Source organism: Archocentrus centrarchus, chromosome 16 (assembly GCF_007364275.1).
Source record: "Archocentrus centrarchus isolate MPI-CPG fArcCen1 chromosome 16, fArcCen1, whole genome shotgun sequence".
Lineage (NCBI taxonomy): Eukaryota > Metazoa > Chordata > Actinopteri > Cichliformes > Cichlidae > Archocentrus > Archocentrus centrarchus.
Genome location: NC_044361.1, coordinates 35094108 through 35339456, shown reverse-complemented (window position 1 = coordinate 35339456; position 245349 = coordinate 35094108). Strand labels below are relative to the sequence as shown.

General features: G+C 42.4%; 4 protein-coding genes and 1 pseudogene across 6 annotated transcripts; 2 read left to right on the top strand and 3 right to left on the bottom strand.

Annotated features, from left to right (window-relative positions):
• Positions 1–14897: 14897 nt before the first annotated feature.
• Positions 14898–31022, bottom strand: LOC115794606 (NLR family CARD domain-containing protein 3-like). Its single transcript, XM_030750208.1, has 6 exons — positions 30611–31022; positions 28736–28911; positions 26794–28615; positions 19198–19371; positions 18227–18400; positions 14898–15340 (listed from the first exon to the last, which is right to left on the bottom strand). Exons 1-6 carry the CDS (start codon positions 30730–30732, stop codon positions 15154–15156), a joined length of 2655 nt encoding a protein of 884 aa, XP_030606068.1. The 5' UTR covers positions 30733–31022; the 3' UTR covers positions 14898–15153.
• A 44452-nt stretch (positions 31023–75474) lies between these two features.
• Positions 75475–90756, bottom strand: LOC115794820 (gamma-aminobutyric acid type B receptor subunit 2-like). Its single transcript, XM_030750477.1, has 19 exons — positions 90485–90756; positions 89126–89263; positions 88884–89054; positions 87590–87691; positions 87439–87504; positions 87148–87336; positions 86426–86668; positions 86042–86102; positions 85737–85817; positions 85257–85407; positions 85049–85181; positions 83198–83296; positions 82923–83048; positions 82192–82302; positions 79859–80086; positions 79378–79503; positions 77764–77845; positions 77555–77657; positions 75475–76295 (listed from the first exon to the last, which is right to left on the bottom strand). The coding sequence occupies exons 1-19, from the start codon at positions 90734–90736 to the stop codon at positions 76151–76153; spliced, it is 2607 nt and encodes an 868-aa protein (XP_030606337.1). The 5' UTR covers positions 90737–90756; the 3' UTR covers positions 75475–76150.
• A 2980-nt stretch (positions 90757–93736) lies between these two features.
• Positions 93737–96526, bottom strand: rpp25l (ribonuclease P/MRP 25 subunit-like). Of its 2 annotated transcripts, none has more exons than XM_030750206.1 (2): positions 96402–96526; positions 93737–94828 (listed from the first exon to the last, which is right to left on the bottom strand). In XM_030750206.1, the coding sequence occupies exon 2, from the start codon at positions 94826–94828 to the stop codon at positions 94166–94168; it is 663 nt and encodes a 220-aa protein (XP_030606066.1). In that variant the 5' UTR covers positions 96402–96526; the 3' UTR covers positions 93737–94165. The 2 variants fall into 2 exon arrangements, with proteins under 2 accessions (XP_030606066.1, XP_030606065.1); XM_030750205.1 differs by lacking the exon at positions 96402–96526 and adding an exon at positions 96001–96388.
• Positions 96527–116228: 19702 nt separating this feature from the next.
• Positions 116229–181872, top strand: LOC115794471 (collagen alpha-6(VI) chain-like; annotated as a pseudogene).
• Positions 181873–183332: 1460 nt separating this feature from the next.
• On the top strand, positions 183333–236228 carry LOC115794146 (collagen alpha-6(VI) chain-like). Of its 2 annotated transcripts, none has more exons than XM_030749467.1 (40): positions 183333–183410; positions 190674–190781; positions 191120–191707; positions 191959–192516; positions 193824–194438; positions 198167–198727; positions 202223–202780; positions 203116–203694; positions 205021–205581; positions 206337–206674; positions 207866–207944; positions 208964–209106; positions 209842–209934; positions 210134–210187; positions 210335–210406; positions 210939–210965; positions 211084–211128; positions 212439–212492; positions 212747–212809; positions 214745–214810; positions 214992–215045; positions 215154–215189; positions 215276–215338; positions 216414–216476; positions 216869–216931; positions 217801–217863; positions 217955–218005; positions 219702–219737; positions 219865–219927; positions 220009–220071; positions 220463–220498; positions 220585–220621; positions 220806–220817; positions 221174–221667; positions 222658–222754; positions 223042–223695; positions 223772–223859; positions 228456–228601; positions 232821–232868; positions 235369–236228. In XM_030749467.1, exons 2-40 carry the CDS (start codon positions 190688–190690, stop codon positions 235542–235544), a joined length of 7491 nt encoding a protein of 2496 aa, XP_030605327.1. In that variant the 5' UTR covers positions 183333–183410; positions 190674–190687; the 3' UTR covers positions 235545–236228. The 2 variants fall into 2 exon arrangements, with proteins under 2 accessions (XP_030605327.1, XP_030605326.1); XM_030749466.1 differs by lacking the exon at positions 183333–183410 and adding an exon at positions 186458–186566.
• The last annotated feature ends 9121 nt before the right edge of the window (positions 236229–245349 follow it).

Genomic DNA, 245349 nt, shown 5'->3' with positions numbered 1-245349 from the left:
TGACTGCAAAAACTGCCAGACTTGACAGCCCCCCCCCCCCTCCCCCTCCCCCGAAAAAAAGAACTCCCCGGAGCAACGGCTCCTCCGGCTCTTTGACTCCACAGATGCTGCTATTGGCAGCCATGACATTTCAGCCTGTCAGCACTTCAGAGGACAGACAGCAAGGCAGAAACAGCTCAGCATCCATTTATGAAGAGAAAAGCCCAAAAACTCAGAGGAAAAAGGATTTGTGGAGCAACATTTAACAAAGAAGTGCGACATGGCGAGGCCGGCCCGGATTCTCAGGAAACAAAACCAAATCCAGGAAACGTGGATGAGAAACTGTGAGGTGTGGATTCAATGAAACGGGACACCAGAGGAGGCCGAAGTCATCACAGTAAGATTTGGACAGATTGCAGTGATATGACAGATGTATGGCTCACTCATAGTTAATAAGTCCAACTTCATTATTGTGGAGTGTAAAATGAAGGATTGGGCATGAGGATGCTGAGATGAAAGTTACTGACTGCATCCAAAGCTTCACATGAGGAGAGGAACTCTGAGCACAGACAGCACAACGCTGAACATAATATTGATCCTGAAAATCACTTTGATCACAAGAAGAATCACAACACAAGTTTTGCTGTGGTTACAATTTCTGAGAAATTATTAAATGATGAACCAGACAGCACGGCTCAAATGAAAGGTCATGACCTTTACAGGCGGGACCAAAGGGGGCGGGGCTTTGTGTTTCAGGTCCTGTTATCAGTGTCGAGTTGTTGAATCGATGTTTGAAACTGAAAATGTAATGGAACGTGTTACAGCTGACATAATGAGACAAAATGCAAAAATATAATTGTACAGAGCAGCAGGTACTAACCTGACACATTTAAAGATAAACTGTCAGAAATATATGATGTCATCAGTAAAGTATTAGATTTTTTTTTGTGGAGACTTCAGCGTTGATGGTTTGAATCCTTCTGGGTGAACACTAAGAACTGAGTCTATCAGCTCTGTGTTTGTGTGGGCTCTTCCCCTCAATCTCATATCCTCATAGAATAACTGTAAATGCTGCTGCACTCATTAATAATATCTTCACAAATGTTCCTGAGGGGAACATAGCTGCTGCTCTCGTTATAAATGTTGTGAGTGATCATCTGTCTGTTTTTGAAAAAGATACACAAACCACCATTAACCATCTGAGGACCAATTCAGGACTGGAGCAACATTTATGTTGATGATGCTGATAAAGCTCATGAAGGATTCATTTCTATGATACTGCCCCCTGTTGGCTAAAGCAGTCAAAACAAAATCTCTATCTAGTAATGATGTTTTTAAGGCCAAAGCAGAAGTCAGCATTGCCGTGGTTCCATTAAGAAAAAAAGGCTTTTGAATTATTACAGAAAACCTCCTGAAAATTCCTCTTTTGTTTCCAAGATAACAGGATAAACTTCCTGATTTTCCTGAAACATCTCAGATCTTTGTTTAAACTGGGAGAAGCTGTGATTGTTTTTCAGCACAGAGCTGAAAACAAGACATGCACACATAAAAATAATAATGATAGTAACAATAATCTAGCAGAGGATTTTTCACAATACATTTTCAAAGTGCTTCACAAGCAAAATCAGACAAAATCAGCAGGTTCAAAAAGGTCAGACACAAAAGGTGAACTGAATCAGTAACGTGTAGGAAAACAAAGGGAAATCAGTAATAAGGGAAATAATTGATCAGTGACTGCAAACACTTTGTCCCTGTGCTGCTGTGTGTGGTACAGGTGAACACAAACACACATTCTGGACACATTTGAATCATATTCTTCACATTTTACTGGCTACATCCATATTTCAACACTGAGCATTTAAATCATTTATATCTCATTATTCTGAATCATATGCAATAATTCTGAGTATCAGCCGAGTGTCTCTGCTGCAAACTCCCTCCAGCCTTTGGAGCAGATGAGCTCACAATAGGAGCCTCTAGTGGACATTAGAAGAACTGCAAGTACACACACACACACACACACACACCACACACACACACACCACACCACACACACACACACACCCACACACCGTCTTAGCTATTGTAAAGGAACAGGTTCTATGTATAATCCTTTTTAATAAAATAAACATGGTTCTCTTTAGAACACTACTGATTAACAAATAAACATGTTTTAAAGAGATGGGGTGAAAACAGATGATTAACTAAATAACTCCTTGTCTTATCCATCCATCCATCTTCTTATGCTTTTCATGGTCACTGGGGGGGCGGAGCCTATCCCAGCTGTCAGGGGCGAGAGGCAGGGTACACCTGTACAGGCCAGCCTGTCGCAGGGCTAACACAGAGAGACACACCATTCACACTCACATTCACACCTGTGGGCAGTTTAGACTCAGCAGGTAACCTAACCCCACTGACTGCATGTCTTTGGACTGTGGGAGGAAAGCGGAGAGAACCCACACAAACACGGGGAGAACATGGAAACTCCACCCAGAAAGGCCCCGGTGGGGGATTCAAACCAGCACCTTCTTGCTGTGAGGCAACAGTGCTAATCAGCGCGCCATGCTGCCCTCCTGCTCTGATATAGAACATAAATCAGATAATACAACAAACATACTCTAAATGATCCCATTCAAACTATCTCACAGACCACTGATGGAGAACAGGGGCCTCCTTCTCCTCCTTTTCCATCCACCTCTACTTCCCTTCCCTCTCAGCCTGTGTTCCCCTCCGCTCCTCCTCCTCCTCCACTCCTCCTCCTCTTCTCTTCCTCTCCTCTCAGAGATCTTCACATTAAAGATGTCCTGGCTCTTACCGCTAAGCTCTCAGCACCAATTAGTTGACTTTACTAGAAAATTGTGGAAACTCGTTGCCTTAAAACCATTTCAGTTTTAACATAATGTGAAATTAAATATATTAATTTGTATGAACACAGAATCTTAATTGGATACAGCAGACAAATCAGGAGGTACATAGTAATCTTTACCTCAATTCATTAGTTCACATCAATTATTTCTTTTCTGAGTCCAACTTAAATAATAATTATGTTTATTACTACTTAAAATCATTAATAATAATAATAATACACCTAATATCTTTTCTGCTACTTTGATTACACCATTTTTATTTTTCAATTGTTAACAAAAGTAGAAGAAAGCCTCACATATTAATGTTTGAATATTTATATTTTTATTTTGAGCAAACATCCAAAGGGAACACTTGAAATGTGTAACTGCATCTTATTGCAACAATAATAACAAACAAACTTGTGAACCAACAGACGAGTAAAAGAAGCCTTTATGTCCTTAAACTGGATCCAAGCAGAGTCGCACAATTTAATAAAAAGTCACTGAATAAATAAATGCTGAGTCCATTTGTTTGGTTATGATGAACAACTCACAGATTCATAAAAATCTGACATATTTGAGTTCAAATATAATTTTACATACAAACTAAAAACAGCATAAAGATCACAACATTTAGGCTACAGTACTGTCTTCAAAGGAAGCTGTTTTTCTAAAGGAAATAAGAACAGGTCGCTTTCCAAATAAAAGTTTCTGCAAACTTATCAGGTTTTCTCAATAGTCCAACTAAATCTAATAACTGAAATAAAAACAAAGCTTCTCTGCCACAGAGTGGGAACCTGTCCTGGGTCAAACTCAGCATCTGCCTAAAGATTGCTGGGATAGCCTCAAACGTCTCACAGCCCCGACTAAAGTAGAAATAATGGAAGAGCAACAAAAACTTTGATGGTTGTGAAACCTTTTTCAGCTGAGAACTAAAATGCAGTCCTGAACATCAAACTCTACTTCCTGTCCCTCAGTCAGCTTAAAGAAACTAAAGTGTTTTTTAACTGGCTGTAATCCTCAGAAATGTCGGATTTGTAGCTCTGCTGGTCAAACCATCTTTACTGTTCCTGCCTGTGTTAGAGAGACTTGGGAGCAGAGAAGTGGAATAACACTGCATATACGGCACAATCGTTCATGACTATTTTCAGCATTTTCTATATCGAGGGCTGATTTTTAAACGTTTGTTACCTGGTTTTAGTTCTGAGGCCCTTTGTGAGAAGGGCCACATGAACAGGAATGTGCTCTTCATAGACTCGAGAGAGCTGAGAGGAAGTGCATCTGAAAGTCCAAAGTTTGTTTTTTTCCCATTTTTGGCCACAGCGGCTTTTTATGACAGTGGAGAGAGACAGGAAATGGGGGAAAGATACAGGGGAAGACACAAGGGCAAATCGGCGCCCGAACCTGGGCCGCCCGCACTGCAACGCGGCGTGTGTATATGGTCGCCGGCTTTGCCACTAAGCCACCCAGGCGCCAGAAGCAGATAGCTTTTAGCAGATCTGTAACTCTATCCATCACGACTTGGCCCTCAGTGACGATCTTCAATGAGGTCGGACTGAGATGGACCACAGAACAAGGAGGAGCAACAAGGAGGAGCAACAGTCTCATTGTACATCCATATAATGACAATAAAGAGCAGCAGAGAGCTGATCTCTAATGAGCCACCTGACAAACCCCCTCAGACAGGAAGTCAGCTGTGGAGAAGATATTTGGAACCAGTGAAATCTGAATGTTCACAATGAGGTTTGTAAGAGGAAGCTGATGAGGGAGATTGTGGTTTTTGTTTCCATGTCAGGAATGTTTTTCTTCCTCAGTCTTCAGAAATGTTCAGTGGGGTTCAGGTCAGGTGACTGTGGAGGAAAGTCCATGACTGTCAGCACTTCCTGCTCTTCTTTGGTATTCAAGGATTTCTTAAAGGGCTGAGCTGTGTTTGGGCTCAGTATCCTGCTGCATCAATCCTCTCCACAAACATTCATCATGATAGTAAGGCATGTCTCTGAAGGATGGAGTGCTGCTTCTCTTTGCTTGGACTTGAATCTCCATGTGGCTTTGACCCTCTGTGGTCTCCTTCTCTCCTGTTGCTCTCCTTACATTCACCCTTCTGTTACTGACACTTGTCTCTAAGTGGACTTCATCAGTGAACTGGACTTTTCTCCATCATCCACTGTGAAATGCTGCTCTGTCTGAGCCCACCCCGACTGTCCTGTTTCTCCTCCTGAGAAGAGCTTTAGAGACGCTCCTCATCTTCTGAGTCTCCACAGCCTTCTTCTGACAGGACTTTTGCTGCTTGGACTCTTGTGTTCTTTATTGAGTCAAATCTGGATCTGTGATCAAGCTGCTTACTTCATGATTATTTAGAGACTTCACCCATAACTGAAGCTTTCCCACCATGTCCCTCTAGCTCCACTTCTTTTTGCACTTCATAGTAATAATATCTTTCATCTTGAACTCATTGTTCTGTACATTTATATGCAGATATTGGATTGTATCGCAGGTTCTCCACAAGCAGCCATGAAAGCCTCAAATCTTCTTTGAATGTTCTCCAAGCTGGACTTAATGACCTTAAACTTGTTGCACACTGAGTTTATGTTGTTCTCCAGAGTGACAGGTGAGAGCTGCAATAACTGACACATTTCCACTGTTCACTGGTCCAATATTAAGAAAGTTACAGACCTCAGCATTTGGACAAACAAACCAAGTTCTATTCAAATCACATACAGACGATCTATTATAAGAAGAAAATATGATCAAACTTCTTTTCTGTACAGAAATACAGCTAACTTTCTTATGGTCCTTTAATGGAGACACAAAGTTCATCAGAAGATCCAGAGGAACACACGGGATGATGGAGGACTCTGGATCATCAGGACACAGCTCATCCTCGTCGTCAGCACCACACAACCGTCCTGCTCACTCTCATCAGGACAAGATCATCACCACCACCTGTAGAGAGAAGAAGGAAGCAGAGGTGATTAATGAGTGTTTCCAGAGATTCTGCCATCAGCTGTCAGTTCAGTGATGCAGCACGTCCAGTATAAAAGAGCAGCAGTGGAAGCAGCTGTGGAGTGGTATCCAAGCCTTCCTCTCAGCTCTCATGTTAACATGTTGTAGTGAACACGCTGAGCTGGAAGCTCACAGACCTGCAGAGACTTTTAGCATCAATTCTGTTTCCTCTGCAGATTTTCACTCAAGTCCACAGTGGAAACAAACTGCTGAGAGTCCTGAACGCTTCATTACTGCACAAACACGTCACTGATGGATTTACTGCACAAGGACACACACACAAATGTGACTCCTGGACTTTAACAGAGGTTCTGCTCTGTAGAAAGACCACATGGTTACTAAATATAATGATGGTTCTCTGAAATAAGAGCCAGTGATCTGCAGGCTTCAGTCAGACTGATCTCAGAGCTGTTAGAAGAAACTGATCAGCTGTTTAGTGTTGAAAATGAGAGAACGAACAGTGGTGAGATCAGATGTGATGAATGAGGACCACTGTCTCTATACATGTAGGCTGTGAGCTGGAATCCAGCTTTATTTCCTGGAAGACATCAACACGACAACAGCAGTCGTCTTCACATCATCTCAAACACATGATCACAACAAGCTTCTGGCTGATCTGATTGGCTGACTGTTGTGTGTCCTGTCACCATTCTCCTCTCACAGCTTCACTGTGGAAAGCAGCCACTGAGAAGGCTGCAGCTTTACAGGAAACACTGGATCTTTGCTTTCATACTAACTGTGTTTAGTACAATACTGCTGAGAGCAGCACAGACTCACTCCAACCCTCTACTGACCTCAGATCCTTCAGACTACAGTGTGGACTCTCCACAAGATCAGACAGCTGCTTCACATCTGATCTCTGCAGGTTGTTTCCTCTCAGGTACAGAGTTGTCAGATGGGAGGGGTTGGACTTCAGAGCTGCAGCCAAAGATGAACAGCTGATCTTTGTCCAACTGCATCCATACAAACTGAAAAAGAATCAAAGATGCAGATAAAATCAGTGATGATGCACTCAGATGTGTTCAGTGTGAAATGTGCAGCTCAGCATTACTGTGTCCTAATCAATGAACTTTTTCTCTGAAATGAGAAGAGCGACTGTTGTGTTCTGTTATTGTGGATCATCATCATGTCAGCCTTAAACACACATCATATAAATGTCAGCACAACATTTATCCATCTTTCATGTCAGTACAGATCAATCACATGCTGCTCTGTAGGATCAATATCAATGATCAGACATTATTTGTGAAATCACATTGAAATGAACAGAAACAGAAATATTCTGCATCAAGTAAACTTTCGCATTTTAAACTGATCTGAGTTCAGAGGATCTTCTGCACACAGATGAGACTCTTCATCAGAAATTAGAAGCATTCATTGGCAGTAATGGTGTATGACTGCCACCTTCTGGCAGTAATGGTGCATTACATTCAACCAGCCAAGGAAAATATGTACACACATATTTTAGACAAATTTTGGTTAAAAACATGGAGATTGTTTAGGAACTTGAATGAATATTATTGTAAAAATCATTGTCCATCTCTAGAACAGATGCTGATAAAATGGCTGTTTAGAGCCTGCTGTCCTCTTTATACAGTCCTATGTGTGGAGCACTTCTAGTTTAGCACAATGAAAAAGCCGTCAGGTTAGACCACAATGATGCATTCAGGATTTGGCTCAAGCTTCCAAGATGGACAAGTGCAGTCCACGTGTTTGTGACCAGGTCATGTTTGTGCATTTCATGCTGTGTGGAGGATTTTATGTCCAAATTGATGTCAACTAACTGATTCTAAACGATGGCTCATAACGGCCTTGACCTTCCTCTAGTGTTAGCGTCAGCACCGACCATTTAAATCTGTTTATTGTGTCAAGGCTGTTTGACTTTGGTCAGGAACCTTTATTTAAACAAAACAAAACAAAAAAATCTATTCATTAAATTTTAAATGCTCTGATGAAAACAATGACATTTGTGGTGTCAGGGTCGATTTGACTCAGTTATAATCTGAGATTAATAAAACATAATTTGTGTCAGAACTGGAAATCATAGACACACTGTGGACCCTCACTGACACTGTCAGAGAGAAGTTAGGAGCTTCCCTGTTTACCTCCTTCCCTGGACAAATATCCTCCTTATCCCTACTGCTGGTATTGACAGCCTCTCAAACTCTGCTTCCAAAGAACTGATTAGATCATCCAGAGTGGCACAGACATGTACAGACATGCACAGACATGTATACAGCACAGCAGTTTAGTTTGTTACTTGCAGAGGCCACATCTCCAGTTTGCCAAAATGAGAAGAAGATTTAGAATAAGCCGAGCTCTGGTATCATATCTTTGCTGAAGACGAGGCAGAAGACACAGAGCACCACAGTGATGAAGATGAGCCAGTTTCTGATGAGGAGGACAATACTGAGTATCAACCAGAGGACACAGACACATCTGATGAGTCTGATGAGGAGGTCACAAGTGCTGAAGCTGCTCCTGCTGAAACGTACAAATCAAGAAGTGGTAACATCTCTTGGAGTACAAACCTCTTGGCTTACATGGCAGGGCAGCTGCTTCAGATGTCATCAAAATGACTGCTGGGATGGAAACGTTTGCTGTGACAAGAAATAAGTCATCATTGCTGTGACAAACCTTGAAGGGAAAAAGTGCACATTTGGAATGATGAGTACTTGGATTTTGGTGCTCTTCTTCTTGCTGGAGTGTACAGATCCATCAATGAGGCTGCTGATAGTATGTGAGACACGTCAACAGGCAGAAATATTTTCTGGCACAACAACACCACTTCAGACCTTTCCAATGATATCAAGAGTCTTTAGATCTGACAGCAGAGATACTGGAGCAAAATCTGACAAGCTTGCTTCCACTGGATGGTTCAACCTAGGGTCAGAGGTGACAACAAATAACCATTTTTTGTCCCTTTCCATAGAAAATGCCCCTTCTGGAATACATGCCCGCAAGCCAGGAAAATATGGCATAGAATCTGGACAGCTTATGATTCAAACACCAGCTATGCATGGAATCTACAGATTTACACAGGCAAACCTGCGAGTGCCATACCTGAGAAAAACCAAGAAAAATGTGACCCTTAATATGACCACTGGACTCTGAGCTCACAATATCATGCGCAGTAATTCTTTACCACCTTTGACCCTATAGAAGGACTTCTCAGGAGCAAAATCTGCCATGATGGGGCACAAACCCAAAACCAAACCCTGGCTGCCCCCCTGAAATTTAGCAGGTCAAAGACAAGGCTCCACTTTCTTCATACTGAGCTTTTACAGGCAGTAACAGTTGTTGATGAGATACTTGTTCTGCTTTTAGTTTATATTTGTAGTGATGTTCTATTTTTGAAAGGAAAAACAAAACTTTTAGGATTTGTCTAGAAGTAAATTATTTGGGTCAAAACTGACCCCGTAACAACCCGAGATGTTACTATAGTTAATATATTAAAATAAAATAAAAATACAACAATTTTTTAGTGATATGTTCTAATAATTTTTAGTAATATTAAACTAACATTAACAACATTTTATTTATTTATTGAATTCTGCTTGAGGTTCATTTTACCATTTTTGTTAGACAGAAAGTGAGAGGTACGTCTGTTTTTGTGTGTGTTTGTGAATGAGGGGCAGATATTATAAGTTTATACTTCTTTCTGCTCCTTTTCATTCATGACTTTTCTTTGGTTGTTATAAAGAATTATTTATATGTTGATGGAATGATTGAATGTTGATATATGTTGATTTATATGTTGATTTATCACCATCACTGACACACTCACCCTTTCATCAAAACACACTTCATTTCAGACAAGAAAAAAAAGATGAAGAAGAAGAAATTTCCATGTTGAAGGGAAGTTATGTCTGAAGACAAATGAGGTTCACCTGGTAAATAAGCAGATAAGACAGAGAATAGAAACACAGTCAGTGAACTGACCTCAGAGTCTGCAGTCTACATTCTGGACTCTCCAGAAAACCACACAGCTGCTTCACTCCTGAAATCCTGCAGATTGTGTCACTCAGGTCCAGCTCTCTCAGATGGGAGGGGTTGGGACTTCAGAGCTGAGCTCAGAGACTCACAGCTGATCTTTGACAGGCTGCAGCTCCACAATCTGAACAAAGAATAAAACAAAGAGATCAAATCATTGATGATCAATCAGATGTGTTCAGGTTTTAAATGTGCAGCTCAACATTATTATGAGATAATCAATGAGCTTTTCTATCAATGAGGAGCATGAATTTGTCCTTCTGATACTGTGAATCATAATCATGTCAGCTTTCTGCGCACAGCATCCAGATGAAGTTTTTGGCACAGTTCAATCATGAAGATCTACCTGCTGACCTGCATTCCTGTCATTGGGCTGCTTCTCTCTTCTTTCCATCATTTCCACTTTCCCACACTGTCAAACTCAATTCTGTCCTCATCAGCTGTTCCAATATCTTACCCGCATTTGTGAGCGCATTACTTCCTGTTTCCTGTCCTTTCAAACTAAGAGCCATTCTGTCATTCTGCCTTTCACACTCATTTGTGCAACAGCCGTCCTCAGAGAGCCTCATCCAAGCAGGCCAGATCTAGACTGCTATGTTTGGGTGGGCAGCTAAAAATGATTGGTGCGCGACTTTGTTGAGATGAAGACTGGAGGTTTGAGCAGCCGACTAGTGACCTGCAGGTTCCCGGTTTGAGTCCCTGTTCAGATGCTACCATCTCTGTATCTCTGTGTATCACAACACATCCAACCACAAAAGCTGCTACAAACAGGTCAGTGAGAACTACAAAGAAAAATAAAACTAGCAGAAAAACTAAACTGGCTCAGCTGCACATGTTAGAGCAGGTTACAACTCTGTGTGTGTGTGTGTGTGTGTGTGTGTGTGTGTGTGTGTGTGTGTGTTTCTTCTTCTGTGTTTGTACCTCTGATCACATTAAGATGGTGGCCAATCACAGACTTTGGAGGCGGGCTGTAGGCTGACCATCCAATCAGACATTAGAAACTGTATTCATAGTTTCTGTGCTGCTTTTTCCTCCGGCTGAACAAAGGGACATTTTTAACTTTTGGTGGGCTCAGCTCACTCTGACCCACTGCTCCAACCGGCCGAGCAACCACGTCTCCATCTGCTCCACCGCCACCATCAACACGGAGACCTCCAGAGGCGGCGCTACGGAGCAGGATTCCCTCCTATCCAGGTAACTTCAGGGTTGATCCTGGGTTTTCTGGACTATGAAGGTGACTCACTTCTTACCGGGTTTATCTCCATATTTTGTTTTGTGTGTTTTTGTGTGTTTTTTTTAAACAGGTGTAGCAGTTGATGAACATTGTGGTTTTCTACTTGTGCTCTGTCCTCTCTGTCCCCTTTTTTCTATTTTCTCCTCTCTCTTTTTTCTTTCTTGCTTTTTCTCAGCCTGTCAACTCCGGCGTTGCTACAACACATTTATATTTATGTAAAAAAACCCACAAATAAATAAATAAAAGGACAAACACTAACAAGAGGAGCTTATAGAGAATCTATAGATCTCATCTTGGAAGAGCAAATATGTTTGACACAACAGTTCATTCAGATCACATGACAGGATAAAAAAAAATTCCCACCAAATTTCCTGTATCAAAGGGGATATTTATTTATATTTTCTATTAATCTAAATCTCCAAACTAATGTTCCTAAAGCCTTAAATAAATATGGTCTAGTACACCCCATGCCCCCCTTAGACTCACTGCCATATAAAGCAGGACGGCTGCCGTCAGCCTTCAGCCTGATTTAAACATGGTGTCAGACTAAGTTAAAGTTCATCTGCAGTTTTTATTGTAACTTCTGGATCTTTACTGCAGATTTTCTCTGTGTGGAACAAACGGCAGTGGATGGAGCAGCTACAAAGTTCTTTTCTTCAGGCTGCAGTTTGTTGATCAGGTGGATGATGAAGGAGCTCCAGCTGTTTCCCAGTAAGGTTTAATGGTGGTTACAGGAACAAGTGCTGCTGTTTAGGATGCTAGAAAAACGTTTTCTTTGTCTCCACCTGAGCTCACGGTCTCAGTAACGGCCCCGCCTCTTTGCTCTGCACCGTGTGATTGTAGACAAACTCACGTTAAACTGACGTCAACATCTTTGGTGCTGTTATCAGGCTTTTTGTTGGAAAACTGGGGGCTGCACGAGCTTAATGTTGGAATACTTTGTATTCACACACGTGCTCCTAAATAAGTTTCTATCACAGGTCTGTTTTTAGTCGCTAATGTGGCTGAAACACTCGCGCTGACATGGAGACACCTGAGCGCTGCAGAGTTTAAAACGAAGCATCGAAGCAACAAATTGTGTCGAGGATTTTTTATAATGGAATTATTGGAGTTACTCGATGAATCGTTGCAGCTCTGATCTCAAACAGCAGCTTGTAGCAGCTGCTCAGGGTCTGCTAAAGTCAATAATATTGATGAATATTATTGTAAAAATCATGTCCATCCCTAGAACAGATGCTGATCAAATGGCTGTTTAGAGCCTGCTGTCCTCTTTATACAGTCTATGTGTGGAGCACTTCTAGTTTAGCAATCTCTGAGCTCCCTTCCCAGACGTCTCAACCCCCATTCACACCTTTGTTCCAGTGACCTCAATAGGCCACAGGAAACAATGGAGCGGAGTCCTAAATTGGTTTCAACTGAAACCACTGATTAAATATGACCCACGCCCCTTCACACCTGGGCACATGTGTTCACGCACATGATCAATAGAGGGTCATAACCACCTCCAGGGGACTACGCCCACAGGGGTTTAAATACCTGGGTCTCTCCACCATTTGGTTGAGAACTGAAGAAGCCTTTCGGATGAGAGGTGAAACATCTTTAAGAAACAAAAAGAAGTCCAGTCGCCTTTTCAAGCTCCAGAGACTACTATGACCTGGATGACTGAGAATCTACACAGACTCTAGTTTAGCAACAATGAAAAAGCCTCAGGTTAGTCACAATGATGCATTCAGGATTTGGCTCAAGCTTCCAAGATGGACAAGTGCAGCCACGTGTTTGTGACCAGTCATGTTTGTGCATTTCATGCTGTGTGGAGGAATTTATGTCCAAATTGATGTCGACTAACTGATTCTAAAGATGTGTCATAACGGCCTTAACCTTCCTCTAGTGTTACGGTCAGCACCGACCATTTAAATCTGTTTATTGTGTCAAGGCTGTTTGACTTAGTCAGGAACCTTTATTTAAACAAAACAAAAAAAAAAAATCTATTTCATTAAATTTTAAAATGCTCTGATGAAAATAATGACTTCTGTGGTGTCAGGGTCGATTTTGACTCAGTTATAATCTGAGATTATAAAACAATAGTTTGTGTCAGAACTGAAATCATAAACACACTGTGACCTCACTGACACTGTCAGAGAGAAGTTAGGAGCTTCCCTGTTTACCCTCCTTCCCTGGACAAACATCCTCCTTTATCCCTACTGCTGGTATTGACAGCCTCTCAAACTCTGCTTCCAAAGACTGATTAGATCATCCAGATGGGCACAGACATGCACAGACATGTACAGACATGCACAGACATGTATAGACATGCACAGACATGCACAGACATGTATAGACATGCACAGACATGCACAGACATGTACAGACATGCACAGACATATACAGACATGTACAGACATGCACAGACATGTATAGAGCACAGCTGTTTAGTTTGTTACTTGCAGAGGCCACATCTCAAGTTTGCCAATATGAGAAGAAGATTTAGAATAAGCCAAGCTCTGGATCATATCTTTGCTGAAGATGAGGCAGAAGACACAGAGCACCATAGTGATGAAGATGAGCCAGTTTCTGATGAGGAGGACGATACTGAGTATCAACCAGAGGACACAGACACATCTGATGAGTCTGATGAGGAGGTCACAAGTGCTGAAGCTGCTCCTGCTGAAACGTACAAATCAAGAAGTGGTAACATCTCTTGGAGTACAACCTCTTGGCTTACATGGCAGGGCAGCTGCTTCAGATGTCATCAAAATGACTGCTGGGATGGAAACGTTTGCTGTGACAAGAATAAGTCATCATTGCTGTGACAAACCTTGAAGGGAAAAAGTGCACATTTGGAATGATGAGTACTTGGATGTTTGGTGCTCTTCTTCTTGCTGGAGTGTACAGATCCATCAATGAGGCTGCTGATAGTATGTGAGACACGTCAACAGGCAGAAATATTTTCTGGACAACAACACCACTTCAGACCTTTCCAATGATATCAAGAGTCTTTAGATCTGACAGCAGAGATACTGGAGCAAAATCTGACAAGCTTGCTTCCACTGATGTTCAACCTAGGGTCAGAGGTGACAACAAATAACTGTTTTTGTTCCTTTCCATAGAAAATGTCCCTTCTGGAATACATGCCCAGCAAGCCAGGAAAATGTGGCATAGAAATCTGGACAGCTTATGATTCAAACACCAGCTATGCATGGAATCTACAGATTTACACAGGCAAACCTGCGAGTGCCATACCTGAGAAAAATCAAGAAAAATGTGACCCTTAATATGACCACTGGACTCTGAGCTCACAATATCATGTGCAGTAATTTCTTTACCACCTTTGACCCTATAGAAGGACTTCTCAGGAGCAAATCTGCCATGATGGGCACAAACCCAAAACCAAACCCTGGCTGCCCCCTGAAATTTAGCAGGTCAAAGACAAGGCTCCACTTTCTTCATAATGACCTTTTACAGGCAGTAACATTGTTGATGAGATACTTGTTCTGCTTTTAGTTTATATTTGTATTGATGTTCTATTTTTGAAAGGAAAAACAAACTTTTTAGGATTTGTCTAGAAGTAAATATATTTGGGTCAAAACTGACCCGTAACACCCGAGATGTTACTATAGTTAATAATATTAAAATAAAATAAAAATAAAACAGTTTTTTTTAGTGATATGTTCTAATAATTTTTAGTAATATTAAACTAACATTACAACATTTTATTTATTTATTGAATTCTCTTGAGGTTCATTTTACCATTTTTTTTGGACTGAAAGTGAGAGGTACGCTGTTTTTGTGTGTGTGTGAATGAGGGGCAGATATTATAAGTTTATACTTCTTTCTGCTCCTTTTCATTCATGATTTATCTTTTGGTTGTTATAAGAATTATTTATATGTTGATGGAATGATTGATTGTTGATATCTGTTGATTTATATGTTGATTAATCACCATCACTGACACACTCGCCTTTCATCAAAACACACTTCATTTCAGACAAGAAAAAAAGATGAAGAAGAAGAAATTTCCATGTTGAAGGGAAGTTATGTCTGAAGACAAATGAGGTTCACTTGGTAAATAAGCAGATAAGACAGAGAATAGAAACACAGTCAGTGAACTGACCTCAGAGTCTGCAGTCTACATTCTGGACTCTCCAGAAAACCACACAGCTGCTTCACTCCTGAATCCTGCAGATTGTTGAAACTCAGGTTCAGCACTCTCAGATGGGAGGGGTTGGACTTCAGAGCTGAGCTCAGAGACACACAGCTGATCTCTGACAGGCTGCAGCCATCCAAGCTGAACAAAGAATAAGACAAAGAGATCAAATCATTGATGATCAATCAGATGTGTTCAGGTTTTAAATGTGCAGCTCAACATTATTATGAGCTAATCAATGAGCTTTTCTATCAATGAGGAGCATGAATTTGTCCTTCTGATTCTGTGAATCATAATCATGTCAGCTTTCTACACACAGCATCCAGATGAAGTTTTTGGCTCAGTTCAATCATGAAGATCTACCTGCTGACCTGCATTCCTGTCATTGGGCTGCTTCTCTCTTCTTTCCATCATTTCCACTTTCCCACACTGTCAAACTCAATTCTGTCCTCATCAGCTGTTCCAATAATCTTACCTGCCTTTGTGAGCGCATCACTTCCTGTTTCCTCTCCTTTCAAACTAAGAGCCATTCTGTCATTCTGCCTTTCACACTCATTTGTGCAACAGCCGTCCTCAGAGAGCCTCATCCAAGCAGGGCCGGATCTAGACTGCTATGTTTGGGTGGGCAGATAAAAATTATTGGTGGGCGACTTTGTTGAGATGAAGACTGGAGGTTTGAGCAGCCGACTAGTGACCTGCAGGTTCCCGGTTTGAGTCCCTGTTCAGATGCTGCTATCTCTGTATCTCTGTGCATCACAACACATCCAACCACAAAAGCTGCTACAACAGGTCAGTGAGAACTACACAGAAAAATAAAACTAGCAGAAAAACTAAACTGGCTCAGCTGCACATGTTAGAGCAGGTTACAACTCTGTGTGTGTGTGTGTGTGTGTGTGTTTCTTCTTCTGTGTTTGTACCTCTGATCACATTAAGATGGTGGCCAATCAGAGACTTTGGAGGCGGGCTGTAGGCTGACCATCCAATCAGACATTAGAAACTGTATTCATAGTTTCTGTGCTGCTTTTTCCTCCGGCTGAACAAAGGGACATTTTTAACTTTTGGTGGGCTCAGTTCACTCTGACCCACTGCTCCAACCGGCCGAGCAACCACGTCTCCATCTGCTCCTCCGCCACCATCAACACGGAGACTCCAGAAGCAGCGCTACAGAGCATGATTCCCTCCTATCCAGGTAACTTCAGGGTTGATCCTGGGTTTTCTGGACTATGAAGGTGACTCACTTCTTACGGGGTTTATCTCCATATTTTGTTTTGTTTGTGTTTTGTGTGTTTTTTTTAAACAGGTGCAGCAGTTGATGAACATTGTGGTTTTCTACTTGTGCTCTGTCCTCTCTGTCCCCTTTTTCTATTTTCTCCTCTCTTTTTTTCTTTCTTGCTTTTTCTCAGTGTGTCAACTCCGGCGTTGCTACAACACGTTTATATTTATGTGAAAAATAACACAAATAAATAAATAAAAGGACAAACACTAACAAGAGGAGCTTATAGAGAATCTATAGAGCTCATCTTGGAAGAGCAAATATGTTTGACACAACAGTTCATTCAGATCACATGACAGGATTAAAAAAATATCCCACCAAATTTCCTGTGTCAAAGGGGATATTTATTAATATTTTCTATGAATCTAAATCTCCAAACTAATGTTCCTAAAGCCTTAAATAAATATGGTCTAGTACACCCAATGCCCCCCTTTAGACTTACTGCCATATAAAGCAGGACGGCTGCCGTCAGCCTTCAGCCTGATTTAAACATGGTGTCAGACTAAGTTAACGTTCATCTGCAGATTTTATTGTAACTTCTGGATCTTTACTGCAGATTTTCTCTGTGTGGAACAAACGGCGGTGGATGGAGCAGCTACAAAGTTCTTTTCTTCAGGCTGCAGTTTGTTGATCAGGTGGATGATGAAGGAGCTGCAGCTGTTTCCCAGTAAAGGTTTAATGGTGGTTACAGGAACAAGTGCTGCTGTTTAGGATGCTAGAAAAACGTTTTCTTTGGCTCCACCTGAGCTCACGGTCTCAGTAACGGCTCCGCCTCTTTGCTCTGCACCGTGTGATTGTAGACAGACTCACGTTAAACTGACGTCAACACCTTTGGTGCTGTTATCAGGCTTTTTGTTGGAAAACTGGGGGCTGCACGAGCTTAATGTTGTAATACTTTGTATTCACACACGTGCTCCTAAATAAGTTTCTATCACAGGTCTGTTTTTAGTCGCTAATGTGGCTGAAACAACATGGAGACACCTGAGCGCTGCAGAGTTTAAACGAAGCATCGAAGCAACAAATTGTGTCGAGGATTTTTTATAATGGAATTATTGGAGTTACTCGATGAATCGTTGCAGCTCTGATCTCAAACAGCAGCTTGTAGCAGCTGCTCAGGGTCTGCTAAAGTCAATATTAATCTATTGATGAATATTATTGTAAAAATCATATCCATCCCTAGAACAGATGCTGATCAAATGGCTGTTTACAGCCTGCCGTCCTCTTTATACAGTCTATGTGTGGAGCACTTCTAGTTCAGCAACAATGAAAAAGCCTCAGGTTAGACACAATGATGCATTCAGGATTTGGCTCAAGCTTCCAACATGGACAAGTGCAGCCACGTGTTTGTGACCAGTCATGTTTGTGCATTTCATGCTGTGTGGAGGAATTTATGTCCAAATTGATGTCGACTAACTGATTCTAAAGATGTGCTCATAACGGCCTTAACTGAGCATGCTCACAGTGACAGCAGATATTGGTCTTGTTTGTGGAAACATGAGGACACAAACATCTTTCTGCTGCTTTTTACACTTTTCTTTTTGTTCTGAGCTGGACCTGTGTGTCTGAAATAAGGCATTTATCACCATCACTGACACACTCGCCTTTCATCAAAACACACTTCATTTCAGACAAGAGAAAAAGATGAAGAAGAAGAAATTTCCATGTTGAAGGGAAGTTATGTCTGAAGACAAATGAGGTTCACTTGGTAAATAAGCAGATAAGACAGAGAATAGAAACACAGTCAGTGAACTGACCTCAGAGTCTGCAGTCTACATTCTGGACTCTCCAGAAAACCACACAGCTGCTTCACTCCTGAATCCTGCAGATTGTTGTTTTTCAGGTCCAGCTCTCTCAGATGGGAGGGGTTGGACTTCAGAGCTGAGATCAGAGACACACAGCTGATCTCTGACAGGCTGCAGCTCCTCAATCTGAACAAAGAATAAAACAAAGAGATCAAATCATTGATGATCAATCAGATGTGTTCAGGTTTTAAATGTGCAGCTCAACATTATTATGAGCTAATCAATGAGCTTTTCTATCAATGAGGAGCATGAATTTGTCCTTCTGATACTGTGAATCATAATCATGTCAGCTTTCTACACACAGCATCCAGATGAAGTTTTTGGCTCAGTTCAATCATGAAGATCTACCTGCTGACCTGCATTCCTGTCATTGGGCTGCTTCTCTCTTTCTTTTTATTATACAACCATCTGCAGACTGCTTGATGCTCAAACTCTGTTATGACACAAATGTCATTTTAACCCTCATCCTACCCACTGGGGTCCATGCAGACCTCAGAGGGAGATTTCTGTCATATCTCACAAGTGGTTTTATTCAATCATTCAAATATTTTATTTTGACTTTTTCCATCAATTTGTTCTTAATGATGTCACATCATTGTTTTCTATTTCTGCTCTGATTGATTAGTGCTTTATAAAAACACTCCAGTCTAAAGCAGCCACTTCCACCTCTGCAGTTTTTCATTCATTTCTTTTTAAAGCAACAGCAGACCAAAGAGGTGTGTGTGTGTGTGTGTGTGTGTGTGTGTGTGTGTGTGTGTGTGTGTGTGTGTGTGTGTGTGTGTTAATCAGCACATGTGACTCTGCTCTGTAGTTTAAACTCTTTGTGATCCTTCTTCTATCAGCTCAGAGCATTTGTTCTAACTAAAAACTCTGTATCTCCATTTTTCATAACTCTGTTAATCAGCAACAGTCAGTGAACTCACAGCAGAGTCTCCAGTTTACAGTTTGGACTCTTTAATCCAGCAGACAACAGCTTCACTCCTGAATCCTGCAGGTTGTTGATAAACAGCCACAGCTCTCTCAGATGGGAGGGGTTGGACTTCAGAGCTGAAGCTACAACTTCACAGTGAGTCTCTGAGAGTCCACAGCTAGAAAGTCTGAAACACAAGAAAAGCAACTTAAAGTGATTTAGAAACAGAACATAGAGAACAACCAAAGATAGGAAAACATGACAGACTCAATAATAATAATAATAATAATAATAATAATATTTCTTTAGTGCTTTGCTGAATGGTGTTGGTGATCATGGTCCTCCAGCATGCCCTCTCTCTCACACAGTGCAGCAGCTCATTTGGTGTTCTTAGAATAAAATTATACATTTGAGATAAAAATGCAATAAACAATATCAAGTTAAAGAGAAAAGAAGACCCACTTCACTACATGATAAACATGTAAATGAATTTATCAAACACAGAATGAAAAAGATGAAAATATCATCAATTTGGCAGTAAAGCACCTCTGACATTGAAGTTCTCACACATTTGATTTGACTTCATATTCGACCCCTCTACTGATTTCAGTTGACAGACGCTGTAAAAATGAAACTTTTTCTTGTCTTTTTGTTTTTGATGCTTTAACAGTTTATACTTTACTGCGATCAGTAAGCAGCTTTAAATGAGAGCACATAGAACTCACTGTGAACATTAATAATAAAGTTAAATAAGTGAGTTCACAGGATGAACAGATACAAGTTTTAGAAGTGCAGCAGTGCATAAAGTGCAAACAAAGGCAGCTTTAAGGACACACACTTGTTTTTCTCCATCAGTGGTGGTCTTTGGGACTTTGAGTCTCTGTGAGATGGAAACTGTCAGCACCATCTCATATCTCATTCCACCACGTTCACCGACTCAGAGCTCGAGGAGGAAACAGGAAACGTCCCATCATTGCTAAATTTGAACATTTCCAGCAGAAAGAACGGCTTAAAAGCAAGAAGCAGGAATTCAAAGGAACATTGTTTGGTATGAAGGAGCAGTTTCCCAAGGAAACCAACAACAGGTGGAAAATACTATATCCCACTGTGAACACAGACACAGGGGTAAACGGGCCCCCCTCATCATGGATCAGCTCTACACTGACAGACAGTTACTCCAGGATCCCACAACCACCCTGTGGCTCCTCTGAATGGACAAGAAGGCAAAGAAAAGGATTCATGCCTAAATACTCAATGATGATCACACACACACACACACACACACATACACACACACACACACACACACACACCTGTAAGGCAGGTATACCAAACTCAAGTTCAGTAGCATCAGCTTGCTGATATAACACTGTCTTTCCTCCAGCTTGGTACTAAATAGCTGCATGTAGCTAACAGAGGTGTCAGGTATCTATTAAACTATTAAAGCATCTCTTCCCTCTCATGATGCTGAGAGCAGAGCGGCTTTGCTAACAAAGCTGATGACTGAGGTGATGTTAGCGGTTTTAGCTTTTTAGCAGAACAGCTGTTAGCATTCAGTACACGTGCTTCTTTGGATTCAGACAGATTTCTCTGTTCAGGCGTCCCTGCAGTCACACACACGTTTCTTTCTCTCAGCAGATTCATTCAGTGACCTGTTGGTGCAGGGGCTGCTGTGAAAAGGTGAGTTAAGGAGCATTTTAAGGATGTTCAGACTGTTTACGGAAACTGTCGTGGGATTTATTGGGAAAGTTGTTGAAGACACTTCACTTAGGAGGACCATCAGGACTTTTCCCAACCAGAAGCCGTGGGTGGATAAATCTGTCCGCGACGCCCTGAGGTCCCGCACAGTTGCCTACAACTCCGGCCTCGCCTCTGGGAACATGGAGGACTACAAGGTTGCATCATACAACGTCCGCAGAGCGGTGAAAGAGGCAAAACATCGCTACGGCCGCAGACTGGAACAGCAACTACAACAGTCTGACCCCAGGGGACTGTGGCAGGGACTACGCACCATCACGCACTACAAAGCACCACACACACACCCGGTGAGTGCCGACGCTTCTCTGGCTGATGAACTCAACATCTTCTTTGCGCGCTTTGAGTCGGGAAGCCGACAGCCCGCTGCGCTCCCGGCCGGAGGGGCGGAGACACTCACTGTGACGGAGCGCGACGTGAGGAGGGCGTTTAGACGTGTAAACACCAGGAAAGCGGCTGGACCAGACGGTATTAGTGGACGTGTCCTTAAGACCTGCGCTGACCAGCTGGCACCTGTGTTTACACTGATATTCAACCTCTCACTGAAACTGTGTGTGATTCCCACCTGCTTTAAAAAGTCCATCATAGTCCCTGTCCCAAAGAAACCACACCCCAGCAGCCCCAATGACTTCAGGCCCATAGCACTCACCTCTGTGGTGATGAAGTGTTTTGAGAGACTCATCAAGACATTCATCACCTCCTCACTGCCCACCACCCTCGACCCACTACAGTTTGCATACCGGCCAGACAGATCCACAGATGACGCCATATCCTTCCTCCTCCACAAGACCCTTTCACACATAGACACTGGTAAGGGGAACTATGTGAGAGTGCTGTTTGTAGATTACAGCTCAGCATTCAACACCATAGTTCCCTCCAGGCTGGTCTCTAAGCTGCTGGACCTGGGCCTGGGCCCATCCCTGTGCAGGTGGGTTCACAGCTTCCTGACCAGCAGACCACAGGTGGTACGAGTGGGTCACCTCACCTCATCCTCCCTCACCCTCAACACTGGATCCCCCCAAGTCTGTGTGCTCAGCCCTCTGCTGTACTCACTGTACACCCATGACTGCGAGGCCACGTCAGAGTCCAACGTCATCATCAAGTTTGCTGACGACACTGCTGTTGTGGGACTAATCTCTCACAATGAGGAGACAGCCTACAGGAGAGAGGTCTCCCGCCTGGAGAACTGGTGCCAGGAGAACCACCTCCTGCTCAACGTCAGCAAAACGAAGGAACTGATCGTGGACTTCAGCAGGAAGCAGCAGAGGGACTACCATCCACTTGTCATCAGTGGTGCTGAGGTGGAAAGAGTGGACACTTTCAAATACCTGGGAGTGACCATCTCACAGGACCTGTCCTGGACATCACTGTGAAGAAGGCCAGACAGCGTCTCTACCTCCTCAGGCGGCTGAGAGACTTCAAGCTCCCACTCAAGGTGCTCAGGAACTTTTACACCTGCACCATCGAGAGCATCATGCGTGGGAGCATCACCACCTGGATGGGAAACTGCACCAAGCAGGACTTCATGGCCCTAAAAAGGGTGGTTCGTTCAGCTGAACGGACCATCAGAACCACCCTCCCCAACCTGCAGGACATTTACACCAAGCAGTGCAGGCTGAGGGCCATGAAGATCCTAAAACAGCCCAGCCACCCCGGACACTCTCTCTTCTCCCTGCTCCCATCAGGCCGGCGTTACCGCTGCCTGAGGACTAAGACTGAAAGGTTGAAGAAGAGTTTTTACCCACAAGCCATCCGTCTGCTCAACTCTGAGCCCTAACTGGACCATTATTGCACAATGTAAATATTATAATTTATAAAAGTGTGTATAGTGTATAGTGTGAATTACTTTTTTTTATTTTTATTCTTCTTCTTATTTATATGTGTGTGTATATATGGTTGCAGGTACAAAATACATTTCACTGTGCATTGTACTGTGTATAACTGTGCATGTGACAAATAAAACACTATCTTAAATCTTAAATCTAAAATCATAGCTGTGGTGTTTCTGTGAAAACCCTAAAAGCTTATTTACACATCATGAAGTATGCATGCTGTATAGCAGGCTGCAAGTCTCACTTCACAGATTACAGTGCTTTAAATGTTTCCTTTACTGTCACCATCAACACCAACCAGACAAGACACCGACTCTGTCCACCAAGAGGAGCCACCCTGAAGACTTCCCGGATGTGGTGTCTCTACATAGCAGCAACCAGGTGGACATGTTGGAGTCCATAAATAAGAAAGTGTCCAGCTCTGACGGCCTGGCCCTGCTGGAAATCCTCCACAGAGAGTTTGAGGCTCTGCGGGAGTCTGTGGATTTCAGCCCGCAGCAGGTGGAAGCACCCACTGTGGAAAACACTGTTCTCAGGGAGTCGGAGAAATGGGAATGGACGTGAGAGAATGAACAAAGACGTAAAAAAAAACCTAGAGGGTCAAATAAGTTTGCACCTGAAAAAAGCTGAGCACAGCAAAGAGCGAGGACCCAGGAGGGAACAAGTCCCAGCTTTTTATTTGTTTCTGTCGGCCGGCAGCGCTTGTAAAACACGGGGACACAACCACACGGTAATGAACACATAATGCACCTGCACAAGCATCAATGCAGCAACACGGGCCACTTACGTAGGTCACAGCGCAGCTCTGCAAAGATTCACTGCAGAAGTCTAAATCTGAACAATTCGCTTAGATGAGCCATTTGTTCAGTTTGCTTCTTCTGACATTAGAGGCTCATTAAATGATTCAGTCTCAGGTGAAAAAGCTTTGAACTGAAAACCCAGAAACAAAAACATGCACGTTACAATCAACAAAACATAAATACCAAGCAGAATATAAGTACACATCTGTAAATACTGTGAACCACTGACCCTCAGTGACCTACGCCATTCCAATTCTCAACATTAGTCTCATTAAATTCAATAACAACAATATTCACCACTGTCACACCTACAAATATATCAACAAGTGATTATTGAATTTGTATTTTAACAAAATATTCAAATATTTACAAACTGCTCACAAGAAAGCTCAATCATGGAGTCCATTTAACCACGTTTCCCACAAGCAGTGGCGGTTTCTGATATGGGCGACATGGGCAGCCGCCCAGGGCGGCATTTCATCTAGGGCGGCATGAGCGCCCCCCTCCCCCCAACGCATTGCGATCGCCGCAGCAACGCCTACCGCACTGCTCCACTTGTGGGATAATGGGCGCCCTCTGCTTGCTGTGTATTGCATGTAGCTTTCTGCCATGGTCAGACAGGTTGTAACAGAAGAAAAAGGGCAGGCGGGGGATTCTCTCTCTGTCTCGCTGTCACTGCTTCACTCGACCGTCACACACACAGCGCTGCCCCGCCCCCTTCTCCTCTCAGCCTGGGGTGCGAGTCGAGTGAAGCAGTGATGGCGTGAGAGTGAGACTGTCAGCCGGGTTCATTCATTCATGCCTGTACAGTTTGGGCCTGGTTACAGCCAACAGTAACCGCTGAATTATAAATAAAGGTGACTTTTGCTGGCAGTCTCTCGCCAAACCTTTCATCCTCACGGACACTGCCATATCAAGATTAACGCGAAGTGTATGTCCTAATATTGAAAAGTTTTGCGAGATCTCGCAAAAGTAACTCAGGATCTCGCAAAACTTTTGCGAGATATGCAAAACTGACTCTTTTTTTTTCCTCCCATGTTCCACAGAATGAATCTGTGCGTCTAATAAAATTAGATGCACACAACTGATAGAACACAAAGCCAATTTCATTTATAATACTGTAAATATGGTCATTAAATCACAGTATTTGTGTGAACCCGAATCCTGATAAAAAAATAACACAAATACGAATCTAGACAGTTTGGACAAATGTTGGTGGATGGCGCAGTGTTGCCAGATTGGGCAGCTTGTGAACACATTGGGGTGGAATATTATATAGATATTTCTATATAATTATAAAATTATATAGATATATAATTTTACAATAAAAACTTCCTAAAAACCTACCAAATATGGTGAAAAGCAGCCAAAATTTTAACAAGTTACCCAAAGCTTGTATATTTAAATATATATCACACCTGGTGCTATTAACATGAGTTTCAGTGGAGGTTTTGTTGTGTTGGGCTGGCAACTGTCAGTCAGATCTGACAACCCTGGGGATGGGCGGTGGTGGTGGCGAATTGTGGCAGATGGAAGGGAAAAGGTCAAAGCCATCAGGTGCACAGTTTAGGAAAAAGAGAAAAGAAGAAGAGGAGAAACAAGCAAAGATAAAGGTAAGCAGAAGCTGTGTAATATTTCAGTTTCTTCCATGTTTTTTCAAATAAAAATTTAAAAGAAATTCTGAGTGTGCCTGTGATGGTGGGGGGACCTTCTGTTAAAGCCTGTCTGTCAGACCATGGCAGAAAGCTACATACACCACACAGCAGTCGCTCATTACCCCCCCAAGTGTAGTAGTGCGGCGATCGCTATTGTGTGTGTGTGTGTGTGTGTGTGGGGGGGGGGCCGGCGGGGATATTCGCCCAGGGCGCCAAACAGGCTAGGACCGCCACTGCCCACAAGCCTCTAACATACTGATAGAAATCAGATGTTTAATGAAATAAGTCAAATGTCCTGTAACCTAATTATAGTTAATAACTCCACATTACAATCAGCTTTCCCCGTGCTTATTACTTATACAAACAACAGTTTCACACAGATGATCACCAAGGCTGAACAACTGAGCCACAGCAGAGATTAAGGAGACTGAGTGAAGCTCGTTTGGTGAGTCACTCTGAAAATCACACGACTTCCAAAGCAGCCATTTGAATGCAACTGCTGCATTGTGCTAGGCTAAGTGTATTTTGCATTGAGTGTCTGATAGTTCTGTGAATGTGTACCAGAATGAGCACCAAAGGTACTTTTTGCTGTGCCAAAAACTGCAGTAATAACAGCAAGACTTCCATTGACCCCAGGACGGGTCAGAAGTACAGATTTCATCAGTTTCCTACCAAAAAAGAGGTGAGTGACCAATGCTGAGAGTCACTGAGTCAGTGAGTGTGAACAGTGAAAAGCTGAGTTCAAACTGATGATGAATGATCGATGAAAGGTCAGTGAATCAGAATGTTTGTTTGCTGATTTCAGATATATTTGTGAAACATGATTAAATCCTGCAGCTAGCAGCCAGGCCCCTGTAGTCAGTGCAGACCAAGGTAGCTTAGCCACCGTTAGGTCTCCCCCAGCAGATCCCGAGCAGCTGGGAAATCAGGCCGACTGGGTGACAGGAGGAAGAGTAGTCCTACACAGAAGCCTATTCGAAGTCTAATAATATTAGATATTATTATTAGGCTTCTAATATTGGAAGTCTAATAATAATATCCTAATAATATTAGATTTTGTTAGGATATTATAATAATTCACATCAACAGTAATGACACCCGGTTACACCAATCAGATGTCACTAAAGTTGATGTTTAATCGGTGTGTAACTTTGCCAAAACAATGTGGGATTGGTAAATGGGTAGCTGACCCGCAGCATAAAGATCAATGATACCTAAGCTCGTGGCAGCAGTGATCTTCAACATTTTACTTCTGTCATTTATGTCCTGTTAATGAGACAAGCTAATTAGCTGCTGATGAAGATGTCATGAAACTCTCTGATGTCAGTTGGTTAATATGAGTAACAGAGGAAACTGTTAGAATGAAGCTGTGGGAGGGCAGCCTTCTGCTGCTACCAGTTAGTGTGGGTAAAGAGAAACATCACAGAGAGATATAATACAAGTATGATGCTATTTTTACAATAAACACCTGGAACTCTGTTTAAGAATGATGAGAATGTCACAGTGTGGATATTTAAAGAACTACTAATCTGCACTAACTGATAATGTTAATCACATCTGGACTCACTGAGCCTTCCTGCAGTTCCTCACAGCTGGGATCAGTCTCCGTCGTCCCTCATTTGATGTGTTGTAATTCTTCAGGTCCAACTCATCCAGAACCTCCTCTGACATCTGCATCATGTAGGCCAGAGCTGAGCACTGGATCTCAGAGAGTCTCTCTGATCTGTTCTCTGACTTCAGGAACCATTGGATCTCCTGATGTACTGAGAGGTCCTTCATCTCCATCAGACAGTGGAAGATGTTGATGCTTCTGTCAGGAGAGATTTGATCACTGTTCATCTCCTTCAGGTTGCTGATGGCTCTCTGGATGATTTCTGGGCTGTTCTCTGTCTGACCCAGCAGACCTCCTAAGAGTCTCTGGTTGGACTCCAGAGAGAGGCCATGAAGGAAGCGAACAAACAGGTCCAGGTGGCCGTTTTTACTCTTCAAGGATTTCTCCATGACTCTGCTCAGAAAGACGTCCAGAGATTGGACAACTCTCTGAGCAGTGATTCCAAAAAAATGTGAAATGTTGTTTGATTTTAGGAAGTCCTCCACCACCTCTGTCTTCCTGTTGGTGAAACAGTGGAACATGTAGACTGCAGCCAGAAACTCCTGAATGCTCAGATGAACAAAGCAGTAGACTGGTTTCTGGAAGATCACACACTCTCTTTTGAAGATCTCTGTACAAACTCCTGAGTACACCGAGGCCTCTGTCACATCCAGACCACACTGCTCCAGGTCTTCTTGATAAAACATGATGTTTCCTTTCTCCAGATGTTCAAACGCCAGCCTCCCCAGCTTCAGAAGAACTTCCCTGTCAGCCTCCATCAGCTCCTGAGGACTCGTCTCATGTCCCTCATGGTACTTGTTCCTCTTCCTCTTTGTCTGAACCAGCAGGAAGTGTGAGTACATGTCAGTCAGGGTCTTGGGCAGCTCTCCTCTCTGCTCTGTAGTCAACATGTGCTCCAGAACTGTAGCAGTGATCCAGCAGAAGACTGGGATTCTACACATGATGTGGAGGCTCCTGGATGTCTTCATGTGGGAGATGATTCTGCTGGACAGCTCTTCATCACTGAATCTCCTCCTGAAGTACTCCTCCTTCTGGGCATCAGTGAAGCCTTGTACTTCAGTGAACCTGTGGACATGATTAGGAGGGATCTGATTGGCTGCTGCAGGTCGGGAAGTTATCCAGATGAGAGCCGAGGGAAGCAGATTCCCCTCGATGAGGTTTGTCAGCAGCACATTGACTGATGACTTCTGTGTGACATCAGACACGAGCTTCCTGTTGGTGAAATCCAGTGAAAGTCTGCTTTCATCCAGGCCATCAAAGATGAATATAAATTTACAGACAGCGAGCTTCTCTGCTGGGACCTTCTGTAATGTTGGATGGAAAACATGGAGCAGCTCCAGAAGACTGTACTGCTGATCTGGGATCAGGTTCAGCTCCCTGAATGAAAGCAGAATCAACACACTGACATGTTGGTTCTCCAAGCCCTCTGCCCAGTCCAGAGTGAACTTCTGCACTGAGAAGGTTTTTCCAACACCAGCGACGCCGTTGGTCAGAACCACTCTGATGGGTCTCTGTTGGTCAGTTAAGGCTTTAAAGATGTCGTGGCACCTGATTGGAGTGTCATGGAGGGTCTTCTTCTTGGAAGCTGTCTCCAGCTGCCTCACCTCATGTTGGGTATGAACCTCTTCACTCTGTCCCTCTGTGATGTAGAGCTCAGTGTAGATCCTGTTCAGGAGGGTTCTACTTCCTGTTTCATCACTTCCTTCAGTCACATGTTCACATCTCCTCCTCAGACTGATCTTATGTTCCTGTAAAACCTCCTGCAGACCAGGATCTGCTAAACAACAAGAAAAACAATGAAAGCAAAGAGAAAGAAAACTCTTTAATATCTGAACATCACAACAAGAAGTCCAGTTTTCAGAAATGAGTCCATCAGCAGACAGATGTTCAGTCTTACTTTGTACACAGCTGCTCTGACTGGCTGTCTGCAGTCCAGCTCTGGTTCTGGATCTTTCTCCACACTGGGGTCCAGGTTCATTACTGAAGAATGGAGGAAGACCTTTGGAGTCGTCACTCTTCATAGACAGACAGCTGGATACTGAAGACTCTGCTGTGTGTCTGTGCTGCTGACCTCTGGAAACACAAACACAGAATAAAATCATAGCTGCTCTTTTACATGTTCATGTTGTTGGGCACTGAGCTGCTTTCCTGGCAGGAAAAAGGCTGTGAATCTTTTCCTGCTTCTAACAGCTGGTGTTTTTCTCCCAAATCCTGATGGTAGCTGTGAAAGAACTGATGTGTTTGAAGTGGAAATGTTGGAGTGAAGCACTGAGAGAACAGATGACACAGCCCCTCCCTGCCCTGTGAGCAAATCTCTCATTCACAATAGTTTGAATAGATTCAGTTACACAGTTCTTCTGTTTGCCATCAACTGTGTTTGTTTCTCACTTTATTCATATGTTCATGTTGGTAATGTTTGGAATTCAGACTGAATTGATTGTTATCTGCTGCAGCAGCCTCAGCACCCCTCCTGCCCACAGCCTCTCTGGGACGCTCTTTTTAGACCAAACCATGTTAATAATTGACCTCATCAGCTGGGAGACGTTCCTCATTTCAGGATCTGCACATTCAGTCTCTGTTTCCAGCCTCAAGTTGTTTGACAGCAGAAACATCAGTGAAGAAGCTCAAGTTTCCTCAGTCTGATTTCAAACTGATGGAGCTGTAAATGTGAGCTTTAGCTTTCTATGAAGCCAGCTTTGGGCAGAAGGCTGTATGGTACAGCTGCACTACATGGAAACATTTTTCTTTATCAAATCTTATAAAGGCTCATAAACTTTCTGATGGACTGGCTGAGGGCTTTCTGTGGACCAGACTGTATGTGGATCTATGACACTTCCATTGTGTGTCCAGTCAAAGTGTGTGTGTGTGTCCCTGAATGTGATTCTCATTTCCCAAAGTGGTCCTGAGTGACCCTGAATGTGACAGCCCTGCTTTAACCTCCTCAGACCCTGTGTCCATATGGAGACGTTACATTTAGGCTCTGCTGCACCTCATACTTCATTCTGCTCAATAGTGTTTTAGACTTTGTTCATCCATGTTGACTTTGTTGTGTTATGCTATCAAATAAATCCATCGTCCCATCTGAGGACATTTTTACAAAAGTTTGTAACAACCATGGAACAAAATCCAACTTCCTGTTCAAAGAGGAAGTTGAGTTTATCTGCATATCAGGTCCATGTGATCACAAATATGTAGGAGAGATGAAAAATGCCTCAGAAACAGGAGCTCAGGTCTCAGGAGGTTAAAGTGTGAATGAGGTCTGCACATTCTCACTGCTCATTCCTCCTTCATGAACAACAGTTTGTGCACGGGAAAAGTCACACACATGCTTTTTGTCACACATCATTTCTACATCCAGCTTTTTGTTTTTATTATCATCAGTTTGTCTCATAAACACCAAGAATCAAGCTGAAGATGTGACCTTTGACCCCAACATTGTGACTCAGTGCTCTGTAATAACTGTATTCCTCAGGTATTCTAATGTGGGATTTGATGGATCTAATATGTGACTCATATATGACTCCTCACAGAGACTGAGCTGCACATGTGTACAGATACAAACAGGTAGAAGAACTCCTTCATGTGTTTCTCAGTGACTTTGATGATGTTTTCAGTCCAAACTAGTTTCTCTGTGGGAAAATAACCTGATGTTGATCCACACTGAAGCTTTGCTGTGTTAGTGGGAATGCAACAGTTCAGTGAAGCTGATCTAACAGACAGCAGCATTTTGATTCCTGCTCAATGAATCATCTTCACACAAACAGGCTCTTACTTTGTGTCTGACGGTTCATTACTGAAGTCTGGAGGAGGATCTTTGGACCGATCATTCTTCATAGACAGACAGCTGGATCCTGGAGACTCTGCTCTGCCCTCCTCTTCCTCCAAACCACTCATCTTCAGTCAGTCTGAGAGAGAAACCAGCAACACCGACTGAGAGCAGAGCAACAACCAGACAAGACAGTGATGTTACATCTGATACTAAAGTCTCGAGGCCTGTGTCGAGCAAAGGGGGCGTTTCCAAATGACGTATCACGTGATAAAAGTCAACCGAGGCGCATCACGTGACCGCCTCAGGCCTCGTTTACACGGAGTGTTTTCAGTGTTAATGGTGTCGTTCAGACGGAACTTTTCAGAAACGATCTCCGTTTGCACGGAAACGCAGGACGTTGAAAAGGATGCAGTTCTTATTGTCAGGCCACAACTTGGTGGGGCGGATATACAGTAGGCGCCGCAACCATAGTGCGCATGTGCGAGTACCCCATTTTCAAAAGTGTCGTTTTCATACCATTCTTGTGTTAACGGAGCCTCATTATGTGACTCGAGTTGGTGAGAAAGCCGCAGGAAACAGAGGAAGTGTTCTGTCTGAGCCCAGCGCTGTACAATAGTGATGGCAGAACGAGGATTTGTGAAACACTGAAGCGTTTGAAGCATCTGTGGCGAATTGTATCGAAGCTTTGAAACAGTGTGAAACCCATCTGCACAGTGACACCTGCTGGCCAATTTGGTTATTGCCACGTCTTGGTAATGCTGCTCGATGAAACAGCTCTGCACTAGTGATGGGAATTCCAGCTCTTTTCAGAGAGCCGGAACTTTCGGCTCCCAAATGGCTCCTTAGATTTTAATTTTTAAAAAAAAGAAAAAAAAAGTGTAAAATGAATTACTAATGTAAAAGCATACATTAGGCCTATATCAAACGTTTGTTTATATACTCAACATATAATAGAGTGCTCCAAATATTAATTATAAAACAAAAGATTGGAAATAAGAAAAAAACGAGGGCCTTTGAGGAGTTGACCCTGTTTCTCCTGCCTGATGACCTGCCCTGTTTTGTTCTTCTAATAATACTGAGGGATGAACAATTCATATACAGTATACCTATGTAGGTTGTTTGTGCAGCCTGCTTGATATTAAATTTTAAATTTGCAGTCTACACTCTGTCTGTCTATCAGAATAATCCTTTAACACCAGGCGATCGCTGCTGAATCACGGGTTTCCTGACCTTACAAGGTGCGAACAGCTGATTAAGACATAGCATCTCACTGCAGTCAGCTGGTCCAAGGAACTTGATCAGCTGGCTTTTCACCGTAACTCCATGACCATTCGTGCTATCGAAAAAATTCAAACGGTTCCTGAAAGCTCAGAAATTACACTTCACAGCCATGTAGTGGTATTACGGTATTTTTGACCGGAGGTCCGCAAACGCCGGCACTTTTGAAGTACGCTGTGTCTCGTTCGACATGTTTGGAGGTATAAGGTTAAAATGTGTCCAGTCTTTGCTACGCTTTCTGCCACTCATTTTCCTCACCGTTCTTGCATGTAGCCTCTATGTGACGCGCAACTTCCTCTGGCTCTTTCCTGTCTCCGAGCGAATTTTGCAGGAGCCCCTCCCTCTCTGGTGTTTGTTTACTCACTGCGCAGTGTGTCCATGGACCCTCCCCTCCCGCTCATTGTAGACGATCATATGCTACCATTCATCTTAACTAATCATGTGCGGCCTCCACAAAAAAAAAAAAAGGAGACTAACGAAAAGAAAAAAGAAACGGCTCACTACCGGGAGCCGGCTCCCGTCGTTCACTTCAAAGAGCCGGCTCTTAGAGCCGGATCGTTTGCGACCGACCCATCACTACTCTGCACGAGTCCAAACAAAGCTCCTGTTATACCTGAGTACAGGGGCGGAGCTTCTGTAGGGGCTGGGAGGGTGGCATGCCCCCAGCCCGGGGCTAGCGGGGGTCCGGATGGGAGAGAGGAGAGGAGAATAAGATTTCAGGTAGCCAGGCCTCTGTCACGTCCGAGGCGAGGTGGAGAAGGAGGGCCCTGTCTTGATTATATCGCAATATGCATGGCTCAATGTGCACACTATACAACCCACTATACATCACCCATCATTCATGTTTTACACGGGGGTTTTAAAGGTTGCCACAGTCAGGACTGAGTCATGGTTGCTCAAAACTTTACAAGACCGACTGACTTTAGTGATGTAGTAGGTGTAAAATATTGAATAAGATGTTGTACTGCATGACTGGCTTTATTTTCACTCTAAAGGCCGTTTCACACCGGATGCGTTGCGTAAAAACGACATGAAATTCTGAATCTTTTGGATGTGAACTTGTCGTGTAACCTATATACACACCAGACGTGCTGCGTTTTTGCGAAAAAATCAGAGCGCTGCATTTAGCAACATGTGAGTTCATAGCTCAAAACGCGCACTGATGTACTGAATATACAGTGACGAGGGAACAGTAAACTCGTACTATTTTACCTCAGACACACGGCTACACGCTGTTCTGAGTCTCTGAAATTATTCTCTGCCTCCTCACATGTGATCCCAACTCTGCCAACAACAACTGCCCACTGATCATATGAAATGTGCGCGAAAGCATCCGTGATGCAGCTTCAACTCCTGGATCAAACCAAAAACGCAAAAACGCATGGCATCCGGTGTGTATGTAGGTTACACGACAGCTTCACATCCGAAAGATTCGGAATTTCATGTTTTTACGGAACGCATCCGGTGTGAAACGGCCTTAAAGGCCTTAGGTGGAGTATTTTTACGGACTAAGCTAACATGAGTGGCACTTCATAACATACACATTCCCGCTGTTCTGGGCATGTGTATGTTATAAAATGATGTTATGATGAGCTTTATTATTTGGGTATAAAGGGCCCGGTCATTTGCCCCGCCCCCGGCCCGGCTCTGATTTGTTCCGCTAGTGCCTGAGTATCAGTAATTATGATCAGCACATGTTTTGGAGAAACAAGGAGACCGTTAAAGACAGACACTACTTTCTCTCAGTTAACATCCGTGAGGCTGTTTCAGCTGCTTAGTAATTCAGTGGAACACACTAAACCAATTTCTAAAATATAAAATACTGAGAAAAGATGCTGTGTTTACTGTGGTAACCACACAGCTGTCTTTGGCCTCAGACGGTTTTGTTTGTTGACAGCTCTGGAAAAAATAAATAAATAAAAGTTTGGATGTTTTTGGTTGACTTTTAAGCTTTCTGAGAGTTCGTGTCACCAGGTTTTCACACTGTTAAACAAAGCTAGAAGCTGGTGCAGCCTTTGGCTTTATTTTCTATTCACTCAAAAATAAATCCTAAAGAAAAACAAGATCTTTTCCTTCTTTAAAATAAAGGTTAAAATGAAGTTTTCGTGGGCTCATTCTGGCCAGTCTCAACAGTCATTTTCACATCTTCACACTGACCAATACAAACACTGTTTGTGAGATATTTATACCAGAAGCCGCAGTGGGATCAAAAAGAAATAAACCTCATTTGTCATGAGTTAAGAAATAGTTAAGAAATAGTTCACCCGGATGTGTTTTTTCTTGGTTTAAAAACAAATGTATTTATTTAGAGCAGGAACCTCCTGCTGTGCAGTGTGCGGGTCGCAGGTCGCAGCATCAGCGTTATGGACGGTTTCAGAGGTCCAGGCCCGTCCAGTGAAGTCACTGTGACCCCTCAGCTGAATTCTGCTGATACAGTTCAACTATAATTATACAAATTCATACAATATGGTAATGAAAAATTTAAATGTTTTTTTTGTTGTGTTCTTTTTGTTCCACTCTAGCTTACATAGAAGGTGTGTCAAACTTAATTTAAGGACATTCATTTTGTATTTTGAATTTTCTGATGACTTTGAGACCAAAATGCAAAAGTTAACTTTACAATTGTATGAAAAATGAGACAGCTGACACTGACCTTATAGAGAAGGAAAAAAACACACTCTTGCAATGAAGAAGCAGCTTACACACACTCACAGACAGAAGTTCATGTTAGTTTTCTGCTCAATCTGACATTTAACTCTAGGTGCATTAAACCAGGTTCACATTTTGTTGGATTGAATCCACTTACTTAGTAAATTAGTAAATTAGTGGTATATTAAAATTGTAAGATCATTTTTCTCAGGCTGATAAACAAAATAAAAGATTTATAACTAAAAACCATTGAATAAATACATCCTTAGAATATTTATGGGCATGTTGATGTCCTGTCTTAGTTTGTGTAAATTTAATTATTGACCCACAGACCTGCAGTTCATGGTATTTTGTTTAATTGACAGGGAAAAAGTGGAACTTTCTTCACTGGACTTTTTCCACAGGTACCTGAGATCATACCTGAGACATTATGAGCCTTTCACAGGAAACTAACCAGGATGAAGGCCAGATGTGAACAGCTGTGTCTAAAGAGGTTCAGGAATGCATCTCAGAGACGAGTGCTGACTACTGTGGTTTGAACATCCATGGCTTTGGTGAATATGAGCAGGCTGTGCTGAAGGCTGAAAGAAGGCTGCATATATAACTGTTACCTGTGCACTGATCAGTGATCATTTCTTTATGTTTGCAGGAAGATTTTCATCGACTGGAACTGGATTTGATCCTGAAGGGATGCAATCCACATTTTTAATGAATTTGAGGAAAATTATTAGATAGTGACTGTTTCATGTTACTGTTTTTCATGTGGGTCAATTGATATGCAGAATTTACTTTGGACTGATTAAATTTAATTGCTAATCCACTTCACTGAACAACATTGACATATGAAAGACTAATGCTTGTTTTCTTTTTGTTTTTCAGGCCATAATGAAGTATAGAAAGTAGGTACATCCATTATAAATATGACATCATTAAACTCTGTCTAATTTTGTTTTGTTTTTTTTTTTGCTAAATTCACAATCACAATAGTATGAGATTAGTTTTCACAAAAATCCTCTTCTGGCTCTTAACATCAGTGCAGTCCTGGCTGACCAGCCGAGGTCAGGCTGCTGAAGTTGACCTCAGAAATGTCTGAGGTCAAAGGGGGATTGAAGGAAATGAGTTTTTATGAAGCTTTAAATATACTCATGGTATATGTTTGCCCTTACCATCACACATTTATTTGCCTGAGAAACTTTGTCTTACACTGGAAAATAAACATCAGCTGATTAAAGGCACAGAAGCTCATAATGTTTGGTGTCATCAGGAACTTGGTGTTCTCACTGGGGAACAGTCAACCACTCATGGAGACTACACAGTGATAGAAATGGAGACTCTGAGGTCATCTGAACACCCAGCTGTTGAAATTCTCTGTTTTCCACATTTTGTTTTGTATAATGATGTAACCAAGACAGATAAGCTGTGACTATATGAAATCCTGGGCTGAAGAAGAGAGTGTGAGCACTTCATGTCATATCCAGTAACACACTGGGCATGGTATGCAGTTTTGACCCAGATTAATCTGTAACTGTGACAAATGACTAATTAAATTTAATAACTGGACTCCTTATTCCGTTGTTTTGTCTCATTCCTGTTCAATAAACGAACATCTAAAAGGCCAAAGCAGCAGCTCGTATTTTTTTTAATTTCTTCAATTGCCTATATCGTTCTTCACAGTCCACAGAAACAATAATGAGTTATAAGTGCGTGTGTCTGCTTGTATTAAATAGAAGCGTTGGTTAAAAAAAGATAGAAAAACAAATGAATCCTGGCGCCTCGGCCGCCTGGAAACAGCAGGAGTGAGACCTCCCTGATTAGCCAGGGTCACGTCAGCACTCCTAAATGAGCTGTTAAACGGGGCTTTGTGTGATCAGGCTCTTGGTGCTGCAAAGATTCGACACATTCACGGAGCCTCATCAGACCATCACTACTCAGAGACTCTGACAGTAGAAGAAGAAGAAGGTTGGACTCACACTCACCTGGTTTTCCTCCTCCTGCTCTGACTGTAAGATGGAGTCTGAACTCTGAATACTTTCACTTTCTTTCTTACACGAAGTCACATTACAAGATGTTTCTTAAAGAGACAGGAGCTTCTCTGTTTGCTGTCTGTCTCTGTGCTGCTGTACCCCCCCCCCCCCCACACACACACTCCTCCACACTAGCCCAGTCTGCTGCATCAGCAGCTATAAAATGATCATTTACACACGGAGCAGACGTCACCTACCTTCTATAACGGCTGCTTCTCATTTTACATCATTTGTCTTAAACTGTTGTCCTGCAGTTTGATTGGATCAGCTCAGAGAGGGGAGGGGCTGCATCTCTATGAAGCTTTAGACACAGAACACACTGATCACTGATTGGTCACACTGATGGATAAATGTGTGTCACAGCTGGATGTTGGAGATGATATGAATATCTGAGTGAAGATGAAATGACTCTCAGACTCTCAAAGTGAACTAAATGGATTTGAAGTGACTTTTTAAAGGCAGCTGCAGACAGTCTGGTTGTAATCTGATTACATTTGATGTTGAAATGTGTTCACAGATTCAGTCATGAAATGATGAGAGGACTAAAATGAGCAAAGTAAAGCCTGGCTGTGTACCGGACTGGCAGATTGAAAATGAGACACTGGAAGGAACTTCCTACCACGTAAATCTGTTTGTCTAAAACGCCACCAAAGGAAACACGAGCCAACAACGATGAGGAAGTGGATGAGATGAAGAGTTCACTGTTTTAGGGACAGTGTGTTGTGGAGCAACATTTAACAAAGAAGAAGTGCGACATGGTGAGGCCGGCCCAGATTCTCAGGAAACAAAACCAAATCCAGGAAACGTGGATGAGAAACTGTGAGGTGTGGATTCAATGAAACGGGACACCAGAGGAGGCCGAAGTCATCACAGTAAGATTTGGACAGATTGCAGTGATATGACAGATGTATGGCTCACTCATAGTTAATAAGTCCAAACTTCATTATTGTGGAGTGTAAAATGAAGGATTGGGCATGAGGATGCTGAGATGAAAGTTACTGACTGCATCCAAAACTTTGGCTTTCATTACTTTCATTAATTCATTAGTTCACATTAATTATTCTTTTCTGGAGTCCAAGTTAAAATGTTCATTATGTTTATTACTACTTAAAATCATTAATAATAATATCTTTTCTGCTACTTTAATTACACTATTTTCATTTTTCCATTGTTATATTAAAACAATGTTTCAACAAAAGTAGAAGAAAGCCGCACATTTCAATGTTTGAATATTTATATTTTTATTTTGAGCAAACATCCAAAGGGAACCCTTGAAATGTGTAACTGCGTCTTATTGCAACAATAAAAACAAACAAACTTGTGAACCAACAGACGAGTAAAAAGAAGCCTTTATGTCCTTAAACTGGATCCAAGCAGAGTCGCACAATTTAACAAAAAGTCCTGATTATTTATCTTTATGTTTTCTTCTTATTTAACCTCGAATCTGTTTGGCTGAAATTGATCCTGATTAGTTCAAAGTGCTGCAGCACAAATACACTCACTGGATGAAACTTTACATCACGCAGGGGAGACGTGTCAAAGCATCTTGTGCTCCTATGTTGTTTGATTATCCTTCATAGGTTCCTGTCCTGTTATTAGTTATTGTCATTTCCATATTGATTTCTGAGTTCCCTTTGCTCCTGTGTCTGTCCTGTCCCTCTGTCATGTCTCTGCTCTGATGGACTTTTGTTGTGTTATTTCCTGTGTCAAGTCTGCGTTTCTGTCTCCGTCTAGTTGTTTCCTGTTTTACTTTGACAGTCCCGTGTGCTTTGTTTAGTTTTGTTTCCTCTTGTCTCATCAGTGTAATTACACTCACCTGTTACCTGTTCTCTGATTACCTTGTGTGTGTGTTTAAGTCCTCAGTCTGTGTGTGTTCCTTGTTGTGTTGTTGATCCTCCTGCTGTGTGTCTCCTCATCTGTCTTTCCTTTAGTTTTAGTACTTGTCTGGCCCCAGTATTGTTATTATTTTCCTTTAATAAACTCACATTAAGTTCCAGTTTTGTCCTGCATGGTGGGTCAAACCTCACCTGCCACACAGCGCAGCCGTGACAAAACGTGAGATTTGAACCTCTGAAAGTCTGATTTCAATCACAGTTCAGATTTTCACTCAAACTTCACTCATGATCTGTTCAGAGCTCTAAGAAATAAACCAGTTAAACAGAAAGATGCATGTTTTAGGGACAGCTCACTTTAACATTAGACCTGGACTGATCCATTAGAGCTGATATGAGATATGATAAGAGTTACACTGTTTCCTCCACAGTCAGAAAGTATTTAAAATGTATTTTAGTTTTTATATATCTAATGAAATCATTTTTAGGACAGATTGAGCTCCCAGCTCTAAAACACAGTGAGACTGTGAAGAGAGGAGAACTCAAAGTTCCCTGAACATCGTCTAACTCAAAGCAAATCCTCTCCAAACTGGTTTGGACGGTTTGAATTAAATAGAACATTTCCAGCCATTTGGACGTTGTTTTAAACCAAGTTGTTTCTGTATTTGCTCGTCAGGCAAAAATGAAACAAGTAAACCCAGCGAGCGTAAACTAGTGTATGTCAAATCCAGCAGTCATGTATTTAAAATCATTTGGGTTGATTAGATATTTTCATGTATATCAAACATACTGGGTCTGTTTGTTTCCTTCATGTCTGACACAAATCCATCACATTAAGTTTATCATGTTTATGTTAAAGTGGTGACATTGAAATGGATGGAAAAGTCATCTGGAATCAAAGAGTTCACCCTCAAACATTTGGACTGTATGTGGACATAATCTGGCCCACTTGTCACTTACTGGCAAATGTTTAGTGGCACAAATGCTACAACACACCTGAACCTCAGTCTGTATGAGGAGTCTCTGTGGCAGGTTATATATATTAATATTTTTTAAAATATTATATTTACTGAGGGCGGCACAACAAATCTGGACCAAGTAGTACATATTGTTACAACTGTGCACATTTTTATGTAACTGTCATTTTTGGGTCGTTTTTCCAACAGAGCATTTTCTGACTGCAGATGTTTCTGTTATCAGGTAAAAATGTTTGTGGTTGTGTGACCCTGCAGTCCAGCTGAGGGTGCGCAGTGACAGAGAAACACCAAATCATCAGCTCAAGTTCCCGTCGTTTTCACTCATTGGAGGACTTCGTAAATCATCTGAATCTTTCAGAGCTGCAGACAAAACAGTTTTAATAGCTTCTCCGTGATCATCAAATGTCCTCTGTTATGAACAATAGTATTAATATCAGCTTAAAATAACAGTAACTTGGATGCTGCTTTTGTGTGCTGGATCTACTTCCCCCTCACATGGTACAATCTGAAGCTCAAACCTGTTTTTGTTGACCTCTGTTTTGTTGTCTAAGTAATAACAATAATAAGGTTTCACTTTACAGCTGATGTTGTAGAGCAGTGATTCCCAAAGTGGGGGGGCACCAAGGTGCTGCCAGTGGGCCGCAGTAATGATATAAACTCTGACTGAAGTTACTCACAAATATGAACGGTTACATATTTATATGAATGTATTTATTTATATGAAAAGTCAACTTAAACTGTAGTAGGAGGCGGTTAGTTTGTGATGTTTCTCTGATCTAAATTTACTGCTCTTGTATTAAAGTGAGTCAGTGGTAGGTGGGTCACACATTGGCCTTAACTTTACATATAACTGGGTAGCATTAGCAGTTTATCAGCAACAGTTTATGTTCTTTATGTTTGTTGAATCAAAATCTGAAGGAAATGCATCACTTTCTTGAGTGAAGCTTTAAGATTGGGTGGGCCCCGTGGGGTTTTGTTCTTTAAGTGGGCCGCAGCATTCCTGACTCTGGGAATGCTGTTCTAGCAGGATGTTGGATGTAGAAACATGTTAGAAACAATATATTTATGATTGTATTTTATCAGAAGCATCATATAAGAGAGAGACGTGAGTTACAGTTTAAAACCTATGAGAACTTTCCAGCAGCAGAGATGTTGGTAAAAAGATAACTTCCATGAAAAAAGGCCATGTGATCACTGATGTTATTTATGCATTGCTTTAAAATATCTCCTCAAATAACTAAACGTGTCACTGAAGCAGCTGCCAAGTGGCAGCACTCGCTTTGAGAAGGACTTTAGTCGTATTCCTGTCTCCTACTTCCTGGGTTTGGATGAATGGGAGTAAAAAATGGCTCATGTTATCCCCTCTGCCCTCCACACCTGTGGTTAATACGGCTTAGAAGCTAAGCTTTCACTTAGCCCCTGTTTACATGTAGATTTTAGGGGACAACAGAACTGTGTGATGAAAATGTCAACAAGCTTCTTACATTCATGGAAAGGGTCATTTTATTCAGAAATATTTGGCTTCATGAAATTGCAGAAAATGAATTGATTACATTTGCTGTGCCTGTGAGGCTCCTTTCTGATGTGTCTGTGTTGTTGCAGTGTGCGATTCCAGCCCGAGACAACCTCTGCACGGCAAACAGAGAGCAGGAGAAAGCCCACAGACAGAGTTCATGCTGCAGGGTTACACCTCCAACTCTCAGATTTTAGACAATAAATACATGAAAACATGCAACACATCTTCATGATGTTATTCCTGGTTTTCCTGCACCTCAAAGGGACAAGAACCAATCAGCTGATTGATCAGTGATGAAGTCCATGCTGTGTAATCTGAATGGCATTTCCCTTGAAGAGCACAGACTAGAATGAAAATCCAGAGGTGACAAACGGATTTGAACCATTTTTTAAATCAGTAGAAATTCATTGCACATGTGCTTTAATAAAAAAGTACAAATGTGCTTGTTTAAATGGTCCTTTGGCTTTGTGTGCAGCTTTTCAAAGCAGATCTGATGGCGTATGCTATCTTCATCCAACACATTTACTTCCTGGTTTTCTCCACTTCTTGTTGGACTCTGAGATCTACCAGGAGACGACCAAGAGCCGTTCCTCGTGGAGAACTGCACACACAGACTTTTATTCCTGATCCTCGTCCTCTACCTCCAAGTTTAGCACCACCTCGTGCTCCTCATTGAGACTGACAATAAAATGATAACATGCTGCTCGTCCCCTTGTTGTGCTCCTCCTCTATATGCAGGTTATAAAGTGATCCTGGTCCCAGTTGGGTTCAAAAACAGAAAAATATGGATACTAAAATAAATGGGCTCCATCTAAACACATCATCAGTTTTACAAATACATTTGAACTTGAATCTTCTTCAAGAGGCGTCATTTATTGTACAAATAAATGATTGAAATGTTTTCAGTGTTTCAGAATCAGAATGTGCTTTCTGGAGTCATAGAGCCAAATACAGACATGCTTCCTGTTCAAAATGAGCTGCTCACTCAGGTTTTATTAACCTCCCACGGCCAGAAACACAGAAGAGAAGCTCAGCCACACACCTGTAAACTTGTGTGTCTGCACCTTACACAGCTCTCATGCTGTATAAGCTGCACACAACTGACAACTTTCAAAGTTCTTCAGATTTTACTTCCGCTGTCTTCTCCAAATGTGCCGCTCTGCTGCCAGTGGACTCGTTCATGTTCATCATTTGTCATGTGCTGCCACTGACACACATTCATGTGAACACTCACAGCTAGATCTGGAAATCCTGGCTCGTCTTATGGACTTGACCTCTGACCCTGATCAGAATCTGCTGAAAGAACCATTTTCACATCAGGTTTCTCAGTGATGAGTGTGTTGTATTCAGTAACAATGATACTTCTCCTTATTTTGTACACAAAGATGTGATCTTTGGTTGTGAAGCATCAGACCGAGCACATGTACATTTGTACGCAGACACAGCAGAGTGTAAAGTGTGTGTGCAGCTTTGTGTGCATTAGCTGAAAAAGTGTTTGAGGAAACAGCTGCACATCTGTGGTATTTTCCATTTACAGGTTTAGAATTGGAGAAGACAGGAAATTTGCTCATCGAGCTTTTGTTACATTCTCTAATGTCACACAACACAGGGATGACGTGCAGCATCAAACAGACTGACACGGGTACGATTTGAAATGAAGGGGAGGAGAGACGGGAGGCAGGATTTAACCAGAGCTGTAGGAAGAGGATCAAGAAGACATGTGGAGGGCTTAGATTTCTGGATGAGCTCAGTGATCTCAGAGGGAGGTGGTAGCTGAAAGGTGGAGAGCAGCTGACAGAGGTGGGGGAGTTCAGATGGGGGGGGGCAGGACATAGGTGTTGGTGGATTTTGTTGATTTTTTCACTGACAAACAACATGAGGGAGTTACAGGTTACAGTGGAGTAAAAATGAGAAGGAAATAAGTCGGGGGGTGAAGAATATTATTTAGCAGTGAAAACAGGGTCTTGGTGTTGCCTTCATTGGAGGAAATAAGGCCGCAGTAGTAGGCAGATTTGGTTTGGGTAACTGAGTATGGATGAGAGCAGTTTTTTATAGAGACTCTCTAATTAACGGCCTTTGGTTTTCAGTGAGCGGAGTTCAGGGGTAAACCAGGGTGCAGAATTGAGACTGTCAGTTAAACAAGTGTTATACTGAGCAGCCAGTACATGTGAGGAAGAACGGAATCAGAGCACTGGCAATGTTTGCAGAGAGGATATTGAAGAAACCTGCTACCACCTTATTCCCCCCACGGTTCCGCGTGTTCGTTTATCAACAACACAACAGAATAAGGAGTCCAATTATGAAATTTAATTAAGCCATCTCCAACAGTTTTACAGATTAATCTGGGTCAGACTGCATCTCATCGCCGTGTGTTATGGCATGAAGTGCCGACCCATTCTAATTCAGCTTACAGTTTCATATCAATCTTGGTTACATCATCATACAAAACAAAATGTTGAAAACAGAGAATTTCAACAACAGGGTATTCAGATGACCTCAAAGTCTCCATTTCTGTCATTGTGTAGTCTCCATCAGGGGCTGCTGAGACCGAGTACTTGTGCCTGTTATGGATAATCTGTTAGTTAGAGACATGCACTGAATGAACTGTTCTTGGCTGAAACCAAACATTATGTAGTTGTGTATTTAATCAGTTTTGTTTATCTTCCAGTCTAAGACAAATTTCTCAGGGAAATAAATGTACATATGATAAGGGGACACATATACCATGAACTTCATGAAAACTCATTTTCTTCAGTCCCCCTTTTGACCTCAGACCTTTCTGAGGTCAACTTCAGCAGCCTGACCTCAGGTGGTCAGCCAGGACTGCACTGATGTTAAGAGCCAGAAAAGGATATTTGTAAAAACTAATCTTATACTATTGTGATTGTGAATTTAGCAAAAAATTTACACATTCACAGACTCAGATACACACAAACTTCAGATCGAAGCACACACACACACACACCTTTTACTTTCTCTCTCTGAAACCCAAACACAGACATCAGATCTGAGTTTCATGCACACCAGCATTAGCAACAAACAAATACAAACACAGAACTACAAACATTTATCAATTTCTCTCTAGAGATTATTGTCATAAACCATTTTTTTCCCTGTGTGATCAGATTTTGGGATTACTTGGCAAATCTTTTACTTTCTGTTGAGTTGAGCACCTATTTTTAGCCTAATTTTAAATGGAGACATATGTCCTTTAAATCTGCTTTCAGCTTAATATCTGCGCTTGAAAGTTTACACTAAAATAATTTTACATCACCGATTATTTTTGAAGTTTCACCCTCTTTTTAATCGGAGCCCCTTTTCTACACCCAGTGTCGTCAGTCATTTTGTCAGTCAGTCAGTCAGTCAGTCACCACAAACTGGAACAACAAAAACAATGTTAACAAGGTACCAGCATTTATATTTTCTCTTTTTTTTAGGGATTTTATTTTTTATTACAAAAACTCTTTATCTCTTCTCTTCATTTCTTCATTTCTCTGTATTCTTCTTTATTCTTCACTATTTCTCTATTTTAGGCGGCTGCTTTTTCAATTCATTCTAAAAACAAGGGACCTCTGAACCCAGTTTGCTTTTATGTGTTTGAGAATGAACTAAGGGACCTCTAAACCCTGCTTCCCTGAGAGTTTAAGGGTTGGCTGCTTTTTGTGGCAGTGTGGTCTGAAACATCAGTCCCTCAAACCGTTAAATGGGTTGCTTTTATATCCCAGACCAGAGCGCCTAAACCTGTTAAACCCCGGGAAGGGGGGGGGGCATTCTTGGTAGGGTGATCAGTTCCTATCCGGACTCTCACCGGTGACCCCCCGTCTCTCATCTTTTCTCTTTTACTCTTTTTTTTCTCTTCTTAAACTGTTTTACTCTTTCAAACTTTTACACCTGTGTGAAATGGCTCGAATTACACCTTCCTCCTGTCTTACCACCAGTGACCATTATAATTTGATACAATTCAATATGCAGATATTAGAAAAGGTCTCTGCCAACCTTTAAAAGGAGATCTCCTGGTCACTGATAGCGTCTGGAGCAGGGTTATTATAGTTAACGAAAACGAACGAAATAACGAAAACTGAAATTGAAAAAACATTGTCGTTAACTGAAATAAATAAAAACTACAATTAAAAGGAAAAAATGATAACTAACTAAAACTGTATTGTGAGTTTAAAAAACTAACTAAAACTAACTGAAATTATTGTGGATTGATCATTTTTCCGCTCTCCGAGTTTAAGCTGGGAGCGCCGTCGGGCAGCTGTGTATGGAGGACCAAAACTGACATAATCAGAAATAAAAGCAGAAATATATATATAGTGTATATATCTTGTTTTTCCTTTTCCTTATACATGCGTTTTCATCAAGAAATGTATAAATTTTCTTTTTCCTTTTCCTTACACATGCATTTTCATCAGGAAATGTAAATATAGTGTTTTTCCTTTTCTTTACACACACGTTTTCATCAAGAAATGTATAAATTTTCTTTTTCCTTTTCCTTACACATGCATTTTCATCAGGAAATGTATATATTTGTTTTGCCTTTTCCTTATACAAGCCTTTGTTCTTTTTACATTTCCTCGTCCGCTTTTCCTTTACCACATGTATTTCTGCTTGCTCTTTTCCCTTTACCGCTCGTATTTCTGCTTGCTGTTTTTCCTTTTCCGTATGCATTTCTGCCTCATTATGCAAATGAGGAGGGTTGTCTTCTTGCTCCAGCTCCTCTACTATTGGTCAATAAACAGGAAGGAGCAGGATCCATGTGCAGATCGATTGTGCATGCCTGCGCCTTTGGCCATATGTCTATGGCCATGGAGTTTACACAGTCTAATATGGTTTTAGGATATACTATGACATGCAGACAAGTTTTCACGAACAACACGTTCACAACTGGACAAAGGCTACAAATTCTTCATTGAACATTGAACACAGGTACGTGTCTTTGTCTTTTCTAGCTGTTAATTAATAGACTAGGATAGCATTAGTCAATTTGTTTGCTAGCTAACATTACGTGACCTTTCTGTTTTGCAAATAGAACATCTTTAGGCTCTAATCTTGATTAGATCCTTATAGTATAGACTAGGGTTGCCGCCCGTCACGAAAAATACGCAATCGTTTGTTATTTGGAAGTTAAATGTGGTTTCCCGGTGCTGCCTGAGCGTCCTGCAGTTTCTGTTGCCTACAGACAGACACCACACACCTGCGCCTTTTTTTACTGTCCACCCGCTACTGCACCACGTCCTAAGAAATTAAACTCTTGCAAAGATACAGACGTGAGTAGGAAGACGGTCATCCCAGGCTGAACAGCTTCAGCGAGGATGAAAGGTGCACAGTGAGCCGTCTGATGTCAGGAGATAAACACTGCAGACAAATAAGAACCTAGAAGACCCAGGCAGCAGTCACATTCATTCATCCCCCAATCATCTAAATGGCTATTTGAAGAACAAGTTATGCTAATAGATTAACAGTAAATAAATAAATATTGTCAAAACATATATATAAGCCCCCAGCTATTCAAAGATGGTAATGCATTTCTAACATAAGAGTGAATAGTATGTATGTAATAGTATGTACTGCTTTTCATATATGCCCTCTATATTATCTTTATAATAAAATTTTACTATTAAAATTTGCAGCAGCTTGAACTATTAAAGGAGTTATTTTTGCATTACAAACATGTACAGGGAGGTGATTAGTGTGACTGTCATAGTTTGCAAGGTCACATGACATAATGAAATCTATGTTAAAATTGACGTATCTCACTTTGCAGGTCCTCTTCCAGATCCTCACATCATGGCCAGCAGGGAGAAACTGAAGGACACACGTCCACAACCAGGGATATACAAGCTGCTGCATGGAGTTGAAGGGGATGAGGAGCTTATCCTCTCAATGAGACAGAGACTTGATCATTTCTATCATGACATCTACATGGATGTCTTCTTCAGTTGAAAACCCTGAGGAATTTATTTAGTTTAATGTTGAAATGCAATTGATATGCCTTTCATAAATACATTTTCTCTGCCAATGCAAAATGGACCTAAATTGTGTATGTACTAATATATATATTTTTTACCATCACTGCTCCATGTACAGTGTTTAATATAATTAATAAATGTTTGCAAGAAACTGCCACAAACCTTGTTTCTTTGTTCCACAATGGAAGCTTTAATTTGAGCATTTTTTCTCCTCCATGTGCTCCATTGCCAAATGTGTAAAATGTACAAAAATATGCAATTTAAATGTAAAAGATGTACATATGCATATCACTCAAGACAAGCTATTTACAAAACATTTTACAGAATTCTTCACATCAATTCATTCATTAATAGCTATTTTAAAAAAAAAAGCACAGGTTAGAGAGATTTGATTTCCAACACAGCTGCTTGCAGTAATGAATGTTCATCCAAGAAGTGTGAGTTGTAGGGAGGCTCTGACCTGGTTTGTCTCCTTTCAGACACTGTCACACACTGTCGTCCTCCTCAAAGGATTTTAAAACTTGGCCCTCATCTCTCCTAATCGCTCTCCCTCAACAGACACGTATTTCTGTGTCCACTGGAAAATCGTGGAAACTCAAATAACACTAGTTTTTTGTTCATTATTGGAACAGCATGGCACACTGTAGTAACATCTTGATGACTGACATGCTTGTTAGGTGGGCTGCTGCTGAGAAAGATGGACACAAGAAGAAGGCAAAAAGAAAATTATGAATCACATCAGAACATGGAAATGGTTTGGCATATAGCTTTCAGGTCAATATTTAAAACACTATTCTAAACAACAGTGTTGGAAGATGTCACTGATTTTTACATTAATATAGAAAGTAAACCTTTTAACATTACAGCACTGACAGGCAGCAGTATATATTTTAGCTACCTGTGGCTAAAGTTGATGTTAGCTTACTTTCCAACCAGAGATTGTTTCTTTTATACGCAGATACAGAATGATAAAATGACAATGCTGGATAACATTACCACGGCTAACTAACAAGTACTGTTATTGTTAACCTTACCTTTCGCTATATCATAAAGATGATGAGCATCCGTGAATTTTCCAGGTCTTGTCTCAGACAATTGCAGAAGAATTAAGTCACCTTGCTAGCTTAACTGAAAGCAATACTGTCAGTGATGACTATTTATTGTTTAGTGTAGATATTTTTGAATGAGAGGCTACTGCATTTAGCTGCAGACACGGATAATGAAGCTGACCCATTAGTTCTCCAGATTTTGGAGGAGGTGGCGTGTCGCTTGCACAAGTCTGTACCACACAAGAACTGCTGGGAGACCTGGATATTTGCTGCCCGCTGATGCCTTTGAGTCGTTTTTGCTTGCGAGTGTGTCAGTTACGGATATTGCCGAACTTTTCGGCGCTGCTAAACTGAAGTCAAAGGCGCAGGCATGCACAATCGATCTGCACATGGATCCTGCTCCTTCCTGTTTATTGACCAATAGTAGAGGAGCTGGAGCAAGAAGACAACCCTCCTTATTTGCATAATGAGGCAGAAATGCATACGGAAAAGGAAAAAGAGCAGGCAGAAATACATGTGGTAAAGGAAAAGCGGACGAGGAAATGTAAAAAGAACAAAGGCTTGTATAAGGAAAAGGCAAAACAAATATATACATTTCCTGATGAAAATGCATGTGTAAGGAAAAGGAAAAAGAAAATTTATATATTTCTTGATGAAAACGTGCGTGTAAAGAAAAGGAAAAACACTATATTTACATTTCTTGATGAAAAACGCATGTGTAAGGAAAAGGAAAAAGAAAATTTATATATTTCTTGATGAAAACGCGTGTATAAGGAAAAGGAAAAACAAGATATATACACTATATATATATTTCTGCTTTTATTTCTGATTATGTCAGTTTTGGTCCTCCATAGCTGTGTGCGTGCGTGTGCACGAGAAAGCAGCAGAGTCGGTTCAGAGCGGGTCCACGCTGCCGCAACGCTGTGATTAACCTGTTCAGTTCTTGTGCGTTTCCGTCTACTTTATCAGTGAGAGAATAACAATCAGGAATAATAATCAAAGCATCAGTATAAGAACTCACAAATGTCAGCAAATTCCTGGAGGGAGACTGCTGTCGGAATGGACGTGAGGAAATGAAGGAAGTGGAAAAACAGGGACAAATATGTTTGCAGCCAGAAAGCTGAACACAAAGAGCGAGGACAAAAAAAAGCAGCACACGACCACAAGGTAATTAACACACAACACACACAGCTACACAAGCATAAATGCGGACATGAGGTCGGACACTTCCGTAGGTTGTGTACAGAGGCCGCAAAGACCCTGCAAGTCTAATCAGCGTGCATCTAACCAAGCTAGCTCCAAAACAGAAGAAGCTTCAGGTGGAGAGAACATCAGGATGCAGCTGGATTTGAGCTTTGACTCCTTCAAAGAGTTTGTTTTTGTCAAACACCACATGTAGCTGTTGTTAATCTACTGCACTGATGCTGAAGTTTATTGTGGAGTTTATTGTAGAATTTATTGAGTTTGGGAGTTCATGTTTTTCTTTGTTTCTCCCTGTTGATGTTCAGGTGTGTCCTAATTATTACACATTTAGCATGTAGTGCTGCTGTCTTGTGAACTGTTGGTTGTTGAATATATTTCTTTATGGTATCTTTTGTTGAGTTTTTATTACACAATAGTCACTTTTCCGCATTGAATCTTGCACCTGACAAAGTATGAAAATACTAAAACTAATACTGAAACTAACGAAATTAAACTAAAACTAAGCATTAAACCTAAAATAAAAACCAATAAAAACGAGCAAAACCGCTCTGAAAACTAATTAAAACTAACTGAATTAGAGAAACAAAAGTAAAAACTAACTAAAACTAAACGATAATGTAAAATCCAAAACTATTATAACCCTGGTCTGGAGGTCAGTACTGTCATGCAGAACCTCAAAGCGGCGATTATCGGTGGCCAAATTCACTCCTTATTCCCAAGAAACTCAAAACACAAATAAAAACATCTGAAAATCAAAAACATTCCTGTTCAATCACGTCACCATCTGAAGAAACCTGCTACCAGCTTATTCCTCCCAGGTTTCTGCGTGTTCGTACATCAAACAGGAATGAAACAAAACAACGGATTATTGGCAGAGTCCAATTATTAAATTTAATAAAGCCATTTCAAACAGTTTTACAGATTAATCTGGGTCAGGACTGCATGCCATGCCAGTAGGTATAACATGAAGTACCGACACATTCTTTTTCAGCTTACAGTTTCATATAGTAAAAGCTTATCAATCTTGGTTACATCATATACAAAACAAAATGTGGAAAACAGAGAACTTCATCAGCAGGGTGACCTCGAAGTCCCCATTTCTATCATTGTGTAGTCTCCATCAGCGTAGTCTGTGGCCCAGTGAGAACACAAAGTTCCTGATGACAGTAAATATTATAAGCTTCTGTATTTTTAATCAGTTATGTTTATCTTCCAGTCTAAGACAAATTTCTCGGGGAAATAAATGTACATATGGTAAGCACAAACATATACCATGAACTTCATGAAAACTCATTTCCTTCAAGTAGTTCCCATCAACCCCATCTCATTTAGGCAAGATCTCAATAATTTAGTTAATTTCTAACGTGTTCTTGTTAAGATACCTTATCTGAAATGACTGAAGTATTGAAAGTATTGATACTTGGATTTGCGAATCAGTTTCAAAGCATATAGGTTGGGTATTGGAAGTATCAATATTTCAGTATCAATCCGCACATCACTCCTGGTGAGCTTCACACATGAGCAACAGCATTCAGCGGCATGTTTAGTCATGGCAGCTACTGCTGAAACAACAACGATCCAAGGTTTGGGACAATTTCACCGTCGATAAAGGAAAAAATGGACCATTAAATTTATATCAGCAACAAACCTGATTAAAATTTTTGAATGAAGTAGCCATCTTCCATGTGTTTACTACCACATTTTAATTAACCTTATGCTAAATGTAAAAGCTGATAGCTAAATAAGTGCCATTTCATAATTATGCGATTCATAATCCAATTAGTCAACCAATCGTTTCAATAGTCGATGACTAATCAACTATAAAAATAGTCATTAGTTGCAGCCCTGCTTCAAAACATGGCTAACACCACGCTGATGTCTAGTAACCTCCTACAAGCAGTCTAAGTGAATAATATATTGGCCTTGTGACCATGCCAACACTGTCGTGTGGCACCTGCCTATTGTTGCAACTACAAGTTTGGACATGGGTTTCAGTAGTGTGTGTGAGCGCCTTTCAGTAATAATGTCCCTAACAGCCCCTCATACGTTGCTGTGATATATCAGTGCATGTCTGGATTTACTGAGATGCTAAAATCCTGCAGATGGCATTTTGTTCAGTCAGTGTGTCATGTACAGGAGCCTGTACCTGGATGTACAGCTTTGTAAAGAATGAGTCATCCTTTTGCTATTTTTGTTCTGTATCTTTTCTATTTACATTTTAATAGCACAGCTGTGAGTCTTTTTATAGAGGAAAAAGCGTTGATTTATTTAAACATGCCGATAGTTTATTTTTGAGTAATTTCTCATGTATATCTACAGCTGCATGTTAACAATTCTTTAGAGAATCAATCAATAACAGTCATTATGACGGTATGAGGAAGGAAGAGGATGGAAGGAGGAAACCCAGTGATGAAATCGATGGAGATATGGGCTGCACAGATTCAGAGAGGTTTAACAGAGGGGACGCCTCCACACAGCTGGACACAATGTAAAAACGATGTCAGTCAGCAGGAAGTCATCACAGCTTATTGACATGTTGGAGCAAAATCACAGATGGTTGCAGACGTCTCTGTTTCTCTGTAGAAAGGTGGAACAACCGCTACAGCCTAAAAACATCACTTTTTATTGGACATCTTTGCTACGTCCAGCTGCGCTGCTGTGTTACACTTTTTATTTTTCTTTCATCAGCAGCGCTGAGTCTTCAGCATCCAGCTGTCTGTGAAGACTGAGCAGGTCAAAGGTCATCCTGCATTCTTCAGTAATGAACTTGGAGCCTCAGACACAAAGTAAGAGTCTGTTTGTGCGCTAAACTGAACTGATGGTCAGCTCACAGCAGGAAGAACCATGTTTTCATGCAGCAGAGCTCTCAGTGCACACATGCATCACTCAATAAAAACCATACAGCAACATAAACAGGAGCAGCAGCAGAGATGAACGAGATATGTGAAAGCAATCAATGATGTCACAAAGTAAACTCTGATTATCTGACAGATCCTGGAGAAACTCGAGGTTCACGGCTGAATTGTTGTGGAGCTGGCACACCGACTCAGATCGAAGTAACGCCCCACATATAATGACGTTATGGGACAAAATGAAGCTACTCTACGCTGCACAGGCAAAGAGACACATTTCATACAAGAATCAACAAGTGACATGTTGGTTCTTCCACTTGGTTCATGTGGAGCAGCAGGACTTTGATTGAGTCCAGCAGCAGCTGCAGAGCCTGGAGATCCCACAGAGTGACTGTTAGTGTATAAAGCACCACCGACCCACCACCCATCTCCTTCGACTTCTCCAATTCAGGCCACAGGAGGGCTGGAGCCCATCCCACCTGTCATAGGGTGAGAGGCGGGGACCACCCCAGAGAGGTCACCAAGCTATCAGCCAATACCAATACTGAGTATTGGTATTGGCTCCAAAATAACCAATATTTGGAGCTAATATGCAGCTGCATTAATAAATAAACATGTTGGTTCATATTCATCACACTTTGAATCTAATTTGATGTCTTTTTGTTTGGGATTATTGTTTTATTGGTGTTTGCATCAAAACAGCATTCAGAGTCCAGTGTGATCACTTTGGGACCAACAGATTCAGCTGATCTTTCCTCCTGCTCGTTCTGGAAACTGAGAGACTTCTTTAAGGAAGAAGGAATCAAATCCGTGGACATCAGTTTGTGTGTGAATGTGTGCGCAAGTGTCTCTAAAGCTGACACTAAGTGGGTGTTTGTTGTGTAGTCTGGAGCCTTGCAGTGGAATAAAAAGCACCTCATGCTCTGTGTGAACTTTGATCTTTATTATCAGTTCAGAGAGAAGAGAAACTTTAAATCAAAGCTCATTTTTACTGGTTCATCATTCGCCGAGATCCCAGGTGGCAGTTATCAAAGAGTAGGCTGTAGTCGGGTCCTCCAGCACTCACAAAGTCGGAAACAGTCCTTGAACCCTGGAAATCTCTGGTGCTGACCGGCTGCAGGGAAAAACAAGTTCAGTCTAAAGAGTAGGAATGGCACAATAGCGCTTTTTTATGTCTGATACAGATATTTTACATTTGGATATCTGCCGATACCGATACAAATCCGATCTTTTTTTTTTTAAAAAACAATCATTTTTAAATGCCTGGATACATTTTACATAAGTCAACAGTCTCTCACACAACAAAATCAAAATCTTTTAGTCGTCCCACAAACAAGACTAAGGACCAGGCGGGACAGAGCTTTTCAGGCAGTGGCGCCAAAGCTCTGGAACTGTTTACGACTCGAGCTCCGTTTAGCTGACTCTGTGCCGTCTTTTTAAAAAAAGAGTTGAAAACTTTTCTGTTTAACCAGACTTTCTGTTGACTTTATTCTTTTTCTTTTATTATGGTAATGTTATTATGTTTTAATATGGTGTTTGTTTTTTTTCTGATAATGTGTTTTAATTATTGTACAGCACTTTGTGACTTTTTGTCGGTGACAAGCGCTATATAAATAAACTTTACTTACAACAATCGCTCTATCATCTGAATCCTGCTGCTCCTATGTGAGAAGGTGATGCATTGGCTTATGGTATGTTGCAAATTTCATTAGGGCTGCAACTATTGATTGTTTTAGTAATCGAGTATTTTATCAATTATTCCATGAATTACCCAAATAACTGGATAAGAAATACTTTTCTTGTATTAACAGTTCAGTTTTTCCCTGTGTGAAACAAACAGGGTCACTTGCTGATCAGGTGGTTGATGAAGGACCTCCAGCTGTTTCCCAGTAAAGGTTTAATGGTGGTTACAGAGGGAAAAAAGCTTCGTTTGGACACTACAGAAACATTTCCTTCCGCTCCATCTGAGCTCACCGGCTCCGCCTCTTTGCGCTTGTGCAGACAGACTGCAGTAAATCAGCTGACTGCTGCTGTTGTGTTATCAGTGTTTATGTTGAAAAACATAAACACTGATATGAGCTTAATGTTGTAATGCTTTATATTCACAAGCATTCTCCTAAATAGGTTTCTACTGCAGGTCTATATTTAGTCACTAATCAGGGATTAAAGTATAAAAAATATTTTGAGGGGAGAAGGGGTCCTTTCGGTACCTGAAGATTGGCGCTCACTAGCAGTAGTATGTATAGTATGTCTATAATTATAGCGATCCGTTCTGGGAGGTGAAGTACAGAAAAAAATAACAGCTGAAATTCTCAGCACAGCAAGCACAACACAAGTCAGCAGTGATCCATTTAGTTTTAAAGGAATCCGTCGCTGAGACGGAGAACTTTTTAGTCTAAAAAGTTCTCCGTCCATCTCCATTCCAGTAGGTGGCAGTAATGCAGCTCTAAGCTGGTTTGGTCAACCACAAACCCGAGAGAAGAAAAAGAAAATGATGGAGCATTGTAGTGAAGCTAAAGTGAGCAAAACGCTCACATTAGCTGGATCGAATCGGATTACATTTTTTATTTCTTTCCAATGTCCCATCCAGTAATTTAGGTCAGGATCGGACCAATACTGATACTGAATACTGGATCGGCGCATAGAGCTGCAGTGATTCACAGACTCGGTTCATCATCTGAGTTACCCTGTGATTCTAATGAAGGAAACCTGTGTTTCTGACTGTCAGTCAGACAAAAGCAGACATTAGAATCTCCTCGGGGAGGAATGACAGGCCTTCTTCACTCTGGATCTTGTCCTGACATGTGGCATAGAAACTGAAGATCTAACAGTAGTCCCTGAAAGCCCCCTCCTGTCTGATCATTTCTTAGTAACATTTACATTTACTTTAATGGATTACACAGCCGTGGGGAATAAGTTTTATTACAGTAGAAGTCTTCGTGAAAGTGCTGTACCTAAGTTTAAGGATCTAATTCCTTCATTATTATGCTCTTCAGTGCCAACACACTTTGTCCTTCAATGCACATATGTAGGACCACTTTTTTGCATTCGCCTAATATTTCTAAAATTAGAAACATCCTTTCTCAGAGTGATGCTGAAAAGCTCATTCATGCATTTATTACTTCTAGGCTGGACTATTGTAATTCATTATTATCAGGCTGTCCTTAAAGCTCCCTGAAAAGCCTTCAGCTGATCCAAAATGCTGCAGCTAGAGTACTGACAGGGACTAGAAAGAGAGAGCAGATTTCTCCCATATTGGCTTCTCTTCATTGGCTCCCTGTTAAATCTAGAATAGAATTTAAAATCCTTCTCCTCACATACAAAGTCTTGAATAACCACGTTACCCCAATAGAGCACTTCGCTCTCAGACTGCTGGCTTACTTGTGGTTCCTCGGATACTTAAGAGTAGAATGGGAGGCAGAGCCTTCAGCTTTCAGGCCCCTCTTCTGTGGAACCAGCTCCCAGCTTGGATTCGGGAGACAGACACCCTCTCTATTTTTACGATTAGGCTTAAAACTTTCCTTTTTGATTAAGCTCATAGTTAGGGCTGGATCAGGTGACCCTGAACCATCCCTTAGTTATGTTGCTACGTATAAGCCTAGGCTGCTGGGGGGGTTCCCATAATGCACTGTTTATATCCATTCACCTTATTTACTCTGTTTATACTTCACTCTGTATTTAATCATTAATTATTATTAATCTCTGGCTCTCTTCCACAGCATGTCTTTTCTCTCCCCTCAGCCCAACCGGTCGCGGCAGATGACTGCCCCTCCCTGAGCCTGGTTCTGCTGGAGGTTTCTTCCTGTTAAAAGGGAGGTTTTCCTTCCCACTGTCACCAAGTGCTGCTCATAGGGGGTTGTTTTGACTGTTGGGTTTTCTCTGTATTATTGTAGGGTCTTTACCCACAATACAAAGCACCTTGAGGCGACTGTTTGTTGTGATTTGCTGCTATATAAATAAAATTGAATTGAATTGAATTCTTCGCCATCATCTCACATTTGACACACTGATCATTCAGATAGATTCATATATAAAATAACTGGTGGTGACAGCCTTGGACTTCTTTAACTGATGAACTTAAACTAAACCTTCAGCTCATCTCTGGCTGAAAATGGCCCAAAACAAAGCAGCTCCTGAGGCTCACATTCATGATCCTGCTCTCATGAAAGCAGCTTTGTGAAGTGATCCTGGACCAAAGTTAGAGGCACAAACTGGACTTTTCTGACTGTTAGTGCTGAACCTGGACACATTTCAGAGTTTATGACTCAAACGTCATTAACTGACGCATTAGTTTCTATTTGAAGTTTACCTGCCAGGCGGAGCCCATGTGTCGAGCATCAGTCACCACCGTCTGAGAGGATAATCCATATCCAGCTCCTTTATGGACGAGCCACTGAGAGCCATCATCTAATGTGACTCTGCAGCACAAAGACACGTCTGAGGATGGAGATGTTTCATGTTCACGATGGCTGCTATCAGAATCATGTCAACAATATTTGTTATTCCAGCATATGTGATTATAATGTGAGTCTGAGCCTGTATGTGAAGCATCATTGAGTCTCAGTGCAGTTAAAAACGCATCTTGTTGCTTTCAGGAATCTCATCATATTTGTACAGTTGAGTCCCAACAGTAAAGTCATCAGAATGATGCATTGAGGCTTTTTGCTGTTTATAGCAAACAGAATAAAAAGGCGTCTGGATGGCATCATATGATGCCTCACCAACAAACTGCATGAAGCAAGACTGGGAAACATTTGGCTTTAAAATCACACTAACAGGTCTCCTCAGTTGCCACACTGACATCGTGAAACAGCACAGAGGGAACGTTCCCATGTTTTTAACATGTTTCATGTTAGATTCAAACTCAAACTAAACGATCTTCAAACAATAAAACTTTATTAGTTTCAAATGTGTGGTTTTTTTGTTTTTTTGGGGGGGTTTGTTTTTTAAACCAGTCCTGCCCGGCAACTTAAGCAAGTGGAACTATTGTCTGCATGCTCTGTTGTGCCAGACAGCTTTTCTGTACTGTAAGCTCCTCTTGTTGTTATTTTCCCCTTTATTTTCTTTATTTAGTTTTAAATGGTATGGCCCAACAATACTGGAACCGACAGGCAAAAGTGCTGGGGGGAGGGGGGGGGGGGGGGGGTGTCACCAACAGCTGCATCTGTAATAAAATACAAAAGCACACAAACAAAAAGAGGACAAAACAAAAACACCAACAACAATCATGGCCAAAGGGCAAGTGCCCCAGGGAACCAACAATGATGGGTAGCCGCCCCAACCCAAGGCCGGCCACCCCCGCATGAGCCAGAGGAGGGCGACAGGACCCCAGGAGGCTGAGAGCGGCCCAACACCGAGCAGAGCCCCCCAACGCGCAAAAGCAGCCTGCCCTCACCCGAACCACAACCCCCAAGGGAGCAGACCAAAAGCCAAGCCAAAACACCCAGCCCTGCACCCAGGAACCACTGGGCGCCCACCTCCCTGGTGGACAGCAACAACCAGTGGCATCCCACAGGGGGTGAGACACAGCAAACCCCAGACCCAGGACCAGCCATACACACACACCCAGGCAAAAACAAATACACCATCAGACACACTCTTCCACTCATCAACCCATCCTCGGACATGTGGGCAAATGAGTGCCCCCAGAGCCAGCAGTCACTCCAGAGTGCAGCCGGTCCCACCCCGACATCCTAGCCAATCCCTGTCCCAGATCAGGTGCAGAAAACTGGGGTGTGAAAACACCCGCCTGCTTCTCTCCCCACTCATTTGGTGCATGTGTCAGAAGATTCAATTCAATTCAATTTTATTTATATAGCGCCAAATCACAAGAAACAGTCACCTCAAGGCGCTTTGTATTGTGGGTAAAGACCCTACAATAATACAGAGAAAACCCAACAGTCAAAACGACCCCCTATGAGCAGCACTTGGCGACAGTGGGAAGGAAAAACTCCCTTTTAACAGGACGAAACCTCCAGCAGAACCAGGCTCAGGGAGGGGCAGTCATCTGCCGCGACTGGTTGGGCTGAGGGGGAGAGAATTTCTAAAAACAAATAAAGTGAATAATGTGAATACAGGTGATTCAGCAAAGAGTGTGCTCTAGATAAAGTAGGTGAAGATTACACTAAAATATGTTGTTATCCAGATAGATCGAGCTTATACAGCTCAAACAGCTAACAGACAGCAAAACACGACTGTGCTCCGAAACAGGAACAGGAAGTGATACAATTCCGCAGTGAGAGCAACACCAAGTGAGCAACACCAAGTTGCTGAGATGTGAGTGAATGAAGTGTAAAAAGTGAGTATGTCTGTATGAAAACTAGAGTGCTATTAAAATTGAAGGGAAAGAAGCATGATGAGCACCTGACTATCAATCAGCAGTGTTCACCCACACCTACCCCCCAAAACCCTCAGTGTTTAAAGTATAAATAAAACTGAGGGGTATACAGCAGTGAAGTAGCTAGTGGGGCCACTACAGAAGTTCATCGCGCAACTTCTGGGGAGCATCCCCCCCCAATGCCTTATGTTTATGTGAAGTGTTAGCCATAATGTCTATAGTGTAATTAAAAAAGTGGAGGGGAGATGTTGATGGCCCTACTCACTGTGGCCTATATTCCACACATGCCCAGCCCCTAAGGACCTATGTGTGTGTGTGTGATGTGTTGTATGTATTGGGGGGCAAGGAGACATAAGATGGGGAGTAGAAGACTACCCCAAAAGGAGAGAGCTAGCTAACTGGCTCAGAAAGTACCCTCATTTCCCACACCCCACCCAGGGCCTGTGATGACACACCCTGGAATAACACCAACCCCAAGGCCAGCACCCACCACCCAAGTGCAAAGGGCAGCCCCAACAGCAGTCAACCACAGATACACACATACCCACACAAGAAAGGCAACGAGACAAGCCGGCCGGGACGAGCTGTTCCCAACCCTCTCATACTATCTCACAAGTGGGGAGCCGCTCCCTCACCTGATTTCCCTGCCCAGGCACCCAAAAATCCCCGAAGCACAAACCGGATATCCCGACGTGGACCAACCCACCCCACCCCACCCTGTTCAAGGGGGAACAGACCACCCCCATGCAGGAAGGGACCCAGCCAGGAGACCGGTGACCCCAGGCACCAGGACCCCAGACCCCGCACACTGACAGGTGCAGGAGAGGCCAGCCACCTGGCCCAGAGACTGCACCCACCATCACAAGCACCCCAGGCCCCAAACCTCAAGACCACCAAGGAACACCCGCCCAAGCCGTCCAATTCATGAGGATAGTTTTCTTAGCGATTGATAATGCAGTAAGAATTAGATATATTAGATATATATAGTACGTTATATTTGATTCTCTATCTAATTTGCTTACATCACCTAAAATGCATAGTGTGGGTGAGGTTGCGAAATAGCAACTAAATCATGTGGATAGGTCACATATCTTCCAAAACCTCTGAACAGGTGTATAAGACCATATAGCATGCATGTAGTTCTTGGCAGTATTGCCTGCACAGTAGGTCCATATGTTTGAGTGTGTACGACCCATATGGAACATCTATTGTCCTGTATAGTGTGTTCTATGAATAGTTTTATATTGTATGAGTTGAAAGTTTGGACTTTTTATCATGTCAAATTTGTGTGTTTTTTTTTTTAATATGTGTGTGTTACAAATATGAAGCTTTCGGTGTGACTGATGTGGACTGACCGAACTCCAGAGTGGCTGAATGGTCCCAGTATAGATGAAGTCCCTTCCAGTGGCCTCTTCATCCTCTCAGCTTTTTGTACTCGAGAGTTGTAGAGATCAGTTAGAGCCTGACCTGACAGGTCATAGTTGTAGTTGCTGTAGCTTCCTGTCAGAGGAAAACATAAATTAGTTTGATTCACAGTGTGCTCTCTACAATCAGCCATGCAGCATCACTGCAAGCTGCTTTGAAAGCTCACAGCAGCATTAAAAAACTCAAAGAGTTTTTACCAGATGAGGAGTCCACAGTCAGAGCCAGCAGAGTCAGAATCAGTGCAGAGAGGAGCACTTTGAAGGAACCCATGATGGACGCTGATCAGGTTTGTGTCAGTCACAGTTAGGAGACGTCCAACTGAGATTTTATAGCCCTGACACCACACTTGTGTTTGTCCCTTGGCAGACGCGCTGGGATTTCCACACTGCTGATGGTAAACAACGGGTTTCGTCATATCAGCAGGCAACAGCAGGACTCTGAGAGAATCCGTTTTCTTAGATCAGAGCAGGAAAAACAGCTTCCTGCTGGGAAGATATAACAAGCTGCTGTTAAAAGACTTCTTTATCTCAGAATGGTGGTGACAGTGAGTAAAAATCCTCCTACAGTCACCTTCAGTTTAGGAGAAGTTCAACTTTCTGCTGTTTCAGCAGTTTAACTGCAGCTGTCCAAAGCTCAAAGTTTGTGGTGGATGTTGTAAGATCAAAATTTTCAGAGCTGCTGAAAACAAAACAGAACACACGCTCCAAATAATTATCTCTGATCTTTGAGATCTTTCTGCTAAAGGTTATTTATGGAATTCATAATTTTGCATTTGTTCATTATACACACAGAGGTACTTTTATAATAATTTTCATCTCAGATTATTATGAAAGTACCTCTATGTGTATAATGAACAAATGCAAAATTACAGGCCTCAGCTCCAAAAGGTTTCTGAGATATGGCCCTCCAAACATTGGGTGCCATGCCCCATATTTGACCTCGTGAATCATGATTTTGATATTTCTAATATTTCAACAGGCAATATCTCCCACCTGAATAATATGCTTAGCCTGAAAATTGGTTTCCTGTGTAATTTTGGCCCAGACGTTCAGAATCTTGCATCATAAATGTTGTATCTTCTCTTTTTCTCAAGTTATTAACCCCTTAAAAAGCAATATTTTTACAGGCAAAAATAAAAATAAATTCAGATATTAAAGTCCTCTCATGATGCCAGGATCTCTCTCAGAAACCACTTAATGCCATATTCCTATTATTTAAGGACAGGTGTGTGTGTTTGGGGAAGATTAGCTCTGTAGAAAGCATAAAATTGGGATTAAGGGACTCTGATAAGGATTCCGGGTGAAAAAAATGACTTTTTTGCTTGTTTTTGCCTGTCTGGTTGGCCACCTGGGAGGGCACTTTTGGCCCACAACACCTATATTGCAAATAATTATAAAACAAAGAAGGAGATGAGACGAGACTACAAGTAGAACTTTTGAGGAAATGTAGTTAAGATATGTAAAATTATGTTGACCAAGTGGCAATTGCACAGGTGTCCGGACAGACAAAAACAAGCAGGAAAGTCATTTTTTGCACCCGGAATGCCAGTAGTGAGATAATGTTTGTGTAATGTTTGTCTTGTTCGTTGTGAAGACTGTGTGATCTTGTTAGAGTTCACAGTAATACACTCACAGGGTTGTTCTCTTCTAGGCAGCATGTGCACGCCATAAAATAAGTAGCATTAAGACAGGTGGTGCTACAACAGAGTCCAGTTTCTTCCCTAACACAAGCAGATCAAGCATACGCACTATCACAAAGTATATATCATATTGTTACTCAGAGGTTGATGAGATGGGCCGCTGAGGTGGCCCCACTCGGATCCTCGTCACTGTCTGTCTCCAAATTTTATTTGCACTTTAGACATGGAGGGTTTTGGGGGGGCAGTGTGGGCAAGCGCTGACGACCAACAGTTGGCGCTTGTGGCATAACTGTCCCCTCAATTTTAACTGCACCCTATACACTTCATTCACTCACAAACATTAACACATAGACCTACAAGTTGGGGAGGAGGAGGGGTGGATGGGTCATCTTACACCCCGATTTCTTGCGTCTCGCCCGGGGTAGGGGTCGGGTGGTTACTTGGGGACCGGGCTGGTGGCGTCCTGGGGTCGCTGTTGGCCCTGGGGTGGTTTCCACTTGCCCCGCCTTCAGAGGGTGGGTAGCTATGGATGAATGTGTGTCTTTGTGTATTTGTCACCGTCTCCGTGAGTATGGGTGGGTGAGTGAATGTGTATGTATGGCATATCTGTGTGTGGGTAAGTATGTATGGGCATGTATGAGTATCTGTGTATAAATGTGTACACGGGTGTCTGGGTGTGTTGGTATGTATGGCTGGACCTGGGTCTGGGCCTTGTGCCTTGCCTCCTGGCCGCTCCTTGCTGGTTGCCTCCTCCCCCCTACCCCCCTGGGATGGGGGTGCCTCGGGGTTCCTGGGTGGGGCTGGGTGTTCTGGCGTGGGTACTGGCCTGCCCCCCTTGGGGGTGCGGTGCGGGGCTGCGTTGGCTTCTTCGGCGTGGGGGGGGGCTCTGTGGAGGGTCGGGCGGTCCTTGGGTGCCGTGGGCCCGGGAGCCCTGCCGCCGGCCAGTGCAGGGGGCTGGCCGCTGGGGGGGGGCTGGCTTCTCATCGCCTTGGGTTCCCTGAGCCCTCGCTCCTCGACTGGGGGGGCTCCGTCTGAGACCACCCTCTCCCGTCTGCTGGGGTAGGTGTGCGGTTGTCTTTGGACTGAGTGGCCGGGGGCCTTCCTGGCTCTTGGTGGGCTGCTGGTGGCCTGGGGTTCCGGGGGCTTTCCGTACCTGCCTCTAGCTTCTGATGGGTGGAGCTGCAGCGTTTTGCCCTCATTGGTAAGTACGTTCCATGACACAGACACAAACATGACACAGACACAAACGCCCACGCAATCACAACTCAACAAAATTGTTGGTGTGCGTAACATGCTTTGTTAGTTTTGTTTTTCACACACAAATTTATTTTTGCAAGTATTGATAGTATTTTTTTATATGTTAAAGTGATGAAGTATCTGATTAATAGACTTGTGCTCTTTCCCCTTTTTTTTTTTTTTTTTTTTTGCTCCCTTTCTCTCTCCCTTTTTCTTCTCTTTATTTTCCTCTTCTTCAGCCTGTCAGCTCTGGCTGTTACATAGTATGTGGAAAAATAACTCAGATAAATAAAATAAAGGGTTAAAACATCAACAAGAAGAGCCTATTGAGAACCTATAGAGCTCATCTTGAAATAGCAAATATGTTTGGCACAACAACGCATTCAGATCACAGTTCTGCTTGCAAGATCTACCAGACATGACAGGCTTTAAAAAAAAAAAAAAAAAAAAAAAAAAAAAGTATATATCATATTCATGATGTAGCTTCTCTAATTGAGTGTCATGAACCAGTGAACCAGGATGTGAAATGTATACTGTTTTAATTTTGCTATATTTTCCCTATGAAGCTCCAAGCTTGATATATGTAAATATTTCTTGTAACTTTTGCCTGTGTGAGACTCACAATTAGAGCTTTGTCATCTGCTGTGACCGGTTGGCTGAGGGGAGAGAAAAAAAGACATGCTGTGGAAGAGAGCCAGAGATTAATAACAATTATGATTAAATGCAGAGTGGAGTATAAACAAAGTAAATAAGGTGAATGAGAAGAAACAGCGCATTATGGGAACCCCCCCAGCAGCCTAGGCCTATATAAGCTTGATCATAAAGGAAAGTTTTAAGCCTAATCTTAAAAATAGAGAGGGTGTCTGTCTCCTGAATCCAAGCTGGGAGCTGGTTCCACAGAAGAGGGGCCTGAAAGCTGAAGGCTCTGCCTCCCATTCTACTCTTAAGTATCCTGGGAACCACAAGTAAGCCAGCAGTCTGAGAGTGAAGTGCTCTGTTGGGGTGGTATGGGACTATAAGGTCTTTGAGATAAGATGGGGCCTGATTATTCAAGACCTTGTATTTGGAAAGCTTGTTGTAAGAGCCGATTTATAAGAAGTTTGATATAAGGTTTAGTCAAAGTTTATTACTCACTTCTAGTTCCTGAATAATTAAAACATGATGCATAAAGATTTGTAAATGTGCATTTGACTGGTGTTAATGCTGCTCCTTTTAATTTAATGAGTGACGTCAGGTAGGGGAAGGTTCAGAGGGCTGCATTAGGGACGGGAGCAAAAACAGTTTTTCTACCGTGTGACTATGGTGTGATAATTACAAAATAAACGTTTGAAAACAAAAGCAAAGTCCACTGTCATACGCGTCAGGATCAAGTTTCTGTGCTAGCAGCCCAGAGGCGGCATGGAGAAAACAGAAGAAACGCCGCTACATTAGTAGAAAAACTGCTCAAACTACGAAGGAGAGAGGGACGCTAAGAGCGCAGCACGAGCGGCAGCGAGCGCGGTTGCCGTAACACGTGAAGGATAGAAGAGCATTGGAAAAGGTAACGGAAAGATCGGGAATGTATTGCCTTTTAAGAACGGGCTCTCTGACAGACTGTCGCACGCTTTAAAGTGAGTGACGTTAAGTGCTAACTGGATTCGTCTGCTAGCTGCTCCGGTTTTCTACATGCTGGTAATGATAGCTTGCCTCGCAAAGAGCCATTGAAGTCTGTGTATTTGGAAGTTGTGATGCGTATGCTTCTGTGAGCAGTGGGATTTGGAACGTGTGCACGACTTACACAGTGCCTTGTTTACATGATGGCTGAAGGTAAAGGAGTAACTGATGCTGGTGAAATGGAAACTAAAAGAGCAAGCAAGTTAACAGAGAGAGCATTGGAAAATAAATTGCACAGGCTTATTGGAGTCAGAAGAGGAGTGTTAGCTCAAATAACGGGTAAGAAGAGAGAGATAGAGAGTTGGATGAGTGATGCTGGCAATAAACAGAAGGTGCAGGATGTCATGGATAAAGATTTATCTGCTCTGGTTGTGGAGTTTGAGGACCTCACTAAGCAAATAGGAGAGCTTTTGTCTGATGAAGAAAGGGATGCAGATTTAAATACTTGGGTCGAACCTAAAATGCTGACCATAAGAGAGTTTATGGAAGAAGCTGAAAAATGGATGAGTGCTGTGAATGAAAGCAAAAAAAGCGAAGCGGATAAAACAGCTGATGATGACGGTGTGAGGGCAGCAGATGTAGTAAATGACGAAGTGGGCCCTGAAGATAGTGCATCACAAATAGGGATTGGTGCTATCAAAGCAGGCAAAAAAGGGAGTTCTATTGGACATTTATCTGTAATGTCTGCCAGATCATCAGTTTGTGTTACAGAAGAAGCAAAGCTGGCTGGACTAATGGAACGTGCTGCAGTTTTGCAAAAGAAACAGGAACTTGAAATGGAAGAAGCACGCATTAAATCCAAGCTGGAAAGGTTGACTTTAGAAGCAGCTATTGCGGAAAAGAGAGCTCAAGTAAGAATATTAAAGGAGTATGAAAGATCAGACGATGGTATGAATAGCTATATTCATTCTCATTTGTCAGAGCGGAGATCTCATCCCATGTCTAACAGACCAGCTTCTGGAGCTAAGAATGCTTTGGAGTCGCTGCAGTTAACAAATACACAAGTTGCAAGGCCGAGATACACAGACAGTAACGACAGGCAACAGACTGATAGAAACAGTGATGGCATTTTGCAAGTAATGCAGAAGCAAAATATGATCACAGAAATGTTAGTGAATCATCAGAAACAGGCTCAGCTGCCAATTAAAGATGTTCCAGTTTTCAAAGGGGATCCACTTACTTACAGGTCCTTTATGAGAGCCTTTGAGCAAGCCATTGAGCAGAGAACAGATAACGATCCCGACAAGTTGTACTACTTGCAGCAGTTTACTGTAGGAGAGCCTCAGGCGCTTGTGTGTAGCTGTGAACACATGCCACCGAACAGAGGGTTCAAGGAAGCAAAAAGACTGCTTCAGAAACATTATGGGGATGAGCTACTGATAGCCAGTGCTTATATTGATAAAGCCCTGAAATGGCCACAGATCAAGTCTGAAGATGGGAAAGCACTAAATGCTTATGCTGTGTTCTTGACTGGCTGTTGTAACACAATGGAAGATGTGGAGTTTATGGAGGAAATGGATAACCCCACAAACATGCGAATAGTGGTGTCCAAATTGCCATACAAAATGAGGGAAAGATGGCGCAACGCAGCATTTGAAATTAAAGAAAGCTCAGGACACAGAGCAAGATTTGCCAACCTTGTTAAATTCATTGATCGTCAAGCAAAAATAGCTTTAGATCCACTCTTTGGAGAACTCCACGACAATCGCAGATCTCCGTCTGAGAAAAGTGGAGAAAAGGGAAAATACGGCAAAGCTGGAATTAAAGGAAGCAGCTTTGCAACAGGTGTGTCAGTGCAAAGGAAAAGTGCAGAGGTAAAGCCAAGGCCAGTTAACCAACTGAAGACAGTTAATGCTTTTGAAGTACCATGTATTTTCTGCCAAAGAACTCACACGTTTGAGTCATGCACCAAGTTTAAAGAGCTAACTCACAACAAGCGTGTTGAATTTTTAAAGACAAAAGGGCTATGCTTTGGTTGCTTAACTCAAGGTCACCTTAGCAAGACTTGCAAGAAAAGAATGGTGTGCAAACAGTGCTCACAGAGACATCCAGATGTTCTTCATGTGGATAAGGAAACTGAGACGTTTGCATCTATGAATCATGATAACCCTCAAAATGAAGAGCCCGCCGGAGCACAAATGACTATTACACAGGAAATAGTTGGCTACACTGGGGCCGGAGAAGCAGAATGTCTGTTACCTATTGTACCAGTGAAAGTTAGGGCCTGTAATAGTGAAAGATCTATAGAGACATATGCCTTTGTGGATCCTGGGAGTACAGCTACTTTCTGTACTGAAGATCTTCGCAAGAAACTGAATGTGAAAGCAAAGCCAACGCAGATTCTGTTGAGTACAATGGAACAAGAACAGCCTGGTGAGCAGAAGCTGATGAACAGTTACATGCTCTCAGACCTGGAAATACGTGGACTGGAAGAAGCAGAGTACATTCACTTACCAAAGGTTTTCACACACAGCCATATCCCAGTACAGAGTGAAAACATTCCTAGGCAACAACACCTGCAAAAGTGGCCATACTTGAAAGAGGTACATTTACCACACATTGATGCTGAGGTGGGTCTTCTCATAGGAGCCAACAACTCAAATGCAATGGAGCCATGGCACATCATCAATAGCCAAAACGATGGACCTTATGCAGTGAAGACTGTCCTAGGCTGGATGGTGTATGGAACTGTGCAGACTGAAGGCATAAATCCTAATGACAAGACAACTCATTACAGTGTCAATCGTACCTCAGTGGTGGAAGTAGAACGGTTGTTAATACAGCAGTATAACACAGACTTCCCGGAGCGTCGGTACGATGACAAGGAAGAGATGTCCCAGGAAGACAAAAGGTTTATGCTATCAGTGCAGAAAACGACAAAGTACGTGAATGGACGTTACTGTGTGGGGCTCCCACTAAGAGATGAAACGGTAAAGATGCCAAAAAACCGCTGTCTGGCTGAACAAAGAGCTGCTGGTTTGAAGAGGAAACTAGGAAGAAGTGACGTGTTCCTTCAAGACTACAAAACCTTCATGCAGAGTCTGTTGGACAAAAGGTATGCTATAGAGGTTCCTCCTGAGCAGCTTAACCGTGATGACAGCAGAGTCTGGTATGTCCCACACCACGGGGTGTACCACCCAAAGAAAAAGAAAATTCGTGTAGTCTTTGACTGTACAGCATCATTCCAGGAAGTGTCCCTGAATGGTCAGTTACTGCAAGGACCTGACCTCACTAATACACTTATTGGTGTCTTGCTAAGGTTTCGAGAAGAGCCTGTAGCAATGATGGCGGATATTGAATCAATGTTTTACCAAGTGAGGGTTCCTGAAGAAGATGCTGACCTGTTGCGGTTTTTGTGGTGGCCAAATGGTAACCTAAGTGAACCACTAAAAGAGTACCGGATGGCAGTACACCTTTTTGGGGCAACGTCATCACCTAGTGTTGCTTCCTATGCTCTGCGAAGAACGGCAGAAGACAGAAAGCATATTGCATCTCCAGAGGCTGTTGAAACGATCCTGCACAACTTCTATGTTGACGACTGTTTAAAGTCCGTCTCTACAGAAGACAAAGCTGTCTCTTTGGTGAGGGGCCTGCAAGAGTTGTGTATGGAGGGAGGTTTTAACCTCACAAAATGGGTGAGCAACAGCCGAAAGGTCTTGTCAACCATCCCTGCAGAACGCAGAGCCAATGAGCTAGTGGATCATGGACTGGTTCATGAAGCCCTGCCCACTGAAAGAGCACTTGGTATACAGTGGTGCACAGAAAGCGATGCGTTCACATTCAGCATCAAACTGCAGGATCAACCATTGACCAGAAGAAGTATTCTGTCCATCGTAAATTCCATCTATGACCCCCTTGGGTTCTTGGCACCAGTTGTACTCCCTGCTAAGCTGATTCTGAGGGATCTGTGCAAAGAAAAGCAAGGATGGGATGAAGGAATCAGTGGATGGCGAAGTGAGCAATGGTACAAATGGTTTCAAGAGCTTAGTCACCTTGCGGACTTGAAGATTAATCGATGCATTAAACCAGCTGGATTTGGGCACACAGCAGAAGCATGCTTACATCACTTTTCTGATGCAAGTGAGTATGCATATGGGACAGTGTCATACCTTGTGCTGACAAATGAACAGGGCAGAAAACACTGTTCCTTCATGATGGGGAAGTCTAGAGTGGCCCCCCTAAAAGAGGTTACTATTCCGAGGCTTGAGTTAACTGCAGCCGTGGTTGCAGTTAAAATGGACAAGATGTTGCGGGAGGAAATGCAGATGTCACTTCAGCAGTCTGTTTTCTGGACTGACAGCACAACAGTTCTCAGATACATTGAAAGTGACACAGCTCATTTCAAAACATTTGTGGCAAACAGGATTAATCTCGTAAGAGAGGCTACCAATCCTGTGCAGTGGAGATATGTTAAAACCGGACAAAACCCTGCTGACTGGGCCAGCAGAGGCATGAAAGTGAAGAGCTTGATGCAAGAGAGAACATGGATAAGTGGACCGCCATTTCTGTCACAGCCAGAATGTGAGTGGCCACGAAGACCAGAGAATGTAACTCAAAATCTACAAAATGATCCAGAGGTCAAGAAAATAACCGTGAATGCTATCACAGCGGGAGAACAGTGTGACCCAATGAAAACTTTGATTCAGTACTACTCAAGCTGGGACCGACTAAAAAGGGCAGTAGCATGGATTTTGAGAGCCAAAGAGTTGCTGATCCACTTGAAAGATAAAAAGAAAGAGCCACAGCACTTCATCAGTCAGGCTGGAAAAGATCCCGAGAAGCAAAGAGTGTTTATGCGAAAACACAGACAGAAGGTTGAATCCGGAATGGGAAAGAAAACACTTACTCTGGATGAGCTGATGACTGCAGAAACAGAAATCATCCGATATAGCCAGATTCAATGGTTCTCTGAAGAAAGTAATCTGCCTGTCAATCTGCCTGTCAAGAAAACCAGTTCGCTATACAAGCTCGATCCTGTTTTGCAAGATGGAATCTTGAGAGTGGGAGGACGGCTGAACAAATCTGTCATGCCAGAGGAAGCAAAGCATCCAGCCATTCTCTCCAAGCAATCTAGAGTTGCCAGTCTCATCTTGCGTGACATCCATGAACAAATTGGACATTGCGGACGAAACTACATGTTGTCCAAGCTAAGACAAAAATTTTGGATTCCTCAGGCTACTTCAGTCATCAGGAGGCTTATATCAGAATGCACAGTCTCCAGACGATTGCAAGGGCATGTTGGACAACAAAAAATGGCAGTCCTGCCAGAAGATCGTCTTCTACCAGACAAACCACCTTTCACTAATGTAGGTGTTGATTTCTTCGGACCGTTTGAAGTTAAACGCGGCCGAGGAACTGTCAAAAGGTATGGTGTGTTGTTTACATGCCTCACCATCAGGGCAGTACACATTGAAGTAGCAGACAGTCTTGACACTAACTCCTGCATTAATGCTCTCAGGCGATTCATAAGCAGAAGAGGCCAAGTCACCATCATGCGCTCTGATAATGGCACAAATTTAGTCGGTGCAGAAAAGGAATTGCGGGAGGCCATTGAAAATGTGAATCAGTCACACATTGAAAAGGCTATGCAGAAGAAGAACATAAAGTGGATCTTCAACAGCCCAACTGCATCTCATCAAGGAGGTGTTTGGGAAAGGCAAATCCGCACTGTACGGAGGATCCTTAGTGCCCTACTAAAAGAGCAGACGCTCACAGATGACAGTCTACAAACTTTTATGTGTGAGGTAGAAAGCATAATTAACAGTCGGCCTATCACAAATCAAACAGACGATCCACATGATCTGGAACCTTTAACACCTAACCATTTACTGCTCATGAAGGTACAGCCCAACATGCCACCAGGAGTCTTCAACAAGGAGGATCAGTATGCTAGAAAGCGGTGGAGACAAGTACAGTATCTTGCAGATTTATTCTGGACTAGATGGACTCGAGAATACTTACCTCTCCTACAGGAGCGTCAGAAATGGGTAGGATTAAAAAGGAACTACAAGCCTGGAGATGTGGTGCTAGTGGTTGACAGTTCATCCCCTAGAAACACATGGATAATGGGAAGAATAACCCAAACCATCCCAGACTCAAGTGGAACAGTACGCCGAGTGATGTTGCAGACCAAAACCAGCACCTTAGAGAGACCTATAAATAAACTGTGTTTACTACAGGAAGCAGTGTGAACACAAGGAAACAGAATGAAGAATATGCGTAAAGAGAGATTGATGACTTTAATGTTGTTTATCTGCTGAGAGTAGTTTGTAAATAGATGGCTCTTTATTATGTTAGTTGTTTAATGGTTTAACCTTCCTGTTTAACCATTAGGGGCCGGATGTGTAAGAGCCGATTTATAAGAAGTTTGATATAAGGTTTAGTCAAAGTTTATTACTCACTTCTAGTTCCTGAATAATTAAAACATGATGCATAAAGATTTGTAAATGTGCATTTGACTGGTGTTAATGCTGCTCCTTTTAATTTAATGAGTGACGTCAGGTGGGGGAAGGTTCAGAGGGCTGCATTAGGGACGGGAGCAAAAACAGTTTTTCTACCGTGTGACTATGGTGTGATAATTACAAAATAAACGTTTGAAAACAAAAGCAAAGTCCACTGTCATACGCGTCAGGATCAAGTTTCTGTGCTAGCAGCCCAGAGGCGGCATGGAGAAAACAGAAGAAACGCCGCTACACTTGTCATGTTCCCTCTTTTTGATGTTCCTGTCACTCGGTATTGCAGCGTCTATCACCACAACCTTCTTCCTTTGTTTGTCCACCACTACTATGTCCGGTTGGTTAGCCATCACAAGTTTGTCTGTATCTGGAAGTCCCACAGGATCTTAGCTCTGTTGTTCTCAACCTTCTATTTCCTCCTTTGGCCAGCTTATTATCCCAGCAGGGTATCTGACAACTGGCAGGGCATAGGTGTTGATTCCCCAGATCTTGTTCTTCCCATTCAGCTGACTCTTCAGGACTTGCCTTACCCTCTGCAGGTACTTGGAGGCAGCAGCTTTCCTAGCGGCCTCTTCATGGTTCCCATTTGCCTGTGGGATTCCAAGTGATTCCTCAGTGTCTGCACTCTTGCCTTCTGGTACTGTAATCCGAATGACATTCCAATATCATTGCTGTAGATCCTGGTGGTGTGGATCAGTGAATTGATATCTCGTTCACTCTTATGGGCTCGACACACGGGGAGCGACAAACGACAGCGACAAATGGGCCGCATCGCCACTGGGGTGAAACCGAACACACGGGAGGCGATAGCGACGGCAGCATTGCGAATCGCGCTCTCACGTCACTCATCTCCAAGAAATGTGATTGGTTAGACATTTTCAAAGCAGTCCGTGTCAGACACGGCAATAAAGATGAGTCCGAAGATTTTATTGGAACTGGCAGAATTCTTGCTGTTAAGTCTCCTCTACAAAAGAAAAAGACAACCTTGGGTTCATCCTATATTAGCACCAAAGTCCTCTCTATCCGTCTGTTTAACGTTGGTCTTGTGCCAACACGTTCCCATAGGGCCGCCTTTTATGTGTAAGTCGATAATAACTGCGTGAAGTGTCATATAACATAGGAAAGTCAAACACAGCTAAAACGATGCTTTCCTTCGTGCAAGTGGTTGCAGACTGCATACTCTCTGCTCATTGGTCAGTCAATGAAACCCTCGCTGATTGGTTTAGTGCCACGCGACAGCGACAAAAGTAGAACATTTTCCAACTTTGTTGTGTCGCGTGTGCACGTCTACGTGTATGAGCTCGAAATTTCACATGCACGAATGTCGCCGGTCGCTTAGCTGGAGGAGGGCAAGCGACTGTCGCCTCATCGCACAAGCTCCATAGGAAATGAATGGAGAGCGAGCGACGTCGCTCCCCGTGTGTCGAGCCCCTTACTCGTTCACTACTTTCACCTGTAAAAATATAGATACAACATTTATGATGCCAGATTCTGAATGTCTGGAACAAAGTTATCCAGGGCACCAATTTTCAGGCTAAGTATATTATTCATGTGGGAGATATTGCCTGTTGAAATATTAGAAAATTGAAAATCATGATTCACAAGGTCATATATATAGGGTATGGCACCCAATGTTTGGTGGGCCATATCTCAGAAACCCTTTGGAGCTGAGGCCTATAATTTTGTATTTGTTCATTATACACATAGCGGTACTTTCATAATAATTTTCACTCAAATCTGAGTCGGTGACCCGGTGAGGATTTGGCTTTTTGTTGAGTTCATACGGAATGACCCTGTAGTACCATCGTGTGGAATATTACAACTCAGAACCCTAATTATAATACTATGTATGAAGGTAATCCATAGTAACTACATAAGGTAGCTAAAGAGTGCACTAACCTACAGAGAAATTGAAAACCATTTAATGTATCTACATATAATGCTACAGAAACGCCATAACTGTACATGCTAAGATAAGATAAGATAAGATAAGATAAGATAAGATAAGATAAGAAGACTTTATTTGTCATTATATGCAAACATATAATGAAATTTGCATTCCAGAACACCCATCCAAGAGAAATGCAAACAACAGAAACAAACAGGGGGGACAGGTGTCTGAGGTCATGCAGCCATTTTACCGGCGCTACCTTTAGCAGGAAAACAGAAAGAGATACACTGGGATAGGTAGGTTAAAAAAAATAATCTCGTACTGTGTTCATTATGAACACCTTACGAGGTTCCAAAAAACACCTCAGCAAAGCAGCAGCACATTTAAAGCCTGGAGAGCACTAGGGTGGGTAGGGGAGGGGCTGCCAGCGGAGACGAGCAGGATACTGTGATGGCCACACAGCTTCCAGACCAGCAGTTCATGATAATGTTCATGATAAGATGGTACAATCAGCCTCGGTTGCCAGGATACCAGTTCATACAGGTCACAAGACGGGGCGGGGGTGAAGAGCATCTGTTTACATAACATCTTCAAGAGGCGATTTAGACAGACAGCATCCAAGGCCGTCTGGGAGCCAAATTCCAAATAGTGCAATTGTTTTGGTTCAGGCCGTCATAACTATTTGCTGACAGACCTTACAGTTTTCTGGTTACCTCTCAAAGTCCAATAATCCGAATTTGGTTGTACTCCACCATGCAGAACAGACACTCCAACACTCCTCCAGATGTAATCCACTTCGATTCAGCTCTTCTGAGTCTGATTGAGTTCGTACTGTTTCTGCATCCCTCATAGGCAGCCTTACTAGGGCCTGAACAGCTGCCCGGAAACTAGATATGCTCAGGTCCAATTCGGGAAAAAATCCTAGTATCAATACATATGCCACGTCCACACAGTGCAGCCTGGAACGTTATCTTCGATCCCCATGGGAATCCATAACATAGCCAGCCGGGTGTGTAGTCGGACCAGAGGAAAGAATTTAGAATTTAGAATTTAGAATATCCTTTATTGTCATTGTGCAGCGATGTGACAATGAAATTATGTAAGCAATCTATCTAGTGTCTTAAAAAAAATAAATTAAAAAAAATATATAAATAAAAATAAATAACAGATCAAATAACTAGGTACATACATATGAATACCCTGCCCCACAACCCACCCTTTAAATTACACAACTCTGTTTCCCCCCCGCTCCACACTTGCACTTATTTACACCTTCTAATATTTAGAGCATTATTTAGAAGTGTAATAGCCCAGGGAAAGAAAGTGTCTCTGAACCGATTTGTCCAGCTCTTCAGAGCCCTGTATCTTCTGCCAGAGGGCAGGAGGTTGAAGAGAGCTTGACTGGGGTGGGATGGATCGCCCAGGATCTTCCTAGCCCTGTTTAACCCTCGGGAGTTTGCCAAGTCATCTAAAGAGGGCAGGGAACAGCCAATTATTTTCTCAGCCGTTTTAACAATGCTCTGCAGGGCCTTTCTGTCCCTTGCAGTACAGCCAGCATACCACACTGTGATGCAGTATCCCAGCACACTTTCTATTGTGGAGCAATAGAAAGTCCGCAGCAGGTTTACCTCCAGGTGGCATTTTTTTAATAGTCTTAAGAAGTGTAGCCTCTGCTGAGCCTTGGCAACCACTGCTGATGTGTTGGTAGACCAAGTTAGGTTGTCAGCCACATGCACCCCAAGAAACTTGAAATAGGGGACTCTCTCCACGCAGACACCATCTATCTGCAGTGGGGCATGGCCCACAGTCTTCTTCCTCCAGTCCATCACCATTTCCTTGGTTTTGCTGGAGTTCAGCAAAAGATTTTTTGCTGAACACCAGGCTACCAGCCTCTGAACCTCTTCTCTGTACTCTGTCTCATTGCCATTAGAGATGAGACCCACCACCGTCATCTGCAAATTTAACTATGATATTTGACTAGTGATGGGGGACACAGTCATGTGTGTATAGAGCGTAGAGGACGGGGCTTAACACACAGCCCTGGGGTGAGCCGGTGCTGACCGTTCGGGTGGAGGATCTAGAGGTCCCCACTCTCACTGTCTGTGGGCGATCTGTCAGAAAGCTGTAGATCCAGTCACAGATGAGGGGAGGGAACCCCAAGTCAGTCAGCTTCTTGACAAGAATGCTCGGCAGAATGGTGTTAAATGAGGGTACAAGAGGGTTCCCTGATATGTTCAGATCATTTTAATAGCTCAGAGAACAAACACAAAACTCTTTTTTTACTTGCGGCAAGGAGGAGATCAGTTCCTTGAACTCAGCTCGCGGCTGAGCGGAAGTGATATGTCCCAAGGGACTGCTTCCTGCGCAGCGCTTTTATTCAGACTTTCACAATAAGATCACGTGGGTTACACCAAACGCAGTTTACAGCATGTAATAAACAACATTCTTGGCTTTTTCCTTACCATATATGGCAGTAAGTATACTGTGGAATGTGCATACGTAACATGGCGTATATGAGACACGTATCCTATGTGTGTGTTCTGCAGGCTTGAAACAGCCTGCAGGTAACTACAACTTCCTTTGTAAAAAATGTCACCACGTGTTTCCATTTCAAACATAAAAACAACAGTATCATATGTACATAAAACAAAGTATAATATACAAACAGAAGATTTGATAATTCATAATAAACAGAATGAAATTTATACTATAATTCCAACATCCCCTTCTCCCAATCTCCTCGTGATGAGAATTTGGCCATCAATAGTGTTGAGAAACCAGCTGACCAGATCCATAATTTAATTTCCAGTTCGGGGATGTGTAAAGGGACGCTCTAAGCAGTGAAGCAGCAAAAAGCAGGGGTAGATAGGGAAGGCTGGGGAGAAGAGTCTGTCTCCACCGAGAGCAGTAAAAAAAAAAAAAAAAAATGCACACGATAAAGTGCACCGAGTACATGTTGTTGTTAGCGCTTTCTATGTGATTTTTGCAAACCTGTTAGAGGAACGATACAGCACTCTGGGATATGTTGAATTATATGCAAGTGTAAATCCTCTGGTTCTATATGCAAAAAGACGTATCACTCTATCATATGTGGTTTCAATTTTACTGGCATTTAAAAGCAGTTGGCAGTCGGGAGCACCGGCACTCCGGCAGGTCACATGGATTTAAATAGGAAACATTTAAGAAAAACAGTCACCAGGGTAGAAAATATTTTAAGGCAAACCTTTTGTTTACTACATTTTTTTTTTTTTTTAGTTGAATTATTTTACATCAAAACCAGATGGAGATCACCACCATCCACACACACACACACACACACACACACACACACACACAAAGCACGCACACACACACACACACACTCCTGGATGTCAGCAGCCTCCCCAACCCAGCTCAATGAGCCTCCGGAGTTCTGTAGGACTCATGAAAATGACCCCAAGGACGGGGCTTTGGGGAGGGGCTGTGATGATGTTGTCAGTGGTTTTAATGTTGTGGCTCATTGGTGTGTCTGCAGCATAAAGTCACAAAGGAGGTCACAGCTGCAGCTTCCTGCCATCAGGTGTACAGGAAGTTGTCATAGTGGACGACAAAGACTTCCTGGCTGCCAAAAAAGCCGGAGCTGCTGGAGCTGACGCCACCGATGACGGGCAGGTAGGAATGATGGAGGATGGGCAGCTGGACAGACAGACGGCGCCGCATGCTGGCAGAAATCACAGGGAGGAGTCTGTTTCACTTCAAATATTCACATCATTTTTCTGTTAATAAATATTTGATAATGATTCAAGAAAACTGGGCTGTAATTTTAGGAATATAATTATTCACAGACATATGTAAATATGTTTCTTTAAGATATGTAGATTTCTGATATAATTCTGATATAAGACAAATAAAATTTGTTCTTCTCACAGATTTAATATTGGTGTCAATATATAATCAATTCAATATTTGAAGAATTTTGCTAAAAATTATCTTTTCAAATAAAATAAATTCAAAGTAAAATTTGGTTATTTAATCAGCGTGTTACTTTATTTCATTCAAAATTAGAAAGAATACTAAAAATGTGGATGTTGTCGTTCCTTCCTACTTTGCTTACTTTGGTTTTCCCACTTTTCTAATAGTTAGCCCCGCCCTCACCAGTTTCACCTGTGCCCAGTTGTTGCTGCTCTAACCCTAACCTGCTGTGATCACTGTTGTGCTGGGACTGAAGTTAATTTTCTACTTTGGTGCCACAGAGATGAACAAAAATGATTTCATGTTTCATAATGAAACTCAAAACAAAAGTGGTCTAAGCACTGATCCCTGAGGAACACCATAACTGTGTTCAGTTTAAAATGATGAACAAAACCAGATGAGGACCAAAATCTGAGCAGTTTTGTTCTGTGTTTATATAAATGATGTGAAATGACTGTCCTCTGAATAAGGCAGAGCCCAATGTGTTGACCCAGTTTGTCCTTTGTTAAACTCGCTGCAAACATCTGAATTTAGGTTGATAAAATTTGCTCACTCCCACACACTAAGAAGTAGAGGGACAGGAAAGGACCTAAAAAGGTACAAAGGTTTTGTCGCTCCAGCTGTACCTTATCAGGTAATTTGTACCTTTTTAATGGGTACAGTTTTGTATCTTATATAAAAAGGTACATATTTGTCACTACAGGTACAGAAATGTTCTTTTAAAGGTACAGACAATAAGGTACAGAATTATTCTGAGGTTCAGAGGTACAATGTTGTACTCCACTAGGGTACAGCTGGAGTGACAAAGCCTTTGTACCTTTTTAGGTCCATTCTTGTTCCTCTATTTCTTAGTGTGCATCATGCAGCAAACACTGTTTTTGGTTTTCAGCATTTAGGTCATTTTTTAAACTCTGAAAATGACAAACAGCAGCAGGTATTTGGAAACACAGATCATTGATACACAGAAAATGCTCAATGTGTTTCCCTCAGATGGTTTTTCGGACTCACTGTTCGGGGGAGTTGATGTCTTTCGGACTTGAAGCTTCACTCTCACAGCTTCTGTTTCCAGCACAGATCTGAGCTTCATGAGTCACTGATCCGATTTCAGCCGCTTCAGGGAAAAAAGCAGTTATATGTATTAATCATGAGTTCCTCTGACACACTGACAGAGGATATATGTTTTGACTCCCACAGTTGGAGCATTGTGAGATCATTACCGTGTTTTTCTCTCGTCAGATGTGGAAACATCTCTGATGTGTCAGAAAGCTGCATGCTGATGGCTTCTATTTCCACATCTAGCTGCAAAAACACATAAAACCACATGTATACATTTATAAAGTCCTTTTTTTTTAAGGGAATAAAACATGAAAATAAACAAATATTTAAAAAAGGGCAGTTGTCTGTTTTTAATTATGTTTGAATAGTCAAACATACTTAAGTCCATAATTTGTTGAAGAAAGTTTTTGTAGTTCTGCTTCTGGACACCACCACAATGGGTTTAAGTCAAACAACGAAGTGCAGCTTTCAGTTTTAATTCAAGGGGCTTAACAAAAATTTAGTATTAACTGTTTATGAATTACAGACATTTTCATACAATCTCCCCCATTTTCAGAAGTTCTCGGGTTGCTTTGGCTCATTATCATCTGCTCTGTGAAGCTGTGTGATCATTTTGCAGTGTGTCTGAGTGTGAGCAGAGCGTACAGCCCTGTACACTTCACAGCTCCTCCCGCTGCTTCTATCAGCAGCCACATCATCAGTACACACCACTAACCCGGCTCCACTGCAGCCATATGTGCCTATGTGATAACGCTGCCTCCACCATGTGTGTTCCTGAATGATTTGCAGCTTGTTGTAAACTCTTTATTTCCAGTCATGAAGGCATCTTTTTCTTGGAGACCCTGATAATGATGCATCCTCCTCAAGAGTTTCTTGACTTGGTTCCATGTTGTGAGGTTTATGTGTGAAAGATATAAAAACAAATTCAACACTATGAATCAACTTCAGATATCATGTGTGCTTCATTTGTCATGAAATAACATGCAGGCCTCACCTGGCCATCAAACTGCTCATCAGTCAGTTTTCTAATAAATTAGAGCAGGGGTGGCCAACTCCAGGCCTCGAGGTCCGGTGTCCTGCAGATTTTAGATGTGTCCCTGGTCCAACACACTTGAATTACCTCCTCAGTATGCAGTCAAGTTCTCCAGAGTCCTGCTAATGACTTCTATATTGGACTCAGGTGTGTTGAAGCAGAGACACATCTAAAACCTGCAGGACACCGGCCCTCGATGCCTGGAGTTGGCCACCCCTGAATTAGAGTCTCAGAAAATCGGGGACTGTGTATAAAAATGTTTGTAATTCTTAAACATTTAATGCAATACTTTTGTTAAACCCCCTGAATTAAAGCTGCTAACCCTTCATTCACATTTTGATGCTTGAAGTTGAAGGAGTGAAACACTTTATAGAGTAACATTGACCATCATGGCTAAGAGCTCTGATTGATTGGCGATTGATGGGCAAAATAAAGCAAAGTTCAGTTTCAGGCTGGTGTGCAATAAAACTAAAAGATCAAATCTATACTTATGAACTCCAGCACATAATAATACTTTACTGAGTACAACAATCCAATTACAAGGAAGCAGACCAAGCCACACACTCCAGGACCTCTCTGCTATTATTATCAGTGTCTGTAATGGAGGAAAAAAGGGTTGCTAAGAAGAAGAAAAACAGGCGCCAGTTCCAGTAAATGTTTGGTTCCTTCATTATTGCCCTTATGTCTCTGCTAGCTGAGTTTTTAGTTGCCATTGTTCAGTCTTTAAGCACTACATCCTCACCTGTGCTAATTCATTCCTGAGCTGCTGATTTAACCTGCTCAGCCGGCCTTCATCTTCATCTGCAGCATCATTCTGCAGCCCGGACGACTGCTGCAGGTCGCCCCCGCCCCAACACACAAACACCATCTGTGAGCAAAAAAAGGGTCACAAAAAACTGTCTAACATGACAGCTGAGCAAGTAATTGAGTGATGCTGAGTAACTGAGTAATGCTGAACTTTGGTTTATAGTCAGAGAAAACAAGGAGAATTCCAACATGCAGCATCAGCTGTCTGTTAAACTATTATCTGCTCAGCTAAACTGAGGACAGATGCAAATCAGGAAGTTCAGGAGCAGTTTAAGGAGCATCTAAACTTCCTGATTTGCATCATTTGCTTCTCTCAATGCATCTTTTACCTGTCGCTGACCGACTGTCGAGTAGAGAAGTTTTGAGTTTGTCTCAAAATCTGAATGAAAACACAAAGCAGAGAGCATCACACTGACCTTTGGTCCAAACCACTCACTCAGGATGAAGATGTTACAGCAGAGGATTAGGATGCTGCTCACACAGAATTGAACAGGGGGATCATGGGACGTCAGCAGCGATCCCGACACGCCTGACACGCTGAACACAGTCAGAGCGAACATGCTCAGAGCCAGGTGTTTGCTGCTGCCCGCGGGTTCACGGACCTTTGCTGTCCGGATGTTCCAGGCCAGGAAACATCCGAGACCCTAAAGACAAATTATGAGAATTTTATGTGAGGAACCCTCCAATGAGCTGATCTCCCTCTGCTGCTTCTCTGAACCTGTTACAGGAGGGTGTCAGGGGGTACAGGAAGTGCAGTTTTCAGTCAAAATATGTCTGGGATGGATTGAATTCCATTTTATTTTTATCACTATACTGCCATAAAAATCAGCTATAATCAGTATATTCAAAATTGGATCACTTTGTGTCCCAGTGATCCCAGGAGCTATGTTCTTTAGGTCTTCTCTTCCTGGTAGGGTCTCCCATCACAAATTTGTTCTGGGTGAGGGGTCAGACAAACAGCAATTCAAAAGACCGCTATGGAAGAGTCAACAAGGTAACTGTTTACCCTGCCCAGGATAGGGTTTGCTGGGGCCCCACCGTGGAGTCAGACATGGGGAGGGAGCTCAAGGGAGAGCATCTGGTGGCCCCGCATTAGTTCATGGTGCCCAGCCGGGTCCAGCCTGAAGAGATGACATGGCCCTACGGGGCGTAGGGCCACCAGTCACTGGATGCTTTTCAGGGATCGGGTGAAGTGTGTGTCGAGCGGTGGCAAAGGCCCTGGTGGGCCGATCCCTGTCTATGAAGACATGTCACCTTTCTGGTCGGGAAAGAGCCTGAGCTAGTGCATGAGGCTGAGAGATACTGGCTACATATAGTCAGGCTTATCTCAATGCATGGCCTGGGCTCTGGAACCAGTCCCCTGGAGAGGGGCTGGACTCTGTTCCAGTCTGGAGTTGCCCTCAGTGAGAGGTGGTGAGCTGGGGTGGATATTCTTGTATTCCCGTGGCTTGCAGCTTGTACATTGAAGTTTTCACTGGTAGACGAGAGTGTTGCTTCCCTGTGCCTTTGGGCCGAATGACATTTCAGAGTACGCAGCCTTCTTGGAGCCGCTGGGCGGAGTGCTCGAAGGTGTTCCATCTAGTGACTCTATCGTTCTGCTGGGAGACTTCAATGTTCACGTGGGCAGTGACAGTGAGGCATAGAGGGGCATGATTGGGAGGAACGGCCTGCCCGAATGGTGTCTTGTTATTGGGCTTTTGTGCAAACCACAGTTTGTCCATAATGAACACCATGTTTGAACATCAGGATGTCCATAAGCACGTGGTGTCAGGACACCCTAGGTCACAGGTCGATGATTGATTTTGTAATTGTATCATCAGATCTGTGGCCACATGTTTTGGACACTCAGGTGAAGAGAGGTGCTGAGCTGTCCACTGATCACCACCTGGTGGTGAGGTGGATCAGGTGGAGGCGTAGGATGCTGAACAGATCAGATGCACTTAAACGTATTGTGAGGGTTCTGGCAAAATGTCAGGCGACTCAGGAGGGAAAGCAGTGCTGTACTCACATGGTCTATAGTGTGGGGGAGGTGCTGTTGATTTCAACTAAGCTTATAGTCAGCCGGTAGAAGTAATACTTCAAGGACCTCCTTAATCCCACTGACACACCTTCTGTAGTGGAAGCAGAGTCTGGTGATGAGAGGGATGACTCGAACATCACTGGTGGTGAGATCACTGAGGTGGTAAACTCGTTGGTGGCAGCGGCCCTAGGGTGGATGAGATTTGCATTTGAGTTCCCTCTGGCTCTGGATGCTGTAGGGCTGTCTTGGTTGACATGCCCCTGCAACATTGCATGCTGGACCAGCTCTTTAGCTTCTTGAGGATATTCAAGTGTGTGTGGAAGTGTGCCCATCCAGTCTACATATATTTTGTGGACTTGGAGAACTCCACAAAATACATGTAAACATATGTGTGACCATCAGTGAGTACAGACATGATATTGATTCAGTCAGAAATGGCAGAAAGGAGGACATGCTGGGGTGGAGGTGAGTTGCAAAGCAGCTTGCAGATGTGCATCAAGTGTAAGCAGGCTACAGGAACTTAAAGTGATCTATACAGGGTGTGCCAAAAAGATGCAGAGAAGGGTTTCAGCTGAGCCATGAGCTGATGTGAGATCAGCTGACCTCCTGGGGCTCAGGCTGAGCTCCTTTTTTAACAAAAAATAATTCTTAAAGTTCCCAATGTGGTCAAAACTGCATTGCAATATCAAATATTTGATAAGTACTTTGTAGAACTGTGTCTGGGCTGACCAGTAAAGGTGCTTTGTATCCATAGACCGCAGTGAGCCACAGCTCCATGTTGAGGCTTCTGCAGTGTTCAGAGTGCGGCCGGATAATAACGTCCTGATCAGCACGGTCACTCTGAAACACAGAAACGTTGGTTTGTATCATTCTTGTTATCAGCAAGAGTCCCAGCAGATGCGGCTGATCATCACTAGCCAGTAAAATTCATTCATGTCAGTAGTTAACCGATAGCTAAGCCTAGGTTAATTCAACCAATGATATTCGGTTTATGACTAGAGCACGGGGTCAGGGTGCACCCCTACAGCAAAATTAAATATTTCAACAACAAACATTTTACTTATAAAGATTATGTGGACAACAGTCATAAAAATTGGTGAAAAGTGTATTTAGATCAAAACTGTTCACCAGAAAAAATACCCTTATGCTGCCACTCAAGCCTTCCATAACAGTCTGTGCATAAAGATGGACAATGCCTCCTACCAGCCTTCAGTTACACTGGCTGGATATTACAGGGGGCCTCGATACCATCATTTTGCCAGTTTTGTAACAGGGATAGATGGATGGATTTCCTTAAAGCAGTAAATCTACTTAGTTCTTAAACCTCAATAAATCACTGATTGATTAACAATGCTGTAGATGATAGCTCAGAGCCCGATCAGCCCTCTATGCTGTGTTTCTCCCCAAAGAATAGATTTAAATTAAACACTTGCATTTAAAGCACTTATTGCTGCAGTTACCGTGACCTCTGTGCTATGCTGAAGCACCACCCATCTGAGGGGGTCCAGGATTTGCCAGGAGGTTAAAACAAGCACGTCCAGCAGGAAAAACCAGGAGATGATGCAGCCTGCTCGCGGCACTGGACTCTGTGGTGGGACGGACAGATAAACACCAACAAACAGCAGCAGAGCAGGAAAAATGAATCAGAGAAACAAAAGACTTTTATAACCTGCTTTTCCAGGTGCAGTCTGTGAGCAGGAGTTCAGAAGCTAAGACTAGACTGAAGCTGATTTACCTTCTGGTTAATGCTGTACACTGAATAGACCCTCCATATTCTAGTGAAGAGCGCAGCGAAGCCCACAGTGTGTCCCACAGAGAGAGTCCACAGATGGACCTGCAGGGCCAGCACACAGAACATCACTTTATCATCACTAATATCAGAAATATTTAACAGTTTTGGGTGTATGCAGCTTTAAAATATCAAAATATAAACAGATAAAAACAAGAGTCAACCTCCATGTAAGCATAATAGGCTGCAGTTCCTCTGCAGTCCAGCAGAGGTGCCACAGTGAGTCAGTCCCCATAGACTCCCATGTTAAAACTCTCCAGCAGAAATAAACATGTTTACAGCATAATACAAAAACTGCTTTGGTCTCTGTAATTAATTTACACCTTCATAACAGCTGTACGTGGGAGGATGTTTCTATAACTCACCTGTTTAAACTGGATTAAGGCTTAAATTTTGCATTGTAAGGGGCGTGGCCTCTTTGACTGACGGGTGGGTGGCAATACAGGTAGCTGCTTGCTGTCTGCTAGGCTTCACCTCAGCTAACTAAATAAATGAATATAACTTGCTAACCAAGCTAGTCAGAGTTGGCTGATCTTAGCACTCCAACTTCCTGTCCAGATGTGATCTCTTCTGGTTCCAAAAACCAGCATGGTGGCAACCAAAATGCTCACACTGAAGCTTCACAAACCACTGGATGATTGACGTCTCAGTGAAACTCATCAGACTACGTACAATCACAGCAACTTCATTTTAAAATCATGAATCTTTCACTCTAAGGGTTTCTTACAGAGGGAATTTACCAGCATTTGTATGATCTGAATCCCAAAATTGTAACCAAAATATTTCAAACACTCGATCACCATATGATGCTTAGATCACCCAAAGGTAACATGAGAACAAGTAAAAGATACAGTTGTTCTTGTTGGTGTAAAGGGCCTCCGTCCCCTGTGCAAACATGCACTTTTTATATTAAAACATAATTTTATAATTGAATGCTAGTTATTTTGGGGACCCTTTGATTACAGCTTGGGGGCCAAAGTGAAAACCTCTGCAAAATAAATCTTATGCTTCTCATAGCTCACATAGTTTCCTCCTCTTCCACAAATTTGAGTTAAAAACTGCATTTCTTTGTTTCTGAGTGAAGGAAACTCAGCTTCCTACAACTACACTGACTCTGGCAAAGCTAAACTGTGTGAGCCATTATTAAATGATCAGTACAGGAAATTAAACTTTAAGCCAGTGATTCTCAAAGTCAACAGCGCTGCGGCCCAGTTAAAAATCAGAAAATCCCATGGGGCCCCTCTCCCCCCATCATCTGATAATGCTGGACTGTGAAATTTCCTTGACTAGAAGCCTGTCTTCAATCATCAGAATACAAGATAAAATAATGTATTTCCTTGAAAATTTAATTCAAAAAACATAAAAACAGGCTGTTGGCAATAAATTACTAAAACTACCCACTCATATGTAAACTGCTAATACCAATCTGTGACCCCCTTGCCACTGGGACACAAACTTCAATACAAGAGCTGTAAATTAAAGTCAGATTAATGAACAAAATCACAAACTAACCACCTCCTGTTACCAGTTGAATTCACTTTTACATAAATAAATACATTTATATAAACACATAACTGTTCATACTTGAGTAATTTCAAGCTGAATTTCTGTTAATATTGCGGTCCCCCCTGCAGGACCTTCACGGTCCACCAGGGGGCCAAGGCCCACACTTTGGGAACCACTGCTCTAAACCACAAAGACTGTTTAAATACTAAATTTTACACCTCCAAACTGTTCCTATGACAGAATTGTACGTTTTAAGTTTTGGTTTGTAATACTCGGGTCAGGCTGACTCACAGAACAGAGGACCTCCAACATCCCATCAGACAGTGAGGCTTCGTCCAGACCAGAGAACAGGACTGAGGAGGAGGAGAGCAGGATGCCCAGCAGGAGCAGCTCGTCCAGGGATCCTGGGCTGGAGCTGATCCGCCTGCAGGCAGAGAAGGTTCAGTTTCTCACAGACAGTGTTTGCAGGGACGTGTCGGTGGACTTACAGACGTCGTACCAGCGTTTATGATTGATGATGATGAAGAAGAGGACGATTAGAGTGATGATGATGGTCACACCAGCAGATGATGAAATGATGGTGTAAAGAAGGAGGCTGATGTGATGGTGCTGCAGATGGACCATAGTCTGCTCTTTAGCTGGTCCTGGACCTGCAGCATCAATACATCTGATCAGTGTATGAATTTCTCTTTTGTTAGTCAGGTGGTTGTACAGCCTGTCACACTGCAGGCTCACCGAGTTTATGGATGTTTTATTTAAATTAAGAAAGAACGTCTCCTTTCAGATGGCAGAAATTTTTTGTGCAGCAGTCAACTTTTCATGTTGCTCACCTCTGACCCCCGAGGCAAAGATAAACAGTTTACAGCCGTGTCTCTGGGGCCAGTTTTCCCATTGAAATGACTCAGGGTTCATTTTTGTGCTGAGCGTCAGTTCTGGTTTTAATGCCTTTCAGGCTAAAATGTAAAGTTTAGTTTCTGACCTTTGAACCTGATCAGGTGGTTCATCAGGCGGAGTTGCTGGGTGCTGGTACTGAACTCCCCCACCAACACGCCACTGCTGACTGAGGACACACACACACACACACACACACTGTGTGTAAATGTTCTGCATACACTGACCATCACAGGTCTACATCACAGAGCTCTGGTCAGTGAGCTGTTCAGTATGGGGGAAGCTGTGGACACAGTCTGCTTGTTTTTGGTACACATGTGTTTTTTGTTGATATGGTAAAAATATTATGACCTATAGCAAGTTAATTTTTGGACCACGTTGAATCTCAGTCACCTTGAAACTGGACCAGCTCGATCGACGTCATTCTCTCCCCATTTCGAAATAAAACTGGACCCTGAAAACATGCAGAGATTCATGATGAACAACACGGGTGTGTCCACGGGATTCCAGTGGAGGTCCTGCATTCTTTCTTTTGGAAATCAGTGTGTATTGGACTTCAAGCCTTCCAGCTGGACCTCTGTGTTTTGTTTTGAAAAGCTAGATGACCACTTCCTCTCCATAGAGCTCATTTCACAGATGTTCTTATGTGTTTGCAGGAACGATGTGTTTACAGAAAGTTACAGAAACTAAATATCACCACAACATTGCTACAGACGGGTAAAGCTGTATGACTGTAGTGAGGACAGGTGTGTGTCTCAGGTGCACAGATCTGCTCACTGTGACTCCTTCAAACTGCGTGCTCCTCACGGCCTCCAGCAGCGTCCTCCCCACCTCCTCCCCGCTGACCGTCACATTCCTCACAGCGTTGTATTTCTCTCTGCGTTTCGCTGCTTCCATCGCCTGACTCAGAGCTCTGGCAGCAACCCAAACAGCATCATATGCGAAGGAGTGCAGAAAGCTGACCTCTGACCTCTCCTGGATCAGCTGCCTGAGGTAGGAGTCCTGATAGTCCTGAGGAGTCTGCAGGACAAGGGTACCATTAAAGGATAATTCTGCTTTATTTCAGCCTGCTGTTTTTGCTGGTTTCTGGCTGATTTCTCTCTGCGAGTCAGACTAACTGTACTGCAGAGATCAGGGGGGCAAATGAAGACCCAAAAACTGCAGTTCCTCTAATGACCACTTGATGTAGACTCCAAAAGTGACTCAGACCTCATAGACTTCCACTTTTTTGGCTTGATTTTATAAACTGAACTCACACAGTCTATGAATTCAGCCTGCTAACCAAGCTAACTAATGAGATGCTTTGCAGTTGACCTTCTTGTCCTGACATAATCATTCCTAGCTCCAAAAAACCAACAAGGCACCCACCATCAGACTAAGTTTTAGGGGCCAAGCAGCAGCTTAAAGCAGAAGACATGGAGCTCCCTACAGCTTTCCAAGAAACCTGATTTTTGCATGAATCACGTGAAATGTTTGTTTTGGTGTCACGTGTTTCTGACCCGGCCAGAGACTCCCGGCATCTTTGCGTTGCTGAGCTCTCTGATGTGCAGCTGAATGGATCCGTCTGCCGCCATCAGGAGACTGTTGGCCGTACAGCCTGAAAACTTCCACCCCAGCCTCCATCCAGCTGCTCCTCCACCAGCTACGATCCACTGGTACCGAGCTCCAAACAAGTTCAGTCTGTACGCCTGAACATCACAGAGACAACAAAATCCAGGCTGCTGTGGCAGTTACTGTTTTAACCAGAACACAGAGGCGTCCACATACTTTTGGCTCTATAGCATACTTACACAGCAGAAAACCTCAGACGCAGACTCGTCTTCAAACTGAGCGATGATGATTCGAACATCTTCATCCTTCTAAATAAGAGAAATAATAATTCTTGAGTTTCAAATCAGCTTCAGCCACTGTGACTGCACCACACACACTGCTGCGCTGCACCTTCAGCTTCTTCAGGCCGCCGCAGACGTCTCCAGAGAGGCTCTCTGTGGCAGCGACGTGAACGCTGGCTTTCAGCAGCTGCCTGATCAGATCCTTCTTCATCTGTACAGAGACCAAAGGAATCATACAGCAGCTTTCTCCGAGCCTTAATGAGGAAAGGTCGCGAGAAAGGCTCAACACACCGGACCAAAGTCCCTGCCTCTGTCCTCATGAACTAGCACTCCCACTCCTTTATAAGAGCTGGTTAAAAATGAGCTAAATAAATAAACTTGGTTTGACTTGAGAATTCCATAACTATAAATCAAAATACATTTTAAATACATTTAAGACTTCAAGGTTTAAGTTTTCTTCTCTGCACTTCTGCCAAAAAGACAAAATTCTTCCCAGCAAAGGAAGTAAGTGTTCCCCAGTGTGTCCTCTGTATGGAGGCATGGTTGTGACAAATTTCATTACTCTTATGAAAATGAAAGGTTTCAGACTCCTATTTAAATACCAACAGGGAAAATGGCAAAATGGTTTTAACACCATAAAAGGCAAAAAAGAGAGAAATTACTCGTATGCGAGAAGCTGAAAACAAAGAATTTCTTTCTTTAAAATATGAATATAATCAGTTTGTTACACACCTCTGCCCCTGCACTCCTTGCAGAGTGGAGACATCGCCTCACTTTGCTCTCTGGGCTGTTACTTTTAGCTGAGATTATAACAAATTTAAAATAAAACCAGCGTTTCTACAAACTCTGGTCAGTCTCCACTTTATGTTTTAAGCCGGCCGTAGCACAACATGTTTTTAAATTTTCTGTTCATCTGATGACTAATTAATGCAGCTCTGATTCAGAGAAATGAAATGGGTCAATAAAAAAAAAGGCACTGATGGTTCTGGTAACTTGCATGATGTCAGAGTTTTATGAATAATCATCATCATTTCAGAGTCACTACTATAGACTGTATATAAAGGATGGATGCAGCCACTGTGACAAAGCCCATTTTTTGAAGGCTCCAGTGACGAGCAAGAACTGGACCTCAGCGAGGTCCCGTCAAGGACTGTCAATCACAAGGGAAGCCTGATTAAACCCTCCCCTTCTGACTCTAATGGGACCATAAGCTCCAAGATGAACTTCCTGTTTTATTCAGAAACACTAAAGCTGCGACTGAGACCATAAACTGTATACAATCACACGTCTTTTACACACCCAACTGGACATTAGACAGAAAGCTGGTTTTAGGCACTTCAGCACTGGCTTCACTTTCCAGCTCTGGGAGCTACATCCATGTTAATACACAGCCCAGTGTTCACCTCAGAGAATCTGACTCCTTCCTGTGTGACAACGCCGACACTGGTCCACTTGTAGCGCTGCAGCAGCTTGACCACAGCCTGGTTCAGGGCTCGGTCTGACGGCACCGTGCTGAACAGGTTTCTGTACAACTTCCTGTTGTACAGGCTGGGAGACGAGGCCGCAAAAGACACCTGGGAAACCAGAAGTTACCTGTGAGAAACACAGCTGCATTACATCACCAGAGTGAGGCTGAAGTGAGCACCTGCACCAGGCCGAGAGCCGGCAGAGCACGAGCGATGAGCGCCGTCACAGGTGGGCACACCCCTCCAAACAGCAGCAGGTACTTCGGCCCCGTCCACATGGCATCAAACAGGGCTTTGAGTGCTTTAGCGGGATCGCACTGGAAAACAAGTCAAAATAGAACTATTTGAAAAGTCACTCAAATCCACTTCATCCTGAGCTGACCCTTCCCTCTGAGGGGACACGTGGACCCAAAACCTGCTAGAAAAATGTCCCCCACAGCAGAAGAGAGGCGCAGAGGCACGAGTCAGGTTTCACTGTATTTCTTACACTCCTGCAGTTCAAGAGTTAAATGGCAAACAGACTAGTTCTTACAAAGCGATTTCTACTATAATTAAGCACTCAAAGCTCTTATACAACACGTTTCACACAAGCTAAGTGCTACTGTCTAACATTCACACTCCAGCTCTTGTGTTGGAGAGCAACTTGGGGTTCAGTATCTTGCCCAAGGATACTTTGGCATGCAGCCCAGAACAGCCAGGAATCAAACCACCAACCTTCTCATTAGTAGGTGACCTGCTCTACCTCCTGAGCCACAGTCACCCAGTTTAACTGTTACTCTATAATCATTGCATGGGTTAGCCTTGGCTTTAGTTTCTTTATATAACGAACATCTCTCCTCCTTAGCTGTACTGAATGTGGACGTTATGGAAACATTCACCCTCCACTCAAATGAGTTTGGTGCATATTTTTCTTTAATAACATTAAAAATGTGCATATTAAATTCATAACAGCTGCTAATGATTCACTGTATTTTTGGTGGAAAATTAAAGACTTTTATCTTTTTGTCTTTTTAATAATTTATTTATTTTATTAATTTTGCTTTGCTATGTGAAACACGGTAGTGACAGAACAAGAATGTAATAACAGATGTGGGCATCTCAACAAAGGAAAAATTATTAGAATTTGATTTTTATTTAACTATAAACTGTATTCAAATAGGGACACAGCTTCTGGGTCCAACAAGTGAAGCCAACGCTGAAGCTCCTTTAACCTGCAGTATTTTTAATGTCCAGCAGGGGGCGGACGTTTATAAGAAAATGAGCATCCTGTTCAGCTCATCTCTGAGCTCAGTAACTCCTGATGAATTCCAGGTCTCAGTTCTGTTTCTCACTGAATAAAACGTGATTGAGTTTGTAGCTTCAGGTCCCATTAGAGTTACAAAGGAGCAGAAAGTGGGGCGGAGCTTCTTCATGGCTGATGAGCACATGCTGCTCCTCAGTCACCTGATATGGTTTCTAAAAGCTAAAGCAACAACCATTTCAGCTTAAAGCTTTATAAACAGCATGTTGCCCCCACAGGAAAGGTGTGTGACACCAACCTGTGAGTCCAGCAGCTGGAGCTGGATCTCATAGTTCCCCAGTGGTGGCGGTTGCTTCTTCAGGTCCTGCAGAGCCAGTCTCACAGCCGGGGCCACACCAGCCGTCAGGTTCTCCCTACCCAACCCGGAGCTGACCGGCATCAGCCACAGCACAGGCAGAGGGTGCCGAGCCTGACCCGGCACCGGCCCAGCCGTCAGCCAGAGGGCCAGGAGCAACCTGAACCCCTCCAGCACCCATCCGCACCGATCCATTCCCTCCTCTGACTGCAGACACTTCACCGTCTGCCTGCAGTGAAGTTGAATAATCCTCTTGTGCTGTAAGCAGCTGAGAGCCTGAGAAGGCCGACTGAGGAGATAAAAGGATCAACGGCAACACAAGATGCCACCCGGATCATCAGCAGACTGCTCACTGTGTCACTGAGAACACACACACACATGGACAAAGCTTTAAACACAGCATGCTGACCTCAGCTGAACATGAAACACTGCTGAATGGAAAACAGCAGTGCTCAGTCCACCTGAGTTTCTGTTTGGAGCCACTTCCTGCTTTATTCTGTGCTCCCAGTTCTGCCAGTTTCACTTCCTGCCTTTGTCAGTTTTCCCCACCCTCTTTGTTCAGTTTCCTTATCATCTACACCAGGGATCCTCAACTCCAGGCCTCGAGGGCCGGTGTCCTGCAGGTTTTAGATGTGTCCCTGATTTAACACACCTGAGTCAAATAGCTGAATTACCTCTTCAGTATGCAGTCAAGTTCTCCAGAGTCCTGCTAATGATTCTATATTTGACTCAGGTGTGTTGAAGCAGAGACACATCTAAAACCTGCAGGACACCGGACCTCGAGGCCTGGAGTTGAGGATCCCTCATCTACACCTTCCCTCTATGTTGGTTTTATTTGTGTGCGATCATGTGACTGCTCCTCACCTGACTTCTTCTCTATGCTGTCTCATCTGTGTGACCCTTGCTTCAGATTAAAGATTTGGATTTTGCAAATCTCCACACTGTAAAGGAGGCAACACCTGCTCCTTCCTGTGATGTGGTTCAGGTACAACAAATGATCGATGCAGCAGCTGACGGTCAGGTTGGTGAGGCTGCTCCAGTGCATCAGCCCATCGCAGCAGCTGCACCACGACCTCCAGAGCCAACAAGCAGGGAGTGCGACGTGTCCTCAGAGATGCTCTGCATATCAGAACTTTGCAGCAGGACTGCAGCTCACCTTCACAGGTTATCCTGATACAGACGATCAGATGTGTTTCCTGTGGTTTCAGCTCAAACACCCTGTCAGTGCTTGGGTTAAAGCTTGGTGAGTGTAGCGGCCCTCTGAAACTGTGATGAGGGGATCTCACCCTTCACCTGCCAGCAAACTACACCCACCCTGGAGACCTGTGTAAGTGAGTCAGTTTGAGCATAATGGAAAAGAAAGTTTCTTGTTCATTGATGAGTGGAACTCAGGGACTCAGTGGGGTGCTTCTGCTCACACTGCATGGATCAGTAAATCTGGTGCAGAGCGCATTCAGGGAGAGATCCAACCCGCAATTTTTTTTTCATTTCCCATAAATGCATCACTTACTGGGAATCAGAGAGTTTGCTTTGGTTTCAGTCACTGAGCATGTGTTGATGTAGCTGTGCAGAATGAGGAGCCTCTGGGTTCCAAACGCCCAAAGCAGAGACTGAGCTCATTTTTCACAGGAACTCATAAACAGAGACATGAACTCCATTAAAAACACACTTCTCGTTTGATCTGAGTGATGATGTTTGGGGGCTAAAATCAGAACTAGATTAGATACTTGAATGCGAGCCACACAGACTCATGTGTATGTGCGAGGTAGCAGGACACAGCAGCCAGTTTCAGGCGCCGACTGCTGACTGGTCAGCTTTGTGTGTGTGAGGCTACACACACACAAGCTGCTCTTACAGAGGCCTAAAACTAGACTAAAACAGAGAGGTGATCGAGCTTTTGCAGCAGCAGCACCAAAGCTATGGAACGATCTACCTCTCCATATTCGCACAGCTCAGACGATACACACATTTAAATCTCTATTAAAAACACATTTCTTTTCCTTGGCATTTGGCTGCAGTGCTACCTCCTTTTAGATGATTGTTTTATGGTACTTGTTTTAAACGTTTTAATTTTTAATTTTCTTATGTTATTTATTGTTCTTAATGTTTTTATTTATTTATTTTTATTTTATTATTTTATTTATTTATTTATATATTTTTATTTTTATTTAGTATAGTCCTTGGGGTTACAGATCTTGTACAGCACTTTGGTCAACGTCGTTGTTTTAAATGTGCTTTATAAATAAACTTGACTTGACTTGACTTCTTTTTGTCACACACACAGCCACACGCTAACGTGCTCACTGTGAGTGAAGACAAAGCTCACCAGAGTAAAGCCTGGTTGGGGGGGGGGCACCATCAAACAAACTTTAATCACCCTCACCTGCTGAACACGCAGCTTTTAACGAAGCTAAGAAAGGCAAAGTGGCTCAGGTTAGCCTGAGCTCAGCAGCCTCGGTATGAGCAAAGAATCGAAGCAGTTCACAGGAATACAGTGAAAAAGAGCAGAGTGTTAGAAAAATAAGTTTTGTGCATGAATTGTGTGAATTGCTGTTGTTGGGTTTCTTTTATTATTTTAGCTACAGAGCATATTTCAGTGAGCGGTTGCTTCGGTCTTTATCTGCACTCCCTTCTGTAATAAAGGTCACGCCTCAGATGTAATCTGGTGTATGTGTGCTCTGTGCAGACTCCTCAGAAAGCTTTTGCAGGCAGTTCTGTGTGTATAACAGCTTCATTCTAGCAAGAAATGAAACTCCTATGAGAGCTGCTCTGGTCCTTGATTTCCTGTCAGGGTGGATGCCCTGCTGAGGTCAGAAACACGCTGGACATCCCTGACATCGACTCTGTTCTATAAATCTTTGTTTGGTAAAACCTGTGAGCAGCTCAGCGTCTGTATCTGAGCTCCGGCAGCAGCTCAGACCCAAAAGTTTCATCGTTTCTCTTTTTAAGAAAATTCCATTTAGTTTAGAAGCTGATTTGTTTGGATCTGCTGTCACGTTGACTTCTCGGAAAGGATTTTATTCTCTCATTATTAGCAAAGTGATGGTGTCATTAATGACACACACTCATTCATAGCTGGTGCTGAATGCTGACAACAGAGGCTCCTCTTCATCTGTTTTCATATTACTCACATTATTTTACCAATAAGAATGATGAATTAAAACCAAAGCAAGTATAAATGAATTCAGCCACGACTCCACAAAAATGTTACATTTATTATCCACAGAGACATTTTTGACAGATAAGTCTTTTATTAAAGACTTGATGTTTCTTCAGTTTTACTCATTTTACAATCAAGTTTCCTCTGAAAAACACTCGCCTCCTGCTTTCTGATTAACTGGAGAAAGAAATAAAACTCTCAGGGAAACATTTAAAACTTAAACTTGTCGGATCTCCAGTTTATCGTCATGTTCTCAGACGTGTTCAGAAGGCTTTGAGCAAACCTGCAGTTTTTAAATCTCTCGCTGAGATTTCAGCACGGCTCTCAGAGAGCAAACGCTTCTGTTTCCAACTGAGCTTCATGCTGAAGGTCACACGGTGCTGGAGCTGCGTCTCAGCAGACTTCAGTTTAACAGGCCACAGTCTCCAAGCTCAGAGGGCAGCGCTTTCACAGTTATCCATGCATCAACTCTGTCCTTTGGCCGCCTCTCTCGACCACCCGCTCTGACGGCCGGCTCCTTTCCCTCTGCCTCCACCTCCTCCTCCTCCTCTCTTCCTCCTGTGTCCCGGTCGCTGCCCGGTGAACCCTCCGCCCTCCTCCCTGATGGCACCCTGAGCCCACAGGGTGTCATAGCGACCCGGCGCCTGGTATCCTGACTGGTTCGAGTCCAGTGCCTCTCTGGAGAGGAGGATCCAGATGGCAGGCAGATTCCTGCTGACAGTGAGGCTGTCGAGGCCGGCAGCAGGCTCCAGCGGCTCCCACACCTCCTCCACGGTGCTATACAGCAGCTTAGTGAGCTGGTGGAGCCCCTTCACACGCCTCTTCATGATCTCTGCACATGTGATGGCTTTGGAGACACCTTTACCGCTCGCGGTGAAGATGATCTGTCTGCAGAGAGGCCGGCCCGGGGCCTCCAGTGGTCCTTGAGTGCCACCTTCCTCAGGTGGGGGTTGTCCCTCCTCCTCACCCGCTTGTGTTTTGGCCTCCATGCGGCTCAGAGCATAGCGCAGCAGGTTTCGGATCTTGCTGCCGTCTTTGACGCGGATCTCCGGCGTGTCGGCGGTGAGGTTGGCGAAGGGGCAGACGCAGGGCTGCTCCACGGTCCGAGCTTTGCGGTAGTTCTCCATCTGCAGACACACAGATAACAGACAGACATTACACCCCTCGCTTCCTGCAGCAGGAATCACTGCATTAGTAAAAGATCATTGCATTTACTACAGCTCCTGTGCCCAAGACCTCTCGCATAGCTCACACAGACAAGCATGGACACCTATGAGAATCACCAGGTAACCTAACCTAACCTAACTGCATGTGTTTGGACTGTGGGTGGAAGCACGAGCACCCGGATTGAAAACATGCAGAGGCAGGAAGAACGTGCAAAGTCCACACAGAAAGGCTCTGGCCAGAAGGCGGATTCGAACCCGGGCCCTTCTTGCTGTGATTCAACAGTACTAACCACCAGGTTACCTAATTAGTGGGGTTATGTAAATTGGTGATTCTAACCTGTCCATAGGTGCGAATGGTTGTCTGTTTCTTTGTATTAGCCCTGGAACAGGCTGGCCATCTAACCAGGTGTACCCTGCCTCTCACCCTATGGTAACTGCGATAGGCTCATACCTCCTGCTCCACACTCTCCTCACTTGTAAACATGATCCTCTAATACATCAAGGCCACTGCCTAAGGAGGGGCCATTCCACCCTTTTCCAGTTGGGAATCATGTCCTCAGACTTGGAGGCACAAATTCTCATGTTAAGCTTCACACTCAGCTGCAAACCACCCCAGCAACAGCTGGAGGCCTCTGCATCATCAGAGATTAGACCACCAAAGCCCCCACCATGTCTCAAAATGTGTGCATAACAATTCTGAACACAATCAGTGACAAAGGGCAGCCCTGTCTGACTTACTGCTGGCAATGCAAACCAAGCCCTTCCCATCACCACACAGGGACCAGAAACAACTGAAGTGAAAATCACCCTCATGCTGTGCTCATGGGCACACTGGCTGTGACAGGAGGAGCAAACGTTCCACCTTCCTGTCTGTGTTTGGGACCAAACAGTGATCCAGTGACGCAGTGGCCCTACCCTGTCACCCTATCACCCTATCCCATCACTATGCCATACTGTAATTTAGGACACAGAGAACATTAACTGGATAAACAGCTCACTTTACTAAAACTGCACGGGGGGCTTCTGTCTCTGGAGATCAGCAGAAACAGAAACAATGATGTCACATAATTCGGAACAAACTCACCGAGTCATAAAAACTGTAAAAATTCAAACGCAAAAGGAGGTAAATGTACCTGTGGGGCCGCAGCAGGACGCAGGTGAACCTGCTGGGTCGCTTTTGCCAATGAACCCACATGAACTCTCAGAGCTGCTGCTGTGTGTAATGTGCGCTGATGTGAGGCAGGGCCCGCACTGACTGCGGGGAACGCAGAGGAAGGATGCATCATGACTGCGCTTTCTCTCTAAACCGGACGGATTTTTAATGGAGGCCGGACCGGCGCCGTTTCAAACGTTTTCTGCGTCCTGAGGCTCGACCAGCCGCCGGACACACGGAGGCTAAACTGAGCTTCCCTCCATGAACCCACCGACTGCGGGGAATCCGCTCATGCTGCGCAACATGGCGGAAAACTGCGGCGTTAGCTCAGGAGGGAACACGTTTCATTTTATAACGAAAATCCCGCGTTTGGCATCTTACCGTCGCCTTCTTTCACACTGCCGCCCTCCACATGTTTACTGCTACTCCTCCGCTCTGCCGTAACACCACACGAACTGTCGTAAACTGCTGCGTTTATCAGAAGATGTGAGCCACACTCCAGTCCAGTAGGTGGCGTTTGGCCCATGTGGTTTTGCCAACCGCCAGTAGAACCACAAGAAGAGGAAGGAGAAGAAGGAGGAGGTTGTTTGAACAGAGAGAAATGGTCCAGCAGTCGTGCTGGCAGTGACATGCTGGCTTTGTAGTAACTGTCTCAGAGTTTGCAGTGGTTTGGGGTGGGTGGAGTTTTCCACGTGTGCTTTCCATGTAACAAAAAGCTGCAGGTACTGATTCACTGATGTGTGTATCACTTTATATTTCGCTGCTTGATCTATGATAATGTGACGTACCTGCAACATAACGAAGCAAAGCTTTAAAATAAACTGTACAGAGTATATTTGCATCCAAAATTAGAGAACATGGTGAGAAGTAATGAAGTACAAATACTTTGCTACTGTTTTCCAGTAGCATTTTTTGTACTTTTTTTTTTTATCCTTTTTTCTTTTCTAAGCCTGTCATGTCTGGCAGATCTTGCAAGCAGAACTGTGATCTGAATGCACTGTTGTGCCAAACATAATTACTCAACATGAGCTCTATAGTTTCTCTATAGGCTCTTCTTGTTAATGTTTGACCCTTAACTTTATTTATTTATTCTTGACATACAGATAGCTATGCCAGAGGTGACAGGCTGAGAAAAAAGAAAAGAATGTGGAGAAAATAGAAAAAAGGGGACAGAGCAAGTAAATAAACCAAAATAGTTCATCACTTGATGAACCTGTAAGATGAGAAAAAATACATACAAATTACTAACAATACTTGAAAAAATACATTTGTGTGGTTAAAAACAAAACAAACGAAGCATGGCTTCACAAACCAACAGTTCTGTTGTGTTGTGATTGCGCGGGTGTTTGTGTCGGTGTCATGAAATGTACTTACCAATGAGGACAGAACGCTGCAGCTGCGCCCATCAGAAGCTAGAGGCAGGCAGAGAAAGCCCCAGAAAACCAGGCCACCAGCAGCCCATCAAGACCCATGAAGACCTGCGGCCACTCATTCTAAAGAGAACCGCACACCCACCCCAGCAGATGGGAGATGGAGCCCCCCCCAGTCGAGGAGCAAGGGCCCCAGAGAACACGAGGCGATGAGGAAATGCATTTACAGACACATTTCTGTGGTTATGACAAGTGTTGCTGTGTGGTGGTTCTGCCTTTTCTTGGGTATAATAAAATAATTAAAAATTGTTCCTGGATTGATGCTGTGGTTGACACTTTTATGAGTTTGGTGGATCCACAGTAAAGGCTGACAGATCCAATATGCCAACTTCCTGTAGTGGAAGAATGACTGTGGAGAATGAACTGCAAGCTCTGCTGTTGACCTGTTGGGCTCCATCGTCGTTATCAAAGTACAAACAAAACACAAACCGAGGCTGCGGTTAGATGATCCGTACAAAGTCGGACTCAGGAGTCTTTGTTGCTGCCTTCATCCAGTTATTTATCTGCAGTTTCTACTGCATTAGAACTTCTTAGTCGGGTCATGTATGAAGACTGTTTGTTTTCCTGCTGTATTTTTGACATTAGACTGCAGTGCTGCATGCCACACCTCTGCACTGTTTAGAGACTACATGCAAATGATGACATAACCACTGGTCTCTGTTCCTTCACTTCCTGTTGGGATACTTTGCTAATATTTCAGGACCTGCTTACCTTCCCACTCATAGTCCTTGATAAACGCACCATCACAGCAAACTCGAGCTGCTGCAGCAGATAGAAACCCTCCTGTCTCTGGACCAAGGCCTTAAACGGCTAAACTGAAAACTCTGATTTCCCCCAAAGATTCCTGATCTCTGAGAAACGTCCCTGCAGCTAAAGGAGAAAGAAGATAAGAAGCTGTAATCTGTGCTCATGATAACCTCATAATGACTGAAAGAATAAAACACTGTTTTAAAACAAACTATGATGAACCAGAAATGAGCTGCAGTTGCTTCCAAATAATGTTCATAACCTATTAATTATTATTGCATGCTGCAGAGCAAACATGCATCCACACCACATTAACACAGATGAGAATATTACAGTTATCAGTCCAGTTTCCAAAACCTCAATATGAAACATGAGGGAAATGTGACTGCCAACAAAAAGTGGAACAGCTTGGTGGAGCTATTGTTCTGGGCCGCAGCAAACTGCAGTGATGTTCCCAGTAATTCATCTTATATAAGCATCCTCTGTTTGGGAGAATTTCTTCAGAATTTCCAAAGAACCAAACTCTGGCTCTGTTTTTCCAGAAAAAGATGGTCCTGCCAGGATGGATTCTTCCCATGCAGCTCTCTCTCTCTCTCTCTCTCTCTCTCTCTCACACACACACTCACACTCACACACACACACACACACACACACACACACACACACATTGTGTTCTCTTTCCAATGTGAGTACAATAAGAGGAAAAATGTGTTTTTTAGCATTAAATGCTTTAGTCAGTATTAACTGCAGAGCCACTTTCCTCTGAACCTCAAGCTGCATGTAGATGGCCAAAAAGATAAGGACACAATTAATACAAATAATATTAAAAGAGCAAATGATTTTCAGCTTAACATTTACTAGTTTACATACTAGTTTTCTTTAGAAAGCAGCAATGATTTTGCTTTACATGCAAAAACAGAATTATTTAAGAAAAAAATAAAATTACTAGGTCAATATTATTACACCCCGAATAACCTTTTTATTGAGCCACAGCACAAACCACTGCTGTGCAATGATGTGCTTTAACTTTGTGATGCTCAAAATGCATCAAGTGAAGTTTAAACTGAGGGTTACCTTCCAGTTCACACACAGCATGAAAACCTCAGCAAAGCTTTGAGCTGTCACTAGAATGAAAATCATGCCAAAAGCAAAAGAAATCAGTTTAGCCTTGAGAAAAAAAAGTGATCACAGCATTTCCAAGTGTGAAGAAGTGGAGCGAGAAACATCAAAAAATTAAAAGCGAGCCACGCAGTCCAGATTGAACCTGGCAGAGGCAGGAAGTGAGAGATTATGAAGACTCTGGAAAGAAAACTAGTGAGAGACGTGTATAAGGACCTCAGAGTAACAGCCGAGACACCAGTGAATGATGGGAATTTTAATCTCAAAGACAACAGTCACTAGAACCCTGCACAGGAATGAACCACAACCAAGAAAAACTCCACTTCTGCCCAGAAGACTAATTCAAGCCAGACTGACAGATGCTAATCGCAACCAGGAGAAGATTCTGCACTGGAAGCATCCTTTGGTCAGATGAGAGGAAACTAGAGCTCTTTGGCCACAGAGACCCTGCTTAGAAGGGAGAACCCAGAGAACATCGTCCCCACAGTGAAACATGGTGGTGTGACTGTCATGCTGTGGGAATGCTTCAGTGTGTCTGGAACTGGGAATCTTGTCAAAGTGGAAGGAATCATGGAGAAAGGATATGTGAAGATTTTGAAAGAAAGCCTCATGCAGTCACTGCTTTGTCTTCTAACAGTACCATGACCTAAAACATGCATCACTCCTGGTGAAGAACGATCTCCAGAAGACTAAAGTGAACATTACTGACGGGTCTGCACAAAGCTCTGATTTGAATCCAGTTGAAAATCTGGGGTGAACTGAAGACCAAAGTCCATGTCAGGAGACCAGCAAAGCTTGAGGAGCTTGAGAGATTCACCAAAGAAGACTGGGCTGGGATTGCTCAGGAGACGTGTGAGGTTTGCTGAAGACTGCAACAAGTGACTGCAGGCTGTTATCCAGCACACAGGACACACAACTTCCTGGGAAATGCTTGCATTCTGTCTGATGACCAGCAGACAGTGACTCCCAACTCCTCTGGCTGTAAAGAGTCAAAATAAAATAATAGTCTTGTGCCGTTAATGCACATATGGTAATACAGTAATAATGTGTTTTTGTATGTTTTTGCAGAGTTATGGTTAAAGACTTACTACCTCCATGCACATTTAGTATCTACAGAGAATACGCTCATGCGGTTATTTCCTGAGCACAGAGTTTGTGGAGGAGCAGGCAGGCAGGTGAGCAATTCCAGATATGAAAGTGTTGCTTGAAAGCTAAGAATAGAAGCTAAAGTGAGCCTGATGCTGCAGCAGTCAGGTGAAGGTGTAGAGGAAAAGCCAAGAAAAGCTGCAGGGAAATGGGGGATGAGTAACAGATGAGCTGCTGGAGCTGGAAGACGCGCCTCCTGGTCAACCAGGAGCATCTGTGCAGAGGCAGGGGCTGAGAGAGCCAGAGGAAGAGAAAAGATGGGAAAGAAGGAGCAGCTCTGCATTCCTGGGAAAAAGACACTCAAAGCCTTGTTGCTAATTTTTTTTCTTCAGATTTCTTTCATGGTAATATTGTAATTGTGAGGGGGGGGGGGGGGGGGGGGGTTGACAATAATTTCCAAGTCAAACAACAACAAACAACTTTTTATTGTCACATACACATGATGTAGTGAAATTTAGTCTCTGCATTTAACCCATGCAGACACACACAGCACATGTGGAGCAGGGGACAGCAAAGGTTTTTTTGACATCTGATTTATTTATTGGTTTATTTTTCTGTTCTGCATTATTGGGTCACAAACTGCTGTCCATTCTGTTTATTTCAGCTGCATATTAAATTGTGCACAAACGATACAGTGCTGTGAAAAAGTATCTGCCCCCTTCCTGATTTCTCATTTGCATATTTGTCACACATGTTGCAGATCAATTTTTAATATCAGACAAATATAACCAGAATAAATTCAACATGCAGTTTTTCATTAAATTATGAATTTACTGATCGATCAAATTTTTTTTAAAAGATGAGTTCAGTGTCTCTGCCACACTCAGGCCTGATCACTGCACGCCTGCTGAAGGAAGAAGCTGTCTGACAAAGTGAAGCAGGCACTGAAAGAGCAGCACATCATGCTACGATTTAAAGAACCAGCTGAGACACAAAGTCAGTGACATCTATCAGCCTGGAAAGGGTTACAGAGCCATTTCTAAGGCTTTGGGACCCCAGGCCTACCAAGATTACTCCAAGAGCGCATCGACAACTCATCCAGGAGGTCACAGAAGAACCCAGAACAACATCTAAAGAACTGCAGACCTCACTTGGATCAGTTAAGGTCCTCTCACATTTGCCAACAAACATCCTGATGAGCCCCAAAACTTTAGGGAAAAGATTCTGAGGAAAGGAGGAAGTTTTGAGTCCCGTTATATCTGCATAACACAGCATTTCATCAAAAGCTCATCAGACCAACAGTCAGACATGGTAATGGTAGTGTGAAGGTCTGTTCATGTCCTGAAGCATGGTTGGGTTACTCAGCAGGCCAACACAGCAGAAGGTCCACCTCTGAACGGCTCAAAACCCAAATGAAAGGTTTAAAGTGACCAAGTCAGAGTCTGGACATAAATCAGATTGAGATGCTTTCACATGCTTTTGCCAGTGAATGAGCAGAAAACAGATGAAATATCAGGATACTGATTCTTGCATTTGTTTGCACAGTTCTTGAGTTCTGCTGTGAGAATAAGTCAAAGTCAGAGCTCAGAATCTGGATCCTCCTCTATCTCCAGTCTGAAGCCATCAGCAGTTACAAACTCTTTAAGGACACACAGATGCATCAGTATGACCAGAAATTATTTTCCTCTGAAATCCAAATTAAAGATGTAAATCCACATCTGTGCAGCATATAAAGGGAGGAGCTGGAGGAGGTCCCAGCCTTCCTCCTCCACCTCCCCGTCATCGTCCCTCTCCTCCTCTCGAGCATCTAAAAGCAGCCGTGAGCCTGCAGCTCTGGGTCTGCTGTGTTTGGGTGCAGAGGGTCCTGATGCTGCTGCAGCAGAGCTGTAAGTGGGTTCAAATGTTTCTTTCTGTAACAGAAATGCAGATTTTTCTGGCTCAGGTTGGGAAGTTTGATGTTGAGGACTTTTCTTTCAGTCTGCAGGATAAAATCTGCTGGAGTGTGACAGAGGCTGTTATTTTACACTTACAGAGACTTGTTGCATGCACAGTGTACGCTCTGTGTCCTTCTGACAGTATCGCCTGATGATATCTGATCTCAGCTCAGTTTATGGCTCCTTGTTGTCAGCCTGCTGTCCGTGTGATTCTGCTTTAAAATCAGATGGTTGTGAAAAGCAGCAGTTTTTCTGCTGAGACTTTCAGTGAAGCTCAGAAACTTTTCTTAAGTACAGACTGAAGGACTGCGACTCATCGTGTGTCAGAGTGGAGCAGGCGTTAATATTTTGGCTGCAGATGGTACCCATAACGATGAGCATGTTTCCTACCTTGGCATCCTTACGTGGCTTCAGTTTGTGATTCATTTCAAATGTTCTTCTTGCTGAATGTTTGGATGCAATAACTCTGGCTCGTCCCTCTGACCTGTTGCTCCTTTATCCTCCACATAAGAACCAGCAGCTTTGTATAGTTCACAGATCCAGACTGACACTCGGGGTGAGTGGAGCAGCTCCAAGGCTTCACCTTCAAATCAATATTAGACACGTAATACTGATTTGAAGATTTTAAAAAAGGAAAGACATGCACATCCAAAGATAATTGAAGGCTGGGTGCTGGGCCAAAAAATATAACCAAGAAACAGATAAAAAGGTCCGCACACCAGCAAAGCTCCTGAATAATGTTTAATTCGAGACAAACCTTAACAATGACTGACGTCTCGGGCCATAAGAAAGGTAATTTATTGCCCAAAACATCACTCTTTATGAAGTTTGATCTTCAGTGCACAGATTTAGTGGATTAGCTCATGGTTTGGGGCTTTACATGTCTTAATGGCATAAATGTGGTAACTGAGTGTGATGTTGTGCAACCGTTGTGTTGCTGTTGTGTATAGATGGGCTGCTGAAGTCTAAGTTCAGAGCTGCCTACTAACGACTCATTTAAAAAGAATATTAGAAGGACTTTATTTTGTATTATCCATCCATCCACTCTCTCCATCTTAAAAATAAAGTTGAAATATTTTGAGTTTAATCTCAGATTTTGGATCTTTTGGCTTTAATCAGGCTCTTTTACGCATGAATATGAGAAGGCAAGGTTTTTCTTTCTGGGTGTTTTTAATTCCTCCTTTAAAAAAAAAAAAAAGTCTTTAAGAATCTTTTTTTCACTGCGTTACAAACATGTCCACTCAGCTGGATACCGTATGTTTGACTTTGAACCATTAACAGAAAATATGTGTGAAAACTATGAAATAAAAGCATTTTAAATGCTGCTAATCTTTCAGTCTCTTGCAGTTTAACATATTCTAATACTTTTCAGAAATGTTGAACCTAGTTAGCTCCTGACTGATGAATGATGAAAAAAAAAAAAAATGCACTTTCAGAAAGCAGCTTAATATTTCACTACCATTTACAATAATTCACTTTGCCAGGAAATTTGGCAAAACTTCCAGGGCACAAACCCAAAAATAAAATGTCTGCATCAATTAACAGGTACTAAATATGATTTTACAAAAAGTGCCAACTATGGGATGTAGAACTAAAAAGAAATCCTGGTTGATGCTGTACAAATGTTCCTTTTCCCTCTGATTTGCTCATCACACCTGTCTCATCTCCACTAACTATATTGCATGGAAAGCATGCAAAACATACAGGGCAGCACCGTGGTGTCTGCTGGCATTTTTTGCTTTGGTGAGAAGAGGCCAGTGGTTACCAGGGCCAAACCTGATCTCAGGGGGCGGCCGGGACGCCGCTCTGTGTTTCACTGGAGTAGAGTTCCCCTTGGTCTTCCTCTTGTTGCAACCTGCACTTATTTGTGCACAAGCCACAGAAGCCTTGAAATGAAGGAGATCCCTCCGTTCCAACCCAGACATTCTGTAAAGGTGCCAGGCCTCCACAGTAGTCTGGACCTGAGCTCTGTCTGCTCAGCTCCCTCAGTATCACCAGCTCCTCCAGCAACCTCAGATCCACTGTCACCACTGCTGGCAGTGACCTGTCCTTGACTCAGATGGTGTATGCGCCACCGTCCTTGAATGCTACAAAATCTAAAAACAGTAATATTCACTCAGTTTATGAAGATAATATGCAAAAATATTTTGTTTTTTAAAACTGCTACATTAGTTAGATTCTAACAGTAATGAGAAGCACTGTGGCGCAGTGGTTAGCACTGCTGCCTCACAGTTAGAATACCATCTAGAAGGCCTGGGTTTGATTCCACCTTGGCCCAGGTCCCTCCCTCTCTCTGTGTGGCATTTGCATGTTGTCTGCGTGGGTTTCCTCTGGGTACTCCGGTTTCCTCCCACAGTCCAAAGACAGGCACTTACTGGTTAGGTTAACTGGAAACTCTAAATTGCCCATAGGCGTGAGTGTGGATGTTGTCTCTCTCTCTGTGTTGGCCCTGCGACGGGCTGGCAACTTGTACAGGGTGTACCCTGCCTCTCACCCTATGTCAGCTGGGATAGGCTCAAGCCCCCTGAACAGGATAAGCAGAAGTGAATGGATGGATGGAACTACACTAAAACTGTCACTGTACATGAGGTTTGTCAAGAACATCAAAGTTACAGTAATGGTATGAATTGCAGTTGAAATATAACCAGTGATTCAACATTTCTGACTTTCTGTTGAGTAAAACCAGTGATGACTGGCCAGTAGGGGGCAGTGTATGGGATGATGCACGAGCATCCAGTATGTTGGCTGATGATATGCAACTATAACAACAAAGTACATGCAAATTCAAGAGAACTGTCCTGTGTCCTCTGCGGCGACGACTGCACGAAAGGGCTATGATCTCATTTATAGTTGTTCATTTTGAAAATAAAGTCAAAAATTTTGAGCAAAATCTCAAAGTACTGTTACAGGATTAAAGTCAAAATAGCATTTCAAGAAAAAAGTAAAAATATTATCTTTCCTTTTTCAATCCTTCTGCTATATTTTTCTTGGTGTGGCACTAATACTCCATCAAAGAGCTGCAGTACGTGTGCGTGAGCTTGTGAAGCATGAAGTGTAGCAATAGTGTAACCACTAGAGTGATAACACACACAGACTGAAAAAATATTCCTCAATGGTTGATGTTCCATTAGCTTAGTGTTTCATAATTAGGAGTTATTTTAGTCATATATTCATATTGTAATATTTATTTAAGGCAGAGAACAAAATACAAGGACACTCGACTTAATAATAATAATATAACTATTTATAATCTCAGACTTAAAATAGTTTAATAGGTACTCAGTATGACAACCCCAGACAACAGACAAAGATCAGCTCAGGCAAGGTTCTCTCTCCAAAATGACTGCACCCAATCACTGCAAAATGGAAATCAACACATGCTATTCCATAACACCCCACTGCAACCCAAATGGACCGTCACACTACCGGCCTAAATCACTCCACTGCAAAACACCACAGAGGGAGAAGGGGGACCATCCCTCGCAGCTCTACTGCTGCTTCCTAAAATTATCAGACCAGTTCCCTATTAAAACAATCACTTACACAAAGAGTTTAAAGACTTATAAAAAGCCACTTAGCTGCCGGTCTGATGACAAGACCCCCTCCCATGGGGTTTAAGTGTGGGAAACTCCCTTGGCTGATTGGACACACCTTTGGCTGCCGGGCTCTTCTCTCAAGATGAAGGAACTCCAGCTGCACTGTGAGTTCAATGGACACGCGTGGCTTCACTCCAAATGACTTAAACACACTTCAATCTAACCCAGCCACAATGTATGGCTGGAAGGGCACATCTAAATCCCCAACCCCTAACTACCTAAAAGAGGCAACCAGCCTCTCCTCCTCTCACAGGAACAGCTCTCCTTTCTGTCTTCACCGCCGGTGTTGTGCCAAAAAGTGATCGTCTGCCAAAAAGTGATTGCCAGAAAATGATTGCCCATATTTAAACTGTTGTAAATGACTTCTTGACCTATAATCTGTGAAAAATAAGTCAAGCATATTTCTCATGAATGATATCAAGTCATTTTGAGTAAGAAACAACATTTCTGTCACAACGTAGAAGCTGCAATCAGTTTTTGGCAGCGACTTTTATATATTCTTTATTTATCAGGGTAAAAACTGCGATTGGCCAGATTTTTAAAGAGATATGTGGCCAAGAGGGCAGCAGAAATCAGAACAAATATGACATTACACTCTATAAAGATATTTTCAGTGACCAAAGAGGACTGGATTTATTATAATGTACGTGCAATAATGCAGAGTCATAAACATACTTGAATAACAGGTCATTTCTTCATTTTATATCTAAGCCCTTCATAAATCCTATTGACTACACTCTATTCACCAATATGAGCAAATACATTACACATAAAAGCACACAGAAACATCAAAAATCACTTTCTGGCAGACGATCACTTTTTGGCACAACACCGGTCACGAGACCTCTTTTTGATGGTCTCGGTCTTGTCATGGACTCGGACCTTGCGGACTCGGGATTTTATTTCAAGACCAGTCAAGACCACAGCTCTGAAGATATCACTAAACCGCCAGATTACTGTCCAATTTATTTGTTAACATCTTTGCTTTTATTGGATCCAAACGTACTGATTCAAATCCAACAAAGATTGCGCTCCTCTGCCTCTCAAAGAAGCGCACCTCGCAGACTCCGCCCCGGCTAGGTCGCTGCTACAGAGCACGGACAGTTTCATTCACAATGTGTACGTTTGATCTCACTATGGTCATGTCTGTGCTGCATAAATCGAAACAGCAACCGGCATGAACACGAAGAGAAGTAAGAGGGAAAATGAAGATCAAAGTAAAATTTGAGGCTTCCGATTCAACAAAAAAATCCCAGCTTGAAAGTTAAACACCAACCTTCATGTATTTTGATACACAAACTAAAAATTTAATGCAGGTTTTAGGGCTGCAACGATTCTAGGAGTAATGCAATTCGATTATTAAAAATCCTCGACACAAATTTGTTGCTTTGATGTTTCGTTTCAACTCTGCAGCTCAGGTGTCTCCGTGTAAGTGGAGCATTTCCTCCACATTAGTTCTCCATCGCTGTAAGAGATTTCCGTCATTTGGGAAAAAAAACAAAAAACAAAAACGACCCTTTAACACGAGTGGATCGCTTAGATGTTTCTCCACGCCTTCACTTCTCTGTGCTGTGAGTGCGCGTGTTTAAATGTGTGCGCGTGTTGTGCAGAGGATGTCAGCTGTAGCCACCAGAACAGACCTATAACCACAGTGTACTGGGGAAAGGGGGGGCTGCTATTAGCACTAGCAATCGTTCGGTGCCCCCCCACCCCCACCCCCTTCAGTACAGAGGGGCTCCGTCAAAATGTTTTTATCAACCACCTGATCAGCAACATGAAGAACAGAGAACTTTGTAGCTGTTCCATCCACCCGGTTTGTTTCACACAGAGAAACATCTGCAGTACGGAAGTTATAATATGTTGATGAATTGTTAAAATGAAAAATTATTTCTTATCCAAGTACTTGATTAATTGACGGAGTAATCAATTGAATACTTGATTACTAAAATAACTGATAGTTGCAGCCCTACTTGTATTCAGAAAGCCATAGTCAAACATTAGTTTTCAGCACCAGCAGAGCTATGAGAGGCCTTCAAGAATAAAATAACTACAGTTCCCATCAGGATGATGTCACTTCCTATTGTTGCATTAAAAAATGATAGTTTTACATTTACTTTAATGGATTACACAGCAGTGGCGAATACGTTTTTTACAGTAGAAGTCGTTGTGAAAGTGCTGTAACTAAGTTTAAAGATCTAATTCCTTCATTGTTATGCTCTTCAGTGCCAACAGAGTGCAGAGCAGCTACCTAAACTCTGCTCCCAGTGAGGTCGATTATCTCGTCAATAGTTTTACATCCTCACTGCGTATAACTTTGGATACTGTGGCTCCTCTGAAAAGGAAAGCTTCAAATCAGAAGTGCCTGACTTCGTGGTATAATTCACAAACACACAGCTTAAAGCAGATAACCCGTAAGCTGGAGAGGGAATGGCGTCTCACTAAATTAGAAGATGCTCATTTAGCCTGGAAAAAGAGTTTGTTGCTCTATAAAAAAGCCCTCCGTAAAGCTAGGACATCTTACTATTCATCATTAATTGAAGAAAATAAGAACAACCCCAGGTTTCTTTTCAGCACTGTAGCCAGGCTGACAAAGAGTCAGAGCTCTGTAGAGCCGAGTATTCCTTTCACGTTAACTAGTAGTGACTTCATGGATTTCTTTACAAATAAAATTTTAGACATTAGAGAAAAAATTATTCATAACCATCTCAAAGATTATTCTTCATGTTCGGCTGCTTTCAGCACTGCTGGTATTTGTTTTGACTCTTTTGCTCCAGTTGATCTTTCAGAGTTAACTTCAATAGTTACTTCCTCCAAACCAGCAACATGTTTATTAGATCCCATTCCTACTAGACTGTTCAAAGAAGTCTTTCCAATTATTGATGCTTCAATCTTAAAAATGATCAATCAGTCTTTGTTAGTTGGCTATGTACCACAGACCTTCAAGGTGGCTGTAATTAAACCTCTACTTAAAAAGCCATCACTTGACCCAGCTGTCTTAGCTAATTATAGGCCAATCTCCAACCTTCCTTTTCTCTCAAAGACTCTTGAAAGAGTAGTTGTAAAACAGCTAACTGATCATCTGCAGAGGAACGGTTTATTTGAAGAGTTTCAGTCAGGTTTCAGAATTCATCACAGTACAGAAACAGCATTAGTGAAGGTTACAAATGATCTTCTTACAGCCTCTGACAGTGGACTCATCTCTGTTCTTGTCCTGTTGGATCTCAGTGCAGCTTTGATACTGTTGACCATAACATTTTATTACAGAGATTAGAGCTTGCTATAGGTATTAAAGGTACTGCACTGCAGTGGTTTGAATCATATTTATCTCATAGACTCCAATTTGTTCATGTAAATGGGGAGTCTTCTTCAGACAGTAAGGTTAATTATGGAGTTCCACAGGGTTCTGTGCTAGGAACAATTCTATTTACATTATACATGCTTCCCTTAGGCAGTATTGTTAGAAAGCACTGCATCAATTTTCATTGTTATGCAGATGATACTCAGCTTTACCTATCAATGAAGCCAGATGACACACATCAATTAGTTAAACTGCAGGAATGTCTTAAAGACATAAAGGCCTGGATGACCTCTAATTTCCTGCTTCTAAATTCAGATAAAACTGAAATTCTTGTTCTCGGCCCCACAAATCTTAGAAACATGGTGTCTAACCAGATACTTACTCTGGATGGCATTACTTTGGCCTCCAGTAACACTGTGAGAAATCTTGGAGTCATTTTTGACCAGGATATGTCCTTCAATGCACATATTAAACAAATATGTAGGACCGCTTTTTTGCATTTGCGCAATATTTCTAAAATTAGAAACATCCTTTCTCAGAGTGATGCTGAAAAGCTCATTCATGCATTTATTACTTCTAGGCTGGACTATTATAATTCATTATTATCAGGCTGTCCTAAAAGCTCCCTGAAAAGCCTTCAGCTGATCCAAAATGCTGCAGCTAGAGTACTGACAGGGACTAGAAAGAGAGAGCAGATTTCTCCCATATTGGCTTCTCTTCATTGGCTCCCTGTTAAATCTAGAATAAGATTTAAAATCCTTCTGCTCACATACAAGGTCTTGAATAATCAGGCCCCATCTTATCTCAAAGACCTCATAGTACCATATCACTCCAACAGAGCACTTCGCTCTCAGACTGCTGGCTTACTTGTGGTTCCTAGGATACTTAAGAGTAGAATGGGAGGCAGAGCCTTCAGCTTTCAGGCGCCTCTTCTGTGGAACCAGCTTCCGGCTTGGATTCGGGAGACAGACACCCTCTCTATTTTTAAGATTAGGCTTAAAACTTTCCTTTATGATAAAGCTTATAGTTAGGGCTGGATCAGGTGACCCTGAACCCTCCCTTAGTTATGCTGCTATAGGCCTAGTCTGCTGGGCGGTTCACATAATGCACTGTTTCTTCTCATTCACCTTATTTACTTTGTTTATACTCCACTCTGCATTTAATCATTCATTGTTATTAATCTCTGGCTCTCTTCCACAGCATGTCTTTTCTCTCCCCTCAGCCCAACCAGTCGTGGCAGATGACTGCCCCTCCCTGAGCCTGGTTCTGCTGGAGGTTTCTTCCTGTTAAAAGGGAGTTTTTCCTTTCCACTGTCACCAAGTGCTGCTCATAGGGGGTCGTTTTGACTGTTGGGTTTTCTCTGTATTATTGTAGGGTCTTTACCCACAATACAAAGCGCCTTGAGGCGACTATTTGTTGTGATTTGGCGCTATATAAATAAAATTGAATTGAATTGAATTGAATTATGCTCACAACATGGTGGCTGATATTCAAATGTAGGAAATGCTTTTAGCAGCTGAGGAATCTGGATTATGTTTTTGTTGTGTATTTTTCTATGTGATTTCTGCAAACACGGTGGAAGGAAACGGCACTCTGGGACACATTAAATGCTTGATATATTGGATTATATGCAAAAATTATCATTCTATGATCTAATAAGGCCTGATTTAGAGTTCTGTATTGATCCTTTGTGTATAACTGAAAATCGTCTCTGAAACAAACCTGACATGCACCTTGAGAAATGTAAGTACACGTCTAAAAAAACTGATTGCTGCTTTCCAGTTACATCTTAGGCCCCATTACTCAGTTAACAAGTGGGAGCGGCATTCAAACTAATGAAAGAGAGGGATCTTGCGTTAAAAAATGCAATTAAAACTAAGTCAGTTAATGCTAAAAATCTGTTCACAACATTGAGGAATAAAACTGTTAAAGCCATACGCAAGGCTAAAGCAGATTTTTTCTTGACTATAATAGAAAATGCAAAAGGGGATTCTAAAACAAAATGGAACCAACTGAAAAAACTTTTAGGACAGGACATAAAAAGGAAACAACTTCTAGAAATTAAGATAAATGGACAAATTACAAATAACACAAACAAAGTTGCAGATGCCTTTAATAATTTTTTTATTGAATCTATATCCACTATTGCCCAAAGCTTCCCACCTAACAATCTGAACGTTTGTCCGATAAATAAGTCAGAGCCGATTTTCAATCTAGGCACAGTCACAGAATCTGAAGTCTTACAGACAATAAAAACACTAAAAGCTTCCAGAACTAGAGACATATTTGGCATAGATATGTGCATGCTGAAAGAATTCAGTTGCACATTATTAACACCGGTGACCAAAATTGTCAATCTCTCCATTATTGAGGTGATATTTCCAAGTGTGTGGAAATAGCTGCTGTTGTCCTAGTATTCAAAAATGGAGATCCATTGTCAGTGGAAAATTACAGACCAATCAGTATCTTACCTACAGTGTCAAAAGTTGCAGAGAAACTTATTTCCCAACAAATAATAACACATCTGAATACCACTACATTTTCCCTTCATTCAATGCAATTTGGTTTCAGAACTCAACACTCTACGGAAACTGCTAATTGTTTTTTCATAGAAAATATCAAACATTTGCTGGATAAAGGTGGTGTGGTTGGAGCTGTGTTTCTTGATCTAAAAAAAGCCTTTGACACAGTAAAACCATAAAATATTGTTAACCAAATTAAGAAAATTTAACTTCTCAGCAGATGCAATAAAATCTTTCGAATCGCTCACAGTCAGTCAGGATCAGGGATTACCACTCACCGCTCCTCGCTCTGTCCACAGGGGTACCTCAAGGTCTTTTTTTTTGGGCCCTCTGCTATTTTCACTTTATATAAACGACTTACCTTCAGTGTGTCCAGATGTCTATATTCAGATGTATGCAGATGATACCGTCATTTACACGCATGGTAAAAACACAACACAAGTAGCTGAAAAACTTTCACAGTCTATGGCCCATGTCTCTGAATGGCTAAACCAGTCTTGCTTACAACTTAATGTAAACAAAACTGTTTCAATGTTCTTTTCTAAATCAAACATTGCAAATAATAAAGCAGATATTTATGTGACAGGTGAAAAAATAAAAGTTGTGTCAGAATTCAAATACCTAGGTATCATAATAGACTCTAGACTAACTTTTAAACCACAGATAAAAACGATCTGTAAGCGAGTGAAATTTAATATTGCAAATTTCCGTTACATAAGATCACACCTATCACTTCAGGCAGCTAAAATGTTCATGTACAGTATGGTTCTGTCTCATATCACCTACTGTCTTACAACCTGGTCACAGGCAAACAAAACAACACTCAAACCTTTAGAGTCACTTTACAAACAATCAAAATTTTGGATAGAAAACCATCACAATATCATCAGTGTGCCATTCTACAAAAGCATAAGCTTTTAAGCTGGGAAAATGTCATCAAGTATTCAAATCTCTGTCTGATATTCAAAATCATCCGTGGTCTGTCATCTCCTCCACTCAGTCAGTTTGTTAACATCAGAAATGCCACCCACAGAGTAACACGAGGGGCGGCCCGAGGAGACCGTGTTGTTCCTCTCAGGAAAAGTGCCTTCAGTCAGAGTGGCTTTTCAGTTACAGCAGCACAGGAGTGGAACTGTGTCCCTCAAAACATCAGAGAACTGACCACATACACTCTGTTCAAAAAGCATCTGAAAAACTGGTTCATAACACATCAGATATGTCAGCATTAATAGGATTATGGACAGTGTCTCCCCTCAACCCAACCCTCTTGCCACTTGTGTCTTCATGTTATTATGTAGTATAATTTTTTGTCTGTATTATACTTAACTTGGATTCTGTTTTTATCAACAGGATTTGAAGAATTATAATGTTTTATTGCTCTTTTATATTTGTTCATTGTAATCCTCTTATTGTTGTTTTTTAGGTAGACAATTTTAAGATCTGTCCAGGGACAACAGATGAAAAATAGCCTTTTGGCTAATTCTGGTGCATTTACTGTAATGTTAATTAATGTACACTGTCCCTGTCATATAAACTAATAATAATAATAATAATTGCATGATTCTCAAAGTGTCCTGAGTGGGATAGGATTGCTGTTCTACACTAGGAGCATCATGTGCCATTTGTGTTATTGTTGTCTGGTTTTGCAGAGCGTCTGCAACTGGTAGCTGTATTATTTCAGGATGTTTTGGCTTGACAGTGCCAGCTTGACAGTCTAGTGGAGATTTAGATTGGCTTTGAGATGGTTCAGACTGGTCAGCATATGGATTTAGTCCAAATTTCTTTTGTAATTCTGCCCTTTCAACATATGAATTCATGCCATCTGAACTTTTAGAGCTGCATTTGGAACTTAGCTTCAGAACCTTAAGCTTTGCATTAATCTCCTTTAATTCAGTTTCTAAGGCCAGTTGTTCCTTTTCTTTCCTTAACTGCTCCTTTTCCAGTCTTAGTTTTTCCTCTTTTGCCTCTAGAAGATGTTTACTGTTTAAGGCAGCCATGCGCTCCATTAATGCTGCCTTTTCAGCTTGTGCTTTCATTTTGGCAGAGGTGGCGGATGATGTTTTAGATATTCGAGAGCTGGATTTAGAAAGTTCTATTGAACATGCGATGTTAGAAACACTATCCTCTGGCTGGACATCATCAGAAACATTACTTTGATTTTCAACAGGAGGGTTATCATTGGACTGATTATATGAATGTCCAGCATTAGACAACCAGCTCTTTACATCCTGAATGAAGCTTGAAATTACAGTTACCTTTTGATCAAAGTATTTAGACTGTTTTTCCACCTCCTCCTCCGGCAAATCCATTGATAAAAAGGTTTCATGTAACTCTTTAGCCTCATCCAGGCATTTTATTAGTCTATTCAATAAAGAATTCACAGCGGTAACATTGTCCGTGGATTGCATTAATTCACGCAGCTGGTTCATGTACTTTTTAGCTTGCTTAAACTTGCTGGCTCTTTTTTCCTGACATGATTGTATGAAAAACATTAATCCTTTCGCTGTGAAGCTGGTGCTCCGTTTAGACCTGGCTGCAGTCTGCGCGTCACTAGGAGCTTTTGATGCCGCCTTCGATGCGGCGTTTGACATGGTACCTTTTTATCTTAATACAAACTGACTTCAGAAAGGTTCATCTAATGTCAACGAGACACATACCATGCAGCAGGTTGCTTGTGGAGGCCCGATGTGCGCCAGCAGAGTCTGTAGGCCGTATAGCGTCCAATATAGTCCAATACTGCAGTGTTTTTCAACCAGTGTGCCGCGGCACACTAGTGTGCCGTGGGAGGTCGTCAGGTGTGCCGTGAGAAATTATCTAGTTTCACCTAATATGCCACGAGTGTCTCTGCTGTAGTAGTGACTGGGAGCATAATCATGTAATACTCTTCCATATCACTAGACTAGATAGCAGCAGGTAGCGAATTGCATTGTACATAGAGACAAGAGAGTTAAGCCGTGTTTCCATACGGAACGACTCGCCGCGATTTGACGGTACACTTTGCCAGGTACACAATCAGGTACACTTTGCCGGTCCTTTTCCCGTACTCACTCACCCGAGGTTCTAAGCGATCCGAGGCGATACAAAATGACATGTATTCGGTGGTACTGTATAGGGTTATAGTTAACAATGATAACCATCATCCATTAAAACATTGTACGGGGGACTTATACATGATGATATTAAACTGGCATTAGCTGTGAGCTTGCCTCTATTTCCATGTATTGTGTTGTGTTATTCCTGGTAATAGAATGCTTTTGGACAGAATTAGTTTGCAAAACGCTGACGTTTTGTACTCTAAGACCACATTGTTGTGGCATTTATGTTCAAGCTGTGTTTTTGAAGTGGACATGTTGCGTGCACTTTTTATTTGAAAGAAGATATATATTTTTTGTGTTTATTTGATTCCCATTTAAGACACTTTGATAAGAATGACTATATTGTTAATATAGGCTACAGAGTATCATTTTTTAACATTTTTGGCTGGTGGTGTGCCTCGTGATTTTCAATGGAAAAAATGTACCTTGGCTCAAAAAGGTTGAAAAAGACTGCAATACTGTGCAAAAAAGTCTGTGCAATGAAACGTTCCTCCAGTGCTACAATAGCATCACCGTTGTACTATACGATGTCCAGGGAAGACTTTCCAGTGCAGTCGGATTGGATCCTGCTGAGTGTGCTGCATAGAGGCCGCAGATCCTTCACTCGTGGCTGCTGCTGTGCTTCCTTGAGCGTCTAAACTCCCACAAAGCTGTTCCAATAAACAGTCAAGTCCACGTTCACAGTAATCCAAGAAGTATCCAGTAAAGGGAAAGGTTTTTTACTTAATGTAGTCCACATCAAAACCCAACAAATCCAAATGGCCACTGAGGCACCTCAGAACTGGATCTTACGCAGGTCAAACAGGTCTTAAAAATGTCCATACAAAAGTGCATTTGGGTCGGTTTATTCTCCATTACGCAGCAAAACTTACAGACATAAGCACTTTGGTCTGCAGCCTCTCTGTCGCCTGGTAAAAAACCATATGACCCGGTGCCTGCTGACCCCTCCCACTTGACCTACTTAAGTAAATTAAGTGTACGCCTACTTAGCCATAAACCCAAAAAAAGAAACTCAACACTTTAATCCAAAAGCAAAAATAGCTCCAACAAAATATATATATATATATATATATATATATATATATATATATATATATATATATATATATATATATAGATAGATAGATAGATAGATAGATAGATAGATAGATAGATAGATAGATAGATAGATAGATAGATAGATAGCGAGATATGTATGTATATATATATATATATATACATACATATATAAAAGAGTGATTATGTCCATGAAACTATTTTTGAAAAAAAATGGTGATTCTTCTGTGTATTTCAAGTTACTGTTGCTAAAGGTGCTACTGAATTATTGGGTGTGTTTTTTTTCCACTTTCCATGTTGTGGTTCTGTAGGAAGAAAGAATCTAATGAGCCGTCCCAACATGAAGGGGAGCGCAGGTCTTCTCTTCAGCTTCGTCACCGCTGCAGTTTTCTCCAGTATCCCTGCTCAGACAATGACAGGTTGGTACTTGAATGGAACATGCCAGGTTGTGTTTTGTACATGCAAGTTTAAGTGTGCCATATTCCAGGTGTTCATGTGTTTTTGTACATATAAATATGGCATTTTTCAATTTTCCATTATGGTACAATTTTGTCCTATGGGAGACAACTTTTACGACATTTAAAAAAATAATGAAAATATTTTATAGTAATTATTATACCATCTAACTTTAAGCAGCAAAAACAATTACAAATATTTATTTTCCTCAGTGAGATCATGCTGTGTACCACAGAGGGTTAATGGAATTCTGCCTCCAGTTCAACACTGGATTAAAACATAGAAGCAAGAACATTTTATACAGTAACGCTCATGTGATTTTATATATATTGAGTATATATATATATATATATATATATATATATATATATATATATATATATATATATATATATATATATATACTTAATAATGTTACTCTGGGACTTTGTGTCATCTTCCTGTAGCACCTGTGGTAGGACACATAACACTGATCTTATTTTTCTACTACCCAGAGTGTACAGATGTGGGTGATATCGTCTTCCTAGTCGATGGCTCCTCCAGCATCGATACTGAAAGCTTTCAGGAGATCCGCACATTTCTCCGCAACACCATAGACGGTTTAGACATCGGCCCCCAAAAAGTTCAGGTTGGCTTGGTGCAGTACAGTGATGATCCCTCTCCGGAGTTCCAGCTGAAGGATCACACGGACAAGGAATCCCTGCTAGATGCAGTGGAGAGATTTTCCCACCAAAAAGGTGGCACACAAACCGGCAAAGCCATGGACTTCCTCCGGACGCAGTACTTCACCAAGGAGGCCGGGAGCCGAGCCGACCAACGTGTGCCTCAGATTGCTGTGGTCATCACAGATGGGGTAGCCACTGATAAGGTGGAGGAACCTGCCAGGCAACTGAGGCAGCACGGTGTCATCGTGTTTGCTATTGGGGTGGGACAGATCAACCAGTCACAGCTTAGAGACATCGCTAACTGGCCCCCGGACCGCTTCCTCCTCACCATTGACAGCTACCAGGAGCTCCAGGCTCAGACAACCAGCCTGCTGAAAACTGTCTGTAACAGTCTGGAGTATCAGACACAAGGTAAAGCAGCCGGGTTGGTTAGTTCAGTTATTTGCTTTATTTGCAATAAATTATATCTAAGAAACAACTAAACAAAGTTTTGATATGGACACAAACCAACAGAAACCTGAAAATTCACATTTTCCATTACTGCCCATGCTGAGTTGTGCCTCTGGTCACTGTGAGGGAGGAGAGCGCACACACTCTGTTTGGTGTTCAGTGAAAATTCTGGACTTAACTACTGTATAATAAAACTCGTTTCTGTCTGTTTCTGTCTTCTTTCAGCTTTGGCCGACAGGTTTGCTGATATTTTCTTCTTGGTGGACAGTGGAACAACTCCAAGACAATTTAATGTGTTTAGAAATGAGCTCATCAAACTGTTGAATGTGCTGGACTTTGGAGCGTCTGGTTACCGGGTCGGTTTGGCCCAGTACAGTGAGGACGTCAGAGTCGAGTTCCTTCTCAAAGCTCACCAAACCAAACAGCAGAGTCTGAGCGCCATTCGACGTTTCCGACTACGTCCACAACCCAACCAACCACGAAACCTTGGAGCAGCTCTGTCCTATGCTAAAGATAACTTTTTCACTGCTGAGGCTGGGGGCCGGGCAGACCAGGGCACCCCGCAGTATTTGGTTGTAGTGACCGGGAAAGATTCGGATGATTCCGTGTTTTGGTCTGCGAAGGAGCTCAAAGAGTCGGGAGTCATTATTGTGGGGGTGGCTGCAGGTGCGACGCAGGATGCACTGGACCGCTTTGTCAGCCGTGATTTCGCATTTGATTCTTCCAAAGTGAATTTGCTGACTGACTTGTTCATATCCCGGAGAGCGGAGAATGTCACTGAAGGTGAGACAGCTGCCATCAGTATATCATCATCATCAGTAACTACAGAGCAGTGTTTCCAAAACAGAGTACTAGCATATTGATGTTTTATTGTAAGTAGGTTTAAGCCTGAAGTCTGCGTGCAGTATCATCATCTTCACTTTAAACTGTTGGGCAAGACCAACATGCATTATGTCATTATTCTGTCATCAAAACCACCCTTACACTGCATCACCCAATTGAGCTTCAGTGCACAAACTGATGGCCAAAAAGAGCTGGAACAGAACAGAGTTCATGCTTCCATCAATTTCGGCAAGTCGTCCTGAAGCAGCAAAGCAGCCTGAGACCATGACAGGTCAAAATGCTGAAGTAATTAGCAAAACTAATTAAGAAAAACTGTGTTGCCCTCCTGGTCATGATCTTTTTTGGTCTGACTAAAACTTCAATTGTCACACATGCTTCAGCGGTAAAATCAACATATTTACAGCTAGTGTTAAAATCTATACTTTTTCACCTCTTCATAGCAACTTTACTGACATTATCATTTTTAAACTTTATGCATGTGGACTTGTTGTGGCTCAGTACATCTTTTCCCAGAAAAACCAACATGGCAGCAGCTGAAATGCTGAAGTTGAGGCTTTAAAAGGCAGATATCCAGAAACTGATTATTTCTTCATTTTTTATATACAATATGTGGCAAAACTGAGTATTTCTGTTTTCAAATGCATTTTCAGGTGGGTTGACTTAATTTATTGTACTCCTTTCACAGATTGCACAAGAGCCAATTTTGCAGACATTGTGTTCATTGTTGATGAGTCCGGAAGCATTGGGGACCAAAACTTCAGGCTGATACGCAGTTTCCTGCGCTCGGTCATCAGCAACCTGGAAATTGGTGAATTTAAGATCCGAGTAGGCATTGTAACGTACAACGATGTGCCGACTGCACAGGCCAACCTGAACACGTTCAAAGACAGGAATGAAATTATGCAGTTCATCAACCTCCTGCCTTACCATGAGGGTGGCACAAACACTGGAGCTGCCCTGCGCTTCACCCTCAAAAACATCTTCACTGATGAAAAGGGCAGCAGGAAGGATGTCCCGAAGATAGCATTGGTGATCACAGATGGTAAATCCCAGGATAATGTGAGCGACGCTGCAATCGCTCTCCGGCGAGCTGGTGTCACAGTTTACGCTGTTGGAATCAAAGAAGCCAATGAAGCAGAGCTGGTGGAGATGGCATCTTACCCCAAGTCTAAGTATGTTTTTACTGTGGACAGTTTCATCAAGCTGAAGCCTCTGACAGAAACTCTGCTGACAACCCTGTGCAACACCATCATCCAGATTGGAGTCCAGGACAAGGAAAGCCAAACAGACGTCAAAGAAGGTTTGAAATAAGCTTTTCTAATAAGTTAACTTTAATTATATGAACATCCATGAGTTTGCTTTTGTAGTAGCATTATTGATGGAATATGGAATATTTAATGTTAGAGGTGTTGAGGTAAGAGACAGATGTTGTGACTGGAGCTGATAAACTCTGTCCCCAGAAAGAACAGCAAGAAATCCCTCTTCCATTATTAAGTTTTAGTTGTTCATAAGCAGCCTAAAATGCGTTGGTTATCTTTTCTCCAACATTTCTGACTCTTTGAATGTTTATTTCAGGTCCAGGTTTCAGGTTCTTTGTGTGAAAAGCTCTAACTTCTGTTTCTCTCCAGCATGTATTCAGGTGGACCAAGCAGATATCTTCTTCCTGATGGATGACTCAGGGAGCATCCAAAATAACGATTTCAATGACATGCAGAAGTTCATCATTGAGTTTCTTGATACCTTCCACATTGGGCCAGAACATGTTCGCATGGGTCTGGTGAAGTATTCAGATTCACCTTCTCTGCAGTTTGACCTAACAGAGCACTCAGATGCTAAGAAAATGAAAAAAGCTGTGGAGGGAATACATCACCAAGGAGGTGGGACACAAACAGGAAGAGCACTGTCATCCATGATAGAACATTTTAAGAATGCAAGGACCAGTCGTGGCTACAAAGTCTCCGAGTATCTGATTGTCATCACTGACGGAAAATCCCAAGATGAAGTTAGAATTCCTGCAGAAGAATTAAGGGCACTGGGTGTCATCACCTACGCCATCGGGGTGAAAGGCTCCAATGACATTCAGCTGAATGAGATTGCCGGAAATCCAAATAGAAAATTTTTTGTCAGTGAATTTGATGCCTTGAAATCCATCAAAAACCGCATCATGAGAGAAATCTGTTCTGAGGAAGGTAAGTAAAACTAAGTTGGACTTCATTTTATGGCACATATATAGTAGTAAATAATAGCAAAAATGCTACTAATAATTATATGGACACTCCATTGGCAATCAATGTGATGGCGGCTGATGAAGCCCAAAGTTAGAATTTTGTCATTGCTGCCATAGTTGTTCTGTTATGTTACTAGACTGTCAGACGGTCAGTTTCAACTGCATATTATTTATGTAGCACTATTTCACAATATCTTTTCTCAGAAATATAAATATTTTAATATAAAGGCCTATAATATTTTAAATGGAATCCAAAATTATCCCCAACGACTAGACCTGGGGAGAATCAGGCTCAGGGAGAGGCAGCAACCTGCTGCAAATGGATGGCTGTGAGCTGAAAAACGAGAGGATTGAAAAGAAGACCATAGAGTATTTCAGAAACTTGGATCAGATCAGATCTGGGCAAGACACTTGAACCACATTGCCTAACAGTAGCGCCTGTCTCTGGCTGCATGACCGCAGATGCTCGTCTCTAGATGAGTGATCTGGAACGATCATTTCATTTCATTGTGTGCCTTGTGTGCACAGTGACAATGAGTTGAATCTAACTCTTTTATCATTTTCTTTTACAGGACTCAAGCAGCTAGCACATTCACATTTACACAAGTACAGTCTTTAAAATGTACTTGAGAAAACACAGAAAATGTCACAGTTTCCTCAGTTATAGTAAGTCTCAAGCATTTGAAATGAAGGCAGCTGCACTTGTTTTTGGTTCATGAAACGAGGCTTTTCAGTTCTAAACCCTGATGAAGGGATCCAGGTATTTAACCCATAATGGGAGTGGTCCTGCTAGTCCTTGACCCAACCTGTAATAGTGTGAGTTGAGTAATGTAGCCTAGGAATGAATTCTTTGTGAGACATTGCCGCATCCTGCTATCATTATTAAATTATTAAGGTTATATGGGTCACAATGTTATTGGAAGCTGAAATGCAGGGGGATGGATTCAGCTGTTAGCTGGTGTCGAAGGCCACCACATCTGTTGAAGGAGAGTCATTCACAGTGGGCAAGAGGGATCCCTCTTCTCAGTCAAAAACGTGAACATTGGACACTCCTTTGAGAATGTTTTCCCCTTTTCCCTGTTTCACTAGCTCAGTGGAGTGGTTATTTGTCTCTCCTATGTAAAGGTCAAAGTAGTCCTCACTGCACTGTAGGCTACAGCATACACTACAGTGTTTAGCTTGTGTTTGAGTGTTTTGTCTAGTTAGCTAGCTTTATTTCAAGAGTTTAAAATGACCAAGACCTGTGATTGGAGACCTGAATGACTGAGAACTTGCACAGCCATAGTAGAATTTAAGAGCAGAATATCTGGTAAGTACCTTCATACCTGTAATACTTATTGGTCGGAATTCCAGTTCTGTGATAATTAGCCTCAATTTTTGCTATTAGTAAGCACCAGAAGTGAAGCCAATAGTGGTCTTTCTTAAGAGTATGCTAAATCACACAATCTGCAACCAAAAGCTCTGAGGACCCATCCAGTTTTCAATGAATATGATCTAAACATAGATCATGCTGCTTCTCGTATATGACCAGTGATTTTTGAGAAATTTGAGCAGGTGACACTCTCTTCTTTTACTGAAACAGTTCGGCATTTGCAGTCATCTTACTGCCCTCTAGACAGCGTCTCAAGATGTTTGTCAGACTCTTGGGCCATGTACTGCTGGCACATGGCTGCCTTCAAACATGCTGTAGTAGAGCCCCCTCATCAAAAAGTGACTTAGATTGTTCCATTCTCTTTAACTCAGCTCCCTTTTCTGTCAAAGGTTTTAGAGAAGCTAGTTTATAACCAACTACAGTTATTCATTGATTTAAACTGTATCTCTGGGAAGTTCAACTCACAGCACTGCACAAAACCGCCCTTTTAAGAGTTTTTAAGGCTCTGTCTTTAACTGACAATTTCGGTAATTCTGCTGTCCTTGTGCTCTTGCACCTGACTTCTGCATTTGACACCACAGATCATTACATTCTTTTCTATTAAAGTTACAGCCATTAAATGATTCCTGTTACATTTGTCTGAGAGTAGTTTCTCCTTTAGGACAAGGTTCCTCAACTGTATCCCCACTTGGTTGCGGGGTCCCTCAAGGTTCTACAGTGGGAGAAGTCATTTGATCCCCTGCCTAATGCTCACTTACAAAAGAATAAAAAGTCCCTAATTTGACAGCAGTTTCATTTTAATGGAAAAAGACAGAATATCAACCAAAAATCCAGAAATAACAACACATTGCATAAAACTTATAAATTGATTTACATTGAGTGAAATAAGTATGTGATTCCCTAAATTCCAGCCATAATTATGGCTCCCAGAGATTAGCTGTGTCCATGTGGCCAACATAGCACAGTCAGTCAGTCAATTACACATACTTCTAATCTCAGCTTGGTATATTTATAAACCACACCTGTCCACAGAATCAATTTCTTCCATTCTAACCTCTCCACCTCCATGAGTAAGACTGTCAAAAGACTTTAGGGACAAGATTTTAGACCCACACAAGGCTGGAGTGGGCTACAAGACCATCAGGAAGTGAACATCTAAATGATTCAGAGAAGGCTTTGGAGAATGTGCTGAGGTCAGATGATACCAAAAATCAAGCTCTGTGGCACTGACTCAACCTGCTGTATCTGGAGGAAGAGAAGTGCTATGTATAACCCAAAGAGCACCGTCCCTAAAGTCAAGCTCAGAGGTGGAAACATGATGATTTGGGGTTGTTTTTCTGTTAAGCGTACAGGAAAACTTCACTGTACTGAGGAGCCAATTGACTGGGCCATATGCCATATGAGAACATCCCTTAGCAGGAACACAGAAGATTTTTCAAGTCTGGAGCTTGAAAAGAGGCGACTGGACTTCTTGTTGTTTCTTGAAGACGTTTCACCTCTCATCCGAAAGGCTTCTTCAGTTCTCAACTGAATGGTGGAGAGACCCAGGTATTTAAACCCCTGTGGGCGTAGTCCCCTGGAGGTGGTTATGACCCTCTATTGATCATGTGTGTAAACACATGTGCCAAGGTGTGAAGGGAGGCGTGGGTCATTTCAATCAGTGGTTTCAGTTGAAACCAGTATATTACTTCATTCCATTGTTTCATGTGGCCTATTGAGGTCACTGGAACAAAGGTGTGAATGGGGGTTGAGACAGCACTCAGGACAGCACTGTAAGCGGGGGAAAGTTGGTGATGTAATCCACCTCCCCTGTTCAATGATGGTTGTTAACAGTGGACATAGATGGCTTCTTTTACTTCTCTTTCAAACCATCTGTCTTCCCAGTCCAAAATGTGAACATTGGCATCCTCAAAGAGTGACCTTTGACCTGCAGATGCAGATGTACTGCTGAGTCTTGTCCTGTCGAGGTGGCTCTTCTATGTTGTGCCATTTGTTTGTGAAGAGGCTATTTGGTTTCTCCAATGTAGAGGTCCGAGCACTCTTCACTGCACTGAACAGCATACACTACATTGCTGATCTTGTGTTTGGGTGATTTATCCTTGGGATGAACCAGTTTTTGCCTTAGGGTGTGACTTGTTTGAAGTATCCTGAGATGTCATGCTTGGAGAAAATTCTTCTGAGTTTCTCTGACAAGCCCGACACATAAGGGATGGCAATGTTGTTCCTCTTGTCCTTCCCATTCTCTGTAGTTTGTGTTTGACCTTCATTCCTGTGCATCTTGGCTGATTTGATGAAAGCCCAGTTGGGGAAACCACATGTTTTGAGGGCTTTCTTTATATGTGTGTGTCCCTTTTGTTTCCCTTCTGCCTCAGAGGGAACAGTTTCTGCCCAGTGTTATACTGTCCTGATCACCCCAAGTTTGTATCCCAGAGGGTGGTGGGAGATACTGGTCTGTGAGTGGGCCTCCAGTGAACTTCAGTGTTGAGGCTTCTATCTTCCTCAGTAAGCACTGCACAGTCCAGGAATGGTAAGGATCAAAACATAACAATACTACCAGCCAACAAGGGTAGGTGCACCGTTGTTTTGAATTCAGCTGATTACCCCTCCAATCCAAAATTATTACACTTCTCAGTGAAAACAATACTTATGAGGTCTTGAGATGTGATCCCACAAGCAGCTACAAGAAAAGAGTCATCTGCTGCCTGCAACAACTTGAAAAGGAAAAAGCCATTGACTACCCCACTTACTACCACCTGTACCCTGGTGAAACTACTCCATGCACTTATGGACTCTCGAAAATCCACAAAGAAGAGTCCCGTCACCTACAACATTTCCAAACACCTCGCCACAATCTTATCTCCGCTTGTTGGCAACACACCCCACCACATTGAAAACTCCACAGATTTTACAAACAACATCCATAGTCTTGTACTGAATCCAGATGAAACCATGGTTTCCTTTGATGTGGTTTCACTTTTCACTTGCATACCCACAACTAAGGCAGTGGAGACCGTCAGAAGACGACTACAGGAAGACTACAGGAAGACGACTCCTTACAGAACAGAACCAGCTTCACCCCAGATCAGATTTGTGCACTTTTAGACCTCTGCCTTACCACAACATATTTTAAATACAATGATGGATTCTACAGACAGAAACATGGAAGTGCCATGGGCTCCCCAGTGTCACTGTTCTGTCCTCAATACATGTGCTGTATATATCTCTGGACAGACAGCTAAACTCTTTTCGACTTCAAGACTCTGAAGACGTTGTCAGCTTGTCCACAGGTTTATTGAAGACTCAGAAAAGTGTGAAACTAAAACACATGAAAACACAAATCGGTTATATACTAATTTTTTTAACGTATGTAAGCACAACAGAAATATACACAATTACATGAACTGCATATCTTAACATCACTGTATCTATAACATCTTTGGTCTAGAAGATATGTTAACTTTATCAACTAATGAGCTCAAATATTTATTGTAACTTGTTGAGACACTGAACAATGTGCCCCAGAGCTAAGCCATTCTGACCAGACTTTCCATTACAGTCAAAAAATAAACACTCATTCTAAAAAATACACATCTCAAAATAAAGTTACCTTAGTGTGAAACGTACATACCCAAGATGCAATCACAACGCCTAAGATGAATGGTAGATGTTACGAGATACTCTCACATGTGGTGTCACAACTCCATGTTTTTCCCTAGCCATGCTCAAACGTCCTGGGTTAGGTCACATGACTGGTTGAGCTCACTAGCTTTCTTAAAGTGACAGTACAGAACCGAACTTAATACATCATACACTAAAGTATTCCGTTAATCGTGTAACAGTACAGTCACACACATCTATTAGTTGACTGCAGGAATTTTTTTAAGCATGTCATGTCTGGCAGTTTTTGCAATCAGAATGATGATCTCAATGCACTGTTGTACCAAACATATTTGCTTTTACAAGAAGAGCTCTATTTGTTTTCTAAAGGCAATTCTTGTTAATATTTTTTATTTTTATTTCATTTATTCATGCCAGGTCTCACAGGCAGGTAGGAAAAGGCAAGAAGAGAGAGATAGCGAGAGAATGGAAAAAATAAATAAAATAAAAAACAAAATAAAAAAGGGACAGAACCAAAAAAAAAAAAAACAAGTATATAAGAGGGGTAGACACACATACATACACATTCACACATACATACATATACATACACAGTCAGGCTGTAGTTTGTAGCAATGTGTCTGTACCTCTCTCATGGAACATATTCACCAATGAGGGCAAGAAGCTGCAGCTGTTCCCCCTCAAAACTGGTCACATACTCATACACACACATATGTCAGTCACACACTCTTGCACACACAAACTGACCTTACGTGGACACTAAGTGTGGGCGAGCTGGTACCAGCACAGAGCCAGCGGCATGCCAGGTAAGCAGCCAACCCAGCCCCGAACCACTAGCCAGTCTGAACCCCAGGCAGGGTTCATAAACCCCCACCCCCTCCTCCCACTCATTGTGATTGGGGTGATGTGAGTATATGTAGTGGGAAGAATATGTATGACTGTGTGAAAGCTACAGTGCTCTTAAAATTGGAGGGACAGATGTAGCATGAGCACTGAGTGACAGCGCCAATCCACATCAGCCCCCCAAGGCCTCAGTGTCCTCAAATTGAGGACCAGACAGCAGTGAACAGAAAAGTGGGGCCTCCTCAGCAGCTCCACCTACCCTCCACTGTGTTACACACCCACCCCCAAGGCCCTATGTGTATTATGACGTGTTGTGAGCCGTATGTGAGCCGATGTGATTAAAAAAAAAAATCATTTAATTTAAATCTTGTCTGTATGATGGCTCTCAACTGCTGATATTCAAGAAATTTGCTATTGCTAATTCCATAATTTGAAAGAATTTCTTCAAAAGAGATAAAGGTCCCATCTTGAATAACATGATCTAGATTCTTTATTCCTTTGTCTTGCCATGCTGCAAAATTCAGTTCTTTCTTTTTCTGACACATATCTGGATTGTTCCAAATGGTGTCAGTTTACATGGGACACGTGAAGACTCGGTTATCTTTAAAAATTCCCGCCAGGCTGTCAGGGAATTGTTTATATTAAGGCTTTTAAAGCAGTTATGATGTTTAAAATTGTAGCTAATGAAAGGTGAGTCAGAAATGTTTACTTCTCCACAGAGTGTTTGTTCTAGAGCCATCCACAGGCTGTCTAACGAGCTTAATTTGATCCAGCTTGAAATATACTGTAATCTATAGGCTAAGAAGTAGTGATAAAAATTTGGGAGTTGTAGATCACCATTGCATTTTAGCTTTTGTAAAGTCTTCAAACTTATTCTTGATGTTTTATTTTTCAGCCTTCAGCTGATTCAAAATGCTGCAGCTAGAGTACTGACAGGGACTAGAAAGAGAGAGCAGATTTCTCCCATATTGGCTTCTCTTCATTGGCTCCCTGTTAAATCTAGAATAGAATTTAAATTCCTTCACCTCACCTACAAGGTCTTGAATAACCATATCACCCAAATAGAGCACTTCGCTCTCAGACTGCTGGCTTACTTGTGGTTCCTCGGATACCTAAGAGTAGAATGGGAGGCAGAGCCTTCAACTTTCAGGCCCCTCTTCTGTGGAACCAGCTCCCAGTTTGTTTCAGGAGACAGACACCCTCTCTATTTTTAAGATTAGGCTTAAAACTTTCCTTTTTGATCAAGCTTATAGTTAGGGCTGGATCAGGTGACCCTGAACCCTCCATTAGTTATGCTGCAATAGGCCTAGGCTACTGGGGATTCCCATGATAAGTGTTTCTTCTTCACTCACCTCTTTTTACTCTGTTTATACCCCAATTCTGCATTTAATCATTAGTTATTATTAATCTCTGGCTCTCTTCTATTGTGTGTCTTTTGTCCTGTCTCCCTCCTCTCACCCCCAACTGCTCTCAGCAGATCACTGCCCCTCCCTGAGCCTGGTTCTGCTGAAAGTCACTTCTTGTTAAAAGGGAGTTTTTTTCTTCCCACTGTCATGGTTCTTGCTAACAGGGGATTGTGTGGTTGTTGGGGTTTACTCTGCAGTATTATATAGTCTTTACAGCATAAGGTAAAGGTGACTGTTGTGATTGGGCACAATATACATTTACTGTCACACGTTTTGACACACTGACACTTTCAAATAAATGGTTAAGTGTGTCCAAACTTTTGACTGGTACTGTAAATACAATAGCATTGAATTTAACTTTCTAATCAAAAGGGACTAACTATACAAATTGTTATTCTGGCTAGATTAATGATAAATAAGCCAAACTGAGCCATAGAAATAAAAGAAACCAAAGAGGATTTAGGAAGGAGCAGGTAAACTAAAATACATTTTGCTAAACAACAGATTAGTCGAGAAGTAAGCTTTCACATGCTAACAACTGGCAACCATACACTTAGGTAGGGCCTGCAATTAACTGTACAAGAGAAAAACTACACTTATATTTATTTGTTCTTCATCCACAGCTTGCAAAGACATACCAAGCGACATAATTTTCTTAACTGACAGCTCTGAGAGCATCTCTGACGAAGACTTTCAGAAGATGAAAGATTTCACGACATCTGTTATTAGCAAGTCCAATGTTGGGCAGAATAAGGTGCACATTGGTGTTATGCAGTACAGCACCAGTACACGCCTGGAGTTTAACCTCATGCAACACTACAGCCAGAGCAGAATACTGAATGCCGTCGATAAAATGGAGCAGATAAAGGAAGGCACTCGCACCGGCAGGGCCATCACTGAGGTTTCCCAGTATTTTGATGCTGCCAGAGGAGGACGGCCTGAGATGAAGCAGTTTTTGGTAGTTATAACAGACGGTGCATCCCAAGATGACGTCATAGGCCCAGCTAATGCTCTGAGGGCCAAAGGAGTGGTGATCTATGCCATTGGAGTGTATCAGGCAAACAGGAAGCAGCTGCTGGAGATCAGCGGTTCATCAGAAAGGGTCTTTATTGAGAATGCCTTTGATGCACTGAAGGAACTAGATAGCCAGCTGGCCTTGAAGTTCTGTGATCCACAGAGAGGTAAGAGTTCAACTGTTTAAAAAGTACTTTCATTAATGAAATGAGGAGTTTGTAGAGGTTTTAAGTCATTCAGTAAATGATCTCAAAATTCATGTTTTAACAGATTAAACCCATTCATGCCCATGCCTAAAGACTGATAAAATACACTGCTCAAAAAAAATAAAGGGAACACTTGAACAACACAATATAACTCCAAGTAAATCAAACTTCTGTGAAATCAAACTGTCCACTTAGGAAGCAACACTGATTGACAATCAATTTCACACGATGTTGTGCAAATGGAATAGACAACAGGTGGAAATTATTGGCGATTAGCAAGACACACTCAATAAAGGAGTGGTTCTGCAGGTGGGGACCACAGACCACTTCTCAGTACCTATGCTTTCTGGCTGATGTTTTGGTCACTTTTGAATGTTGGTGGTGCTTTCACACTCGTGGTAGCATGAGACGGACTCTACAGCCCACACAAGTGGCTCAGGTAGTGCAGCTCATCCAGGATGGCACATCAATGCGAGCTGTGGCAAGAAGGTTTGCTGTGTCTGTCAGCGTAGTGTCCAGAGGCTGGAGGCGCTACCAGGAGACAGGTCAGTACACCAGGAGACGTGGAGGAGGCCGTAGGAGGGCAACAACCCAGCAGCAGGACCGCTACCTCTGCCTTTGTGCAAGAAGGAACAGGAGGAGCACTGCCAGAGCCCTGCACAATGACCTCCAGCAGGCCACAAATGTGCATGTGTCTGCACAAATGGTTAGAAACCGACTCCATGAGGATGGAGCAAGGGCCCGACGTCCATTGATGTTTTTTTTTTTTTTTTTTTTTGAGCAGTGTATAATAAAATTGACAAAATAAAAATTATTCTTTGGCATTAAAGAACCTTAAATGATAAAAATTTTCTGTGGTTGTGGTAATTTGATTTGTTTGTTTATTTTTTTCTATTTTATCATGACAAATAATAGCTCTTTCCTCTCTGTCTTTGCTAACCTTGGCTCTTTTTTCTTTATCCAGATTGTAAAAAGACAAAAAAAGCTGATATAATTTTTCTGGTGGACGGTTCTACAAGCATAGATGATGACGAGTTCAAAAGCATGCAAACATTTATGGCCTCAGTAGTGGACCAGAGCACAGTTGGTGCGGATCTGACCCGTTTCGGGGTCATTCTCTACTCTAACACAGCCAAATCCAGCTTTACTCTAAAAGAAATGAACTCCAAAGGAAAAGTTCTTGAAGCAGTAAAAAAGTTGGAAGCACCAAAAGGAGACACCTACACAGGTGCTGCCTTGAAATACTCGCTGGACTACTTTAATGCTACACATGGGGGTCGGAGAGAACTCAAGGTGCATCAGATTCTCATGGTGATCACAGATGGAGAAGCGACCGACCCTGACAGACTGGAAGACGAATCTGATGCACTGCGGCAAAATGGGATCACAGTCATCAGCATCGGAGTGATGGACGCAGAAAGGAAAGAGCTGGAGACCATGGCTGGTGGTGACACATCCAAAGTTTTCTTTGTGGATAATTTTAAGGCTTTAGAAACTCTGTACAAGAATGTTTCTTCCGTCATCTGCAATACCACTAAGCCAGGTAAGAGGGATCCAGAGTAAATTATTGTGCAGTTAACTGGTGTTAAATTCCTCTCTAGAGGTAAAATTTTCATGCAGTAGCACCAGAATGTGTCTCACATCTTCTGAAATTGCATTTTTGCCAAGATGTAATGAGTCACTTTGGACACACTCACCCATATGGGTGAATGTGTCCAAACTTTTGACTGGTACTATATGCATAGTCAATGCATTGTAAAGCGTCATGTTCATCCTCCAATAAAAAATATTTATGGTGCTCTCACCCAAGTGGATCCTCACATACTTATATACACATCATAATGTTTTCTGTTTTTGTGTTATGTTTAATTTCACTTAAAGTAACTGTGGCATTTATTAGCTCCAAATTCAACATTATCTGCTCAGTCACAGTTGTTGAACACAGTCAGGCACAAAGTAACACTGCCAGGAATTTGGAGTAATTAAGATGTATAAAATGTGATCTTACATATAGTGCAATTATTTTGAGCTAGATTTGTCTTTTTGAGCCTTTATTTGGAGGCTGGAGTGAGCATGATAGTAGTTTCTATAATTTGGTGCAATTATGTAAATGGCTTTTTTTCATGAAAAGAAATTTAATTTTGAAAAACTTGCCAAAACTCCACCAAAACTGAGCATGTATGCGGTCATTATTTATCATCCTCTGAGGCTTAATTAACCTACTGACCAATAAGGGTTCATTATATGAATCCCTAAAAGGCATATTTAAAAAAAAACAAAAACATGACAGGTATCATCTCTGTGTGGAGCCCAGCAAGTTTCAGGGTAACTTAGTTTGTAATTGCAGTTCCAAAAAAAAGTTGGAATGCTGTGTAAAATGTAAATTCAGTGATTTTCAAATCTCATAAACCCACATTTGATTCACAGTAGAAGATAGAAAATATGTCAAATGTTTCAACTGAGGAAACTTTAAGAAAGTTACTTTTGAATTTGGTGGCAACAACACAATTTTAAAAAATGGTTTCAGGGCCGTGTTTCCGACTGTGAAGCAACCCCTCTGTAAACATCTGGGAACTGAGCAGAGTAGCTGCTGGACTTTTGGGAGAGGGAGAGGAACTGTGCTCAGAGACAGTGATTTCTGGAAGTCTTCCTGAGACCATGCAGGGATTTTAATGACAGAATTAGGCCTGTTTTTAATGGCCTGAAGATTTTGGGAATCCAATATTGATTTTCAGCCTCGTCTCAGAGATTATTATTACTACTCTTTTGGTGGCATTATGCACTGTAGATGATGAGATATTCAGTTTTAACAATTTTACATTGAGCCACATTATTCTGAAAATTTTCAACAATTTATAGACATATTTTTTTGCATATTTATGAACCGCTTTACTTCTGAGAAGCTCTGCCTCTCTAAGATGCTTATTTTATACCCAATCATGTTACTGACCTGGAGTCAGATAATTGGCTGCAAATTGTTGCTCCTGTTGCTTCTTGTTTCTGCCACTTACTTTTCCAGCCCCTTGGTGCCCCATCCCAACAATTTATTGTTGTTGTTGTGTGTTTGTTTTAATCTATTTAAGTTCTAAGATTAATTTAAATTAATAGTTTATTACCTCATATCTTACCATGTTTAACATTCCTTACATACATTTTTCAAATGCTCCTCAAGTTTTTTGTTTTTTTTTTAATTAAAATCTTATTGTTGGGTTAAAATGATTAAAATAGCACATTTACCCAGAAGGCTGGCATCAAGTTTTTGGTTGGCTGATATGAAATTGCTAAGATATGCCATACAGTGTTAATTTCACAGCACAGTTGCTTGTTATTAATTAGGACAAATGTCTTTCTCTTTCATTTGGCAGTTTGCAACCAGACAGACTTGGTCTTCCTGCTCGATTACTCGAGCAGCATCAACCAAGGAGATCATGACATTATGAAAAACTTCACAGCAGATGTGGTGAAAAGCTTTGAAGTTAGTGAAAAGTTTGCACATATTGGACTTGCACAGTTCAGTGATAACCCTAAAGATGAGTTTAAACTTACAAAGTACAACAACAAGGAAGAAATAATCCGTCACATCCTTAAAATGGAATATAAAGGTGGAAACACCTATCTTGGAAAGGCCTTGGGTCATATTAAGAGTTACTTTCAGGATTCGGGGGAAAGCCGCAGAGACATTCCCAAGAACCTGGTGTTGTTCACAGATGGTAATTCTCATGATGACGTGGAAAAGAATGCCAAGGAGCTCAGGGATATGGGGGTTACAGTATTCGCCATTGCTGTTGGTGACATCTATTACCTACAGCTCCTGCAGATCACTGGCACACCAGAGAAGGTGTTTGAAGCCCAGAACTTCAACAGCTTGGGAAACATCAAGTCAAAGATCATCGATGAAATCTGCAAGCCTGAACGTGATGATCCCAAATTTGGTAAGTTAGAAAAAGAGATGCACTTGATTTCTAATTTCCTATTCAGGAATACTGTAAAACAGCCAGAAAGTTTTAACTAGCCATTGTTTTTAAAAGCCATTTGGGACTGTTACTTAAATTCTACTTAATTTCCAAATCACATTTTCAATGATTATGTAGTTTAAATAGTAGCTGATTTTGGACCACATTTCTGGGGAGAAGTACCTACTGGTGAGGAACCACAGACCTACATACATCCCAAACAATTTTCTATGTGCATTCCCCCTCTCTTTGTACCAGTGTAACAACCAGCCAGCAGGTGTTAATATCACCTGTAATATTGTTTTGCTAGTCAAGATTTTTATACTTCACTGTGGCACTGGTCAAACTCACAGATCTTCAGTTTGATTCATTTACACCTGGTTAGTTTGAGAACTACCGTTATTGTAGATGCCCATTCTTTTATCAAAGGCCATTACCAATGCTGCATTCAGACTGCACTGACTTCCAAGTGATAAAGAACCATTAAAAGTTTTTAATAGTACCTGTTGGATATCCATGGTGTCACAGTGTTTCGTTAGCAGTACAGCATCTGTGTAGGTCAATAATGAGTGTTTAATCCTCTTGTGGACTAATCACTTTCTCCCTTTTTGTAAAATGCAGCTTTGCTTCTTTATATGACTCCCCCTCTTTTCCATCATGTTACTTTGCCTATAATTATAAAAGGTCAAATACAAACCTCATTTTCCTCCTTCTCTTTTCTCCTCTAGAATGCACCATTGACATCGCTATAGGATTCGATATTAGTGACAGAACTGCACCCGGCGAGCTGCTGCAGATCAGTAGCCGCATCCACAACCTGGAACAGATTGTCCATCATTTTAAGACAGTAGATGACTTGTGCTGTGTTGGCAGCAAACCAGTCCAGACCAAAATCGCTTTCTATTTGGTAGATCAATATGGAAGCGTTATATACGACACAAACTTTGAAGATTTCAGTGAAGACGTGGTGAAGAAAGTCTTGACCTGGAGCTTGAGACAGCCCACCTACTTTAACTCTGCCCTGCTGAACTTCTTCAAGGACAGGTTCAGAGCCAAGTCCACAGCCACTGTCAAGGTGACACAGGTTTCTCATTTTCACCATGAAAATGAGTTATAAATGCATTGTTATTCTGTGGCTACATTCTATGTTGCTAACATGCAACGTTGTGATTTGTCATCCTGCTAAAAATTACTACTTGGCAGTGAACATAAACTGCAGCTGAGGCTGTTGTGCAGCCAGGAGACCAGATTTTATACAGAGTGGCATATTTAGTTGGTGATGGTGCTACAGGAGAAGTTTTGACTGAATGTAAAAAGATGGATATAGCTAATATGATGATAGCCATTTTTTTTTTTTTTTTTTTTTTTTTAGCCAGAAGTGACCATATTTAGATAAATGGTAGAGTGCTAAGTAATCAGCTAGCTAGCCTGGCTGGTAAGCTACATTCATAAAAGGAATAGGTCCACTTATACCTGGTCTGACATCTGCATATTAATGCTCATTTGCTGATTATAAGACAAATAAAAAATAAGAGCTTCAGTCACCAGACCCAAGCACAGACCTCTCAGATGACCTGTTAGTACAATTAATTCCAGAGCAAACTGCGTCATTTGTCATATAACTTATTACATAGTCCAAAAGGCACAGCTCAGGTGGGTCCTAGCAGACAGGTAGCAGCTGCAGGTACCTGTTAGATCCACCTGTCAGCCATAGAGACCGCATTCTTTTCTTACCTGTATCAAATTGATACAGGTTATGAAATAAGATTTTTTTTAATTTTTATTTTAAAACAGGATTATTACCTCTGTACAGTTGGTTCTTTTAACATGGGAGTCTAAGAGCTGGCTCGTTTTTGAAGCCTCTAGTGCATATTAGAGGAACTGCAGGATTTTGCACTTCTGCTGTTACTTGTTTTTTTATTTTTTTTTTAACCCCTGAGGATTACTATTTCATGGGATGTCATCTACAGTAAACTTTCTAACATGATTAACTTTCTTCTTTAGGTCTTGATGATCTTCTCTGATGGACTCAATGAAAACGTCATGAATCTAGAGCATGAATCAGAAGTGCTGCGAAAGTCTGGTAAGAACTTCTAGTTATTTCCAAGTTCACCTTCCACTTCAGTAAAATGTTTATTGCTCCAAGCCTTGCTTCTGGCTGGCCCGTTCTGTTGTCTTTACTTTCAGTGCTCAGCGTTGCTGCCAACATCATGTACTTTGAATGTGATGGCAGAACACAAATAACTATATTATTATACAGTGTTAGAAATATGGGTTTGTGTCCCATTTGTGTCCTAAAGCATATAAACACATCAGAAAATGCTTTCTCATGGGACTTCTTTTTAGCCCATGAATTAAAGCACATTAAACCAGATTTAAAGGAGCCACCTGAGGTGGCTCAGGCATCTGACTAGGAGGCATCCTGGGAAAATGGAGAAAATGGATGGATGGATCCCAGAAGACACTTATGGAAATGCCAACAAGGGAACTGTTTACCCTGCTTGGGATAGGGTTACCGGGGCCCCCCCCTGGAGCCAGGCCTGGGGTGGAAGCTCGAGGGAGAGTGTCTGGTGGCAGGGCACAGCCTGAAGAGATGACATGGGCCTGCCCTCCTGTAGGCCCACCACCAGCAGGAGGCGACGTAGGGGTCGCGCGTGTAGTGTTTATGGTGATTATAAGTAGACGATCATGGCAATAACATAACATAGACTTTATTATTGACAGCAGCACGCACATACAGGTGTCTGTTTTATTACTTGTTCATCGAGCCTGCTACTACTCGTTTGTCCACTAGGTAGCGTAGTTTTTCAAACAACACACAACACAATTTGGAATATGACATTACCCTCTTTTTTCAGTTAATTTCTGTAACATGCATTTCTCAGGTAATGCATGTTACAGCTCTGCTTGCTTTAAACAACAACAACAAAAAAACATTTACTTTATGAGCAACTCCAGTCCTGCTAAAATTTAGATTATTTAACATAAGAATAAATTTGACAACCTCTACAAACAGACTTAGTAGTCAGGGTACAAATGTAATGCCACAGATATCGACATGCTCCAAGAACAGAAAAACTAAGAACACTACACAAACACGAGAATCAAAAGGAAGATTCAGGGATTCAATGTCATGTATCTTTCCCTGCACTGAAAGTGTGTGGTTAGAACATCATCCACATAATATCAATACACACATATTAAGTAAAGTCCTTTAAATATGCAGGTGGGCATCTGTTGCTCCTACTGGGATACCTTTATGGAGTGTTCCTCATTGCAGTGTTGTCAAGCTGACTGCAAATATCATCCTGACCTGATGGAACGCCCACCTGTGGAGCAATGCTTTTGAAAAACGAAGAATTCCTTGTGATGGATTGTCCATCTCTGGAAGCTGTGATCATGGAACCCTTGACTCTTGTCAGTGTATATGGTCTGACATTTTATGGCGTCGTAAGCTTTTTGCGCTTATGTTGTCGATGTAACACTGATGTATCACCAAGACCCAGATTGTGTAGCATGACACGAAGGCTCCTGTCGGCAAGAGACTTCAATAGGGCCCGAGCACAACCTAAGGCCCTATTGTAATTGCTTTGGACATTTAGGCAAATTAATTGCTTTTTTAAGGGCCTAGACATGCTCAAAAACTCATGAAATTTGTCAGGTCTGGTTGAAAATGTAGCCCTTTAACGGCCAGGCGATCGCTACTGAAGCGCCCGTTACTTGCCCTCAATGGCGGCGAACAGCTGATTGAGACGTGGCATATCAGCTTGGGGGTCGGCTGATCAAAGGAATGTTGATCAGCTGGCGTGTTACCGTAACTCCGCAACCGTTTGTCCTATCGAAAAAATGCCCAGAGATTGCACGTCACAGCCATATTGGGGTATTACGGTATTTGTTGCCGGAAGTCCGCGAACTGCGGCACTTTTTAAGTATGTCGTGTCACAGGGGACACATTCAGTGTTAAAGGGTTAAGTATTTTAATGATTTCAGGCATGGCCCTTTCAAAATGGCTCTTTAGTTCAATTCCCACTGATGTGTTTCACGTACATGTATGAAATTTGGTACACATGTGTAACATGTCCAGACGAACAAAAAAGACCCTGGGTCCAATGGCCTAAACCCAACAGGAAGTCCGCATTTTGAATTAAATGGCTGATTTTAGCGATTTCCTGCCCTTATGCTTTCTCTAATAACTCAGAGGTTTTGGATGTTATCAACTTCATATTTGTTTTGGCTTATCTACACACCAGTGGGAATCTAAATTTCAAAAATGGTGAGTTTTCACCAGAGGGCGTGGCCGTGACACCACAGTGAATTTCGATCATTCACCAGGAAATTTAGATTGCCTCTCATTCAAACCTGCATTAGTCAACCTGGATCCAACTTCTGCAGTAGGATGACGGTCCGCCTGTGAACCCATACATATTATAATATTTCCTGACAGTTGCAGCGCCACCTAGTGGGTACAGGAAATTTCATGTTCGACACTTTGAGGTACAGCTCCAAGGTGGTTGAGCAGAACCATCTCAAATTTCCCCTGGAAGCCTTGAGTTGGCTTTACATTGTTTTCAAGACCTGTGAGTTTTCGCCAAAGGGCGTGACCCTGGCAGGATGGCATAGTTCAGTGTTTCCCCATGAAGACAAAAATGGCAGTAACTCAAAGCCACATTGCCCAATCTGCATCAAACTTGAACACATTGATATGCATAAAGTCCCTAATCGTTAGAGCCCACGTAGTGGGACCTGGAAATATCATGAAATACCATGTTTTTTGCGAAGCCCCCGGACCTACATTTTATCTACATACCTGAAATTGTGCAGGCTCATGTAACATCCTAAGACGTACAAAAGAGTCTCTTTGACCCATACCCGAACACCTTCATTTTCAATTGAAGGTGTCAATTTTGCCATTTTCAGGCCTGCTATTTCAATCAACTCCTCCTAGGGCATTTGACTCAGTGAGATCAAAAATGGCTCCAGATCATGTACAAGCGGTAGCCATCAAAAGTATCTAAGGTTTTATAAAATCTTTAACGGCCTTGTCACGCTGTTGAATTTGACCTTCGTTTTTCTCTCTCGCCACAAAATTGTTTGTGCACTCATTTGAACTTGCTTTGCCCGATCAAGCTAAAAATGTAATAACTCATGTACAGACCAGGCTACACCTATAACTACGGATTCAAGGCTATAGATGCAAGAGCACCCCCTACAGAAGCCAATGAAAATTTGTATAGTGTCCGCAAATTAGTTTCTCTTAAAAACATGAAAATTTGTTGGATGGGTCTGATTGATCAAAAAAGTCATCCCATGCCCTATTTTTGCACGTCGCAGCAGTGTGACCACACCCTAAATACTGCATTGGGAGTATATATGGAGAGTAAAAGATTTTAGTTTCACAGAAATGTATGAAATTGGTTACAGACATTCTGCGCACCATCACGATCAAAAAACCTGCAAGTGCACCACGGGGTGCAAGGGCCCGATCATCACCGCTTGTGGTTTTAATTTTGGCTTTGACCTTGGCATCTCTTGCTCTCACAGCAGAATCTGAATATCCCTTTTGTGGAGTATTGAATGATGGAATCTTTGTATTCATTGCACATCAAACTAGGAGTTCAGCCAGATTATCTTTCTGTTTGTGCTGTGGGGTGTGGAATGATACTCTTGTAGGAAACTGTTCAACTGCTGTTTCTAGGGAATTCCTTGAGTGTCTGCCACCTGTAAGGCTTTGCCTAGGGTGCACATCAATCTTTCAGCTGTAGCATTAGCTTGTGGCCATAGTGGTGTTATCCTGTGGTGATGAAAACCTAAATAGTTAGCAAATTGGGAGAATTGCCCACTGGTTAAATGGGGGACGATTATCAGGCTTAAAAACTCTGTGAATCCCAAACATAGTGAAAACTTTATCAAAGATGGGAATGACTGTGTGAGCACAACACAACACACAACACAATTTGGAGTATGATAGTATGCAGTGTGGGTTGGGCAGTGGACAAGGGTGGAGGCCCTGGCAGACCGAGACTGGCTATTGGGAAATGATATGTGACCTCTCTGGTGGGGCAGGAGCCTGAGCTAGTGGGTGAGGTTGAGAGACTACCTGCTAGATATAGTTGGCCTGGGTAGATATATGCAGGGGGGCAGGAGGGGCGTGATTGGGAGGAACGGCCTGCCCAATTGATCCCAAAGGGTGTCTTGTTATTGGACATCTGTGCAAAGCACAGTTTGTCCATAATGAACACCATGTTCAAACATAAGGATGTCCATAAGTGCACATGGCACCAGGACACCCCGGGTCATAGGTTGATGATCGATTTTGCAATTGTATCACCAGATCTGCGGCCATGTGTTCTGGACACTCTGGTGAAAAGAGAACTGAGCTGTCCACTGATCACCACCTGTTCGTGAGTTGGATCAGGTGGCGGGGAAAGATGCTAGACAGACCTGGTGCACCTAAATGTGTTGTGAGGGTATGCCGAGAATGCATGGCAGAGGCCTTAGTCCGTGAGATCTTTAACTCCCACCTCCAGCAGAACTTTGACAGCATTCTGAGGAAGACTGAGGACAATGAGTCTGAATGGACCATGTTCCACACATCCATTGTTGAGCCTGCTGCTCAGAGGTTTGGCTGCAAGGTGGCTGCTGCCTGTCGTGGTGGTAACTCCCAACCAGAGGGTGGACACCAGAGGTGAAGGTAGCCCTCAAGCTGAAGAAGGAGTCTTATCAGGCTTGGTTAGTCTGTGGGCCTCTGGAGGCAGCTGAGGGGTACTGGCAGGCCAAGCGGAATGCGGTTCGGGTGGTGGCTGAAGCAAATCTCTGGTGTGGGAGGAGTTTGGTGAGTCCTTTAGAGATAGGGTCAGGAGTGTGGCTATTCACGAGGGGCTCAAAGTAGAACCACTGCTCCTCAACATCAAAAGGAGCCAGCTGAGGTGGCTTGGGCATCTACTAGGATGCCTCCTGCTTGCTCTTGGGTGGGGTGTTCCAGGCATGTCCTACTGGTAGGAGGCCCTGGGGTAGACCCAGGACACGCTGGAGAGATTATATCTCTCTGCTGGCATGGGAACACCTTTGGGTCGCTACAGATGAGCTGATGGAGGTGGCTGGGGAGAGGGAAGTCTGGGCTTCTCTGCTGCCCCTGCAACCCTGCCCTGGGTAAGCAGAAGAAGATGGATGGATGGATGGATGGAATGAAAGCAGAGCTGAATAAGCACTTGCAGCAACAATGATTGCAAAGAAAAAGAGTAGATCCTAAATAAACAAACCAATGCAATAAAGCAGTCCATTAAAGAACTTGGATCACCACTGGTCTTGCCCCTTAAATATGCAATAATCCTTATCATTTATCTGCTGTAGAAGTTACTAAATATTTCTAGACTTCCCTCATCACTGTAGGCAAACTTCATATGAAGCCATTCTTTTCTGGTCTGTTGCTCTGATTGTCTGCAGGAGTCAGCGCTCTGTTAGCCGTGCTCTGAAGGGTGCTGACCCCGCTCAGCTGCAGATGGTGGAGTTTGGTCGCGGGTTTGGATACATGCAACCTCTCAGAATCAACATGCCGAACATCGGCAGCACCCCCCTCCAACAGATTGTAAGTGGGTCACGTTACTCCTGAGCAAAGTCTGTTTGTACCTTTTCTGTCAGCAGGTTTTAATTTTGATGCAGTCTGGTTAACAGGGAGCCAAATGCATGTTATTCACATATATTTTTCACAGATATTTTTCAGAATAACCAGTAAAGGTGTCATGAGGTGTGATAAGAGGACCCAAACGCCAGATATGAAGCGAGGTTGAACATAAACAAATGCTAAGTCCAAATAGGTCAAACAAAGCAGCAAAGCTGAGCGAACAGGATACAGGTGGAGACCATGAAGACGAGTAGACTGTAGTAGAGCAGGAACACCACTGCATCAGTCCATGAGCAAAGATATTCTAGCCTGGCCCTGAGTTTACTGGTTTTACATATTCCATTATTTTCTCATTGAGAAGGACAGCATTCCTTTTGGCAGTTTAAATTGCTGATGAAAATGACTCTTCCACATAATGTACATTACTGTTTACCTGCAACCTGTCAATGTAGGATTTTGAAAGTTTTCCTCTGGTGGTGGATTTGAACACCACCTCTCTCCTTTCAACCACCTCCTGGATGATTGAAGACATGATTTGTGATGAGACCAATTTCATGTTTTCTATGGGCACACACTTATGCTCACACAATCATTCCTTTTTAAAAAAGGGTTTACAGGTAGTAATATTTTGATATTTGAACTTCTCTCTGAAGACAAAAGGTTCAGTAACACATGTGCTTCTTAAATCAAAGCTCTTTACAAAGAAGTTTGCATTTTTGTATGTTTATGGTTCCATCTCTTCCTGCTCTTGTCGGAGACGGTCGCACTATCATCTCTCTCCCTGCCCTCCCCATCTCTTCCGCTTGCTGCTTGCTGTGAGAGCGTCTTTACACACTGTCCGAATAAGAACAAGATTGAAACATGGATCTGGCCAAACTGGGCATTCTCCATCATTGATCGAATTTTTTCCACTATGAGATCCGGGACAGGGGAGCCTGGGTGTCCCAGTGGAACAGACCCGGTTGGATACGTCATCGACTCTTGGAGCTCGTGGAGACCTGTGTGCTTCTCGGCCCTTGGAGTGGAAGACGTGGAAGACGCCTACATATTCGGCTTTTTGGTAGCAGTATCTTCTCTGTTTGGGCTCGGTGGATACCTGCTTTACTGGCAAATTAAGAAAATCTGGACGGCGGTTCGACATCTGCAGGAGGCTGCCGATCCAGGTGGAGGGGCTGAGCAGAGCCGTACAAACTGAGACTCAAAGCCTGGTGGACCTGAGCCGCAAGATTAGCGAGCTCGCAGGCGAGAGGGGTTAGATCGGGAGATGTGGTTCGGTTCTGCACAGTGAGGACGGCAATCAACTAATTTGGAATATTGGAATTTTGAATGGTTTCCCAGTAAGACTGAAGGCTGTTGGAAAAACAAGCAGCCTGTTCCAAAACAACTTCTGTTATCAGGAATTCGGCTCCCCTGCCGGCCTTGGGTTGGCAACCATATCTCTCTCCAGGGCACTGTGTGAGGCTGCTCTCCCCCCACTCCGCGTTGTGATTTGTGAAGCTGGGTCTGGTGTATCACGGCCGCTGATGAAATTCCACCACTATCAGCAAACTGTTTTGGCTGGAACCTGGCATCTGGCTCCACAATGCCCCGACCTCTCGTCTCCTTCTGCATCCCCTCCCGCCCTGACCTCACCTACCGCTGCTGTCCTTGCTTTACATGTGCAAATGCTTTGCTAAGGTGGTTTTTTTGGACCCTGGTATAGTGCTCTTTTTGAGCTCTGTACCAGATGACTTTTTTTTAACCTAACTTCCCCATGATGTGTTGTTTTCTCCTCCTGCCAAAGGTAGCGCCGTAAGAAACGCTGCATGACCCAAGGACACATATCCCCCTATGTGTGTTGTGTTTGTGTATTTGGATGGTGTTCTGTAACTGCAATTTCCAATGTGTGAACTTGTTCACCCACATGGCAATAAAACTTCATTCATTCATTCATTCATTCATTCATCCTGTGTTCTCCAACTGCAGAGCACTGCAGCAGCTCGGGACTGCTGCAATGTGATGTGCAGATGTTGGGGACATGAAGGCATCCGCGGCCTTCCAGGCCTACCAGGGGAAAGGTGAGTGTAAAACACTAACTTCACACGGATATCAGGGTGGAAGCCATGCCAGAAACAGAATGAGATGATTTGCAAATAAATCCATATTTTTTCACAATAATATGGATTTAATATATGGCTTCTTCTTTACAGAAAATATTTCAAGTGTTTAAACCAAGAAAATGTTCCATTTCATGAGAAAAATGAACTCATTTTGAATTTGATGGCAGCAGCACGTCTCTAAAAATTGGGACAGGTCCGTGTTTCGTGCTGTGCAGCCTCTGCTTTAACAGTCTGTAACTGAGGAGAGCATCTGCTGGACTTCGGGAGAGGAGAATTTTCCCATTCTGTCTGATAAAGAAGTCTAGCTGCTCAGCAGTCCTGGGGATGCTATGCCCTGTTTCTTTGGCCCAAAGAAGATTGCAGTATTTCTGGCTCATGTTCACACGTGGCTTCTTCTTTGCGTGATAGAGCTTTAATCTGAGCTTCTGGATGGCGCGGAGAGCTGTGTTCACAGACAGTGATTTCTGTGACAGAATCATGCCTGTTTATAATGCTGTGCCATCTGAATATCATAACTTCTGCCTCTCTGAAATGCTCTCGTTTTTAATACAATCTATACATGCTACTGACCAGTTGCCACTCAGACCAATTAGCTGTAAAATGTTCCCAGTTTCCAGACTTTTTTTTTTTTGCCCTCATCCCAACTTTTTTGAGATGTGTTGCTGCCATCAAGTTTTCATGAAGTAGTAAAATGTCAGCTTACAACCATTCCAATGTTTTTGGAATTTGCATTAGAAAGCCTTGACTTCATTTTGAGCCCTTTGACCATTTATGATGTTTCTGCCTCTGAGTTTGTGTGTGCTTCATGAATAGGGAGAGCGTGGAGAGAAGGGCCAGCCGGGTTTCCCAGGAGACGATGGAGTCATGGTGAGTGCTTCTTCATTCAGCTCATCCCATCATGAGAACTGGTCATTTTATAGCAAAATTTCATGACATAACTGAGAGGATGGTTAAAAAGCTTTGAACCTAAATTAATTTCCATTTAAATGTTCAGCAGCCTGTCCCAGCTGTCGTGGGGCGAGAAGCAGGGTACACCCCGTACAGGTTGCCAGCCTGTCACAGGGCCAACACAGAATTAAGCATATTTGAGATATTATTGATATATTATCATAACTAACAGATGGACCAACAACAGCTGTTCTGCTGTCGAAATCTGCCCTTAAAGCTAGATCTGGGACGAGAACTGTCTCACTTTGTTGTTGTGTTGCAGGGCGATCGAGGTCCTCCCGGACCAAACGGACTCCCGGGGATCCAGGGCTGTCCTGGAACCAGGGGACAGAAGGTAAAGCCTGGTAGTTTGATCATTAATACATCATCTACTGACACAGAGAAAATGACACTGCAGCACATTTCAGCACATTTTTTGATCTGATGAATGAATTCGTTTACCAAAATTAGTGAAGATACAAGTGGACAGACACCAGCTAAACTGGTATCAAATTCTGGCATTTTTAAAACTTTCTTCTTTAGTCCTGGATTCCTGCAGTTACTCATTCATTCTGTTTCCCTCTGGTTAAATGACTCGCCTGTCTCTCTGAGCCTTTCACCAAGACAGACACACGGTCAGTGAACCCAAGAGTTAAGGAGATAAACACGTGGGTCTGCAAACACAGAGGAACATTAATCAGCCCCACAGACAAACACACTCCTGTTTTTCTAGCAATGATTAGGAACCTATACTCAGTTTAATGAGGGCAGAAGAACATTCTTTTTTCCTTATTTTTTTGTTTTGTTTTAGAAAGACATTAGAACTTAAAACTGAAGAAGTAAAGAAATTGAAAGCACAACACTTTGGTCAGCCAAAGCCAATAATAAAACCAAGACAACATGTTGACATAATCAAACAGTGATTCGAGAACCACACGCAGGGCAACACATTGAAGAATTTGTGGGCCTCTGAATAAAAAGGTTGATTTTGATTTGAAAGTGGAGATTGAAGAAGAACATCAGATATTACCACCACACACAGCAGCTCCCCGACCTGCTAGATATGAATGAATGTAAGTAAAAAAAAAGGGATGTGTTATAATAATTGACCCAGTCAGCAGCCTGGAGAGGGAAAATGCTCTTGCATGTAAAATTTCGTTTTTGAACTGAATTCTAAATGAGCCAAAAATAGTTACAAAGGAGATTTCATGTCAAACTGTGTGATGACTTCAGTATATAGCTTTCAGTACCATTAAAATGTTTTTTCTTCTAAATTTACCAATCAATATTAAAGGTATCAGACATTTAATATGACAAAAATCCACAAATAAATGTTTACAGTATTCATAGACAGTCCTGTTGTTTGTATCTGCAGGGCTACCGAGGGGTCTCAGGAGACAGGGTGAGTGACTGAGGTCTGCATGAGGCGCTGCATTTACTGAAGAATGAGCAAATGAGATGTGAGGGCTGATTCTCCTTCAATGCTGCAGGGCGAGAACGGAGAGGAAGGACTGGATGGACTGGATGGAGAGCAGGTATGAACAGTCTGTACAGTGATTATATGAACTGAAGCCTTATGTAATGTTTTGCTTATTGAACACCACATACTGACTCACTCTGTCAATCAGCTAGTCAGCAGGAAGAACTGCCCAAAGCCAGTTGATTGACAGGTTGAAAATAATACTAGTTAAAAATACAGTCATGTATTTTAAGGTTTTACTGATCAGGACATCATAAATAATCATCTAGTCCTCACCAGCTCTGTAAAAACATGACCTCATGTGTAAAATAGCTGCAGTGACTTGCAGCGATGGTTTTCAGGATAACTTTCAGTCTCACATCATTCTGTACAGCGTTGCTTCACTTCATTGAGGTTTGTGCTCGTCTCATTCTTTTCTTTTTCAGCCGTTCTGCTGATTTACCCAGTTTGGGCCCAGCTTTAGCTGTGGGCTCTCAGAGGCTTTCTCCTTCAGTCCTCCCGAACAGACATACCTGTTCAGTCTGATTATTATTGTGCTGTCATGAAGTTTAATCTTTAAGCTTGGGATAAATTTCCACTCCTGAATGTTTTTCACTCGTGATTCACTCGTAATCTTTCTCACTGCAGAATGATGTTTGGAAATGGGCTTCTAACCCTGCCCACGCTGATGGGCAACATTGATTGTTTCTCTGAGATCACTGCTGATCTTTCCCCCTCAGTGCTGTGTTAACACGGCTCAATGCTGCACCTCCTCCTAACCAAGTGCATTTGATTAGCAGCACCTGGCTGCTGCTTAAGTTGTTAAATCCTTTGGAAGCAGTAAGGATGGACAGTTTTTACCACACTGTCATCTGTTGTTGTTCATCTGAGATTTTATTTAAATCATTTTAACATCAGGTGATTTATTTTTGTATGTCTTGACATGTTAAAGCTTAGCATTGAAAGAGTGCACTTCTATAAATAAATTACATTATTTAGCACATCAAACAATTCCATTAAAAAAACAAACATTTGCATTCATGTTGTACACAGAAATAAGTAAAGTGAAAATGATAAGAAAAATCTTTATATTCTATTCTTTGTATTATTTGCTCATCCTGTATTTTCTAATTTCCTACATCGCATCACTGTGGGAGCAGGAAAGCAGGTAAAGGTGGAGGTGAGGTGGAGACACCATGAAGAGCAGGAGATGATCTGTGCTTCTGACTTTGTTTGCAGGGCGAGACGGGACTGGATGGACTGAAAGGAGAGCCAGGAGACCCCGGAAACCCAGTAAACACGAAACACTAAGAACTCTGAATCTTTTCCTGGATTCTGGTTCATCAGCTCTGATCTTTGTTACGTTATGAAATCATTTGCATGTTTCATTTTCACTCTTGTCTCTGCAGAGAATCTTTGTGTCATTTCTGTGTTTTTAATTGTGGTATTTTTTGCAAGTAAGCGCTTTGCTTTCAGCTCACAAAAGTGAAGCTCTGAGATGTTGACCTCTGACCTCGGGTAAGGTGATTGACATGTAATTCTCAGGGTATCCCAGGAACCAGCGGCGAGCCGGGCTGAAAGGACAGCGGGGACTGAGAGGAGATCCGGTGAGTTTCAGTGATTTCAGAAAAGTCAACAGTTGAATGTGTTTTCATCCTCGTGCTCCCCCTCCTCCTTTTTTTGTCCAGGCAGTGAAGCAGCAAACATTAATTTTGAATTACATGCCAGACTGTAAATATTTGAACAGTTACACATGTTCTGTTCTTCGGGCTCTGTCTGACCTCAGATGCTATCGCACATGAAATGTAAAACGCACGTCCCAAACGGCCAGTTTCAGTGCTTACAGAAAGGTCACCAATGGGAGGATTTCAAGCACTTTCTTTCTCCCTCACACTGACGGCCACCTGAGAATCTTTAAAATGTGAAATCTGTCTTCCAAACAACATTTTTATGTAGTTTGCTCCATCAAAAAACCCTCGAGACCACAAAAAGGCAACAACTGATATTTACGCATTCACTTATAAAACACTTTATTCTCTGAACCATAACAGCTTTATCTATAAGTCCAAAAGAGTGCAAAACATAAATAAACCGAATGCAATGATTTGCTAATCTCATAAATTCATATTTTATTGACAATAGAACACAGAAAAGATATCAAATGTTTAAAAGGGTATGCACCCCCAGCCGGTTGGTTCCCCTAGTTCTGAAGATACAGTGACACACACCCCCCCCCCCCCCCCCCCCAAAAAAAAAGGTTAAATTTTGATCTGTCTGACCTCAGAACAGTTACCACTTTGCCTCAGTCCACTTTTAATGAGCTTTGGCTCAGAGAAGGCAGGATCAGGTTCACAGAGGGCTTCTTCTTGCATCTGTGGATGGCACGCTGAGCTGTGCTCAGTGATTTCTGGAAATGTTCCTGAACCCATGCAGTGATTTCCAGGACAGAATCAGGCCTGTTTTTACTGCAGTGCTGCCCGAGGGCCCGAAGATCAGATAACTAAATGAGGGTTCAGGGTCACCTGATTCAGCCCTGACTGTAAACTTTACCAAAAATGAAGGTTGAACTGTAATTTCAAAAGTAGAGAGTCTGTCTCCTGAATCCATACTGGGAGCTAAGGATTCTCACAGGTTCTTTTCAATCCCACACACCTTTCTGTAGTGGAAGCAGAGTCTGAGGATGATGGTGATGGTGATAGTGATGGCTCACCCATCACTGTGGCTAAAGTCACTGAAACAGTTCAAAACCTCTTCAGTGACAGTGACCCTGGTTTTTAAAGGCTCTGGTTGTATCCTGGTTGACTTGTTGCAAGGCCAGTGTTTCTGGATCGGCAGACCGGAATGCCAGTCCACTGTGTGTGGAAGCAAAATTACAGCACGACACAAAAGAAATGGTTCTCATGTGTTCTGAAAGTCTCATGAACTCTGAAATGAGTTCATCAGCCTGAGAGCCTTATAAACCATGTGAGACACAAAAAGACCGGGTCTGCAAATTTGGATGTTGAGAGATTAGGTAGTAAATGGTCTGACGTGTCCCATGAATAAGTGATAGACTCAAAACAAAACCCTGCAGCTCTCGTTCAAACAAAGTGATGGCTGCCCAAAAAAACCCGACCCATCAGCTTTCTTTTTCTGAGTCTGTTTTGGTGTGTTTAAAAAATTAATGTCTTCATTTTTAATCAAAAATGTAATATCAACTCTTTCTTCTGTTTAAACGTCATCAGCTGATTACAGCTGGGAAACAGCTGGAAGCTCCCTCACAAACACTGACTTGAGATTGTGTTTGTGTCTGACAGGGTATCCCAGGTGTTGACAACAACAGTCCAGGACCCAAAGGAGACCCCGGCAACCCAGGGAGACCAGTAAGGAACAGCACTACTCTGTTTTCATTTAAATATTATCAGTTAAGCTTAGTTATGTGTTAGTAGTAGTGTTGTAGTCAAGACCACCTAACCCGAGACCGAGACAAGACCAAGACCAGAGGGTATCAAGACCGAGACAAGACCAAGACTTTTAGGGTCCGAGACCAGTCGAGACCAAGACCGAGGGGGGGCGAGACCGAGACAAGACCAAGACCAGTGCCTGACACTACATGACACAATAAAATGTGAAACATGATCAAAATCACTTCTCAAATTGATCTGAAAGATCCGCATTCCCATAAAATCATCCTGATATTAAACACTCACAGCTAAATTAAATATAACCATCTTTATTTAATACTCCTGGGTGACTTCCATCATTTATCACAGAATGTAAAACAATTATTCATAGTTCATCACAATAGTCTTAACTTTTCTCTGCCTTTCATAAACTATGCATAAAGTTGTGTTGTTTTTAAACCAACAACCTTTGTAAAAATGGGTGCTTTTTCAAAACCACATAGCTAAATGTGTAAAACTGAAAAAATGGCAAACACTCATCAACAGTAAGAACTAAAGCCTTTAATCTTATACAGATTAAAGCTGCAGGATGTAACTTTTATAAAAAAATCTGGTTTTTACATATTTGTTAAAACTGTCACCATGTCAGACAGTATGAGACCGATAATCTGCGAAAAAAATGGAGCTCCTCCACCTCCTCCCTGAACCGCTCCCAGTCAAAAACAACCAATCAGAGCCAGGAGGAGGGTCTTAGCACTGTCAATCACTCCTGGTGTATGCTGCTCAATGTAGTTGTGTGCAACACTTCAAGATTTGGTATCGATCCTATGCCAAGTAAACACAGGGCCATTATCACCGATACTGATACCAATACTTTTTAATAATTATGAAGAATTTCCATGAAGTTTAACTGGTTTGAGATTTTTTTCCTTTGGATCATTAATTAGTTAAAAACCCAGAATAGAATTGGGCAAAGTTTATATGTAAGTTGAAAATACTTTATCAAAATAAAAGTTATTGTTCTGAAACAATAGAATAAAACAATTTTCCCCATACATTGATGTCTGGAATTTTTTTTCATAAATTAAGTGTACAAAATCATCACTCAAGAACAAATGCAAACTTTTTTCCAGGTAGATTTTTCAGAAAGTATAATAAAAAAAATCTATAAAAAATGTCCCTTCATTCACTAATTTTCTACAAATTTACATTTAAATTTGATTTAAATGTTTCATAGCAAAATCCTTTTTTTTTCCCAAATAAAATATGTTATGCATCACATGACAGTATAAAACCACACTGTGGGGAGGGGAGGAGCAAAGTGCTCTGTGCTGTGACAGGAGCGACACTTAGACAGTCAGCTCGTATCTTTGATGAAACCGCAGCACTGCATACAGGAGAGAAACTGAAGCCAAAGTATCGATCTCATTACACTGATATTGATCAATACCAATACAACGTTGGCATCCATATTATCGATATCAGGATCAATCTGCCCACCACTAGCTCAATGTACTAATGGCGGAGAAACAACTTACTTACTTCTCTGCTGTTACCATTGGTGGTGGCCATGGTAACTTCCGGGTTCTAGCAAGAAATATTTCTCACCCCAGCACTAATGCTAATGCTAATTAGTAAGCTAATACTAACCACTAAATGCCGCTCCCACTTGTTAATTGAGTGATGGGGCCTAAGACATAACCAGAAAGCAGTAATCAGTTTTTTTGGACGTGTAGTTACATTTCTCGAGGTGCATGTCAGGTTTGCTTCAGAGAGGATTTTCAGTTATACACAAAGGATCAATGCAGAACTCTAAATCAGGCCTTATTAGATTGATAGAATGATCATTTTTGCATATAATCCAGAAAAGTTACATTTATACATCACGCATTTAATGTGTCCCAGAGTGCCGTTTCCTTCCACTGTGTTTGCAGAAATCACATAAAAAAATACACAACAAAAACATAATACAGATTCCTCGGCTGCTAATAGCATTTCCTACATTTGAATATCAGCCACCATATTGTGAGCATAAACTATCACGTTTTTAATGCAACAATAGGAAGTGACATCATCTTGCTGGGAACTGTAGTATTTTATTCTTGAAGGCCTCTCATAGCTCTACTGGTGCTGAAAACTAATGTTTGACTATGGCTTTATGAATACAAGTAGGGCTGCAACTATCAATTATTTTAGTAATCAAGTATTCAATTGATTACTCCGTCAATTAATCAAGTAATTGGATAAGAAATAATTTTTCATTTTAACAACTCATCAGCTTATTTTAACTTCCGTACTGCAGATGTTTCTCTGTGTGAAACAAACAGGGTGGATGGAGCAGCTACAAAGTTCTCTGTTCTTCATGTTGCTGATCAGGTGGTTGATAAAAACATTTTGACGGAGCCCCTCTGTACTGAAGGGGGTGGGGGGGGCACCAAACGATTGCTAGTGCTAATGGCAGCCCCCCTTTCCCCAGTACACTGTGGTTATAGATCTGTTCTGGTGGCTACAGCTGACGTAAAGAAAAAAATAACAGCTGACATCCTCTGCACAACACGCGCACATTCAAACATGCGCACTCACAGCACAGAGAAGTGGGGGCGTGAAAAAACATCTCAGCGATCCACTCGTGTTAAAGGCTCGTTTTTGTTTTTTTTGGAAATGCTCCGCTTACACAGAGACACCTGAGCTGCAGAGCTGAAACGAAACATCAAAGCAACAAATTTGTGTCGAGGATTTTTAATAATCGAATTGAGTTACTCCAAGAATCGTTGCAGCCCTAAAACCTGCATTAAATTTTTAGTTTGTGTATCAAAATACATGAAGGTTGGTATTTACCTTTCATGCTGGGATTTTTTTGTTGAATCGGAAGCCTGAAATTTTCCTTTGATCTTCATTTTCCCTCTTACTTCTCCTCATGTTCATGCCGGTTGTTATTTCGATTTATGCAGCACACGCATGACCATACTGAGATCAAACGTACACACTGTGAATGAAACTGTCCGTGCTCTGTGGTAGATTGCAAACTGCGGTGAAATGATACAGGCGTAAGCAGCGATAATAGCAGCGACCTAGCCGGGGCGGAGTCTGCGAGGTGCGCTCCTTTGAGAGGCAGAGGAGCGCAATCTTTGTGGGATTTGAATCAGTACGTTTTGCATCCAATAAAAGCAAAGATGTTAACAAATAAATTGGACAGTATTCTGGCAATTTAGTGATATTTCCACAGCTGTGGTCTTGACTGGTCTTGAAATAAAATCCCGAGTCCGCAAGGTCCGAGTCCATGACAAGACCGAGACCAAATGCGGTCGAGTCCATGACAAGACCGAGACCATCAAAAAGCGGTCTCGAGACCGGTCTCGAGACCAAGACCGATCTCGAGTACTACAACACTAGTTAGTAGTTATAAACTAGCTTGATTATCAGGTTTCACCCACAGACTATTTGTGAGTCTCTCACTCACACACACACACACAGATACCTACTAATCAGTAACATCCAATTACAACCCTGGAACTTCTCTCATCAAAACTGGAGCTCAGCCGTCAACAATGAGCCACAGCAGCCATGTTATTGGTCAGATCATTGCATTAAAATGCTCCAACAAACATGGTCCAGAGGTCTTGTTCAGGGACTGAACAAGCCTAGCAAACAGCTAGCAGCTGCAGCCACCTTGCACTCTTCTGGACCAGTTTGGGGGTCACTGTCCCAAGTGTTCCAGTTACCACAGGGACCCCCGTTACCTTCACCTTCTACATCCAACCACCCAGATGTATCACATTTTGACTTCTGGACTTCCAGGTCTTTTTCCTGTTCTGCCGTGATTAGTGCCTCTGTGCTGTCTGTTAGTCCAGCTTTGTCCAGTCATTGGTAGGATTTTTCTACAGTACCAGTCGAAAGTTTGAACACACTCACCCAATGAAGGTGGTGAGCACCTGCAAGGCTCAATAGGGATTCCCTGATAGTTGTCACACACACATCTGTCACCCTTGTTTTTGTAGAGATGGGTGATCAGCGCATCTTTGAAACTTTGTGGAACATCGTTTTCAACCTATATCTGCTTGAAGATGCTGTTAGTTCTGTTACAAGTGCATCACCACCATGTTTATAATCTTCTGGTGGAGTGCCTTCCTCGCTGTGTTCCCAGTAGTGAGTTGTTTGATGGCTTCAGTGGTTTCTTCCTTGATCACTGGACTTTGGAGTATTTCATGGTAAATGTACTAGTTCTTATATAGTGCTTTTCTACTCTGACTGAGCACTCAAAGTGCTTATACAACATGTTTACATTTACCCCATTCACACCATGAGTAACTAAGCTGAGTGCTTTTATTGTCTTACATGTTAGACACATTCACACTCCAACGCTTGTGTCGGAGAGCAACTTGGGGTTCAGCATCTTGCCCAAGGATACTTTGGCATGCACCCCAGAGCAGCCAGGAATCGAACCGCCGACCTTCCGATCAGTAGATGACCTGCTCTACCTCCTGAGCTACAGCCACCCCATTCAGCATCTGAAATTGCTGACTGACAATTAAGACAATGGTTGAAATGCTGTACCCATTGCTCAATGAGTGCTGTTTCTTCAAAGAGTGGACTGGTGCCTCTGGAGTGTGTTCCTGAATATCTCATTCAGATTCACTCCTCACTCATCACATCTGGTTTTGCCAGGATGCCAATGGCCAAAAAGATGAAATTGTGACTTCACCAACAAATGGCTGACATTGTGGTGGTTACAGCCTGCTTTTATGCACAGTCTGTGACCAAATATAGGTTAAATGATCATAAAAACATTGGAATTTCTTTAAAACTCTAAATTTCTCTTGTGAGAGAGAGACATCATCACATTGATGGTCTCTGTCTGTTCTTCCTCTGACAGCTTTGATAAGCTCCAGCCCCCACTCAACCCTGAACTGGATAAGCAGTTTAGAGCAGTGGTCCCCAACCTTTTTTGAGCCGCGGACCGGTTTAGTGTTAGAAAATATTTCCACGGACCGGCTTTTAAGGTGTGGCGAATAAATACGTCAAAATAAATGATATGACCATAACCAAGTGTGATATTTTCTACGTATAATAATAAAAAACGGGAATCCACTTTGTATTCGTATGCAACTCTATCAGCAGCGTCCTCGTAACATCCCGCCTCAACATGAATAACAGGCTCTCTGCCCACAGCGCTCCCTGGTCAGCTGTTAGAGCCATGGTAAAACATGCCTTCAAAATAAGATACACCGCAAAAACAAATACAGTAGAAATCACCTCAGTCGGATTCAAATGGCCCAGTTTGGGGTCTATTATCGAATTTCGCTGCAATGGCTTCTGCTTCATCTATGAATTTGCTTCTGCAAATTTTATAATCTGAAATTTTACTCGTAAGTGCAAGTTTGTAGCTTACACTTGCCACGATTGTCCCCGGTGAAATGAACTGATATAAACACTAAAACAATTTCCAGGCGTTGTTAGTGTGTGTGTAGTTGTGCACGAACGAGCCGATGCATGGAAGTGGGCGGACAGGAGCTGAGGAGGGTTTTAGCGCTAAACTCATCCAGTTTATGCGATCACATTTAACTGGAAATTTATTACAATGGGACCAGATTTTTCATCCGAGGTAGGTGAATATCCGACGGATTTATGTGATGATTTTATTGGAATTAATGTTAGGAAAAATCAGGACCTGCAGATGCCATCCAACTAGAGCGAAAACCCGATTTATGCGACTTCGACTTAGGTGATTTTTACTGTATAAAGCGCATGAAAAATACAACTCACCATAACACTGAATCAGTGTAAGCCCCCTGAGCTTGTTTCTCTGATACTCATTTTTGCTGGCTTCTGGTTTGACTGGGTTCGGCCGATTTCACATGGAGCGTGGCTGCAGAGCCGCGGTGTCAAGCGCTGGAGAGTCAGTTTGATGGCTGGGTCTACCTCACTGCTATCCCCGGTGTTGATAAATAAAAATGGTAAATGGACTAGTTCTTACATAGCGCTTTTCTACTCTTGTTGAGCACTCAAAAATTTAAAGAAGCGTTATGTAGGTCAACCAACCGATTTCGTTAGACAGGCCTGAAGCTTCTGGGTTTAATTTTAGCGGTGACGTATCATGTGAGCAGAAACGTCTTGACACGTCAAGAGGAAGTCATGGAGGGAAGTAACGGAGCGAATCCGGCCATTTTTCAAAATAAAATATAGTTTAGGCGCAGATAATAAGTAAAACGGAAATAATTTAAGTTATTTATTCTTTATGTGCGGCCCGGTACCAAATGTCCCACGGCCCGGTACCGGTCCACGGCCCGGGGGTTGGGGACCTCTGGTTTAGAGGATGGATGGATGGATGGATGGATGGATGGATGGAGTACTAATCATAATGTGTTTCAATTCACAGGGTGATCCTGGTCCAGACGGGTTTGGAGGTGATGGTGGAACTGATGGAAAGCCGGTGAGATTTCTGACTTGTGTCATTTTGTCTTGTCAGACTAAACGTTCTTCTGTATGAAAAGCTTTCATTTCCAGTGACACATGTAATGAGATGAGATGTGGTCCTAATACAGAGCCTTGAGGACCAAAGCTTTATGTTGCTTCATGCTGCAAGATGATCAGCTGTAGACTCTAAGCATTTAAAGTGAATAAAACAGTATAAATAATGCACAGACTGCTGACATTTAAAATGTTAATTTTAAGCACTGACTAAAGCAAATTGCTTCCAAAATCCCAGCACATATTTTAATTTATTAAAACTACTGATTGCTGATCGTAAATAGCAATAATTTTTTCTCTTGTGCAGGGTCCTGATGGAAGAAGAGGTCCCAGTGGTGAGAAGGTAGGAGAAGATATTAAACAACACTAAATCCAAGTCTACTCAGTGTATCTGTGATTATATATAGATATCTGGCTCTCATTTTACAGGGGTCACCAGGTGATAAAGGAAGCCGAGGACCTCCAGGTATCCCAGGTCCTGCTGGTCCACAGGTGAGAGTTAAGCTCTGTGTTCTCCATCTGTCATTACTGTATACCTCATGTCTGTGATTGGATGCAGGAGAAGATACTCTTAATTGTGAGGATTAGGAAATTTTAAATCAGAAAAGACTTTTGGGTTTTTGTGGGCCTGTCTCAGAACTTTCTGATCACACCTTGTCTCTGCTTTAGTTTAACCCCTCCTCCCTGCATTCAAGGTTCCTCTCACGTCTCTGCTAATGCTCTCTGAATTTTGTGTGCAAGTGCAAATCAGTGAATATCTAGACTGTAAATGCTTCAGGACCAAGTTCTATGTTTAATAGGCAGCCCTCCATGTCAAGATCACGGGAACGTATTCATAGTTTTTATAACTCATAGAGTTCATCTCTTTTTGTTTGTCCATATTACAGAAAAAGGGAAACTATCCACATTTGCCAAAATTCAATATCTGCAGCTTTATAAGTTTCTACAACCAGGTGACAGTCAAATTAAAAAAAAAACAATGTAAACTGTAAACGGTGTAATTCACAGTTAGATCTAAGAAATTTCCATTTGCAGTTCAGTTCAATTCATTTGTAGCAATAGTACCAAATCACAACACCACAAGGTACTCAGTATTGTAACTGAAAGACTCTACAATATGTAAAAGAAACCTCAACATTAAAACAACCCCCTATGAGCAGCACTTGGTGACAGTGGGAAGGAAAAACTCCCTTTAACAGGAAGAAACCTCCAGCAGAACCAGGATCAGGGAGGGGGGGTCATCTGCTGTGAGCGGTTGGAGGTGAGAGGAGTGAGAGAGACAGGACAAAAGACATGCTGTGGAGGAGAGACAGAGATTAATAATAACCAATGAGTGAATGCAGAGTGGACTAGAAAAAGCATTTCCTGAAGAAAATGCACTGTGAATGCTGCAAGCTGAAAGATTGCAGCTGAAATGCTAAGAAATGCTTCAAAGAGCTGAAACTTTATTTGCTGAATGAGCTTCAACAGCTGAATAGCTGAACAGCTGAAAGGCTTGGCTTTATTTTAAAGCCTAAATGGTGTCTCTAGCTGAAATGCCAGGAAATGCTTCAAAGAGCTTAAATCTGGCTGAAAGAGTTTAAGCTGCTGAATGAATGCTCAATGGAAAATTTTTAAAGTTTGGAATAAAGTAGGACTTGAACCTGCTCTGTCTGCTTCTTGTGCATTGATGGTCCCCTTTTCTACCACTGAGCCAACAGGAGTGTCACACATGCAGTGAGGTTTGCAAGCATACATATTGGAGAGCTCTGCCAAGCTGAATGCTTGTAAATGCGCCAATTGAAAACACCTGCCAGGTGCACTGCTTACCTGCTGAGATGCATGCACTCTGTCAAATTTGCCTCGGCGCACCTGTCAAATAACTGCTTCTAAGTCAAAAACCGTAGCTCCTATCAAAATCATTTTTGAACTGTGAGCGTCACAAGGACCTGGTCTAAACAGTGGTGTAATTTTTATTTTCCTGGGCTCAAAAGTGTGGTCGTGGGAGCAGTTTAAAACAGGTGTTCATTTCTGGTTTGGAGAAAATCAGCTCTCTGAAATTACTATGAAGGTTAATGAAGGAGTTGGAAGGTACTCCCTCTGTTTGAATGCTTACAGTTTAAAAAGTGTACATTTGACAGGGCTTAGAGACACGTTGTTGGAAAGTAGAGAAGCAGCTCTACATTTTGAGCATAAAATAATGGCTGTAGCGCAAAGGGTGTGGACACAGTGGCAGTTTAAAAATACATTTTCCACCTGAAAGTTTTGAAGCCTCCCACTCTACTAATCAGGCTCCCACTCTAGCAAACCCAACACACAACCATTATAAACTCTGAAACGGCTGAAAAAACACCTTCAACTTAAACGCTCACTGTGCTTAAACCGTAAAAGATTTTGAAACACCAAGTAAAAGCTGAATAGCTGAAAGGCTTGGCTTCATTTTAAAGCTTAAATGGTTTTTCTAGCTGAAAGTATGCTGAAGTTATTAGCTTTTAAAGCCTGAAAGGATTTGAAAAGGATTTGAAACTTCCCCATTCATTTTGAATGGCAAAAATGAAGATTATAAAAAGTTCAATATCTTAAAAAGTATAAAGGTTAAAAAAAAGAAAAGTAATAGCACAAATCTCCAGAAGAGGCTGAACGTTTTAATGCCAGAATGGTGTCTGTAGCCCAAACGCTAAATTAAATTGAAATAATTGTGCGAATGGAGTCTTATAGACGCTTTGATGGTTTGGAGGAACTAACTATAGAAGTAAACTAAGAAAGATCAATCAGAGAGAAAAAGTCTAAATAAATATCAGGACTGCTGAAAGCAGCTGAACATAAGTTGTGATTTGTCACTAAAAGTTAAAGTGAAAGGAATACTCTGCTTTATAGAGGCTCCTCTTTCAGAGGAGCCTCAGTATCCAAAGTCGTACGCAGTGAGGATGTAAAACTATTGATGAGATAATCGACCTCACTGGGAGCAGAGTTTAGGTAGCTGCTCTGCACTGTGTTGGCACTGAAGAGCATAACAATGAAGGAATTAGATCCTTAAACTTAGTTATTTTCTTCAATGTGTGCACACACAGAAGTAATGCAGAGCGTAAATGAAGAAGTTTAAACTGAATAACAGTAAAGTAAAAGACCACACTGACAAAATGTGTGTGTGGGTGTGGGCATGTGTGTGTTCATGCCATCTTGTCGTCGTGGCTTCCAACAAACAGTGTGACTGCAAACAGAATAAAGCCTTCACAAAAATCCCAAAGTTCAGTCCATAATTGGCCCTGCTGCTTGTAAATGGACTAGTTCTTATAGCGCTCTTCTGCTCTTTCTGAGCACTCAAAGCGCTTATACAGCACTTTTACATTTACCCCCATTCATACAAGCACTTACATCTAAATCTAAGCACTTTTATTGTCTAACATTCACACACATTCACACTCCAACGCTTGCTTTGGAGAGCAACTTGGGGTTAAGTATCTTGCCCAAGGATACTTTGGCATGCAGCCCAGAGCAGCCAGGAATCGAGCCGCCAACCTTTCCGATCAGTGGGTGACACGCTCTACCTCCTGAGCTACAGCCACCCACCGCTGTCCCAGTGTCCTGTTTCTGCTGGTGATCACAGTGAGAGTATGGCCCTGTGGATGGAGCGGTGAGGGTTATTTGAGAACTACAGTTGTGGTCAGAGGTTTTCATCCACTCATCACGGGCAGGAATGTCACCGTCATTTTGGGCTTTTAATGATTTTTAATGATTTCTGTGAACTTTTTTTTGTACAGTTTGCACAGCATACACAGCATACACACAGAGTCAGACGTATACATACACTCCCACTAATAACTGATTAAGCGTCACTTAGCAACTTGCATGTCGGCCAGCTCATTTTGGTAGCAATCAACAAGCTTTTGGCACAACTCTGTCTGGATATTTAACTGTTGTTCTTGGCATAATTAACTTGCTAACCAAATACACCATCATCTTCATGCTCATGAAGAGTGTATGTGAACTTCTGACCACAACTGTATATAACCACTACTCATCAAATCCAAGCTGGAGGGCCTGTAAAGGAGCTTCATCTGAATTGTAAAACCTCTACACTCCTTGGAACTATTAAGCTGTTTCACATGATGCAACATCAGAACAAATACATGATGGAAGGTCAAGACTTTCATTTTAGAGCCAAGATAATGGAGTTTACAGTTGAGGCAGTTAAATACATACAAATGTTCTCGCTCTGCATCTGTTTTAGTTCAGCATCAAGTTTCTGAAGGCTTTTTTCCAGCAGCTGTATACATTCGTCCCTCAGAGGTTCTTGTTCACTGGCCAGGCAGAAGTCACAGAGGGACATGTGTGCCACTGCCAAATTTGTTGGTGTGTGTGGCATTCAAGGTGCAATATTTGGCAGCGTTGGACTGGATTTGGCTGATGGACAGACTTCCAGAGAAATTCGGGAGAGTTGTTTGCAAAAATAGCAACCATCTGTGCTCCACATTTCATTTCTCTCACTCAAACCACAGAGCCAAAAATTATTCAGTATCCAGTTCTGCTTAATATTATGTGGTCCCTTAACAAAATCTTTTTCATATTTAGTGGAGCAAGTCTTTGAACACATGATGTATAAAAGAGTTTTCACATAGAAAGTATTTCTATGTATCCATAATATGATCTGAGGCTAATTTCCTCCCAATAGTTTAATACAGCTCAGTGCATAAACACCTAAATCAGTCCATTCCTCAGTATGGAAAACTTGTATAGGATGCCCTTTAATCACATGTTAATGGCTTTTTATTGTTTTTATTCATTTTATTTTTGCCCAGCACTTTGCAGCACTTTCCAGCTCTGGTTTAAAAGGAAGGAATATAAATAAATTGCAGTGCCATAAATATTAAAATACAATACACTGGACTAATACAGCCATGGTAGCAGCTCATGCATGTAAATGTATTGGATAATAATCCATCAGTAATCTCCAGAAATGACTCTCAGTGTGATGTAAATAATCAACCAGCCATCAAACTGTGTTTACCCTGCAGGGCCCCCAAGGGAACAAAGGGGACCCTGGACCCAAAGGAATGCCTGGTTTTCCAGGACTTCAGGTGAGTCAATCACCTCAGCTGTGTTCATGTGACTGTGACTGACAAACTCACTGAGGTACTCAAAAAAGTGGGCCCTTTTGCAGTTTCTAATGCAGTATGATTCAAGTGAGCAATATTTTGTATGAGGAAAAATACTAACTTTCCTTTTTATTTCATGTTTATATGTTCTGTTTCCATATGTGTCACTTCCTGTGGGCCTTGGAGCCAGGGTTGTGAGTTTGTGTAGGTTTGAGATTTCCTTTTATGTTTTGAGATTAGGTTTATCTCCAAGCTCCAGAGCCTCCCGTTATTCCCTGCTGTGAGGAGATTTTGATGCTCTGTGCTGCTTTTAGAGCCTTGCTTAGTTTTTGTTGATGATCCGTTTGTTAGTTCTTTGCTATCACTCCTTTCTGTTCCTGCAGTCTTGTCTCCAACTGTGTCTTTTGTCCCTGTGTCAGGTTTCTATGTTTGAGTTTGTGGCTCAGTGTTAGTTATTTCCTGTTTTATTTTGTCGGTCTCTTGTGCTTTGCATTTAGTTTTACTTCCATTGTCTCCTGTGATTAGTTCCAGCTTGGTGTGTATTTAATGAATTCACTTGTCCTCTGTCACATCCTCGTCTACGATGTGCTCCTCTGCTCTTTTCAGTTTTTCCTGCTCCTGCTCTGCTCCGTTTATGTTTTTGTGTGTGCTGTGAGTTGCGAGCAATAAAAGCTGAGTTTTGAGTTCTGCCTCCTGAGTCCTGCGGTCTGGGTCCATATCCACACCACTGTATGATAATATGGGTTTTTAAATGTTTTTCACAGTACAAAATGTTCCTACCTGTTCTGGTGAATGATCTTTGCCAATCAGAAAGAACAGTTGTCAGTGGTCATGACTTAAACAGTGTTTGTGTGATTAGTAGTTGTTGCTCTGCTCCTCCTGCAGGGTAAGCCTGGATTAGAAGGAGAGCCGGGGTCGGCTGGAAGTCGTGGCCCTAATGGACAGAAGGTGTGTGACATCACTTCCTTTCCTTGCCTTCAGGAAAAGCTTTTAACCAAAATGCTGACCTCCCTGCAGACCCAGACCTGATGGTTAACAGAACTGAGAACTGGCTGTATGTAAACTTACCTAAAAATGCCAAGCAGAGATTAAGGCTAACAGAGCAGAAATGTTACACCACATAATTTGCATGTTAATGGTTTATTCTCATTTAAAATATGGAAATTGGTTTAGTAAATCACTGTTTAAGAGACCTGACAGGCCACCTTCAGCCAGGCTGTAAGTGAGGATTAGATTGGTTTAAAACATATTACCCTAAAGTTAAAAAAAAAAAAATCAGAATAAGACTGGACTTCAGCCCACAAATGATTTAATAGTTTTTATATGTTAACATTTTCTATAAATACAAACTGGAAAAACAGGGTTTGGTTGGATGGTGGTGGGAATTCTGCTGGAGAAACTCAACCAGATGATCTGTGGAAGGTTTGAAATGTTCATGGTTGTTATTTAAGGGCCAACCAGGAGATCCGGGTACGAAAGGTGCTAAGGGACCCCGGGGACCCAGAGGAATGCCGGTAGGATCCTGAACATGAACTGAGTTTATATATTGCATATTTATAATTAAATATGTTTGCCTCATGAATGACTCTGACATTGTCTCTGTGTTCAGGGTCTGGATGGCAGAGATGGGACTGGACGTGAAGGATCCAAAGGTGCCAAGGTAGAGCTGAGCTTTACTGCCATCGTAATCAATGAACAAATGAATGAATTCTTCTTTCTGCAAATATCCATTATGAGAATGTGAATTAGTTGATGGAAATGAACAGATGAAGAAGAAGAGAGACAAATTCAGTAAAAGCTCAAGCAATGGAAAAGCACCAAGAAAAGAAGATGGCTTTAGTTTCAGGTCTTCATTTGAAGGAGGAAGAAGATGTTCAATGTTTTCATCTTTTCACAGGAAGTGTGAGCGAGATTTGAACCTGTGCTTTTTGCAACCCTCACTCTGTGCTACCAGAATCTATCATTTGTAACAATAATGTAATAATAATCATAATCCTAATGATTTCATAGAGGACTCTTTAAAACACACAGTTACAAACTTACAAAAAACAGTTTGGATAAAACATACATTTAAAAAGTGCGCATATCCCATCATACCAACACACAGTTAGGTATATGTTCTTAGAGTAGGTCACCTACTGATAAGAAGGTCGGCGGTTCGATTCCTGGCTGCTCTGGGCTGCATGCCAAAGTATCCTTGAGCAAGATACTGAACCCTAAGTTGCTCTTCGATCCAAGCGTTGGTGTGTGAATAGGGTCATGTACCAGCTAGTTCTTTTTAGCAGCCTAGCTGCTGTGTTCTGGACCACCTCAACAGGACCAAGTAAGTTAAAGTAATCAAGATGGTAGAAAATTAAAACATGAACTAACACTTGCAGGTTATTGGCTGATAGCAGAGGTTTGATTTTTGCAATTCACAATGATGTGAGATTCAAAATCCAGATGCTGGTTAATATTATAATAATAATAATAATAATAATAATAATAATAATAATAATAATAATAATAATAATAATAAATAATAATAATAAATAATAAAAAATAATAATAAATAATAATAATAAATAATAAATAATAATAAATAATGACAAATCTGTTTGTGTTGTGATTTTGATGGTAACCAGATTGGAATTTTCTAAACCAGGAATACAAATTAAAGACAAACAATACTCTGTGCAGAAAAAACAACACAAGAGTGGCCGCGACAAACAATAGCAGGAAGATTGAGACAATAAATACACTTCAGGATAACAAGAGGATGGGAAACAGGTGGGCACACGGCTGGGAATAACTAACATAATCACTAGAGGGGAAGTTAACCCAGATGACACAGAGCAGAACCGCCAAAATAAAACAGGAAGGGAGCAACAACAGAATAAGGCAACAAACTTGGCACAAAACACAAAGGAACAACACCCAAAATCTGTGAATCAAAGATCCAGACACCAAGATCCAGTTTTTAATTCCACGTGAAAACAGTGAGAACATCTTCGGTTCACTTTGTACTGTTGCACTGTGACCAGTTTTGACCACAGAAATGATATCAGAGTTTCATGCATGTTTGCTGGGAAATGTAAAGCAGGATCTCTCTAAGAGCCTTGGTAGGATGATATCAGATGGGCAAGAAGAAGTGGATATATTAGTAACTATATCTACGAGAACGTCAAGTTAAACAAAAACAAGTGAACAGGTGAGAATATTGAACAAGTTATGATAGTTGATATTTGATATTGATATTTGATACATTCATCGTGCCAGCAACAAAATTTAGAAATTTAGAAAGGAGTCGGGTGAAGACCAGACCATCCAATCAGAGGGCCAAATGAAACAATGAATAATGAAAAATTATTCAGAGTAAAACTCTTCCTAATATGACCAAATTTAAACATGTGGCTGAACCTTTCAGAAAGTCACTGTAGTGAAATCGCCCCTTCGTTCTGTCCGGCAGCTTAAACAAGCAAAACTGTGGTCTGCATGCTCTTGTCAGGGCGTGTTGTTTATTTGTGAAGGAAGACACCTGAAACACTTTAACTAAAAAATTATGACATTTAATCTATTAAAGAATCAGAAGAAATCACATCTTGTTGAGGGAGGCAAGCCTTCTGAGCAGCTGCCTGTGCTCCCTCCCCAGAAGAGCACTACTCTCAGCTAAACACAACAATTTTACACTGCGAGTGCTATCAATTCAAAACAGCTGGAGAGAGCCGCGGTTTAGACTCGGCCTTCGCAGGTTGGTTTGGCTCCAGCATCTTTGCACAAGCTTCTCCAATCAGCAGTAAAAGCTCCATAACAGAAACACACACCTTCCTCCCTCACAGGGTCTTATCATGACATGGCAGTTTTATTCTCCTTAGCAACAGGGTACGATGACCTACACACACCCTTCCCTTCTTAGACGCAGATATTCATGTTTTGGCAAAACCTTTGAGGATATGATAAACATTCTTCTTTGAGACTGAGAAGGTCATAAATGAGATAAACATGTCGCCCAAAGGCCGTGAAGTTGGACCGGCACTATCTTTCTGTCCCTCTCTGTATAATATATTATTTAATTGTTTATTATTTGGTTTACCCATTTAATTTACTGGAGTTTCCTTTAAAACATTTGTGATTTAATTCACTGAGTAAAAAATAATCTCCAACACTGTTGTGCCAAACACATCTTCTTTGCCAGGAGGAGCTCTACATGGGCTCCTCTCAGTCCCCTTTCTTTCTTTGATTATTTGATTATTAGTTGATAAAGTTCTGCTTTGTCCTTTCTCTTTCCAGGGAGATCCTGGTTTTCCCGGTTACCCCGGTGTCCCAGTGAGTTCTTCCATTTTCTAAGCACTAAAGTTTTAATGCTACCATGTTAGAGCCAAAGGAAGATGGGCTAGAAGTATGTTGGAGTCCAAAGTGTTTGAAACATGTTTGTTTGTCTTCAGGGTAGTGAAGGTCAGCGGGGATCAAAGGGATATCCAGGATCCAAAGGGAACCAAGGTCAAGGGGTAAGACTTGACTTTCCAGAATTTTTTCTTTGTTGACCTCAGACTTTTGCTTTTTCCTTTATCTTTGATGTGTGATCAATACAGGGGAACTCAGGTGGATCAGGAAGACCAGGTGTTCCTGGAGAGCCGGGAGAGTCAGGACACAAAGTGAGTTTAAAATTTTTCACTTTTAAAAACACAAACCTACCTTCACTCTGATAAGACTTTAGTCTGTAATAAGTTGTTAGCTTCTAAGCAGATTCTCCAACAGAAAATGCTGATTTATTCGGGATATCAGCATGCCAGTGTGACTGCCAGAAGCAACAACCACTTATTTGAATTTAGACATACAAAAATTCCAGTTCCTCCTTGGGAATCCTGAGATGCTCTTGGTCCAGCGTGAGATATCATTCCTTGAATTCTAAGGTGCCGTTTACACGAAGCCGTTTTCACTGGAAACGGTGTCGTTTTGATGCGTTTCAGCCTTTCGTTTACACGATGGCGTTTCAGAAACGATCCGCGTTTACACGATGACATGTGAAACGATGGAAACGATGAAAACGATGTAGTTCCCATGCCAGGCCACACGTTGGCGTTGGTTTTCTCTTTGCAAAGTTTGTTTATGCAAGACGCGCATGCGTGGAGTGACACAGTAGGTAGTGCGGCAAATTGTTCATTACTTACAAAACGGCTAATGTGAGAGGTTTTGCGTGGACTGACGATGAGGTTGGATCGCTGCTGCACACAACGCTAAATTACAAAACAGTAAAAACACAAGAAAAGCATAAGAAGCACTCGTGAATCCGCGAGTACTGTTTATCAATTTGCGCGTGCGCGAAAAACTGTGGCCGTCGCAACCATAGTGCGCATGTGCGAGTCGAGCCTTTTCAAATCACCCCGGTTTCAAGTGTTTACACGAGAACGCAAGCCGGTGCGTTTCTGAAACGCTCCACTCTGGACCCCGTTTCTGAAACACATCGTTTTCACTCTGTTGTCGTGTAAACAGAAGGGCGAAACGCATCAAAACGACACCGTTGTCGTGTAAACGCAAGGCCGAAACGCATCAAAACGACACCGTTTCAAAATGAAAACGGTCTCGTGTAAACGGCACTTCAGTCAACTTCCCAGAGTCTCCTCCAGCCAGGTATGCCTGGAAAACCTCTAAAGAAAGGTATTAATAAGACCTTTTGGTTAGATGCTCAAACCACTTCAGATGGCTCCTTTCAGTGCAAAGGAGCAGTAGCTCTGGATGTCTGAGCTCCTCACCCTGCCTCTGAGGCTGAGCCTGGCACCCTTAAGGATTCATCACTATGACGTGGTGGAGAGGCTGGTGTATCCATATGAACCTGAGAGGTGTATGTTGTTCCTGTCTTTAGCCCCTGATAGGCTCTACCAACATAGATTGAAAAAGGTTAGGGGGTTGGGCAGGCAGGAGCTGTGTGAAGCTGGAAGCCAGGGCATCTTTCATTGACCAAGACCTGAGAATGGCGTTCGCTCGTGACCTGTGACCAGGCTTTGATCCATGGTATGGGCACTGGGTCGAGTCCAGTCAAACAGAAAGAAATTATAAATTGCCTGTAACAGATTTAGCATGATCTTATGCACACAAGAGAGGAGAACAGCCTTAACCGTGCCGTGTCACAAACAACTTTCTTTCACTGGCTGGAGTGGCTATCCACAGCCAACAAGTCCAGAGTCTCTTTATCAGGGACATCCAGTAACCTCACTTAGAGAGGAAACAGTCCTAATGTGTCTTTGTGTTGTGTTGTACTGTTTAGTCTGCATGATTATCTTTGGATATTCCTAGTGCTACTAGTTATCCTTGTGTCTTGTTCAGCTTTGTTACCTTTGGATTTTGTAGGAGCCTAAAAAAAATGCCTCCAATTGGGGAAGGGGGGGAGGGGGGGGGGGTGATGCTGTGACACAGCATCACCAACTGCTGGCATCAGTGTATGGAAGCTTGTTTCCGCCACTAAAAAAAAAAAATCACCATCCGAGTTATTTTCTTGGAATTTTGAGTTACTAACTTGAAATTTCAAGTTATGCATCTCAAATATTCGTGTTAATAACTCAAAATTTTGGCTTACTGCTACCAATCAGGAAGCTCCAAGAAAGAGTCGTTTCCTTGTTACCTGGAAGCAGATGAAGTACAGATCACGGAGCTTCCTGATTGGCAGTGATAAGTTGAAATTTAGAGTTATTGCTGTGAAAATTTGAGATACATAACTTGAAATTTCAAGAAAGTAACTCAAAATTTCAAGAAAGTAACTCAAAATTTTGAGTTAATAACTTGAAATTTCTAGTTATGTATGGCAATTTTTTTTTTTTTTGGTGGAATCAAGCTTCCATATCAGTGGCCAAAGGAACAGTCAACACAAAAAATTGACCCGTGATTGACAGCTGTAGCCTACAGATACTGTTCAGTTGTCAGACTTGTGTATGTGGGATGGATCATTAAAGGCATCAAAACAAAACTGACCCCACATCAGTGAAAACATGGGTTTCAGTGGGCAAACAATCCAACTCTGGATGAATATTTTAGGGAGCTGTTAAAGCACCACTGTGAAGGAAGTGGGTGTTGTCTTTATTATCTATGGAAGCCAAAATCATAATTAAAAGTCAGAATTTATTAGTTGCCCTCCCAAATATATTTATACTTATCTCTGTTTGTCATCCATCCAGGGCAAGAAAGGTCTTCCCGGAGAGAGAGACAAGACTGTAAGTTCACCTTTGAGTCACTGCACCTGCCAGCTTTAAGAGAAATATAAAATAAATTCATAGAAAAAATATTTTCTGTCTTCTCAGGAGTGTGAACTGATCAACTACATCAGAGACAACTGTGGTAAGGATCAATGATTTGAAAAAATTGGCAAAAAATTAAAATAATGACCTGTTTTCTTCATGTAACTGTTCATGAATTAATTAATTCATGTTTAATGCTTAATTGCATCAAGTTATAAAGCAAAGCATGGAGACTAAAATAAGCTGTTTGTCTGAAAATCTATTTGAAAACAAACTGCAGACTATGAGCGCACTGATAAGTGAATATTTTCTCCTTCACAGTTTGTTCACATGGTATGTATGTCTCCATTTTATGAAGCAAAACAAACACGGTGAGTACAGAGCAAAGATGTCCTCCTGACAGTGAGATCATGAATGAATGAATGAATGAAGTTTATTGCCATGTGGGTGAACAAGTTCACACATTGGAAATTGCAGTTACAGAACACCATCCAAATACACAAACACAACACACATAGGGGGATATGTGTCCTTGGGTCATGCAGCCGTTTCTTACGGCGCTACCTTTGGCAGGAGGAGAAAACAACACATCATGGGGAAGTTAGGTTAAAAAAAAAGTCATCTGGTACAGAGCTCAAAAAGAGCACTATACCAGGGTCCAAAAAAACCACCTTAGCAAAGCATTTGCACATGTAAAGCAAGGACAGCAGCGGTAGGTGAGGTCAGGGCGGGAGGGGATGCAGAAGGAGACGAGAGGTCGGGGCATTGTGGAGCCAGATGCCAGGTTCCAGCCAAAACAGTTTGCTGATAGTGGTGGAATTTCATCAGCGGCCGTGATACACCAGACCCAGCTTCACAAATCACAACGCGGAGTGGGGGGGAGAGCAGCCTCACACAGTGCCCTGGAGAGAGATATGGTTGCCAACCCAAGGCCGGCAGGGGAGCCGAATTCCTGATAACAGAAGTTGTTTTGGAACAGGCTGCTTGTTTTTCCAACAGCCTTCAGTCTTACTGGGAAACCATTCAAAAATCCAATATTCCAAATTAGTTGATTGCCGTCCTCACCGTGCAGAACCGAACCACATCTCCCGATCTAACCCCTCTCGCCTGCGAGCTCGCTAATCTTGCGGCTCAGGTCCACCAGGCTTTGAGTCTGAGTTTGTACGGCCCTGCTCAGCCCCTCCACCTGGATCGGCAGCCTCTGCAGATGTCGAACCGCCGTCCAGATTTTCTTAATTTGCCAGTAAAGCAGGTATCCACCGAGCCCAAACAGAGAAGATACTGCTACCAAAAAGCCGAATATGTAGGCGTCTTCCACGTCTTCCACTCCAAGGGCCGAGAAGCACACAGGTCTCCACGAGCTCCAAGAGTCGATGACGTATCCAACCGGGTCTGTTCCACTGGGACACCCAGGCTCCCCTATCCCGGATCTCATAGTGGAAAAAATTCGATCAATGATGGAGAATGCCCAGTTTGCCAGATCCATGTTTCAATCTTGTTCTTATTCGGACAGTGTGTAAAAGACGCTCTCACAGCAAGCAGCAAGCGGAGAGATGGGGAGGGCAGGGAGAGAGAGATAGTGCGACCGTCTCCGACAAGAGCAGGAAGAGAAGACAATCATCAGCTCAAGATTAAGATTTCATCTTAAACCTTGTTTGGACAGAGGGCTCCGAGCCCTTTTCAAGATTCAAGATTCAAGATTCAAGAAGTTTATTGTCATGTACACCGCAAAACACTGTGGTTATGCTGAGCAATGAAATTCTTACTTGCGACTGCTTTACAAACAATTGAAATAAGCAACTAAGTTAAAATAAAATTTAAGAACTAGTATATTAGGAAAGTAAAAGTAGAAAATAAAAATAAATAAATAATAAAGCAAGTGCAATATACACAGATATATACAGATGAAAGAAAGGCAGGTAATCACAGTTTGGTAATCAGTCAGTGGTTCAGTAGCCTGATGGCCTGTGGATAGAAACTGTTTTTTAGTCTGGTTGTTCTTGCTTTTACACTCCTGTAACGTCTGCCAGACGGCAGGAGTGTGAACAGTGTGTGCTGTGGGTGGGTACGGTCCTTGATGATGTTGTGTGCCCTCTTTATTACCCGGGTATTATAAGTGTCCTGTAGTGATGGGAAGGCAGCTCCACAGATGAATTGTGCTGTTTTGATGACACGCTGGAGAGCCTTCCTGTCCTGACCGGTGCAGTTTCCATACCACACCGTGATGGAGTTTGTCAGGATGCTCTCCACAGTGCATCTGTAAAAGTTGCGGAGGAGCTTGGGGGATAATCCGAATTTCCTCAGTTTCCTTAAGAAGAAGAGTCTCTGCTGAGCTTTCTTGACAGTCTGTGCTGTGTTGTAGGTCCAGGTGAGGTCTTCACTGATGTGGGTGCCAAGGAATTTGCTGCTTGTATTATTTTACTGAAAGTCCAGCTAGCAGAAGTAATTTAATTGGTTAACACCAATACTAGGATTGTCCTGGCTGTGGAGTTTGACAATTATTTCACAGAAAAAGAAGACAAATCAGTTCTGTGTGAATCTTTTAATTGGCCTGAACATTTTGTCTGAACACACCTCGGTCGTTTCACTTCTGCTTTTCCTGATGTTACCTCCTCCAGGTCAGTCAGAGTGTCCGGCCTACCCCACTGAGCTGGTGTTCGGCCTGGACATGTCTGTTGATGTGACCCCGGCGGCCTTCGAGAGGCAGCGCTCCGCCCTCCTCTACCTGCTGGAGGACATCAGCATCGCTGAGAGCAACTGTCCGCGTGGTGCTCGTGTCACTGTGGTGGCATACAACACCTACACCAAGTACCTGATCCGCTTCCACGAGCATCATCACAAGACTCAGCTACTGGAAGCTGTGAGGGGCATCGCCCTGGAGAGGACATCCAACAAACGCCAGCTGGGTGCCACCATGCGCTTTGTGGGTCAGAACATCTTCAAACGAGTCCGAGCAGGGTTCATGGTGAGGAAGGTGGCCGTCTTTTTCACCAATGGGCCGTCCGATGACAACAGTGACATACTTGCTGCCATTATGGAGTACCGGGCTCTTAACATTGTCCCAGCAGTCATCTCCCTGAAGAACGCTCCCGGGATTGGTCGAGCAATGGAGGTAAGTTTGATTTCACCTCCATCAGGTCCCTGGCAGCGATATAGGGTTTGGGTTGGGTTTTGGTTTAGCCACATGTTAAATTAGCATATTAGATGTCACATTCCAGATGAAGTGTCATACAGTTTAGCATTACAGTTTTTTTTGGGTTTTTTTGCTTGTTTTTTTTTTAAGCGGGGGGGCTTTTTCCTGATTTGGGTGTTTCACACTGTCAAAAATGTTGGAGAAAGTGCTGGACATTAATGAACCCAAACCCTACCCTTAGAACAAACATGACCCATGAAATACACACCTGTACTGCAAGTTCTTTTGCTCCCATTCCACAAAAATACCCTATTCTGAGCGCACCCTGAGCTATCACCTCATGCAATCTACAAACAAGAGGCACAGTTGCAGTGTCTCCTCTGACACTGTACATTGTAAAAGCCATGGGTGGCGTACAAGCTAACGTGATATCACTCACTGCTTAGTCAAAATCTCTGAAGAAAACTCTCAAGCTGAGTTTTTAAGGTTTTTAAATCCCCATCTTGGTGTTTTGGAGTGCGCGGTGGATCTGGAGGAAGTGAAGGATGGTGCACCCTCAGCATATCCCGCTTTATCATCCTTTTAAACTGTAATGGGACTATTATTCACAAATTCATGTTTTATTCAGTAAGACTTGAAACCATTGACTGAGCCCATAAACTCATCGGGAAAATGTTTAATGAACTCAGGGATTAGTTAAAGGAGTTAATTTTCTTATAGACTGCTATGCAACCAGACTTCTTTTTATAATCGGAGAAGGCGCCCCCTGCTGGACGCTGCAAAGAGTACAGACATGTCTAAGACATTCTTCTGGAAGCTGCACCATCGTTTAAAAGCAGTCTTGGAGGCCAGGATGTGATTTTTAAGTAAAGTGATTATCAACAACATCAAGCATCTCCCCGGAGCAGGTCTCCGTCCCCGCATGCCTCAAGTCAGCGAAAATCATCCCTGTGCCAAAACAATCAGCCATCAATGACTTTTGGCAAATGGCAGTGACACAAGTGGTGATGAAGTGCTTCGAGCAACTCATCCTGGGTCACTTGAAGAACAGCACACTGCGCTCATTTTTTTCTAAATAAAGAGTTTATTGCCATTTTCACTCTAAATACCGGATAAATAAGGATCTGGTATTTAGAGTGAAAATGACATAATACATTTATATTTTGTATTTATTATGTCAGCACCTGGAGGATTGCTCCAACAAAATGTATTTTCATTGTGCAATGACATTAAAGATATCTTATCTTACACCACTGACAGGTGAAGTGAAACACATTTATCCCCTGACTACTGTGCAATGTTCTGATGGGAAACGTTGGGTCCTGGCAGTCATTTGGATGTTTCTTTGACGCTTCCTGAAGACAGCAGCACCCACTTTAATGAAAAGTCAACAAACAGGATAAAGTAGGAAATGTTTTAGGTGGGCCTGCCATGTGAATGTGGAGGGGCCCTAACAGAGTGAGGTCAATGCTCCCTTCACCGTCACATCTGGTTTCAAAGCATCAGGATGGTGATGGCCAAAGTCGTTAGTTTGAGGCAGAAGATGAGTGAGATCATGGTGGCTACACCCAGTCTGAGATGTTTGACTTGGGTTAAAAAATGTTGTACTCACTGTTTGCATCCAGCTGTTAATTTGTGGTCTGCTGGCCTTAAGAGTCTCATTTAGACTGGTTGTTCACTGTATAAAAAAGGCATTGTTAAACAAATTTTTATGGGAATTTCTAATAGTTGTCAGTCCTACCACTTGGACTCACTTGAACCAATAAATACACGAGATCCTTCCAGCTCATTCTGCATTCTTCCTTTTCAGCTTCACTTACATTATAGTCTGTGTCCAGAAATTTTTGTGCAGCATGAAGAAACAGCTGTCCCTCATGGCTGTCAATTAAATCATGATCTTATAAAGCATATAAAGCTATTTTAATCTGACCAGCGCTGTTCTCAGCTGCCAAAGAAATTGTGTTTGGCATGAATACATTGAGCAGTAGATCACAGGTTAGCTGCTGTTTCCTCTCAGGTTGACGACACAAGAAACTCCATCTTCACGGTGCTGAGGAGGCCACAGGAGATGGCTGCTGACCTGAGGAGAGTCAAGAACTGTGCAATCTGTTACGGTAACTACTGATACTCATGCTTAATTATTATCATCTGTTAATATGCATCATTTTTTTCACTTCTGCAACTCTACTAAGTCTGCAACAGAGTTTTTAAAAAGCAACAAAGAACCCGCTAAAAATTAAGGCTTTCTTTCTTTCTTGCTTGCTTGCAGCATGTCTGGACAAATGTAATATAAGCCACTGTTATGTCTTCTGTTTATGCATTATGGTGTTTGGATGGTGCTAACTGTGGCCATCCGTCAGCCAGCATGTTTTCATTGTTATTTGTGATGTAAAGAGTTCAATCAGACCTGCAGGTTTGGTCAATGAAAATGTTTCTCAGTGGCTGCTGTGGTTTCTTCAGACCCCTGCAAACGTTCAGAGGAATGCAGCTTCATCCAGGACCCCCCCAGGCCTCAGCAGGTGGATGTGGACCTGGTCATGGTGCTGGACAGCTCCAGGGAGATGCAGGCCGACGAGTACGCTGGTGCCCAGCAGCTGCTGAGCTCAGTGGTGGAGCAGCTGGCTGTGAGTCCTCAGCCTCGCAGAGTGGACAACCAGGCCCGAGTAGGTCTAGTCCAACAGAGCAAGACCCAGATCATCAAGGAAGAGTTTGGCCTGCAGACCTATCAGAACATCGACCTGATGAAGAGACACATAATGCAGAAGATGCAGCAGCAGGGTGGCTCTTCAGCTCTGGGACAGATACTGGACTACACCCTGAGGGAGGTGCTGCTGAAGGCCAGCCAGCCGCGCAAGAGGAGGGCTCTTTTGTCTGTGGTGGGCACCAAGACGGCCTACAGGGACCAGGCCAGGCTGCACTACATCTCCCAGAAGGCCAAGTGTGAGGGGGTGGCGCTGTTTGTGGTGGCGGTCAGTGGTCGTTACAACCGGACACAGGTGAAGGAGCTGGCCAGCGTGCCAATAGAGCAGCACCTGATCCAATTCAGCACGCTGAAGGCTGACGAGCAGGGCTATGCCCAGCGCTTCATCAGAGTCTTCCTCTCCGCCCTCAACAGTAAGAGCAGACTCAGATCTTCTTACTGTTTGTATCAGACACACACGCTGATGTGGTGTTCTCGGCTTTGTTTCAGAGGGAGTGAACACTTATCCTCCACCCTCGTTTAGAGCGACCTGCAGCCAGCTGTCAGAGCCAGATGAAGAATTCTACTCCATAAACGGGTAACTCACACCGCCTACACGTTCACACTGAGAGGGAACAGCTTCAACAAACTAACCCAGCTTTGGCTCTTCTAAGACCAGCTGAGCTGAGCTGAGCAGAAGCTCGTCTGCAAACTTAGCTGTAAAACTGGATGATGGCAGGAAATCTGTCAGGTTCAAGGTGAGGTCAGTGATTCACCAACCACAACTTCATGCCAGATATGTGGAGTGTAGATACGCCGTCCTCCTCTCATTAAGCTGTTCTTAGTGGGAAGATCCTGTAGGAATTTTCTTGCTTCAGATAAGAGCACAAATCCTGATTTGGGTTTTTTTTTGATGATTTTTGGTTTAAACATCTTCAGCTTTATGAAACAGGAATGAGATGTATGTGAACAGAGATTTTAAAAAATGAAAAATTCCAAAAAGTAAAGAGAACTCCAAAAGAAGGAAGGAAATAACTCCAGAGGGGATCAAACTGGATTGCATACAAGTAAATATTCAGAGAAACATCACCGGGCTGATGCAGACAGACAGGCAACCATGCTTTAAATCTGTTAACTGGTATTGATCACAGTCTCCAGGCAGCTCATGCGTATCTGTGAACTGTACCCAGGAAGAACATGAAAACTTCACACAGAAAGCACCAGCTGGTGGGTGGATTTGAACCCAAAACTGCCTTCCTGTGGGGTGACGGTCCTGACCACCACACCCCTGTGCCACAGACAAATGTCATTGTAGTTACTGATTTATGTGTAAGTGTTAAATTGACGAAGGACACCGAGAACTTGGAACTCAAACTCTGCGTTGACTGAGAGAAATAATCAGTCACATGACCCCAGAATCATGATGGCTTTCTTGTTACTGATGTCTGTGTGAATGCCAAGATGCCATGTGCAAGCCAGACTCTTATCAGCTTGTTAATCAACCAAAGACCCAGAGTTTTAATTTTTCGGAAACTCTTAGCCTTGTCCTCTGTAATTGGAAAATTCAAAACCCTGTTTTGTTATTGTCTGTCATCCACCTGCAGCTTAAGGATATACACACACACACACACACACACACACACACACAGCTCAAAAAAATAAAGGGAACACTCAAATAACACATCCTAGATCTGAATGAATGAAATATTCTCATTGAATACTTTGTTCTATACAAAGTTGAATGTGCTGACAACAAAATCACACAAAAATTATCAATGAAAATCAAATTTATTAACCAATGGAGGCCTGGATTTGCAGTTACACACAAAATTAAAGTGGAAAAACACACTACAGGCTGATCCAACTTTGATGTAATGTCCTTAAAACAAGTCAAAATGAGGCTCAGTATTGTGTGTGGCCTCCACGTGCCTGTATGACCTCCCTAGGTGGCGGATGGTCTCCTGAGGGATCGCCTCCCAAACCTGGACTAAAGCATCCGCCAACTCCTGGACAGTCTGTGGTGCAACGTGACGTTGGTGGATGGAGCAGGACATGATGTCCCAGATGTGCTCAATCGGATTCAGGTCTGGGGAACGGGTGGGCCAGTCCATAGCTTCAATGCTTTCATCTTGCAGGAACTGCTGACACACTCCAGCCACATGAAGTCTAGCATTGTCCTGCATTAGGAGGAACCCAGGGCCAACCGCACCAGCATATGGTCTCACAAGGGGTCTGAGGATCTCATCTCGGTACCTAATGACAGTCATGCTGCCTCTGGCGAGCACATGGAGGGCTGTGCGGCCCTCCAAAGAAATGCCACCCCACACCATTACTGACCCACTGCCAAACCGGTCATGCTGAAGGATGTTGCAGGCAGCAGATCGCTCTCCACGGCGTCTCCAGACTCTGTCACGTCTGTCACATGTGCTCAGTGTGAACCTGCTTTCATCTGTGAAGAGCACAGGGCGCCAGTGGCGAATTTGCCAATCTTGGTGTTCTCTGGCAAATACCAAGCGTCCTGCACGGTGTTGGGCTGTGAGCACAACCCCCATCTGTGGACGTCGGGCCCTCATACCATCCATGGAGTCGGTTTCTAACCGTTTGTGCAGACACATGCACATTTGTGGCCTGCTGGAGGTCATTGTGCAGGGCTCTGGCAGTGCTCCTCCTGTTCCTCCTTGCACAAAGGCACAGGTAGCGGTCCTACTGCTGGGTTGTTGCCCTCCTACGGCCTCCTCCACGTCTCCTGGTGTACTGGCCTGTCTCCCGGTAGCGCCTCCAGCCTCTGGACACTACGCTGACAGACACAGCAAACCTTCTTGCCACAGCTCACATTGACGTGCCATCCTGGATGAGCTGCAGTACCTGAGCCACTTGTGTGGGTTGTAGAGTCCGTCTCATGCTACCACGAGTGTGAAAGCACCACCAACATTCAAAGTGACCAAAACATCAGCCAGAAATCATAGGTACTGAGAAGTGGTCTGTGGTCCCCACCTGCAGAACCACTCCTTTATTGAGTGTGTCTTGCTAATTGCCAATAATTTCCACCTGTTGTCTATTCCATTTGCACAACATCGTGTGAAATTGATTGTCAATCAGTGTTGCTTCCTAAGTGGACAGTTTGATTTCACAGAAGTTTGATTTACTTGGAGTTACATTGTGTTTAAGTGTTCCCTTTATTTTTTGAGCAGTATGTGTGTGTGTGTATATGGTAAATGGACTAGTTCTTATATAGCGCTTTTCTACTCAGATATGAGCACTCAAAGCGCTTACACAACACGTTCACATTTACCCCATGCACACGCATTCATACAAGCACTTCCATGATTAATTAAGCTAAGTGCTTTAATCATCTAACATTCACTCACATTCATACTCCGACGGAATGGTCGGAGAGCAACTTGGGGTTAAGTATCTTGCCCAAGGATACATTGGCATGCAGCCAGCAGTAGCCAGGGATTGAACCACTGACCTTCCGATCAGTAGGTGACCTGCTCTACCTACTGAGCTACAGCCACCCTCTGGAGGGCCGCACAGCCCTCCAGAGGGTGGCTGTAGCAACCTAAACTGTGCTGCCACAGATTTAGATTATCTTGTCCGTAGTTTTACATCCTCACTGCGTACCAGTCAAATCAGATGTGCTTGTTGGTCATTCACAGTGAACACAGATGGCCTCTACATCCAGATGGATGGACTTTCCTTTTTGATGAAGGGCTGGAGCCAGTGACCTTGAACCTTCCCTTAGTTATGCTGCAATAGGGGGGTTCCCATGATGGAGTATTTCTTCTTCATTCACGTCTTTTCGCTCTGTTTATACCCCAGTCTACATCTAAACATTTGCTATTATCAGTGTTCCACGGTGTGTCTTTTGTCCCATCTTCCTCCCTCTCAGCCCCAACCGGTCACAGCAGATGACTGCCCCTCCCTGAGCCTCGTTCTGCTGGAGGTTTCTTCCTGTTTAAAGGGCGGTTTTCTTTCCCACTGTCACCAAATGATTGATCATAGGGAGCCATTTCGATTATTGGGTTTTTTCTGTAATTACTGTACGGTCTTTACCTTACAACATAAAGTGCCTTGACACTCCTGTTGTGATTTGGTGCTATATAAATAAAATTGAACTGAAGTGAAGTGCAGTGAACAACTACAACAACTACACAACAAAAAATCTGTGTCAACTTTGAATCTAAAGATAAAGATCAGAGGTCGAGTTTTCTGAAAATTTTGTGAATGCAAGAACTCCAGAATGTTCAAATCAAGCTTCACACACTTGTTTACTGATTTTTACTATAACACGCTTTGCCCCCCCTCCCCAAAACAGCCAATCGTTGGCACCCGCTCAGCTGTGCTCTTTAAGTTTAAAGCTGTACTTCACCATTGATGAAGTCTGTCGTGGCTCTCTAATCTAATCCGACACTGACCATTAAAACAACAATGTACTGACATCATGACTTTTTGATGTGCAGCAAATTAAGCTGTGCAACACAACTTACCGTTTTTTTCGGACTATACGTCGCTCCGGAGTATAGGTCGCACCAGCCAAAAAATGCATAATAAAGAAGAAAAAAACATATATAGGTCGCACTGGACTATAAGTCGCACTTTTTTTTTGTGGGGGGGGGTTGATAGAATCCGAGACCCAGAGCAGAAATTCCATCTTGAACGGCAATTTAAAATAATAATGGATTAAAGAACAGGACGAACACGGTTACGCCTACGTTATGCTAACGTAGCACATTCAGCTACATGACGCACAACGAACACGTGTTCGGTATGTTAACGTAACATTAAGTTATTCAGATAACCATAGCATAAAGAACATACTAACAAGTTAACCAAACCATCAATCCATTGAATTCTTCATCCTCGGTGTCACTTCTAAACAATTCCGTACACTCCGTAGACGAAGCGCCGCTTCCTCTTCTGTGTCGCGTTAGTCAGACTCGTCGTCAGCTGCAGTTCCAATTATTCCAGCCTTTCTGAATCCCAACAGGATGGTTTGTCACTGAAGCCCATGTTTTCTTGATCCATCCAATGACTTCCAGGAAAGTTGGGTGGTGCATTCTCCCAGTTGCCGTTAAGCTGTGCTCTCCATCCATCATCCACTGCGCCCACAGGTTACGCAAGACTGCCTTAAAGCTGCAGTTCACGGAGATGTCAAGTGGCTGGAGTATTTTGGTTCATGTGTTATAAATGTCACATATACGTCGCTCCGGAGTATAGGTCGCACCCCCAGCCAAACTATGAAAAAAAGTGTGACTTATACTCCGGAAAATACGGTAGCTGTGACTAACATGTCAGCAAACAGCAGTTATGGAGCAGCATAATAATTCAGCATAAAATCACATACTTCTGGTTATAAAGAGAATATCATGGTTCAAAAGTGTTATGCAGAAAGATTTTTGTGATGACTCAGCAGTGCTGGCTGCTCTGTGTCCAGTCAGGGCTCCGCAGACTGGGAGCTTTCCGATCAGCCAGGAGAGTGGTTTCAGGAGCAGATTGGAGTCATGACTGGAAACTGGAGTGTTCTCAACCCTCTGAAGGCAGGAAAGAGTTCACCTGCAGGAGCTGTCCTCACAGGTAGTACACACACTCTCACACACACACACAAACACAGACAGTACATTGGCACAGCAGCCATATTGTTGGACAGATCATTGCATTAAAAATGCTGCAAAAGGCACAAAAACAGTGCAGAGGTCCAGTTCAGGAGAAGCTTAGCAGACAGCTAGCAGCTACAGCTGCGTGTGTCGCCATCTACCTGTCAGTCAAAGAGGCCACGCCCCTAAAAATTCAAATGATAAACCACCATTCAATGGCAACAAGTCCTCCAGCTTAAACAGCCATGTTTCCTGATATGACTCACACAGTGATGTGATTTAGGATGCTCAAATACACTCCATAGATGCTTCTACAAAAATCTACTGGCACCTCTGCTGGACAATAGAGGAACTGCAGTTGTGGTGCTTCAGTGCTGGCTTCATATCTCAGCCAGTAAGGTTGCTGCTTGGTTATTATCCAGCCTGATGTTCTATAGTTTTCTTAGTGTACACAAACACGACATACATACATACAGACATACATACATACATTACATACATGCATACATTACATACATTAAATACAATTTTTTGTTCCAATTTGAAGTCATAATTCACCTTAGTGTGCACTCCACAGTAACTTCAAGACTTTTTATTATTTTAACAAGAAACCCAACAAACCCCAGCAATCTGCATCGATCTACTGCTTCCATGTGTGAGGGGTTGTTAAAGTTTTATGTGTTCAGTAGAAACACATTTGTTAGAAATGAGAATCAGACTGAGTGGGGAGCTCAGTGCTGCTCTGACTATTCCTGTGGGATATTCCAATTAATAAAATGGTAAAAAAAAACAAATGATTGTAACTCAGAACGGCTCAAATGAACTGACTTGTTAGTGAGTACACATCGTTATAAAGCACACGCACTCTGATCACAGGCCTGTTGGGTTTTATTCCTCCCTCTGTCTCGCTGTTTATTTCTTCCATGTGTGTGTGAGTCAGCCTGTGGAGTTATAAACTTCTTTTATAAACCCTGCTTCACTGACTCTCGGCAGCTTTGTCTGAATCCTGACTTTAACTCTCAGCCTTTGACTCTTTGGTCTCTGGCAGATGTGAACGCCGTGCTGACGAAGCAGCCGGACAGCTTTGAGTCCAAAGGTAAAGATCCAGCCGCTCTCAGTCACTCTGTCATTTCTCTTCTTTGGTACGATGACGGAAAGAACGCACAGTTTGAGAAATTCGGCCGACCTCAGTGACTCTCACTTACAGCCTGCGATCATCAGACCAAGAGAAACCAACTAAAGCAGGAGGCAGAAGTGTTGAGTTTGTATACACAGTATTATCAATAAGAAGTGCAGCTGTACCTGCAGCTAAACAGAAAATACGCCCACCGTTCTGCTGGTCTGCTGTCTCACCTCTGAGGACAGCTACTAACACCTCAGGGCAGGCAGCAGATATCCAAGCTCAGACTTCCAGTCTTTGATTATGAATGCAGAAGCAAATTTAATGCAGATAATTTCAATGGTGACAACAATAATAATTTTAATAATGCACATCTGCCATCTGTTAAAGTGACTGAAACCAAATAAAGCGCTGTGAGGATTTTAATAGGACAGTAAGACCTGACATGTTCTCATCTCACAGTTCACTTTTAGTCAGTTTATTTGGTTTTTCTGTGAGTTGATTTTTGGCTGCTCACTCCTGTCAGCATCTCATGAAGCCCCCTCCCACTGTCCTAGAGGTGGTCCCGCGTTACTTGTTGAGAATTGGATTGCATGGGAGGGTCATCAGTTCAGCTCACCTGGAACTTCCAGGCTTTTAGAGCTGACCCAGAGGAGCTTCTCAGAGCTCTCCCTTCTATTCCAGCTGCTGTAAAGGCCCTTTGGTGTTTGAGTTTTGTAAATGGACTAGTTCTTATAGTGTTGTTCTACTCAATCTGAGCACTCAAAGTGCTTATACAACACATTTACATTTACCCGTTCACACCCATTCATCCAAGCACTTCCATATATAACTAAGCTAAGTGCTTTAATTGTCTAACATTCACACATATTCACACTCCAACGCTTGTGTGGGAGAGCAACTTGGGGTTCAGTATCTTGCCCAAGGATACATTGGTATGAAGCCCAGAGCAGCCCAGAATCGAGCCGCCAACCTTCTGGTTAGTAGGGTGACCTGCTCTACCTCCTGAGCTACAGTCACCCCTTTTTGCTGTGCAGCAGAGTTTTCTACAACATGAATTTAACATTAAATTGATGGTGGGGATTCTTCACTATAACAAGGTAACAGCTTTCCCTTTCATCTCACGCAGACATCTGTCTCCTCATGAAGGACGGCGGCGACTGTCAGAGCTACACCATCAAGTGGTTCTTCGACCACAAACGAAGCACCTGCTCTCGCTTCTGGTACGGCGGCTGCGGCGGCAACAAAAACCGCTTTGAGACTCAGGAGGAGTGCGAGAGCCTTTGTCTGACAAAGCACAGATGAGGAGTTATGGCATCATCCTGCACTGAGCCTCAATCAGGAACCTCAATCAAACATATGCATCAGCTGAGTCTGCTCTGGGCTGGTTCACCTGCCGAAAACACGTCCAGGATCATTTAAACTTTTCCAGGACTGAAAATCATCACCAGAAGATGCTTTTTCTTCTGCTCTGCCATGTATGTTTAGTTTAGTTTGTTCACGTTTCTGACATTACCAAAACTTAATCCACCTGTTATAATTTTTGATCGGTTCTCCGGTCAAGCTTTGGGTTTTATTTTCTTACAAGATCTATGAGAGGTTTTTTTTGTTTTGTTTATTTTCTATGTGATCAGGAGCTATTTTTAAAGGTACTTATTGTAAATTTGTGTTTTACATAAATCTAATGCCTCCAGAATGAACTGAAGCTATCATGATTTTTATGCCCAAATCTGTTATGTGTTATGTTGAAGAGATGCCGACATAATACATTAAAAATTTGGGCATAAAAGTAGGACTGGGTGCACATTTGTGTAATACTTATTTCTACCAGAATATGGTGCTGTGAGTAGTGCCTTTACAGCTGCAGCCTTGAAAAATGCAAAACCTGTTGAGGAAATTTGTGTAGGGCGAGAAAGAAACATGGAAAGTTAAACTGCAGCACGCATCTGAAAACATCTCAACACACCCACTGGTAAAACACTGCCCCCTGGTGGGGAACATTAGGTTAAAGTCTGCTAAAGGTAATTACAAAAAGTACCTTTAAAATAACCAAATATTTCCAGAACCACTGAAGCCTCTGAAACAAGCTCCACTGTTATTTTCTACGAGTTTCTAATTAAATGAAATATTTCATATAAAAAAAAGTCCAACATTTGTCAGCCTCTGCGTGTCTCTGAGCACTTCACACAGTGTGAATTCAGGATCATTCACTCAAAACTGGTTTAAATTTGTTTCAAGTTTAATTTACTATAAAATTTCAGTGAAAACAACTCAAACCTTAAATCAGTCAAAAAACAGAGCAAGAAAAAAATAAAAAAGATAAATGCAACATAAAAAGTAAGTGATCTACTTCATGAACTATATTTAGAAAGCTTACAAAGATTAATATGTTAAAGTTCATGTAGCTCACATTAAATATTCCTGCCCTCATTTAAAGTGCTGATGTGACTGTCTGCACTGATCTTATTTTGGTGACTGAATGTGAACTCAGGGAGGTTAAATCTGTGTTTCAGAGCACAGCATCAGGCCAAAGGCAGCAGTGCTGCCTTACTGCCATACGATGGCGCTAAAACACCTGAAAAGGAGTCAGCAGGTGTCCTCACAGGAACTCCCAGAGCTTCAGTACAGAAACTCAGTAAAATGTGACATCAGTAAGAGCTCAGCTCAGCAGCGAAGACTCCACACACCTCTGCGTTCAGTCTGAGTTTGTGCTGTAACGAGTGAGTGGTTGTTGTGTAGCAGTGGAAGGTGTGCTGGTCTGAGCGTGGAGCGCTTCCTGAACTTTGACCAGCACCAGCTTTCACAGCGCGATCAAATGCTAAAGGACATTAAAGCAGGTCAGGTATTTTATTGTGAAGGTTTCTTTGGTTTCCTGGAACAAAGAGAAAAACAAAAAGCAAGAAAAATCTCAACATCAGCCCAGAATCTGTTTCATAAATTAAAATCAGATTACAGATTTAAAGCTTAATAAATCCAAATAATATCCAATTATCAAATAAACTTTAATAAATAAAACTAAACATAAAAATTTGGTTTAAATATTGTTTGACACTAACTTCCATTTGTTTGTTCAGTGCTGTCATTTAAATCTTCCTTAAAACATTAAATGTGACGTCTAAATGTGAGCAGAGAAGTTCTAAACGTTTACAGTAATTCCTCTGAAATGACTTTCCGTCACTCCACGATGGAATGAAGCAGGTTTAGTAATCCAGGATGATGCTGCCACTCCTGCACACCTGGACTCCCTCCCTGGACACTGACTGAAAGTAATCTGCTGATTTTATTCCACCTTATCATATTTCAGTTTTCATGCTATAAAAAATATTTCTGGATTCTTGTTGAAACTTTCTTTTTCTTTTTCTGTGTAGGTCCTCAGTCATCCAGGTCATAGTATCTCTGGAGCTTGAAAAAGGCGACTGGACTTCTTTTTGTTCCTTGAAGATGTTTCACCTCTCATCTGAAAGACTTCTTCAGTTCTTAAACCAAATGGTGGAGAGACCCAGGTATTGAAACCCCAGTGGGTGTGGTCCCTTTTTCATTGTATCTTTTCATTGTATTCCACCCTTTGTAAAGGATCAGGTGTGTCTGGGTGCTAAAGGCTGTCACGTGACCTTCAGTGCTGACTGCTGCTTCAGGACGGGGACCCCAGCTCTGCAAGCCAAAAGGGGCTTCATCAGGGAGCAGGTGTGTCTCTCACTTTGTTCACAGCAAAGACTGTAAAGATAAACGGCAGATGTGATGTTTGACCTTGATTTCATCTTTGTGGTCCTTGCTGTACTTGTTTTTGAAGCCAGAATGAATTGAGAATACTGAATGCTGAGCCAGCTCAGTGAGTCCAGTTAGCTGAGGGTGCAGCTTCCCTCAGTGTGCTGGGCTGTGGGTGGAGCCCTCTGATGACAGCAGTGGGGCCGGCTTATTATTCCAGCTGGGGATCTGGTGACCTGTAGGGCTGTGATGTCTCAGATCATATTCACACCTTGTGTGGATATTTTACTGTGGCTCTCCGTCATGGTTCCCTTTGGGATGTCAGGCACTTGTAGCTGTCCTGCTATCCTGCCTTCTGGCATCTCCACCCTCGGTTCGGGTCACCTTCCCTCTCCCTGTAACATTCAGTCCCACCCAGCACAGTCACACTACAGTCTATGAGAACACTGCTCACAGTCACAGTGGGCTATGTGAGCTAGTTTTTATATTCTCTGATCTCATTACGAGCAGAAAGGAGGGAGGGGCTGATTTAGACTGGCTTTGTATTAATGATTGCTAGCTTACGAGCTAGCTAGGAGTGTTAGCATTGATGATAACTGTGGTATTTCATAATGAATATTGATATAGTTCCAATATTGCACATATGATAATATTGTAAACATTTTTAATTATGGTTAAAGACTCTCACTACCTCAGCTTTAATACTTTGGTGCAGTGGTTAGCCTCACTGCAAGAAGGTCCTGGTTTGAATCCAGGCAGGGTTCTGTCTGTGTGGAGTTTACATGTTCTCCCTGTTCCTGTGTGGGTTCTCTCCGGGCACTCCGGGTTCCCCCCACTCTCCAAAGTTAATTGGGGACTCTGGGTTGGCTGTGGGTGTGAGTGTGGCTGGTTGTATCTGTGACCTGTCCAGGGTGTGTCCCGCCTCTGGCATCTCCATGATGGTGGAGTGACCGGATGGCAGCCTGAGACCTCTTATTGATTTATTTTGATTTTCTACGTTGTGTGTTATAGTTTTTTTTTTTTAGGAGATATTGCACGTGACACAATGTGGTTTATTCATCTAAGTAATTTTTGATATTTGCCTTCATAGTGAGACATTGCCTGAAGCATTGTTTTTTTTTTATCTCTTATTTTGTATTTAGATACACGGCTCATAGTTCACTTAGATTTTTGCTCTTATAAGTTTCCAATTAATTTTAGTTATATTCCACTTTTTGTTTGTCTGGTTACTGACTATTCAGATTAATATGCGGCTCATGGATGTTCAATAGTGATTTATTGCCAGCTGTGTGATCTGTGTAGGAGTCCTGCAGTGTGCACGCTCTTTTGTTTTTTTCTCTTGTTCATAGTTTTTCAGCTCAGCACTGTGATAAGGACAGCTCTGAGTATGAGTCAGCAGATGAGGACACAACACTGAACACAAGTGTTGCAACAGCTGGATGTTCCCCTCTAAGCATGAGCAAAGTGAATAAAAATCTGTAGGAAAGTGTTTGAGGTGCCGTTTACACGAGACCGTTTTCATTTTGAAACGGTGTCGTTTTGATGCGTTTCGGCCTTGCGTTTACACGACAACGGTGTCGTTTTGATGCGTTTCGCCCTTCTGTTTACACGACAACAGAGTGAAAACGATGTGTTTCAGAAACGGGGTCCAGAGTGGAGCGTTTCAGAAACGCACCGGCTTGCGTTTTCGTGTAAACACTTGAAACCGGGGTGATTTGAAAACGCTCGACTCGCACATGCGCACTATGTTTGCGACGGCCAGTTTTTCGCGCACGCGCAAACTGATAAACAGTACTCGCGGATTCACGAGTGCTCCTTATGCTTTTCCTGTGTTTTTACCGTTTTGTAATTCAGCGTTGTGTGCAGCAGCGATCCAACCTCATCATCGGTCCACACAAAACCTCTCACATTGGCCGTTTTGTAAGTAATGAACAATTTGCCGCACTACCTACTGTGTCACTCCACGCATGCGCGTCTTGCGTAAACAAACTTTGCAAAGAGAAAACCAACGCCAACTTGTGGCCTGGCATGGGAACTACATCGTTTTCATCGTTTCACATGTCCTCGTGTAAACGCGGATCGTTTCTGAAACGCCATCGTGTAAACGAAAGGCTGAAACGCATCAAAACGACACCGTTTCCAGTGAAAACGGCTGAGACTGAACATCTGTTGCATTTTCAGTGGGAGAAACATTTGGTCCCACATCCAAGTGCATAATGTAATTAGCTTCTTGGCTAACAATGGGCCGTGAGTTCATTTTCATGGTCTTTAATGGTGCTAGTTTCAGTCTTTATGCAAATGCACTGTTTAAAAGAAGAAAAGGTCACTGGGTGACAGAAACGTCCAGAAGAACAGCACCAACTTCCTGGGATTTCTTATCTGGATAACTGAACATGCATCAAGACTTTAATCCCGACACCCTCTGTGATCCAAGTTCTGTCCAAACAGGGATACAGGTCATGGGAACACCAATGCTGTTTCTCCATTTCACAGCCATACACTGCATTCAGACTGAATATTATTATTATACAGTATGCATCACAGCTAGAAGATGATTCTGGTGTCAGATGTAGGTAAAAGGAGACCTTTCATGTGCTCTGAGAAGCTGCCTACCCTATACGTTAATATGAAAGTTTACCCAAAATTCACTTCTTGAAGTTTTGTTCAATGAAAGAACAAAAAACAGATCAAAGATCCAGGGTTGTGTCTGTTTGAAGGAGCATGCAGATATCTAATGTTCTTATCAAGTTATGAGGGCTGTGAGAATACATCAAAGTCAGAGCTCAGAATCTGGATCCTCCTCTATCTCCAGTCTGAAGCCATCAGCAGTTACAAACTCTTTAAGAAGGACTTTCTGTGAGATGGTTTTAAGCTGTTGCAGCCCACTTCCAGCTAAACACACAGATGCATCAGTATGACCAGAAATTATTTTCCTCTGAAATCCAAATTAAAGATGTAAATCCACATCTGTGCAGCATATAAAGGGAGGAGCTGGAGGAGGTCCCAGCCTTCCTCCTCCACCTCCCCATCATCGCCCCTCTCCTCCTCTCGAGCATCTAAAAGCAGCCGTGAGCCTGCAGCTCTGGGTCTGCTGTGTTTGGGTGCAGAGGGTCCTGATGCTGCTGCAGCAGAGCCGTAAGTGGGTTCAAATGTTTCTTTCTGTAACTTCGTGCAGTCGTGGAAAATGTACAGAAATGCAGATTTTTCTGGCTCAGGTTGGGAAGTTTGATGTTGAGGACTTTTCTTTCAGTCTGCAGGATAAAATCTGCTGGAGTGTGACAGAGGCTGTTATTTTACACTTACAGAGACTTGTTGCATGCACAGTGTACGCTCTGTGTCCTTCTGACAGTATCGCCTGATGATATCTGATCTCAGCTCAGTTTGTGGCTCCTTGTTGTCAGCCTGCTGTCGGTGTGATTCTGCTTTAAAATCAGATGGTTGTGAAAAGCAGCAGTTTTTCTGCTGAGACTTTCAGTGAAGCTCAGAAACTTTTCTTAAGTACAGACTGAAGGACTGCGACTCATCGTGTGTCAGAGTGGAGCAGGCGTTAATATTTTGGCTGCAGCTCGTCCAAAATGCTGCACCTGCACTCTTTACTGGTACCCATAACGAGGAGCATGTTTCCTACCTTGGCATCCTTACGTGGCTTCAGTTTAGGATACATTTCAAATGTTCTTCTTGCTGAATGTTTGGATGCACTAACTCTGGCTCGTCCCTCTGACCTGTTGCTCCTTTATCCTCCACATAAGAACCAGCAGCTTTGTATAGTTCACAGATCCAGACTGACACTCGGGGCGAGTGGAGCAGCTCCAAGGCTTCACCTTCAAATCAATATTAGACACGTTATCAGATTTGGCCACCAGTTTGATCTTCAGTGCACAGAATTAGTGGATTAGCTCGTGGTTTGAAGCTTTACGTGTCTTAATGGCGTAACTGTGGTAACTGAGTGTGATGTGTGACGTTTGGTCGTCACTGTTGTGTATAGATGGGCTGCTGAAGTAAGTGCGTAGAAAAGTTAACAGCTGCCTAATTTTGAGAATAAAATCCAAAGTTTGAGCTAAAACACAAAGTTCTACTTTAGGATTAAAGTCAGAATAGTATCTTGAGAAACTAAGTTGAAATTTTTTTATCTTTTGGTCTTTTTTAAATTCTTCTAATATTTCTTTCTTGCTGTGGCACTAATCCTCCATCAGAGAGCTGCAGTCCGTGTGCGTGAGCTTGTGGAGCATGAAGTTCAACACTGCTTTTAATCATACAGCAAATGAACGAGTGTTGATTTCAGTTGTTTTTATTTTTGCATGGATGTGATGACACACAGACTGATGAATTTCCTCCACAGTCTCAGCTCGGTTTTTCAGAATTATGAACAATTTAAGTCCTTGAAATAATTTTGACTGACAGAATGAAAAATGCTGCTTCTTGTGTCATCGATGAAATAAATAAAAAATATTTGGACTGTTGGCTGAAAAAAATGATTTAAATATGTCAGATTAAACTCAGCATTTGATCGATTGATTTTAATATTCTGCATAAATAATAAGGAGAAAATGACTTTTAAAAACCATAGAGGCATTTCCCGCTTCTGATCTCACTTTACGCACTGAAACCAACACGCGTGTCCGAGTGATAAAAATTCATCATTTTATCAACAGACGCCAGCAGGGCTCCACAGTCACAGCTGGGAGTCCTCCATCAGTGTGCTCATGAATCCCTGACAGTTGTTTGGTTCCTCCTCCCGCCCACTGCAGTCTGTAAAGCCAAATTAATCACTTCAGCTGCTCCCAGCAGGTTTTTAAGAAGCTGTTGCTGTAAATGAAGCCACTGTGGTAGCCAGTAACAGCGATTCTGCAGCCTTCGAGTACAAAACACAGTGAAGAAACCGTGTAGAAAGCTTTCAGCAAAGCGCTTTCTCATTTATTTAACTCACTTTAAATCCCTCCCAGGACCTCATGCCCTGAGCCTGTGAGAGGTCCCAGCTCTGAATCCAAAACAAGCCTCAATTTGTTCACTGGGTCTTGAGCTGTATAGCTTGTTAGTTAATTTGTTGGACACAGGAGGCTTCTTCGCTGGTTCTTTGTTCCACAATACTTGTGATCGACTATACAACGTCAGTTCTCCACAGCACTACATTTACCCTTCATACATGACCACAGTTTCCTTCAGTTTCTCCATCAAAGACGTCTCACCTCTTATCTGAAAAGCTTTTCCATCACATCCACCAAATGGTGGAGAGTCCCAGGCATTCAGGGCTGGACTGGGACACAAAAATCTGCCCTGGCATTTTTGACTTACACCGGCCACAACTATGTCTTAAAGCATTTGACACGGTCTTACTCTTATTCAATGTGGGCATAGTTGCTAATAATACTTGTTTACACTTAGTTTACTAATGCTTAAATTACAAAGCTTTTATTTATCATTTAGCAGTTTTAAAACCTGTTTGACTAATCAATTGCCATTGCTCATCATTCTCATGTAACAGAGCTAATGTTACCTCCATCACCTCAAAGTCCCTGTATTATCCTAATGTTACTACCTGCTTATGTACTACACTTTCCCGCTCACTCTGTCCTCGGTTTCCAAAGCCTGCATCTCTGGCTGCTCCTCTGTCCGCTGCTGCTGTCTTCACCTACAACAGAGCCGGACCAAGCCTTGAAGGGGCCCTAAGCAAGATTTGATTTGGGGCCCCCTTCTTACCATTTCATTGTCCCCTGAACTTACCGTTATTAATGCTGGAGGGTTAAAGTTGATTATTAATTTTTTTTAGGATGCATTACTGTTTCAGCCTTTTCAAATCAATTTTATTTATACGGCACCAACTCACAACAAACAGGCGCATCAAGACACTTTATACTGTATAGACCCCACAATAATTACAGAGAAAACCCAACAGTCATCCTAATCTTAAAAATAGAGAGGGTGTCTGTGTCCTGAATCCAAGCTGGGAGCTGGTTCCACAGAAGAGGGGCCTGAAAGCTGAAGGCTCTGCCTCCCATTCTACTCTTAAGTATCCGAGGAACCACAAGTAAGCCAGCAGTCTGAGAGTGAAGTGGGTGATATGGTACTATGAGCCAATGAAAAGAAGCCAATATGGGAGAAATCTGCTCTCTCTTTCTAGTCCCTGTCAGTACTCCAGCTGCAGCATTTTGGATCAGCTGAAGGCTTTTCAGGGAGCTTTTAGGACAGCCTGATAATAATGAATTACAATAGTCCAGCCTAGAAGTAATAAATGCATGAATTAGCTTTTCAGCATCAGTTTGACTGAAATATTAGAGTGTAGCCTACTCATTAAATTAGTGTTGTTACAAGTGTACAAACCTGGACAGTTAGCATAGTCTCTTCTTTCTTTTAGGAAATTGTCATTTGTAAAAAAAAATTAAAACAAACCAAAGACATTTCATGACAAATGTGGGTGAGCTTGGGGGCCCCCTGGTGGTCAGGGGGCCCTATGCAGCCGCATATGTCGCCTATGCCTCAGGCCGGCTCTGCCTACAGCTGCTGTTGCATTGCAGTTACAGAGGATGTGGAGGCTACAGCAGCGAACATGTCTGTGATCTTTACACATTTTGTATCTACAGTGACACTCTTTTATTTCTTCTCACGTAACTTCTCCGCACCCCCTTTCTGCCGCTTCGGTTTCTCCATGTTGCCTCTTCTTTAAAACAGGCGCTCAACACTGAAACTAGTAGCGGGAGTTACAGGGGACCACGCAGAGAAAGGGTGGGGCTGCTTTCATCCTATATCCTGATTGGTTCCATCCCCTGTCTATATTGAAGATGGGCCAATGGGCCGCCCCCTCTAAATTGTGGGCCGGTCTCGTAGAAAAAAAAGGGAAGAAAAAGATAAAAATCCAACAGCATCGGCCCCTGAGGACTGTCGGCCCATCGGGCAAATGCCCGGTACGCCCGATTAACAGTCCAGCCCTGCAGGTATTCAAACCCCAGTGGGCGTGGTCCCCTGGAGGTGGTTGTTGACCTATCACATTTGCCAAAGTGTATTTAGCAAAATTAAAAATAAAAATGAATAAGATGAAAAAACTCACCAAATATGAAAAAAGACAAATATATGCACATGAGGTCATTTCTATGTATGCAATAAGTCATACTTAAGAGGTCTCAATGCACTTTGTGAAATTAATTTATAAAAAATTAAACAGTCATGGTATTATTTCTGAAAGCATCTTCACATAGTTTTTAATTTCTTAAATGCTGTTGGTCCACTTTCCATGTTGTGGTTCTGTAGAAAGAAAGAACCAAATGAGCCGTCCCAACATGAAGGGGAGCGCAGGTCTTCTCTTCAGCCTCGTCACCGCTGCAGTTTTCTCCAGTATCTCTGCTCAGACAATGAGAGGTGGGTACTTGAATGGAACATGCCAGTTTGTGTTTTGTAAATGCGAGTTTAGGTGTGCCGTATTCCAGGTGTGTTTATACATTTCAAGTGATTCTTTTGAAAGACAAATGGTTAATGAGATCTTTTGAATGTGTTTAGTTGCAAGAACAGGTGAGATAGAAGCAAGAACATTTTATAAAGTAACCTTGATGAGACGGGGCTCATAAAAAAGCTCCACAATGTTCACTACATTTAAGCGGCCTTTAGTTCATAATGTCATTCTTGATATTTTGGGCATCATCTTAATGTAGTAACTCTGTTAGGACATGCAACAATGATCTTCTTTTTCTACTATCTAGAGTGTGAAAATGTCACTGTGGGTGATATCGTCTTCCTAGTCGATGGCTCCTTCAGCATCGATACTGAAAGCTTTCAGGAGATCCGCACATTTCTCCGCAATTCCATCAGGGGCTTTGACATCGGCCCCAAAAAAGTTCAGGTTGGCTTGGTGCAGTACAGTGATGATCCCTCTCCGGAGTTCCAGCTGAAGGATCACACGGACAAGAAATCCCTGCTAGCTGCAGTGGAAAGACTTTCCCACCAAAAAGGTGGCACACAAACTGGCAAAGCCATGGACTTCCTCCGGACGCAGTACTTCACCAAGGAGGCCGGGAGCCGAGCCGACCAACGTGTGCCTCAGATTGCTGTGGTCATCACAGATGGGGTAGCCACTGATGAGGTGGAGGAACCTGCCAGGCAACTGAGGCAGCACGGTGTCATCGTGTTTGCTATTGGGGTGGGACAGATCAACCAGTCACAGCTTAGAGACATCGCTAACTGGCCCCCGGACCGTTTCCTCCTCACCATTGACAGCTACCAGGAGCTCCAGGCTCGGACAACCAGCCTGCTGAAAACTGTCTGTAACAGTCTGGAGTATCAGACACAAGGTAAAGCAGCCGGGTTGGTTAGTTCAGTTATTTGCTTTATTTGCAATAAATTATATCTAAGAAACAACTAAACAAAGTTTTGATATGGACACAAACCAACAGAAACCTGAAAATTCACATTTTCCATAACTGCCCATCCTGAGTTGTGCCTCTGATCACTGTGAGGGAGGAGAGCGCACACACTCTGTTTGGTGTTCAGTGAAAATTCTGGACTTAACTATAATAAAACTTTTGTTTCTGTCTTCTTTCAGCTTTGGCTGACAGGTTTGCTGATATTTTCTTCTTGGTGGACAGTGGAACAACTCCAAGACAATTTAATGTGTTTAGAAATGAGCTCATCAAACTGTTGAATGTGCTGGACTTTGGAGCGTCTGGTTACCGGGTCGGTTTGGCCCAGTACAGTGAGGACGTCAGAGTCGAGTTCCTTCTCAAAGCTCACCAAACCAAACAGCAGAGTCTGAGCGCCATTCGACGTTTCCGACTACGTCCACAACCCAACCAACCACGAAACCTTGGAGCAGCTCTGTCCTATGCTAAAGATAACTTTTTCACTGCTGAGGCTGGGGGCCGGGCAGACCAGGGCACCCCGCAGTATTTGGTTGTAGTGACCGGGAAAGATTCAGATGATTCCGTGTTTTGGTCTGCGAAGGAGCTCAAAGAGTCGGGAGTCATTATTGTGGGGGTGGCTGCAGGTGCGACGCAGGATGCACTGGACCGCTTTGTCAGCCATGATTTCGCATTTGATTCTTCCAAAGTGAATTTATTGACTGACTTGTTCATAACCCGGAAAGTGGAGAATGTCACTGAAGGTGAGAAAGCTGCCGTCAGTATATCATTATCATCAGAAACTACAGAGCAGTGTTTTCAAAGTACTAGTATGTTGTTTTATTGTAAGTAAGTTTTCAGAGAAATCTTTCTAACTCCAGATGATCCTAACAGTGCAGAAAGTCTCCAGAAAATCAAAGTACTCTAGGTCTCTTATAAACTATTTTTTTATCTTAGCTTAAACTAAAAAAAAAAAAGAAAAACATTCACTACAAGACCTATTACAGTATATAATGGCTGAGGTTGTGGTTCAAAAAGTAGATTAATGTAAGAGACTGTTTTGTCTTCAAAATGATTTGGTTGGTCAGGCTTAGCTGAAAAAAGATTTCAAGATGTGTAAACATAAAAGGTTTGAGAGCCACTCTTGTCCTTCATTGAGCAAGATTTTAATTTCTTTCTCTTTTTCTCTTTTCAATTATTACTGGGAATCGATATAATAACTTGCAAAATCTCTTTCAGAAGAAGTCCTTTATTCACAGCCAGTTTAATTTAATTCCATTGTATTAAATATTTTCTTTATACCTCTGGAGAAAACTAAATTATTAAAATAATCCTTTTAAGTATAAGAATTTTACATTCACAGAGTGTATGCAGAATACACTAAATTCTAATTATATGTTACAGCTGGTCACAGATGCAATTTAAGTCTTTTGGACAGAACAAGCTTTTTTCCCCTTTCATTCCAGGCTTTATGCTAAGATAGGTTAACCATATCCATTCCCATCCCTATGTGTTCACTATTGATTTCCATCTTTTATCTTTTGTAACGGCAGCGCCGCTCGTGACGGCAGCAAGGCCGCAGAACACTTATCTCACTATGTTTGTCTGGTTTGTCTTTTCTTGGATGGGTGTTATGGAATGCAAATTTCATTATATGTTTACATACTCAGTTATATTCAGTTCAGATAAACTATAAACGTCCCCATGATTGGTCGCCACAAGACCCTAGTTAAGAAAAGTATGAAAAGGAAAAATCATATTACAATGCTGGCGATTTTCTTCTGGCTATAGCTAAAACCTCTTCAGGGGGCTGGTTCCAAAAATGAGTCAGTACAAAAAAAAACAAAGCCTGACGAAAAAAAAAAAACTTTCATTATACAGTAAGTGTTTCCTCCTTCCTCACAACTGTGTGGATGTTAATTATTTTTATAGCTTCATTTGTAAAATTTAAGCTCAAAAAACCAATATGTCAGCAGCCAAAATGCTAAAAAGGCTGTAAAGTGCAGAATTTTAGACACTTAGAAGCTTGGAGAAGCAGGTGGGCTGTTAACTGGTTTTACTCCTTCCACAGATTGCAAAAGAGCCAACGTTGCAGACATTGTGCTCATTGTTGATGAGTCCGGAAGCATTGGAGACGAAAACTTCAGGCTGATACGCATTTTCCTGCACTCGGTCATCAGCGGCCTGGAAATTGGCAAATTTAAGATCCGAGTAGGCATTGTAACGTACAACAATGTGCCAACTGCACAGGCCAACCTGAACACATTCAGAGACAAGAATGAAATTCTGCAGTTCATCAACCTCCTGCCTTACCGTAAGGGTGGCACAAACACTGGAGCTGCCCTGCGCTTCACCCTCAAAAACATCTTCACTGATGAAAAGGGCAGCAGGAAGGATGTCCCGAAGATAGCATTGGTGATCACAGATGGTAAATCCCAGGATAATGTGAGTGACGCTGCAATCGCTCTCCGGCGAGCTGGTGTCACAGTTTACGCTGTTGGAATCAAAGAAGCCAATGAAACAGAACTTTTGGAGATGGCATCTTACCCCAAGTCTAAGTATGTTTTTACTGTGGACAGTTTCATCAAGCTGAAGCCTCTGACAGAAACTCTGCAGACAACCCTGTGCAACACCATCATCCAGATTGGAGTCCAGGACAAGGAAAGCCAAACGGACGTCAAAGAAGGTTTGAAATAAGCTTTTCTAATAAGTTACCTTTTGTTTTATGAACATCCATGAGACATGTTCATTGTTGTAGTAGCATTATTGATGGAATATTCCATTTTAATGTTACTGGAATGTTGAGGTAAGAGACAGATGGAGCTGATAAACTCTAAAGGTTTTTTTGTCCCCAGAAAGAACTTAAAGAAATCCCTCATCCATCATTTGATTTGATTTGAAGACATAGATAAGTGAAACAATAAACCGATAAGTCATGCTGGGTATTTATTTCACAGTTTGAAATCATTGTTCATCTCTCAGGCTCATCCTGTTTGGCATTAAGTCTGAGTTTTCTTTTTTGAGTCACTTCCAGACCTCGTGGGAATCTGACCCACAAAACCAGGATGTTATTGTGAAAAATGGGCTGCTGTTCTGTGGTGCCTTTTGCAACCCGTGTGCGAAAGTGTAGTGGTTTCTTGCTGACCGTAAAGTCAGAATTGTTCCAAACAGGAGTGCGTTTAGAAGGTGTGTTGGTGATTTTATGAAATTTCCACCTGGCTGTCAGAGTGGCTCCTACTGTTAATGATTTGATGCAGAGCTGGTGTTTGATGGTCTGAGCAATGTTAGGTCTGAAAGTGAAATGTCTTTACAAACTGTTTGTTCTATATCTAACCAAGTAATATATGATGGCTGCAGGTGGATCCATTTGAGTATGTACTGCAGTTGATCTGCCAAAGAGTAGTGGTAAAAATGTCGATCTTCCAAGCCTCCTTGTATTTTTGGGTTTTGTATAGATGCCATTTTTATTTATGGTGTCTTGTTTTTCCAGTAGAAACTTGAGATGATTCAGTCAAGAGAACTGAACCAGTTCATTGCAGGGTGAGTTGGAATCACTGAAGTATCAACATTTTGACTCATGAAATTCTGCCCATAACGGGCAGTGGTAAGGTCATCCAACATTGGAGGTCATCATATACTGTTTGGCATTTCTGCCTGGTCCCATTGTGAGGTTAGTCTATTGGCTGAAGGTGTGCTGTAAAGAATCTTGATCCAGTTTTATAAATGACTCTCCCAAGCCTTCTCTCTAATGAAATTAACAGGAAATCCCAGTTCACCATCTCAAATGCTTTTTCTGCATGTAGAGTTACTGCGGAGGTCTTTTGTAGAGATGAATAGTAGGGTTTAATATTTTTCCCGAAAATGACATGAATCAAATCCCGGGAAATGACGAGCCATTTCCCGGGAATCCCGGGAAAAAGTTTATTTATTTTTTTATTTTAATTAGGCCTTCTGTAGCCTGTGTCGGCCTTAACCTATTCTGATATTGTAGAGGTAGCTTTCCAGCTATGTCCTGTTATGCCCAGTAGGGGGTAACGTCGGCTTGATTAACGCAATAAAACCTACATCTCGGCATTCGAGTGCTCGAGCTATGCGGTGTTGTATCGTTCCTCAACACTCCCTTAACAAATATAATTCGAATATTCCTCCATTGTACATGGAATTATACCAAGATATTTTACAACTGCTGGTGCAAAACAATACGGTTCATCTCCACAGCATTGATAAAGGCTCAGCCACGCTGTCGTGGCGACATCTGTTGCGCTATATCTCCACCAGTGGAACGCTGTAATAGTCATTGAAAAGTTAACTACCGTACTACACTATAATATGGCATAACACAGGGCCTTGAGTAATGCACCACGACTTGGTCATTGCCATTCTGGCAACAACAAATTTATAACACTGTGTCTGAGGGTTAAAGTAGGTTCGCTGTGAATCGTCTATTGAAAAACTGGCCAATCATTATAGCCTAAAAAATATACATTTTACTCAACTCCATTTTAAAAGCGAAATATGTTAAAGCAATCTATTTCATGATAATTTCTTCACCCATTAGGCCCGTATCCTAATTCATGATTGTTAGTAAGCGGCTGCAAACGAGGAAAAGAAACACTCGAAGTTAAACAGATATTTCTTTATTGTTCAGGGCAGGCATATTTTATAGGCTATATAATGCAATATAACAATATATAATAATATGAAATTATATAATACAAAATACCTTAGGGTAAACACATTGCCTACGATTTCAACAAATTAAAGAGGAAAAAAGTACAACTGTGTAATACCTCTATTAAAACGCTTGAGATGAAGGCTGAAGCCTTAAACGGAGGCTGAACGTGCCTGAAATGAAGAGTAATGCTTTTCGCATTAAACGAACCCTTCTCTCAATATTTCCTTAAATTTAACATTCTGAAGCTTTCTTTTCTTTCTGAAAGTCAAATCGACGCGCGCGACTTTTTTCCCGGTTTCCCGTCTAACGTTTCCCGGGAAACGGGAAATTGTTCTGATCGCATTTCCCGGGAATCCCGGATCCCGGGATTAAACCCTAATGAATAGTGAATTAAACAGTCTGCATGTACAGCTTGATCTGGGTGCATTATGGATTCCATGACTTTTCCATTCTATACTTAGAATTTTTAAGTTTACACTGATGATAGAGATGGGACAATACCTTGAAGGTGGGGTTGGATCTTTATTGAGCGAAATCATATCTGTGTTCATGCTTGGCGGAAGTAATGATTTTTGTTTTGTTTTGATTATTATTCTGGAGAAGAGTGGAGATAATATGGACCAGAAATGCTTACAGAACTCAGCTGGGAAACCATCAGGCAAAAAAACTGAGAGCAGTAGGAAACTCATTTGGTGCTGGCGATTAATTAAGCATGAAAATTTGATTTTCACTGAGATGGGGCAATTCAATACTGTTAAGAAAGAAGTTGATATCTTCTTGGCTTGGGTTTATTTCTGATGAGTCCGTAAACACTTTATTTCTTCATATAAATGTGTAGGCTTCCCTGCTGAGCCTGTAATGGTAATGGCGATATTTGTTCTTTCTTTATTCTATTTAATTTGGTTTACCAATTATTTACCTGATTTATTTCTGTGGCACATTTTGTTACATTTTGTTGTCTCTGTCTATGTAAAAAAAAATTGCTTGAGTATATTTCCTTAATTTGTTCTCAGTTTTGACTGCTGAGTTTGCACTATTTAAAAAAAAAAAAAAAAAAATTTTTCCCAATTCAGCTTCTTGTTTCTTGTCTTTTTTATGCACTGAAGATGAGATTATTCTCACTCCTAATGCTGCTTTTCTGTTTCCCACAAGAGTTGGAGATGTCCTTGGAGAGTCATTTATTTCTGGGAAGGATGCCCACTCACCTCTAATAAAACTGTTGAATTCTTGATTCAAAAAGAAAAGTTGAAATGTCATCTAGAGGTCTGTTTCTCGGGACTAGTTATATTCCATTTAAATGTTACTAATAGTGATGGGATGGATCCTTTGCTCTAAAATATCTGAAATAGTTGAATTACTTGTATGAAAGTAATCGATGCAAGAGTAGGACTGATGAGCTGGTGAGAAAAATGAATATTCTTTAATGTTTGGATATTGTAGTCATCAACTGTTGCCAAGATGAAGTTCACTCATGAACTGTTTAACTTTTCCTGTGGATTTGCTGGATACACTGGTCACTTGAATTGTTGGATCTATCAGTTGATGGATCAATAATTATGATAAATCACCACCCATAATGACTAGATGGTATGAAAGATCTGAAACTAATCCATTATTAAGTTATAGTTCTTCATATGCAGCCTGTAAAATATGCTGGTTTCCTTTACTCAAGCATTTCCAACTCTTTGTATGTTGATTTCTACGTCCCTCTGACTCCTGTAGTTTCTTTTTCCCTCCAGCATGTGTACAAACAGACCAAGCAGACTTCTTCTTCCTGATGGATGACTCAGGGAGCATCGAAAATAACGATTTCTATGACATGCAGAAGTTCATCATTGAGTTTCTTCATACCTTCCGCATTGGGCCACAACATGTTCGCATGGGTCTGGTGAAGTATTCAGATTCACCTTCTCTGCAGTTTGACCTAACAGAGCACTCAGATGCTAAGAAAATGGAAAAAGCTGTGGAGGGAATACATCACCAAGGAGGTGGGACACAAACAGGAAGAGCACTGTCATCCATGAAAGTACATTTTAAGAATCCAAAGAACAGTCGTGGCTACACAGTCCCAGAGTACCTGATTGTCATCACTGACGGAGAATCCCAAGATGAAGTTAAAATTCCTGCAGAAGAATTAAGGGCACTGGGTGTCATCACCTACGCCATCGGGGTGAAAGGCTCTAACGACACACAGCTGACTGAGATTGCCGGGGATCCAAAGAGAAAATTTTTCGTCAGTAATTTTGATGCCTTGAAATCCATCAAAGACAGCATCATCAGAGACATCTGTTCTGAGGAAGGTAAGTAAAACTAGATGAAACTTTGATTTAAACCTCACACCTAACACACAGAAGCAATGGGGGAAAACAAACACACTTTCTGGAGTGTGATTCTGTGGCCATCAGTGGATGTAGAGGATGTGTTGTGTTCATGGAACACATCCTTAAAATTATAATAAAGTGAGATCCTTCTCACTCCTGCCCGTGTTTGTGGTTCTGTTTTTAAAATAAATTGAAGCAGCACCTGTGCAGGTAGTCAGTTTCTCTTTAATTTGATTTCTTTTGTGCTCATTTGAAGCAAGTCATCTATTTACCTATATTTTAAGTTAAAGACCTGAAATATTACTGAGAAAAAAGCTGAACTGGATTCAGTCATCATCTATGAGGGAGGGGCAGCTATCTACCTCTACCAAATGGGTGGTGAGGGGAAAGGAAAATGGAAAGAAACCTGGATCACAGTATTCCACTTACTTTTAGAGGACTCCAGTCTGCAGATTCACATCTCTGAAAGCAGGAATGTCGGGGTTAATCCACATCAGTTAACACTAAAGGTGAATCCTGCTATTTTATTAGGTTCACACTAATAAGCTACACATCTACCCACAGAACTGGAGTTACATCTGGAAATTACTATTCATGTTAGCCCGTGAAGCTAGCTGACTTTATATAAGAATACCTCACCTGAACTAACATTAGTATCTAATGTTGATGGATAGCTAAATAAAATATAGCAGTCCTTCCTGTTGTTTCTGCTTATCCAAAGATCTCCCTCTCCTGGCCACCTCCTCCAGCTCATCTGAAGTGTTCCCAGGCCAGCTGAGAGGTGTAGTCTCTCCAGCAGGTCCTCGGTCTGCCATGCGGCCTCCTACCAGTAGTACATGCAAGCAAACTGATGCATTCTGATAAACTTATAATTAATCCATTAAAAATACATAGGTGTGGGTGCTGGTTTGTGGAAGCTGCCATGTTGCCCTGCCATCTTGAATACAGTCACCAAAATGGACCTCACCGCTCCACCTACTTCCATTTTATGTTTTGTGTTTGTTTGTTTTGGGGGTTTTGGGCCTCAGAAAAGTATTGGCAGGTGTCCTGCTCCTGTAAATGAAACAGGTAGCAATTTAAGATGTACCACCAGCTATAGTTTGGGACATCTGTCGCCCAGGCCACCACACAAGCCATCACACAGGCTACCACAGCGCAGGGGGGAGGATTAAAAGAAAGAGGAGGGAAAAGGAAAGGGAGATCTGAGAAGCCAAGCTGGCATTTTATGTAGAGACCATCACATACATAATACACCAAGGCAGAGGAGAAGAGAACTCAGAGGCATTTGTGTGCTGTGGAGGCAAATTTGAATTCATGTCTGCACCTTCAGACTCAAGATGTGAAGCATCATGCCTATGATTTATCATCTGAGATGGGGTCACGTTCACCAAGGAAGTGAAAATGCAAAGGGAGAAGTCAACACCACAAGCATCTCGATAAAATGTCATCTTCTTCCTCTTCACCTCAAGCCTCATCTGCTGAACTAAATTCAGGGCACTGTTGCCAACTCCTAAGTAACGAAAGTAGCTATTGGTTGTTCTAAAAGTCGCTAGAAGTCGCTATATGACGTCATCATCTAATTTGCATAATTGGTCATTTGCATGTAGTTGCAATAGAGGCTGTAAGAGAGAGGAATAACATCTTTGGAGAGACAAAACGTGGAGAAAAAAAACACCCTAAATATGTTTAGAACTACTAGGGCTGGGCAATATGGACCAAAAATAATATTTTGATATTTTTTAGCTGAATGGCGATATACGATATATATCTCTATATTTTTTCTTCCCTAAAGGTCTAAATAAAAAGGCACTTCTGTGTCAAAGCTACATGTTCCAAATGTCACACAAGCACTTTTATTAACATTCAGCTGTAGATGAGGAATTACTCAAAAATAAACTACTGGCATATTTAAATAATAATGCTCTTCAAATAAATTACTGCCTTTTTCCTCCATAACAAAAGACTCACAGCTGTGCTATTAAAATGTAAAGAGAAAAGATGCAGAGCAAAAACAGCAAAAGGCTGATTTATTCTTTAAAAACCCAGCCTTCTTCCTGTGTGTACTCCTGTACAGCTAGTACTCTGTGCAAATAAAACATGTAAACAGACTGAATGAACAAAATTCCCTCCTTCAGTCAGCAGGGTGATAGCCAACTCAATATGTGCGCTGATGTGTCACAGCAAAGGGCCCACTCGCTCATTGCGGTGTGACCGTATCCGCCTGATGCCGGCTGCATCAGGACACAAAACAGACCCACTTCCATTATTAAAGTCACGTGACTCACTGTACAAACCAATAGCCAGGTACAATTGTGGACCAGGCGAAGCTGAAGCATATGAACGTATGCAGTATGAAGTTTGTATGAACACAAAACATTTCGACAGCGGAGGATTTCAGGGTTCCAAAACTCTCCAAACTAGAAAAAGTCACTAAATTTGTTGCTAGTTGCTTTTTTTTGGGGGGGGGGGGGGGCATTAGAGGGGTCTCAAAAACCACTAAATCTAGGGACAAAGTTGCTAAGTTGGCAACACTGAGTCAGGCCTCTAACATATGGAAATGACCCATTAACATAAACATACCTATTTATGCCCAGTATTGTTGCAATTACTTATTGTCAGCAGATCAGACATGCGACCCTCCCGTCCCCAGACAGCTGATAAGGAGCCGGTGAAACAACAACAGCTAGTTAGAAGCGCACATTATGTCAGCTAATGTTAGGATCAAGTGTCCTAAAAATCATGCTTTTCCTCTGGTAAACTGATTGATTTCATTCTCACATCGTGTGAGAGGTTATTCACTAAGCATCAGAGTTCAACAATGTTAGATCCTCCTCATAGACAGTTTCACTAACGCTGGCTAACAGCAGCTAACAGAGGCAGCACCGAAAAGTTCAGGATAACGTTCACAAAGTTTTGCAGCCTCCTCCACATTAAATAGACGTGGACACCAGCTTAGGTAAACAGCAGACACCCTGCACTCAGTACAGATTAATTGCTGCCAAAGTTATTTGTCCTACAGCGACCACCGTAGCTATCGTTATGCACTTGAATTTGGAGGGGTAAGAAAACAGAACTCAGTTGATTGCTGACATTTAGCAGTGATATTTTACAGACTGTAACATTAAACTCTGTGGAAGCTCCATCCTTTTCCAGTTGAGAGCCATGGCCTCAGACTTGGAGGTCCTAATTCGCATTCCTACTGCAATATGTATTTCCATTCATAAAGTATCTGCCCAGAAACACTGACATCCAATATTATCATCCTTGTCTAAGCAAAAGTTGCAACCTACACAACTATAAAGTGTAAATGTATTTCTGCTTAGATCTTTTGAAAAGAGGCCAGAATGAGGATAAAATTTGAAAGAACGAGTGAGGAGGGAGCAGGTAAACTTTCACATGCTCACAACTAGGCTAGGTAGGTCCAGCAGTTAACTGGGAAAACTACACTTCTATTTATTTGTTCTTCATCCACAGCTTGCAAAGACATACCAAGCGACATAATTTTCTTAACTGACAGCTCTGAGAGCATCTCTGAGAAGGACTTTCAGAAGATGAAAGATTTCATGACATCTGTTATTAGCAAGTCCATTGTTGGGCAGAATGAGGTGCACATTGGTGTTATGCAGTACAGCAGCAGTCCATACCTGGAGTTTGACCTCACGCAACACTACAACCAGAGCAGAATACTGAACGCCATCGATAAAATGGAGCAGATAAAGGAAGGCACTCGCACCGGCAGGGCCATCACTGAGGTTTCCCAGTATTTTGATGCTGCCAGAGGAGGACGTCCTGAGATAAAGCAGTTTTTGGTAGTTATAACAGATGGTGCATCCCAAGATGAAGTCAAAGGCCCAGCTGATGCTCTGAGGGCTAAAGGAGTGGTGATCTATGCCATTGGAGTGTATCAGGCAAACAGGAAGCAGCTGCTGGAGATCAGCGGTTCATCAGAAAGGGTCTTTATTGAGAATGCCTTTGATGCACTGAAGGAACTAGATAGCCAGCTGGCCTTGAAGTTCTGTGATCCACAGAGAGGTAAGAGTTCAACTGTTTAAAAAGTACTTTCATTAATGAAATGAGGAGTTTGTAGAGGTTTTAAGCCATTCAGTAAATGATCTCAAAAATCACGTTTTAACAAATTAAACCCATTCATGCCCGTGCCTAAGGACTGATAAAATATAATAAAATTGGCAAAATAAAAGTAATTCTTTAGCATTAAAGAACCTTAAATGATAAAGATTTTCTGTGGTTGTGGTAAAATATTCTTAATTTATCTGATTCGTTGGTTTATTTTTTTCTATTTTATCATGACAAATAATAGCTCTTTCCTCTCTGTCTTTGCTAACCTTGGCTCCTTCTTCTTTATCCAGATTGTAAAAAGACAGAAAAAGCTGATATAATTTTTCTGGTGGACGGTTCTACAAGCATAGATGATGACGAGTTCAAAAGCATGCAAACATTTATGGCCTCAGTAGTGGACCAGAGCACAGTTGGTGAGGATCTGACCCGTTTCGGGGTCATTCTCTACTCTAACACAGCCAAATCCAGCTTTACTCTAAAAGAAATGAACTCCAAAGGAAAAGTTCTTGAAGCAGTAAAAAAGTTGGAAGCACCAAAAGGAGACACCTACACAGGTGCTGCCTTGAAATACTCCCTGGACTTCTTTAATGCTCAACATGGCGGTCGGAGAGAACTCAAGGTGCATCAGATTCTCATGGTGATCACAGATGGAGAAGCGACCGACCCTCATGGACTGAAAGCAGAATCTGATGCACTGCGGGAAAATGGGATCACAGTCATCAGCATCGGAGTGATGGACGCAAAAAGGGAGGAGCTGGACACCATGGCTGGTGGCGACACATCCAAAGTTTTCTTTGTGGATAATTTTAAGGAGTTAGAAACTCTGTACAAGGAAGTTTCTCCTGTCATCTGCAATACCACTAAGTCAGGTAAGAGGCATCAAAATGTGTCTCTCATCTTCAAAACTCTGACCTGACCCATTAACTCTTTTTATTTGGTCAGCGCATTTCTAGCGATCCTCAATAAAGATGCACTTCATGATTGAATATGTATGATTTTGTGTCGACGTGCCGCAACCTGACACTTCAGAAATGTAGCTACATCACTGCACTATAGACCAACACTGTGATTCAACATAGTCGTAGGATGTCATACAAACACATAAAGCCATAAAACACTAAATAAATAAATACTACTAAATAAATATGTCATTTCTTTTAAAAACAAATTGTGAAATTTAATGAGCTATTAACTATTTAGATCATAATATTAATGTTAATGCTATAGTTGGTAATCTGTGAGTGTGGTATCTATCATAACGTTGTTTAAGTAGTTCTGTCAGGCTGCATATTTAGGCAGGCACAATATTTAGTCGTGGACACACACACTCAGACACTTGTCAGGGGTCTGAGTGTGTGTGTGTCCACAATTATACTTTTTTCTAGTCTACTTGGATTCTGCTTGAAGGATGCAGAGTTTCTACTTCGTGAGAGTTGCGTTCACCATCAGGTGACAAAAATGTGCATTAAACTCACCCAAGTGGATCCTCACATACTCACAGATACATCAAAATGTTTTTGTTTGGGAATTTATCTTAGTTAAAGTTACTGTTGTTCAGCATTTTTTTTTAATTCCAACTCCATAAAGCTCACCTCAAGTGCAGCTGATGAACACAGTAACACAAATGGTAACACAACCAAAAAAGGTTTATTATTAAATAGCCGGTGTTTTATTACAATGTATTACATCCTGTCTATCCTCTGAAGGAAAATTGGCATTAGCATTGGCAGAAAAGAAAAGAAGAAAAAAAAAGAAATCCACAAAGAAAACTGCATATCTGGCAGCACCGGTGGTTAGTACTGTTGCCTCACAGCAAGAAGGTTCTGGGTTTAATCCTGCCAGCCTGCTTGGGTATTTCTGTCTGTGACATGCATGTAAGGTTAACTGGCAATTCTAAATTGACCACAAATGTGAATGTGAGAGTGAATGGATGTTTGACTGTTTGTGATGAGCTGGTGACCTGTCCATCTCGTGCCAGCTATTATTGTTAAAGTTGTTAATTTTCTCTGGTCCCTAAATAGACTGAGAATTTCAGAAATGACACAATTACCAAAAATAAAATAAAACAAAAAAAAAATCATTAAATTTTTGGATGGTTGAAATAATAAAGGCTTAACTGTGCTATACAGTGATCATTTCTCAGCACAGTTGTTTGTTATTAATAAGGACAAATGTCTTCCTCTATTCTTTGGCAGATTGTGATCAGACAGACTTGGTCTTCCTGCTCGATTACTCGAGCAGCATCACCCCAGGAGATCATAAAATTATGATAAACTTCACAGCAGATGTGGTGAACACCTTTGAAGTTAGTGAAAAGTTTGTGCGTGTCGGACTTGCACAGTTCAGTGATAATCCTCAAGATGAATTTTACCTTAAAAAGTACTACAACAAGGAGGCCATGATCAGACACATCCGTAACTTGGAACATAATGGTGGAGACACCTATATTGGAAAGGCTTTGAGTCATATCAGGAAATACTTTGATGAATCAGGGGGAGGACGCAGAGGAGTTCCCAAGACCCTGGTGTTGGTAACAGATGGTGATTCTCATGATGATGTGGAAGATGCGGCAAAACAGCTCAGGGATATGGGGGTTTCAATACTTGCCATCGCTGTTGGTGACATCTATTACCTACAGCTCCTGCAGATCACTGGCACACCAGAGAAGGTGTTTGAAGTCCAGAACTTCAATAGCTTGGGAAATATTAAGAGAAAGATCATCGATGATATCTGCATTTCTCAACCTCCTGAAGTTGGTAAGTTGGAAAAAGGAGATGCACTTCCTTACTAATTTCTTAGTCAAATGAGGAAAATATTGGACTAATTGCTTAAATAAAAGAACAATCGCAAAGAGAAGTTCTGTTTATAACATTAGCCACTTTTTGACCAAAAAGGTACCTACTGGGTCAATGTCCCAACACCTACATCCATTCCAAGTTTTTTTATTGTGTGCACTCAATCCACTTATGGTAAAAGCGACGTAACAGCTTTTTTTCCTCTCTATTGCTCCATGTGTGGTGGATGAACTTGATCAGAGCTGTGGCACAGCTAATTTGTGGATTGTAGAATTGTATATAGTGTTATTGGGGGGGGGGGGGGGGGGGGGGGGGTGTTAAAGCCAGTTGTCAGTGCAACAATGTGCTGCAATTTCAGACTTAGTTACAATACCTGCTCCATAGGAGGAATCAAAAAAGACCTCCAAAACTGAGTTTGAACAATGACAGTGGTTCCAGTTCTGGCAGAGGACTATGAAGACGTTCTGCCACGCTGAAAGCGCCTATGATGATTTTGTCATGTGTTGCTGGGACTAGAACATTAGTAGTGCACATGCTAGCACCAGCACCATTACCCTTGTAGGCTAATGCTGATTGGTTAACCATCTTGTGAAATAATCATTCACCTACCGTGTTGAAGAGCTACTTTGTCTCTTTATCTGGCTACTGCTCTTTTCCATATGTTCCTTTCTGTCTTTAACTATCATGTGGTAAATTCACATTTCCCTATGCTTCAGATTGCAGCATTGACATCGCAGTAGGATTCGATATTACTGACAGAAATGGACTCGCTGAGATCAGTGGCCACATTCCCCACCTGGAGGAGATTGTCCATTACATTTCATCAGTGAACGACTTGTGCTGTGTTGAAAGCACCCCAGTCCAGACCAAAATCGCCTTCCATTTGGTAGATCACGATGGAAGCGCATTGTACGACACAAACTTTGAAGCTGTCAATAAGGATGTATTGAAGAAAGTATTGACCTTGGGGTTGTCGCAACCTACCTACTTTAACTCTGCCCTGTTGAACTTCTTCAAGGACAGGTTCAAAGCCAAGTCTACAGCTAATGTCAAGGTGAGGCATGTTTAAACTTTCAGAATCTTTGAGTTTTCATCAGGAAATTGTATTAGGGTGGGAAATGCTTAGTTATTATGTGGCTACACTCGATGCTTTAGCTTACTAAAGCTTTAGTCACACAGGTCTAGAGACCAGTTGACCATCATTTGGTAACCAAGGGGTCACAAGGGGAAAATGTGTCATCCCTGACCAGTTGTGAATGCTTTGCTGTAGGTTGTGGTCAGTCACTATAAAATCAGTTGTTAAAGCCCCACTCATGCTGGCCTAGAGACCAGTCAGTGACCTGTGGCAACCACCGGGTTACAAGTAAGAACTCTGGATTCTGCAACCGGTTGGTGAGTGGTTTCTGGAGGTTGTTGGCAGTTACTAGTGCAAAAATGGTTGCAAAGAGGTATTTCTTTGGTTTCTAGCAGATTGCTGTAGTTGCCAATCATTTCCACAGAATTGTCTGCAAATACTTGCAAACTACTCAGCAAGCAAGAGTGAAATTGTGAAAAAGTGCAACACAATCTGGAAATGGAGACTGTTTGCATTTAAAGTTGCACTTTTTGAAATCTGTTGTTTGTGATGGTAAGGCACAGCTAGTTTGCATCACATTTTTTCAAGTATCATGCAGCTTGGAGATCAAAATGGTGAGTGTTTGCAGACATGTCAGCGTTGGTGGCACGGCAATCTGCTAGTGACCACAGTAATCTCATGGAGGTCTTTGGTGCAGCACTCTTTTTGTGACTGATTTCATCCAGCAATAGCCAACAATTTGAGCAACCATTCGGACCCAGTTGGGGACTGCATATTTCTCCCTACCAACCAGAGGTTTCTGGGAGGTCACCGATGAGTCTCTAGGCATGTGTGACTGAGGTCTAATATACAACTATTTGTTAGCATGATAAAATTTATTATCTAATAAAAATGTAAACTGCGCTGCTGCTGTTTTTCTGGTGTTTGGCCACAGATTGAAACTATTAGCTGGTGATGTTGCAAGATGAAAAGTCAAGGCTCTACATAAAAGATGGACGTGGCCTTGGATATTTGCCACCACCAAGAACCAATCTGCTTTAAAATTAAACATCCTAAATTTGGAATAAAATAAATGATTTTGGTTCTTTTACATAGGCTGGTTTAGCACTGAAGGTTGCCTTTTGACATAAAGTCATCCATATCAAACTGTCTGATACGATTCTCCATCAGGTGCTGCTGATCTTCTCTGATGGTCTCAATGAAGATGCGATGAAACTGGAACATGAATCTGAGCTGCTGCAAAAGTCTGGTACAAACTGGCAGTTACTTTCCAGTTCCTCTTCATTCATTCGATTCCTCGCTTCCAACTTTTCCATTCTGTCTTCTTTAGTTTGCCTTTGCTCATTATGTAATTCTTTTGTTCTTATATTTAAAGCTTTACTACTTTTTTCTGTTTTTTCCAACTTTCCTGCAGACCTCACATACTTAGAATATTAAGAGCCCATTGAAGAGCAATTATTTCTTACTTCATAGTAGGCAGTTATTGCTTAATTACTGGTGGTGATGGTGGCATACATATGGAACTGTATGAATTTTTTCAGATATGGAACAGTACTGACAGAAATGGTCAACACTCAGTTACTGGTAGCTGACATAGACATAGGTGTCTTACTGGACGTTTAACCAGGGGTTTAGGATTTATGTCTTATGTTTGTCCGAAAACATGTAAACACACCAGAATATGGCATAATTTTGGCCCATCTTTGAATAGAATCAGAGCATTTGTATTGGTTAAAAAGAGCAAGAGGTAAAGATTGCTATTGGACTCTTGACTTGGCCTAAAAAAACATTTTAACTTTTTAAATTAGTTTTCTTTAGGCTGTAACAGAGACCTGCTGTGTTGGAAAGTACTAATAGTGAAATATACATGATTCATTTTCCAATGTCCTGCACAAGGACTTCACAGCAGTCCTTTTGCCTGCTTTCTAAATATAAATCAATCATAAAGCAAATTTTTAGGATTAAACATGTTTGGAGGGTGAACTGCTTTAAGCAGTTACAGCCTGTATCACAACTTTTAAATACTTTCTTCCTCTACTGTCATATGTAGTACTATGTGATATAAGGTTTTACTTCAAGATTACAGTCCAGAACTGATGTCCAGTTTCATATGACTTTCTGTAAACGCCAGTGGTGTTTGTTTGTTTGTTTGTTTGTTTGTTTGTTTGTTTGTTTGTTTGTTTGTTTGTTTGTTTTGGACATACACTGTGTTTGTGGAGAAACATATGGAGCCATTCTGTTCCAGTCTGTTGCTCTGATTGCCTGCAGGAGTCAACGCTCTGATAGCCGTGGCTCTGAAGGGTGCCGACCCCACTCAGCTGCAGATGGTGGAGTTTGGTCGCGGGTTCGGATACTTGCAACCTCTCAGAATCAGCATGCTGAACATCGGCAGCTCTCTCCTCCAACAGATTGTAAGTGGGTCAGGTTACTCCTGAGCAAAGTCTATTTGTACCTTTTCTAGCTGGCAAATTAAGAGATTTTTCTTTTATCTTGCTGTAGATGAGTTAAGGGATTAGAAATGAGTGCAGTCCATGATATTTTCATATGATGTATCTGATTTGCAGTGTAGCATCTTTGCTCTAATGGCCAATAGAAAAGATAGGGGTCACAACATTTCAAAATTCCTGTTGAATCTTTTCAAAGTAAAAGCCATTAAGAGCATTACATGTTGCTTTGCACAAATTTTTACTCTCCTATTTTGAAAAATTTGTTAGATCTTCATCCTACAATATGAAGCTCATTTGTTGTGAATTGGTGCTATATAAATAAAAATTGAACTGAGGAAAAAAACTTGGTGACATCATAGCTGGACATGGCTGTAGGTCTCTAGACATCGCAGGAGTCCTCAAATTTTCAATACTGAATGTTAGTGCTCGCCATCTACCTGTCGGTCATTAGAGGCCACACCCCTAATAACTAAGCTTTAATACAAACAGGTGAGCTACAAAACAGTTTCTGTGTCAGGCTGTAAACGTGCTTATTTCTGCTGTAAAGTTGGACATTTTAACATGGGAGTCTATGGAGTCACTGCTGGCGCCTCTGCTGGACTGCAGAGGAACTGCAGGTTTAGGTACCCATGGCTGTTTGTGGCTGGTTATTATATAGTAATGATATTGGAAGTTTATATTTGCTCTTTGATTCTGCAGAGCACTGTGGCCGATCGGGAATGTTGCAACGTGAATTGCAAATGTTCAGGACACGAAGGCATCCAAGGTCCTCCAGGAACACCGGGAGAAAAGGTGAGTGTAAAACACAAACCTTTTTTTTTGATGTGAGGACTGTTTGGCACAGCGTACCAGCAACAGAGAGGCTCTGTAATCCTTATTGCTCATGCTGTTCAGATGCAGATTCATACAGACATTAAGTGGTCACAGTGACTTTATCCTGACCCTTCTGAACATTTCTGTGGATGTTTCTGCATTTGTGTGTTATAAACAGGGTGAGCCTGGAGAGAGGGGCCAGCCGGGTTTCCCAGGAGATGAGGGAGTCATGGTGTGTGCCTCTTTATTCAGTTCATCCAAATCAATTTCATACCATCTTTGGTCACGATGAGAGAGAGAGAGAGTTGGCTAAAAGAAAACTTAAGATAGAGGTGGAAAGATGTGCTTGCTCTCCTCAGCTTCCTTTTTCTTGTTGCAGGGCGATCGAGGGCCTCCTGGACCGAGTGGACCTCAGGGGATCGAGGGCTGTCCTGGAGCCAGAGGACAGAAGGTACAGTACATTTCAGTATCATGGAGAGGAGACAGGCAGTCCTGAAAATTGATTAATTATTACATAAACAGGCACTGAAATTTTTGTTGTGTTTGTGATGCAGCTCTGAGCTGCACTGCGAGGAAAAGGTGGCATTGAACATATGATATACAACATTCATTTTAATTCTGATTAACACAGACCATGTTTAATTTACAGTTATTATAGTTTTAAAACAGCTTTTCCAAACAGGGAAGAATTAATCTACTGCTGTAGTCACTGATAAGGATAAGCAGATGCAGTTAATGCAGATCTGGTTTGGTTTTCATGTTAAACTGCAGGAAGTTACTGTCTTTAATTTCAGTTTGTTTGTCGACATGAAAATAATTGATTATAAAAATCACACAAACAAATCTGACATTTAATCTAACACAAATTCTTAAAAGTTTCTGTAAAGCCAGGCTGAAAAATAAATGTTTACAATATTCATATACATGAGTGCATTAACCTTTCGGATGCCGGTGACAGTAAATCCTGCTGTTTGTATCTGCAGGGCTACCGAGGGGTCTCAGGCAGCAGGGTGAGTGACTGCGGTCTGCATGAGGCGCTGCATTTACTGAAGAATGTTTGGACGAGCAAATCTTGATGTTTAGATGAAGCAGTGAGATGTGACAGCTGATTCTCCTTCAATGCTGCAGGGCGAGAACGGAGAGGATGGACTGGATGGAGTAGATGGAGAGCAGGTACGAACAGTCTGTATAGTGATTATATGAACTGAAGCCATTCAATTCAATTCGATTTTATTTATATAGCGTCAAATCACAACAAACAGTCGCCTCAAGGCGCTTTGTATTGTGGGTAAAGACCCTACAATAATACAGAGAAAACCAACAATCAAAACGACCCCCTATGAGCAGCACTTGGTGACAGTGGAAAGGAAAATCTCCCTTTTAACAGGAAGAAACCTCCAGCAGAACCAGGCTCAGGGAGGGGGGGTCATCTGCTGTGACTGGTTGGGGCTGAGGGGAGAGAAAAAAGACATGCTGTGGAAGAGAGCCAGAGATTAATAACAATGAATGATTAAATGCAGAGTGGAGTATAAACAAAGTAAATAAGGTGAATGAAAAGAAACAGTGCATTATGGGAGCCCCCCAGCAGCCTAGGCCTATAGCAGCATGTATAAGGGAGGGTTCAGGGTCACCTGACCCAGCCCTAACTATGGGCTTGATCAAAAAGGAAAGTTTTAAGCCTAATCTTAAAGCCATATGTAATGTTTTGCTTTATAAACACCATGAACCCTCATACTGTGACTCGCTCTGTCATTCAGTTGGCTTCAGGCAAAACCCGCTCATGCACACAGACTCATTCTTAATTTGAAGACTTCAGCTCTTTTCCATCTCTGTGCTTTCTTCTCTCAGCTTGAGCAGCTTTGCTTGATTCACAGTTGCAGAGCTTCCTGATTTTTCTGATACTGGTTCTTTACGCAGCCTCTCATCCTCCTTCTGAAACCAGCTGATTTACCTCCTGTCTCTCTCTCTCTCATTCATATTTATATATTTATATATATATATATGAGAGACAGAGAGGTCAGCATTTTAAAAGCATTTTAATTTTTTTTGGTCTGGTTTATAAATGAATTGATTTCTTAAAATATTTATTTTCAACTCGGGGTCTATGGTCAACAAGAAGACTCTTTATATGGAATACAAAGAATTAATAAAACATTATGTTACAGTTAATTAATTAGATTAATAATCTGAATGCAAATATGCATCTGTAGGATAAACAATGAATGAATAAATGTAAAAATGTTAATGATTTATGTTTCTTGCTCTCATATTTGCACATATTTTCTTGTTCTTTCTGTACTATGGAACTTTTCTTGCATAATAAACTCCAATAATGTGTTAAAATGGATGTAAAATGCTGTAGTCAGAAAATCTAATTTCCTGTCTCACATCACTGTGGGAGCAGGAAAGCAGGTAAAGGTGGAGGTGAGGTGGAGACACCATGAAGAGCAGGAGATGATCTGTGCTTCTGAATTTGTCTGCAGGGCGAGACGGGACTGGATGGACTGAAAGGAGAGCGAGGAGACCCCGGAAACCCAGTAAACACGAAAACACTGAAAGCTCTGAATCTTTTCCTGGATTCTGGTTCATCAGCTCTGATCTTTGTTACGTTATGAAATCATTTGCATGTTTCATTTTCACTGTTGTCTCTGCAGAGAATCTTTGTGTCATTTCTGTGTTTTTAATTGTGGTATTTTTTTGCAAGTAAGCGGTTTGCTTTCAGCTCACAAAAGTGAAGCTCTGAGATGTTGACCTCTGACCTCGGGTAAGGTGATTGACATGTAATTCTCAGGGTATCCCGGGAACCAGCGGCGAGCCGGGGCTGAAAGGACAGCGGGGACTGAGAGGAGATCCGGTGAGTTTCAGTGATTTCAGAAAAGTCAACAGTTGAAAGTGTTTTCTTCCTCGCGCTCCTCCTCCTCCTCCTCCTCCTCCTCCTCCTCCTCTTTGTTCAGGCAGTGATGCAGCAAGCATTAATTTTGAATTACATGCCAGACTGTAAATATTTGAACAGTTACACATGTTCTGTTCTCCGGGCTCTGTCTGACCTCAGATGATGAATGCTACACTGAAGTGGGAAACCTCTACATTAGAACAGAATGGGGTCCATCTTATTTTCTCTAAGGGCCTCACTGAGAAACAGAATTGCACATGAAATGTAAAACTCACGTCCCAAACGGCCTTTTCTCAGAGTTTGGACAACCTAAAACCCTCAACCAGCCAACAAAGAGTCACTCACACCATTTTGAAACCATAACAGTGGATTCTGAATTCAGTTTAAATCACTAGAATCTGTTTTAAATGCATGAATATGACAGCAACTGGCAGAGCGTGACACTTAATAACTTTATTTTTTTATTTGAGTGAAAGCACTGAAGTCTGTCCTGCCTCTCTGCAGTCAGAGACAAACGTCTCCACTTTGGTCTCACCTGTCCAAAGCACAGCTGCTATCTTCTTTTTAGAAAGAAGAGGTTTCCTTCCATCCATTTTCTTCCACTTATCCCATCAGGGTGTTTTTTCCTTTTGGGGGGGGGGGGGCTTTCCCAGCTATCATAGAGCGAGACCTGGCAACCTGTTCAGGGTGAACCCTGGAGGGCTAACACATAGAGACAGATAACATTTGTATCTATGGGCAGTTTAAAATCACCAGTTAAACTAACACCAAGGCCAGCTCATGGATTCAGACCAGGACCATCTTGCTGTGAGGCAACATCACTAACCACCACACCACTTTTTCTAATTGTGCTGTCATGAACTTTAACCTTTAACAGCTGAGGCCTGTGGAGTATGGGATGGAGCTCTCGGGCTTTTGCAGTTTCACTGAGCGTTGCACGATCTGAGTTTGGGGGGAATTTGCTTGGACGTTGATGGCCAGAGAGCCCTGTGTAAACATTTTAGCATGACTGTATATGTAGACCAGGCTCTCTCTAAATAACACTTAAATGCCTTTATTCACATTCCATGTTCAAGTTTAACCTAAAGAACACAAATTCAGATGCCTGAGGAAAATTTACTGAGAACTTAAAGTGATATGTGCACTTTGAGCGTGACATCTTTCACAAACGCAGTGGTTCCATTTCTTTCGTTCTTTCTTTCGTTCTTTCTTTCGTTCATTCTTTCGTTCTTTCTTTCGTTCTCTTTCTTTCTTTCACCAATTTCATCCATTTTCATAAGAAGTTTGATGAAGTAACAATCTGAAAAATTATGATTTATAATACTTATAATTCAGGTCTGCTGGTTACGTCAGTTCATGCAACAATTCAGTTAAAAATATTGTTTTAAAGCTCTTTAATCACAGCTTGATTGCTTCAGAGTCCTTTGTGGTGGTTTACAGAGACAAAAACACTGTCTCACTGTCAGTTGTACTCTTTCAGACTGACTAAGCAGAAATGTCTAATTTGTGGCTTTATTAACTCTGAATATTCACTGAGAACCTGAGAACCATAAAACACTGGATACTGACAAATTTTTAAAACATACGCTTGGACAGAGTTCTCAGGAAAATCCTTTTGTGACCCGTAGAGAAAAGTACTAAACAAACTGTCCCAAGAAAGCGGGTTGACCCCCCCCCCCCACCCCCACCCCCACCCTTCCTGCCCCACCCACCATCAGTTTTCCTTTTGGCAGAGCTCGCAGTATCTCAGTATCAACCATTAAATGTCTTTAATGTAAATTAAAAATGTAATATCAGCTCTTTCTTCTATTAGAAAGCCCAACAGCTGGGAAACAGCTGGAAGGTCCACTTCAGGAACACAAACAGTAACTCTGGATGTGTGTTTTTGTCTGACAGGGCACCCCAGGTGTCGACAACACCAGCCCAGGACCCAAAGGAGACCCCGGCAGCCCAGGGAGACCAGTAAGGAACAGCTATTCTCTGTATCTAGCAAAGAGTCAAACAAATCCCCACGCCAGCCTGAATAAGTGGTTTGGATGGATGGATGGATCAATGGATGGATGGATGGATCAATGGATGGATGGATCAATGGATGGATGGATGGATGGAAGGAGTACTAATCACAATGTGTTTTAATCCACAGGGTGATCCTGGTCAAGATGGATATGGAGGTGACAGTGGAACTGGTGGAAACCTGGTGAGACTGTTGGCTTTAATTAAAAGGTTCATTTTAAGTAGTGAAAAAAGCAAACTGCTTCTACATGTATTGATTAAAACGACCACAATATTTTTTTCTCTTGTGCAGGGTCCTAATGGGAGAAGAGGCCCCAGTGGTGAGAAGGTAGGAGAAGATATCAGTCAACATTAAAGCCATGTTTTTACAGTGTATCTGTGATTATACACAGATATCTGACTCTCATTTTGCAGGGGTCACCAGGTGATAAAGGAACCCGAGGACCTTCAGGTATTCCAGGTCCCGCCGGTCCACAGGTGAGAGTTAAGCTCTGTGTCTGTCAGGACTGAATGCCCACTCTCACTGGTTCCACATTCCTAATCTTGTCCCTGTGGATATTATAGTCTTCTGTCTTTAACCACGTTTTTGCTCTTCTTGTAAAAATTTGCCTGTTTCCATCAAGGGGCAAACACTGAAAGGCTTGTGTAAACCAGCTGCACTCATTCAACCCTTTGGTATTGTTTTTGGCTGAGTTGGGAGAACTGACCAAGGACCATGAATGATGGGGTCGGTTTCACTCCGATTACAGTGTTGTGAAAGTTGTATTTGGAAGATGGAGGTGGGGCTTGGCTGATATCGAAAGTTCCAGAGAAATTCACTGGAGCTGTTTTGAAAAGAGTCATCTGTCTCTGAAACTTGGAACAAAGACCATGAAATGCCACTTCTGCTTAATGTTATTGTTATGGGTTACTCTCTTATTTATCTCTCGTGTTTTCATGCTCTTTCCTATCTTTAGAGTCTCATTTTGCAGTTAGGACCATATGTTTTTGGACAAAGAAACAGTTTTCTGCATTTTTCCCTCTGTACAGCACCGCAGTGAATTTTAAATCAAACAATCAAAGTGCAGACTTTTAGCTTTAATTCACGTGGAGCTGGATCACTGGTGTTAATGGATGATGTGGCTGCTGGTAGAAGCAGCAGGAGGAGCTGGAAGTGTACAGGACAGTACTCTCTGCTCACATTCAGACAACTGCTGCAAACTGATCAGACCCAGCTTCACAGAGCAGATGATAATGAGCCAGCAGTGCCTGGAATCCCTGAACACTTAATACAAAAGCTTTGATAAACCCCTTGAATTAATGCTGAAAGGCTGCACTTCAGTCACATTTTGATGACTTGATTGTGGTGAAGGCAGAGGATGCAAAATTACAAAAGCGTCATTGTCCAAAAATGTACGGACCCAACATTATGTATTTAACACTTTTTGTGAAGCACGTTCTGGTTTAGAAAGATGCTTCATAAATCATAAATAATTACAATAAATAATTACAAGAATAGACACTGAGTTAGGCATTAATAATCACTAGCCATCAAACTGTGGTGACCCTGCAGGGAGGCAGAGGGAACGGTGGGGCACGTGGACCCAAAGGAACGCCTGGATTCCCCGGACCTCAGGTGAGTGCATCCCCTCAGCTGTGACTGATAAGCTGATTTTGACTGATGCTGTGGCTCATTGTGGCCCCTTATGAGTATTTCTAATGCAGTGAACATTATTTTGTATGAGAAAAATACAAACTTCATGTGTAAGTCAAAAAGATTTACTTTATTTTTTCCAAAAATTATGAAATTCTTGAAAGTTAGCATGAATCTTATGAGTCTTTTAAGAATTCCATTCCCTTCAAATGCAAATGTTTTCATTTTCTATTTATTTTCTATTTTTATGGTGCACAGAGTTCATACCTGTTCTGATGTATCAGAAATAAGTATTGTCAATAATCATGATATAAACAGTATTACTGACCTTTGTATGATATGAATAAACAGTCACAGTTCTGCTCCTCCTGCAGGGTGAACATGGATTAGTTGGAGACCCGGGGCCACCTGGAAGTCGTGGCCCTAATGGACAGAAGGTGTGTGACATCACTTCCTGTGAAATGCCAGAGATTGAGCTCTGATAGTATTTTGATAGACGTGAAAAGGATTTGTGCTATCTGGAGCATTCCCTGTATGCAAAATTCCCAGTTCAATATCACACATATTAACCCTTTAGTACAGACTCTGGTTGCAGGACCAGAACAAAATAGCAGTGCTTGTTTCTGAAATATTGTAGATTCACACTTGTGCTTCACATAGAATATAAAAGGGATCACGATAATAGGTAATATAATTGTGATTATGTAACTGGGTCTGTCAGTCAGTGTGATCTCAGAGACAGTATTACTTAATTCACTTCCAAATCTGATATCTTTCTGAACTGCAGCTCTGTTCTCTGCAGGATTTTGTTTTTACTATAAGCTTGATCAAAAAGAAAAGTTTTAAGCCTAATCTTAAAAATAGAGAGGGTGTCTGTCTCCTGAATCCAAGCTGGAAGCTGGTTCCACAGAAGAGGCGCCTGAAAGCTGAAGGCTCTGCCTCCCATTCTACTCTTAAGTATCCGAGGAACCACAAGTAAGCCAGCAGTCTGAGAGTGAAGTGCTCTGTTGGGGTGATATGGGACTATGAGGTCTTTGAGATAAGATGGGGCCTGATTATTCAAGACCTTGTAGGTGAGGTGAAGGAATTTAAATTCTATTCTAGATTTAACAGGGAGCCAATGAAGAGAAGCCAATATGGGAGAAATCCCAAATAAGTTTAGCCAAAGGAATGAGAGCTGCTCCATCCAAAGTGGGATGCCCGTAACTGGATCCTAGTAAAATCCAGTTTTCCCCAGAAATCTTCTCAAAAATAAATTCACAAGGTTTGGGTGATGGAAGTTTTCTTTTTGTTGTTGTTGTTGAAGGGCCAACCAGGAGATCCAGGTGTAAAGGGTGATTCTGGATCACAGGGACCTAGAGGAATGCCGGTAGGGAGCTGAACATGTACAAAGTTTATATATATTTATGATGAACTCTATATCTTACATATGCACTTCTTCTATATCTGTCTGTGTTCAGGGTCTGGATGGCAGAGACGGATTTGGACCCACAGGACCCAAAGGCGCTAAAGTAGAGCCACTCTTTACAACTTAACAAAGTCAAAGAAAATATGAATGATTGGTTGTTTCAGACTTAGATTATGAAACTGTTGTTGGTGATACGGTTGGTGTTAAAGGTTGTTTATGGGTGGCTGCATTTAAAATAGATATTCACTACTTAAAGACTTCAGAAAATATAAAATCAGTTTGAATCGGTTAAACTGATACATAATGCCACTGTTTTCACCCTTTTTACACATACAGATCTCACAGCTGTGTCACTATTCACACTGTCAGAAATTTAGGCTGCTATGATCTATGTCTAGCATCCAGCTAGCCATCGTCTTGTACTTATCCAAAGTCATGTTGTTGTGGCAGGAGGCTAAACAGCGTATTCCAGATGCCCTTCTCCCCAACAATACTTTCTAGTTGGGACATGTATTCCCAGGCCCAGAAAACCTCCAAAGGGAAGTACCTAGGAGGCATCCTAAACAAATACCTGGATCAACTCCATTGGCTCCTTCCAACACAAAGGGAGAGCAGTTCTACTCAAACATCCCACCAGATGTCTGAGCCTCTCAGCATATCTCTAAGGCTGTGCCCAGCCCCCCAACAGAGGACACCAATTTCTGCCACATGTAATTGTGACTGTACTCGTATGACCATAGGTGAGAGCTGGAACATAGATGGACTTGTAAATTAAAAGCTTTGCCTTTCACAACTGTTCCTCTGAGTCTTCAGCCTCTACCTCCTCTACAGAGACAGACTGTTCCTCAAAGCGCTCTTTCCACCCCCCTAACAATATCAGCACTCCTGGCTGGCAGTTCTCCCTGACTGAACACGGCTGTAGCTAAGCCCTGCTTTCCTTACCCAAGTCAGTGAATGGCTTGGAAGAACTTCCTTGAGGCCAGATGAAAGTTCTCCACCTTGAACTCCTCCCCCACCTTTTGCTTTTGCAGCTGCCATACACTGCAGCCCTTTCAGTCCTTCAAAACCCATTACATGCTTCTGGAGACTCTCAGGCTACCGATACCAGAAAGTCACCATCAGTCTCTCTAGCAAGTCCTTAGGTTGAACATGAACTTATACACAGCCCATTCAGTCTCTATGTCAATAATAATAATAATAATAATAATAGGCAGCACGGTGGTTAGCACTGTTGCCTCACAGCAAGATGGTCCTGGTTCGAATCTACGTTGTTCTGGACCTTTCTGTATGGAGTTTGCATGTTCTCCCTGTGCTTGTGTGGGTTTTCTCCAGGTCCAAAGACATGCAGTTAGTTGGGTTAGGTTAATTCAGGCTGTTCCTGGCCAAACCTCATAACTGTTGATGACAGTTTGTTGAGAAGTGCTCAGGTCTGCCTCTCCCCAGCCGCCTCCTCCAGCTCATCTGGTGGTACACTAAAGTCAGCTGAGAGAGATAATCTCTCCAACATGTCCATAAACATTATAAACAGGATCATGACAAAGGGCAGCCCCGGTGAACTGCAGGCCTCACCAGGAACAAGTCAGAATTACTGCTGACAATGTGGACCGAGCTCTCGCTATGGTCGTACAGGCACCAGATGGCCTGTAACAACATCCCAGCAGTCCCAGTGCACCCCAAACAGGATGCTCAGACAGATGTGGGCGATTGCTTCTCCGAGTCCACAAAACACATGCAGACCTAAACATGTGGTTGAACATGTTGGCATTGTGAAATCATTGCTTTTTCCTTTCTCTGTGCAGGGAGATCCTGGTTTTCCTGGTTACCCTGGTTTACCGGTGAGTCCATCCAGAGATCTCTTGAGGCTACCCAACATTACATCAATGACAAGAAGAGCAAGAAGCTTGTTTCAGTCCAAAGTGGTTGAGTCACAGCTTGGTTTTGTTTGTTTTTTCTTGTGTTTAGGGTGAGGAAGGTCTGCAGGGACCCAAGGGGTATCCAGGACCCAAAGGGAACCAAGGTCGAGGGGTGAGGTTTGTACTATTTAAAAATTTTCTTTGTTAAACCAAAACTTTTCATTCAACTGTAATTTGTGTGGGATTGATACAGGGGAACTCAGGTGTGTCAGGAGAATCAGGTGTGTCTGGAGATCCAGGACATCCAGGACACAAAGTGAGTTCAAACTTCATCACCTTTTGAAAACACAAACACTGATTCAGACTCATAATCACACAAGCTGTGATGGTAGCTTCACACCACTGGCTCCACGGTACACCCCATCTCCACAGAAATGGTGTCAGCACTTTACTTAAGACCACTTCAGTCAATTAAATTTCCACAAAAATAGATGGCTCTGACAGCGCAGTATAACCCTGCTGGGGTCAAACCTGGAGCCAATGACACTGGCTAATGCAGAGGCAGGGGCGTCCATTTGAGCAGGAAGGGGAAACGGTTCACTGCTGTTAAAGAAGCAGTCTTCATCATTACTGGAAGCTATAATTGTGACTGGAAATATAATTTCATTAGTTGTCCATTATTAATATGTCTACATTTCCCCCTCTAGGGTCCAAAAGGTCATCCTGGAGGCAGCTCTATGACGGTAAATTCACCTGAAATTTACCACACCTGCCAACATCAACAGAAAGATGAAATATATTCATGTAGAACATTTTTCTGTTGTCTCAGGAGTGCCAGCTGATCAACTACATCAGAGACAACTGTGGTAAATACTGATGATTCAAATCTGTTTATAAACCTGAGATAGAGTTAATGACCATGTAATGGTCAGACTTTTGTTTTATAAAGCATGGAGACTAAAATAAACTTTTATGTTTGTCTGAAAATCCATCTGAAAACAAACTGCAGACTATGAGCGCACTGATAAGTGAATATTTTCTCCTTCACAGTTTGTTCACATGGTATGTATGTCTCCATTTTATGAGCCAAAACAAACAGGGTGAGTACAGAGCAAAGATGTCCTCCTGACAGTGAGATCATCAGCTCAAGATTAAGATTTCATCTTAAACCTTGTTTGGACAGAGGGCTCCGAGCCTTTTTGTGCTGCTTGTATTATTTTACTGAAAGTCCAGCTAACAGAAGTATTTTAATTGGTTAACACCAATACTAGGATTGTCCTGGCTGTGGAGTTTGACAATTATTTCACAGAAAAAGAAGACAAATCAGTTCTGTGTGAATCTTTTAATTGGCCTGAACATTTTGTCTGAACACACCTCAGTCGTTTCACTTCAGCTTTTCCTGATGTTACCTCCTCCAGGTCAGTCAGAGTGTCCGGCCTACCCCACTGAGCTGGTGTTCGGCCTGGACATGTCTGTTGATGTGACCCCGGCGGCCTTCGAGAGGCAGCGCTCCGCCCTCCTCTACCTGCTGGAGGACATCAGCATCGCTGAGAGCAACTGTCCGCGTGGTGCTCGCATCGCTGTGGTGGCATACAACACCTACACCAAGTACCTGATCCGCTTCCAGGAGCATCATCACAAGACTCAGCTACTGGAAGCTGTGAGGGGCATCGCCCTGGAGAGGACATCCAACAAACGCCAGCTGGGTGCCACCATGCGCTTTGTGGGTCAGAACATCTTCAAACGAGTCCGAGCAGGGTTCATGGTGAGGAAGGTGGCCGTCTTTTTCACCAATGGGCCGTCCAGTGACAACAGTGACATACTTGCTGCCATTATGGAGTACCGGGCTCTTAACATTGTCCCAGCAGTCATCTCCCTGAAGAACGCTCCCGAGATTGGTCGTGCAATAGAGGTAAGTTTGATTTAACAGACGATAAACTGAAAATCATTTAAGCTGAAGTTTTTCATCTGAGATTAACAAAGTGAAAGAAGCAGTGAAACTGTTGGCTGGAAAGACACATCTGGACTTGGACTCTTTCCCCTAATCCACAAAAATCCCCCCTCTGAACACTCCCTGAACTTAGGAGAACACTGTTCAGATTTAAGTCATTGCCTCCCACCCTGTGCACTCTGCCTTCACACAGGGAAGAAGTACAGTCAGCACATATAGACTGAGAAGGTCTTTTGTCCCCCAGGCAATTAGACTGGAGGGAACTGGGGAGGGAGGGGTCAGAGGAGTGTGTGGGAAGTTAACTGGAAGAGGGAATAGAAAAATGCAGCAGAAGCATATGGCTCCGATGGACCTTAAGGATGGGAGAGACAGTAATGAGTATATTCTTAATTAATATAAATGTACTTATTTGATTTATTTTCTACATTTTAAAGAGTGAATGTTTTGTTTTGTGTGTGTTTGAGAGCAGCCGACCACCACAGATGAATTTCCTTCATGATTAATAAAGTTTAAACAACAAAGAATAAATGAGCAAACCTCCTGGTTTCATAAAATCCTCAAGATGAACATTTTAGCAATCACCATCTTGGTGTTTTGACATGACCAGAGAGCATTTGGCCTTCAAACATATGAAACCATTCCAGCTTTACCTGCTCTTAGTCTCTCTGTTCACTTTCAATTACATTTACAGTCTGTTTCCAGAAATATGTGCACAACATCAAGAAACAGCTGCCATGCTGGGAAAATGATCTCATGCCTACATTATCTTAAAAAATGTTTACAAGAAAGATGGACTTTAAAACCTGAGGACGAGGGAAACGTCAGTTATGATGTCATATTTATTGCACGTTTTTGTAATCTGACCAGCGCTGTTCTCAGCTGCCAAAGAAATTGTGTTTGGCATGAATACATTGAGCAGTAGATCACAGGTTAGCTGCTGTTTCCTCTCAGGTTGACGACACAAGAAACTCCATCTTCACAGTGCTGAGGAGGGCACAGGAGATGGCTGCTGACCTGAGGACAGTCAAGAACTGTGCAATCTGTTACGGTAACTGCTGATACTCATGCTTAATTATTAAAAGCAACAAAGAACCCGGTAAAAGTTAAGATCACATTTCTTTCTTTCTTTCTTTCTTGCTTGCAGCATGTCTGGACAAATGTAATATAAGCCACTGTTATGTCTTCTGTTTATGCATTATGGTGTTTGGATGGTGCTAACTGTGGCCATCCGTCAGCCAGCATGTTTTCATTGTTATTTGTGATGTAAAGAGTTCAATCAGACCTGCAGGTTTGGTCAATGAAAATGTTTCTCAGTGGCTGCTGTGGTTTCTTCAGACCCCTGCAAGCGTTCAGAGGAATGCAGCTTCATCCAGGACCCCCCCAGGCCTCAGCAGGTGGATGTGGACCTGGTCATGGTGCTGGACAGCTCCAGGGAGATGCAGGCCGACGAGTACGCTGGTGCCCAGCAGCTGCTGAGCTCAGTGGTGGAGCAGCTGGCTGTGAGTCCTCAGCCTCGCAGAGTGGACAACCAGGCCCGAGTAGGTCTAGTCCAACAGAGCAAGACCCAGATCACCAAGGAAGAGTTTGGCCTGCAGACCTATCAGAACATCGACCTGATGAAGAGACACATAATGCAGAAGATGCAGCAGCAGGGTGGCTCTTCAGCTCTGGGACAGATACTGGACTACACCCTGAGGGAGGTGCTGCTGAAGGCCAGCCAGCCGCGTAAGAGGAGGGCTCTTCTGGCTGTGGTGGGCACCAAGACGGCCTACAGGGACCGGGCCAGGCTGCACTACATCTCCCAGAAGGCCAAGTGTGAGGGGGTGGCACTGTTTGTGGTGGCGGTCAGTGATCGTTGCAACCGGACACAGGTGGAGGAGATGGCCAGCGTGCCAATACAGCAGCACCTGATCCAATTCAGCACGCTGAAGGCTGACGAGCAGGGCTATGCCCAGCGCTTCATCAGAGTCTTCCTCTCCGCCCTCAACAGTAAGAGCAGACTCAGATCTTCTTGCTGTTTGTATCAGACACACACGCTGATGTGGTGTTCTCGGCTTTGTTTCAGAGGGAGTGAACACTTATCCTCCACCCTCGTTTAGAGCGACCTGCAGCCAGCTGTCAGAGCCAGATGAAGAATTCTACTCCATAAACGGGTAACTCACACCGCCTACACGTTCACACTGAGAGGGAACAGCTTCAACAAACTAACCCAGCTTTGGCTCTTCTAAGACCAGCTGAGCTGAGCTTAGCAGAAGCTCGTCTGCAAACTTAGCTGTAAAACTGGATGATTGCAGGAAATCTGTCAGGTTCAAGGTGAGGTCAGTGATTCACCAACCACAACTTCATGCCAGATATGTGGAGTGTAGATACGCCGTCCTCCTCTCATTAAGCTGTTCTTAGTGGGAAGATCCTGTAGGAATTTTCTTGCTTCAGATAAGAGCACAAATCCTGGAAGAATTCATTTTAATGATTTGTGTCGGCTGTGTTTCTTGTAATTGTCCAGATGACAGTTTTTCAGTCTTTGAATATAAATACAGCGGAGCTGTTTAGTGCAAGTCCTTGCCATAAATCATATAAGAAAATGTAGCTTGAATGTTTTCCGAGACTCATTAAGAAAATCGGAGACCTTGTGTCATTATGTGTGTGTAGTCTCTGTGCTTTTGGAAACTGTGCTGCCCATATATCTGTAGCAATGACCCGTCTCTGCACTGACGTCTGGTCACTGAGATGCTGTAAGTGATTAAAGGTCATATGAGCTCATATGTAAATGAAAGTTTTCACAGTGAAAATCTTTTTGAAACTCTGATTTTTTTCCTCGTTAGGTTGGTGTACCGAGTGGTGCAATCAGCTGGCAGAGCAGATGAAGATGCATCAACCATATATTCCCAAGCACATCCAAGCAGTTTACAACATAACAGGTTACTGCATGTGCATCACACCACAAACATTCTCACTGAAACCCGATCAGGAACCCTGACATCCATCAGCGCGTCCCCAGAGAGAACAGACTGACGCGTGCGATGGAGAATCAAAAACGGAGCCTCTGGGGGAGAGATGCTGCACTTTTTGGAGACCTTATTTCCATATTTTGGTTTAGATATTCTTATGTCACATCCCTCATGTCTCAATGAGTTGGCTCCTTCATACGAGACTAAGAAAAACCAAAGTCCAAATGTGAGTGAAGCGTGAGAGGGGAAGGGAGATTGTTTTTCCTGCAGACAGGCTGATGATGTCAGAGTCCCTGATCTGGCTTTAAGAAACTAAGTCATGTTTGTGGTCTGATGCATGTTCTGTTATGAAATGGTTGGATGTGTAGAAAATCTGATGACATCCTGTGGACATCTGCTCTGCCAGCTGATTGCACCACTCGGTCTGTTTATGGACCCGACTCCAGTTTGTCGGTCTGGTGATCCACCAGGTCACTTGCCTCCAACAGGCTCTCCTCCACACAGTTCTCATTCATAAAGTGCTCTGCAAACCCAGAAATTAGGGCTAAAAGGTGGATTCCCCTGTTTTAGTGCAGCTAGCCAACAAAGTGGACCGTATATCCTTGGTTTAACATAAACTCACTGCTGCAGCCAGGGGCAGCACAGAGTGACCCCTCAGGCTGCTTTTTGGTTTTTGTTCATTTGTTGTCACTGAGGTATCAGTTCTGTCACTAGTTAGCTGACGTCAGCTAATGTAAGTCTGTCAGCCCACTGACCAATGTCAGTGTCTGTGCTGGCACAAGATGGCACTCTCCAATCTTTAAACACTTCATGGACAGAGTTCATCTGTGAGGTTTTAGAGCAGCTGTGAATTAATATTCATAAACCTTTAAATAAAGGTTATCTGCTTTACATTCAGTTGATATATCTCCAGCACAACAGACAGATGTTTGGACGTAGAGCTGCAACAGCTTTTTCTTCACATTGTGTCGATGTTTTTAGTTCAAAGAAAGGAATTTAAACATTTAACCAGTTAATCTGTTCAGTCTGTTTTAAGGTGGTTACAAATAAACTGACCCGTGCTTCGAACTGAAACTGCGGTGTGATGCTGTGAGGAGTAAATGTTCAGTCCAGACTGAAAACCGTAATTCCCTCTAATCTGAGTTTCTTTAGATAAAATAAGAGAGGTTTGATGTAGCATAACACTGGTTGCAAACTGCATGGACTCACATGACCAGGAACATGTGCTGAAAGGGGGCTTTGTTTTCAGAAACACACTGAGGCCGGTCCCTCCCATCGCGACTTCAGTCTGTGGTCTGCGCCCATCACTCTTCTTCAGAAATCTCTCCATGTTCCTCCTGTATCAGCAAACTATTTTCTCTATTTTTCTTTATTTGATTAAATGTTGCGAATTTCAGGGGCCAGTGTGGTTTCCGCGACAGCCTTTATAAGCATTAGTCAAGCAAATCTGCCAAAACTGATATCTGCAGCTGTGCAGTCAGTCACCACAAGCAAGGACGGCACAGATAAGGCTCCTGGAACCTGACCAATCTGAAAAAGGGAGCTTTTAACAAGAAACAAAACACAAGGTAAAGCAGCAGTTGGCCCAGTTCCCAACAGGCTGTTTTCCTCAGAAATGTGGGGAAATGCATGATGGGAAATGAATTTATCATTTTCTGGAATGCCTTTTTTTTTAAAGAAGTTTTACCTTTGTCCTGCAAATTATGCCATAGTTCTCAGCAGAGGTGGCAAAAGTACAGACAAAGTTTACTTAAGTAGAAGTACAGGTATGTGTGTTAAAAAATACAATGGTAAAAGTTGAAGTACTGATTTAACTTCTTTACTCAGGCTCTGAAATTTACTCAAAGTAAGAAAGTACTTTTACTTTTCTTACTTTGAGTACATTTCATTTCTGAACCTTCTGCTATAATAATGTAATAATAATAAAATGATATTATTACATGGGAATTTAAATGCGGCAGCACGGTGGCGTAGTGGTTAGCACTGCTGCCTCACAGTTAGAATACCATCTGGAAGGCCTGGGTTCGATTCCACCTTGGCCCAGGCCTCTCCCTCTCTCTGTGTGGAGTTTGCATGTTCTCCCCGTGCTTGCGTGGGTTTCCTCCAGGTACTCTGGTTTCCTCCCACATTCCAAAGACATGCACTTACTGGGGTTAGGTTAATTGGCTAATCTAAATTGCCCATAGGTGTGAATGAGCGCATGAATGTGAGTGTGAAAGGTCGTCTGTCCCTCTGTGTTGGCCCTGCAACAGGCTGGCGACCTGTTCAGGGTGTACCCTGCCTCTCGCCCTATGACAGCTGGGATAGGCTCCAGCCCCCCCGCGACCCTTAAAAGGATGTGCGGAAGCGAATGGATGGGAATTTAAATGTTATCCAAATCTAAATTCTAATTCTAATGAAGGAACTCAGCTTGAATCTGATATGTAGGACACAGGCTGTGAAAGAGAATTTTAAAAATAACTCGAGGGTGAGGGTGACTCTGCCTCATCACCTAAACAGTAAAATGAGTACAGTCGGGGGTTACGGTGGGATTCAGCAGGCAGAGATAAGCCCGACTGCAGCGGCTCAGCATGGGGAGGAGAATCACAACTTTCTACTGAGAGCTCCAGTAGAATATGTTTGTGATCAGCTGACCTGCTGCTGCTCTGTTTATTGCTCTGTGTGGATGAACTGAATAAAACACGATGTAACCCAGTGTTTCATGAGCCATCTGAGCTGACCTCCCTCCCCTACACTGACAGTATGCAGTACAGCTTAAATTCAAACTCATCTCTGCTACACTTGATGTAACACCACAGCTGCTCTGCACCAGTCCAACACGAAGCTTTACTGTAAAAAAAAAATAAACAGTACAGCAAGCTAACCTGCTTATAGTGCACTAAACTGCAGTATTTGAATAACACAAAGTTACCTCAGGTTGTTTTGATGCATGTCTCGCAGTATGAAAGTGCATAACTTCGCATCATATATAGATCCAATATCTGATTTGAAAATGAGGACATTTCATGTGTATCAGGTGTCACTGAGCAGTCCTTCCCTTTAAATCTAACCTCTCCTCTTCCTCTCCTGTCCTCTTTCCTCCATCTTTCTCCATCTCTGAGTGAACTTCTCTCATCCTGGGAAACAGCAGCTGTTTGTGTGTTTGCTGATATTTGTTGGGCTGATGGAAATGGTGCATTTGGAATGACCTGCTATTTAATAACTGTTACTCCCTTCATACTCACTCCTCTTCAGTAGTGTTACACTAGCTAAATACTGAAGTACCATGGACACAACTTACAGACATCTGCATTCGGTCCATCCCACTCTAACCCCTGATTATAGTACTAATACATAAATTAAATCCTCTTTCATCTGTTTGTATGAGACAAGCCCCGGGGATGGAGGATAGATGAGTACAGTTGTCTCTTATGTGTTATTGTTCCTCCATTTAGGCTCAGATCGGTTTGATGTTTGACGGCAAATAAAAAACTTCCCTCAGATGTTAAATCTAAAGTAACAAGTCTCTTTTAAAAATGTAAGGAGTAGAGAGTACAGATATTTGTGAAAAAAATATGGGGAGTAAAAGTAAAAAGTAGTGAGAAAAATAAATACTCAAGCAAAGTACAGATACCTGAAAAATCTACTTAAGTACAATAACAAAGTATTTGTACCTCGTTACTTCCCACCTCTGTTTCTCAGTCACAGAAGGACAAAAGTTTAAAGCTCTGTATTTACCTAATGTGACAAAGAGTCCGTCCCTTTAAACTGAGGAGAAAACTGCTGTGATGACTCAGTGAGTGCCGGTTCCTCTGTGTCCAGTCAGGGCTCCGCTGATCAGGAGCTGGAGTTTTCCGATCAGGAGGTGAGCCGGTTTCAGGAGCAGACTGGAGTCACGACTGGAAACTGGAGCATCCTCGAGACTCTCAACACAGGAGAGAGTTCACCCGCTGGGGCTGACCTCACAGGTAGCACACACACACACACACACACACACACACACACACACACACACACACACACACACACACACACACACACACACACACACAGTATGTTGTTTATCTGAGCTGCCCTCAGTGATGAGCTTCATGGGTTGTGCCATGACTGTAGACTCATTTCCAGATCACTGCAAAAAAAACAAAAAAAAAGCAAAAACTGTCCGGGTGAAAAAATATTAATATTTAGGTAAAAAATTTTTACACTCTTCAGATTAGGTTTTGGAGCATTATTCTTTGGCAAACTCAGGTGGTTTTTACCATGACCTTAAGACATCCTCAGATGCCTCTGAAAGCCGTATTATTTTCCATATTATAAGAAAATTACATGAAAAATGCTCCAAAAGGCTCCAACAGCACAGATACAGTTCAGAGGTCTGTAACAATCTGGAGCTGCTCAATTTAGTGCTCTGTGTGTGAGTGTGAGGATTTTGAAGCCCATTCTGAAATCACCCAGTGTGAACTATGAATCAGATCCTGAGAGCTTGCGTGTTAGACCGTGCCGATAATCTGTCTGTAACATTTTGTGTTTATATTGTAAGGTAAAACCATACAATAATACAGAGAAAACCCAACAATCAAATGACCCCCTATGAGCAAACACTTGACAACAGTAGGAAGGAAAAACTCCATTTTAACAGGACAAACAGTCAGGCTCAGGGAGGGGCAGCTTCTGCTGGATGAGGGGAGGAAGATGGTGATGGAGACCATGTTCAGTGGCATTAAAGGCTGCACTTCTATTACTTGAAGCAATGAGTGCACAACAATCCCCTGCATGAGAAGCCATTAGAAGATCATTGCAGAGCTTAAAAAAGAGGGTCTACTGGGTTTACTGGGGTGCAGCTTTTGAAACCTGGATTTTAAAAGGTCAGAAATCTGTAATTTGTGTAAAAAGGATCTGAACTGATTTTCCACCATTTTTCCAATACTCACCTCCACCGAGGAGGTCATGTTTTTGTTAGCGTTTGCATGTCATTCCGTCTGGAAACACGATAGCTGGAAGAGTTTTGAATGAATCTTGATAAAATTGTGTAGGAGTACAGAGGTCAGAGGTCATGTTAACAATTGAATAAAATTTGAGTACCATCCACCACCGAGGTCTCCAAGGTCAGCTTCATCATTTATTGGTCCAAAACTGACAAAAAGCCTCATAACGTGGAAACTGTGATTCTTACAAGTGTGGTGTGTGTTGTCAACATATAGAAAGATTTAAAATATCATGTCACATTTGACCTCTGTCCTCATATTTATATTTCATATCTTACTTTCCAGTTGAGCCCAAAATGTGTTTTATCTTTAAAGAAAATGTCAGGAGAAAGGGAATAAGCTGCCTGGTTAGTTAGAAATAAACTGCTGTTCAACATTACATCATAATGTCATGAAACTGCTGTGGCAGGCAGGCAGGCAGAGGACCCCAGTGCAGGACTCAGGAGGCAAGAACTAAACTTAGCTTGCAGCTTTCTTAGATCAAACAAAGGACATAACACAGCAGGTCCCATCAGCATAGGGTACTAACTCACCTGAAACTTAACTTGAGCATGAGGGGCACACAGCAGGAGGAACAAATGATGGCAAGGGCGGCACGAGGAACAAAGGGAAACGCAGGCAATAAACACACAAAGGGATGACAAAGGAAGTGGAAACAGCTGGGCAGGAATAACAACTAAACACAATACACAAAGACCAGGGGCCTAATCCAGGAAGCAGGTTTTGCTAATAACCCTGAGTTTGTTAACCCTAAAATGAGGAAACTCAGGTTTTCAGTTCCAGAAAGAGCTAACTCCAACTCTGAGTCAGTTACCATGGTAACAGACTCTGTGACCCTAACCTGGCAGGTTTTATCCAACAAGCTCTGAGTGTCTCTCTGACTCCGCCCCTCCTGTTGCACCTGAACCACCTGTCTGACACTCCCATTCATTTCCTCCTTCATAAAGTGGCTGTCAGAGCGTCAGAGGAGCGAATTCATCGTTTATGTTTCTACAATCACTGAAATCCCAGTTAGACGTTAGTTTGTTATTTTTGTAACATGAAGCTTTTACAGTCGTTCACTCGTCAACAGGCTGTAAGGACGGAGACAGCGGTGAGGTCACGGATTTATAATGAGGCAGCTGCAGCTGTCAGACTGTCAGTCAGTTCCTCTGAAACATTTACTGTAGTTACTGTAGCATCACTGTTACATCACACTGATCTGGATGAAGCTGCAGACACAGAACACACTGTGGATGGAAAAATGTCCGGATCAGAAGATGATGTGAATGTTTGAGTGAAGATGAGGCTGAAATGATTTGAAGACTTGAAAACTGAACTAAATGGATTTAAAGTGACTTAAATGTCAACATTTTGAAATTTATGATGTCTGAAATTCAGAGTATGAATCTCGACATATTTTCCACTGAAAATCACCAAAACCAGTGATCATAGACTCTATAACGGAGCAAACTGTGTCCGAGTCCACCTGCACAGCAGGAGGATCCAAACGGATCAGGATCACGGATTCAGATCCGATAAGGTCCAGATCCAGTCCAGGCTCCAGTCATTTTCCATCTCATCCAGTCTGGATCTGTTCATAATGGATTCATTTTCCCGACACGATCTGCACTCTTTAGTTAAAATGCCTCATCCTCCCAAACTGTACTGAAATATTTCAAACCTATAAAGCTGAGACATTTATCATAACATGTTTGCCTTTACTGGTAAAACTTTACATTCATCACAGACTTGGATGCTCTGAAAGTTTTCAGGTAAATATGAACCTATAACTGACCTCTGACCTTTAACAGTAACTCAGTGAAACATCTCTGCTGTGGCTGTCAGAGAGCCATCATCTATCAGTGAAGCTGATCTGAGATCAGATTAAAACGGTTAAACTGGAAACATTAAAGCAGTTTTTTTGTAAATCTCATTTTTATCCAGTAACGGCAGAAATAATGAAATCCTCAGTTAAATAAATGAATAAATGTGAGGGTGCTATTCCATCAATAGATTCTATTTTTACTGTACAATATTTAAACAACCATAACATGAACTGTCATAAAGTGAACTGTCATGAACTGCAGCAAAAACAGTTTTTATTAAATAAACTGATCTGAGGTCAGCTCCGGGGTCTGCTGCTGTCTCAGTCTCTCACACACAGGTCGGTCAGTAAACTCAGTCTGAGCTGTTTCTCCACAGTTTTATCTTCACTTTCTGTCTCCTGCAGTTTGTCCGTCAGGCTGAATAATTAGATTTTATAAATTAAATGTAAAATTTAGATTCAGCTTCATCTGATGGAGATTCAAGTTGTGTGAATGATGACAGCAGATATAAAAGAAATGATATATTTGATAAAAACTTTTATTATGATGATGATGTCACGCTGATTAAAGTGACTCGTGATGCTCCACACTGACACGTGCGATCCTCCATCCATCGGATTAAAATGGAGGCTCCGCCCTTTATTTACCCGTTGCCATGGTGAATCAGAGCTCCACTGATGATGGCTTTCTTTCCTTACTCACGCACGCGCTAAATCAGGGTGATCATACTCAGAGCTGATTGAACCAACTCTGATCAGCTGTTCTGGAACAGGAAACTCAGTTGCCGATCTCAGAGTTTGTTTTTAGACTCAGGGTTTGTTAAACCTGCTTCCTGGAATAGACCCCAGGACTAGCAAAATAAAACAGGAAGTAACCAAGACACACGTGCCTGACTAGATATGGGGAAACGTGGGAGAGCCCGAAAACAGAAACATGAACAACCACAAACAGAACTTCTAACCAAAACAATGAAAACCTCAAAACTGAAAACCCAATAAGGAGTTTTGTGGTCTGAGTGTTTCTTGTCTGCTAATAAACACCAATTTTGAACATAGCTGATTATTGCTGGCAGAGACAGAGCCTCAGGTTTTAGTAAGTGCTCTGACTCTTCCTGTGGGATCTGTTTCCAGTTAGTGAAAAACAAACTGTTGTAACCTAGAATGGCTCAAATGAACTGACTTGTTATAAACCACACACACACACACACACACACACTCACTCACTCTGGCCTTTTAGGTTTTATTCCTCTCTGTCTCGCTGTTAATTTCTTCCATGTGTCTGTAACTCAGTCTGTGGTTTTATTAACAGCTTTTATGAACCTGCTTCACCAGCTTTGGCAGAAACTCTGCTGATTTTAACTCTCAGCTTCTGTCTGACTGTTTGTTCTCTGGCAGATTTGAATGCTGTGCTGACGAAGCAGCCGGACAGCTTTGAGTCCAAAGGTAAAGATCCAGCCGCTCTCAGTCACTGTCATTTCTCTTCTTTGCTTCGATGATGGGAAGAACTCTGTTATGAACAGTACTATCAGCTTTATTCACAAGGGGGCGCCACAGTAGGTAGCGCTGTTACATCAGATTTGTGTCTCCTCCCAGGATCAAACCAGGGATCTTTTGCTTGTTGGACAAATGTGGAAATCACTACACTATGGTGCCACTCCAAACCTTACACTTGCATCCCAATGAAAACTAGCACCATTGCTACAAGCTCATTTCATGGGCATCAGTACAGTACCAGTCAAAGGTTTGGACACACCTTCTCATTCAGTGGTTTTTCATTATTTAAAAATTGTCTGCATTGTAATGCTAAAGTCTTTTAAACTATGAAGAAATCCATATGGAATAATTTAGTGAACAAACCAGTTTACGGTTTAATATTTCAGATCCTTCAGAGTAGGCACCTCTTGCTTGGATGACAGCTTTACACATGTTGGCATTTTCTCATCAGCTTTATGAGGCAGTCACCTGGAACAGGTTTCAGTAACAGCTGTGCCTGACAAGAGTTAATTTCTTGAATTTGTTGGTATACAGTGAAGAGCCACATGTGAGTAATGCTCTAATCCATATTATGGCAAGAATGGCTCAACTAATTGAAGAAAACAGTCCATTATTATTTTAAGAAATGAAGGTCACTCAATCTGAAAAATTTCAAGAACTTTGAAAGTTTCCTCGAGTGCAGTCACAAAGACCTTCAAACACGATGATGAAAATGGCTCTCATCAGGACCGCCTCAGGAAAGAAGACCAAGAGTTCCCTCTGTAACAGGATCAGTTCATCAGAGTTAGAGGCCTCAGAAAGTTAACAGCACCCCAGATAAGAGTCCACCTAAAGGCTTCACAGAGTTCAACTAGCACATACATCTCAGCCTCAACTGTTCAGAGAAGTGAATCTGGACTTTATGTCAAACTGCTGCAAAGAAGCCACTTCTGAGGAAAAACAACCAGAGGAAGAGAACGGCTTGGACCGAGGAACACAAGGAATGAACATCAGACCAGTTTAAATCTGTCCTTTGGTCTGATGAGTTCAAACTTGAGCTTTCCCACTGTGAAGTATGGAGGAGGAAGTGTGATGTATGGGGGTGCTCTGCTGGTGACACTGTTGGTGATTTATTCAAAATCCAAGGCTCACTTAACCAGCACGGCTACCACAGCATTCTGCAGCAACGTGCCATCCGTCTGGTTACAGCTTAGTGGAACCATCATTTGTTCTTCAACAGGACAATGACCCCAAACACACTCCAGGCTCTGTAAGGGTTATTTGACCAAGAAAGAGGCTGATGGAGGGCTTCGTCAGATGACCTGACCTCCACAGTCACCTGATCTAAACCCAACTGAGACGTTTGGGATGAGTTGGACGGCAGAGTGAAGGCAAAGCAGCCAACAAGTGCTCAGCACCTCTGAGAACTCCTTCAGGACTGTTGGAGAACCATTTCAGGTGATGACCCCATGAAGCTGACAGAGAACACAGAGAGTGAGCAAAGCTGAAAATCTAAAACATGTTCTGGTTTGTTTAACACTTTAAAGTTTACTACATGATTCCTTACGTGTTCCTTCATAGTCTGGATGACTTCAGTATTAATTTACAATGTAGGAAAAAAAAAAACACTGAATGAGAAGGTGTGTCTGAACTGTTGACTGGTGCTGTATCTAAATTGTCATGACTTAATTAGTGGCCACGAGTAGCCATTCAGAGAGAGTTGGGGAATGGCTGCTAAGGTGGTGTAAGATGTGCTCTAAGGCCCCCCCTTAGTTAGATGATTGTTCTCTTTTTACATAAATGTGACTCCTCATCAACAACTTTGTCCAAAAAAAGGCTTTTATCTCCCACTAAACTATACCTTTAAGGGTTTAGGCTGCTTCTATTCCGTGCCAGCTTAGAGTTACGAATCCATCAATAATCTCATTCATTAAAAAATAAAGCTGCTCACTCTTGTCAGTACATCCCACCATGCTAGAGGCACAGTAGTTTTACTTGCTGATATCTGGCTCATGACAAACTGTCATCTGCTGATGCAGCTCACCTGGCTACAGACTATAAAAGCTACTCAGAGGTGTCTCATCATTCCACCTGCGTCAGAGCTCCCTGGTGTTCGCTCTTGTTTTTATTTCACCCTCAATGTTTAATCTAAGCTCACAACTTTGGACAGCTCCTAGAGGACCCCCCGTCCCCCACAGTTTGTTTAAAGGCCTTTAATCTGATGTTATTATCATTTTTAACAATAACCAGGCTTTTCTTTCAGCCTACTTCCCGTTAGTGCAGTACCATTCTGTCTTTTTTGATTTTGTCACAGTTTGAGAAGTTCCGGTCCTTTTGCAGTGCAGCACAGTTTTCTGGAACATGAATCTAGTATTAAGTTAATAGTAAAAATTAAGATGATATGATGGTTTTAAATGATACCTGACGTTCTTCACTATAATGCAGTAACCTTCCTCCTTGTCTCACACAGACGTCTGTCTCCTGAGCGAAGACAGCGGCGACTGTCAAAATTACACCATCAAGTGGTTCTTCGACCACAAACGAGGTGCCTGCTCTCGCTTCTGGTACGGCGGCTGCGGCGGCAACAAAAACCGCTTTGAGACTTGGGAGGAGTGCGAGAGGCTGTGTCTGACAAAGCACAGATGAGGAGTTATGGCACCATCCTGCACTGAACCTGAATCAGGAACCTCAATCAAACACATGGATCTTCAAGCAGAAAGAGCAGGGCGGCCTCAGAGCAGATTTGCCCACAGCTGAGTCTGCTCTGGGCTGGTTTACCTGCCGAAACACGTCCAGGATGGTTTAAACTGTTCCAGGACTGAAAATCATCACCAGAAGATGCTTTCTCTTTGTCACGTGCACACTTATTTTCTCCAGCCCCACCACAACAGTATCTTCTGACATGTTTTCTCTAGAGCTTCTTTTCTGCAGCATGTTAATCGTCCTGTTACTGTTTCTGACTGGTGCTCATGACAAGATTCCTTTAAAAGAGTTTCTTTTTTTTTGTTTGTTTGATGTGATCAGGTGCTGTTTTTTTAAAGGTACTTATTGTAAATGTCTGCATACAATAATTCTTTAAAAGCTTCTAAAATGACTAAAACAGTGAAGAGTGTGTTTTTGTAAAATGTTGCAGGGAGTCAATGAAACATTTAACACGTTCTTCTTTACAGTGGCAGCCTGGTGAAATGCTGCCCCCTGGTGGGGAAAGTCTTGGGTACATTCTGCAGAAAGCAACACAAAAGTACCTTTAAAATAACCAAATATTTCCAGGGGGTCGCAGAGCCGCTGGAGCAGAACCTCTGCTCTCATCGCTCTGATACTGTAGCTATGAACTCCAGTGTTATTTTGTACAAGTTTCTGATTAAAATTTGATATTTCAGATAAAACAAGTCAATCTTTCTTTCTCTCAACACTTACACTGAGACTTCAGGCTCGTCCTTTCATTGAAAACTAATGGGGTGGGGGGTCACCCTTTAATTAGAGCATTTCAATTCAGATTTATTTACTTAGCACCAAACCACAACAACAGTCGCCTCCAGGTGTTTTATTCTGTACAGTAACAATCTGACTGTACTTAGGAGAAAACCCCAACAATCACACAGCCCTGTGAGCAGCACTAATCAGAAGAATCTGGGTCAGGGAGGGGCAGCCATCTGCTGGGAGTAGTTGGAGATGAGAGGAAAAAAAAAAGAAGAGCACAGCATTAGGCCAAAGACAACAGCTGTGCAGCAGCGCTGTGTTCCTGCCATAAGGTGACGCTAAAACACCTGAAAAGCAGTCAACAGGTGTCCTCACAGGACCATTCAGGGCTTCAGTACAGAAAGAGTCCCTCACTCAGTAAAATGCATCATCAGCAAGAGCTCAGCTCAGAAGTAAAGCTTCTGCATTCAGTCTAAATGTGTTCAGACGTGATCAGACATGTGGTAGTGATGTTTGTCTGGCATCATGTAGTAATGTGGTAGTAACTATTATTGAGGTGGATGTTGACATTTAGACAAATGTTACTTTAAAATAATTTTGTTTTTCTGAATTTTGACCTCTGAACCTGTGAGGTGACCTTTTGGCTAGTCATAAAAATAAGTTAACTGGAGACACATGGCATATTAAGGTCAAAATCTACAGTGTTACAGAAATATTACAGTTTATAGGGATGCACTGATACACTATAATGTCACTCACAGAGCCAAATCACTGAGTTCAGGTGTTCCAGTCACTTCCATGGTCACAGGTGTATAAATCGAGCACCTAGGCATGCAGACTGCTTCTACAAACATTAGTGAAAGAATGGGTCGCTCTCAGGAGCTCAGTGAATTCCAGCGTGGTATCATGATAGGATCCCACCTGTGCAACAAGTCCAGTTGTGAAATTTCCTCACTGCTAAATTTTCCACAGTCAGCTGTTAGTAGGATTATAACAAAGTGATTGGGAATGACAGCAACTCAGCCATGAAGTGGTAGGCCACATAAAATCACAGAGTGGGTCAGTGGATGCTGAGGTGTGTAGTGCACAGGGGTCTCCTGCAGAGTCAATAGATACCTCCAACCTTCATGTGGCCTTCAGATTAGCTCAAGAACAATTCTCAGAGAGCTTCTTGGAACGGGTTTCCATGGCCGAGCGGCTGCATCCACGCCTTACATCACCAAGTGCAATGCAAAGTGTTGGATGTCACTGGACTCTAGAGCAGGGAAGATGGGTTCTCTGGAGGGATGAATCACACTTCTCCATCTGCCAGTCTGTGCTTGGTGGTTGTGATGAGAACGGTATTTGTCTGACTGCATTGTGCCAAGACTAAAGTTTGGTGGAGGGGGGGGGATTATGGTGTGGAATTGTTTTTTTTTTTTTCTTTTTTCAGGAGTTTGGCTCAGCCCCTTAATTCCAGTGAAAGGAACTCTTAATGCTTCAGCATACCAAGACATTTTGGACAATTTCATACTCCCAACTTTGTGGGAACAGTTTGTGGATGGTCCAAACTGTGACTGTGCACCAGTGCACAAAGCAAGGACCATAAAGACTAGTTAGAACACCTTTGGAATGAATTAGAGAGGAGACTGTGACCCAGGCCTTCCAACATCCCTCCTAAACCTGTGGAAAGACTTCCCAGAAGAGTTGAAGCTGTTATAGCTGCAAAGGGTGGACCCACATCATATTAGATCCCATGGATTACTAACGTGATGTCACTCAAGTTCATATGTCTGTAAAGGCAGATGAGCGAATACTTTTAGCAGTATAATGAATATCAGCTGATATCTTTCTGACTGATGTTGATGTCGGATACCTTTTATTTCACTTTGTGCTCCTAAATGTTCAGAAACACTGTGTTGAAGAGCTGATAGAGATTACAGTGGGTCAAACATTTTATGGATTTTATCCTCATAGTTCTGAGTTATCATGAGCATTCAGCTTCTTCCTGAGTCGTATCTCCTGTGAGCATTTTGATCAAAGTATCACAATAAATTTATTATTATTATAAACTTTATTTAACCAGGTTTGCCCCATTGAAATCCAAAATCTCAATGGCTCACTTGCGGGAATTTAATTCCTAAAAGTAAATGGTAAATGGAATAATTCTTGTATAGCGCTTTTCTACTCTGTCTGAGCACTCAAAGCGCTCATACAACACGGAAGAGCAGAGAAGTTGGAAAAGCTCCACAGCAATTCCAGACAGGACTTTCCTCTGGTGTGAGCCGTGCAGCTTCACTTCATGGTGGCATGAAGCAGGTTTAATGCAGGACGATGCTGCTTTCTGCCCCTCACCGGCTGCATTCGCTGAAAGGCTGCTTCGGTCTTCATCTCTGGCCTCAGACAGTCCTCCTCTTCTGACCTGCTGACACAGGACCAAAAGTAATGTGCTGACACTTTATTCTCTTCATAAATGTTTATACCACAAAGAAATATTTCTGGATGTACCTGACACTTTGTGCTTTCTTGTTTCACAGCTTTTGCTTCAGTGTCTTTTGGGGCTCCTGCGACCTTCAGTACTGACTCCCCGCTACAGATCTGCCTGCATCTGCCCAGCAAAGCAGACATTACTCAGGAGGAAGGCATGGCACTCACTTTGGTCAGTGTAAAGCTGGATGTAGCCATCATGTCTGCACTCTTGCTTCACAGCTTTCACTGTGATTGCTTTTTAGATCCAGGAGTGACCAAATGAAACAAGAGAGTGGAGTACTACCTGATCTGTCCATGCTAGCAAGCTTGATTAGCAATGGGTGCAACACACACACACACACACACACACACACAAGTGTGTTTTGCTATCTTTGTGGGGAATTTCCATTGACTTCCATTCATTTCTACAGCCTAAACCTTACCTTTACCCTTTTCCTAACCCTAACCATCACATACCTAACCCTAACCCTAACCTAAACTCAATTCATACCTTAGCCCTAACTCTGACCCCTGACCCAAAAACAGGGTTTCCCCTTGTGGGGACAAGGTTCCAGTCCCCACAAGGAGCAATTGGTCCCCACAACGTAGTATATGTCAGGAAAATTGTCCCCACAAGGTATTATAAACATACGCGCACACACACACACACACACACACACACACACACACACACACACACACACACACACACACACACACACACTCGGATACTTTAAGCCATAACACAATTCGAAGAGATGATTCATATAAACATTCGCCTCGTACTGCATTTCCTCTGTTGACCAGCAGAGGCGCCACAGAGGCGCCTCTTTGAGTGATCAGCCCTGCTCTGTCAGTTTTATCTTCTTGTTTTACAGTGCAGTTCAGTTCCTCGTGACTGTATGCATTTTCAGCTCTTTTTTCCCACCCTTGTTGGTGTCAGATTGTGTTCACATGTTCCTCATTGTGCTGCTCTTTGTGCCGTGTGTTGCTTATTGGACAGTGGGAATCGTGCCTCTGCATCACCTTTTCTTTCCCAGTGCAAATGTTAAAATTAAAGCCACTTTTTTTCTCCTCCTGTCATCAGCCTCATGTGTTTTCTGTAAAACGTGACAGTGCTGAGATGTCTTGATCTTGAGCTTTCTCAGTGTTATACTGGGTGTGACTGTAGGCCGGCAGACTGGCCCCTGTGACAGCCACAGTCTTTATGAGAAAGTTAATGCTGCTAAAGTTTGTAGTAAGAAGTTTTAGTTTCATTAAACTAGCAGTTTACAGCCTGGATGCAGTTCAAGTATCCAGTTTGTTCTGAAGTGTGGAGTCACACTGCTGTTTCTGTTGACCTCAAATCACTGATAAATTTGCATAAGCACTGATCATTGTGCACTCAGTGCAGAGACAGTATCACATCTCATCTTCATCATGGTGTTGTTATTGGCCAGAAAAGGATGCCTCTGAAGAGAGCCTAAATAAAGCTGCAGAGGTGCGTTCGCTGGGGCCTGTATTTCAGAGACCTGCAGTATCAGTAGTGGCTGAGGAGACAACCTTGAGCTTGTCAGCTTTATGTGTTGAAGCCAAAAACTGCACTGGCAGATGGACAGAGAAGCGTCGGGGTAGAGTAACAGGAGAAAAGCTGAACAGCTGCAGCCTGCAGTGGTTCTGATGGGCCCTGAATCTCTGGGGCAGTTTGGATCCAGCTGTTTTCTGACAGAGACATCAGTCTTGATTTGGTCTCAGTGTGTGTTGTTGTGGTCAGTTAAGCTTTATGATTAGGTTTGACATCAAATTTTATGGCTCCATGTCTGGTTTGGACTGTACACTATGTATTTGTTCACAGAGCAGGACTGCAGGCTGCTTCTGTGCTTTGACTGTGTGTGCACAGGCAGGTGCTTTGCATTAAATGGTTCTCTCTTTGTGAGTTTTCACTTCAATTCAGTTTATTTATACAGCACCAAATCACAACAACAGTAGCCTGAATGTGCTTTACCTGTAAGGTAAAGACCCTAAAGAAAAACCAACAGTCAAAACGACCCCTACGTAGTGACAGAGAGAAGGAAAAACTCCTTTTAGACAGGAAGAGACCTCCGGCAGAACCAGGCTCAGGGCAGGGAGACGGGATTGAGTGTTTTCACAGTCGGGCTCAGATGTTTGATGGCACCTTAAAGTTTAAAGATCAGACTGTAGGATACTGGCAGCAGGATCAGCCATTATTAATGCTGTTTCATAAAGTTAATCATGGAATGACTGTATGTACTACTGTTATCTGCCTTACAGTGTGATGGTGATTGTATTCTGAGTTTCTGTGCACTGCTGTACTTCCTGGCAGCTGGGTTACGAGTCAATAACTGTCACTCATGTCTGTGTAGATTCTCAGTCATCCAGGTCATAGAAGTCTCTGGAGCTTGAAAAAGGCGACTGGACTTCTTTTTGTTTCTTGAAGACGTTTCACCTCTCATCCGAAAGGCTTCTTCAGTTCTCAACCAAATGGTGGAGAGACCCAGGTATTTAAACCCCTGTGGGCGTAGTCCCCTGGAGGTGGTTATGACCCTCTATTGATCATGTGCGTGAACACATGTGCCCAGGTGTGAAGAGGGCGTGGGTCATATTTAATCAGTGGTTTCAGTTGAAACCAATTTAGGACTCCGCTCCATTGTTTCCTGTGGCCTATTGAGGTCACTGGAACAAAGGTGTGAATGGGGGTTGAGACGTCTGGGAAGGGAGCTCAGGACAGCACTGTAAGCGGGGGAAAGTTGGTGACGTAATCCACCTCCTCTGTTCAATGATGGTTGTTCACAGTGGACATAGATGGCTTCTTTCACTCCTCTTTCAAACCATCTGTTTTCCCTGTCCAAAATGTGAACATTGGCATCCTCAAAAGAGTGCCCTTTTTCCTTCAGATGCAGATGTACTGCTGAATCTTGTCCTGTCGAGGTGGCTCTTCTATGTTGTGCCATTCGTTTGTGAAGAGGCTGTTTGGTTTCACCAATGTAGAGGTCCGAGCACTCTTCACTGCACTGAACAGCATACACTACATCGCTGATCTTGTGTTTGGCGGGTTTGTCCTTGGGATGAACCAGTTTTTGTCTTAGGGTGTGACTTGGTTTGAAGTATACTGAGATGTCATGCTTGGAGAAAATTCTTCTGAGTTTCTCTGACAAGCCCGACACATATGGGATGACAATGTTGTTCCTCTTGTCCTTCCTATTCTCTGTAGTTTGTGTTTGGCCTTCATTCCTGTGCATCTTAGCTGATTTGATGAAGGCCCAGTTGGGGTAACCGCATGTGGTTACCCCAACTGGGCCTTCATCAAATCAGCTAAGATGCACAGGAATGAAGGCCAAACACAAACTACAGAGAATAGGAAGGACAAGAGGAACAACATTGTCATCCCATATGTGTCGGGCTTGTCAGAGAAACTCAGAAGAATTTTCTCCAAGCATGACATCTCAGTATACTTCAAACCAAGTCACACCCTAAGACAAAAACTGGTTCATCCCAAGGACAAACCCGCCAAACACAAGATCAGCGATGTAGTGTATGCTGTTCAGTGCAGTGAAGAGTGCTCGGACCTCTACATTGGTGAAACCAAACAGCCTCTTCACAAACGAATGGCACAACATAGAAGAGCCACCTCGACAGGACAAGATTCAGCAGTACATCTGCATCTGAAGGAAAAAGGGCACTCTTTTGAGGATGCCAATGTTCACATTTTGGACAGGGAAAACAGATGGTTTGAAAGAGGAGTGAAAGAAGCCATCTATGTCCACTGTGAACAACCATCATTGAACAGAGGAGGTGGATTACGTCACCAACTTTCCCCCGCTTACAGTGCTGTCCTGAGCTCCCTTCCCAGACGTCTCAACCCCCATTCACACCTTTGTTCCAGTGACCTCAATAGGCCACAGGAAACAATGGAGCGGAGTCCTAAATTGGTTTCAACTGAAACCACTGATTAAATATGACCCACGCCCTCTTCACACCTGGGCACATGTGTTCACGCACATGATCAATAGAGGGTCATAACCACCTCCAGGGGACTACGCCCACAGGGGTTTAAATACCTGGGTCTCTCCACCATTTGGTTGAGAACTGAAGAAGCCTTTCGGATGAGAGGTGAAACGTCTTCAAGAAACAAAAAGAAGTCCAGTCGCCTTTTTCAAGCTCCAGAAACTGTCACTCATCCATGTTACAGTATAGTTCAATATTTTATGGAAAAAAGTTTTTCTTCTGCAGCGCAGTAACCGGAGAAAAACTGAGTGCCTTATTGTCAAACTGTATGTCACTGTTAATTTCACAGTTCTACTGTTGTCAACTTTACAGTGTGTTACTCTCATGATATTATGTATTTAGTTCATTTTACAGCTGCAGGATCGCCAGTATATTACAATTATTCATCTGTATTCATACGATTATAATAGTATTTTATGGAAAACTGCAAATATTGCCCTGGATTGTTTTCTGTGGTGCTGCATGGTGGGGAGCAGTGTGTTACTGTGTGGACATGGCTGTTGTTGCAGTGTGCAGGTTACTGCCCCTCCCTTCAACCTCACAGCAGTCCTGGTGAGGCAGCGTTAGCTTTTTACTTTTGCACGTGTTTGTCTTCTGATGTCTGTGCCCTTCCTGCACGTGTGGCAGGTTTTCCTGTTTGCTTGGAGTGTTTTTGTTAGATAACATGGTTATTGCACTAATTAGGACCATAAATGTGCTGCTGTGTGATCAGTAATTGTTACGATGGGTTTGTAAGTCTGTCTGTGTGTGACTGCTCGTATGCAGCACAGTGTTTTGTGAGACCTGAGTGAGGCGGTGTGTGGCTTCAGCGTATCAGCCTCGGCCTACAGTAAGCTTGGCTCAGACTGCTCACAGTCCGGGAGGTGTTTTTAACATTCAACTCAAGTTAAAAATGTTGGCCAGTCATGCTTCTTTTCAATAAAATAAAATAAAATAAGGTCACAAATGCCTTTTTTTTTCTTGCCTTGACCACTGCAATGCTCTTCATACAGGCAGTCAGTGAGTCCGAGCTCACTGACTGAATTTAAATTCAGAGTGATTTTGAACTCTTACGGATGCTCTGATATCTGTTGTTGTGATGCATTAACGGCCTTGTTCCAAAGTGTGTGTCTGGACCTTGACTCAGCTCGGTGAATGTGGATCTGCTCGCTGGTCTGAGGCTCCCACAGTGTGGAGCTGTCTGATGGCTGAATGCCGTCTTCTTAAACTTTCCTTTATCAGTGGCATGTTGCTCTGGTTTTATCCCTTTTGATTTTCACATTTGTCTCCTTTTTCTTGTTAGTTATTAATTATTTCAGACATGTTACATCACACAAAAACTTAGAGAGCACCAGTGAGAGAAACATTCATGTTGTGAAGCTTTACTGACACACACTGACTGTTATCTGTCAGTGAGCGACGGGTCACAGACTCAGGTGCTGTCATGTGATGAGCGTGTTGGTCTGCGTTTGCTTCTGATGCTCAGTGCCTCTTTGTGTCTGATGTCATCGTCCTTCAAGCTTTTTCATTTTGTACAACAGCATCACGCAAAGATGCATCGTTGTATCAAACCTCCACTGAACCTCTGTGACTGACCCTGCTGCCGTCTTATTGCATCACAGATGAAGCAGACATAATATTGCAAGTTGATTCAAAGTGTTGAGTTTATATTTTATGTAATTTTAAATATGAGGTCCAAAAAGATGTTAGGGCAAGTGAGGCAGGCCATCATTAAGCTCAAATCAGAGAGAGCGCTTTAGGAGAGGCCACAGAAGTCTATGAAGAAGGACTGAGCACTGAGGCGCTCAGTACACGATGACAAAATCGTTTCCATGAGAAACGACTTCACAACATCGAACCAAAGACAGACACTGTGAGGAGGCTGGTGTGTCACTGCCAACGTCTGCAATCAGGAATGGAAATACAGAGTTTACAACAAGGTGTGAAACTCTGATCACTCTGAGGACCAGGAAGGTCTGGTTAGTGGATCTGAGCACCAGGAGGAGCTGTGAGGAGTTCAGGGCACATCCAGACACATGCTGCAAACTGATAATGATGCAAAGCAAACTGCAAAAGCAACCCGAGTTTCTCAGGCTCAAGAAATGAACTGGACTATTTTTCACCACTTTCAGACTCTTTAGTCATTATCATGCAGTCTCATCAGATTAATGTTTGTCTTTTTTTCTGATTTTAGGGGTTAATACTGTGCTGGGATCAAAATCTTCAGGGAGGTCTGTCTCTGACGGTGAGGATGGAAAACACATGTAAGCTGAACCAGTTTCAGCTCAGTCACTGCTGAGTTTGTCCTGAGATGTGAGCAGCAGGCTCTGTGGTCTGATAAGAAGCGTCCAGCTGGGCCGGGATGATCCACTGTTTACTCAGTCACATATCAGAGGTCTGAGTGTTTCCCCCTCCTGATCCAGCACCAGGACGTGTAGCTGTGTGGAGCTGCTGGCTCTGACATTTTACAACCAGACACAAACACCCTGATAGTTAAACAAACTGGTGACCCCTCCTAGGCTTTTAATGTCAGAGGTGACTTTAGGTTCATAGCTCAGGCTCAGGACCAACTGTGGGGTTTTTAACATCTATAAAATGT

Coding starts and splice junctions, on each gene's coding strand:
- LOC115794606 (XM_030750208.1), bottom strand. CDS start 30,732: ATGAGTGGTTTGGAGGAAGAGGAGGGCAGAGCAGAGTCTCCAGGATCC. Junction 28,912..30,610: donor AATGAACCGTCAGACACAAA/GTAAGAGCCTGT, acceptor TTGTGTTTCCAG/AGGTCAGCAGCACAGACACA. Junction 28,616..28,735: donor TCAGAGCAGCTGTGTACAAA/GTAAGACTGAAC, acceptor CTTGTTGTTTAG/CAGATCCTGGTCTGCAGGAG.
- LOC115794820 (XM_030750477.1), bottom strand. CDS start 90,736: ATGGATCGGTGCGGATGGGTGCTGGAGGGGTTCAGGTTGCTCCTGGCC. Junction 85,818..86,041: donor CGAGCTGGTCCAGTTTCAAG/GTGACTGAGATT, acceptor GTGTGTCCTCAG/TCAGCAGTGGCGTGTTGGTG. Junction 83,049..83,197: donor TGTACAGCATTAACCAGAAG/GTAAATCAGCTT, acceptor GTCCCACCACAG/AGTCCAGTGCCGCGAGCAGG.
- rpp25l (XM_030750205.1), bottom strand. CDS start 96,153: ATGATGCATCCTTCCTCTGCGTTCCCCGCAGTCAGTGCGGGCCCTGCC. Junction 94,829..96,000: donor GTCCTGCTGCGGCCCCACAG/GTACATTTACCT, acceptor GTGTGTCTGCAG/ATGGAGAACTACCGCAAAGC.
- LOC115794146 (XM_030749466.1), top strand. Junction 209,107..209,841: donor GCTCTCTCCTCCAACAGATT/GTAAGTGGGTCA, acceptor TTGATTCTGCAG/AGCACTGTGGCCGATCGGGA. Junction 219,928..220,008: donor AAGGGAACCAAGGTCGAGGG/GTGAGGTTTGTA, acceptor GGATTGATACAG/GGGAACTCAGGTGTGTCAGG.